This window comes from Odocoileus virginianus, chromosome 27, assembly GCF_023699985.2.
Source record: "Odocoileus virginianus isolate 20LAN1187 ecotype Illinois chromosome 27, Ovbor_1.2, whole genome shotgun sequence".
Lineage (NCBI taxonomy): Eukaryota > Metazoa > Chordata > Mammalia > Artiodactyla > Cervidae > Odocoileus > Odocoileus virginianus.
Genome location: NC_069700.1, coordinates 5,229,700 through 5,518,057, shown reverse-complemented (window position 1 = coordinate 5,518,057; position 288,358 = coordinate 5,229,700). Strand labels below are relative to the sequence as shown.

The following is a 288,358-nucleotide window of genomic DNA, read 5'->3' as shown; positions in this document are numbered from 1 at the left end:
AACTGAGCTGAATGTAAAGGTCATGACTTTAGTAGAAATGTTAACTTTTTTGTTGTTTGTATTTACCAAGTATATCTTGCATGCGTGCTGAGTCATGTCTAAGTTACTTTGTGATCCCGTGGGCTATATAGCCCACCAGGCTCCTCTATCCATGGGATTTTCCAGGCAAGAATGCTAGAGTGGGTTGCCATTTCCTCCTCCAGGGAATCAAACCCCCGTCTCCTGTTTCTCCTGCCTTGGCAAGTGGATTCTTTACCACTGGGCCACCTGGGAAGCCCCTTTAAGTATATCTTGGTTCTTTCTTTTCAACCTTTATGAATCATTTTGTTTTAGGGATTCTCTTGCTAAATTTAACTTTGTGATCCAATTTGAGATCCTTATTTTAATAGGAGAATTTAGACAATTTCTGTTGATTTAATAGGTATGTGGTAGCAGTTGTATCAAAGTTGTATTATTATTTATATTTTTGTTGCTTCTTTTAAAATAGTCATTGGCATGGTTTGTTTCCTTTGCTTTTTTTATGCGTCCCATATAATTTGAAACAGTTGGTTCTGTTTTCATTTTTCATGGTAATCTCTATCACCAACATTGCTAGACACTTCATTTGTTTACAATGTATCTGTTGATCCACTCTAAGCAGCCCTAATATTATATACCTTTACTTTCTCCCATCTTCTCTTTTTCATCAACTTCTTCCTCCTCTTCTCCATCCGGTTATAGTATATGATACGTTTTCTACTGTTTACCGTCTAAACCCCAATGGGATGGTATCTGGAGACTGGGCCTTTGGGAGGTCCTTAGGTTGTGAGGGTGGAGACCTCATGAATGGAGTTAGTGCCCTTATAAGAGGAGGCACAAGACAAAGGATCTCCTTAAGCCGTGTGAGGGTGCGACTGGAAGGTGGCCGTCTACAGACCATGAGGAAGCCCATCAGCAGACGTGGAGTCCTGCTGCCACCTTGAACTTGGACTTCACAGTCTCCAAAACACTAGGAAGTACTGTTGTTTAAGATACCCAATCTGTGACGCTTGTCATAGCAGCCCTCACTGACTAAAATTGACCACCATCCAGATGCCAGAATGACACCTGGGTGGTGTGTGTGCTGGAAAACTCCAAGAACCACTGTGAAGGACTTGAACTCCAGCCCTCAGAAGAATGATCTGAACTTTGTGCCCTGAACTAGACCACAGGGATTGCTTACTTTAAAGTTAAAAAGTCATTACTGCCCATAAAATTTTAAACAAAATGCAGTTTTACAATATTTAAAATGCCCAGGAAATAATCCAATATTACTGGACATATGAAAAGCCAGGAAAATTTCAGTTTTCATGGGAAAAAAGATAATCAGCAGCTGTGAACTCCAAGATGACACATATGTTGTAATTATCTGACAAAGGTTTTAAAGCACCTCTTATAAAAATGCTTAAGTAAGGAATCAAAGACAATCTCAACAAAGAAATGGAAACTATAAAAAAGAGTTAAGTGGAAAATTTCTAAACTGAAAAATACAATAACATTCATTGGTTGCAACAAAGATTCCACTCTGGCATGAGATGTTGATAGTGGGGAAGTCCATGGTGTTGGGGAGAAGAAACATGTAGGCACTCCATACTCAGTGCTTAATTTTGCCATGAACTTAAAACTGCTCTAAAAAGATAAAATCTATTGAAAATACAATCCTCAGAGAAAAACATGATCTGAAACGATACATATACCCCAGTGTTCATGGCAGCACTGCTTACAGTAGCCAAAGCACAGAAACAACCTAAATGTACATCTACAGAGGAAAGGATAAAGATGTGGTACCTAATACACAATGCAATATTACTCAGCCATTACAAAGAAGGAAATAATTCCATTTGCAGCAATGTGGATGGATCTGTTGTCATACTGAGTGAAGTCAGAAGGAGAAATATTGTATGACATCCCTTATATGTGGAATGAAAAAGAAATGATACAAATGAACTTACTCACAAAACAGAAAGATACTCACAGACTTAGAGAACTGAACTTATTGTTGCCAGGGGAAGGATGGGGAAAAAAGACAGGGTGTTTGGGATGGACATGCACACACTGCTATATTTAAAATGGATAACCAACAGAGACCTATGGTATAGCACATAGAATTCTGTTCAATGTTATGCGGCAGACCAGAAGGGAGGGGTATTTGGGGGAGAATGAATACATGTATATGTGTAGGTGAGTCCCTTTGCTGTTCACTGGAAACTATCACAGCATTATTTATTAATAGGCTATATTCCAATAAGAAAATAAAAAATTCAGAAAATACATATCCAAAAAATATAATAACCAAAATTAAGAACTTATTGGATGGGTTCAATAGCAGAAAGTTTATAGCATATCTATCCATAAGCACACAAGATTGCCAAGAGAAATATCAACAGCCTCATACAAATGTCCTTCAGTGGGTGAATGGATGAATGAGTTGTACTACAAAGTATGTGCAAACTATATAATCAAATACTATTCAGTAATACAAAGTAATAACAAAACTACTGGTACACTCAAACAACTTGAATGAAGCTTAAAGGCATTATGTGAGTGCGGGGGTGGGGAAAAGCCAGTCTCAAAAGGCTGCGTATTGTATGGTTCCAGAACTCCATGTTTTGGTCAGAATCCCAAAAAGGGGAGCCCCAGGAAACTGAAGACAAAATTATAGTGACTGAAAACTGATTTGTTCTCAGCAATTGGGGTGAAGGGTACCTTTGACTAATAGGGGATAGATAATGCAGGGAATTTGGGGAGGTGATAGAATTATTCTGTATTTTCATTGTGGTGGTGCTCCCATAATTAAAATGCATAAAAATGTGCATCAAAAAGTTCAATTTGAGTGCATCTTAAAATACAATTTTTGACAAAATCAGTGAGCCACATTTTCTTTACTGAGAAGTTTCAGTTTTTTCTCTATTGTCCTGGAATGGGCTGTGGCTAAGAGAAGCTAACTTTCTTGTTTTCATAGGTACCTGATATTTTTGCTTGGGTGCGCACAGAATTATTTTCTTATCTGTGAAGTCCAGTAATTTTACCAGGAAGCATCTCAGACATCTAAGACAAGAAGCAACAGTTAGAACCAGGCTTGGAACAACAGACTGGCTCAGAATTGGGAAAGGAGTACGTCAGTTGTCAAAGGAGTACATATATTGTCACCCTGCTTATTTAATTTCTATGCAGAGTGCATCATGCAAAATGCTGGGCTGGATAACTCACAAGCTGGAATCAAGATTGCCAGGAGAAGTTTCAACAACCTCAGAGACACAGATGATACCACTTTAATGGCAGAAAGTGAAGAGCAACTAAACAGTCTCTTGATGAGGGTGAAAGAGGAGCATGAAAAGGCTGGCTTAAAACTCAGCATTCAAAATACTAAGATCATGGCATCCGGCCACATTACTTCATGGCAAATAGATGGGGAAAAAGTGGAAACAGTGACAGATTTTATTTTCTTGGGCTCCAAAATCACTTTGAACAGTGACTTCAGCCATGAAATTAAAAGACGCTCCTTGGAAGAAAAGCTATGACAAAATTAGCATATTCAAAAGCAGAAACATCAGTTTGCCAACAAAGGTCTGTACAGTCAAAGCTATGGTTTTCCAGTAGTCATGTACAGGTGTGAGAGTTGGACCATAAAGAATGCTGAGCACTGAAGAACTGATGCTTTTGAATTGTGGTGCTAGAGAAGACTCTTGAGAGTCCCTTGGACAGTGAGGAGATCAAACCAGTCAATCCTAAAGGAAATCAACCCTACATATTCATTGGAAGGACTGATGCTGAAACTGAAGTTCGAATACTTTGGCCACCTGACACAGAGCCAACTCATTGGAAAAGACCCTGATGCTGGGAAAAATTGAGGGCAGGAGGAGAAGGGGGTGACAGAGGATGAGATGGTTGGATGGCATCACTGACTCAATGGACATGTGTTTGAGGAAACTCCGGAAGATGGTGATGGTGAGGGAAGCCTGGCATGCTGCAGTTTATGGGGTCATAGAGTCGGACACCACTTAGCGACTGAACAACAACAATCTGAGTTAATCATTTTGAATCAGTGCTTTCCTAAGACATATTATAGGTTTAAGTCTTTGCTTATTCCTCTGAAGTGCAGTTTCAAATTATCTTTTTTGAATATTTCTCCTCTTCCATTTGTTTTGGTCTCTTCTTGGAAGATAGTAAGTAATATATTGGATCTTATTTGTCTGCCTTCCTTAGCTGTCATTTCTTTTTTGGTCCTTTTGGACTGTTCATTTCACTTTCATTGTGCTCACTAATGAATTAAAGGACATCATTCTGTCCTTTACTGTGTCTGCAGAAGGGTTCATTATGTTTCATGCCACTTCCGTTGTGCCTTCACTCTGGATTTCTCTTCTTCTTTCCAAGGTCTGCCAGTTCTTATGTCCTCTCCTTCTGTTGTCTTGACAGATATTCTCCAAGCTCTTATTTCTCAACTTCAAGCTCTCTGTTTCATCAGCTTTTTAGAGTCCAGTTCAGTATTATTAAGGCCTGGAAGACCATATGTCAGCAGGTCACCCTTTTTCTCTCTCTCTGAACTCTCTGCCTTCCGCTCTTTGTCTGCTGCATTTCAGCAACCCTGACCTTCCTGCTCTTCCTTCCACTCTCCAACACTCTCCATCTCAAGGTCCTTGTAGTCACTGACCTCTCTGCCAGCAACACCCCACCCCAGAGGTCTGCACAGCTTGCTCCTCACTAAACTGCCCTTAAAGAAATCTACCTAACGCCAACCCACAATATAGATCTTCCATTATATCTCAATATTATTCCTACCATTGGAGACGTCAGCATTGACTTAAGAGAATAAAACATACATTAGAAAAAGTAAGAATACAATTAACAATCTGTGACTGAGTATACACTAGCATTTTATGATTACATATACATATATATGAGAAATCTGTATGCAGGTCAAGAAGCAACAGTTAGAACTGGACACGGAACAACAGACTGGTTTCAGATCAGGAAAGGAGTACATCAAGGCTGTATATTGTCACCCTGCTTATTTAACTTATATGAAGAATACATCTTGCGAAATACCAGGCTGGATGAAACACAAGCTGGGATCAAGATTGCCGGGAGAAATATCAATAACCTCAGATATGCAGATAACACCACCCTTATGGCAGAAAGTGAAGAAGAACTAAAGAGCCTCTTGATAAAAGTAAAAGAGGAGAGTGAAAAAGTTTGCTTAAAAGCCAAATTTCAGAAAACTAAGATCATGGCATCTCGTTCCATCACTTCATGTCAAATAGATGGGGAGACAGTGGAAACAGTGGCTGACTTTATTTTGGGGGGGCTCCAAAATCACTGCAGATGGTGACTGCAGCCACAGTTAAAAGATGCTTGCTCCTTGGAAGAAAAGCTATGACCAATCTAGACAGCATATTAAAAAGCAGAGACATTACTTTGCCAACAAAGGTCCATCTAGTCAAAGCTATGGTTTTTCCAGTCGTCATGTATGGATGTGAGAGTTGGACTATAAAGAAAGCTGAGCACCGAAGAATTGATGCTTCTGAACTGTGGTGTTGAAGAAGATTCTTGAGAGTCCCTTGGACTGCAAGGAGATCCAACCAGTCCATCCTAAAGAAAATCAGTCCTGAATATTCATTGGAAGGACTGATGCTGAAGCTGAAACTCCAGTACTTGGCCACCTGATGTGAAGAGCTGACTGATTTGAAAAGACCCTGATGCTGGGAAAGATTGAGGGCAGGAGGAGAAGGGGATGACAGAGGATGAGATGGTTGGATGGCATCACCGACTTGATGGGCGTGAGTTTGAGCAAGCTCTGGGAGTTGGTGATGGACAGGGAAGCCTGGTGTGCTTCAGTCCATGGGGTCAGAAAGAGTTGGACACGACTGAATGAGTGAACTGAACTGATGTATGTGTGTGTATTATGTACACATATATAATATATGTACATAATATAATATATAATATCTGTTATACATGTATATAATGTACAATAGTATTTTAATATATTCTATTTAACATGTATATAATATATATGTATTATGTATTATAAGAATAGTATATTGTATATATTTTATATGTTGCATAAAATTTGAGTGTTCAGTTCAGTTCAGTCGCTCAGTTGTGTCCAACTCTTTGCTGATCCCATGAATCGCAGCATGCCAGGCCTCCCTGCCCATCACCAACTCCTGAAGCTTACTCAAACTCATGTCCATCAAGTGGGTGATACCATCCAGCCATCTCATCCGCTGTCGTCCTCTTCTCCTCCTGCCCCCAATCCCTCCCAGCATCAGGGTCTTTTCCAATGAGTCAACTCTTCGCATGAGGTGGCCAAAGTGTTGGAGTTTCCGCTTCAGCATCAGTCCTTCCAGTGAACACCTAGGACTGATCTCCTTTAGGATGGACTGGTTGGATCTCCTTGCAGTCCAAGGGACTCTCAAGAGTCTTCTCCAACACCACATTTCAAAAGCATCAATTTTTTGGTGCTCAGCTTTCTTCACAGTCCAACTCTCACATCCATACATGACCACTGGAAAAACCACAGCCTTGACCAGATGGACCTTTGTTGGCAAAGTAATGTCTCTGCTTTTTAATATGCTGTCTAGGTTGGTCATAACTTTCCTTCCAAGGAGTAAGCGTCTTTTAATTTCATGGCTGCAATCACCATCTGCAGTGATTTTGGAGCCCAGAAAAATCAAGTGTACTTAGGAAATATATTACATATATGTGTGCCCTTTTATATATGCATACAGTGCAAGTGTGTAGTTAGTTACAGACACACACACATATATATACACACACCAAACATATATATATTCCATAAATGCTGATGGTTTTTTAAGAATAGGACAGGATGAATCAGAACCTTCTTCAGAACCAAAGCCGTATGACGCGGTTGCAAGTCTTAGAGGAGGCCGTGTTATACAGGGCACTCCAGTTCCTCTCTCAGTCCCTCCGTCTCTCCTGATGATCAGAGGAAGTGAAGACTGTGTCTTCAGATCAAGCTAACAGATGCTGATTGAGAAAGGGGTGAGTTGGGCAATAGTTGAACAGATGTTATCTCTCAGAATCAGGCCCAGAGTTCTGTGTAACCAATGAGTTGCACAACCAAATGCAACTTCCTGTCTGCAACCAGGCAGGGCACATTTTTTGCTTCTCAGAGTCTGAGCTCCAGGGGACCTCCTCTTTTATTGCAAATTCCGTATATTTGTCCTGGATTTCCAAGCGCAAATAAAGTGCAGGCTGGTGTTTCACTGTGAAATGTGGTGCACAAAATGCAATAGAAAGATGAATAAAGAATTTAATTTACTCCACAGTGAAGACTAAACAGCAAAATAATTCATCGTTCTTGTGTACTAACAGGCCTATTTTAAAAGATCTAATTTTAAGCAAAGTGACTTTTTTGTTAATGATCTTTTGTTTGTTTGGATGGACACTCCAGGAAAGTTAAAATGGGGACAAATTAAAGATGACCCTTTCCCCCTTTGCCTGTCCTTCTTCCTCTCTGAAAATCTGAACATGATGTGAATAGTTTATTAAGCATTTTAAAATCATTGTTTATTCCTTTCTGTTTTTTATAAGCCTTTGGAAAACAAGGCCATTTCCTTCTCATGTATACTGAGATATGAGATATAAGAAGGAAGAAAATAAAGCCATGTATTTAAATGGCTTACTTAGAAATAGCTGAGTGGACCACAGTTGGAAATTCACCAGTAAAAATTCCATCATTGCTTTGATGAATAGCCAGTTAGGCCTTAAGTGTTAACATATCTGGGGAAAAAATTGATACATAATATGTATTTTAAAAAACTTGTCAAAACACGTGTCTAGTTTGAAGTCATCAAGGCTTTATGCCAGCAAGATTGATATTATATTTAAAATCAGAATGTTTCTTTCACATTTCGGTATTTAAGACTGCTTTGGCAAATACATGGTACACTTTTTAAAAATGCCCTCTATGGTGCTAATGTTTATAATTTCAGGGTGGACTTGGCATTTTGAAACAGTCAGAAGTTGCTTGGTGTCATGTCAGTTGAGTGAACAGCCTGGGAAGATATGTATTTTGATAAAGAATGAGGTGTGTCATAATTGGTGAAAACTTTGTCTGTGTAGTTTGAAACTACGTGGTTTGGAAGAAAATTAAAAGGTATTTGTGGTAATGGCAATGCCATCAGAATAGCAGTCTACCCTCCAGAGCATCTTCTCTGAAGGATAATATCATCCTGGGACTGTAAGTGGTAGTAAGTCATTAAAGTATGTTGTCTATTACTTTATAGTCCCATTTCTTGAAATCTCTCATTTGCACTGGATTTGGTCTTTAATGAAGATTATATTATCACCAAATTCTTTAGTCTATCCCCCTCTCTGGAGACTTTATTTATTTTCTGTGTTTCAATATGCACACATAAGTGCTATTTAAAAAGAAACAATAACAACATGTACTTTACCACATGTGTGATTTATCTAGGACCACTTTTTCATTTCTTCCACACCAAATTGCTCAAAGAAAAATATATGACAACACATAACTGAGCTCTTCCAAGGGGCAGACCCTGAGCTAAGCATTTTTAGTATTATATTTCCAACCTTCCCTATAGGAGAGTGTTAGTATCCTCACTTTAAGGATAAGGTTACCAAGAATATTGGTTTACTGGAGCTGCCATTACAAAGTACCACAAAATGGGTGGCTTAAAGCAACAGAATGTGTTTTCTCACAGTTCTGGAGGCTAGAAGTCCAAAATCAAGGAGTCGGCAGGGCTGTGTCCTCTCAGGTTCCTGGGAGAGAATCTGTCCTGGGCCCTTCTCCTAACTGCCAGGGTTGCCAGCCGTCCTCAGCTCGCAGCTTTAGGTTAACTCTAGTCTCTGCCTTCATCCTCACGTGGTTGCCTTCCCTGCGTGTGTCTCTGTGTCCTTTCCTCTTCTTATGAGGCCAGCAGTCATATTGGATTAAGGGCCCACCTGCTGTAGAATAACCTCATCTTTACTAGTTATATCTGCAAGAACCCTGTCTCTAAATAAGGTCACATTCTGAGGTTCTGGGGGGGGATGTGAATTTGGCAGGACGCCATTCAGCCCCATGCATGGAGACTTAGGGCAGCATCTGTGTGTTAAGTTGCCCGGCCTGGGTGGAGCCAGGATTCAGGTGGAGTTGTCCCCAGAGCCTGTCCTCCCAGCTGCTTTATAATTCCACCCATGTCCCCTGGCTCACTGTCTCAGCTCCTTCCCTCCCTCATCTGTGTGATCTGGTTTCCAGTTCCAGGTGGTTATTGGTTATTAACTTTTCTCCTAAGGTCCTCATCTCCTCGCTCCTTCACCCCCTGCCAGCACTGGGGACAGTGTCCTCCTTAAGCACCCTGCTGCCTCAATTCTCTGATACCACTGTCTTTTAGTCTCACCTCCATCTCAGATCCTCTTTCATTGCCTCATTTTACTTGTCCTGTGCCCTCCGTGTGGGTGCCTGCCAACTTTCATTACTCTGCTCTCTCCTTCACATTCCTTCTTTGATGATGCCTCCTTCATTCTCTTGGCTTCAGCTGTAGCCTCTATGTCACTGACTACTAAATCTGTGTCAGTCTACTTCCCTAAGCTGCAGCCTCATATCTCCCAACTCCTTTCAACAAGAATTTCTGCTATCATCTCTGACTCAGGTTGCTCAAGATCAGGTAGTTTTCTTTCTTGGAAAGTGCTTATTGGTCCTCCTTAACACTGCCATCATCGCCTCTTGGAAGGATCACTAAGGCAACGCCCTAGTTACTGTGACAGATTCCAGTCTTCACCCTTCCCAAGCACCCTTCATGGCCTTGCTCAGCTGCTGCTGCTAAGTTGCTTCAGTCGTGTCCAACTCTGTGCGACCCCATAGATGGCAGCCCACCAGGCTCCCCCATCCCTGGGATTCTCCAGGCAGGAACACTGGAGTGGGTTTCCATTTCCTTCTCCAATGCATGAAAGTGAAAAGTGAAAGGGAAGATGCTCAGTTGTGTCCGACTCTTAGTGACCCCATGGACCGCAGCCTACCAGGCTCCTCCGTCCGTGGGATTGTCTAGGCAAGAGTACTGGAGTGGGTTGCCATTGCCTTCTCTGTGCTCAGCTAACCCCCCTAAACCAATTTTTATCCTGTTACCCCTCTTCTCAGCATTTCCCTATGTTCTTCATGTTTAAAATTCTTCTCTTTTTTTCTACCATGCTCTCCAGTTCTCTTTCCTATGACTTACAGTGATAGTAAGGTTAACTGCTCCTCTTCAAAACTAAATGTGTTCTCATCTCCATACTCTGGCTTATGTTGTCTACTTGGCCATTTATCCTTTCAAATCCTGTCTCTTCCTTCAGGTCCCAAATCTAATCCAATTCTCTAGGAAGTTCTCTCTGACTATTTCAGCTTCAGTTCATTTCAGTGGAGCCCCAAGAATGGAATGACAGAAAAGTTGTCAGAAATGCAAGATGCACGCTCTTTGTATCCTCTGTTCTTAGCTTCTTTGTTTACTTTTTCCCCACTTCTCACCCCTGCATCTCAGGACTTCTAAAAATCAGCATGAACATCCCTGCACAGTGTCTTGGTTTATTACTGTTGTTCTGTCTCTTCCTAACTACTTTACCAGGTAAAGGAGGGCAAAGGCCATGTCTCACCTTTTGTTTCTATAACACGTATATCACCTAGCCGATGTTGACTACTTATTGAATAGGTTTTGTTTGATTCACCTAATTTAATAAGGTTTCACAATAGTTTGAGAATGTGAAGAAGCCAAGTTTCTAAAACCTAATATGTTCTACACATTGGTTTTCTAAAAACTAAAAATATTTCACCTGTGGTAGAACAGAGTCTGCAACATGAATAGTAAAGATAGTTTTTAAGTCATGTGATGAAAACTTAATATTAGGACATTTTAGGGTTGTGTTACTTCTCTGTCTTTGGTTTTCTAGACATATCCTTCGAACTACACTAACCAATACAAATTACATTGGTAATACTGGAATTTTTTAATTTAGCAATGTGAGTTTTGCCTTTAGTCACTAAAAATATGTCATGTAAATTTATGACTCACCCAAATTTTTGAAAACAGAACGTATCGACATTCAGAGGCCAAAATAACCCAAGTGCCTTACTCTCACAGTGTTAAAATTAGTGACTACCTTGGGGATAATAGTAAGACAAATAAAACTTGATTTCCTTTCTAAGAACAACATAAAGGGATTACAGTTAAAAACTCATATGAAGGAGTCACTGAATATCAAATTCTATGCATTTTCTGACAGCATGCTCTCTCAGATCAGCAAAGTATACATAAAAGTTTGACATTGATATTTCCAAAGAGCAGAGATGATCTAGGTAACAATACAGTCAGCACCCTAATGAGTGAGTGGGGACATTACAAGTTTACAGCTAGCATGGACCCTCAGAGGGAGGGAGTAGATGAGAGAAGGACTCCCATCCATGGGCAGAGCCAAAGGATGCACAGAACAGGAATAGGGTTTATGAACAGGATTGGGTGTTTATGGGATAAAACTTCCCATAGTCCATATTCGTTTCTGTGTTATTTGAGCTTCTTTTAACAAAAACTTGATTTGACAAGAAAAGAGTGAGAAGTTGGATATGCCAATGATTGAGGGGTTTCACAGAACCCAGAGGCAGGAATGCACCTGGAGTTGTGAAAGGAAGTAAAATCAGCAGTTAGCAGCTGGCAGAATCCAGGAAAAGCTCTTGGTTCATATCTGCTTCTCCTTTTTCTGCATTTCCTTCCATCTTCTTCCTCTTTGAAGACTCCATTTCTCCAGTCTTCAGTCCACAATGTGGGCTCTAGTGGTAGGCAAACTTTCCTCCGGACTTAATTTTGGAATTCCTGAGTGAGAGTGTTATCGGCCCACTTTGTTCAGGTTGCCAGAACTTGAACAATCACTCGTGGCCTTGGAATAGATTTTCTACTGTAAATTTGGCTGCCCAGAGATGGCTTCTGTGGTTTTCCTTGTAACAGGATATTTAAAAATAATTTTGAAATGCTCAGTTTTGTGACCTGCCCTGAATTTCATCAGGGGCAAGAGAAAACTAAACACACAAAATAAGTTTAAAGTATGTGTTTAAAATAAAATGTTCCATGATTGCTTCTCTGAGTCATCCTTGTTCAGTAGTACAGTTAGATTTTGGACAGGGAGGTTGGCAGATACTCTAGAAATAGATGTCTGCTGGAAGTGCAGTCTGAATGTAGCTTACAATTAAAATTTATGTCTTTAGGAAATGCAATTACAAGTGTCATAAAAATATGTTGAAAGCTAATATTGTCATATTATAGGCAAACAATAATAATAATAAAATCTCAGAGTCTTGAAAAAAAAAATTACATGCAAAATATTATTAGGTTAAAAATACATCATACAATTTTTATGACACTAGATACAAAAGATTAGAAAGGCCAACCCCAGAGGTCAATTTGGATGATTTCTGGGTTGTGTGATTATGAGTAATTTTTGTTGACTTTATGCTTTAACATATGAGGTCAGTTTGGATGGTTGTGTGATTATGAGTAATTTTTGTTGACTTTATGCTTTATGCTTTAACATATGAGTTGTCATAAATGCTTTTGTAACTTTAAAAAGTTATTTTCTAAAAGAAAAAATTTGCAGTGGGAATATTATTTTAATAGTGGAAACGCTGCTTTGATTCTCTAGCAGCTGAGCCACAAGGGAAGCCAGATACTACATTACTGAAGTGAAGTCGCTCAGTCCTGTCCAACTCTTTGCGACCCCATGGACTGCAGCCTCCCAGGCTCCTCCTGAGAGGAGGAATTTTCCAGGCAAGAATACTGGAGTGGGTTGCCATTTCCTACTACATTACTAACGTGTAAATAGAAAAGAAAAACATCAGATTAGTGCATTGAACAAGGGCAAAGCTGAAGAACATCCAGGTTCCTTTTGAATAAGCACTTCCCAGTTGAATATCTGTTTATTCCAGTACCTTTCACTCTAGTATTCCTGCCGGGATAATCCCATGGACAGAGGAGCCTGGTGGGCTCATGGGTTTGCAAAGAGTTGGACAAGACTGAGCATTCATTGAAGAGATTTTGCTTGCCCCAGTATCGTTCTTTGGTACCTTTGTTGAAAACTAATTGATGTTATCAGTGTGAGTCCATTTCTGGGCTCACTGTCCTTGTTGCATTGATACTTCTCAGTGCTTGTGCCAGTATCACACTGTCTTGATTTTATGTAGCCTTGTGTGTGTTAGTCACTCAGTCAAGTTCAACTCTCAGCTACCTCTTGTACTATATAGCCCACCAGGCTTCTCTGTTCATGGGATTCTCTAGGCAAGAATACTGGAGTAGGTTGCCATTCCCTTCTCCAGGAGATCTTATTGAAATAGTGTAAATCCTCCAACTTGTTCTTCTTTTTCAGATTCACTTAAGTCTTCTAATCCATGAACATGGTATTGATACACATAGCCATTTTTTTGGGTTTTCCTTAATTTCCCTCAGCAATGTTTTGCATATTTTAGCAGAGAGAGCTTGCATGTTTTATTTCTAAATATTTTATGTTTTAGTTGCTTTTGTAAATGAAAGTTTTTATTTTTGTTACCATAAACCAGTAAAATATAAAAGAACAATTGATTTTAGGATATTGACAGTGTATCCTGCGACATTTAAAAATTTGCTAATTAGTTCTAGTAGTCCCTTATAGTTCAGTTCAGTTCAGTCGCTCAGTCGTGTCTGACTCTTTTCGACTCCATGGACTGCAGCACACCAGGCCTCCCTGTCCATCACCAACTCCAAGAGCTTACTCAAACTCATGTCCATCGAGTCAGTGATGCCATCCAACCATCTCATCCTCTGTCATCCCCTTCTCCTCTCACCTTCAATCTTTCCCAGCATCAGGGTCTTTTCAAATGAGTCAGCTCTTCGCATCAGGTGGCCAAAGTACTGGAGTTTCAGCTTCAGCATTAGTCCTTCCAATGAATATTCAGGACTGATTTCCTTTAGGATGGACTGGTTGGATCTCCTTGCAGCCCAAGGGACTCTCAAAAGTCTTCACCAATACCACAGTTCAAAAGCATCAATTCTTCGGCACTCAGCTTTCTTTATAGTCCAACTCTCACATCCATATATGACCACTGAAAAAACCATAGCCTTGACTAGACAGACCTTTGTTGGCAAAGTAATGTCTCTGCTTTTTAATATGCTGTCTAGGTTGGTCATAGCTTTTCTTCCAAGGTGCAGGCGTCTTTTAATTTCATGGCTGCAGTCACCATCTGCAATGATTTTGGAGCCCCAAAAGATAAAGTCTGTCACTGTTTCAATTGTTTTCCCATCTATTTGCCATGAAGTGATGGGACCAGATGCCATGATGTTAGTTTTCTGAATGCTGAGTTTTAAGCCAAGTTAAGTTGCTTTTAAGTTCCCTAGAATTCTCATGCTAACACATTATGCTCTTTATTTCATGTTCTTGCCCTAGTCCACTGGCTGGGGCCTCCATTACAATATTAAAAGGAGACATCTTTGCCCTATGTCCAGTCTGAGAGGAAAAACACTTATTCTCTCACCAGTGAGCATTATATTAACTGTAATATTTTCATAAATATCCTTCATCAGGTGGAGGAAGTTCCCTTCTATTTCTGGTTTACTTAGAATTTGTTTTAATACTATGAGAGTTTGTTTAATCTGTCAAGTACTTTTTACACATCTATTGAGAAGATCCTATGGTTTTGTTCCTTTAGTCTATCACTATGATGAGCAATACTGGTTGACTTTTGAATATGAAACCAACCTTGCATTCCTGGAATAAACTCTACTTTGTCACGGTATATCATTCTTTTAATATATTGCTGGATTCTACTTGTGAGTATCTTATTAAGGAGTTTGCATCTATGGTTATAGAGGGGTTTTTTTGTAATTTGCTTTAAGAAAATAAAATTTACATTTTAAAACACATTGTACAAAATTTTTCTCATCAAAATAGCAGCAACAATTTCTGTATTATTCCTCTAAAAGAAAAAAAAAAACCTCTATTTTTTCCCAGGTAACTTTTATAAATCAAGACAATGCAGTAGATATGGTCATGGAAAAAAAAAAAACTAATAGATGGTCAGTAACTTTGGCTACTGATTCTATCTTGACCATGAAATGAAAATGTTCAATGTACACTTGCTAGAAAGACTATAACTCAGTTAAAGAATAAATTCAATGAATGATTGTATTAATAAATAACATCCAGAAGTAGAACCACGGTAGATTGTTTTCTCTTTGAACTTCAGTTTTTTTTTCTTTACACTCACTTAATGGAGACAAAATCTACACTACAGCCTGTCCTTGTCTGGTGAGCTCAAAGTTTCTTCTTGTTGGTAATTTTCTTAACTGCCCATTACAGATTTTTAACCACATACTGAAACACCTACTAGTCAGTGGTCAGCCCTGAGCTTTCTTGCGGTATTTTATGAACTATATTCCTTCTCCCCATGCCTCTCCGACATTTACTTCCTCAAAGAATTGGAAACTAATACCTCATCATTTGATTTGTGGCAGTAGTAATGTTCTATCTTAAATGACTCAACTAAAATGTCCCCAGAGTATCACCAAGAGAAATCACAGAGGAATGAAATGGTCTTTCAGTGCTGTCTTCGGAAATGAGAGGTCTTTAGAGAATAAAAGTGCAAAAAGTGGCCACTTATCAGGTAGTTTGTCAACATCTAATGCATTCAGTAGAAGGTTCAGAAGCAAATATTCAGTGATTAAATGGCCTATATGCACCTTAGAGCTTTGCTTCCAAATATTAACTGGAAGGATAAAACCAATTTTTAAAACTTGTAGATACTTTCAGTGGTTTTTGAAAACTGCTTGGAGGAAACTCTGGATTAACTGTATTGCTTTGATATGTGTTTCTACCTTTAAATTAAGATCATGTTTTATATCAAGGATTATGTTAAAGTTATTTGACCTCTGGTCTGTTGAAATGTTTCTTAATTATGTTTAAGATGCTGTCATCTAATCTCACTGCTCTCATTCTCAGACTTCATCAGGGAAGAATATATGGGATCTTCAGCCGCGCACGTGTGTGTGTGTGTGTGTGTTAGTTGTTCATTGTGTCCGACTCTTTGTGACCCCATGAACTGTAGGCCACCAGGCTTCTCTGTCCATGGGATTCTCCAGGCAAGAATACTGGAGTGGGCTGCCATTCCTTTCTCCAGAGGATCTTCCTGACCCAGGAATTGAACTCTGGTCTCCTGCACCACAGGCAGATTCTTTATGATTTGGGAAGTCCTTCATTCATGCATAAATAATAAGAAAAAATTGAAGTGAGACAGGGGGCTTTGTACATGGTTAATGGATGCTCTATGTTTTTCCCTCCGTGTTTGGTTTGATCCTGCTTCCCAGGTGGCACTAGTGGTAAAGAACCCGACTGCCATTGCAGGAGACCTAAGAGGCCTGGGTTCAATCCCCGGGTCGGGAAGAGACCCTGGAGGAGATCGTGGCAGCCCACTCCAGTATTCTTGCCTGGAGAATCCCATGGACAGAGGAGCCTGGTGGGCCACAGTCCATAGGGTTGCAAAGAGTCAGACATAACTGAAGTGACTTAGCACAAAGCACCAACAGCAAATGTTGGCAGAGAGTGTGTTGGGAGTGGATCAGTCACTTTGGTACATGTTGGCATGATGTTGAGTGTGAACTCTTCTATGACTGAGGCTATAAGAGATAAGCATTTAAGAGCAGTGAGGTGCTGTTCTAAGAAAATATCTTTAAGGTCCTGAGTAATGTGCCTCATTGTTGGGACAAGTATTTGTTTACAGTAATTCTCAGTGGTTAGTTGAGGTTATCTTGCTGAACCCCAAGAAGTTCTAGGAAATTCCACTTAAAATCATGTCCGGTGCTGCATCATGGCTTTCTCAAATCAAAATTTACAATAAACAAAAGATATTTTCCATCTCTGCAGTCAAGGTGCTGGCAGCAAAGAAATATCGGAAGTGTGGCCCTGGAAATTTTCCCAAAGGCTATTTTAAAAAATAGGACATTTTGATGAACAACAATGATAATTAAAATGAAAAATCTGTCAGTGTACTACAGAGAACAAAAGCTCAACCAGCTATAAGGTTATTCGAGCTAACATTTGTATCATTATTTATACCATCTAAATAAAAAGCAAGTATTTGCAGGAGTTCTACAAAAATTCCAAAAGCATTATACCCGCTATTCATGGAGAATGGCAAATTTGCTTTGGTTCACTTGCCTTTTATCCCTCACTGTTCTAAAAGAGAACAGATATTACATTGTTGAACTCTAAAGCAGTTGTGATCAACAGGAAAAAGAACAAACATCTTTAATTGTTCACAAAGCAACAGATAACTCCCACAGCAGACACTGCTTCTGACAACTACATATGTAAGGTAGAGGAAAAACAGATGGTGTGCATACCATGGGGTTATTCCCTAAAAGTCTAGTCACCATGACTTGCATTTGGGAGAAAGTCCACTAGACGTAATCTAAGCCAGACCGCATCAGTGCTCCATGTTTGTCCCCCACTCTTCCATTATCACAGTGTGAAATTTCACAGCTAAAATGTCTGCATCAGCTTCTGAAGCAAGCGAGCCCATGTTCCTCACTGTGACCTTGATTCTCTGATGAACCTCACCAATACTGGTGATTGCTCTTCCCCTGCTATGCCCATCTTATTATCAGTGATAATGGAAGAGGTGAGTCTCTCACTTTCCTATTTCTCTCCAGTGGCACTCTCACTATCTCCAGCACCTATTTTTGCTGTGTTTTCAAAAAGATGGATGTGTCAGCTTTCATTGTCTCAAAGCACTTTCTCAGAACTGCCTCACCGGAAAATCCTCTGCACGCCAGCAGGAGAAGAGAGAACTTTGGAGATTTTGTCAGCTTCATCTTAATCCAGACATGTGCTTTATAATAGTTGAACTTCCAATAAAGATTTTAGGTACTCTTTGACCTCATTCTCTGCATAATTTAAAGATAAAAAAATCTTATTCTTTACCTTCTTCTTCTGCATCAGCGTTCCGAGAATTGCTTATGGGTTTCCTTCCTTTGGTGTTTGTTCCAGTTCAGAATTTTACTGTTTCTTTTTTCTATTTGTATTTCTGATTTCATGATCACTCCATTATTTTATTCATCTTCAGTGTCTCCATATGGGTTGTTCATATGACTAGTGACATCAATGACTGCTGGCAGAGCATAATCTCAAAGAACTCTCTTATATTAATAAGTACTCGTTCTACAAGCCAGCAGTTACTTAAGGCATTTGGCAATAATGTTTGCTTAGCAGATCAAGTGGTTTATCTTCTAAGTCGTGTATCTTACATTTCTTCACCGACTTCTGGCTTCTGTCTCGATCTTGCAGGAACCTGAAGAAAGTCACATGGGGCTGCATCAGCTTCCTTGTTCAGTTGGGGACTGTGCCCAGTCTGATGATGTCGCCCACCAGCCAGCCTGTTCTTCCCTTCCCTCCCCCCAGTGCGGGGAGTGTGTCTGCCTGTTGGGGGAGGGGAAAGGAAAGCAGACTAGGTGGCCAGTTGGACACAACTGGTGTTTTAATTTTCTTTTTTTTTTTTTAAATGACTTTGTCAGATTTAGTACCAGGGTCTAGCTGACCTCATAGAATACATTGCAAAGTGTTTCCTCATCTTCTGTTTTGGAAAACATTTATGTAAGTTTGATACCTTTTCTTACCTGAATGTTTAATAGAGTTCACCAGTGACACCATCTGACCCTGATGTATTTGAGGAAAGATTTCAATCACAAATTCAGTTTACTTAATAAATATATTTTCAGCAATATTTCCTATTTCTTCTTGTGTCTGTTTTGGTAAGTTGCCTTGTTTAGGAATTTCATCCAGCTGTTGAATTTATTAACATCAAATTGTTCATAATATATGTAGCATCTGTAGTATATTCACACATTTATTCCTGGTATTGGTGATTTTTCTTATTTTTTTCTTGATTAGCCTATGTAGGGCTTAAGTGTTAGTTGTTCAGTCGTGTCCAACTCTCTGTGACCCCATGAACTGTGGCCTCCAGGCTCCTCTGTCCCTGGGATTTCCCAGGCAAGAATACTGGAGCTGGTTGCCATTTCCTTCTCCAGGGGATCTTCCTGACTCAGGGATCAAACCTGGGATCAAACCTGCACTGCAGGCAGATTCCTTACCCCCCGAGCCATCAGGGAAACCCATGTAGGGGTTATCAAATTTGTTATTCTTTGAAAAAGAAAAAAAAAACCTTGCATATGTTAATTTTCTCTGTCATTTATGTTTTCTGTTTCATTGGTTTCTTTTCTTCACTATTTCCTTCGTTCTGTGTACTTTGGATTTACATACGTTTCTCCACTTAAAATGAGGTTATGTCCCGATAAACCCATCATGGGTTGACTATATCATAGAACTGTGGTAATTCTGTGGTAATTTCTCACAGGAATTAAAAACATTTACTTAGTTATATTCAAAAGAGTATATATTTTCTTTTGATTTTTTTTAATTAAGAAAATGAAGAGCAACTCCCGACATGACTCAGAAGCAACTGTGTAATCAGATTTCAATTCATATAACTTATCCCTTGGTTACAATAGTTAGTGATACCAAAGAAATATCTGTCTGTCAACACATTTGATTACCCACTGCTTTTAGACAGTTGAAAATAGGAAATCTCAGGTGTCAGAATATCAAACAGGAACTACAAAAATGTTCTCCATTAGGTTTTTGGACAGGTAACATTCATTTGCTTTTAAATGTGTTATAAAAGCTGAAGGTTTTACTGTATAAATATTGTGGTAGCAATTGGTACCACCCACCAGTTTTAGAGGCTCCATGAATGATTAAAAAGAGTTTCATGTCTTTGTAAGGAGTTTTAGGAACCTGATGATTTAGTAGTGTTCCAATTGCTGTCTTTTCTCCCTTTCATGTCTTGACAATTCTTATCATACATTCCTTACTGGTGATTTAGTAGACACAGTGAGCAGATCTTAACTTTAAAATTATACAACTCCCTTATTGAAAGCTGCAGGCTGTTTATTCCAATGTCATTTTGCTTCTTTAGCAAACTTTTATTGATACCTTGTTATATGCCAGATACTGTTTGGGACTGAGGGCCCCAAAATGAAGAAGCATTGTCCCTTTTTTTCCCATGAGTTTATAGTCTAGTGGACATCAGAGAAATAATTGCAATGAGTTTTGTAATAGAGAAATGTTCAAGCTGCATGTGGAGGGAACCCAGGCAGTCTTCAAAGGAAGAGGTGACATTTCAGTGTGATATTAAGAGGAAGTAAAACTTTATAGCTCAGTAAATTGAACCCTTATGATTTTTGCATTTAAATGTATGTAAATTTTATCTGAAAAAACTAATGAGTTATTGAGCTCTAGTTAATAGGAGTGCTTTTTGCAGGAGGTTTGGGTTGGCAATTCTGAAAAGTCCTTCTGTGTGTTATAGGCTTTATTCATATATATGAATATATATAGAAATATGTGCTTACTCTTAAGCATATTGATTGTGATAAATATACTATCATTTATAAGAAAAGTTTCTCACAAAAATAATCCATTAAAGTATTTAGGATAAAAACTATAATAACTCTAACCAATTCTCAAATAATTCATAAAATATGAATATACAGATATAGATAGAGAAATGTCTATAAAGAGAAAGGCAGAGAGAATGATAAAGCAAGTGAGGCACATATAAATAATTGATGAACCTGAATAAAGGTTATTTAGGAATTTCTCTTACTATTCTTACAACATTTATTTAAATGTTAAGTTGTAGAAGAATTAAAAATTATGGTTTATCTTCAGGACATAGAAAACTATATTTTAAAAAGAAAACATCACTTCTACCATGAAAACAAGAAAATGCAAGATAAATTGTAAAAGTATAGCTCTCTTTGAACCCATCAGAGAACTAAGTTTGCAAGATAGCCAAGATGTCTGAAATTTAAAGAAGACAGGCCCTTCTGAGGATGTAGGCACCGTCACACATGGGTCAGAGCACAGGAGTAAGAGAAGTTAGATGCCACATAGTGAAATAAAAGCGAAAGAATGGGACCGATGATATCTGAAGAGCTAACAAAACTAACATAAGGAAAGACTTCAAAATGCATACCCAGGAAGAACAGGAAACCCCGGCAGCATGAATGTGAGGAAAAAGACATCCGCCTAGACAAATACCAGTTCAACTGCTGAAAACCAAAAACAAAGAGAAAATCTCGAAAACAGTCCAAATAAAGTGACAGAAGATTTCTCATTAGAGTATATGCAACCCAGAAGATAATGGAGTGACATCTTTAAAATACCGAGAGAAAAAAGAAAATCCTACCAGCTCAGGATTACACACTTTTCAGAAATTAAGTCAAATATTGATTTGCACAAACAAAAACTGAGAGAAGTCATTACCCAACAGCTAAAAAGAAAATTTAAAGTACTTTAGTGGAAGGACTACAATACTAGAAACTTACCTGTACACAAGAAATGAAGCTCATAGAAATGCTAAAAAGGTGTGATGGTAATTGTCTGTGTTAACCAGGCTGACCAAATGGTGTTAGATTGTTTCTGGGTATGCCTGTGAGCGTGCTTCTGGCGGACATCAGCATCTGAGTGGGTGGACTCAGTGATACCTGACATTGTCCTTCTCCGTGTGTCTGATCATCATGAAATCACTGAGGGCCTGAAATAAAAATCTGAGGAAGACGGAGTCTGCCCCTTCTGCTTTCTGCCTGCGTGCTTGAGCTGGCGCGTCAGTCTTCTGCCCTGGAACTGAGATTCATACCACTGACTCCCCCAGTTCTCTGGCCTTCAGTCTCAAACTGGACTTACACTAGTGCCTTTCCTGGGTATCCAGCTTGCAGATAGCAGATTGTGGAAGCTTTCCACCTCTGTAGTCAAGTGACACAGTTCCTCAGAATCTCGCTCTCTACGTATAGAGACATCGGTCAGTTCAATCGCTCAGTCATGTCCTACTCTTTTTTTTTTTTCATGTCGTACTCTTGTGGACTCTTTATATAATATATAATATTATATTAAAATGTTATATAAAATATTAAATTATATAATATAAATAATGTAATATATAATATACATTCTATGTAATATAAAATTTATATTACATAGAATATATATCACATATATTATTTGTTATATATTGTATTAGTATAATTATTAATGTTTCATGTTAATATATTAATATTAATATATATTGTATATTATATATTATAGTTGTATATAATATAGTTAACATATAATATATAATATATAGTATAGTTAATATATAATATATAATATATTAGTTATATATATTATAGTTATATATATATATATATAATATATAATATATAATATATTAGTTATATATATTATAGTTATATATGATATATTGATATAATTATTATACTAATATATATGATTAATATATATTATGTACATATAAATATATTATGTATATTATATAATATAATTATATCATATATATTATATTTCATATTATATTATATATTTTATATAATATATATAAAACATATATTAACAATATATAAAAATATTATGTAATTATATAAAATATAGATGCATATTATATATAATACAGTATTTATAATATTTAATATTTATGTATTATATAATATAATTGTATATTATAATATGATATAATTATACTATATAATTTTATTATCATATATCATATATAATTATATATTATGATTATATATTATATATTATGATATATACTATATCATAATATATAATATTTATAATATATAACTATATACATGATATATAATTATATATACAATATGTGGTATAATTGATATAATATATAATATACAATTTTTATATAAATATAATATATTATATATTATATAAACAAGAAAATATTATAGAGGAGATATAAAAAATAAACAGGATTTAAAGTGAAATCACAAAATGACAACAATGCTCTATTAACACAAAAACAAAGAAAAAGGGAAAGAGAAGGAAGACAGGTCAAACAGAACAGATACAAAACAGTAGCAGGACTGTAGCTTTAAATCCAAGCACATGACTAATTCATCACCTCCACTGGCTCTTCCCTGGCTGCAGACCGCCTAGAAGAAGCGTGGCCCCAGCTCGGTCAGGGCGGTGGATCCCAGCAGAGGCACTGCAGTCGAGGCTGTCAGCCAGCGCTCCTCTCGCTGCTCATCTGCTTGTTCTGTGTTGAAGGGAGCCCCGAGTAGCACCTTCCCGTGATGGCCGTACCTGCCCTTTGGAAGGAACTCTGTCTCTGCTTTCTACCGAGATGCTGGTGTGTGCGTCTGTGTGTGTGCCCACGCGACTGGCAAAGATCTATTTAACACATTAAAGTAGGAACTGGCATGATGACAATGATAGTATAAAGGAGAACATCTATTACATCTAGTCAGCAGGTGAAAAGAATGCTGAACTGAGATGACACATTAGATTGAAACTGATCTGTAAAAGTCTGTAGGATTTCTTTTTTTCCACTGGGCAGGAATAAACTGCAATATGTAGATCTTCTATGAGTGGATGTTAACTTTCCAGAGCCCTGTCTCCCTGTCAGCAGACCCTCTGCTGACTCCCTGGAATAGCCAGAACTCTTTCAGGTTGGGTCCCCGCAAAGAGAGCAAGGAGGAAGCTGTATTGCTGTTTGTGATCTCATGGAGAGCCGGGGAGCAATGCTGCATGTTCTAGCTCCAGCTTTTCCAGTCTTACAGCTCAGCCACCTGACAGTGAGCAAGCAAATCTGAGAGGCGCCCCAGTCACCATCTGACTGCAGTCTCACGAGGGACCTTCAGCCGGAAGCGGCCCGCCGAGCTGCTCGGGAATTCCCGGCTCACAGAGGCCGCGCGGGATAATGCACGACCATTGCTTTAAGTTACTGCATTAGGAGATGATTTGTCCCCCTGCACTGCCCACCAGGGTGGTGCAGTGGTCAAGAATGCTTCTGACGATGCAGGAGATGCAAGAGATTCGGGTTCGATCCCTGAGTCGGGAGGATCCCCTTCAGTAGGGAATGGAATCCCGCTCCAGTATTCTTGCCTGGAGAATGCCATGGACAGAGGAACCTGATGGGCTCCAGTCCAGGGGTCTCTCAAAGAGTCAGGCAGGGCTGAGCGACCAAGCACACAGAATGCACAGCCAAGCCACCAATACTCACCTGGACCTTAGCACAGCGCTTGCCTCGTAGTTAGGGCATCATTGGTCACTTTTTTCCTGCAATGTTAATATTTTGTAGTTTTAGTATTTTTCATGAGTATTTAGTTAGTAATTAGCATAAAGAAGACTGAGCACCAAAGAATTTATGCTTTCAAACTATGGTTGCAGAGAAGATTCTTGAGAGTACCTTGGACTGCAAGAAGATCAAACTGGTCAAATCCTAAAGGAAATCAGCTCTGAATATTCATTGGAAGGACTGATGCTGAAACTGAAGCTGCAATACTTTGGCCACCTGACGCCAAGAGCCAACTTATTGAAAACAACCCTGGTCCTGGGAAAGACTGAGGGCAAGAGGAGAGAGGACACCAGAGGATGAGATGGTTAGATGGCATCACTGACTCTAATGGACATGTTTGTTGTTCAGTCACTCAGCATGTCCGACTCTTTGTGACCCAATGGACTCCAGCATGCCAGGCTTCCCTGTCTCTCACCATCTCCTGGAGTTTGTTCAAACTCATGTCCATTGAGTCAGTGATGCCAGCCAACCATCTCATCCTCTGTCGTCCCCTTCTCTTCCTGCCTTCAATCTTTCCCAGCCTCAGGGTCTTTTCCAGCGAGTGGGCTGGAAATGAGTTTGAGCAAACTCCAGAAGATAGTGAAGGCCAGGCCGGGGAACCCTGGCGTGCTGCAGGCCGTGGGGTCACAACAGGCGATCAGGACCTCGCGAGTGAACAATTGGCATTTAATGTGTAGCTTGACTCTTTCTGGGCACTAGAGGGCACTCTTATCCCTTGATGCGAAGGTCTCAGACATGCAGGTGCAGTTCTCCAGCCGAGGCACCAGGGGGAGCCCGCCTCTAATTCTTCACTATCCCTTTCAAAAGGTGAACTTGACAGACGGAACAAGAATTCAAAACCAGTGAATTAGCGTACATAAGGAAGACGTTTTAGAAAACTAAAGTAAGCACGTTCTCAAAAGAACAAGAAAACTTGAATAACGCTACCTCCGTACTGGATGTGCAGACAAAGAACAAGAAAGTACCCCACCCACACTTTTTTTTTTTCCATTTTAAATGTTGTAGAGCAGGTTGTATTTTCTTTAATCCCTGAAAAGGAGAAGAGCTCTCAAGTCTGTTATTTCTAAACAACAGTGTACCTAGTCTTTACCATATCTAGAAACAGCAAAACCAGTCTCTGTGTTGCAGCTTCTGATGGTGAGAGGGTAATTCTGAATACTGTTTCCCAGTGTCCTGAGTAATATTTGTACCACCACTTTTACAGATTTTAAAGGTCTTTTTTTTTTTCCCTAGTTCTTTATCTTATTTACACAGGATTGATAGTCTAGTAGCTGTGAAAATGGGCCATGATTATATTTGCAGGAAATTTGAGAAACAAGAGCCTTGAAATGAATTGCCTGAACCAAGCACATTGTAATTCTCCCCTCTTTCCAACTAATTCAAGGCAGACTTTACCCATAATCATTCATAGAAACCTGAGGAGGTTGGCAACCTGAGCGATGATGACAGTCTGCCTGTCTCAAAGTAAGTCTTGAAAGCTGGCCCTACCCCAGGGTGGCTCAAGTACTACTGGGGCTTGAGTGGAGCAGGGTCTGAAGAATCAAAAAGGGTGGGTTGTGGTGGGTTTATCTGATGAGAGCCTTGTGCTATGAGGTCAGGACTCTGCAACCCAGTAGGGTGTAAGTCACAGGGGGCTGGGGTGGGAGAGAACTGTACTCTGAAGAGCTGATTCCTTGAGGGCATTCAGAACTGACAGCCCAAATTGTGGTGACCAGATCCTGTTGTTTTGTTTTAATCCCCACCATAGGGGGCTTGAAAAGCAGAGACATTAATTTGCCAACAAAAGTCCGTCTAGTCAAAGCTATGGTGTTTCCAGTAGTCATGTATGGATGTGAGAGTTCGACTATAAAGAAAGTTGAGCACCAAAGATTGATGCTTTTGAACTGTGGTGTTGGAGCAGACTCTTGAGAGTCCCTTGGACTGCAAGGAGATCCAACCAATCCATCCTAAAGGAAATCAGTCCTAAATATTCAAGGGAAGGACTGATGCTGAAGCTGAAACTCCAATACTTTGGCCACCTGATGCGAACAACTGACTCACTGGAAAAGACCCTAATGCTGGGAAAGATCGAAGGTGGGAGGAGAAGGGGACGACAGAGGATGGGATTGTTGGATGGCATCACCGACTCAATGGACATGAGTTTGAGCAAACTCCGGGAGTTGGTGACGGACAGGGAAGCCTAGCGTGCTACAGTCCATGGGATCGCAAAGAGTCAGACACGACTGAGAGACTGAACTGAACTGATAGGGATTAAAACAAAGCCAGTACAAACACAAATATGTAGTGAAAGCAGTAGAATGATGTTTCTACTTAACATGTGCCTGTAAATAGTGATATTGCTTTTTGGGTACTACTTACGGCGAAGTCTTATCATTTGGTGTTCAGTGCTTTAATACATGTAACGTACTTTCCTGTAACACTCCAGTAATAGCAAATGCCTCTTTGACTTAGCCACAAATTATGGACTATGGGAACCTCAGAGTATCTCCAGTCCCTCCCAGCTAGTAATGGAAATTTCCAGAGTTTCAAACACATGCTGCTAAGAAGCCCTAAGTGAAAGTGAAGTCACTCAATCGTGTCTGACTCTTTGCAACCTCATGGACTGTAGCCTACCAGGTTCCTCCATCCATGGGGTTTTCCAGGCAAGAGTACTGGAGTGGGTTGCCATTTCCTTCTCCAGGAGATCTTCCTGACCCAGGGATTGAACCCAGGTCTCCCGCATTGTAGGCAGATGCTTTACGGTCTGAACCACCGGGGAGGTCCAAGAAGCCCTAAGGCTCCTCAGACCACTTTGTAGACTTGAAGTAGCAGGTGTGACACGCCCACTGCACTCTTCAGACGCTACCCGGCTGGGTCCCCAGGTCACTGATTCTGACTGTGAAAAAATGGTGTTAGATGACATTAGGGCGCTTCATGTGAAATCCTATGACAATTCACAAGACGAGGAAATGACCTTGAGTTATGAACTCTAAAGGGCTTCGTGGAGGACAGCCCCCCAGTGGGGAGTAGAGCTGGGCATCCAGGGATGGGGTGAAGGCTGCTCTGGGCAGGGCGGGGTACGCTGAGGCATGGAGGCAGAACGTGAATGCGTCTATTTGGAAACAGTTCAGTCCGGTTGGATCCTTACATGAAGGCAATCAGCAACAGAGGGGCCTAGAAAGGGTTGGTTCAAGTCCTAAATCAAAGTCAGAAATTTTTATCTAGTGAGCTAGGCCAGTTCTAGCCAACACAAATGTGTTCAATGACGAAAATGTTCCAAATATGAGTTGTGCAATATGGTGGCCAATAGATACATGTCACTATCAAGCACTTGAAATATGCTAAGGCCACTAATGAAGTGAATTTTTAATTTGGTTTCACCTATTACTTAATGTTTTTTACATTAGGGTTTGTTCTCTTTGAAAACATTTTTTTATTGAAATGTGGTTGGTTTACAATGCTGTGTTAGTTTCTGTTGTACAGCAAAATGAATCAGTTATACATATACATATGCCCACTCATTTCTGGATTCATATATACTTCTTAGGTGGCGCTTGTGGTAAGAAACCTGCCTGTCAGTGCAGGAGACATGAGTCACAGGTTCTATTCCTGGGGTGGGAAGATCCCCTGGAGGAGGTTATGGCAATCCACTCCAGTATTCTTGCCTGGAGAATCCCACGGACAGAGGAGCCTGGCGGGCTACAGTCCATAGGGTCGCACAGAGTTGGACACGACTGAAGCAACTTAGCATGCATGCATGCATATAGCTAATGGTTACCATACCTAGTAGTGCATTTCCAGACAATGGAAAAATGACATGATCAAAAGGGTGCTTCATTTTGAATAATCCGAAAGCCGACTATAAGGTTGATTTTAGGGTTGGTACTCTGAAGATAGGGTCTCATGGTGTGACAGAATCAATATGTGGGCTTCTCTTTTTTTAAGTAAAATACAAAATGTTTTCTCCAAAAACGAAACACTCAACTGATTCTGTTTCAATGAGAACACAGAAATGGACTCTGTGAGGGGCACACCACTTTCTTGCCTTATCACCTACAGAACGTCCTTGAGGAATCTCCCTGTGATTTCCAGAAACTGCTCATAACTCAGTTTGTTAAATGCTAAGCCAGGTCAAAGGTAGTGGAGAATGCTACCAGTGAAAGTGATGTCTGACTCTTTGCGACCCCATGGACTATACAGTTCATGGAATTCTCCAGGCCAGAACACTGGAGTGGGTAGCCATTCCCTTCTTCAGGGGATCTTCCTAACCCAGGGATCAAGCCCAGGTCTCCCACATTAGAGGCAGATTCTTTACCAGCTGAGCCAGCAGGGAAGCCCAGTGCAACCAGGATGATGGTGATAAAGATGAAGAATAAATGAGGGCAATAACCCCTGGTGGCTCAGATCTTAAAGAGTCCACCTGCAATGCAGGAGAGATAGGTTCAGTCCCTGGTTTGGGAAGATCCCCTGGAGGAGGAAATGCCGACCTACTCCAGTATTCTTGCCTGGGAAATCTCTGTAGTCTGTGGAGTGGCAAAGAGTCGGATACAACCGAGCGACTAACACACAACACTGTGGAGGTGGAATCAATAGATCTCAGTGTCCATTTGGGTACAAGAAATAAGGTTTAAGTGTCTGCACATCTGTTACTTCATTTATCTAAGTCTAGGCTCTGGTTTTATCGATCTGGAATTTCTCCCCATTACTCAGTCATCACAAATATAATAGGTACTCAAAAAGAAGTGTATTAAATGGGATAGAATTAACACACACAAGCTGCATGGATGTTGAGTAGTGGGAAGAACCTGGATTCATGTCTGGGGGCGTTGACTCCGAGGCTGGCCCTGCAGCTTGTGGTCCACCTTCCACCCCATGAACAATGCAGTCACAGAAGCCAAGGCAACAGGCTTTGCAAGTAGGGGCGGTCAACCAACGGTTTTAAGAGCAGCAGCAAGTTTGAGGAGGAGATGTCAAGTGGATATTAAAATTGAAAGGCAATTTCTTCTAGAGTTAAGGAAAGTGGGCTCAGAATTCGGTGTGCAAGAAGATCAAGGATTAGGGTAGTAGAGGGTGAAGGTGAGGGAGTAAAGACAGTGGATATAAACTACTCCTTCGCTTCTCGGTAAATGGAAGGAACGAGGTGAGGTATACTGGAAATAGCGAGTTGACTGCGGGCTCTCTTCTCTACTTTTCTGAAATCTTGGAGCACCCGGAACACCTGATGTCTTCTCAGAGGGAATCCCCGGCCATTGGTCACCTTAGAGCCACGTGGCCTCATGATGAGGTTGGTCGGACCAGGCGCAGACAGCTGAGAGGAGCCAGCATTCCCTAAGCTAAGCAATGGCGAATGGGGTGGTTTGGTAGAAGAGCCCCGTCCAGCAGAGACCACGCGTACTGACTAACTGGTCAACCCACTCGTCCTCTGTGTCAAGAAGGTGCAACTCAGGGAGACTCGGGGAGCAGGAAAGGAGGAGGCAGAAGGAGCACGTCGTTACCAGTATCACTTGAGGAAAGAACCATGGGCATCTTCCCTGAAGAAGCAAGGCGTCTAGAACCTCAGAACTTCATATATTTTGAACAATGTCTCATTCTCTGCAGAGCCTCCTGAGAGTCTGTCTACCTTACTTGTCATTGTATCCTAATGGGAAAATAAATGATTTCAAAGAACCCAAGCACAATTCTGTCTCTTACCATCTGAAAGAATGTAACCAGCACCTGCTAAGTCTGAAAGGCGGAGTAAGGTGGAAGTGTTGGCATCCTTGCAAAAAGAAATTCTAGAAAATTCTCACAATACCAGATCCTTTAACAAAGAGTCTCCAGTGGGCATAGGCTCAATGGTCCCATCTTGAGAAAAAAGTGCAGAAAATTCGCACTGGGTCACCTGCTCTCTGGAATGGTATCCTTACCCTATGGAGTAGCTTAAGACTACAGGCAGCCTAAAAGTGCAACCTCAGTTCCTTGCAGTCTATAAAGATAAAAGGATGGATCTCTCCACCTTACAAAAGGGAAGATAAGTTAATGAAAATATTTGAGGGAGAAAAGAAATCAGAGAACTCTGGAATCGAAAGTTACCTTGGAGTTCGGAGCTCAATTGCCTTCCCCGAAAATTCAGATGTTCTAACTACTGGTACCTCAGAACGGGACTTTTAAAGAGGTGATTATGAAGTCATATGGGTGGGCCCTAGTCCAGTGTGGCTGGTGTCCTCACGAGAAGAGATTGGGACACAGACGTGCACACACAGGGAGGACCATGTGAGGATCCGGAGAGAAGACAAGCTAAGGAGAGAGGCTTCAGAAGAAACCAAACCAGCCCATGCCTAGATCTCGAGCTTCCAGCCTCTAGAACGAGGAGAGCATACGTTCTGTTGTTTAAGCCACCCCCTGGCAAGCCACCTGATCCAACTCACTCTTTCCTCCTGAAGAATCTGAGGTCCGGTGTCACACAGCTTGGGTCGGGGGCAGGTCCAGGCCCCAGGGGTTCTCCTTCTTGTCCCAGAGGACTTACACCAACCACACCCCTGAATCGGACTTGGATGCATTTCCAGAAAGGAGACAGGAAGATGATGAAAAGGGCAATGAGCAGAGTGGAAATCTACTCCGTCATCTGAAAGGAATGGGCGGGGAGATGATTTGATGGTTTGATAGCTTAAAATCCAGTGACTCTTGAGCTATCTTTTGCTGATGACTTGTTGTTCCGTATTCTTACTCCCATTCTTTGTTGCTAACTGGGAAAAACGATTGGTTGTAGGCATTCCAAAATGACTTCAGCATGATTTTTAAATACCTGGAATCATGTTGGACTAATGGATTCAAACGTAACCAAGGAGATCTTACTCTTTCATTTAATGTTTGCATCTCTGATTTGTTGACTGTCTTCCAAAACATTCTTTATTAAAAAAAAAAAAAACCTGGGACTGCTGGGGGATTCATGGTGGGAGAGTTTGATTTGTAATTCAATTTTATTTTAGTTTTAGTATCTGCTATTTTTTTTTTTTTTGTAAGCACGGGTACATTTTTAGTTTTATTTTTTTAATGTGAGGGCCTCAGAATGCTGACTGATTGTCTCCCTCCACCCAGTGTTGGTTTCAGATGACAGGCTTTTCAAAGCACAGCTCTGCGAGTTTTAGGGAAGCTCAAGATGCATTGTCTTGTCGCCTTCCTGTCCCCAGCAGCTCTTGTTGTTTCCACATCCCAGGCTGTTCTAAATCTCTAATTTCCCTCTTTTTTTTTTTAATTTAAATTTTTTTTTTACTTTGATTTCCTTCTTTGAGTGGCTGTCTCCCGTGTATTTTTATTTACAGACAAGGCAAAGAAAGCTTTTGAATCTGCATTGAAGCATGGCTACCTGAGCTTAAATTGTTGGAATCCCGGGATAATCCCAATGTTAAATGAGGGGGGAAATGCTTACAGGCTGCTCCTCAGAAAGCCCATCATTTTCCCCACACTTCTGTAGGTGAAATTCAAGTTTCGCACCTGTTTCCACTGATTGGTGTGACCGACACAGTGCCAGGCATGGTGCCGTGAGCCTGGTGGCTGGTGGCCTGGCCTGCCTGTCGCTGACACCGACATGTGAAGCTGAGACTGCTGATCAAGTCTGCCCCGACCGTCCGCGATTCTTCTGCTGGTGAAAATGCCCGGATCAGAACCTGGGGCGGGGACATGGAAACTGTGCTTTACATTCATTTTCATCACACAGAGAAGAAACAAAAACAGGCCCAATGCATATGGACCACTACAGGATGCAAAAGGTAGTGCTTCCTTAAAAACAGGATCCAAAACAAACATTCTGATCAAGGATTTGACGTTGCCATAAGGCAGTTCAACTGCCGAAAAAGGTGTATTAGGAAACAGAGTTCTGTTTTTAATCGGTGTTTTGTTTGTTCATTTGTTTTTAATAGACCTTAACAGTACCTTTTAAGGTCTTGCCCCTGAAAATTTTTTCTTAGTTGTGTGCCGTGTTCTGTGCTGTACTAAGTCACTTCAGTCGTGTCCAACTCTTTGAGACCCCATGGACTGTAGCCCACCAGGCTTCTCTGTCCATGGGATTCTCCAGGCAAGAATACTGGAGCAGGTTGCCATTTCCTTCTCTAGGGGGTCTTCCCAACCCAGGGATCGAACTCCTGTCTCTTAGGTATCCCACACTGGCAGGCAGATTCTTTGCGACTAGTGCTACCTGTGTGGTTACCAGCAAATGATATGTGAATTAATTAATATCAAGCCTTTCAAATTAGCTTTTTAAAGTGATAAACAAAATGCATTTTGTTCTAACTGAAAATAAAAACCCTTCATACTGAAATTTCTTTTAGAGTAACTAGATCAGATGCAAAACCTCTCTCTTCCACTTAATTCCTCCTTCATCTACTGCTTTCCCCAAAAGAAAGTGAAGTTATAAAGAAAGAAACAGTCTTCCTTGGATTTTGTTCACCACAGGCCTTTCAGGGAAGATGAGAAAAGGCTTGGTTGCTTCTATCTGCAATCCCTTAAACCTCCTTGGAGCTGTTTCATCATTGTGTGGCTCAACTATTTGGAACTCTGGAGAATTTTCAGGGAAAGAGAGCATAAGTGATAAATAGTTTGGAAATGAAGATCAAAAAGAAAGCATTGGGGGAACTGGGGATGTTTAGTCTAGAGAAGAGAAGGAGGAGAAGTCGTGCTTTTCCTGACTGGTGAAAAGGACGGGGACCGTTCTTTTACCCCAGAGCTGGGAAGAGCAAATGGATATAGGCAGATGCAAAGGATTTAACTTAACGTAATTTCTTTTGTTTTTGTTTTTTGAATAATAATGGAATGCTTAGGGACTCCTGAAATTATCATATAATGGTTTCAAAATGCTATTCCACACAGCAATCTGGAGATTAAGAATGTCACAGTATCCACCAAGGGGAGTAGAGAATTAATCTTATTCACATAACAGAGTCAGAAATACTTTCCATTGATAAGTGAAATAACAATGATGTTTACTTCCAACAGGAATTTAACATTCATAACACATTTGAATGGATTTTCCCTGGTGGCTCAGACAGTAAAGAATCTGTCTACAATGTGGGAGACCTGGGTTTGATCCCTGGGTGGGGAAGATCCCCTGGAGAAGGGGATGGCAACCCCCTCCAGTATTCTTGCCTGGAGAAACCAGTGGACAGAGGAGCCTGACGGGCTACAGTTCATATGGTTGCAAAGAGTCGGACATAACTAAAGCAACTTAGCACACACACGCACACATTTGAAGCTGTCTTTAAAATTTGTATCTGTCTAGCCCACCACCCTAAAGACCTAAGCACTGGTCTTTAGGAATTGGTAGGAACATATATGTTAGATTACACTTAAAGTGCCGAGTTTTCCATCCACTCTATCCATGCTGCACCAGTAGTGTACACCTGTTGTTGTTTAGTCGCTAAGTCACGTCCTACTCTTTGTGACCCCATGAACTGCAACACGCCAGGCTCCTCTGTCCTCCGCTATTTCACAGAGTTTGCTCAAGCTCATGTTCATTGAGTCAGTACTATCTAACCATCTCATCCTCTGCTGGCCCCTTCTTCTTTTGCCTTCAGTCTTTCCCAGCATCAGGGTCTTTTCCAATGAGTCGGCTCTTCGCATCACGTGGCCAAAGGATTGGAGCTTCAGCTTCAGCATCAGTCCTTCCAAAGAATATTCAGTTGCTTTCCTTTAGGATTGACTGGATTCAACTCCTTGCAGTCCAAGAGACTCTTGGGGATCTTTTCCAATACCACTATTCGAAAGCATCAGCCTTCTTTGTGGTCTAGCTATCACATCCATATATGACTACATGAAAAACCATAACTTTGACTATACTGACTTTGTCAGCAAAGTGATGTCTCTGCTTTTTAATATGCTAAGTTTGTCCTACCCACCAGTCCCCATATAACACACTTCCTTTTGTATTTTGGCCTGATTGTATATTGGGCTGATGATTCAATGGGATTTTTCCAGATTCACATCCTGCTCTTACTTGTGCGGTGGAAATCACGATTTGAGGGTACACTTTCTCTCTCACTTCCTCTCTGCCAGCCTTGCTGGCTGTCTTCTTGTGCCTCCCGTATGCCAGGGTGCTTTCCCTTCACCCCTGTGCTCAGCGGGCACCTTCATATTTGTCAGGCCTCCGTTTGTACATCACTGTTAGCCCCTGAGATCAGACCTTCCTGACGACTCTGCTCAAAGGACGTGCTCTCTCTCATCATCACCCCCGTCCATTCCCACTAAGGCCCTGTCTGCAGGCTGTAATTACAGGCTTGTCTGTCTCTCATTTGCTGTCACTCGTCTCCCACAAGAATGTGAGCCCTCCAAGAGTAGGGACTTGATCTGTCTTACTCATTCCTGCACCGCTGCTGTCCAGAAAAATGTCTAACCACGGTAGATGTTCAATAAGTATTTGTTGAGTGAATGAATCCGTTTTTAAGATTATTCAAGCCACTTGTTTCCCCTTGGTTGTCTTCCAGTGTACTCCTTGGTAAGGTATCTGACCATTAGAGGAAGAAACGTGTGTCATTTCCAGCTTCTGTTCAAAGAAGATGTGGAACTTTAATAATTAGAGGGAGGGCCTGGCTTTTAAGTCTTAGCTTTGCAGCTGTGTATCCCTTAATCAAAGATTCAGTTAGGAGAGCTGTCAGAGTTTCATGAGCAAATTTTAATTTTTCTATTTTCTGTCTGCTTTGTGAGTTTTATTTTATCTGAATTTGGAATGCGAAGTGCTATAGAAGAATTAGGGCTGCCCATATGTGATTTTCAATTATCAAAATTCTAAAAATGCTACAAAATTAACATTTTTGTTTATTTCAAGTACAGTGGTCTCAGGATTACATAACACTCACTCTTCTTAAGAATTGCAAAGTAAAGATGCTGATGTAAAACTCATTGCAACCTTGGGGTATGAACTTGTGTCTATAAAACACTGATGTAATGCTATGAGCTCATAATATAAATGGATGCTGAACCATCTGTGTTTTGTGATACACTGGATCATAAAAAAAATTTGTGTATAACTCTAAAGTGAAAAAGAAAACAAATTTTCAACTAACAGGTGTGTTGCTTCAAACATACAACTCAGCAATTCTAAATCCTGACTTGAAACAATGCCTGTGAAAGCAAAGAGTCAGGGGAAGATGTTACATTTGACACTCCTGAAAAACGTCAAAGAAGTGCCTCCAAAATGTATTAGAGAAATGGTAAATATAAGACGTTGCAAAGCAGGATAAAAGAGCCAATATAAAGTACTTCTTTACTGGAAGAAAAAGAAAGAAGAAGGAAGGACAAGGAGAGGAAGGCTGAGTGTGCTGAGGAGGGTCCATTCCTGAGCTGGTTGAAGCACTTGAGCTCAAACTCTTGGGCTGTGTAGTCAAGAGAACAATGGTCAGAATTCACCTATAGCACATCTTTATCCACATGTCTGTCGATGGACATGTAGGTTGTTGCCATGACCTTGCTACTATAAATAGTGCTGCTATGAACACAGGGGTGCTTGTATCTTTTTCAAATTAAAGTTCTGTCTGAATATATGCCCGGGAGTGGGATTGCCAGATGGTACGGCTATTTTAATAGAGATACAGGAATAATTCCAAGAGGCAGTTTGAAGGGAACAGAAACAGACATTTATCAAGGTGTTCCATACTTAATGCTTCCCTGCTGGCTCAGAGGGTAAAGCGTCTGCCTGGAATGCAGGAGACCCAGGTTTGATCCCTGGTTTGGGAAGATCCCCTGGAGTAGGAAATGGCAACCCACTCCAGTACCCTTGCCTGGAAAATCCCATGGACAGAGGAGCCTGGTAGGCTACAGTTCATGGGGTTGCAAAGAGTCAGACACGACTGAACGACTTCACTTTCACTTTTCACTTTCCATACTTTATATACATTACTTAATTCTCATGACCCTTCCAAAGAGGTGTTACTAATCCAATTTAGAGATAATTGATCAAGAGGGAGGGGTCATATGTATACCTATGGCTGATTCATGTTGATACTTGGCAGAAACCAACAAAATTCTATAAAGCAATTATCCTTCAATTAAAAAACAGGATAATTGAGTCTCAGTGACTTATTAAATATCTTACTCAAGGTCAGACAATAGAACTAGATCTGAGAACCAGCAGATTGGTTAGGTGGTGGACTAGGATGAGTCAAAGCATTTTCATTTGGCTTGTTTTATAAAAGTGTATTTGTACTTTTATTAATTTTTTTCCTCCTAAATCTGGGAACCTAACATTCATTTGTGTTTGATTGCATATCAAAGACATGGGCTGAATAGGTTAATGCCCAAAGCAAAGAGTGATGGCCAGATTTGTTTTAGTTTTGTTTCTTCATCCTTAAGACTAGCATTTGGTTTTAGTTGAGGGAAAGATGAGTTCCTGACAATAAACAGCAGTTTAATCAAGACTTATAATGAGGGCTCACCAGCTGGTTAAGGCAAGCAGCCTTCACTAGATTTGCCTGCTCTCAGCAAGTCACTCTGGGGAGCTGTGACTCTGGGCTGGAGGGGAGTCACAGAGCTGAGGTCCCTGCAAAGGGAAGCCACCTGCATGCATCCCCAGGAGTGTCCTGGTGCTGACTGCAGCCGCAGTCACCCACTTGGAGCATTTTGAAGCAGCCTCAAATAAGCTTGCAACATCAAAGTTAAAGAAGAAGGTGGGCTGAGAGTCAAGGCCACAGCACAAGTTTTAGATTTAGGTTTTAAAACCTGCAAAACTCTTATTTTTCTTCTTTATAAAGAAAAACAGAAGTTTGCAGTCTCCTTTCATTACCCACCGGTGCTTCTAAGCCATGAACTTTCCCCCACTTCGGAAACTTCTCTGGAAAATGCATTTCATGCTTGTCTACTTCAGTAAAAACCCTTGACTGAATTGTTACAAAACAGGAGACTTGGCCCAGGGAGTGTGAGAAATCTCCCGACGTGGCAAAGCCAGTTGGCATCCTTGAAGCTGTGTGTGCTCCGACCTCTGGTTTACCTGTCTTCTTGGACTGTGACCTTCTCCCAGCAGAAGGGGGGAGGGGGTTCTGACTGTTCCCGTGCCAGGGGGCCGCGAGGAGGCGGTCACAGCCCGTACGTCACCTTCTCAGACACACCGAAGGCTGTGTCTTAGGATGAGGGGGGCTGACCTGACTTTGGAGCTCAGAGCTCACCCATGCGTGAGACACAGTCTTCAGAGAATTCGGACAGCAAATCTCTCTGAAAGCCTCAACTTGGATTTTTGCTCTTATAAGGTTGTGCCTGCGTTGTTGGCAACCCACTCCAGCGTTCCTGCCTGGAGAATCCCATGGGCAGAGGAGCCTGGTGGGCTCCCGTCCAGGGAGTCAGGAGTCGCAGTCAGACACGACCGAAGCGACTTAGCCCAGAAAGCGCACACAGGGTGGCGACTGCGTCATCGTTACCTCTCGCTGCTCACGTGCTCTCACACAGACGTGACGAGCCTCCTCTGTCCCCGCTGGTACAGGCTTTTACCCGACAATCTTTAAGTAGATCTTTCGCCGCCAGTTTCCTGTTCTACAGCACTGGGGTTTCTGAACTTAACCTCTCTTCTCAAGTTCTCACCTGCTCTTTACCCCTTCACTCTCAGAAGATGATCCAAATTCTTCTTGCCTTAAGAAAAGGGAGTATTTTCAGTAAGTATTCATTGGGCATCTGCTATAAAGCAGGAATTATGCTGTTTGGGGAACATAAAGACTAGTAAGTCATGACCTCTACCCTGGAGGGGCTGATAGCTGGATGAGTGAAAGTCACTCAGTCATGTCCGACTCTGCGACCGTGGGGTCACAAAGAGTCGGACTTGACTGAGCAACTGAACTGAACTGATGTGGCACGTGGGATATTAGTTTCCTGACCAGGGATCAAACCCATGCCTCTTGCACTGGAAACTTGGAATCTTAGCCACTGAATCGCCAGGGAAGTGTCTCGCTGCCACTTTTTAAAATCAGACCCTGACTATTTCTTTTCTAGCCTGTTGGATAACCCTACTAATGAAGACTCTGCTTTCCACCTGTTTTTATTTCACTTTTTCTTCCATGTTCTTCCATGGCATTTCACAAATTACATTTCTAGAATACAGATTCTTTTTGGAAAAAAAATAATCATTCCTTAAAATAAAAATTGTTGATGATTTTCCACTGCCTGCACTAAAATTCCATTTTCTTACGTAGCTCTCAGGAACGGTGTGTCCTTGGCCCCCAGTTTTCTTTTCGAAACTCCCCTTCTTTCCTCCTCATTCCCCATAGATCATCTGATGTGGCTTCATGTGATCACAGCGTGCTGCCCTGCCTCCCCAAACTTGCCTTGAATTCTTACACCTCCCAGGACCTCCTGTGGTTTCTTCTCTACCTAGAAATGGCTTGTGAACTTGTTGGAATCATATTCATGCTTCTGAGCCCAGCTTAAGTGCCACCTTCTCTGCGAAGTCTTCCCAGACCTGTTCTCTCCTGGAAGGTCAATGGGTCTCCCTCTGTGTTCTCACGCCAGAGAAGTGAAAGTGAAGTCGCTCAGTCGTGCCCGACTCTTTGCGACCCCACAGACTGTAGCCTACCAGGCTCCTCTGTCCATGGGATTCTCTAGGCAAGAGTACTGGAGTGGGTTGCCATTTCCTTTTCCAGGGGATCTTCCCAACCCAGGTATTGAACCTGGGTCTCCCACATTGCAGGCAGATGCTTTGCATATGAGCCAGTGGGGAAGCCTATCTCTCTCTCTCTCTCTCCTCATACCAGGGTGGTTCCCAAACCTGGTTGTGCACTAGAATCAATTGAGAAGCTTTAAAAAGATCCTGAAGCCTCAGCCTTACCTCATACCTTACACCAGAATATATGAGGGAAAGTTCTGTGCATTCATAGTTTTTGAAATCTGATCTCAGGTGCTCAGAATTTGGTAAGTTCAGGTATTTATTCAAGATTCAATAATGCACACATTACTAACGGTCATCAGGAAGAACAAGATTCACTTTATTCTGGGTTAGCCTGGTTCTCGAACAAGGAATTACTTCCCTCATCAGTTAGATTGTCTCCAGGGTCTCTTTCCTTATCTCAGAAACTGAGGTTCTTTGAAAGACCAAAGAAGACAATGGATGAAGTGGCCTGCTGTGATATTCTCATCTTGGGAAAATTACAGAGGTACTTTAGAATAAAGTTGGGACGTCCCATTCCCTGTTCTGTGGTTGTAACATTTTAAATCTCCTCTCTCCCAGGCACATGTGTATGTCAGAATCTCTCCAGTTCTACCAAGTCCAACTGCCATCCTACCCATAGACAAGATTAAATAAATTGAAATGAAGTGTGCCTTGCACCACTAAACTGGGGTCTGAAGGTAAGTCTGCTGAATAAATTGTTAAAGATAGTATAATGTTTGTAAGTGAAATATGGTCAGTACTCACAGTGGATTTTTTTTATAGTTCAGATGGGAAGTATCGTGACAACTTAGTGTGTCTCAGAAAATCAAAAAGGTTCTCATTTGAGAACCAGAGCAATAAGTTTGCTATTACAGGATGGACTGGAAAGCAGCAAAGTAATAGAATTGCTTTCTTGGAGGTTTAAGTTCACTGAATAACATTTAACTGTGATCTGTAGGAGTTTTAAATTCTAGACCTCTTCCCTGTATCACCAAGCCCAGCTATTGTTCTGATCCTCAGGGATGTGAAGTGCTAACACATCTGTATGTTCCATGATTGGGTAGACCAGAGCTCTGCACTCCTCCCCACACACTCCTGCCCTTTGCAAGGATGCTCACACACCACACATGCATGTACATATACGTACGTCCACACCACCATGGCTGGTCTGGCCACAGCCCGGGTCTAGAAGAGACTCTGACATTTAAGGTTGCTGTTTTCTTTGGCTTTTAAATCATGATCTTACTGTGGAATCCAAAACTCAGACAAACATGATGTCAGTGAAAGTCACAGCAGGATCATTTGTGGAGGTTTGATATCTTTAAATTAAAGAAAACAAAAAACAGTGAGAGTGGGTCCTTAAGAATCAACATTTTATAACCCGAGTCATGCTCATGTTTTTGCTCCTTTGCTTAGAAAAAAAACAGTATCTCAGAGCTGACCCAAAACCTGGCTGGTGGTGCATGGCACGGTAGGAGGGGGCCCTGAGCACCAAGGAATAAGGAGGAGGATCCTCCTGCCCTTGGGGTCCAGGCGGAGGCTGAAGACCTGAGGTTCTGGAGGACGATCCTTCTCCTCACTCACACAGAAAACATGTCCATAAGAACAGTGTATCTAAAATATTTTTATTTAAAATTTTATTTTAAGGTTCACTGTTCTGAACCCTAAAAATGAGCAAAAGTGACTTCCCCTGCCACCAATCCCCCACTGGCAAAGCTGCCTCTTACCTGTCGAGGTTCAGTTGAATTCAGTGGTTCTCAACACGTGGTCCCCAGGCCAGCAGCAGCATTGATCCAGAACTTGTTAGAAAAACAAATTCTCTGGCCCCTCCCCAGACTTGGCGGCTCAGATGGTAAAGAATCCACCTGCAATGCAGCAGACCTGGGTTTGAGTTGGGAAGATTCCCTGGAGAGGGAATGGCAGCTCACTCCAGTATTCTTGCCTGAAGAATCCCATGGACAGAGGAACCTGGCAGGCTACAGTGCCTGGGGTCGCAAAGTCAGACATGACTGAGGGAGTAACGCTTTGACTTTCACCCCAGGTTGGCCGAATCAGAAACTCTGGGGGTAAGACCCAGAAATGGGTGCTTTGACTGGGTTTCTAGGTGATGCTGAGGCAGGCTCAAGTTGAGGACCACTGGTGTCAAACGATTCTCTCTATGAAGAACCAATGGGTTGAATCTAAGCCACCCATTCGGCACTGCTTACTGATAACACAGAAAAACCAATAGGGTCTCTAGAGTATTTGAGCCTTGTTTCTGACAGTTTTGTCATGTCAAAGAAAAGGGAGTAAGGCAGGGATGGAGAAAAACATGTTTTTCAGCCAAGTCCCATTGATGTAAAAAGTGAAAAGTTGAGTGTCACATAAAGGCACAAAAAATAAACCCACTTAGATTTTCCTTTTGTTACTTCCACTAAGAGATAGAACATGTTCAATTTGCTTTTTTTCCCAGCTAACTATGAAGAACAAAAGGCAAAGCCAGGGAAAATAGCTGTTTTCTGTTGTGGTTAATTAAAGGAGAGATACCAGACTCTACAGAAGAACTCATTTTATTGAAGGGCAGAGGCTTTCTCTGTACTTCTTTATGTACCTAGCGCACTAGAGGACGAGACGGTTGGATGGCATTACCGACTCTATGGACAGGAGTCTGAGCAAACTCCAGGAGGTAGGGAAGGACAGGGAAGCCTGGCGTGCTGCAGTCCATGGGGTCACAAAGAGTTGGACACGATTCAGTGACTGAACAAAACATATTCCTTAGTCTGAAATAGGTATCTAATAAATATTCATTAAAATTGAGGGGAAAGGCAAGTAGGAGCAAAGAAAAAGAAGTAAAAAGATAAAACTGGAAAAGCATCACAGGGAGAAATATAAACTTGAGAGACAAAGAAACATCGATAGGAGCAGGAAGATGCCAGGGAGAAGCCAAAGAAAGTGACAGAGGGAAAAAACAAAGTGGTGGTACCCTGAGAAACAGAGAACCAGCCTGACTTATCAGTCACACAAATCAGGCTCATGAACTTCAGAGGCAACGATCTAGCTGCTCAGGCATGCAGCTTTTTCCCCCTTTAAAAATTGCCTCTAAAACTCTTTGTCCCAGAAGGCTGGCCAAGTTTCAAGGACTAAGGAGCAGACTCTTAGGGACACAGCGTGCGTGCTAAGTCACTTCAGTCGTGTCTGACTCTGTGCAACCCCATGGACTGTAGCCCGCCAGGCTCCTCTGTCCATGGGATTCTCAGGCAAGAATACTGGAGTGAGTTGCCATGCCCTCCTCCAGGACCCTCCGACCCAGGGATCGAAAATGCAACTCCTGAGGCTTGTGCATTGGCAGGCGGGTTCTTTAGGTGGAATCCAGCACCACCTGGGATTTTTACCTAAAGAAGGAACACCTGCCATCAAGAAGAGATACTTGGATGTGAGCTGAGTGGATTATGAGATAGTGATCTCCCTGTCACAAGATATTCACGCCAAGGAGTCCAGGTAGCTGCAAGGAATACGACAGATGCTGTATCAGAAGGAGGGGGACTTCCCTGTTGGTCCAGTAGCTAAGACTCTGAGCTCCCCATGCAGGGGGCCCAGGTTTGATCCGTGATCAGGGATCTCACATGCCGCAACAAAGTTTCACAGACTGCATCGAAGATCAGAGATCCCATGTGCTACAACTAAGGCCCTGTGCAGCCGAATGAAAAAAATTTTTTTTCTTTAAAGAAGAAGGGGAAGGGAGAGGTTGATTCTTTCAAAATCTTCAGCTTTACTGAGCATATTTCTCAGAGTTCGACCTCACAGCTGTTGTTTCACAGATAGTAAGCGTGGGAAATATGGCTCAATGGACCAAAGCCTGTGAATTCTCAACTTGAACCAAAATTCACCTTCACCTCTTCACCAATCTACCCAATTTCACACTTGGTTTCATCTCCACAATGAGAATATGCCCTCACAGCAGATAGTGCAGATAACTGAGAAAAGCAGTTCTGAGAACTTTAAAAAAATGCAAATGCTCAGTAATTACCCTTTAAAATGTGAGAACAGCGCTTTAGAGCAGTAACTGAATAGTTCACTCATAAGCAGAGTTGGCCTCCGGGGGAAAACATGATCCGACTTAAGAGTTGGCAGGAGACCTGTACCCACTCCCAAGGAGGGACCTACTTATTTGAGAAAAGACGTCAGAAATCCTGAGCTACCACATGAAAACAGAGCTGGTGGCCACTTCTTAAAAGTCAGAGACGATGATCCAGCCCTGGACAACGGTAGTTTCCGAGGTTAGTTTTCCCCTTTGGGAAAGCACCAGTCCGTCCATACGACTTATCTGGATACTGGCCTTTCAGCTTCCCATCACAGGCAATAAACAAGAGAGAGCCATGAGGAAAGGCAATCTGCACTTCCGCTGTCATTAGATATTCCAGGTTCATGCCACTGTGGTGGTGGTGATTTAGCCACTCAGTTGTGTCCCACTCCTTGAGACCCTATGGACTGTGGCCCAGCAGGCTCCTCTGTCCAGGAGACTTCCAGGCCAGAGTACTGGAGTGGGTTGCCATTTCCCTCTCCAGGGGATCCTCCCTATCCAGGGATCGACCCAGCCACTCCTGCACTGGCAGACGGACTCTTTACCAACTAAGTCATTTTACAGTTGTTCAGACCCATAGAATGTACAGCAGCAAAGGTGAGCCCTAACGCGAACCTTGGCCTTGGGTGATGACGATGTGTCCGTGTAGGTTCATCAACCGCAACAGATGTAGCGCTCAGGCGGGGAGGTTGACTGGGTGAGTCTGTGCACGTGTAGCTTATGTGAGATGCTTCTGTATCTTCCCCTCAGTTTTGCTCTGAACCTTAAACTGCTCTAAAGTAATATAGTGAGAAACCACGTGAGGCATGTATTTGTTTCATATATGTGAGTAACGATGAAGTATGTCCACAAGGAGACCTGCACTATCTTTCCGTCTCTATGGAGAAGTTCCTTCTCTGCTGTCTGGAGTCTTCTCTTGAGGCTGGCAGGCCTGGATACATGTGCCTTTCACTGGCTCTCTTGGTGCCTCCCTGAGTATCTTCAAAGCAGAGAGTCTGGGGGCAATTTGAAGAAATCTTTCTGGGTGCAGGACTAGCCTACCAAGTATGACCATTCTTGAATCATCTGAGCTCACTGAAGAAGCAGTATCTTAGCTCCCACGCAAGTCTTGTTTAATCAGTAAAGCAGTGGATTTATAAACATTTTCAACCCATCAAATTGTTGCCCCATTAAAAATTCAAATCAAGGGAACAGACAAGACTCCGACGATAAGGCTGTCAAGACAGGATTACACAACGATGGCCTGGGGTGGGAGGCAGCACTTCCTGTGTCGACCCTGCAGGTTGACTTAGGATGAGTGCGCAAAGTCACAGTGTTCTGGAGCAAAGGGGATGGGGGTGCAGGTGCAGCCCATTAACATGCCCCTGCCTGGCATTTGGAGCCCATTTCCCACTTGAAGAAATATGGGGTTTATAGACATTATTTCCTTAAAGACTGACAACTAAGACAAGTAGGTATTATATTGCTCCCATTTCTAGGTGGGAAAACTGAAATCAAGAAGATAAAGCACTTGGTCAGTGTTACCAGGGGATTTCCAGGTGGCTCAATGGTAAAGAATCTGCCTGCCAATGCAGGAGATGAGGGTTCGATCCCTGGGTCAGGAAGATCCCCTGGAGAGGGAAATGGCAACCCACTCCAGTATTCTTGCCTGGGAAATCCCATGGACAGAGGAGCCTGGTGGGCTACAGTCCATGAGGTTGCAGAGTCAGACATGACTCAGTGACTAAACCATAACATCAACATTACCAGACAGTTGATGGGAGAGCTAGGATTCAAAGCTGTGTTCAATTATAAAACCAGAGTATTTTCTATCTCAAGTTGTTGCATCATTTTTTAGATACCAGTTTGGAGTTCTAACATGCCTTAATTCATTATGTGTATGTTGCATGCTAAGTTGCTTCAGTTCATTCAGTCACTCGGTCATGCCCGACTCTTTGTGACCCCATGGACTGCAGCACGCCAGGTCTCCCTGTCCATCACCAACTCCCAGAGCTTGCTCAAACTCATGTCCATCAAGTCGGTGATGCCATCCAACCATCTCATCCTCTGTCATCCCCTTCTTCTCCCGCCTTCAATCTTTCCCAGCATCAGGGTCTTTTCCAGTGACTCAGTTCTTCACATCAGGTGGCCAAAGGATTAAAGTTTCAGCTTCAGCAATCAGTCCTTCCAATGAATATTTAGGACTGATTTCCTTTAGGATGGACTGGTTGGATCTCCTTGCAGTCCAAGGGACTCTCAAGAGTCTTCTCCAACACCACAGTTCAAAAGCATCAGTTCTTCAGCACTCAACTTTCTTTATAGTCCAACTCTCACATCCATACATGACTACTGGAAAAACCATAGCTTTGACTAGATGGACCTTTGTTGGCAAAGTAATGTCTCTGCTTTTTAATATGCTGTCTAGGTTGGTCATAGCTTTTATTCCAAGGAGCAAGCATCTTTTAATTTCATGGCTGCTGTCACTAGCTGCAGTGATTTTGGAGCCCCCCAAATAAAGTCTGTCACTGTTTCCATTGTTTCCCCATCTATTTGCCATGAAGTGATGGGACGGTATGCCATGATCTTAGTTTTATGAATGTTGAGTTTTAAGCCACCTTTTTCACTCTCCTCTTTCACTTTCATCAAGAGGCTCTTTAGTTCTTCTTCACTTTCTGCCACAAGGGTGTTGTCATCTGCAGATCTGAGGTTACGGATGTTTCAACCAGCAATCTTGATTCCAGCTTGTGCTTCATCCAGCCCAGCATTTTGCATGATGTACTCTGCATGTAAGTTAAATAAGCAGGGTTATTTAATTTGCTTCAGTCTTGTCCAGTTCTTTGTGACCCAATGGACTATAGCCCACCCACCAGACTCCTCTGTCCATGGGCTTCTCCAAGCAAGAATACCAGAGGGGGTTGCCATGCCTTCCCAACCCAGGGATCAAACCCATGTCTCTTATTTCTCCTGCATTGGCATGGTGGTTCTTTACCACTAGTGCCACCTAGGAAGCCCTCCTTCTTTCATTGCTGGTTGTCAAAAAATATTTATTATAGGCATACACCTACACACACCTATTCATATATTGGAAAGAATGAGATACATGTCATGTGATGGTAAAATGCATGAATTCTAGAGTAAAACTGCTGGTGTTCAAATACCTTGACTAGCTGTGTACTTTGGGCCAGGTGCTTTGCCACTTTCTGACTCATTTCCTGCTTGTACAATAGGTATACTCATAATGTAATAGTTGAGAATGTTGTTTGGAACATTTTAGGCACTTTGCAAGAATTAGCCAATACTGTTGCACCAATAAAGGTAGAACTCTTGAGTAATATTTCTCACTCAGTGCCTGTTGGCTGGAACAATGAACGTTTAGTGCTAAGCAGACAGAGATTAAAACTGAGATAGACTTATAGACCAATTAACTTCTTTTCTGCTCCATGCTCGTAGATTTCCCAAGCCCCCCTCAGCTATATCAGTGAGGATAGTGGGCCAAAAGGGCTTCCTGAAATGAACCAATTTTACACTCTCCACAAAGCACCACTTCCTGAGGATCAGACATAACCCTCCATTCATAAGCTCATCACGAAAGGGAATCTGAGCCTTTCCTGTTGTAATTAGAAATGCCGATTCCATACACCTATGTTTATAGCAGCATTATTCACAACAGCCAAAAGAAGCAATCCAAGTGTTCAGGCAGATCAGTGGATGATCAAAATGTGGTATATGCATAAATGGAATACTATTCAGTCTTTAAAAGGAAAGAAATTCTAAGACATGCTATATAACATAGACAGACCTTGAGGACGTGATGCTAAGTGAAATAAGCCATTCACAAAAGGACAAAGGCTGTATGATTCCACTTATGTAAGATACCTAGAGGAGTCACCTTCAGAGACAGAACATAGAATGGTGGTTTCCACTGCTGGGGGAGACAGGAAATGGGAGTTATTGTTTAATGAGTACAGAGTTTCAGTTTTGCAAAATAAAGAGAGTTCTGGGGACTGCTTGCATAGCATTGTGAGTGTACTTAAAACGACTGAACTTAAAAGTGATATAAAAGTGTACTTAAAAGTGATTAAGATGGTGAATCTTATGTTACCCATATTTTGCCACATTTAAAACATTTTTTTAAAATACTGATTCCAATCAAAACCCTACAGCTACCGTGGTGGCCACCAGTTGGGGAAGGGTGCTCCGTTGTTACTGATCTGTAAGACCCGATGAAATTGTTAATGCTTTTTCCTGTCAGCAGCCAATCTCACTGATAGGCTGCAGCTGCTGTCTGTGCATTCCAGTCCAAACAAGAGTCTGGGCCACCCCCTCCTGGCCTTTGATTCTTTCCTAGGGGAGCTACAAATATGACTCTTAAGTTAAAAGGTATGTGTGGGGAACATGCATGCCTGTATCCCTAGGTGGTCACCCTGTTGAACCCCTACACATATGGGAGAGTAGGCCGGTACTAAAAGAGTCCATCCAGGCCAGCCGTGTTGGACCACACAGTTGTCAGATGTAATGTCTGTGTTTCTGATGCCATCGTTGGAGCTCTAGGTAACACCCCAGGGTCTCTGGGGTTGCCCTCTGGGCTTCCCTGGTGGCCAGTTAGTAAAGAATCTGCCTGCAGTGCCAGAGACCTGGGTTCGACCCCCTGGGACAGGAAGATCCCCTGGAGAAGGGAATGGCAACCCGCTCCAGTATTCTTGCCTGGAGAACCCCATGGACAGAGGCGCCTGGTGGGTAGTCCACGGCTATAGTCCTGGTGGGCTGTAGTCCGCAAAGAGTCGGACACGGCTGAGAGACTCACACTTCTCACACTCTGAATGAATGTCAGGTCTGCACAGGGGCCTGTTTCCCCACAAGCAGGGAATCCTTGAGTCTCTTCGTAATTGGGACCACTTAGATTTCTGTGACCAGTGGTTTCCATTTGAGTCTTTTAGATTAGACTTGCTGCTTATAGATTCTTTTAAAATGTGTTAGAATTTCACAAGTATGTGTGAATCACATATCTTTTATTTTTCCTGGTTGGAAAGGAGGAGGGCAAAGGACAAACATTTCGTTACAAACAAGAACTACTTTCAGGACCAGCATCCTGATTAACTAACAGATGATTATCCTTCATAACAGCAGCATGGTATAAAGAAGATTTCATTTATTTTATTCATAATTATAATAAATTCTCTGTGCTTCCTTTTCTGATTGCTTACACACTTCCTCAGGTATGTTAGCGTGTATGAGACAAAGTGTGTGTGTGGTATATCATGTGGCATCCTAAAATTTGAAACAAGGGTGGCTCACATTTCTGAAAGACCAGAGACTTTGCTTCTGAGACCTCTGACACCTACTCCTGCAAGCTTATGTCAAAAAGTCAGCTGTCAAATAGCTTATAGAAAATAGGCTTTATAGAACATAAAAAGCAACCTGACAGTGTTTTACCGTGAATGTCTCTTGATTCAAGCTCTCTTGAGAAATAGAGGCCAAGGGCCACCTGTTACTGGAAAGAGACCGGTTGACCTCTGACCAGGCTGCTGCTGGGGAGGTCTGGCCACATCTGTGAGTTCCATCAATGTCTGCCTTCCTTGGCCCATTAAGAGACTGGGGCAGAACTCAGTTAAGGAGGAGAGGCTGCTTTCACAAGTCTGAGATGAAAGAGCCGCTGGGATCCAATGGTGATAACAAGGACTGATTCTCTTCTGCGCAGTCCTAAGAGCTGACATGACCTTGGCCTTCCGAAATGTTGCTCCCAGAATACCAACCTGTCAGGACCCTGGAGAGAAACCGCCACAAATGGTGAGACCACTGGCTGTGATCCGTGGGTCTTGGTGATAAAAGCAAAGTGATTCTTCTTCTCTCAGCCCCCAGACTCTTAGGTACAGTAGGACGCTGTCAAGACTGAAACTGTGTCCTAAGAGAACTTGGCTGGCCTGACTCGGAAGCCCAAGCTGACCTCGACAGGAACTGTCTTTGCAGGGATCATAGACTCCTGAAGGAAGGGGGAACAAGAGCTTTAAACCAAGTTTGCCTTTTGCATTCCATCAGAAACAGGTGTTTGCTTTGCTGGAAGAGAGAGTTCACAGAGGGATTTCATGCATAGCTAAGAGCAATGGTGGGATTTTTTGGCTGTCGTAGCTGGGATCGACTTACATCATCAGGGCATTGTCACTCCAATGACTTTCTACAAATATTAAACGTGGGTGTGTGTGTGTGTGTGTGTGTGTGTGTGTGTATGTGTGTGTGCACCTGTGTGTACACCATACCTGAATCTGGTCAAACCAGCAGCCACCATTTCTCCAGCATTCTTGGGTATATTTCCAATATAAGGGCAGTTCTCTTATCCTCTGGTGATAGTAACCCAAGTTACTTTATTCACAACATCTCCTTTGATTTTCATCACAATGCTGTGAGGTAGGCATTATGTCTCCATTGTATAGATGGGAAAACTGATGCTTAGGGAGGTTGCGGAACATGCTAAGGGGACATAACCAGAAAGTGGCAAAGATGGGATTTGATTTTGATTTTGCCCTCGATCCTGCTCCCAGAGACCCCACAGGATACGTAGCACGTGTTGCACGTTGTATTAACTGCACAGAGTCGGGACAGGTTCCCGGTTGACCATCTGCAAAGCCCGTTCACGCATCTTCCTCTCCTCGGCCGAGCTGACCCACAAGTACCAAGTGTGGCAGGGCTCCCCTGCCACCTCGCCGAGGGTCCCTCTGCTTCTGCTGCTTTCAGCCTTCTCCAAGACTAACATCTGACCTATCTTTTCTCCATGACCTGGATGGTCAACTCTCCCAACAGCGTGTCCTGAGTGATAGAATCGGGTGACATGTCCTCGCCCATCTTTCCTAGTAGAATGACTATCCGTCTATGGACTTCTGAAGAGGCACCATTTATGCAGCCATAACTAACTGCGCAGTCTTCTGTTTAACCAGGGTTCCAAGACATCAGATCCTCTTGACAGCTGCATAGAAGTAGGAAAAAGTCAGTTTAGCTGTTGATCATCAACTTACTCTTTCTATTCTCTCCCAGATTTCTTTATCCTTTCTCTTCTGGCTCTTCAGCTGTCTGCATTCTTTAAGAAACTGCACTGTGTTGCTCTGTTCAAGATGATAGATAGGTAGGTAGACAGACAGATGGGTGAGTGGATGGGAAGATAGGTAGATATATGATTGATAGATAGACAGACAGATAGAACATAGAGAGGATCTAGACAGGTAGACCAGAGTATGGGTATGTACTGTATGTGTATGTATATTATTGATTTGGTTCCCCAGAAGCAGACCCTGAGATAAGTGTCCACGTGCATCTAGGAAACGCTAGTGTGAGAATGAAGACATGTGAAACAGAAAGAGAAGAACACTAAAGGACAATAATCAGGCAACTTCCTATTGAAGGCAAGTGGCACTTGATTTCTCTGGGAACTTTGGGAGACTCTAAGACTTCCAACTCAAAGTGAGTTGTCCCCAGTCTCTCAAACTCCACCCCAAATCTACAGAATCAGAACATGAACTTTTAACAATATCCCCTAGTGGTAGAGTTTCTAGAGCACTGGAGCAGAATATGCCTCAAATTTAAACTAACAAAGGGGCAGGGGAGTTGTGAGATGTATCCCTCCACTCTTCCATTTGACGTGGGTTGTGGGCAATTTCTGAGGATTTTCCTTCTCTGTCATTTCTGGCTTAGCCTTTGTATTGTTGGAATGATCAGACTCCAGTGGCCAGAAAGAAAGTCCTCAGACAGAGAATTAAATGTATTAGCAGTAAGCAGTCCTTGGCACATATAGTTATTACTAGTTCAGCTATGATTCAGATGTATATAAATGTGATATTAAAGTTGAGATTGAATTACAATAATAACAACTTCCACGACTGTAATACCGATTCGATGTTAATGATGCATTAGGTAGATCGAAGTCAGCAAGATTACATCTGGGCTTTTATTTTAAATAAAGCAGTTAATTTACCCAGCAGAGAAATAACATTATCACAATTAACTTTAGAAGCACTAAAATAAATCCGTATTATTTTTTTTCTCAGTTATTTCAGGCTTTCTCAAGTAGGCCATGAGTGAGGTCAAGAAATGGGCTCCATATTTCATTTACTTTCCTAATATTAACCCCCAGGAGGGGCTGGGAGGCAGGCAACTAGTGTTCTTCATTATAGTATCAAACAGTGCACCACACATATTCTGGAATATGTTCAAGACATGAAATTATGGTGGAAAAAAAAAAGACTTGACTTCTATTATAACGTTAAACACGGTAAAGACATTTGGATGACATCCAGAAAAATCCATCACTGCTCCCAGACACAATAAAGTAACTATAATAAAGTGATTTCAAGGAAAATGTTAGTTATCTTACCCATCACTTGCATTTTAAGGGGGTATTAGGGTATTTCATATCACACAAGGAAAAACTAAAAAAAAAAAAAATCAAGATGCATTGAAAGTTTCTAAATCAGCTTGGAAAAAATTAGGATAATAACCTCTTATTAATTCAAGCTGTGGTGTTGGAGAAGACTCATGAGAGTCTCTTGGACTGCAAGGAGATCCAGCCAATCTATCCTAAAGGAAATCAATCCTGAATATTCATTGGAAGGACTGACACTCAAGCTGAAACTCCAATACTTTGGCCACCTGATACGAAGAACTGACTCATTGAAAAAGACCCTAATGCTGGGAAAGATTGAAGGCAGGGGGAGAAGGGGACCACAGAGGATGAGATGGTTGGATGGCATCACCGAGTCAGTGGACATGAGTTTGAGCAAACTCCAGGAGATGGTGATGGACAGGGAGGCCTAGTGTGCTTTTGTCCATGGGGTCACAAAGAGTCAGACACAACTGAGCAACTGAACAACAACAATTAATACAAACAACGGACTTAAACAAAAGTCCTAAGCAAGGTTTCTGTGTTTAAATAATAGTTACAAAAAGGTATGAATCCAAAATTCTGTATCTCATAGGATGTATTCATTATGAGCTCCAATTACAAGCTTAACATGAACTTAAACTTTACAACAAAAATGAATGCGCAGCATGTCCTGTTCTACATTTTTTGCTCAGTATGACTCCAAATGAATTTTAATATACTATAAAATTAAACTCATTATTTATTAACCGAGTACCGAAATAGAAAAAAACCTTTCATTTAGAAAATGAAAAGTTGATGTACAGAGTATATTCTTAAGTAATGAAACCCTACAGAATATATTCTTATACCTCCTTCTCTCCTCTGTCTCCTTTCTTTCTGCCCTTTATCTAGCAGCAACACCAATTTTTTATCTAATAAGTCTCTCTTGAATCCACCGAGCGTGTAATTTTCTGTGTACTTCCTCGCAATACAAAAAAAAACTGCCTTTTTTAGAATAAAGTCTAGTGAAATTCTGCTTTTGCTGAATTCTTTCTCTTTATGAGCAGTTCCTGCTCTGTCCGGCCAAGACACTGAGGAAGACATCAGTGGCTTTAAATCATGTATTTATTTATAGTGTGGTTGACAGACTCACTGGTGTTAGAAAGAAATGTTCTGCCAAATTTGACAATTCACTCCTTACTCTAATCCAAATTTCAGTTTAAAAAAAAAATCCACAGTGTGGAATGTCCATTTGGATTGAGGAGGAGGGTATTTTCTTCAAAGAAATAAAATGATTTCCCTTTCCCCAAAGTCTGTGTAGGAAACAGCTTATAGAGGGGTTGAGATGAGTCTGCTGGGGGTAGACTGGGCTTGCTCACCAGCGAAGGACTCACTTCTGAGACCAGAGTTAGGAAGAGTGCCCACTGGAATGGGTCTTTGGGGTGCGAACAGATGTTCGAACGCCAAAGGTCCAAAGCTAAATGGGTATGTATCAAACACTAACTGGGTTCTGAACCAGTCCTGTCTAATAGAGATGTAATGAGAGCTACAAAAGTGGTTGTAAGTGGTCTGTAGCCTCATTAAAATAGTAGAAAAAGGAGCTTCCCTCCTGGCGCAGTGGTTAAGACTCCATGCTCCCAATGCAGGGAGCCCGGGTTTGATCCCTGGTTGAGCTTCTCTGATGGTTTAGATGGTAAAGGATCTGCCTGCAGTGTGAGGGACCTGGGTTCAGTGCCTGGGCTGGGAAGACCCCCTGGAGGAGGGCCTGGCAACCCACTCCAGTATTCTTGCCTGGAGAATCCCCATGGACAGAGGAGCCTGGCGGGCTACAGTCCACAGGGTCGCAAAGAGTCAGACAAGACTGAGTGACTAAACACACTGGGAACTAGGTCCCACATGCCAAAACTAAGAGTTGGCTAAAGATAATACAGATTACAGACTAAGACCTAACACATATTAAAAAAAAAAAAAGAAACCAATTTCATTTAAATAGTATATTTTAAACCCAATATGTTCAAAATGCTATCATTCTTAACATGGATGAGATGTGTTTTTTTCATACTAAGTCTTCAAAGTCAAGTGCGAGTGTTGTCCTCACAGCACATTTCAAGGGCCCCGAAGCCACTTGTCACTAGTTGCCACTGTGCTGGCCAGCCCAAGTCCAAACAATTCTAAAATACTTACAGAATCTCTGAGAGCCAGACCAGAAGGACTAGCTGAAATCATAAAGCCATACTGCGTTCTTATTATGCGCTCTGACCTCTTTCATTTATGCTTAGAACTCTGGCAACCTGAGAGACTTTTCCTGCACTGCAGGCAGATCCTTTCCCATCTGAGCCACCAGAGATGCCCATTATTTTGTCATCCAACTCGATTTCACATAAACACATGTTATGAGCGGCATACCCTCCCCTCCACATATAACCCGGCAGTATCTTATCCTGTAACCCCTGGGAATCTCTTTAAATTAGGAAAGTACTTTAATTCTGACTGGCTTTTTAGTACAAAAAGCAGTGTTGGTACATTTTGTTTAAAAGTGTGATCTGCCTAAGGTACAGAAAAAATGTGATCTGCACTTATTTCAAAGCTTCATCTAGGTTTTGTGTGGCCAGAGCAAGGACTTCAAAAAGCAAATAGTTCTGTTACTTGAAAAAGCGATAAATGTTAGGGCTCATTTTTAATGTGTCGGGGGCCTCTGGTCAAGTTGTAGAATAAAGGAGACAAAGGCCAGCCTGCCACTTCAGTGCATCATAATGTATGTCACCATGGCCTTGGGGAGCAGTCTGAGCACACTTTGCTGTAATTAGAAAAATGTTTCTCATCCTTAACATGGATCTTGATTGTGGTATTTCTGACACTTAATGTGTCTCCTGAGACAAGAGTTACTTCTGAGATGACTCAGAAATTATAAGGCATGTTTGCATATTATACTACCGGGGAAATCTCAAAGAGCACTGAACTTGGAGAGCCAAAATTTATCCTGGACTGTCTTCAGGAAACCCCCTACCTCCCAACGGGAGTCTGGCCTAACTTGAGAAATGTCTTGCTGCAAGACTTGTCCTAGGAATCGCACTGCTTGAGTGTAGACATGAGTAGGGAGGGAATTCTAGGACATAACTGCCTCCAGTGAGGAGGGACAGGTTTCTCCAAGGGTCAGTGAAGAGTCACACCCTACTGCTTTGAAGAAGGAAGCCCATCTCACAGAGAGGTAAAACCCAAGGATCAGGAGCCAACGCCGAGCACACCGTGTGTCTGGGAAAGGTCTAACTTTCTGAGTGATTTGCTCATGAACTATTGCGAGAGTCTTTTGAAGGTCACACTGTTAATTTCCCCTCCTCTATTCCTTTGTAGCTTTCCTTTGTCTTGAATTTTAATTTTTTAAATTGATTTATTTTTTCTATTTTTGGCTGCATTGGGTCTTCTTTGCTCTGCACGCGCTTTCCTCTAGTTGCAGCAAGCAGGGGCTACTCTCCAGTGATGGTGTGTGGGCTTTTCGTTGCAGTGACTTCTCTTGTTGTGGAGCATGGGCTCTAGAGCACTTGGGCTTTAGTAGTTGAGGCACACAGGCTCGGCAGTTGTGGGTCAAAGGCTCTGGAGCATGGACTCAGCAGTTCTGACACGCAGGCTTAATTGCTCTGTGGCGCGTGGAATCTTCCTGGACCAGGCATCGAACCCTGCACTGGCAGATGGATTCTTATCCACTGAGCCACCAGGGAAGTCCCTCTTTTACAGCTTTGCAGTAAAAGTTTTGTGTGATGGAATCAAAGCAGAACTAGCTATATAATTGCAGGGCAAGTGCAAAATGAAAAGGCAGGAACCCTTGTTCAAAAATTAACAAGAACTCCAACAGACTGTGGTATACACTTATAATGGAATATCATTCAGTCTCAAAAATGAAGGAAATTCTGACACACGGTCAGTAGCAAGCAGCAGAATACTAAAGACAAAAGAAAATTTTTAAAGCAATCAGAATTGAAAATTAAATTACTTACAAAGGACCAATAATTAGACTAGCAAGACTCTTATTAGCCATTAGTAAAACCTCCAAAACAAGAGCAAAATGACTTTATGTATTGGGAGAATATAGTTGTCAACCTGGAAGGTTCTCTCTAGCTAAATTATTATCAAGATTAAAGGTGAAGTAAAGGCAAGTTCAAACAAATTGAGGCTGAGAAAGTTTATAACTCAGGGTCTTTCCGTCACTGAAAAAAACTACTAAAGGATGTGCGTCAGTAGGAAGAAAAGCAAAGGCAGGAGGAAGGACTGACCCACAAGTTTGTAGTTTCTCATTCTGTCCCTGTAACTTTTCATATTTTCTATTTCTCTTTTTCTCTGTGCTGCATACTGAATAACTTCTTCAAACTTTTCTAGTTTTTAAGACACTGATCCTGATGAGAAACAAATAAGTCCTCTAATTACTCAAGCTTGCTGCTTTTCATTTGCAATCTATGACTAGGAGACGAAACACACATGGAGCCTACTGGTCTCCTTGAGTTGAGAAGAGGGAGCGGAGAATCTCAGAAGAGCGGGACAAGTGGAGTTCACAGGACAGAATCCTGAAGAGAGCAGAGCTGTACAGAAAGAAGACCCCAGAGACTGGCAGAAGGGTCTCCGTCAGGAATCAGCTGAGTCATCATCAGTGTGTGTGTGTGAGGAAACTACCCGAAACGAGAGAAAGAACCACCCAAAGTGATTAGAGGGAACAGTACCCGAGCTTACACAGGAATAGCACGCATTCATTTGTTGTTGGACACTTAGGTGTTTTCCATATCTTATCTATTATAAACATTGCTACAGTGAACATTCAGAAAACTAAGATCATGGCATCCGGCCCCATCACTTCATGGTAAATAAATGGGAAAACAATGGAAACAGTGCCAGACTTTATTTTGGGGGGCTCCAAAATCACTGCAGCTAGTGACTGCAGCCATGAAATTAAAAGACGCTTGCTCCTTGGAATAAAAGCTATGACCAACCTAGACAGCATATTAAAAAGCAGAAACATTCCTTTGCCAACAAACATCCTTCCAGTCAAAGCTATGGTTTTTCCAGTAGTCATGTATGGATGTGAGAGTTGGACTATAAAGAAGTCTGAGTGCCAAAGAATTGATGCTTTTTAACTGTGGTGTTGGAGAAGACTCTTGAGAGTTCCTTAGACTGCAAGGAGCTCCAACCAGTCCATCCTAAAGTAGATCAGTCCTGAATATTCATTGGAAGGACTCATGATAAAGCTGAAACTCCAATCCTTTGGCCACCTGATAGGAAGAACTGACTCACTGGAAAAGATCCTGATGCTCAGAAAGATTGAAGGCAGGAGGAGAAGGAGACAACAGAGGATGAGATGGTTGAATGGCATCACTGAGTCGCTGGACATGAGTTTGAGTAAGTTCCAGGAGTTGGTGAGGGACAGGGAGGCCTGGCGTGCTGCAGTCCATGGAGTCACAAATAGTTGGACACAATTGAATGGCTGAACTGAACTGAACAATGGAAACAGGGGTATGTATGGGCTTCCCTGGTGGCTCAGCTGGTAAAGAATCTGCCTGCAGTGTGCGAGACCTGGCTTTGATCCCTGGTTGGGAAGATCCTCTGAAGGAGGACATGGGAACCCACTCTAGTTTTCTTGCCTGGAGAATCCCATGGACAGAGGATCCTGGAGGGTTGCAAAGAGTCAGGTACCGCTGACCGACTAAACACAGCACACACATACCTTCTCAAACCAGTATTTTCATTTTCTGTGAATGAAGACCCGGAAGTGGAATTGCTGGATCACAGGTTCGTTCCATTCTTAGTTTTCTGAGGGACCCTCACACTGTTGTCTTTAGTGGCTGCGCCGAGTTATGTCCCACCAACAGTGCACAGGGGTTCCTTTCCCCTGCAGCCTCACCAACCCCTGTTATTTCTTGTCTTTTGATAATAGCCCTTCTGTTAAGTATGAGATAATATCTCACTGTGGTTCTGATTTGCCTTTACATAATGATTAGTGATGTTGATCACCTTTTCATGTACCTGTTGGCCATCTGTATGCCTTCGGTGGGAAAATGTCTGTTCAGATCCTCTGCCCATTTCAGAAGATGAATTTCTTTCTTTATTTGGCTGCGCCGGGTCTTAGTTGTGGTATGTGGGTTCAGAGCTCGCAGGCGCAGCAGTTGCCGTGCGTGGGCTCAGTTGCCCCACAGCGCGTGGGGTCTTACCCCCCAACCAGGGGCTGAAACTGCATCCCCTGCTTTGGAAGGTGGATTCTTAACCACTGGACCACCAGGAAGTCCCTGCCCAGTTTTTAATTGGTTTTCTTGTTTGTTTGGGGTTTCTTTGCTACTGAATTGTGCATTTCGGATATTAGCTCCTTAGCAGATACATGATTTGCAAATATTTTCTCACATTTAGCAGGTTGTCTTTTCACTTTGTTGTTGGTTTCCTTTTCTGTGCAGAAGCTTTTTAGTTTGATGTAGTCTCATTTGCTTATTTCTACTTTTATTTCCTTTGCTTTTCGTGCCAAACCCAAAAAGCCATCACCAGGACTAATGCCGAAGAGCTTATCACCTGTTTTCTTCTAGGAATTTTTGTTTCAGGTCTTACATTCATGTCTTTAATCCATTTTGAGTTAACTTCTGAGCATGGTGTAAGATAGGGGCCCACTTTCATTCTTTAGCTGTCCAGTTTTCCCAGCACCATTTATTGAATATCCAACTGCTTCTTCAAAAGACTTGAAGCAGCTAGGAGTAACCTAGAAATATAGCCAAAGATTTATTACCTGACATATGTATTTTATACCCTTGTGTACGTTCCTAATTTTCCTTCAATCAGAGGGAGATTATTGAGTGACTTACACGCTACAGTACTAAATAATGAGGAAAGAAACCGTAGATCTTGTATATGGTTTCCACTGTCTAGACTTGCTTATTTTAGATCCATCTAACGCATGAAGGATAATGGGACCTTTTCCAAGACTGGGAAGAGCAACACGTAAGTGGAGCTGACGTCATAGTCCTTCTCATGTTAGGAAATTTCCCATCATTGTTCCAAGAAAGCAAACACTTGGGAACCACACTACAGGAAATGAATGGTTTCACATAAACGGTCATTTGCGCTGCCGTCTGCGGTGTCATAAAATGTTTTATAATGATGGCCTCTCCTGCTCAGACTCATCCCTTCTTGAGGAAAGTTTGATTCTTTCTAGAGAATGAATTGGTGACTGGGGATTTACATTTTCTTTTGGAGAGAAATTTCTCTCCATGTTTGTGAAAAGTTATACTAACAATAACTGATGCTGAACGTTAGGCATTAGGTTGATGTTTCCAGTGCATTACTGCTTTTGGTAGGAATCAAGAAGGTCTTGTATGTTCTTTCCATCCAATGAGGCTATAGGTGCTTCTGTTATCACCCAAAAGTATCCAAATAACCTACCAGGAGCAGTGACATGTGGATCACTGACTCTGCATTCAACTGGATGCCCCCGTTACATGTTTGAATTCCACAGCCTCTCAGGTGACCACCTGGATGGCTAAAAACAGCCAGGAATTCCTAACTGACCCGGAGTTTAGTGTCCTGGCCATGCCTGAGGGTCAAGAATTCAGGACATGGGGTTCCAACACAGTGCGTTGCACCACAGAGAACACAGCTGAGCAACCCCATGGATGGCCTGAAGCCATCCGTTGATTTATGGCCGAGAATGCGTTTCTGTTTCTCGTGACAGAAAAGCAACTCTGAGACCCATTCTGGTTGAGCACGGTAGCTGTTCTGATCAGAGCAGCCACCGGAAATTGAGTTGGTTTGGTTAATTCCCTGCTATACCATACCTGTGGGGCTTCCCTGGTGGTGCAGTACTGAAGAATCTGCCTGCAGTGCAGGAGGCGCGTGTTCAATCCTGGGTCAGTCAGATCCCCTGCAGAAGGAAATGGCAACCCACTCCAGTACTCTTGCCTGGAAAACTCCATGGACAGGGAGCCTGGCGAGCAACAGTCTGTGGGCTCGCAAAGAGTCAGATACGACTGGGCACGCACGCATGCAGTATACTACATAAACAGGCTCTGTCTACTAAGGCAACGCAGAATCAGTCATTTCTTCAACGTTTACAGTGAGTTATAAGAAAATGAAAGACTCGAATCAAGTGCTTAGGCTGTCTATCAAGTTACTCAGATTACAAGGAATTCCTCCGAATTCAAGGGAAGCAGCCGAATAAAGTCTATTCCTATAAGCAGCTACAGATTTGATTTTGATCAAGAGTTTACTCCTTTAGTTTGATTCAGTTTGACCGTTGAAGCCTTATTGTGAGCTAGACGTTAAGCTACAGAGCAGAAATAAATGGTTCCACACCCTGAGTTTCACTAGCGCACTATACCTAGTGATTATAGAAAAGAAGTTAGCATATTTCAACAGATTGCTTTGTTACTTGCTACCCTTTGGTGGGTCAGAATAGAATTGCTCACAGCATATGCATGCTGGTTTTTTGTTCTCAAAGTCAGAATATATGGTAATTATAACAGATGATAACTTGTGTATAAGTTATGGTGCCAATAAGTGGTATCTAGATCCTTCAGTTTTAATATACTTCACATGACCACTTTCTCCTACACTGGGGGAAAAACAGCAGAGCTTTTCTCTACCAATCCTACTTTTTAGAATATGATTAAGAAGTTGAATTTTACCCTCAAACCTGCTTGACTGAGTGATATTTATCCTCAGGATGGAAAACTCCAGACTTCCCAGTGGTGATGATTACATTAACTCCAGAAGGAAAAAGGAGGAAAGTTAGAGCAAGTGAGAAAGAAAGAAACCAAAGAAAACAAACTTTAGCTCCAAAAGAAAAGACAAAGGAAGTTTTGGAAATTTAGAAAGAGGAAAGAAGGCAAAAGAAATGATAGACCAAACATTGTTAGGAAAAATATTTTTTTAGTCTCAATAGCAGGCTGGTTTACTATAATCCTTCATTTCTCTGCTTATATACCCAAAATAGGATTCAACTTAGCTTCAAGTAAATGACATCAAACACCAAAAGCACCAAATGACTCATAAGTTAGAAAATCAGTTGAATGAGCTATAAAAAATAGGTCCAAGTTTATTTTTAGAATTTAATAGAGCAGTTTCATTTTCCTCTAATAACACGTCAGAATATACAATGGCATTCTCTAAGGTCTAAAAATATATGCTTAAATATATTTTATATGTAAAAATATGTTTCAGCATGGTGCTGTCCTGTTTTGATTTTTTTTTTTTTAGTTAAGTGCATAGAACATTACAAAACCACTCACAAAGCCATCTAACCATGATACTTGAGAAAGACGAATAAGAAATGGTTGTGTATCATGTTAGGATGAATTACAGAACTGGAGTAGGAAAAATGGTATTAGAGACGGTGTTTCTCACCTTAGTATTTTCCCAGTCTTCAAAAGTTCATTGTCAACATCCCCAGTTGTGGTCCATTGTAATGGTGGTCACATTTTTTTAATAGGCCCTATTTTATTGAGTCTGTGTTTTCTTTCTCCACCAGTGCCTTTCTCACTTGACTTTTAGCTTGTAGTCATTCACCACATAAAAATGCCAGAGCTAATAAGATGATTGGATGAAAATGCAGAATAATAACCATGTAATATGAAATATGCCATAAATGTGGTGTACACATATTATATATTATGGCAAAACCTTGGTAATTGCCTGTCTGGATTAATTTTCAGCTGAGTAAAGGGAAAAAATTCTGAGGTTGTGCTATCTTTTGCTCTATTATTATTATTACAAATATCTGAATTGGTCAAGGAACCACATAAATCCATCACTCCAGTTTTATAGCTTTCAAAGTGTTTTGGAATTGGAGGCTAAATTAAGGTAAAACATTTACTCAAGCACAGCTCTCCAGAGTTCTGTGACTTTTCTCATCAGAAATGAATTTCAAGTTAACCTTTAAATAATAAGAAACAAGAGTTTCCTATGCAATTGTGGGGTAGCTAAACCCTAGGGTAGGAATGGGGGCAGGACCCAGGCGAGGACATCGTGTTCCCACTCACCCTTGTTTGTGATGGTTGTAAACACAAATGGACTTCTTGGATCTTGGAATCTTGCTGGGGGTCTCTGTACAGAGAAAGAAGTGTCATGATTTGGGAGTGGAGGGTGGGCGGTGACGGCAAAATTCCGATGTCTACCAATTCCAGCCTCTCGGTTCTCTACCCTTTGTAGCCTCTGTCTTCCAGCTTAAAGCCTGAGCGAAGCTTGCCTTAGAGGGCACTTCAAGCCTCTGTCCTAGGGAATTGATCCTCAGATTTCTGCAAACATCCAGTGAGGTTGCCAGGTGCTAGGGATCCCAGGATTAATAACTCCAAGTCCCTGTCTGCAGGTAATTCAAAGTCTGACGGAGAAGTTTGTACTAGCTTCCCAAGGCTGTGGTTAACCAAGTACCACGAACAGGGTGGCTTCGACAACAGAAATTTCCTTCCTCCCAGTTCTGCAGGCTGGAACACTGAGATCGAGGTGCCCACGGGGCTGGTTCCCCCTGAGGGCTGGGAGCGCTTCCCAGGTGGCACTAGTGATAAGGAACCCCCCCCACCCTCGCCCCATGCAGGAGACCTAAGAGACTCAGGTTCAGTTCCTGGGTCGGGAAGATCCCCTGGAGGACGGCGCAGCAAGTCACTCCAGTATTCTTGTTTGGAGAATCCCATGGACAGAGGAGCCTAGCGGGCTTCAGTCCATGGATTCTCAACAAGTCAGACACGACTGAGTAACTAACACATACACACACGGACAGGGAGGGAGAATCTGTTCCATTATTTTCTCCTGCTTGCAGCAGCCTCGGGCATTCCTTGTCTTGTTGGCAGTGTTCTCCCGTGTCTTCACATTGCCTCCCTTCATGTGTGTCTATCTCTGTGGCTAAGTTTTCCCTTTTTATAAGGACACCAGTCATATTGGATTAGAACCCAACCTAATGACCTCATCTTTTTTTTTCTTTTTTCTTCCATCTTTTGGCCGCACTGCAGGGCACATGGGATCTTAGTTCCCCAACCAGGGATCGAACCCGCACCCACTACATTGGCAGCATGGAGTCTTTCGTCTCAATGATTCCAGCCACATTTGAGGTCCCAGTCTAATTTGGAGGTTCATGCTAAACACCAGGTGGCTCCCTAGTCTTTGCCCAGCAAACTACCCACCCCCAACCCTGCCCCCACCCCATGTCCTTCCCTCCTTCCCTGCACACCGACCCTACTTTGTGTCAACAACTTAACTCCCTGTTCCAAGGATTTTGCTGAAAAATATCTTTCACTTAACAAGCATTTTCTATGCCTGTTGCTCTAGGCGCTACTCCTGGAGCTCAGCATATACACTTGCCCTCAGTGAGAAGCTCAGCCTAGTGAAGGACAGTGAAGAGTAAAACCCAGAGGAATAGAGCTTTTGGTAGAAGCCACCATGGGGTGATATTGTTGGGGGCGGTGTGCGGGGTAGAATCAGCCCTGAATCCAGCTTCAGGTGAAGAAGACAGCAGGAAAGGCTTCATGTAGGAGGGGACACCTGAGCTGAGTCTTGACATACACACAGTAGGATTTATCCGGGTGATTATGTAGAAGCAGGAAAGACACGCAGTGAGGTGGAAAAGGATATTGGGACAAATAAAAAGACAAAAGGAGAGTACATAAAAAGATGCTCAGTAAATGCCACAATTATTAGGTGAATAAAGAGAAAAGAGGGACTTCCCTATAGGTCAAATGGTAAAGAATCTGCATGCAATGCAGGACACCAGGGTTCGATCCCTGGATCAGGAAGATCCTCTGGAGGAGAGAATGGTAATCCACCCCAGCCTGGAGAATTCCATGGAGAGAGAAGCCTGGCGGGCTACAGTTCATGGAGTTGCAAAGAGTCGGATACGACTAAGCGACTAACACACAAAGAGAAAAGAGAGCAGTGTGCTTGAAAGAGGTGGGTTTGAGCCATTTTCTTCTCAAGCACAGACAGCTTGTCTTGGTCAGCTTGGGCTACTATAAGAAAATGCCATCACTTGGGCACCTTAAACAGCAGACGTTTATTTCTCATAGCTCTGCAGACTGGGAAGGTCAAGATCGAGTTGCTGGAGTGTTTGGTGTCTAGTAGGGCTCTCTTCCTGGCTTGCTGAGGGCTCTCATAAGGGCGCTAATCCCACCATAGGGGGTTCCACCCTCAGGACGTCATCTAAACCAAACCACCTCTTTAGATCGCACCTCCAAATACTGGGTAGGCCAACCCAATGCCATCACCTTGGGGACTAGGGAGTCAACATACCAATTCATAGACATGCAAACATCTAGTCCTTAGCCCAGCTCTTGCTGATATTGGGAGGAGAAAGGAATGTGTGGTGCAGAAGGAACTGACTGACAAGTTCTTTCAGCCAAGCCCCAATGCCCATGGACGTGAACACAGAAAACCATCAGATTCCTATGGTTTGACTCAGTCAAACCTATGATCAGTTAGCAGGGCCCTCATGGTGGCTCATCATTCCGTATAAGTGTAGACCTGTCTAAGACAGTCTTTTATTATTAATATTCAGCCCTACAAGCTGAGGTTTCTCAGCTGCCCACAGATTTGCCCAGCCCAGGACTACAGAAAGGGGATGCAGTTCTTCCCAGCCGGAGCGTTGACAGTCTCAGCTAGATGGGAGCATCGTTCGGTTTCCTCCCCTGCCATCGTGGATTTGTGACCACTATTGCTCCACTGTGGTCAGCTGGCGTCAAGGGGTCCCCCGGAAGCCTGTGTCTAATGCTAATTGAAGACAGGAAGCCTATTCCATGTAACTTCCTTCACCTCGGCACAGAACTCCTTATGCCCTGACGCCTTAAAACGCACACCCAACCCTCGGGTAAGTGCGCAGTTTCTCCAGGTTGCCGAATAAATCACAAAGCTTAAGGAAGCTTACACCAAGGCTGAAATTTTTTGAGTCTGTAATGAAGTATGGTGAGAATATAGGTCTCATAGGTTACCTACTCATCTAATCATCTGTGTATTTTTATAAACAAAACTTCGGTGTTCCTTTAAAGTTGTGTGGCTGTCAGGAAGGAAGCAGCTGATGTTATTTGTTTTTCTAAAAGGCATCAAGAGTGTTGACAAGGTCTTAAGCTATAGGAAAACACTGGTATTCATGCCATTTGCCATCCTCTAGCATGAGCTGTGCTGGTCGGAAGGAGGAATTGGTTAGAAAAAGACGCAGTGTACTCTTGAGAATATATGTATCAAAGAAAAAGGTCAGTAATGAAGCAATGTGTCTAACCATAATCAGGCTTCTAGGATCCAGACTGTGGGTCCCTGAGCAATTGTGTTCCCTCTCCTCTGAGTCCCATCTGTCTTTTTCCAACCTCCCTGCTCCTGGTTTGTGGGCTGAGCTAAGTCCCTGTCCTGCCCCAATCATCACCCCGAGAGTCTAAACACAAATACCCCCAGGGCTCGGTTTCCATCCCGGGGTGGGAGAAGAGAATTGGCATTTCACAGGTCAGGCTCTGAGATTCCACAGGCCCTGAGCAGGATGGGGAGATGTTTACAACTGCTGTCTGGCTTGAGGGCCAGGGTGTTTCTCTGAGATGTGTTTGATAAAACCAGGATTCTGCATTTGAGACAGAAAACAATCACATGTTGTTCTTCATAAGAATGAAATGTATTTCTCTTTTTTCCACATTCAGCTTCGGTTATTGAGAAGGGTCATTTATAGTGTTGACTCAAATTCTGTATGGCATTGCATGGAAGAAATAATGACTTCATTGGTTAATCAGTTCAGTAGATTGGACTGAATTCTTAGTACCTTGTTGGGGGTGTAAAGAACTGTTAGACCCAGTCTTCCCGTACAAAAAACCTCTGAGGGCAGAAAGCTCTGTGTTCCATCCATCACTGTATCTCCCACACGGAGCGTAGTGTTTATTCAGTGCATACTAGCTGTTCAACAAATATTTGTCAAATGAACGAATGAGGTCAGCCCCAGTTGAGGACACGGAGTCCTCCCCAAGCTGAGAGGTGAGCCGTTCAGGCTCAGGTGACTAGGGCAGGCTCCGTGAAGAGCGTGGAATTCCAGCAATGCTTTCAGGAAGGGGTTGGACTCCAGGCAGCAGGTGGAGGGCTGACCCTTAGGGGGTTACTCTTTCAGGTCAGGGGGCAAAGGTGAGTCAAGCCAGGAGGACGTTTTCAGGAGGTTAAAGGACAGAGTGCAAGAGGCCAGGCAGGGGTAGAACAGCCTAAGAAAGGTGGGCTCAGAGTGCAGGTGAGGAAGCTGCCTCCAAGCCGAGGAAGGGGAGCCACGGAGAGACTGGGAAAGGTACTCGGGCAACCCAGCCCCGTCCAGGGGACTGGTGGTCGGCTCCTTCCTGCCGTAATTTTAACCTTTCAGGAAAAGTAAATTTAAAAAAAAATCCTGACTTCCTATGTACTTTCCAAGTGAATCTTAAGGATCATTAAGTTCCTAGTCAACTTTGAAGTAAAGGTATGAAGAGGAATAAGCAGATCCCAGAAACCCCCAGGGGCTGCTCTCAACCATAAACCGTCCCAGGGGAGAAGCAGCTGCCCCGTGTCCCCTCTCCCGATCTCGGGCTGGAGGACCTCAGGCACCCCGTGAGCCTGGTCACTGACCTTTAGTGGTGTGGGGTGTGGGGTGCACGTGTGTGCGGGGTGAGGTGTGTGTGTGGGCATGTGATGTGGTATTATGGGTGTGGCTGTGTGTATGGCATGGGGCGTGTGTGTGTGTGTGTGTGTGTGTGTGTGTGTGTGGTGTAGTATTGGGGGAGTTTATGTGGTGTGGTATGTGTATATGGTATGTGTAGAGATGTGTATCAGTCTATGGTGTGTGTATGTGTGTGTGTGTGTGGTGTGGTATTTGGGAGTGTGCGGGGCATGGTGTGTGTGTATGGAATGTGTCGGATGTGTGTGTGAGTGGTGGGATATGTGTAGGATTGTGTGTGTGTGGTGTGGTATTTGGGGATGTGTGCGTGTGGTGTGTGTGGTATGGAGCGTGTCGGGATGTGTGTGTGTGGTGGGATGTGTGCAGGGCTGTGTGTGTGTGGTGTGGTATTTGGGGGTGTGTGCGGTGTGGTGTGTGTGGTATGGAGCGTGTCGGGATGTGTGTGTGTGTGGTGGGATGTGTGCAGGGCTGTGTATGTGTGGTGTGGTATTTGGGGGTGTGTGTGTGTGGTGTGTGTGGTATGGAGTGTGTTGGGATGTGTGTGTGTGGTGGGATGTGTGCAGGGCTGTGTGTGTGTGGTGTGGTATTTGGGGATGTGTGCGTGTGGTGTGTGTGGTATGGAGCGTGTCAGGATGTGTGTGTGTGGTGGGATGTGTGCAGGGCTGTGTGTGTGTGGTGTGGTATTTGGGGGTGTGTGTGTGTGGTGTGTGTGGTATGGAGTGTGTTGGGATGTGTGTGCGTGGTGGGATGTGTGCAGGGCTGTGTGTGTGTGGTGTGGTATTTGGGTGTGTGGGGTGTGGTGTGTGTGAGTGTGTCGGGATGTGTGTGTGTGGTGGGATGTGTGTAGGGCTGTGTGTGTGTGGTGTGGTATTTGGGTGTGTGGGGTGTGGTGTGTGTGAGTGTGTCGGGATGTGTGTGTGTGTGGTGGGATGTGTGTAGGGCTGTGTGTGCGTGGTGTGGTATTTGGGGGTGTGTGTGTGTGGTGTGTGTGGTATGGAGTGTGTCGGGATGTGTGTGCGTGGTGGGATGTGTGCAGGGCTGTGTGTGTGTGGTGTGGTGTGGCATTTGAAGTGTGTGGTATAGTGTGTGTGGGGGGGTGTGGTGGCACCGATAGGGTTTAGGGAAGGGTAGACGTGACCTGGGGCTCAGGTCAGGCTCTGCCCAGTTTCCCCTGAGCGGGCCCTGTGTATACGGCCTCAGTGACAGTTACACACACACACACACACACGCCAAACCCAGAAAAACAAATTAGTCAGGAAAAGGACAAAAAGAAAACCACTCATGAGATTAGATTTCTCAATAAAATAGTTACAGGAAATTGTTTATACTCCAGGAGAGAGGAGTTGTTTTCTAGAATTAGCTTTTACATCAGTGTTGCAATCACGTTATCCATCTAGGCTGGAGCCATCAGCCGCCCCCGCCGCGCCCCTCACTGGGCACCTCGGCCTTTGTCTGCCCTGCCTTCCTGGCAGGCTGTGACCTCCAGCAGCTGGGAACTGATTCATTTACAAGGAGCGTGACATGTGCTAGGTGCTCAATGAATTTTTTGACTGCCTGGGATCTGGGAGAGGCTTTGAAGTACAGTCTCCTTGGGGGTCTCGAACGTGGGCCGGAGAAGGGGGGCTTGCTGGTTGCACACACACGCACCAGGAACACTCACCACTTCCGAAAGTGACCGTTGCTTTTTAAACTCACGTGATCTCCTACAACATCCGGGAACAAACGTGTTATCTGAGGACAGCATGACCATTCAACACGAATACAGGGAAGTTCTCTCCTGTGGAATTCGTGCATCAGTGCTGTGAGCGGTGTCAAATGCCTTCACCCATCCTCCCCACCCCCAACCCCACGCACCCTCAGGCTGCCTGGGACCCCTGGTCCAGAAACCCTGCATCTATCAGGACCGGCGGCAGGAAGCCCTGCAGAAGCTCTGAAATGCTGCTTTTCTGTCCCTGGGGTCCTGTCCCTGTCCTCAGGAGGCCTCTCAGAGAACTTCCGTCAGAGGAAGAGGGAGCGTGAGGATTTACGACCCTCTGGGCCAGGACCACACCACACAGGTTGGTGAGCAGGGCGGGGAGCAGAGTGAAGGGACTGGTTTATCCCGCTCTTCTAGTTACAGAAACAAATTTCCAGTGATAGAAACTGGCTCGCACAAACTGTCACAGACATTGAGAGGCAGTAGAATGCGGATCACCGAGAAGTGCCTAGGGAAGAATTCTCCAGGCACTGGGATTGGAGCCCGTGATGTGGGTAGATGAGAGGGCATTCCTAGCATTCCTGTGCAGGGGTCAGCTGAGGGGAGCTGGGAGTGGGTAGAGTCTGTAGGGTCAGGGTTCCCTAAGGCCACTCTCTGTGCAGGATGATCTCTCAGAGAGGATGAGAACCTTGCAAAGGCAGGGTATGTACATGTGTGTGCGTGCACATGCATGCGTGTATGGGTACACGCACACCCGTGCAGGCACATACGTGTTTTAATAGGAATCTTTATTTGCACACCCTGCCTCTGAAATCCTTTGACCTCCCTTTTCTTAATCTGAAAAACAAAGCCTGAGCATCAGTCATGATAACAATAGCTCGCATGCAGAACTACAAACAGTTCCGAAGTGGGCTTGTCACATCTTAATCTCGTTTATTACATTATATTGTTAGCTGGTTTTGAAGTGATCCCACATCTGCCCACTCCTGGAGCTTTCTGGAATGCTTATCAGCTTAATATTGCATTCTTGCAATGCTGCTTATTTTAAATGAGCCTTCGAGTCTTCTCTCTGTGCTTGGAGAAGCAGGTAAGAGTATGCACTCAACACTCACTTGCTTTTCAGAGGTATGCCTCCTCCAGGAGGGTCCAGGAGTAGCAGCAGGAGTGCCCAGTGTCCCTCTTTCTGACGATGAGGGGCTGGGCTGTGAGTCTCTGTTGCCACTCTGACTCTGCTATTTCAGCACTAGCTACCAGCTGCGAAGTCTAGAAAGGACCCCGCCCCAGACTTTCTCTCTGCTGCCCACCCACCCACTTCTTACCCTGTTTAAATAAGGGCAAAGTGCCTTTTAGCAAAATCAGCTTGATAAGCCCCAGCCAGGGGGAGCTGAATCAAATTTTTACCCTTCTGTCTATCGAAAGCCATGTGCTCTTGGTTATCACGCGCTCCCGCCCCTTCTCAGCAGCTGTCCCCACTGGGCAAGGTACGACCCGGCCTATGGCCCCTGTATGTGGAACAAGGTTATTCTTGAAGACTGTCGATACGGGAAAATCCTTAAGCGTGTTCTGCTGCCCTAGAGACCGTGGGACCCATGGCAGGCCCAGGCCTTTGCCCCGATCCGTGAAGGAGTGTGACTTAGCCCTGAGGCTTAAACTCTGTGGTTGAAGAGTGGGTTCTGAGTTCTAACAACTTTCCAGGTCAGGACCCACAGGAATAGTAATGTGTTTTTTTTTCCGAATAGCCACGCTTTGTTGGGTGCTTACTGGAGGGCAGGCTCTGGGCTTGGCTGAGCGTTTGACAGCATCAAATCCTCAGTCAACCTTTAAGGTAGACGCTGTTGCTCCGCTTCATGCACAAGACGCCTGGAAGCCAGGGAGCTTGCTCAGGATGTCACAGCTCACAGACCGTGGCGCTGTCACCTCAATCTAGCCGCCCCTAACCCCGCGTCACTATTTGAAAGAAGGCAGCATGTTCCAGCATGTCAGTGCGTCCTTTCATCCAATAAAGGTTTACTGAGCGCCTACTAAGTGCCCGGGCAGGAAACACACCTGTGAACAAAACAGACAAAGCTCAGGCTCTCATAGAGGTTACGTGCTCGTGCAAAGAGGCAGAAAACGAACAAATGTAACATGCTTCAGTCAGTTCAGTCGCTCAGTCACATCCGACTCTTTGCGACCCCTATGGACTGCAGCACTCCAGGTTTCCCTGTCCATCACCAATTCCCAGAGCTTACTCAGACTCATGTCCATAGAGTCGGTGATGCCATCCAACCATCTCATCCTCTGCCATCCCCTTCTCCTCCTGCCTTCAATCTTTCCCAGCATCAGGGTCTCTTCCAATGAGTCAGTTCTACGCATCAGGTGGCCAAAGTTTCAGCTTCACATCAGTCCTTCCTGTGAATATTCAGGACTGATGTCCTTTAGGATGGACTGCCATATGGCATTTACTATCCCAAAAGAATAGTAAATGCCACAGGGAGCCGTAGATCCTGGTAACTGGGAAAGACCTGGGGGTGGGGCAATTCTGCTTCCTCCTAATGTAGGACGTGACACATTCCTGATGCTTGGACATAAAGATGCTTCCCATCATGTTGAGAGCAGATTCTGGATTCCTGGAACCTGTCATGTCCAGCTGTGATGACAGCACAGTGGCTCCCCAGCCAGCAGAAGAGGAATCTTTGCCAAATAGGTGCGTTTCAGCTCGGTGGAACCTTCGGTCAGGACAGAAATGTTACAGCACAGATGGACTGAGTGACTGGGGTAAGGATTCAGTCCTGTCCTCACTCCCCACTACCTCGATTGGGAACTAATTCCTTCCCCTTCTTTCTCCACAAGAAGCTTTTGAAAACCAACCCCTCCCCACCCCCACCAATCTGGAAACTATTTAGAGATTCCAGAGAGAAAAGAGCTGTGTACCAATGTAATTACTGGTATTGTGCTCATTAAATATGACATGCTTGGGAATTCCTGGGGAAAACCACTCCCCATGAAGGAAGGAGTTTCAAAAGATGTGACAAATGAGTGTGTCTGAAAATCGGCTATAGAATCAGGAAGTTAATGAACTATCGATGTTTCTAAGCTGTAAAAATAAACAATTCTATAAAGTGTGATTTCGAGATCTTGAGAGAAGGTCGTCCCATGGTTTGGAAACCAAGTGATCTAACCATGTAACCAAGTACTTTGAAAGGAGTTCTTTCCCCGAGAAATAGCAAAGTTTGTTAATGCCCACACTGGGGCAAGGAGGTCAGACCTACCTCACTGCCTGAAATACCTGGGACGTCAGACTGTAAACAGCCTCTCAAAACCATTGTTAGGATACCCGGGTGTGTGTGCTCAGTCACTCAGGCATGTCCAACTGTTTGCGACCCCATGGACTGTAGCCCGCCAGGCTCCTCTGTCCATGGGATTTTTGAGGCAAGAATACTGGAGTGGGTTGCCATGCCCTCCTCCAGGGGATCTTCCCAACCCAGGGATAGAACCGAGGTCTCTGATGTCTCCTGAACTGGCAGGTGGGATCTTTACCACTAGAGACACCTCTCAGAAAAGCCAAATATCCTTTGCCTGGGGGGAATTGAAAATTAATCTTAACCAAAAAACTCCATATAAACTCATAAAACTCCATCATACTTTCTCTTCTAACTCTTACTAGCACCTTCAAGTGCTTTTGGGGAGTAAATGGAGTTTAACTTCTTAATTCATTAGGTAAGTAATGTAACGACCATTTCAAAGCCCTATATATTCTCATTTCCTGTCCCTCAGAAAAAAACAAACCTTTGATTTTTCATAAGCCAGTTTTTCAAGGTGGAAAGATGGTCTCATTTCTGTCATTAAATTTGTCCACACAAGACTTTTCATTGTCTTCCCTCGATTCATAAAAAGCAAATAACAACAGTTCTCCAAATACACCAGCACGGTGATGACAAGTGTACTATAGAGGACCAGACAGCTTTTGAGGGCATCTAAATCTTGCTGCGTTGTTAATTACTCGATGAAATTCTTGGAACAAAAAAAAGTTTAAAAAAGTCCAAAGTGGTAGTGGTGGTGATTAGATTTATTGTTATCTTATAAATACCATAAATTTGCACCATCCACGGTGGCAGCCACTAGCCATATGTGGCTGTTGAGCATTTGAAACGTGGCTAATGCGAACTCAGAGGAGCTGTTAAGTATAAAATACACGCTAGATTTCAAAGAATTGGTGTGAAAAGAATAACGATCCTGTGTTAATAATTTTATGTTGATTTTGTTTTAAAATGATAATATTGGGTTAAGTAAAATATGAGATTTCATTTTACCTGTTTTTTTAAAACATATTTTTAGTGTAGCTGCTAGAAAATGTAAAAGCATATATGTGGCTTGCATTTTATTGCTGTTGGACAAAACTGCTCCAGAGTTTAAGAAACCATTAAGAAAGTGTTTGTGGACTTCCCTGGTGGTGCAATGGATAAGAATCTGCCTGCCAATGCAGGGGATACAGGTTCAATCCCTGGTCCAGGAAGGTTCTACATGCCATGGAGCAACCCAGCCCTGTGCTGCGACTACTGAGCCTTTGCTTTAGAGCCTGTGAGATGCAGCTACTGAAGCCCACTCGCCCTGGAACTACACATCACCACTAATAGTATAATAGTAAGTACATGCTTTGTAGACTCAATCCCTTCCCCTTCAAATAAGTACAATGATAGGCAAAGTATAAATAAAAAAGTAGAACGATGTGAGCAGGTCCAAAACACAACAGACACCTACATGGACCAGGTATGCAGGCCAGAAAAGCAAGGTCAGCGGTAGCAAGTGGCACAAAGATCTGGACCTGCTTCTGGGGCAGAAAACAAGCAAACGTATCTGGGAGTTTTGCTCATCTGCAATTATGGTAATTAAAATTACTCTATACAAAGTGGCAACAGGACTGAAGCTGGAGACGAGGGGGAGCTTCCCTTTATATAGAAAATTAATAATAATAATAAAGGCTGAGAAAAGCTCTGCTAATTGTTGCCTGGGAATATTGCCTCTTTGAATTGGTAAAGCATTAAAACATTCTCATCTCCAGGAACTGGCTATAAACCTTAATACTTGAAGCCATAATCCTTGAGGTTTGTGAGCCCCGAACCTGTATCATAAGACTTCTTTGGTCAGCAAGCCCCAAGAAGCCAAATGGAGGCAATTATAAAAACTGGAGAGAGAGAGATAAGCAGAGAAGGGGAAAAAAAAAGAAAAAATTCCCTCTCAAAATGAGCCCAGAAACCATGATTCCAAAACCAAAGAACAAAATGCTAAGACAGCAAATATAAATCAATATAAAGGATATACATTTAGCCAAACAAAATTAAAGTACAAGAGTAGCCTGACAGAGACTTTCAGGATGACAAAGGAGACAAGTGAAAGAATAACATCCACTAAAAACAAAACATAGAATTGGCAAGCAAAATCAGGAAGAAATGAAACAAAATTAATAGATCTAAAAGAGACAGTGTTAAAAATGTAGATGTGAAGATGTTTTGTTTAACAACTAGACTGTACAGAACCAGGGAACTGGAAGATCGCCCTGAGGATTTTACTAGACTGCATCAGAAAAAGGCAAAGAGAAATATGACAAAACAGTTAAATATCTTAGAGGGTAAGTGGAAATGTCTAATTTATTTAGTAGAATTTCCCAGAAAGGTAGAAAAGCAATATTTGAAGAGAGATTTGCTAATGTTTTTCCAAAACTGAAGAAAGACAGGAGTCCTCAGAGTAAAAATTAAGTCTAAGGACCCAGAGGGATGAATAAATATTAATTACTACAAAGTAACAAATGGAGTGAGAATACCAATCACTGAGGACAAAGGGAGGGGAACATCTTACCACGACTAGTGTGGAAAGGTGGGCCACTCACAAAGGACTGACAAATTGACAGCAACTGTAGATACCAGGAGATACAAGAATATCCTTAAAATGCTAGGTGACATTATCTCAGCCTAAACTTTCATACCCAGACAAGCTACCGTTAAAAAAAAAAGAAGAGAAATTAAGGTGGCTTTAGATTCATAAAGAAAGAACAAGAGAGTTTACCATCAACTGATGCTTATGAATACAAATATTAAAGAATGTATTTAAGTTTTAGAAAATGGACCCAGAGGGAGGGCATGGGGTTCAGGAAATGGTGGTAGACAACATATTCACAAAATGGGTTGATTAATTTAATGTAATATCAACTATCTTAAAAGCTATTTTAGCAATTTGGGGGCAAACTTTAAAATCTCCAGGAAGTGGTTGTTTAATGAGTAGTTAAATATGCCCAGGAAGTTTGTAAGATTCCAAAATTTCTTGACTAAATTTAGACTTTGGTAAAAATATTATAGTCAAAGATTGGAGATGGTAGTTAAAATAATAGAAGTAATAAAGTTAAAATAATATAACCGACATACTAGAGAAAAAAAGATGCATGGATAGTATTTAAGAGAACAATGGCAACAATAACAATAACAAAAACACAACTTTGTCCAAAAAGAACATGGAAGAATGAAGATATATATATATATATGTATATTTAAATCTAGTAAAAATAGTAAAAAAAAAAAAAAGTGGTAGAAATAAGTTCAAATATATCAGTGATTATAGCAATGAAAATGAATAAATTTGCCTAATAAATGACAGAGATTAACAGACTGATTTTTTTAACCCAGCTACTTGCTGTTTGAAGAAACCCTAAGCAAAATCGAAAACACAATCACACAGAAGATCAAAAATTACAAGAAAAGTGGTATCAGTCAATTGATAACCAAAGAAATTTTGAATAACAATATCAATATAAGGCAAAACTTTCAGGCACAACACTAATAAAAATAAATTTGGTTGCCATTTCCTTCTCCAGGGGATCTTCCCGACCCAGGGGCCGAACCTGCGTCTCCCGCATTGTAGACGTACACTTTACCATCTGAGCCCCCAGGGAAGTCCTATTGAGTACTACATAATAGTAAAAATAAAAATCCATCAAAAGATAATAAAAACAAACACATACTTTCAAAGCTTTTACATGTGCTCCTAAATAATTCATGGGGAAAACCAGAAATCACAATAGACTTTGCAAAATATTCATGTATTTTATGTATTTGGAAGTTGTCATTTCAGAGGCATAGAAATATATGACAATTATAAAATATTTGCGACAGAATAGAAGTATTACTTTAAAAAATTGTTAAATGTAGCTAGAATGTTGTCAAAGGTTAATATATAACTTTAAGTAAACCAATTAAAAATGAGTGAATTAAATTTACATCTTACGCTAGAAAAGAAGGACAAACCTAATGAAATTTAAAAGAAAGAAAAAAGCAGAAATAAATAATATACTGAAAACAGAAGCAGTAAAAATGATGAACAGAATCAATACTTGTTTTTTAAACAGCTTTTTTGCTAAAATATAATTCACATACCATAGAGATCACTGACTCGAAGTGAACAGTTCAGTGTTTTAGTGTATTCAAACTGTTGTGCAACCGTTACCACAAGCTGATTTTAGCATAGTTTTGTCCCCCTTAGCCCCTTAGCATTTACTAGGCAATCAGTCACAAGCTGATGGTCATCAGACAACCACTAATCTACTTCCTTTTTCTCTACAATGTAGTTATCAGAAAACATTCCAGAAGGAAAAGCCCAGGTCCAGTGTTGTCACCGGTACATTCTAGCAAATGTTTAAAAAAGAAGACCTATCCTTCATAAATTTTCCCGAAAAAGAAAACGTAAGGGGACACTTTCCAACTTACTGTACTAAAGCCAGCATTACCCTGATAGCAAAACCAGACAAAGACATAACAAGAAAAGAAAACTCTACATGCAAACTCTATGACTTAACAGGAAGTTTTTGCATCACACCTCCTCAAGAGTTAATGTAACCAGAAGCAAGAAAGTTAGCCATGAAGAATAAGTGATGGATGCAAAGACCTAAGATTTCTGAAAAGAGGTCGTTTTGATTTGCCCACAGTGACATAAACTGGTGATGCCCACAGATGGGGCTTCCAGAAATGGGCGCTGGCCTTAGATTCTCTTCCTAGCTACAGCACAGTTTGGAAGCTCCTCCCTTCGAAGGAACTGCACTAGATTCATGAAGGAGAGCAAGGCTATCCCACGCTCAACTGTCGAATTAAGCAAAGTCAGGGTTGATTCAATGGACATGAGTTTGGGCAAACTCCGGCAGATGGTGAAAGACAGAGAAGCCTGGCGTGCTGCAGTCCATGGGGTTGTGAAGAGTTTGAAAACTTAGCGACTGAACAACGACAACAGGATTGATTCATTTCCACCCTCAGCGAATCTTTCCTCATGATTACCCCATAGCAACCCAGTAACCCCAGTTCACCTCTTTTTTCTAGGTCACAGTCTCTCAAAATCTTTATTTGCATTAAAGTTGAAATGAATGATCGAAATATAAAGAATGTTTCAGTCAGACAATGTGCATTTTATCAGAGATTTGAGTTTACACCTCAAGACTGGAAACTGATTCTTCCTGTCATCAGACAATTAATTGTATAGGGAACAATTCAAAAGGCAGGATCATGTCAGTACAGAGGGCCTCTGGATTTTAATGCAATCCATATACTGAGAATCTACTTTAACTCTGAGGTCAAATTCTAGGTTTCCAGAAACATAAAGAAGGAAGCACTCTAACTCTATGCCTATGTGCATAGAGTTCCTGAAATTTGTCTAGGATGGACACAGCAGAAGGGCTCCCCTGGTGGCTTAGTGGTAAAGAACTTGCTTGCCAATGCAGGAGACACAGGTCCGATTCCTGGGTTAGGAAGATGCTCTTGAGAAGGAAATGGCAACCCACTCCAGTATCCTCGCCTGGGAAATCCCATGGACAGTGGAGCCTGGAGGGCTACAGTCTGTGGGGTCACAAAAAAGTCTGGCGTGACTTAGCAACTAAACTGACCAAGATTATTGAAAATCTCTGTAGATACAACCTCAGAAATACAGTAAATAACTTTTAAACTCATTAGTTTCAATCCATGGGACCATCAAGCGGACGTTAAATCTTTAAATGACTTAGAAGATGTTTCTAGTATCTGATAACCAGTCACTTTGAATCGTGAGTATTTGGTACTATAATCACCACAGAATGTGTGGCCAGGCCTCCGAAAGCCCTATGTCCCTCATTTACCTCTGAGATTAAGAGCATCCATAAGACAGGCATTGTGTTTGCTCCAGGACCATGCAGCTCTTAATTCCCGTTGGCACCATCTGGACTAATTCCACTTTAAGACCAAGTAGGTGAAGTCTTCTAATCACTGGCCAGCCTCTTATCAAAAAGTCAGATCTCTGTAACTACCAGTGACTTTAATCCCACCCTTGCAATGCCATGTAAAGTGTTGGTCCTCAATTTTTTCATTAGAAAAAGAGCAGAGGGCTGAAATGTAGGAAATCTGCTGAGTCATAAGATTGAGCTCATGGGTTAAAAACGGGGACAACTAAAATACTACATGAATGGTGGTGCAAACAATTTAAATTGCTATTAATGTCTTTAGGTTACAAAAGTAGGGCATACCCCAGAAGAAAAACAAGAAGGAAGGGAGCTCATATGAAGGTGAACATAAAGATGGAAGCAGAAAAAAGGCATTTCAGCTGAGGATTGTTTCCAAGAGACAGCACTGGGAGACAGCTTTTTTATTTTATTATGTAATAAAAGGAAAAATGGAGTTTTTTTTTTAAATAAGGATCAGGCCAAAGGAGTTTTTAGGATGTGTTATGAACTCATTCACAGAGACATCAACATATTTTAGGACAAAACTGTCTAAAAATAACTTGCTCCATCGGCCTAGGACATTTTTCAGTCTTTTGCCAAGAATCCATTTAATGCATTTTTTTTTCAGGCAATTTTCTGTGGCTTTTATATCTCATACTCTTCTATAAAGAAAACTCATATGCCCAAGTGGATGTGAGCCCTGTCATATTGTGAGTAGCTAAGATGCTAAGACTCATGATGGGATTACTTGTTTCCCTCTGGCCCAGGACATTTATAAAGATCAATTAACTCAGTTAAGCTACTCTTAAAGCTCCCTTCCTTTCTGTCCCCAAGTTCCACCATATTTCACTTATGCAGCGAGCTAGTGCTCAGACTCTCTGCCTCTGTGAAGCACATAGTGAGTGGACAAGTTGAGGAAAGACTAGGAAATAGTAGGCAAGTAGAGAGTTCCAGCCAGGGACTCTTAGCCTTGCTTGGAGGTTATGCAAGTAAGTATGTGGAAATATTTAAATCTAAAGGGTGAAGCTGGCCTGTCTTCATTAGGCATTAGTCAATAATAACACACATTAATGGTAGTCATGTCAGGGACTTCTCCGGTGGTCCAGTGGCTGAGACGCCACGTTCCCAAAGCAGGGGCCCCAGGTTCGATCCCTGGTCAGGGGACTAGATCCCACCTGCTGCCACTAAGAGTTCGCATGCCCCAACTAAAGATCCCGCATGCTGCAAGTAAGACCCAACACAGCCAAATAAATAAAGTAAATAAGTAAATAAAAAATAAACAACAAAACAGTACTCATCATATTGTGACCTTGCACTTCTTCACATTATCACAACTCTAATACTTATTGGTGCAAATTTTTAACTGTAAGACTCAAAAGGTCAAGGACTACATCTGTCTTCTTTGTCATATTTGGAGATATTCAGCACTTAGGAGATAGTCAATCAACATTTATTGAATAAATGATCACCCACTGTATTACTGCCCTTTATATATCTGTCTTTTCAGCCAAAATATGAATTCATTGTTTTAGTCACAAGCATTTGTTGAGTTCCTGCCCTGTGCCAAGGAGTTAAATACTAGGGACGGAGTCATGAAGAAGATAGATGTGGTCCTTGCCTTTGGACATTTATAGATATATTTTTAACTCTGCAGAAACTGTGTTTTTGTTTTTATATCTCAATTCCTGGCAGATACCAACTATGCAATGCTTGCTGAATGAATAAGTGAATTAATGGATACTCTGAACCTGATTATCAGCTGGTCTCTGTTCTTGACACTTTTCCTAATCCTGTGTGTTTGGAATGACCAAAAGGCTAATGGCAGAGGAAAAATGGGCCACAAGCCATGGAATTTCTGGCTGGCAGCGAGCTGGACCAAACAATAATCACCCACTAAGCAAAAGTGAGGCAGGAAAGTCCACGATGGGATATTGGCAAAAGGCTGGAAGGATGATTCTAGATACATGGCATCTGGCAGGCTTGGAGCAAAAAGATGGGAGAAAAATTACAATGTCAGTAGAGTAAGGAAGGAAGGAAGGAAAAGGACCAATGTGAGATGAGATCTACCCACTTTTCACTGAAGTTTTTTTTATTTAATGTCTGTCTCCCACTTTGCATTGTGATCAGAGCACCCCTGGTGCCAATTGCGGCAGCCATGCTTTCTTGGTGAATGAATGAAAGCTCAGGCAGAGTAGGCTCAGAGTCTCAGAATCACAGCTCCTGGAGTGAATGAGGCCAGGGCACCTGTTCTGTAACACACCTCCTGTGATTGGCTCTGGAGCACACCTTCTCCAGATAAGCAGGAAACCTTGAGAGAAGGTTCTTAACCTAGATATTCCAACCAGTCACCAGCCCAAGACATCCCAAAACTGTAAAAAACAAAAAGGCATACCACAGGGAGCTCAGCTTGGTGCTCTGTGATAACCTAGAGGCGTGGGATGGAGGCTCAAGAGGAAGGGACTATATGTAGTGGAGGAAGGTATGGGGTATAGGAGGGCTGCGTGCGTGCAGGCTCACGCAGTCACTCACGCATGCCCATCTCTTTTGTGACCCTGTGGACTGCAGCCCACAAGGCTCCCCTGTCCATGGGATTCTCCAGGCAAGAATACGGGAGTGGGTTGCCATGCCCTCCTCCAGGGGATCTTCCCAACCCAGGGATCAAACCCAGGACTCTCACATCTCCCGCATTGGCATTCTTTACCACTAGTGCTGCCTGGGAAGCCCAAAAGAAGGGCTATAGGTACCTTAAGTGAAGAGGTAATGCCTTTAGGGAGAAAAAGGAAGCAAAAATTAAGGGCCTTGAAGACATCAAAGATAAATATAGGGGCAAGTTCTACTGAGAGCAGGTGTAATGTTATACCTTTCATGTCTCAGTGAAAGGTGATATCCCATAACAACTATTAATAAACGCATGATCTCAGGAACCTGAGTTTGAATCACAGCACCGTTGATTTTGGACAAGTCAGCATCTTGAGGGTTCAGTTATTTTGTCTGGACACAAGCATATGGATGAGGACCCTCTCCTAAGGTGTTGAGAGTACTAAATGCAGGAATCCCTGTGAAGCACCTGGCGTGCATTATGTGCTCGGTAAATATTAGTTGTTACTAATACTCATGTCAGTGACTTGGCAGGAGGTGTGTTCACCATTGGGCTAATCTTTGATACCAGAGATTTGGAGGAGAACCAGAGGAGATGCGGAGCCCCCGAGAGGACCTCCCTGAGACGTGTCCACGCAGACCTGGGCACCCGGGTGGCACTCAGTAAGTGATGACTTTTCTTCCTTCCACTTGGTCATCTCCCTGTTTCTGTTGAGAGTCAAGTGCGCAATCCTCCCTGCTTATAGCTTCCCTGTGCCCATGAAACCTTTTCTGGTTTGGAGGTGGCTGAACCCAGCCCAGCAACGACACACCAAAGGAAAGTGGTCAAAATGCAAATGGGAGTTTTCTTTTTAAAGAAATGCATATTTTAAGGTAACCATCCACATCAGAATGTGGTTCACATGAGAATCTAATCAAGCACAGATAATGCAAAGTTGTAAAACCAGATTTTTTTCTTCTTCTTCGTTGAAAATTTTGAGAGCCCTGGGGCTCAGAAAGGCGAGGGGCAAATTGCCTCCCGGCCTTGCACGCAGATCCAGGAAGGAAGTGAAGTCGAGCGCCCTTGGGCCACCTCCTTCCCCTTTCCCTTCCCCATTCTACTCCCCAGGCCTCTGCCCCCAGCTCTCCGGGCACAGAACTGTCCACAGTTTCCCAGCCACAATCTTCTCTCAAGAAGGACCTGAAACTCATTTACATTAAAACACAAATAAGGACCACAACTGAGTGGCCCAGTGTATATCAGCTGAACTACTCACCACTCCCAGATTGCTCACAGATAATGTTCAGACTGAACTGATAATGGTCCTTCCAAAAGGTGATTCCCTTCCACTGCTCTCAGCCTCAGGAAATAAGAGAGATTGTCCTATGCTGGTTCAAGAACTACTCAAAGATTTTTATTATTCTGCTTTGGAAACTGGGGCTGTGCAGTGAAGTCCCTGAACTGGGGAGGATAGGAGGACTGGCTGGAAGTGGGCAGAGAGAGAATGGCTTTAATTTTCCCATGAGAAAGCCAGGGAATAGTGATCAGTAGGTAGCTGGATTTATGATTTTGGAGTTCATGACAGATGCATGCTAAGTCACTTCAGTTGTGTCCAGCGCTTTGCGACCCAGTGGACTAGAGCCTGCCAAGCTCCTCTGTCCATGGGGATTCTCCAGGCAAAAATACTAGAGTGGGTTGGCATTTCCTTCTCCATTCAGGAGAGATCCCAGGGCTCAAAAATAGATATAGCAGTCAACATGTGGTAACCAGTGTGGATTCAGTTTCCCTAATCCATTCCTTTTCTAGATGACTATCTCACATCCTGTCCTGTCTCCTTAAACCTCCATCACCTCCTCCCCAGACTTCAGTCTTGGCTGATGACCTTCTTTTCTATTTCACAGAAAAAATACAAGGGTCAGCAGAGGTCATGCACCCACTCACACCCTCATGCCTGTCACCTGCCCTTCCTTCATCATGAGAAGCTATTACCGACTTTGTTAACATTTGTTAAGGGAAGCGCAGAGCGCAGGATGGTGATGGAGGTTCAACAAAAGACCACAGGAAACAGTGAAGCTGCTTCATTACCGTGGATCCTGGAGGAAGCACAGGGCATGGTGCTAGGGGCCACAAGGGGAGGTCAGGGTGGGGTGTGGCAGAGAGGATGATGGGACCTGGGGCACGTGCCTCTATGAGGGTCACGGTGGGAGGGCCTTGGGGTTCCCAGGCAAAGGCCAGATTGGTCAACTCAAACCAAAATGAGTGTGGTTTTGGTGAGCACCACGGGGTCTTATCAATGGGGCATGCGAGAGGAAGGCCCTGGGAGACAGGGGAGCCTGCTGATCACAGGCTTGCTGGGGAAGTCAGATCAGGAACTCACATTTGCCTGTGACTCTGCAGGCCGCTCTCTAGGGCATGGGTTTGTATGTGTCCGTTTAAGGCGCCCACGGGCCACTTGGCCAAACAACATGAAGGCTGAGGCAGCGATGCCGCAGACGTTTAACACACTCTTGACATAAGCCAGCCCCCACCCCCCATTACTTCTTCGATCCCGTCCCTTCGCCTTCTTCAAGACCTCCCTCCGATAAGTCACTCGTCTCTCCTCGTGTCATAAAATCTCCCTGTTAGATCATCAACTATTGAAGCACATTAGATTTCCTGTCTTAACAACAACCAAAAAAAGCCTGCCTCAACCTTTTACCTTCTTTTCACTTTCACCCCGTTCTTCTGATTTACAGCCAAGCTCTTGAAGAAGTCGTCTGCCCTGCAGCCTCCAACTTCTCTCCCCCTTCCTTCCCACCTATGGCTGAAACTGCTTGGTCAAGGCCACCGTGGGCCCCCGCATCCCTGACTCCAGCGGGCAATTCCTGGTCCCTGTCGGACTTCCCTTTCAGCAGATGACACCCCCACACCCCCCACCCCGTCCCCGGGCGCTCCTCGCTGGTCTTTCAGGACACCCCGTGCTAACTTTCAGCTCAGTCGTCCTCAGCCTCCCCTGCTGGGAACCCGCCTCTCCCAGCCTCTCCACTTCACATGCCCAACACTCACGTGTCAGTTCGCTTCCCTTTTTGAGCACACGCCCTTGGTGATCTCACCAGTGTTACTGCTTCAAATGTCACCTTCAAATGTCACCCTGAAGCCCGTGACACCCAAAGGTCTATCTCCAGACCTCTCCCCAGCGTCCGCCTTTGTATATCCTACTTGCTTCTCAGTAGCTACACTCAGGGTCTAAGAACCTTCTAGAATTTAACCTGGGCTTCTCTGGTGGCTCAGTCCACCAGGAATGCAAGACATGTGTTCAATCCCTGGGTCGGGAAGATCTCCTGGAGAAGGAAATGGCCACCCACTCCAGTGTTCTTGCCTGGGAAATCCCATGGACAGAAGAGCCTGATGGGCTACCCCCTCCCACCATGGGATCACAAAAGAGTCAGACACAATTTAGCAACTAAATCACCACCACCACCACCACCAAAACTTAACCTGCCCTAAATCTAACTCTCTGTCCCACCCCACCATGTCCCTGATAGCCTTCCTCATCTTTTAAAATGACCACTCTTTCTTCCACTTGCCAGAGTCCAAACCTTTGGCCTTAACCCTGGTTCCTTTCATTCACTCCCCACATCCAACAGATGGATGATAGTAGCAATTCTATAGAAAGATAGAGTAATAGGGAGAAAAGCTGGAAAGGACCCACTGGCTGTATCAAAGCATTTTGGGAAAGCTGAGCACCAAAGAATTGATGCTTTTGAACTATAGTGTTAGAGAAGACTTGAGAGTCCCTTGGACTGCAAGGAGATCCAACCAGTCCATCCTAAAGGAGATCAGTCCTGAACATTCATTGGCAGGACTGATGCTGAAGCTGAAACTCCAATACTTTGGCCACCTGATATGAAGAACTGACTCATTGGAAGAGACCCTGATCCTGGGAAAGACTGAAGGCAGGAGGAGAAGGGGAAGACAGAGGATGAGATGGTTGGATGGCATCACCGACTCAATGGACGTGAGTTTGAGTAAACTCTGGGAGTTGGTGATGGACAGGGAGGCCTGGCGTGCTGCAGTCCATGGAGTCGCAAAGAGTCAGACATGACTGAGCGACTGAACTGAATGATTACTAGTAACTGTGATAGTGACACCTCCACCTGGAAGCCTCTGTAAGTCTTCATATCCCAGTGCTTATCAATTAGAATCCAAGCTGACTGACTGGTCAGTTATCCAGCCATTTAGATTTGAGCAGCGGAAAGCAGCCTGACTTTGGGGAAGGAAATGACATTCATTGGACAATCCCTATGGGCCTGGCAGAGTGCTCGGTATTTTGCAAATGCTAATGTATTTGATCCTCAGAGCAACCCAATGAGATAGGTACGATTTCCCATTTTACATCTGCAGAAACTGAGGTTCCAAGAGATTAACCCAAGATCTTGTAACTGCTCAGTAGCAAGGTGGATACTGGAACCTCTGTCTTTTGGACTCCCTACAAAAAATGTGTATGTTGAGGAATGTTTCTCCTGTCCCTCATGTGTCATCTAGAAACTCCACACTAATGCTGACTTTTTGGTTTCTTGTCCAATAGTTAATACTTTCTTGCTGCTAACAGAACCGAATTTTCTTTGTGTATGGGGCAGCCCTGTGCTTCAGCAAAGACAGCCTTCTCCTAATCCCCAGAGGCAATATTTGACTAGCCTAAGCAAATGATGCCCATCTCATTTGTCATGCTGCTTGATCAACTGAGGAACAGGCTTGAGATGCAATTCTGCTTCCCAAGACTTGAGGGCACATCTGCTGGGGAGTGGGACCCAAAAGGGGGGCTATTTTCATTTGGCTTTATTTATTTATATACTTATTTGCATTTGGATGTGGTTGAGAAGGTACTACCTAGAGCTATTGCAGCCACTTTGCAGTTATGAGGGAACCAACCACCTGAGAATAAAACTGACATGAAGGTATTTCTTGATCTACCCCCAGATTTCTTGCTTAGGGAGGTAACAAGCATTTATTGTTTCAAGCCAATTTAAGTTCTATCTTTACATTATTTGTAGACAAAGCAAATAATATACACAATATATTCAGTATCTATTTACTCACGGGTTTATCCCCGGATCCTAACACAGTGGTAATTGCTAAAAAAAAAAAAAAAAAGTTTTGTTTGCCTGCGTGAAGAATGTTTTGTGCTTCAGAGTAAAGATGAATGAATTCAATGAATTATCATGGGGTACAGAAAATCAAGGTGACAACATGCCACTGGCATTCTCCCTAAAAGCACAAGAGGAGAGGAAAAAGAGCAAACCACGTAGAAAAAGCCCTGCTCGTGTGTAACATGGTGACATCCCAAGGCCTGTCACCAGGGGAAAGTATTTATGCTAAGACCTCTGTCAGATGGCCATTTCCTCACATGTAATTCATTGAAATTTGAAATCAGTTTCTGTCCCTGGTTATCGAGGTTCACACTAAAGGGCAGCCTAGGCTGTATTCTCCGTCAGGAGGTGGCCGTGTTTGAGATTTGTGTTGGCATCTCTGAGCTGTGACCACAGCACACATTTTTGTGGAAACTCTCCCTTGAAACTTCCGCGGCAGCATTCTTCCATGAGGAAGGGGGGTGGTGGTGGCAGGCTTCGGCACGCCCAAGAGAAGTTTTCTCCTTCTGAAACTTGTTTCGACTCATTCTTTCCAAATTAATGAGATCACTTTCCCCTTTCAGAGCAAATGCAGATGGAGAAACAAAAGGGTGAAAATTTAGAAACTTCAGGGTCCCCTTTCCAAAGCCTTATTTCGCAAGGCCCTATGTGGTTTGTGGGAGCAACTTGAGGTCCTGGTGACTGATAAATATGATACAATTTTAGAACTTTCATAAGCCTGTGTGGCCTCTTTGTCGAAGATCAGCAATTAGGACCTTAAAGAACTGAAATCAATTACCCAAATCGTTTTTGAAATGTCCATATTCAGTATTAGTTCTGGGCCCTGTTCTCTTCCCCTTGTTCAGCCCCTGCTTACATGCTTTCATTCATCAAGATTCATTCCATGTACCCAGCATTCATTCACTGTCCCCAGGGGTCCACAGGGAAGATATTCCAGCCTTGGCTTTGGAGAAAAGTCTCTCTGTGACCACTTGCTCATGGCCCTATTCTGAAAGAGGGGACCCAAGGTGATTCCTTACATACATACAAATCATCACATTTGACCCTGTCATCCTGGCTGATGGAAATAGGAGGGGGCAGTTTTGAAGATGGCCATCCATAAGCTGACCAGCAGCCAAAGGGAGCCCTTTATGGGACAGGGATGTCCAGGGTCCTGTCGTGACCAACGGACTCCATCAGATCCTTTCTCTTAGGAAGCAGGAAGGTGACACCCAGAGAGAAATACAAGGGACAGAAGGGTTCAAAACCAAGAGACTCATGGAGAGGAGGCAGTGGGCTAAAGCCATGAGTCCGTAGAGTTTAAGATTAAGAAGCTGAGCGGGGCACTGGGGGAGGCTCAACAGGGTGTGAGAAGTGTCAAGGCCCAGAAACAGGCAGTGGCTTCCTGCGGTGCTGTGGGCAGCTGTGGCCGGGTATCGGTGAGATCCTGGTGTCTGTAGACGAGGACAAAGTGTCAGTTCCTGGGAGGCTCGTCCCACGTTTACGCAGGCTCTTTGCTATTCTTCCTTACGTGCCTTTATCATACATCTTCATTCACTGAAAATCTGATTGTGTCAGACTCTTGCCATCTGAAAAAACTTAACTGCTATTTAATATTTACAAACTTTGTGATCTTGGGTAACCTCCTTGAACACTAGATGTTCATTCTCTATGTGTGAATGGCCCCCAACATGTCCCTGTCCTAATTCTAGGAACCTAAGAATATGTTCCTTTGTTGTCATTGTTGTTTAGTCGCTAAGTCATGTCCAATTCTTTGCAACCCTATGGACTGTAGCCCACCAGGCTCCTCTGTGCATGGCATTGCCCAGACAAGAATATTGGAGTCGGTTGCCATTTCCTCCTCCAAGGGATCTTCCTGACCCAGGGGTCAAACTCATGTCCTGCTTTGGCAGGCAGATTCTTTACCACTGAGCCATCCAAGAAGCCCTATATTACTTTACATGGCCAAAGGGATTTTGTGAGTCTGACCTTGAATCGGACTCCTGTATTATCCATGAGAGTCCAAGCTAGTCACATGAGTCCTTAAAATGAAATAGGAGAACTTTTCCCAGCTGAGGTCAGGGAAGAGGTAACTATAGAACAGTTACAGAGATTCAACGTCACTGGCTTTGAAAATGGAAGAAGGGGCCAGGAGCCAAGGAATATGGGCAACTTCTAGAAGCAGAAAAAGGCAAGGAAACAGACTCTCCCCTAAACCTTCCAAAAGAATACAGCCCTGCCAACATGATAACTAGCTCAGGAGACCTGTGTTGAACTTCTAACCTCCAGAACTACAAGATAATAAATGTGTTTTTGTCTTAAGCAATTAATTTTGTGGTAATTTGTTACAGCAACAGTAATAAACTAATTCACTATAATATTGCTCTACATATATATGGAAAACATTTAAAAGAATTACACATTCCAGTGTAACACTGGTTATGTTGCCTTTTTGAATTATTTACTTCTTCTGTGTTCAAAAATGAGTATATGTTCCTTGTGTTATAAAGAAATTATTTTGTATACTTTTAGTAAGATTATTTGGTAAATAGTAAGTTCAGCAAACATTTGTTGAGGGTATTTTGTGTACTCCTCATTTAGATCATGCATATACTTTGGTCTTTGTTAGGCCTGATGTAGTGCATTGTGGCAGAGCGCAAGGTCATGTTGATAGGGCTCAAAATCTACTGAAGAAATTTAAAAGGAGACTCTGTTATTTCACAATCCATCAGCCTCACCTGAAGTCTAAAAACTGTTAGGCTCATTCACAACCTACCCAGTGTCTACAAGGGAGGACTATTAACTGGTATTAGAGTTACCAGTGCAGCAAATGAGACAGTGAGACTCCTTGGAAGGTACTTGTGACCCACTTAAGCAAAGGAACTTGGCTTTGGTGAGTTAAAAATGCAGAGCACCCCCGCAATACCAGTTCTCACTTGAGCAAGAATTTCTCAATCCTTATCACGCCTAACCATCTTCAGGGCTTTGAATGGCCCTAAACCTAATTTGGCATTTGGACAGGACAATAGGTGCTTTGCATGACTTGATTAGAAAATAATGCAAAGCTGTTCCCATTAGGTCACTTTGATCCCCAGCTGAGCCAAATTCCCTGGACAGGCCTCCAGCCAAAATACACCCCAGAGGAATGAAGGAAATAGAACAGATTTCAGGAGTAGACATCTTAGCTCTTTTCATCAAGTCTTTATTCATCAGATATTTGTTGGATATTGTAACCTTATCCCCAAATGCCCATGTGCATAAGAATTAACTGGTAGGGTTCCACTCTCCAGAGAAACTGATTCAGCAATTCAAGGACAGCCCGGGTATCAATATTTAACCACCTGGTGGGTGATTTTGATGCAAGACTTCTACAGACCACTTTGCAAAATGTTTGGTTTGGTCTCCAAAATGAATAAGGCACAGTTCCTCACCATCGGGAGCCTGGAAGTCCAAGGAGGCAGGCGCACCATGGTGATCCTATGCGATGAGCATAGAAAGAAAGAAAGTGAAGTCGCTCAGTCGTGTCCAACTCTTTGTGACCCCGAGGACTATAGCCTACCAGGCTCCTCCGTCCATGGGATTCTCCAGGCAAGAATACTGGAGTGGGTTACCATTTCCTTCTCCAGGGGATCTTCCCGACCCAGGGATCGAGCCCGGGTCTCCCGCACTGGAGGCAGACGCTTTACCCTCTGAGCCACCAGGGAAGCCCATGATGAGCATAGTAACAGTAGTTTTAGGGTCAGTGAATGGGGGAAAGATTCTCTGTCCGGGGAGGAGAAGTCGTGAAGGATGTTGATGAAAAGAGAAGGAGGAACAGCATTCTGGGCGGGGGGCAGGCTTTACAAGCCCCAAGTCATGAGGAGACGTGAACTAGAGGGAAGGGTGAGCAGTGAGCGTGACTCTGGGTGCGGATAACAGGAGAGAATCTGAGAAGAGCGCATGGGTCTCGACTCACCAACCAAGTCATTTCATTTTATTTTGTAAGCAACAGGGAGTTGGTGGAGGTATTTTTTCTCGGTTTTTTGCTTGTTGTGTTTTGGGGTTTTTGGCTGCACAGGGTTTTCATTGCAGCACGTGGGCTTAGTTGCCCCACCACATTCATGGAGAGTCAGGGGCAGAAGGCTTGCCCCAGGTCTACGTGGGAGCAGAGGAACCCATCCAGAGAGAAGTAGAGTGAAAACAACGTGTGAGGTCCAGTGGTGAGACCTCGGCAGCAATAAGCAGAGGAGGTGTGCTGAACCGTGAAGGAGGTGAACCGAGATGACCAGGGTCCCCCTGCTAGAGGGTCTGAGGGGAGAGAGGTGATGGGCCGTTGTGAATGCAGCAGAGACAAGTCATCGTGATGGCTTTGGGTTTCACCCTCTAGGATGCCATGGATGATGGTCGCAGGGACTTACTGCATGCAGAGGGCAGATGGCAGGAAGGCAGTGGGGAAGAAGGGCTTGGACCACGTGGGGGTGAAGGCATGCAGGGTAGACGACTCTTTCAGGAAAGCTGAGCGTCAAAGGAAGGACACCCCATAAGAAGGGTAGTATTAGGAAGGCAGTATGTATTAGGGTTCCTACAAGACTGTGGGCACAAGGCTTTTGCTGATGAGATAGGAAAAGTGGTGGTAAAGATAGAGGAGGGACGAGTTGGATTTCTTCTTAGAATTTCTATTGTCTTAGAGTAAAATAATTATGTAAAAACGAAAGGGGAAAACAAACAGACATGCTAGTGTCTTAAGCACCAGGAATAAGTAAAAAATATTTCTAAGTCTTCAGAGTAGGATTGTCTCAGTATGGGACAGTGGCATAGAGGCTGCTCTAGAGTTAGAAGAAGGAAATGTTCAAGGAAAAGGAAAGAAAAAGAACCAGCCATTGTAGAGAAAAAAGAGTCCGTAAATGATCTTAACACACGGCAGTCCCTCCCTGGGACTGGGTCGAGATCAGGGCAGCAGACCTGCCTCAGGAGTTGCATGATTGGACTTGATTTTTTGGTTAAGTGATTGTGTAAGCAGAAAGGAAACTCCAGAAAAATCACTTTATCAAATGACTGACCAACCTTTGGTATCTGATCTGGGAATCTCTACTGAGGGGCAAACCAGTTGGACATAAACCCACCTTTCTGTGTACTTAGAAAACAAATGATCTAAAGTCAGATAGACAGAGCAGTCTAATCTCTTCAGGCACTGAAGACAGCAGTGTAATTTTATTCCTTATATTCTCACGTATAAGATGTTGTTTTCAAAGTCCTATTTCATGTGAAACCAGAAGAGCAGTCTGTAGAGTTCCTTCAGAAACTGAGCTTAATGTGACAGTTTCAGTCTTGTGTTCTGTTTGTGTAGAAGAGCACGCTCAAGGGTGAGGCTGCATGCGTGCACACTGCAATCTGAGAGTGGTTACGTGTATTCACACAAACGCCTGGCACACAAATGTCTTAGAAGAACACACACTGAACAGATAGCAAGGGTTCCCTGTGGGCAAAGCCGAAGAGGGAACTGAAATGAGGGCTGATGGTCGGAAAGCATTTTCGTTTTACCTGCAAGGTTAGTTTTTTACAATCTCAACGTATTAGTTGCATATTTTACATTGATTTGTAAAAAAAAAAAAAACACCCTAACATTGCAGGTAAAACTAAAATGCTTTCCAACCATCAGCCCTAATTTCAGTGATTTTTTATTTTTATTGTTTGTTTTTTTTTTTAATTTTCAGCGGCACGGTGTTTTCTTGGCTGTGTGGGCTTCCTCCGGTTGCAGAGAACAGGGGCTGCTCTTCGCTGCGGTCATGGGCTTGCTTCTCTCTGCGGTGTGCTGCGTCCTCTGTGATGGCTTCTCTTGTTGCGGAGCACAGGCTCTAGGCGCGTGGGCTTCAGTAGTTGAGCACACGGGCTCAGCAGTTGTGATGCATTGGGCTTAGTTGCTCCTCGGCATGCGGAATCCTCCCAGACCAGCAACTAAGCCTTGCCTGCATTGGCAGGTGGATTCCTTCCACCAGGCTCCTCTGTCCATGGGATTCTCCAGGCAAGAATACTAGAGTGCGTTGCCATGCACTCCTCCAGGGGATCTTCCCAACCCAGGTAGAGAACCCAGGTCTCATGCACTGCAGGTAGATTCCCTACCATCTGAGCCACCAGGGAAGCCGCCTATCCACTGCACCACCAGGGAAGTCCTAATGGTATGTTTTTAAAATTAATTTAAAAATTATGGCAAAATCAGCACTAACACGATTTTCCTCATTATTTTTTGGAAAGTCCAAGGTGGTTATCATCTAGTAGAGGAGTAGGGGACTAAATTGTCAGTCTTGGAGAAAGGTTGGTGTTTGCCAGATGCTTAAACACAATGAATGCCTCCAATAAATCAGAATCTTTTATGTTTGTCATCAGTTCTCTCTTAAAAAGAATTCAGCCTTCCTTCCTTTTGCTCTTCATGGGACCTATGTTTCTTCAAACAACTGTTCTGTGAGCCGAGAGAATGGTTTCATCTCTGAAAATGTCATTTTCTATCCTAATGATAAACATTTTTATTAATCCAGTGGGAATGCTTGAAAGCAGAATTCAAAGGATGGAAGAATGAGCTGAGGATGAGAAGCTGGATGGGTGAAGGACTGAGGTTCTGCAGAGATCATGAGGGATAATGAGAGAGCTCGCAGCGGCATCTCACCCGCGCAAGGCATGAGCTGAGGGTGGGGCTCAGAGCTCTGGAGAGTGAGGAAAGCTTGGGAAGAAGACATGACAGATAGGAGGAGATGGGTAGGAAGGTTCATGAGCTGTAGAAGGGCCTCCGTTGAGGTTATTGGGAGAGAATTTGCCAGGAACAATGTGGTCTTTGTTAAATTGCCCCAGCGAGTCTGGGTAGCTCTGAAGTATAAGAGAAATTAAGTAGATTGAACTTCCACCTGGGGCTGGAAGTGGGTGAACACCCAGAAGAACAAAAACAAGGAAATCAACACTAACGGATTGCCAAAATAGCTCTCTGTGGGGTTCTGGTCACATAACAGTCCCACACACCAGGGCTTGGCTGATGGACCAGCAGAATAGAAGACATGGAAGACAAAAATGTCCTGTTACAGGAGAGAGAAAAGGAGGATTGTAAGCACCAAGAGAACAAAAGAGGAAGGTGAGTAAGGTTCATTTTGTCATACCTAAAAGTGAAGGAAGGTGTCTCACTCTTTGTGACTGTACAGACTGTAGCCCACCAGGCTCCTCTGTCCATGGAATCCTCCAAGCAAGAATACTGGAGTGAGTACATCATACCTACTTAACTGAAATTTCTCTTAGGGAAGGAGCAGATTTTCATTCATTTTTTATTTATCATAGCACTTGTTCCATAAATGCTTTTAATATTGTGAGTGAACCAATTAATGGGAATAGTGATCTCACTAATATCCCCACTCCGCTACGAGTTTTCTGAGGACAGGCCCTATGTCTTGGGAACCGACGCATCAGTCAGGTGCAGGGGCACTCGGGGGAGTTTGCAGTTACTGAATAGTTACTGAATGGACCACCATAGTTACTGAATGGACAAGTGAGCTGGATCCTTCTGAGGTCTGATTTCTTCATCTGAAAATGAAAACCACAAGACCAACCCCCAGTCCCAAGAAGGGAGGAGGCATACATTCTAATACTAGACAACTCTGCTCATAAAACCTGCCAAACCAACTCCTGAGCATATTCATTTAAATTCCTCAGTGGGCAGCTGACTCCCCATGGCTAATACTGTGTTATTTCGAGGAGGGAAATGAGTCAAGCCAATGGAATCATAAATACACACACAGACAGACACATACACGCACACTGAGGCACATCTTGACCATAGATTTTTTTAAACTTTTCATCCTCCTTGGACCAGACATCCATGACAGATTCAAAACAGTTGCCAGGAGGTTGGCTACTGCCTAACAGGTAGTTAAAACCATTCTATGGCGCTGAGATTCCAGCCGAGATGGCACGAAGAAGCTAATTAAAGCAGCCAAGAAGACTGTTTACATTAAGAGGAAAATGTAAACACAGTCTTCACTGGATACAGTGATTAGAAATAACACTTGTTTGTTTTTTTTCACAGCCATCTGTGGTTTGTCAAAATTTTGACATGTGGCATAACCTGCCACTAATCAAAACAGAGGAAAACAAATGAAAAAAAAGAAGACAGTCTAAGTAGGAAAACAGACATAGAAAACTTCTACCTTTCCAAGTAGAAAAAGTATTTAGCATGTTTTTCTAAACAAAGCTGATCTGTCTTTGGACAAAGTTGGAGCTCCTTGGTTTGCCTTGACAGTTGTGACTTCTCTGTGTCCTGCGGAGCTCAGCAGTGGGGGGTCAGGCAGCTCAGAGTGGGAAAAGAAACCCTGCGGATGCAGATGAAATAACAGAATTAAGGATAGTCAAGTCGCCAAACTCAAGGACGTTATTTAAAAGAAGCCGAAGCTTAGTTTTGTCTTAGTATATCTAAGGTGTCATTGACTTACAGAAACAACTCAGTGGCATTAATCTTCGGGTTATATATTATATAACTGGAAAGCATTTTCCTAAGATTTAGCATTTGAATTTACATGGCAGGGACATCTACTACAGAAAATACTATTTATTGATAAGGTACTTTAATGATATGGGAAATGCATGGAGAAACATTTTGAAAGAATTATTTGCTGTCTCTGCTTCTCCTCTTCCTCTACTAATTTGTTATGAAAACTCTACACTTACAGTAAAAAGTGTAGAATAATTCTATCTCAGATCTGGAGCAGGTCCCGATATATAGCACATACTCAAGAATATTTTTTTTAAGGAAAGAGAGAGGGGAAAAAAATGGAGTAACTTAATGATATTTGTACCATGAAGACTACTAAAATATATAAAAATTAATGCTGATATGTACACTTATAAAGATTAATAGAGACCTTCTTGTTGTTGCGGTATTTCTAAGTCCCAGTTGGATAAGGCATTGAGCTGAGTTGTTCTCTGTTTAAACGTAGCATCCGCTTATGAGCAGAGGATTCCTTATCCTGATTCAGGCCAGCTCAACATTTACAAATAAATGACATGGATCTGAGTTTCACAGAGGTAGTACAAGAAATTGAAACAAAACAAGAACAAAACAGAAGTCACAAGAGTACACTAGACAACATGAGCCCTGAGCAGAGTGTGAAAATGAGGGGAAGGTCAAGGACAGCCCTGTCCTTGCCCGGGAGATGGAGCAGGCAGGAGCAGAAGCAACAGACACCATGATCATTTCAGAGTTTCGATTATTCAAACCACCTCCCTCTCCCCTCTCAATCCTCTATGCCACCAAGTCATCTGCTAGGCACCAGCAAGGGGTGGGAAGTGGGGAAAAAAAGGAAAAAATAAAGGACTGCACTTACATATAATTTGCCACTAATTAATAATGGTAAGCACACATAACGCTGCTTACTTATTTATTATGCCAGGTGCTCCTTGAATACTCTACGTATAATAACTCCTTCAATTCTCACAGCAGTCCTTTGATTATTTCCATTTTACAGATGAGGGAGTCAAGGCACAAAAAGATCAAAAGTGTTTGAAGAGTAAAGTCAAGATTCAAACCCAGGTGGTCAGTCTCAGAGCACGTCCCCTTGTCTATCACTCTGATGCCCAGCTGGGAAAAGACCCAGACTGGGGATGAAATACTTTCAAATTCCCTTTCACATGATCAGATCTAGCTTTCTGTGTGTTCAGTCACTTCGTTGTGTCAGACTCTTGCCACTCCATGAACTGTAGCCCGCCAGGCTCCACCATCCCTGGGATTCTCCAGGCAAGAATACGCTAGGCTCCTCTGCTCATGGGATTTTCCAGGCAAGAATACTGGACTGGGTTGCCATTTCCTTCTCCAGGGGAATCTTTCCAGCCCAGGGATTAAACCCGAATCTCCTGCATTGACAGGCAGATTCTTTACCGTCGAGCCATCTGGGGGTTTCTGTATCACATGGTAAATAGTCTGTTTGGTACCTCGGCCCCAGCACCAAGTACAGGTTCAGTAGAATACTTGTCCAGTGAAAGGATGTTTTAGGTCAATTTATAGTAGAACTCTTTAGAACATATTGATGAATTGATGCTTTCAAACTGTGATGCTGGAGAAGACTCTTGAGAGTCTCTTGGACAGCAAGGAAATTAAACCAGTCAATCCTAAAGGTAATCAACCCTGAATAGTCATTGGAAGGACTGATGCTCAAGCGAAGCTCCAACACTTTGGCCACCTGATGCAGAGAGTCAACCATTGGAAAAGACCCAGATGTTGGGAAAGACTGAAGGCAGAAGGAGAAGGGGGCGACAGAGGATAAAATGGTTGGATAGCATCACCAACTCGATGGACATGAGTTTGAGCAAACTCCAGAAGACAGTGAAGGACAGGGAAGCCTGGTGTGCTGCAGTCCACGGGGTCACAAATAGTTGGACATGACATAGCAACTGAACAACAGAACATATTGAGCTGATAAAACTGCAAAATCCTAAATTAATAGGTCTTAAATAGCCTAATTTTTGCCTCAGTGCAGCCTAAGAAGGTGCTTGTGCCACTTAGAAAGGATATTCCACAGAATTTCATGGCACCAATAACCTAAAGATCACCTCTCTTTCTCAAAACAGCGAACAGTGTAGATCAGAACGAGATGGCTCACCTGTCACTATACAACCAACTCAGTGTATCAGGAGGTCTGCCAGAGAGAGAGAAAAAAAAAAAGGCGCAGAGAAAGGAAATGAACTGAGACAACATCACTTCTCAGCAACCGGAAGGAAAAAGACACAGAGGCTCGCCACTGGCTGTCTACCCGCGGGGTCGCTCGGTGGGGCCGCGCTCACAGCGGCCTTCAGAAGCGGGTCTGGTGGCCGCAGCTCGAAAGAAGCGCAGCCATGAAGCAGGCCTGAGCCGCCACCTCCAGCCTGCCGCCAGCCCGGAGGGAGGGCGAGGACGCCAGGGCGCCCCGAGGGCCCCACCAGCGCGGTTCCGCCCCGGGTGAGTTCCCCCGGCTCTCGCTGTGGCCTGAGGGGTGGGGCGGGCGGCAGGCTCGCTCAGACTGACTTCCTGAGCGGGCGTCAGACAGCTGTGCTGCTCCCCGCCGTGGGCACCCTCGTCTGCAGCTGCTGGGAGGGCCGCCACATGCCGCCGAGAGGCAATGCGCGGCTCCGGGTCTCCTGCAGGTTGACCCGGAGACGCTGGCTTACGGGCAGCTTCAAATCGATGTGGTTCTGCATTTCAGATCTTCCTGGGTGGGTGCTTCCTGGGTGTAAGGGACGTGGCTCCTCCCCCTTCCTGCTGTCAGAGAGTTTCCCCTGCGCTGACCCTGAGCTTATACTTTTTCTAAGTTATTTCAGACCCTCTAAGTGTGGGCTGTCACTTACAGCTAATGGTGCATCTGAGTCACTTATAACGTGGTGTTCAGCCTCTGTGGGAATGACTGAGGGACAGGAAGTGGTGACTGAGACTCACTCAGTGAGTGTCTAGACTCTGCCGCCAACCAGCCGTTAGCATCCCCTCTAAGGGGTTTGGAGACAAAGGACGCTGTTCTTCATGTCCACATCCTTGCTTATCTCTGTTTACATTAATTCTTTGAACGTGTTCGTTCCTTCAATTGCCTTTCTTCCTCAAAGAACTGGAGGCCACCTTTTTATCTTGCTGAATTTATTAATACTTCAAAATGAGAACACACACAACTTGAAAGGGGGAAAGCCCTTCTAAAGGGGTCAGGCGCTGTCTAAAGCTGCCAGGAGGTTGGTGAGCAGGCTGATCCCCATGCTAGTGACCAGAAGTGAGGGTGGGGGGCTCTGGTCCTTTCAACCCCTGCTTGGAGAGCCCCTCCCTTCCCCCAGAAACTGGTTTCTCGTCCAGAAGTGAGTGTGAGGTAGGACCATCCACAGCAGAGCCCTGGGAACCAGCCAGGCGGTCTTCCTCCTAGTTTGTGTTTGCTCCCAGGTTTGCTTATTTTTTGGATATTCCTCTTCTAAGAATGGGGCAGAGGGGAGCAATGGACAGGGCAGGGTGAGAGTCCTTCCATGTGAGAGCTCCACTGTTTCTCATGAACTAGCTCACTAAATTATTGAACAAGTGTCTAGTGAGTATTCACCGTGTGGAAGCCACATTTAAGTCAAAACTTCAGTAAGACGGAACAAAACCGACATTGCCCTGCCCTCCCTCCCGCCCCCTCACAAAAGCTTGCCATCCAGGGGAGAGGCAGACGTTGACTAATCATTACACAAATGTGATAAGGACCAGAGCACGTAGCAGGGGAGCCTGATCTGTCTGGGAGTCAGTCAGGCTTCCATACACGGGGACCAGGAGAACTGGAAAACACGCGCACGAGGCAAAGCGTTGGCTGGTGTCAGGCGGGAGACCCGATTTGTCTGGCTAAATTAAGGTGTGGCCAGAGGAAAGAGTAGAGTGGCTCAACAGGAGTCCGGACAAAGAGGCAGCGCTGAAGATGCTGGTCCTTCTAAAATTGGTGGAGACACTTGGAGCGTTGTCGTCTGATGTGCATTTTTAAGGAATCCCTTTTGCTGCTGTGTCGGAGGATGGATGGAAGGGGTCACACCCACAGACAGGGAGACCGGTTAGAAAGCTGATGAAGTCAGCCAAGCAAGGACATCAGTGGGAATCCAGACAGGACGAGGGCGTCTAGTGAGTATTCACGGTGGAGACAAAACAGAGAGATGATAGACAAAATAGACAGATAGAGAGGCATTGAGAAGGCACAGTCAGCAGGTCTTGGGGGCAGACAGGAAAGGAGATCCCGGGGGCAGGGATGAAGGTGATGCCCGGGGTCTTGGTTGGGGCTTCCGAATGGATGTTGATGCTGCTCACTGATTCTAGAAGGTTAATGAACATCCAGGCCTGGGATGAGTTCTCTTGGATTTTGGAGGGCTTTGAACACATCCAGGGGCAGATGTCAGCCAGGCCGTTGACATGCTGGCCTAGAGCCCAGAGCAGAGGCCTGGGGATCCTTAGTATATACATGTTAATTGGTGCCATCGGTTTGGATGAAATATTTTTGAGAGAGACCATCAAATGAGAAAAGAGGGGGTGGCTTAGGATGGAATCTTAAGAAATCCTAACATTTAAACCGCAAGAGGAGCGTGAGCTCTCTAAGAAGACTAAGTACTTTCTTGAAAATTTAGACACAGAATGACCACATATCCTAGCAATTCCACACCTACCTACATTCTACTCCAAAGAACTAAAAACAGGGGCTCAAATCAGTACATGCATATGTGTTCATAACAGCAATATTCACAATTGACAAAAAGTAGAAATAGCTTAAATTAAAAATCCATCAACAGATGAATGGATAAATAAATTCTTCTGTAACCATAAGATGGAATATTATTCAGTCACATGACAGAATATTGTGTGAGCCTGCATGCTCAGTCATATCCAACTCTGTAACCCTATGGACTAGAGCTCACGAGGCTCCTCTGTCCATAGGATTTTTCAGGCAGGAATACTGGAGTGGGTTGCCATTTCCTTCCCCAGGGGATCTTCCTGACCCAGGAATTGAACCTGTGACTCCTGTGTCTCCTGCATTGCAGGCGGTTTATTTACCGCTGAGCCATCGGGGAAGTCTTGATAGAATATTATTCAGCCACAAACAGGAATGAAGGTCTGATACATGCTACAACATATGTGAACCTCAAAAACATTGTTCTAAGTAGAAGAACACAGCAAGGAGATCAAACCAGTCAATCCTAAAGGAAATCAGTCCTGAATATTCACTGGAAAGCACTGATGCTGAAGCTGAAACTCAAACTCCAATACTTTGGCCACCTGATGTGAAGAACAGACTCATTGGAAAAGAACCTGATGCTGGGAAAGATTGAAGGCTGGAGAAGAAGGGGAAGACAGAGGATGACATGGTTGGATGGCAACACCAAGTCGCTGGACATGAGTTTGAGCAAGCTCCAGGAGTTGGTGATGAACAGGGAAGCATGGCATGCTACAATCCATGGGGTTGCAAAGAGTCAGACAGGATTGAGCAACTGAACTGAAGTAAAAGAAAGCTAGGTCCCAAAATGCATGATTCCGTTTAAATGAAATCCTGAGAATGGGGACATCACTAGAAACAGAATGGAGACTGGGGGCTGGGAGCAGGGGAGTATGGCAAACCACTGCTTCATTGGTACAAGGTCTCCTTTCGGGGTAATCCAGTTGATTTGGAACTAGATAGAGGTGGTGGTTGCCCCACATTGTGGATATATTGAATGTCACTGACTTGTTCTCTTTAAATTGGCTAATTTATGTTGTGTGAGTTTTAGTTCAATATTTTTAAAATGTGGCGGGGGGAGGAAAAAGACTAGAAAAGTGTAAGCAGAATTGCAGGAGGACAGACTGTTTGACTTTGGTCAAATTATGTAACTTCTGGTGCCTCTTCCTCTATATGTAAATAAGGGGAAATCAGTCACTATCGTGAAGGGCTGTGGTAAGGATTAAACGTGACTTTTTTTTTTTTTTTTTAACTATCTAGCAGAGAAAGGGTATAGCAGAAGCAGAGTTCTGCCTACAGTCTTCAGGGCTCAGCACAACTAAGCTGACTTCTAACAGCCTGAATCTTTATCTCATGACCTAAGGGCTCCCTCCAGGCCAAGTAGAGCCACTTCCATTGCCCAAAGGCAAATGAAAAGCCCCAGGAATTAACTCTCTTATGGACTATAGATATCCTAGCTCCATTACAGTGGAATACTCTTAAGACCATCTTTAGTTCAGTCACTCAGTTGTGTCCGACTCTTTGCGACCCCATGGACTGCAGCACACTAGGCTTCCCTGTCCATCACCAACTCCTGGAGCTTACTCAAACTCATGTCCATTGAGTTGGTGATGCCATCCAACCATCTCATCCTCTGTCTTCCCCTTCTCCTCCCACCTTCAATCTTTCCCAGCGTCAGGGTCTTTTCGGATGAGTCAGCTCTTCACACAAGGTGGCCAAAGTTTCAGCTTCAGCATCAGTCCTTCCAATGAATATTCAGGACTAATTTCCTCTAGGATGGACTGGTTGGATCTCCTTGCAGTTCAAGGGACTCTCAAGAGTCTTCTCCAACACCACAGTTAAAAAGCATCAACTCTTGGCATTCAGCTTTCTTTATAGTCCAACTCTCACACCCATACATGACTACTGGAAAAACCATAGCCTTGACTAGATGGACCTTTGTTGGCAAAGTAATGTCTCTGCTTTTTAATATGCTGTCTAAGTTGGTCAGAACTTTCCTTCCAAGGGGTAATCATCTTTTAATTTCATGGGTACAGTCACTATCTGCAGTGATTTTGGAGCCTGAAAAAATAAAGTCTGCTACTGTTTCCATTGTTTCCCCATCTATTTGCCATGAAGTGATGGGACTGGATGCCATGATCTTAGTTTTCTGAATGTTGAGCTTTAAGCCAACTTTTTCACTCTCATCAAGAGGCTCTTTAGTTTCCCTTGGTATCTCTAATTGTCTTGAAGAGATCCCTATCTTTCCTATTCCATTGTTTTCCTCTATTTCTTTGCATTGATCACTGAGCAAGACCATCTTACCTTTTCTCAAATTTTCCTCCTAGACTTATGCCCCCATTCCCACAATGGTAGCTGACTTGGTCTTGTGCCCTTTCTCATTTTCTTCTCTTCTCTTTTCACTCTTCCCTCCCCCAGCATTCTTCCTACCCATTCAGGGGCCCTGGAGGGGAGGGCCCTTCTCATTCCCTTGTGAGATTCCACTTGGAGAAAGGACCCAGGCCCCAGAACCGGGGAGGGTCCTTTAAACCCAGCACGTCCTGTACAAAACTGCACCACAAAACTGCACCACGTGGAGATACCTCCCACATCGAATCGCCTCTATTCCCCCTCTACCTTCTGGCCTCCCCATAACTCACTTGATTAAAATTTCCAAAGTGTGGGACCCAGTAAGTGGGTATGGCAGCCAACACCCAAATGTGGCATTTAATCACACTGAGTCACTCAACTTCGTCACTGTGTCATGGAGAAAGATCTTTTCCATTTCACTCTTTTTATCCTTTGATGTAGGCCTGATCTGAAGACCCATCTAACTGTGGCCATTTACCTTTTCCACAAAGAGAAAGTAGACCTCAGGCTACGAGCCATCAGCAGGCAGTGGTAGCTAGCTAAAATTTAATAGCACAGTTTTGTCTTCTAGTAACCACAGTGGTACTGGCTTTTTATTTGCAGAAGTGACATGAAAGGTTTTTGTCTTTTTTAATTTACACATCTTTAAGTTTAAAAGAAGGCATCTTTTTATTTCTTTTCCTTTTTTTGTTTTTATATTCTTATAATTTTACTGAGATATAGTTGACATACAGCACCAAATAAGTTTAAGGCATACAACATAATGATTTGACTTATGTACATCATGAAATGATTGTCACAGCAGAATATCCATCATCCCTTCTAGATACAACATTAAAGAAATTGAAAAAAATATTTTTTCCTTGTGATGAGAATTCTTGGGATTTATGCCCTTAAAAACTTGCATAGATAATGTAGAGCAGTGTTAATTATATTTATCATCTTGTATATTATCTGGTGGTTCAGCGGTAAAGAATCTGCCTGCCAATGCAGGAAACGCAGGAGACGAGGGTTCAATCCCTAGGTCAGGAAGATCCCCTGGAGAAGGAACTGACAACCCGCTCCAGTATTCTTGCCTGGAGAATCCCATGGACAGAGGAGCCTGGCAGACAGCAGTCCATGGGATTACAGAGTCAGACACTACTGAGCGACTATACCACATTACATCCCTAGTACTTATTTACAACTGGAAGTTTGTACTTTTTGACCACCTTCATCCAATTGATCATCCTCCACCACCCTGAAAGTGAGTCAGTTTAAAGTAAAGGACCATGTCCCTCCTGGTACGGGCAGCACACTTGATGAGGAAACCCCGACATGTGGGGTCTGACAGAGGGAAAACTGGACAGAGCTCCACGAGAGCAGGTTCTCCCCAACAGCATGGCTGCGTCCCGTCCACCCAGCTGCTGGGCCAGCTCCTGGGCAGGGCCTGGCTGAGCCAGCCTCATGTGTGCCCCCAGGCTTTTTTAGTCATTAAAATAAGCAACTTCACTGTGCCCGCCGTGGCTCGCACATGTCCAGGCCGTGAGGGGAAAGACTGCTTGAGATGGACACAGCCCCAGGCTCCTGGTCGGGGAGTCCTGCCCCGAGGACAGAGGCTGGCCGTTCAGGAGTAACTCAGCAGAGGTGCCAATGCACCCACTGTCCTTTGCACGTTCACGTTAGATTACAAGCTGTGGTGGAAGGAGGTCTAGAATAACTCAGCTGTGCTTAATTTTTTTAAGTCTTTTTTTTAATTTGTTTTTTTGGCTGTGCTGAGTCTTCATGGCTGTGCAGGCTTTTCTGTAGTCATGGAGAGCAGGGGCTCCTCTCTAGTTGTGGTGCACGGGTTTCTCACTGCAGTGCCTTCTCATGTTGCGGCGTACGGGCTTTTAGGGCACGTAGGTTCAGTAGTTGTGGTTCCCGGGCTCTAGAGCACAGGCTCAGTAGTTGTGACGCATGGGCTTAGCTACTCCGAGGCACGTGGGATCCTCCCTGACCAGGGATCGAACCCATGTCTCCTGCATGGGCAGACAGATTCTTTACCACTGAGCCGCCGGGGAAGCCCTTCTACTTAATTTCTACTGGTGGCTGTTCTTCTCCAAGTCCCTCTCTCCACTTTCCAAGAAAGATGGTGAATGAGGGCCACTAATCCAGATCCATTTCACTTGGGAAAAACTTTAAAATACATGAAACAGTTCCTGCTACAAAGCACTATATATGATGTGCACATACATTCTAAGTAATAGTGGAAATAAGAAAACAAATCCATGTGTACCCACTGCCCACCTTCCCAACACTTGAAGGGAACTGCTGTCTTAAATTTTATATTAATTACACTCCATTATATTTCTTTTTAGACTGGTCTCATGTGCCTATATGTATACATGTATAGGCAATTTGTATGTAATTAATTTATATGTGGTTTATGTGTATATGCAGCTTATTTTTGCCTGTTGAGTAACTTACACACATGTAATCATACCATATGCATTCCTCCATAACTGACTCTATGGCTCGGTGTCCTTTTGGAGGGTTATCCATATGGATGCAAATAGATGCTGATGACTCATTTTCATGGCTGTACAGCATTCTGTTGTGTAAACAGGTGACAGTCTACTTATCAACTCTATCAGTTGACAGTCCTAGGTTATTGCCAAAGATGAAGGCTCGAGAATGATTGTAGGAAGGCATGATGCCTCCCAAATTTCTCCTTCTCTCATGCACAAAACCCTACTAGCAGAGGTGTGAAGCAGCTTTGCCTTATGTTAGAAACTGGTTTTAACTGGTGGTAACAGGTGAATACCTGAATGGTCTAGTGGTTTTCCCTACTTTCTTCAATTTAGATGTGAATTTTGCAATGAGGAGTTTATGATCTGAGCCACAGTCAGCTTCCGGTCTTGTTTTTGCTGACTGTATAGAGCTTCTCCATCTCTGACTGCAAAGAATATAATCAATCTGATTTCAGTGTTGACCATTCTGGTGATGTCCATATGTAGAGTCTTCTCTTGTGTTGTTGGAAGAGGGTGTTTGCTATGACCAGTGTGTTCTCTTGGCAAAACTCTATTAGCCTTTGCCCCACTTCATTCCGTACTCCAAGGCCAAATTTGCCTGTTACTCCAGGTCTTTCTGGCCTTCCTACTTTTGCATTCCTGTCCCCTATAATGAAAAGGACATATTTTTGGGGTGTTACTTCTAAAAGGTCTTGTAGGTCTTCATAGAACCGTTCAACTTCAGCTTCTTCACCATTACTGGTTGGGGCATGGGCTTGGATTACCATGATATTGAATGGTTTGCTTGGAAGTGAACAGAGATCATTCTGTCATTTTGAGATTGCATCCAAGTACTGCATTTTGGACTCTTTTGTTGACCATGATGGCTACTCCATTTCTTCTAAGGGATTCCTGCCCACAGTAGTAGATATAATGGTCATCTGAGTTAAATTCACCCATTCCTGTCCATTTTAGTTTGCTGATTCCTAGAATGTCATCATTCACTCTTGCCGTCTCCTGTTTGACCACTTTCAATTTACCTTGATTCATGGACCTAACGTTCCAGGTTCCTATGCAATATTGCTCTTTACAGCATCGGACCTTGCTTCTATCACCAGTCACATCCACAACTGGGTATTGTTTTTGCTTTGACGTCATCTTCATTCTTTCTGGAGTTATTTCTCCACTGATCTCCAGTAGCATATTGGGCACCTACCAACCTGGAGAGTTCCTCTTTCAGTATCCTATCATTTTGCCTTTTCATGTTGTTCCTGGGATTCTCAAGGCAAGAATACTGAAGTGGTTTGCCGTTCCCTTCTCCAGTTGGACCACATTCTGTCAGACCTCTCCACCATGACCCATCTGTCTTGGGTGGCCCCACATGGCATGGCTTAGTTTCATTGAGTTAGACAAGACTGTATCCATGTGATCAGATTGGCTAGTTTTCTGTGATTATGGTTTTAGTGTGTCTGCCCTCTGATGCCCTCTCACGACACCTACCATCTTACTTGGGTTTCTCTTACCTTGGACGTTGGGTATCTCTTTACGGCTGCGCCAGCAAAACATAGCCACTGCTTCTTACCTTGGACAAGGGGTATCTCCTCACGACTGCCCCTCCTGACCTTGAACGTGGAGTAGCTCATTTCGGCTGCCGCCCCTGACCACCGCCCACTAGACCATTCAGGAATGACCTAAATCAAATCCCTTATGACTATACAGTGGAAGTGAGAAGTAGATTTAAGGGACTAGATCTGATAGACAGAGTGCCTGATAAACTATGGACGGAGGTTTGTGACATTGTAGAGGAGACAGGGATCAAGACCATCCCCATGGAAAAGAAATGCAAAAAGGCAAAGTGGTTGTCTGAGGAGACCTTACAAATAGCTGTGAAAAGAAGAGAAGCGAAAAGCAAAAGAGAAAAGGAAAGATATTCTCATTTGAATGCAGAGTTCCAAAGAATAGTAAGGAGAGATAAGAAAGACTTCCTCAGCAATCAATGCAAAGAAATAGAGGAAAACAACAGAATGGGAAAGACTAGAGATTTCTTCAAGAAAATTAGAGATACCAAGGGAACATTTCAGGCAAAGATGGGTTCAATAAAGGACAGAAATGGTATGGACCTAACAGGAGCAGAAGCTATTAAGAAGAGGTGGCAAGAATACACAGAAAACTGTACAAAAAGATCTTCACAACCCAGATAATCATGATGGTGTGGTCACTCACCTAGAGCCAGACATCTTGGAATGTGAAGTCAAGTGGGTCATAGAAAGCATCACTATGAACAAAGCTAGTACAGGTGATGGAATTCCAGTTGAGCTATTTCAAATCCTGAAAGATGACGCTGTGAAAGTGCTGCACTCAATATGCCAGCAAATTTGGAAAACTTAGCAGTGGCCACAGGACTGGAAAAGGTCAGTTTTCATTCCAATCCCAAAGAAAGACAATCCCAAAGAATATTCAAATTATTGCACAGTTGTACTCATCTCACAAGCAAGCAGAGTAATGCTCAAAATTCCCCAAGCCAGGCTTCACCAATACGTGAACCATGAACTTCCACATGTACAAGCTAGTTTTAGAAAAGGCAGAAGAACCAGAGATCAAATTGCCAACATCTGCTGGATCATCAAAAAAGCAAGAGAATTCCAGAAAAAACATCTATTTCTGCTTTATTGACTATGCCAAAACCTTCAACTGTGTGGATCACAATAAACTGTGGAAAATTCTGAAAGAGATGGGAATACCAGACCACCTGACCTGCCTCTTGAGAAACCAGTATACAGGTCAGGAAGCAACAGTTAGAACTGGACATGCAACAACAGACTGGTTCCAAATAGGAAAAGGAGTACGTCAAGGCTGTATATTGTCACCCTGCTTATTTAACTTAGATGCAGAGTACATCATGAGAAATGCTGGGCTGAAAGAAGAACAAGCTGGAATCAAGATTGCTGGGAGAAATATCAATAACCTCAGATATGCAGATGACACCACCATTATGGCAGAAATTGAAGAGGAACTAAAAAGCCTCTTGATGAAAGTGAAAGAGGAGAGTGGAAAAAGTTGACTTAAAGCTCAACATTCAGAAAACTAAGATCATGGCATCTGGTCCCATCACTTCATGGAAAATAGATGGGGAGACAGTGGAAATAGTGTCAGACTTTATTTTTTTGGGCTCCAAAATCACTGCAGATGGTGATTGCAGCCATGAAATTAAAAGACGTTTATTCCTTGGAAGGAAAGTTATGACCAACCTAGATAGCATATTAAAAAGCAGAGACATTACTTTGCCAACAAAGGTCCATCTGGTCAAGGCTATGGTTTTTTCAGGGGTCATGTGTAGATGTGAGAGTTGGACTGTGAAGAAAACTGAGCACCGAAAAATGGATGCTTTTGAACTGTGGTGTTGGAGAAGACTCTGGAGAGTCCCTTGGACTGCAAAGAGATCCAACCAGTCCATCCTCAAGGAGATCAGTCCTGGGTGTTCATTGGAAGGACTGATGCTGAAGCTGAAACTCCAATACTTTGGCCACCTCATGCGAAGAGCTGACTCATCTGAAAAGACCCTGATGCTGGGAGGGGCTGGGGGCAGGAGGAGTAGGAGACAACAGAGGATGAGATGGCTGGATGGCATCACCGACTCAATGGACTTGGGTTTGAGTAAACTCCGGGAGTTGGTGATGGACAGGGAGGCCTGGCGTGCTGCGATTCATGGAGTAGCAAAGAGTTGGACACGACTGAGGGACTGAACTGAACTGAACTGAACAGGTGAATGAACTAAGCACCTAAAAGCCAGAAGGAAGAAAACATCAAAGGAGGAAAGGGTCCTTAAATGAAAGGAAAGGAGAAATAAAAATGACTGGCCATGGCGATACAAGGAGTCGGATATGACAGAACAGCTGAGCGCACATGCACGGAGGGAAAGAAGAAATAGAACTGACCCCTGGAAGGAGAACTGTCCTGGTTGTGGGGCACGTTCAGGGAAGCTTTCACTCTCACTGTCCACTTCCCCTACCGCATAAACCCTTAGTGTAAGGATCTGTGTGGTACTTAGTTTTCAAAAGCACCCTTTGCCAGAATCAGCAAACGGCCACGATGAGTCCTAACTACTGTGCTAGATCCTGAAGAGTCCATTTTTCATACAAAACTCCCCTGGAGCCTTCCCACTAGTGTATTTTTAGATTCATCTTTTCCTTAGAGTATATGGGACTGTTTAGCACATAGTCATCAAATGGTACCATGTCCGTGAACCTCTCATAACCTTTCGGCTATTTCCATGACTCTGAAATTCCCCACCCACAGCTTCACCCGTAAGGAGTGGAAACATTTAGAGGAAGTGATACTATCAGTGGCTGAGCATCACCATGGGAAGTATTTTCCCCTAAAAGCACGGCAGTGAGCCTGTACCTTCACAACATGGCTTTAGCAAGTGCAGTGTTCTGTCAGCACCTGTGTCTAGAAGGGAAAATGTGCAGGAGTTTTACATCACAGGAGAAACAGAATGCTCGGAGGTAGTGCTCTCTGTCCATCCAGAGTGGAGACGTTGAGGTCAGTAGCTAGTGTCAGGGTTAGTGTTACTGGTCTGGCTGAAGTAACTGGTAGAGGCTTAAGAGGGCAGCTCTGGAGCCAACCACCTGGGCTAGAAGCCGTCCTCTACCAGCTGGCTGCTGTGTGCTCCTGAGCCAGTTACCTCACCTTTCTCAGTTTCTTATCTGCAGAGAGGAGGTGATAACAGTCTTACCTCACTGGGTGGTTTTGAAAGTTATGAGTCAATACCTGGTTTTGAGTGTTCCGTAAATCAACATACACCAAATCCCCAAAGCAGTTATTTGACACATTTAATGCTTGATATTTATTAGCTGATAGGAGGGAGAGGAGGAGACAGAATAAGCTTTTTAAAAGAAAGGAATCTAAAGAATGAGTGGGATTTGACAAGAAAAGAGCTTTCCATAAGAGGAGAGTATGGAGATATATGTTTAGAGAGAGAAGTCTTCTAGGACGAATGAGTCAATCCAATTAAATTCAGCTCGACCTCCGTAAGGAAAGTCAAAATAGTATGTATCTCATTACCTAGGTGATAAACAGGATCACAGAGGTACAAGTATTAAAAGGAAATTTAGGAAGGATTTTTTAAAGTTAGCTTTCCTTTGTTACCATGTTGACCAACCTGCGTATCCGCAAATATCAATGGAGTCCCTACAAAGGTCCCCGCCAGCACAGATCTTTTTTTCAAGTGAGTTTAAAGTCAGAAAATTATTGGGATCTTTTGTTTCACTTGTGTTGGTTTGTAAGCTACCCAAGTATTAGAATAGTTTCCTCATCATTAATAAACAGAAAAAAATAATAATTGTATTTCCTTCTTTTGTTTTTTTGGCCATACGTTAGAGCTTACAGGATCTTAGCTCCCTGACCAGGGATTGAACCTGTGTCCTCAGCAGTGAAAGCTCAGAGTCTTAACCACTGGTCCACCTGGCAAGTCCCTGTATTACCTTTAAAGCATAGACAACTCTTGATTTTCTGTATTAATGAGGACTCACAGGAATAAATATAGTTGATGGATTACATTAGGTTTATCTGTAAGTTAAATCATCGTTGTTTGCTTAAGTTCAACGCCTTCCCCCATCTGTCTGGATTTCTGGTTATCCTTCTCTCCTTCTCTCTCATTCTCAATTTGCAAATGGCCACCTGGGCCCAGGGGAGACTGGAGAAGCAGCTGTCTTATTCTCCCCAGTAAGTTCTCAGCAGCCTCTTGGTCACTGAACAAAGTGACCTTGGCCCACTCCTTGTCACCGTCTCCCAAGAAAGAAATGCGATGGGTCTCTGAAACACTGGGCCTTCCCTGGTGGCTTAGTGGTAAAGAATCTGCCTGCCATGCAGGAAACCCGGGTTTGATCCCTGGGTTGAGAAAATCCCCTGGAGGAGGGCATGGCAACCCACTCCAGTATTCTTGCCTGGAGAATCCCATGGACAGAGGAGCCTGGTGGGCTACAGGCCATGGGGTCGCAAAGAGTCAGACACGAATGACACAATTAAGCAGCAGCAGCCCCAAAACACTGGGGCTTGTGCTTATTACCCCTGACCACACAGCCTGTGAGAGCCGAGATCCTGCCATGTGTGTCTGATTGTTCAGACGGGGAAGCCAGACATGTCATAGTTCGGCAGGATTAATTTACAAGGGATGCTGTTTGGAAGGTGCCAAAACAGTTCGTAGCTAAATTGAAGAAACTATGGTAATTAGTTGGTCCCAAAGGGTATTATTCACCCTTAGAATTGCATTGCCAAGGACAGAGCTGAGGAGCTTGGCTTTCAGGGAAGAGTTAAAAAAAAAGAAAATCAGACAGGAACATTACAAAATTTTCCACTGAAAAATAAGTTCCTTAGAAGGAAAGCTGAGAGATTTGCTAATTTGTAGCTTTCTCTGAGCCTGACGTTTGGTCCTCAGCATTTGGGAAGAAAACACAGGGTGTTTGAATGATGCTGATGGGAGGGGGTCTCCAGGCAGATAGATGGGAATACAGAAGGGCAGGATGAGTCCTTTAGCATAAGGATCCATTTTAGAGCGAACTGCACTGGGGGACGAGTCCAATCTGCTTTCTCCAAGATTCTGACCAACAGGAGAGATTGATAAAACATATTTGCACTGCTGTGTTTTTCAAAAGTTCAACCATCTAATAACTTTAGCAGGCACATCATACTAAGCTGCCTGAATTTCAAACATTTCCTTGCTATAGAATGATCACAGTAGAGAAGAATGTTATTCTAATCCAGCCATTGGTAAAACTTTGTCTTCCTTAATCCCAGAACCTAAATCACTGGCTACTTCAGAGGCCCTGACCTAAATCTTAATTGATGCCATGGCCTGTTTAGACCACTATGTGTGTGATTTCAGCCAGACAAACCCAGGAGGAAGGATTAAGGTGGCTGCAGTGGAGAACGGCTGACATTCTGACCAGTCATGCCGTGAGTTTATTGCAACACCTCTGCCCTTTAGCTCTGTAAGTTTCTCCTCCTGAGGTAACCCTCCTGTCTTGACATCCAACACAATGAAAACTGGATGTGTGCCATCTAAATGTCTGACTCGGCGACCCCATGGACTGTAGCCCACCAAGCTCTGCTGTCCATGGGATTCTCCAGGCAAGAATACGGAAGCACGTTGCCTTTTCCTTCTCCAAGGGATCTCCCCGACCCAGGAATTAAGCCTGTGCCTCCTGCATTGGCAGGCGGATTCTTTACTGAGCCACGGGGGATGCCACCATTAAGGCGCTTACTTACAATCCCATCAGAACATTGACCCACATCAACTTATTTAATGTTCACAGCAGTCCTGGGGAGTGTTATTATATCCACCACTCTACAGAAAATGAAACTGAAGATATCAAGGTGATATGAGGTGACTTAAGTGAAGTCAGGCAAGTGATCACATGACACTGCTAAAACTGAAACCCCAGTCTTTCAAATAAGGCATTTGCATAAAGATGTTCATCTAATGACTAAGCAACTCCTTGCAGTGGATCCTTACAGCATAGATGCCTTTGGTGTGAAGACACTGACTTTTCTTAGAGGAAAATGCATTTATTTAAAGATGGGAGGCTTTTCATTTTATTCCCATCTTTCCCTTGTTGCTTATAAAGTGCTAGCCTTTGAAGAGCCAAGCTTTCCTATAGAAAAATCTACCGTATTTATGAAGTGATCCTTGAGTACCACCAGTTTTTCTTCTTAAATTCCATTTCCTTTTTCTGGCGCTTGTTATGACCAAGTCCTCTTTCCATATGCCTAGTATCCATGGGCTCCTTCCAATTTGACTTTTATCAAAATGTGCTTGTTGGGAAAGATTTGATCTCATTGATTTTAATTGGTGGGATGTTAAGCCGTTACTCTCCTGCTAGTTCCATTTTAAGTTAGATTCCTTGCTATGAAATGAGAAACTTGCTTTTCTAGTAAGGGGCATTTGGGGGCGTAGATGCAGATGAGGTTTTAAAATAAGGACAGCTTCCTTTACCTTCTAAATTCTACTATATATATGTACTCTGTTTACCCAACTCCATCTCTAACTAGAGCATCTTGATCCATCAACTGAAGCATCATAGCAACTGGCCACACATTTGTTCTGACACATAGAAAACAGGCATTTAGAAGAAAGTTGTTTTTCTTTGGACTTCCCTGGTCGTCCCATGGTTAAGATTTCATGCTTCCAATGCAAGGGGCACAGGTTTGATCCCTGGGAGAGGAAGTTCTGTGTGGCATGGCCAGAAAAACATGAAGGTTGTTTTTCTTTGAAAGCAGTGCAAGAATATGTCTGTGGAATGCTGGGGTCATTTAGTTTCCTCCGTGGAAAGAAACAGGATGTTTCTGCATTAATTAGAAGGTTTCAAAAGTAGGAAGGAGTAAGGGTGATTGGGAAATACTTTCAGCAAACAGAATGTTAAGTATTCTGTTGTCAGACAATGTGTTCCATTTAGAGAACAAGTAATAGAAACTATGGTCACCATAATGAAAGGGGGTAAAATCACCCCTTCCTGTCCAGCTTCTGCCCCAGTTCTTCTGAACACTCAGCCTGCTGTACTGAGTCCATCACCCATCCCAGTGTCCAGTCTCCAGTGGCTCTGAGGAGACCATGGAAGAGGTGAAGAAAGAGGAAAGAGTCGAGGCTCCAGTTACTGTCAGGAAAAAAATGTTATAATAAATATTGTTAAAAATAGAGGGATGAGTTCCGTATCATTCCCCTCCCTTCTCCCTCCTAGATGTTTCAGCTTCTTGAAGACATTCTACTTGTCACTGAGCTGCAGGAAGTGTATGGTAGATTTCCTGATGAGCACGTGGAAAGGATGGGTGGCTGATGCATAATAAAACAACAGTAGTTTTATTGAGCATATAGTATATTCTGAGCAAACACTCCCCCCTTTAACTCACAATCTCCCAACGAAGGAGGTATTATTACTGTAATTCTGGAGCCTCCACAGGGGTTAGAAGCAAGAGCTCTGGAACTAGCCTGCCTGGGTCCAAATCCCAGTTGTGTCATGTGCCCGCTATGTGACCTTAGGGTAATTACTTAACCTCTCCATGAATCATCTTCCTCACCTTCAAAATTAAAGTGGTGATAATGTCACACACCTGCGTCGGGGTCCCCAAGCCCACCCGTGGGTTTGATGTCTCACTAGGAGGACACATAGGACTCAGCACATCACCACACTAAGATCTGTTTCACCTGCCCACGGGATTCTCCAGGCAAGAATCCTGGAAGGGTTGCGTGCCCTCATCCAGGGGATCGCCCCGACCCGGAGATCCAACCTGAGTCTCCTGCATTGGCAGGCAGGTTCTTTACCACTAACACCACCTGGGAAGCCCAACTATGACATCAAATGCATACAAGTCAAACTCAGCAAAAGAAAAACAAATAGGGCAAAGCCCAGAGGAAACAGGGCAAAAGCTACCGAGATCCATCTCCCAGTGGAGTCACATAGGACATGCTTAAACCTTCCTGCAACGAGTTACGGGAGGTGTGAAGTGGTGTCTGCCAGGAAGGTCATTGGAGACTCGGGGCTGGAGCGTTGACTGGTTGCTTGGACACCCTCTGTGTGACATATCAAAAGTCAAAATTTCCAGGAGGGAGCAGCATAAACCCCATGTTTGTATAGTTAGGTGCCGTGAATAATTCTCCTCGGAATGATAGGAACCCTCTTGAAATCCAAGTTCCAAGATTCTGCTGATGGTCAGCCTTGAAAGCAAGTCTTTTTAAGGATAGCAACCTCAGGCCTGCTGTGTTAACTTTTTTGTACATCACCTCATTGGATTATTGTGAAATTAGATGAAGTAACATTTATCCACTCCAGTATTCTTGCCTGGAGAATCCCATGGACAGAGGAGCCTGGAGGGCTACCATTCATAGGGTTGCAAAGACTTGGACACCACTGAGTTAGCATAACATATATCTACTGCTTACAACAGTGCTTTATACTTAGGAAGCCCTGAAAAAGTTTTTAGCCATAATTATTAAATGGGAAAAAAAGTCCTAGGTGTAGAATGCTAGTGGGACTACCCTGGTGGTCCAGTGGTTAAAACTCTGCACTTCCACTGCAGGGGACACGGGTTCTATCCCTGGTCAGGGAGCTTTGGTAAAGAATCTGCCTGCCAATGCAGGACACACAGATTCAATCCTGGGATTGGGATGATCCCCTGGAAAAGGAAATGGCAACCCACTCCAGTATTCTTGCCATGGACAGAGGAGCATGGTGGGCTACAGTCCTTGGGGTTGAAAAAGAGTCAGACATGACTTAACAACTAAACAACTCCAACTCCAGCTTAACTTTCTCCAGGTTTTCATGTCTTTGGCTATGTCCATGGAATGGGTAGTAGATGCATTCGTCAGCCAGATGTGAAGGTGCTGTAGACAACAGTGGCCTAGTCTTATTAAGCTGAACCGAAGAAATCCTTGTATTGAATTGTAATCATTGACTGCAATTGAGAGGGAACCCCATTGAGTGGGATCTTTTAGTTAAAAAAAAAGATTTAGAAATGGGACAGGGCTAACAGAATACTTTGAATATTGCCTCAATAGTTCAATTCTAAAAGAGAAACTTTACAAGGAAAGAAATTTAAGTTAAAAGTATGCATCATCCATGGAGATTGCAGTATGGCCATACAGTATGATGAAATGAAGAGTCTAGGAGCAATAATTTATTTCGACATTTAGTATAGTTCATTGTTACACATGTGCCTCTTCCAATAAATGAAACTTTTTGTAAACTTCCTAGCCATTTTGTCCCCCAAAGAGCCGCATGTAAAATTTACTCATGGTAAATGGTCAATAAAGGTCTATTCCTTTAACATTCAATTCCTAATATCAGTTCAGTTCAGTCGCTCAGTCGTGTCAGACTCTTTGCGACCCCATGGACTGCAGCACACCAGGTTTTCCTGTCCGTCACCAATTCCCAGAGCTTGCTCAAACTCATGTTTTTTGAATGTTGACTTTTAAGCCAGCTTTTTCACTCTCCTCTTTCACTTTCATCAAGAGGCTCTTTAGTTCTTCTTTACTTTCTGACATAAGGGTGGTGTAATCTGCATATCCGAGGTTATTGATATTTCTCCAGGCAATCCTGATTCCAGCCCGGCATTTCACATGATGTACTCTGCATATAAGTTAAATAAGCAGGGAGACAATATACAGCCTTGACGTACTCCTTTCCCAATTTGGAACCAGTCTATACTTGCTTCTTGACCTGCTTCTAAGTGTTGCTTCTTGACCTACATACAGATTTCTCAAGAGGCAGGTAAGGTGGTCTGGTATTCCCATCTCTTGAAGAATTTTCCAGAGTTTGTTGTGATCTACACAGTCAAAGTCTTTGGTGTAATCAATAAAGCAGAAATAGATGTTTTTCTGGAATTCTCTTGCTTTTTCAATGATCCATTGGATGTTGGCAATTTGATTTCTGGTTCCTGTGCCTTTTCTAAATCCAGCTTGAACATCTGGAAGTTCACATTTCATGTACTGTTGAAATCTGGCTTGGAGAATTTTGAGCATTACTTTGCTAGTGTGTGAGATGAGTGCAATTGTGCAATAGTTTGAATATTCTTTGGCATTGCTTTTCTTTGGGATTGGAATGAAAATTGACCTTTTCCAGTCCTGAGGCCACTGCTAAGTTTTCCAAATTTGCTGGCATATTGAGTGCAGCACTTTCACAGCATCATCTTTCAGGATTTCAACTAGAATTTCATCACCTCTACTAGCTTTGTTCGTAGTGATGCTTCCCAAGGCCCACCTGACTTCACATTCCAGGATGTCTGGCTCTAGGTGAGTGATCACACCGTCGTGGTTATCTGGGTTGTGAAGATCTTTTTGTACAATTCTTCTGTGTATTCTTACCATCTCTTCTTGATAGCTTCTGCTCCTGATAGGTCTATACCATTTCTGTCCTTTATTGAACCCATCTTTGCATGAAATATTCCCTTGGTGTCTCTCATTTTCTTGAAGAGATCTCTAGTCTTTCCCATTCTGTTGTTTTCCTCTATTTCTTTGCATTGATTGCTGAGGAAGCCTTTCTTATCTCTCCTTGCTATTCTTTGGAACTCTGCATTCAAATGGGAATATCTTTCCTTTTCTCCTTTGCCTTCCTTGTCTCTTCTTTTCACAGCTATTTGTAAGGCCTCCTCAGACAACTGTTTTGCCTTTTTGCATTTCTTTTTCATTCTTTAACATTCAGTTCCTAATACATTGCCACCTGATAAGAGATTCACCTCTGGGGTTGGTGGCATATGACTTATCCCACGTGTGTAGGTGGTTATTTCCTGGATGACTATAGTCAACCCAGGGCCAGATTTTTACACCTACACAAATCCCATCCTCCAGTGAGAAAAGCAAGCTGAGAAGGGAACTAAAGTGAAAGAACAATGTGATGGGGATTGCTTAATATTATAGTTTGAGGAATAAATAATGGAACTTCGAAAAAAGTAAGTGAAACTCATAGAATATGGAGATCAAAGTATTGATCGCTCTGGTTGCTTTTAGCTGGGCCCAAGCATGCTAGTGAAACGCGTGACTTGCAGAGGAGAAGCGCGAGGCAGAACACACGAAGGCGGGAGAGAGAAAAAGGGAAAGACGAAAAGGGAAGGCCGCATAGCACCATTCATCCGGACTTTATTTTTTCCCTACGCAGTCTCCTTCAAATATTCCTGTAATAGGTCCTCTGTTGTTGTGCAGACTAACTTCTTCCTGCCATGTACCAAGGTCACATTTAGATTTTACACACACACACACACACACATCTACAAGAGAAATACCCGTTTTCCTCCTAAAGTAACTTGATTCTCCAAATGGAGAGTCTTTCTCTTCTCTAACTTTGTTTGGGGGTGTGTTTGGGTCGAGGTCGGGTTGCAGCCATACATAGATCCCTGTAGTCCACGAAACAGTTCTTGCACTAATGAAGGTGTGTGGGAAGACAGTGCCAAGGTGCTCACCGGTTTGCTGGCACCAACAGAAAACCAACAGGCCGGCGGATGCGGGATGACTGGGGGCCCCGCATGGCCTCATCAGGGACTGCAGTCGTTCATTCTGAGGCTTCCAGCGGGGTAATGACAATTTTACCCACAGGAATGAAAAGTTATAGAATTCACTTGCCAGTGCAGGAGACATGGATTCGATCCCTAGGTCGGGAAGCTCCCTGGAGAGGGAAATAGCAACCCACACCAGCATTCTTGCCTGGGAAATCTCATGGGCAGAGGAGCCTGGTGGGCTACAGTCCCTGGGATCACAAAGAGTCTGATACGACAGAGCGACTAAACAACGTCTCAGCAAGTCAATTTAAAAACTTAAATATGAGGAGAAGGAGTTAATGGGTGAAAAATAAATCAACCAGTATTATAGAGTAGATTCTTTGAGAGTCCGGTGAGCGTGACTGGAGGCCCTGGGAGAGGCAGCACGCTTTATTGTATTCAGCACAAAGCCCCTGAAGCCGAGAGCAGGAAATCCTGTTGTTCCCGCCCCGTCCTCAGCTGAGGTCCCCAGATATCATCAGTATTCCTGAGCTAGCCAGCCGAGACCTCTCTGACTTGCGAAGGGGTGCGGCACACAATATTCTTTAGAAAGTTAGTAGAAAGATCACTGTTGTTGAGGCCAATAAAACATTGATCCAAGGGTGCTGTCCTAGGGGGAGATGAGAGAGTTATAATGATTACAAAGATTAAGGAGATCGGACTAGACCCTCAACTGAGCTTACAGACTGCAAAGATGCTACGGAAGGTAGCTGATGGCAAATGCAGATTCCCTGTAGGCCCAGCCCTGCAGAAGCAGAAACCCTGAGGGTGAGAGCCAGCAAGCTGTGTTTTCACAAGCCCTCCTGATGCCTGGAAAGTTTGTACACCTTAGCCCTTGGTGAGGTGTGCGGAAAGTGATTTATTATTAATGACATTTAACACACCGACATTTGTGAATAATTTACGTCAGTTGCAAAGATTTTTTTAAACTACAGACCTCTGATCCACCCGACTCCATCTGAGTTGGAAACTCTGGGTGTGGCTTTGGGTGTCGTAGCCAAGAATATCGATTGCAGGTTCCCCCAGGTGACTCTTATGATCAGCCAGTTGTGGGAACCACTGATCTATAAGAGCCAATTTATCCTATAACAAAAAATAAATAAAATCATGGAATTCTTGAGGGAGGTCCCTCGGAGAGCAGGTTTCCCTACCCCCCATGAACCTCCAACTTTTAAAACTTAAAGAAGAGGAACTCTGATGCCTGAAGCAGAAGAGATGACTTGGCACCCGCCCACCCCCGCAGGAACTGCTATGACTATAAAAACCTAGTCCTCCCCAAAACATGGCGTGACTGACCGTCCAAGGGCTAAGGAAGTCCTGAGAATGTAGGACTTCCGATTTTAAAACAGGGACAGTCCCACTGGCCAGACCTGAACAAGTAGCCTAGATCAGAGCCTAGACAGAACCCGTACTTCTTGCCTTTGGGATGGGATGATCGTGGTGGTGTTGGTGATGACGCCATCTTACTGCCAGGATCCAGATTACCGTGTTTGTTTGTTTTTTAACTTTGTCTTTATTCCCTAATTCTGGACAGATGTAAAGAAATACTACCCTCCTTTGTGTTTCAAGATACTCTAAAATACTCTTGTAACCATTCCTTTGTTTACATCTGCCCTGTTTTACAAGCCCTCAGGTGCAATCTGCCACATGCTGACAGACAGAATCTTTGGTCTGGCTTCTGTGTAGTTTTGTGGTATTTTCTGTGGACCAATGGTGTCTTGCTGAGGTCTGTGTATTAGCCAGAACTCTTTAGGTTGCCGGTAAAGGAAACCTAACCGCTCATGGCTGAGGAAAATAAAAGGATGGAAGGCATTGGCTCTTGTCGCAGAAAAGAGCTTTGGTGGCAGCTGGATACAAGGAGCTCAGTCTCCTCAGGACTGAGTCGCTCTCTCTCTCCCTGAACTCACTCAAGCTGGCTCTTCCAACGTGGTAACAGGATGCGCCTAGCCGTTCCAGGCACACACTGTCTTCTCTCAACAACCCAGCTGACTGCATCTCATTGCCGATAGCTTGTGTAAAAGTCCCGGGATTGACTCTCGGGCTGACATGTGTCTTGTGCCCATTCCTAAGCCAGGACTGTAGCCAGGATAATGGGAGTTCTGATTGGCCAGTGGTAGGCAGGCATATGCCCGCCCCCATCACATCTGATCACGCCTTCAACAGTGTGCACCCCGTTTTCCTCCTCCGCCCCCACGAAGCTGAGCTCTAAGTACTATTTTGCCCTGAAACACCAGGCTGTGTGAGCCCAAGACCATGACCATCGGTTCTAATGTTTAAGACCTACACATATTTGGCTGAAGCATGAAGCAACCTGAGAACCAAGGACGGAGGCCTCGGGGTGGGAGGGGGGTGGTGCGGTCCACTGGAATCATGAAGAGCTTTTGCTGGGGTCAGAGGTCTGCAATGCAGAGCTCCTGAAAGTCGGGAGTGGTGACTCACACCCCTCCGGCCCCATCTGGCCCCACGTTTTCCAGCTGGGTCTGTGACATGCGACTCGATCTTTTCTTCAGTGTGACCCATAGAAAAGGCATAAAAAGCCTTAGAGCTCATTTTCTTCCTTCCTTTCTTCCTGTAATTCATACTCAGGCCAACTCGGTTTTGTTCAAACCACAGCCTCTCAGTCTGGCCTGCAAGTTCAGACACAGCTGCTCGTTTTATTCTTTTAGTCTTCTCATAAGCCAGGAGTAAAGTTGTACCTTGTGGCTAATTTTTAATCTGTAAACCTGATCCCTTCGTAAGCTGAACTCTTAAATCAAATCAGCACAAAAATGCCAGCTCCCCAGAGACATCTGAATCGTGACCTCCTAGACCTCTTCCCACCCGGACACGCACCTAAGACCTTTCCCATTCTTATAGAAAGTTGCTTTCTTCTATCCATCAGTAAGGTCGTGTTTTGGACATGAATCTGAGCAAATTCCAGGGGATAGTGAAGGACAGGGAAGCCTGGCGTGCTCCAGTCCATGGTGTCACAAAGAGTCTGACATGACTTGGTGACTGAACAACAAGGTAGTTTTGGGTCTTCTTAAGCAGTTTTTTCTTTCCTCTTCTTGATCAGCCTAATCTTACTCCATTTGATCCATTTTATGTTATACATAATTGCATAATATATTCTTCATTTGGATAAAAAACTAATTTAAGGACTGATGTTGAAGTTGAAACTCCAATACTTTGGCCACCTGATGCGAAGACCTGACTCATTGGAAAAGACCCTGATGCTAGGAAGGATTGAAGGCAGGAGGAGACGGGGACGACAGAGGATGAGATGGTTGGATGGCATCACCGACTCAATGGACATGGGTTTGGGTAAACTCTGGGAGTTGGTGATGGACAGGGAGGCCTGGCATGCTGCGGTTCATGGAGTCGCAAAGAGTCGGACACAACTGAGCGACTGAACTGAACTGAGCTGAACTGAAGGCTGACCGAGTGTTTGTTTCACAAAGAAATGACTCTCTCAGTCATGTGGACCCAAACTAGTAATGGGGCCAGTGTGTTAGTTTTCTAGAGCTGCATGACAAAGTACCAAACTGGTTGGCTTGAAATGGCAAAATGTGTTTTCTCATGGTCCTGGAGTGAATGAGTGAGTGAAAGTCACTCAGTCGTGTCAGACTCTTTGCGACCCCGTGGTCTGTAGCCCACCAGTCTCCTCTGCCTGTGGACTTCTTCAGATGAGAGTTCTGGAGTGGATTGCCATTTCCTTCTCCAGGGGATCCTCCCAACCCAGGGGTCGAACCCAGGACTCCTGCATGGCAGGCAGATTCTTTACCATCCAAGTCACCAGGTCCCACGGTCCTGGAGACTGGGGGTCTCAAGTCAAGTGGTGAGGTCTGCGGTCTCCACAGCCTCGGGGGAGGAGCCTTGCTGCCTCTCCCAGTTTCTGGCAGCCCCACATGTTCCTTGGCTCTGGTGACAAGACTCCCATCTCCCTCCATCTTCACACTGTTGCCTCCTCCCCACGGGTCTCTGGTTCCACGCGGCTTCTCTTCTCTTCTCTTCTAATCCAGCCCGCAGCCACATTGGACTAGAGCTCACCCTGACGACCTCATCGTAACTCAAGTCTGCAAAGAACCTATTTCCAAATAAAGTCACATTCACAGGTGCTGGGCATTAGGACTGCAAGGTATCTTTTTTTGAGCAGAGAATAGGGGACACAAGTCAACCAAAAATAGGCAAGATTTTAAGTAACTACTCTCATCCTCATTTAACAGATGGGAAAATAGAGTAATTCTAAGTCAGGAGAGCCAGGGCTGTGGGTAGAAGAATGGGGTTGTCATCATTAATACTACTGCTGTTTTCATGATTAACAGCTCTCAGTTCTCACGTGCCTACCGGGGGATCTTCCTTACCCAGGGATTGAACCCAGGTCTCCTGCATGGCAGGTGGATTCTTTACCAACTGAGCTACCAGGGAAGCCCACCAAGGACATTACCTGTTAACAAATTAGCTAAACTCCCCACAGTTCTGAAGAATAGACGGTGTCAGCCTTATACAGATGGGAAACTGAAGCTCAGACAGGTTAAGTCACTTAATTGAAGACAGAGTTATAATGAACTGAGCGACCATTCAAACTCCAACCATTGCGCCATGTTGCCTGGGAGGAGGGGTGGCATTAAGACACCCAAATTAACACTGACCTAGCTTCAGAGAAGGAAGCTGCCAGAAGAAGCTGAGCAGAATGAAACAAGGCAACACAAAAAAGAGCGTGTTCCTGGGAGCAGGCGAGGGTGAAGGGGAGAGCTCGGTGGCAGCGCTAGTTAATCCATGAGACAGAGGCCAGACTCTGATTGTTCCAAGGCAGCAGGCTGGGCTTAGTGTAAACGTCTATGCTGCCTTCCCGGAGAGGCTTTCTCTGCTCCATCTGCGCTTGGATGGCTGCGGTGTAGATGACTCACTTCTCTGGAGGAGAGATAAGAGCGGGGAAGGCTGGGGTCCCTAAGCCCCAGACTTCTGGGCATAAGCTAGTGAGAGGGAGCAGAAGGACCTGGGCATGTTAACACTGCAGGAGAGGAAACCCGGGACATGGCGGGATAAGGGGAAGGCTTGCCCTGTCGTGAGCACTGCAGGTGGAGCGCGAGCCGCGGAGGGCGGGCCGGGCCATGTGCTTGCAGACGGCAGCTTTGGACGTGGTGCCAACAAGCTGACCTGCCTATGCTGTCTGCCAGGGGTCCACCGAAGAAATCTAACAGTTTATCTACCGTTCCCTAACTACCACGGTGTTTAAAACCTTCGGAGACCCCCTTGTTGTCTGCAGGGTGAAGCCCTGACTCCTCTCAAGGTGGAGGCCCCTCCCGACCCGGCTCAGGCTTACGGCTCGCGCCTCGTCTCCCGTCACCCTGACCTTGAGCTCAGCCACGTGCCCGACCCTGGGCCTCCCTCAGCCCTTCACTTCGCCCCCTCGGTCTCCCCGGCTCCCTTCCCACCTCTTTTCCTTCCTGGCCTCTGTGCCCTGCACGTGCTGTCAGCTCCCCCCGGAACGTCTTTTCACCCAGCTCTGTGATCATCTGCCAGCTCCCTCTCATCTTCTTTCAGAACTCCTCCTCTCCCCCAAAACCTTTCCTGATTCTCCCAAGCCAGGCCGACATCCCATCCTCTCCAGGAGCCCCCGAACGTGTTGACCTGAGCATCCCAACGCCTGTCTCCTTGCCCACCTCCCTCCCTCAGGGCGATCGAGAGGTCTTGCTCAGCATCTTGGTCATATGCCCCCCAGCCCCCATTCCAGCCTCTTGCACAGAGTGGGTGCTCGGTAAGCCTGTTCGCTGGCTGGTGGCATTGAGGACGGGCGGGCCTGCCGCCTTCTGACTTCCCATCTCCTCTGAGAGTCTGTGAGTCTCTATTTCTGCTCCCACAGTGAGGCACAGAGGACAGGAAGTTGCCAAAGCCGGATGATAAGACTTCTTCTGTTTGGGGCTGCCCACATCGGCCTGGTCTTGGCAGCTTGTAATCTGGGTATTTAAAAGAGAAACTGAACCAAGAGGAAAAAACATAGTCTTGATGAGGCAAGAGTTACAGAAGAGCTGGTAGTATAACAGTGACAGTGGCGTCTCAACCAGCTGTGGCCTGTCCAGATTATATGAGCCTTTGGTGGCTGTGGGGTTGGGGGGTGGGGGGGGTCGGCTTTGTGTAGCAGTCAAAAGGACAACTGTCAAAACTGATCTGAGTGTTTCAAAGCCTCTTCTCCCTCAAGGCATTGCCTCTAGAGGTCAGCCTGACACCTGAAATCCTCACCTTAAATGCTTTCTTCTTGAGGCTGGATGTAGCGGAAGAGACCAGACAGAAATGAAATATGTTACCCAGATGGTGTCACCCTTGAAGTCACGTTTGGCCGCTAAGTGTGTGTGTTAGTCGCTCAGTCATGTCCGACTCCTTGTGATCCCATGGATTGTAGCCCGCCAGGCCCCTCTGTCCATGGGATTCTCCAGGCAAGAATACTGGAGTGGGTTGCCATTCTCTTCTCCAGGGAATCTTCCTGATCCAGGGATCAAACCCAGGTCTCTTGCTTTGCAGGCAGATTCTTTACTGTCTGAGCTGCTGGGGATGCCCTTAATTGGCCATTAAGAGCCAATTGTAAATTAGTTTTTCATTGCCCAGACTAGCTCCTGAAGAACTGTGAACAGTAAACATCTCAGTTTAGAAGGTTGGGTAAGACTCTGTACACCGCCCATAAGCTCTTTTGAACGTAGAGATACTCTGAGCTGGAGAGACTGAGGATTTTTAGCACAGATTTCCAAGGAAGGAATTTGAGCTGGGAGAGAAGTGACTTGCCCGAAGTTGCATCTCAGAAAGAGGGAAAGACATGGCTGGGCCTCCAGTCTTCGCCCCCGCCCCCCACAGCACCCCCCGCCCCCCCAGCACCCCCCACCCCCGACTGCGCCTCTTCACCCCGCTTCACCTCCTGGTTCTGTTCTATTGGTGGAGAGATGGCTTGGGGGCTGGGCAGCGCAGGCTGGCTCCCCTTTTCCTAAATGGGGAGCCATGCAGGGTGGAGGGGAAGGGGCTGGGGCGTGGAAAGGCCGATGTGAGTGGAGGCAACAGGGAAGTCTGGCTGACTCTGCATAACTCAGCCTCCTGGCAGCCCTGAGTCAGTAGCCCTGGACTGAAGCTAGCTGTCCGGGCTCCACAGAGAGAAGAGATTTTCACAGCCTCTCTGCATGAGGCTCTGAGCACAGACTCAGGCCTCTGTCCGCAGCAGTTACTGGTTGAGTGATCAAAGGCAGTCAGCGAGTCTTGAAAAGCTGAGTGGGGCTGGGTGGGGTGGTGGGGCAGGGGTGGCGGGCGGCGGGACTGCTCAGTCAACAGCCCCCCGGGATCCTCTCCCCAGCGCTAACCTCCCCTCCCCAGCCCTAACCTCCCGTCCTCCCCAGTAAGAGTCCACGCTGGTCTTGGACAGAAAGTCTAGAGATAAATCCAAGGCAGAGCCAAGCCCTCCCTGCCTGTGAATTCTAGTGTGTGCCTCATAATAAGAATTATTCCACTCAGCAGAGGGGGCCTTTGAACTCACCTGGGGGCCTCTGAGCCTTCGCCTGACCACACAGCTAAAGTGAACCATAGATATCTGCTTCCTCTTTAAAGAGCATTGCTCTTTGGGGTGGGTCTCTAACACCTAGCACTGGTCTCTGATCTGGTAAGGACCATCCTCATGATTGTATTTGGCTTCCCCTGGTGGCTCAGATGGGAAAGAATCTGCCTGCAAGGCAGGAGACACTGGTTCGATCCCTGGGATAGGCAAGATCCTCCAGAGAAGGAAATGGCAACCCACTCCAGTTTTCTTGCCTGGAGAATTTCATGGACAGAGGAGCCTGGCAGGCTACAGTCCATGGGGTCCCAAAGAGTTGGACACAATTGAGTGACTAACACTTTCACTTTCTTTTCATCGTTGTATAAAATGGTAGGGCTGGGAGAGACTGCTGAATCAGTACCTAGTGCAGAAAATTGCCTTCTATGTAACATAAAAGATATAAACCCTACATCCATGGGCATGTTTATTCATTCGATGAATGCTTACTGAGCACTTCTATGAGCCAGACTATCCTCGGTGCGTGAGAGGATGGACCAGCTCTCTGTTCTCGTGGAGCTTATATTCCAGTGGTGGGGACACAGAGAAGCCAAGTAAGGAACTAGAGACACTAGGCTGTAACTAGAGAGTGCTAGGTGCCATCAAGAAGCGAAAGTGGGTGGTGTGGCACAAGAGACCCTTCAGATAGAGAGGTCTCAGGAGCTGGGCCCCTGGGGGTTAGGGATCAGAGCCTTGGGGCAAAGAGAAGGAGGGGCAGGGTGGTGTTTAAGGAACAGTGGAAGGCCGGTGGGCTGCAGGGCGTGAGCAGGAGGCAGGCTTGAGGGTTGTTAACACCCTCGTCTGTTACACCGACCTGGCCTTTTGATCTCGGCCTGAGATACCTTTCACCAACACTGCTTTGCTGACTTCTAGATATTGGTATTTACAACCAGCTCGTGATGTTGTGTACTTTGGACACTCTACAAGTGTTCATGGGGTTGAAAAGAAGATCCTCTCTCCTCCAGAACGGCTGTTGGGAGACTTGGGGCAGGGCACGGGGACTCAGGGCGCTCTTAGTGTGGCTGGCAGTCAGGTTCCCTGGAAATGGAGCCTTGATGGCAAGGGAGGAGGCAGCTCTGGTTCCTTGCGCAGAGCTAAAGTTGCTTCAGGTGCAGTGGACACACACGCACGCACACACACACACACACACACACACACTCACACACACACACACACTCACACCTGCTACTTTGGGAGTCACTTTTCCATCTCCTCCACCTCTGCCCTATACAGGAGGTAACCAAGGTAACACCACAAGTGTAACCTGAAACCCTAAAATTGCCCGCACTGTCCCAGACTATAGACTGTTGAAATAAGTCATAAATGTCATGGTGTCTTGTTACCCCAGACAACTTTTCTCCACTTGGTTCAAAGCACCGCTCAGCACATCTTCCTCATCTCCCATCCCCCACTCCCAGCAACTCCTGGTAAATCTTAGATAGTCCCTGGGCGGGGGGAGGGGATTTCTGGTCCCTCTTTCTTCTCTGAGAATCTTCAAGGTTATTTCACCCCCACCCCCATCCCCTCTCCACCCTGCCTCACCCTGGTCCCTCTTTCCAGGCTCCCTTCCAACCACCCTGTCCCAGACAAGATCTTTCACACCACGTCTTTCTTTTTTGATGTCTTCTCTACTTTTACTCAACGGATGTGAGTTTGAGCAAACTCCAGGAGATGGTGAAGGACAGGGGAGCCTGGCGTGCTGCAGTCCATGGGGCCGCAAAGAATCAGACATGACCGAGCAACTGAACAACAAGTACTTTTACAAGAACCTCCCAGATTCCTTTTGTTTCTGTTGGAATAGCTGACCCCTGGCATTTGTAACTCTGACAGTCAGAAGGTCATGGAATGAGAAGTATGAGTTCTCCCCTCCTCTCCCCCATCCCTGAGTCTTAATCTCCAGTTTCCTTAAATATTCTCTAATGGGGGTAGGGGACTGAAGTCAGGGAAGAAAGATGGATAAAAAGAAGAGGAGACTGTTGTTGTTGTTTAACAACAAGAATACCGAAGGTACCTGCTTTCTGAACTTTGGAGCTGGAGAAGCTATAGCCACGATGGCGGGTGGGAGGGGACCTCAGGGGACAGTACCCCTTAGAATGTGGTCCCTGTGGGAGAAATCACCGCGAGGCAGCCGTTTGCCTTGGAGGAGGTACCGATGAGGGTGCATACTTCAGAACCATCCAGATGGTTCTGGGTGTTGGAATCTCATTTTATCAGCTGTGAGCTAGAATAAACATGCCCCTACCTGAAGCTTGGAATCCTGTTCGCTCTTTGCGTTGAACAGGTGTGACCCTTAGGACAGGAGTGTGAACGATGCTGTTGGATATTTTGCCCCACGCCCCTTCCAAATATTCTTCTACCTGAATGAGTCCCCTGTCTTCAGTAGGGCGGACCTTCCCGTATGGTGGACCTGGTGGATTCTCCTCAATGGTGTGGAGTTTGATGCTAAATGAGGCGCCTACCTCTTGGGAACTGAGGCCACTCTCATATTCTAATAGTATGCCCCCCACAAGTGCTTAGCAGTACTTTTTATAACCAGAGATGTGCCAGGCCCAGGTGGCACAATGTCTACACTTATAAGAGAGTTTATTCTTACTCATTTTCTGAAAAAACAAAAAGGGGCTTCAGGTAGTAGGTCTCAGGAAGCTCAATAGCAGCCCACTCACCTGTATCTATCCCTTGCCAACTACAGCTCCACTTCCCCTGTTATTATCCTAACTCCCAAGTTACACCTCTATTTTCTAGTGGATAAAGTGCAAAAAAGAAAAAGCTAAGGAAATATTTACTGTAAGCATCCATAGTTCACCTGAAAGCCTGAGCGAAGTGTCTCACTGCTGTGCCAGTTATTTACATGTTCATTCCATGTTACTTTTTTACTCAGGTGTCTTGCCTTTTAACTTGGAGTTAGACTAAAATGTAGTGTCCTGAGTTTCATAATATTTCAGTGTATCTTTATTTTAGCCTACCTACTCAATTTTACATTTGATAACAGTAAAGGAAGTCTATTCATTCATTTATTTATCCATCCATCCATCCATCCATCCATTCATTCAACATTTATTATGTTGTGTATAATGTGAGATGGCTGGATGGCATCACCAATGCAGTGGACATGAACTTGGGCAACCTTTGGGAGATGGTGAGAGAAGAGAGGGCTGGCTCTGCAGTCCAAAGAGTCAGACACACACACACAAAAACAAACAAACAGAAAACAACAACAACAAACAAAGAGTCAGACAAGACAGGGTGACTGAACAACAACAGATGCGCCAAGTGGTGTTCTTAGCACTGTTGACAGAAAAGAAATAAATGGGCAGAAGTCTTTGCCCACATGGAAGTTACCTTCTAGAAGGGAGGATCAAACAACATAAGTAAAACATACAGTGTGTTAGACCGTGACATAAGCATGGGACCATGATATATATATATATATATATATATATATATATATATATTATATATATAGGAGAAAACTGAAAATAAGTAGTAGTGAGCTGCAGCTTTAAACAGAGGGGAAAGCCTCCCTGAGAAGGTAGCTTAAAACTTTAACCCACCTTGTTCATTTATCTGCTGTAAAATGCACATATTTCAGTGAATAGATTGATGACTTTGACCAATGTACACACCCACTACCCTAATCAAGCCATGGAAAATCCCCATCTCCCCTGAAAGTGTTGCCTCACTGTTTTACATCATCCTCCTACGCCCCACCCCCAAGATACCATAGATTTTTACTTGTATCTCTATAGATTAGTTTTTCCTGTTAGAATGTCATGTAGATGGAATCATATAGCACCAAGTCTTTTGTCCGTGGCTTCTTTTTGTCAACTTAATCTGCGTTATTGTATTTATCAATAGTTCTGGTCTTTATTACTAAGTATTAATCCATTGTATGAATATGCCATAATTTAAGTATTCAACTATTTATCATTTCTCTTCCTTTTCATTCTTTCTGTGGTTTCCATCTGGTATTATTTCCCTTTGGACTGAAGGACATCCTTTACCATGGTCTTCTGGTGATGAATTTTCTCAGATTTTGTTTATCTAAGAATGTCTGTATATTTTGAAGAATATTTTTGTTTCATATAGGATTCTGGGTGGGTAGGATTTTTCATCCGATCCCTGAAAAATGTGGCTTTATGGTGTTCTAGCTTCTGTTGTTTCTAATGAAAAATTAGCAGTAATTTTTAACTTAGTTCCCTGTATATAATTTGTCTTTTTTTTTCTACCTGCTTTCAAAATTTTGTCTTTCTGTTCAGTGTTGAGTAGTTCGACTTTGATGTTCCAGTGTAGGATTTTCTTTATCTTTATTCTCGAGTTTCTTGCATTTGTAAGCCATTTTTTTAAAAATCTGGAAGGCTTGGCCACTGTTGCTCCAGGTATTGTTTTCCATCCTCACTCTCTACTCTTGCTGGGACACGAATCACACGTGTGTCACACTGGTTGTTTGATACTCTGCTATAGGACCCTGACCCTCTGTTCATTTTTCCTTGGTCTTTTCCCTCTCTTTGATGATTTCTACTGACCTGTTCCCAGCTTCACTGAGTCTTCTTCCATCTTCACTTTAAGCCCCTCCAGTGAGTGACTCATTTCAGGTACAGCACAGTTTTAGAATTTCCACATGACTCTTTTTCTGATATCTGTTTATTTCTCTACTAAGATCCTTACATAGTCATTCATTAGGATGTTTTTAAAATATTAATCAGTATATTTTTACTTTTAATTCTTTAATTCTTTTAATTTATTTTAATTCTTTTAATTTTTACTTTTAATTTTAATTTTAAATTTAATTTACATACTTTATATACTGTAAAATACATATGTTTTGGAGTTTTTAACTTCTAAGTTCAACACTTGGTCTACCTTAAAATCAGGTGGGTTTTTTTTTTCTTACTTCTTTTATTGTCTACTGTGGATTACACAATCCTAGTTTGTTTATTTGTGTTTTTGCACATCTACTGATCTATGATTGACTACTGGACATTGTGAATTTTGCATCATAGAGACTTGAGATCAGCAATAAAACGTCCTGCATCGAGGAAAATACTCTATGTCTGCACCACACAATATAGTAGCAGCTGTGAAACACTTGACCATGACTGAGGAACTGAATTTTAAATTTCATTTAATTTTTGTTAATTTCAGTTTAAATATTCACATATTTACCTCCCAGAACTGCTCAACCTTTTTTATATTTCTTTCAGTTTCACCCCCATGGCAGCAGATGTTTGGTAAGGCTTGGATGGTTCTGAAGTTCCCCTCTCTCAGGCATTAAATTCTTGTGCTGGTTATTTTCCGTTGCCTGAAAAACCGTTGCCTGAAAAATCTCTTCTGTTGTTTAGTTGCTAAGTTGTATCCGACTCTTTGTGACCCCACGGACTGTAGCCTTCCCGGGGCTATGAGGTCCTGGTCCTAGTCCTGGTCCCGGGGTTTTCCAGGCAAGAATATTAGAGGGGGTTGTCATTTCCTACTCTAGGGGATCTTCCCCACCTAGGGATCGAACCCGTTTCTCCTGCATTAGTAGGCAGATTCTTTACCACTGAGCCACCAGGAAGGCCCCCAAAATATCTTAACATACTTATCTTATCCAGTTTCCTAATTATGTAACATATGAAGTAGCATGTAGTTATAGTACAGCTGAATGGCTTTATTAACTTACTTTGGGAAATTAGATGATGAATGCAAACAGAATCTTGCTGAGCCAGAAGCATTTGCCCATTGTCTCTGTGAAAATATAGGAAAGAGTCAAGAAACGCAGGCAGAGAGAAGCCAGGTGAGTCCTGAAATCCCAGGGCAGTAGCATTTGGGAAGTGAAGGATGGCCCCGGAGCCCCAGGAAGGTAATGGATACATTACTCAAAGGTTTTGACTAATGCATGTGGTCTCACATTTCATCTGGCCCAACATGTAACTAATTGGTCATTTCTATCAGAGCCCACTGGAGAAGAAAAGCTTGTCGAAACAAGATCTAGTGAGCCAAGACAGGTCAGTCCTACCCCAAATATAAGCTGCTGTGCTTCGGAGATACCTGTGTAAAACATGAGGAGAGCCAGCTTTAAACCATAGGGTTTAAAGCACGTCTAACAACCCCTGGTGACAAAGAAAGGATCCATCTCTTTAATGGGATAAGAGCTGTGGGCAGGCTCAACCCGGTCCAGGCTGTAAAGAGAACTTTGGAAATGTTTTCTGCTTGTTTTGATTAAGAAAAGCTGGCTGAGAAGTTATTAAGAACAGGCAGAAACTACCCATCCAGGAAACGAAATGCAGTTTACAAAACGAATGAGGGATGTCTGTATATTCTAATAAAGAATCCTCTCCAACCATGAAAACTCAGCCATCAAATCAAGGTACAGCCAGAATGATGTTTATAGTATAAGATCATTAGTGTAAAAAATGAAATATAAGTATGTATAGACGTAAAAGAGGCAGGCTCTGGGGAGGGGAGTTGAGTACTGACAGTAAGCAGGGAACTTATTTTTCAGTCTATCCTTCCAACTCTTGAATTTATTTCTATGTGTACTTAAATTCAGATAGGTTGTTTTTCTCAGTTGAAAATATTGGAAAGTTTAGAAAAGAAGAAAATAACATCCATAATGAAATTTTCAAAAGAGCTGGAACAGGTCCTTCCCTTTTCCATTTGCAAAACAAGCCATAATCATGCCGGATGCTGGGGCCTCAATAAGCATTCAATAGAGGAGGTTTAGGATACAGTGCTTCTTTCTGACATTTCACTCAAAGGTCCCTGAGTGTACTCATTTGCTGGGATTGCTGTAAAAAAGTACCGCAAACTAAGTTGCTTAAACAACAGCAATTTATGATCTCACAATTCTGGAGACGTAAAGTCTGATATCAAGGTGTCAACGGGTTAGTTCTTTCGGAGAGCTCTGAAGAAAATCTGTGAGAGTGAGTAAAAGTTGCTCAGTCGTGTCTGACTCTTTGCAGACTATAGCCCACCAGGCTTCTCTGTCCATGGGATTCTCCAGGCAAGAATACTGGAATGGGTAGCCATTTCCTTCTCCAGGCGATCTTCCCAACCCAGGGATTGAACCTGGGTCTCCTGCATTTCATGCAGATTCTTTACCATCTGAGCCACAAAATCAGTGCCTCCCCTCTAACTTCTAGTGGTTGTCTGGTGATTCTTAGCATTTCTTGGTTTGTAGAAACATCACTCTCATGTCTGCCTTCATCTTCACATGGTGTTCTCCCTCTGAGTGTGTGTGTCCAAATTCCCCCTTCTATAAGGACATCAGTCATATTGGATTGGGATCCCACCCTCATGACTTCATTTTAACTTAACTAATTACATCAGCAACAATCTTATTTCCAAATAAGGTCACACTCTGAGACACTGGGAACTAGGACTTCAACATATAAATTCAAAGGGGACACAATTCAACCCATAGCACCAGGTAACCTTCACGTATCCAGACTTACCTTGCTGCAGAGGGGAAGTGTATTGAAATGTGTCTATAAAACACACCTCCTCACACCCCAAGTGTATAAATGCTGGCACGGTTGATTACTTTAACATTTTCGAGGACATTACTATCCTCCGAGGAAAGAGAAAAGCTAAACTTGGTTAATGAAGAATTAATAGTTTCTACAGTCACAGCAGTAAATCAGTAGAACTGATTTCCTCACGTGCTCACATCCCGTCCACACCAGCCAAGGATATAGTCTATCTTTAACATCTATTAAGCACCTACTAGTGCCTGACACTGCTCTGAGAGCTGAGCAGAGTAGGACAGAGGATCCTCCTTCCCTTTAGATGCAGCAAAGAGACACCCAAAGTAATAATTATGAGATGTTGTAAGTGCTTGTATAGAGACATGAACAAGAAAAGAAGACCCTTAACTCCAGATGAGAAAGGCTTCCTGTGAGAGGTGATGCTGGGGTTGACTGTTGAGGGTTGGCTCAGAGATAAAGGAGGTGGGTGGGGCAGGGAGAGGTGAGAAGGAGAAAGGGACGTTGTGTTCAAAGCAGGAGAGACTCAGCCTGCCTTCCGGTGACCGCTGACCAGGGACAGAAACCCAGGAGTTGGCATTTAACCTCAGATGCTGCTGAGCTTCTTAAGCATTTCAACCATCAGCCTGAGGGTTTTGAACTTCCTTATTCTATAGGAGGGCTTCCCGGATAGCTCAGTTGGTAAAGAATCCACCTGCAATGCAGGAGACCCCAGTTCAATTCCTGGGTTGGGAAGATCCCCTAGAGAAGGGACAGGCTACCCACTCCAGTATTCTTGGGCTTCCCTTGTGGCTCAGCTGGTAAAGAATCTGCCTGCAGTGTGGGAGACCAGGGTTCAATCCCTGGGTTGGGAAGATCCCCTGCAGAAGGCAAAGACTACCCACTCCAGTATTCTGGCCTGGAGAATTCCATGGGCAGTATAGGACGTGGGGTTGTAAAGAGTCGGACAGGACTGAGCCACTTTCACTCACTCACTCGTCCTGCAGGAAACCCTGGAGCATTTAGAGGAGTTACTTGGTCAGATTTCTTTTACAGCAAGACCTGTCTGAAAGAAAGTGAATAAAGGTAGAAGATTAAAGAGAGGATAACATGCAAAGAAATTTTTGTTGATGAGGGAAACAATGAACCATGGTCGTGATGACAGGAAAAGAGGGGAGAAGGAAGACTTCTTTCCCCCGTTAGCATGCATACATTTCATTTCCTTAAATTTTGTATCATTTTCCAGATTATGCAAGTTAATGCAAGCTCATTGGAAAAAACTTTAAATGTGTATGAAATAAAACAAACTTCCAGAATTCCAAAACTCCCCAATTCCAGTCCAGGAATAAGCATTATTGTTTTTGTGTGTATACTATTAGATTTTTTTTTCAAGATCATATATGTGAACATATGTAATCATTTACTGAAACTATTTTTTGTAACCTGATTTTTCCACTCTATGTATCTTATTTCCCTATTCCACTAAGTGAATTTGTATAACCTGATTTTTAACTGATGTGACATATTTATTTAGCCAACCTAGAGGACAGATTTGCAAACTGTTTAAGGACTACAAATAGTATGCTGAGGTGACTGATGAGCTGTTAAGGCGTGAAACAAAAAAGGGATAAAACCAGGAAACCCCAACTTCCGGGCAGAAACTTTCCTCCCTGCAGTTGTCTTCCTGTTCAGGTCTGAATTGGAGGGATGGTTAGAGAAAAATAGACATTCAAAAGGAGTTCGTGAATATGTGTCCTAGTCAATCTCAACAGTGGTGAAAATAAACACTCCTCGGGGCATGCAGACAAAGCCCCGTATTCAGAAACCGCCAGAGCATTCATTAAGAGAGATAAAAATGGCCTGCCCTGAAATCCTCAAAGGATGTGGGTAGATAAGACAAATGCACCCCTAAACACAGCTGCTGGCAGTCCCAAATCCAGCTGCACCTGATGAGCTGTCTCAGAGAGAAGCAAGCAGAGACAGCCTTCTCCAGCACGCGGGCGGGCCTCCCGGGGCGGCGCGGCCCTGCCAGCCTCTGCACCGGTCACTCCCCTGGCGTCGTCCCGCGTCCTGGGAGGGCGGCTTGTCCTGGCTCCTTCTTCTCTGTGGGGTTTGTCTTTGCACAGTGAGACAGGGAGGACAGGGAGTGGCCCTTTCCAAGGGGGGCCTCAGTCCCCATGAGGCACAATAAGTCCAGTGGAGGCGAATAATACAGCTTATTCATTTCCAAAAAATGAAAAGCGGAGGTATTGGGCAACAGACTAATTAATCAGGCCCTTCACGATAGGTGCAGCTTGGTTTCCATTGTCTAATGCAGATCCTACCTACGCTTCTGGGCTTCTTTAGAAAAGTTTTATGGTTGAAATGTAACTTGTGTCTATTGACCAATGAGGAGCTGAAAGACCTTCCCCTTTTAATCTTATAAATGGGAAGTAATACCTTTCAATCACTTTCTTCTTTATGTTCATGGGTCCAGTCTCAGCAGAATATAAATAATTTCTTCTCTTGCACCTGAGGTGGACTTTCAGAAACCAAGGATCTTCCTACCTTCTTTCCTTCCCTTCTTCCTTATTCTTTTCTCAAAGTGTATGAACAATTTCTCTTCTTACTTTCTTTTCATCTTAAGGGAAACCATGGGGTTTAGGACTATCCCGTATGTGGAGCTGATAGCAAGACAGTCTCGTAGTATTCTGCCAAAGAGAAAATCTGGGATGCACCTTTATCAAAAAGCTCTCCGTCATGCATAGTTAATTGAAATCACTCATTCCCTCATTGAGTATTTATGGACCTGCTATTCCTTTTATGCCTGGCATTGGATTAGGCATTGGGAAGGTATAGGGACCTCTGCAACCTAGCCCCCAGCCCTGGCTTCACAGTTGAGTTGGGAGGTAATTTGAATAGGACTCAATGGATGCTGTAATGAAATGTAGCACAGAGTGCAAACGAGAAACTAATTCAAGGGCTGTCTAGGTTGGTTTCGCAGGGAAGGTGCATATGACTGTGAGCTAACAGTGCATGCTAAGGGGTGGGATTACAAGAGAGTGTGAAGCCTTTGAAGAACTGGAAGAACCTCAGGGAAGTGGAACCAAAGGCGACAGTTGTAGGTACTAGCCAGGAGACCCCCGCCGCCATCCTGTAGGTAGTGGAGAGCCTCTGTGAGTCTTAAGGGTCTAAGAAGAAGGATGATATGGTCAGCCGTGCTTTCAGTAAAATGTTCCCTGAACCTTTGTTCCCTGCACCATCATATATGAGTGTCATCGTTTTATTAAGCTAAAAGCTGAAAATTGCATTGGAAACCCTACCCTACAGTTCCTGTAGTAGAAGCATGAAGGTAATTCAGGGTTTACAACCTTGGGCTGAGAAAAAGATCAAGGACATTTCATAGACCTTCTTGCTTTACTTTTTCTCTTAGGGCAAAATACATGTGAACCAAGACCCTCAAATGGTGCTCACTGTGACCAAGATTTTCTGTTTTAATCTTAGATCTTTCATCCTAAATGCTCGTGAAAGACATGTTGCTTCTGGTTCAAACTTGGGCCAGTGACAAAGCTTTTCATGTTTGTTGACCCAATAATCAGCCATTGCACTCAAAGACTTAGAGTGGATCAGTGTAAAAACAGCTCTTAGGGCATTTGAACTCCAGTCCCTCCCGCACACCCCCAGGCCTGGGCTTGCTGCTGACACGGGGCCGCTACCACTTCTTCCCAGGGAGGTCTGTGTTTCTCAGCCTGTTTTAACACTAATGTGGAAAAGCTGCTTGTGTCAAACGTGGGTAAACAGCAAACTCACTTAGGAGATTAGCTCACCTCTGTTCCACAGCAAGAGTGGCTGAATGAGATAAACCCAAAGATTTGTGGCAAGACTGGTCTAGTGTCCCTTTTCGGAGAACAGCACAGGGTTCCTTATGGGAAGGAGGTGGAACCCCTCTCTTTCTGCTTATCTCAAGAGATCAGCTTTAAACACCCTCGTTTCCTCCAGTCAAGCATTCATTATGGAACTGTCATTTTCCATTTAAACATCCTTGAGCTCTTTACTTCTGCAGCCTTCAGCATGGAGATAAAAGGCTCTTAAATCATCCGGCCTCACTGCTACACTGTATTAAATAATCGCCATAGAATGAATGCTTTGTGACTCTGCCATTCATATGTTGAAACCTAACCCTCAGTGTGATGGTTTTAGGAAGTGGGACCTTTGAGAGGTGATTGGGTCGTGAAGGTGGGACCCTCAGGAATGGGGTTCAGTTCAGTTCAGTCTCTCAGTTGTGTCCGACTCTTTGCGACCCCATGAATCGCAGCACGCCAGGCCTCCCTGTCCATCACAGACTCCCGGAGTTTACTCAAACTCATGTCCATCAAGTCGGTGATGCCATCCAGCCATCTCATCCTCTGCCATCCCCTTCTCCTCCTGCCCTCAATCTTTCCCAGCATCAGGGTCTTTTCAGATGAGTCAACTCTTCGAATGAGGTGGCCAAAGTATTGGAGTTTCAGCTTCAGCATCAGTCCTTCCAATGAACACCCAGGACTGATCTCCTTTAGGATGGACTGGTTGGATCTCCTTGCAGTCCAAGGGACTCAAGAGTCTTTTCCAACCCCACAGTACAAAAGCATCCATTTTTCAGCACTCAGCTTTCTTCACAGTCCAACTCTCACATCCATACATGACCGCTAGAAAAACCATAGCCTTGACCAGATGGACCTTTGTTGACAAAGTAACGTCTCTGCTTTTAATATAGTATCTAGGTTGGTCATAACTTTCCTTCCAAGGATTAAGTGTCTTTTAATTTCATGGCTGCAGTCACCATCTGCAGTGATTTTGGAGCCCCCAAAATAAAGTCTGACACTGTTTCCACTGTCTCCCCATCTATTTCCCATGAGGTGATGGGACCGGATGCCGTAATCTTAGTTTTCTGAATGTTGAGCTTTAAGCCAACTTTTTCACTCTCCTCTTTCACTTTCATCAAGAGGCTTTTTAGTTCCTCTTCACTTTCTGCCATAAGGGTGATATCATCCGCATATCTGAGGTTATTGATATTTCTCCCGGCAATCTTAATTCCAGCTTGTGCTTCTTCCAGCCCAGCGTTTCTCATGATATACTCTGCCTATAAGTTAAATAAGCAGGGTGACAATATACAGCCTTGACATACTCCTTTTCCTATTTGGAACCAGTCTGTTGTTCCGTGTCCAGTTCTTTTTTTTTTTTTTTTTTTGTGGTACACAATCACTTTAGAGATTACTCACTTCACACAAGTGGCTGAATGAATAAACCAATTGTGCAAAACTGGTAAGTGTCTTTCGAAACATCACAGGTCCTTATGGAGAGTGACCTCTCTTTCTGACTTATCACAAGAGATCAACTTATAACACCCTGTTTCTTCATCAACATCATTTGGAACTGTCATTCATAAAACACCTTGAGCTCTTACTCATGCAGCCTATCAGCATGAAGAAAAAGGTCCATAAATCATTCCGGCCTCATGCATACAACTTATTATGCAATATCGCCTAAAGGCCAAGCTTGTGATCTGCAGTAGTTGAATATTACCCCAGTGTGAGTTGGAAGTGGGACTTTGTGTAGAGGTATTAGGTCGTGTAAGGTGGGACCACCTCAGATGGGTTACAGTCAGTTCTCGCTCAGTCGTGCCGCTCTTTCGACACAGAATCCGGCAGAGACGCAAGCCTCTCCTTGTCCATCACAGACTCCGAGTTTACTAAACTCATGTCCATTGAGTCGTGATGCCATTACCAGCCATTCTTCTTGCATCCCTTCTCCTGCCTCAATCTTCCAGAGCACAGTCTTTCAATGAGTCACTCTTCGAAAGAGTGACCAAAGTATTGGGAGTTTCAGCTTCACATCAGTCTTCCATGAACACCGATGATCTCCTTTAGGAGACTGTTGGATCTCCTCAGGCCAAGGACCAAAGTCTTTGTCCAACCACTCATGATCGAAAGCATCCATTTTTCAGCATCGCTTTCTTCACATCCAACTTGCACACCATAACATTCACGTCTAGAATAACCATAGCCTTGACCAGATGGACACCTATGTTGACAAAAGTAATCGTCCTGCTTTAATAGACTGGTTGTCATAACTTTCCTCCAAGAGTAAGTGTCTTTTACTTCACTGCAGTCACCATCTCAGTGATTTTGGATGCCCCAAATTAAGAGTCTGACCGTTTCCATGTCACCATCTATTCCATGAGGTGATGCTAACTGTTGCTTCCTGACCTGCATATAGGTAGCCTGGCATGTCCTCTGTCTGTGGAATTCTCCAGGCAAGAGTACTGGAATGGGCTGCCGTTCTCTTCTCCAGGGGATCGTCCTGACCCAGGGATCGAACCCAGGTCTCCTGCATTGCAGGCAGATTCTTTACCAACTGAGCTACTAGGGAAGCGGAATGGGGTTAGTGCTCCTTTAAGGAGAACATAAGGTTGTGCCTTATGCCACATGAGGACACAGCAGGAGGATGCCATCTATGAACCAGGAAGAGGGTTCCCACTAGACAACAAATCTGCTGATGCCCTGACCTTGGAATTACCAGCCTCCAGGGCTGTATGAAGTTCTTCCCTGATGGCACTAGAGGTAAAGAACCTGCCTGCAAATGCAGGAGATGTGAAGCATGGGTTTGATCCCTGGGTCAGGGAGATCCTTTGCAAAAGGGCAGAGGATCCTGGCCAGCTACAGTCCATGGGATTGCAAGGAATCAGACACAACTGAAGTGACTTAGCATGCATGTGGAGCCATATGAAATAGATGTCTGCTTATAAGCCACCCAGCCTGTGGTATTTTTGTTGTAGCAACCCAAACAGACTAAGACAGAAACTGCTACTGAGAAGTGGGATGCTGCTGTAGCAAATATTTTAAAATGTGGTGTGTGTATGTGTGAAATTTGCTCAGTCATGTCTGACCCTTTGCGACCCCATGGACCATAGCCTGCCAACCTCCTCTGTCTGTGGAATTCTCCAGGCCAGAATGCTGGAGTGGGTAGCTATTCCCTTTTCCAAGGGATCTTCCTAACCCAGGGATCGAACCCAGGTCTCCCATGTTGCAGGTGGATCACCATCTGAGCCACCAGGGAAGCCCAGGAATACTAGAGTGTAAGATGTGGAGGCCTTGGGTAATGAAGATAATGGACAGGGGCTGGAAGAATTTTGAGGTGCATGCTAGAAAAATCCTACATGGCACTAAATGGAGCAGGTCCATGGGGTCCCAAAGAGCTGGACATGACTTAGCACCTAAAACAATAACAAGGGTGATTGTGGTGAGAGTTCTAAAGAAAAGAGAACTGTAGAGACAGCCCCAGTCTTCTTAAATAATACCTAACTAATCCTGAGCAGACTGTTGGTAAAAAATATGGACAGAAAAGGTCATTCTGAGAGGTCTCAGATGAAAATGAGGAACGTGTTACTGAAAACTGGAGGAAAGGCCATCCTTGTTGTAAAGTGGCAAAGAACTTGGCTGAACTGTGTTTGTGTTTCAGTGTTTTGCAGAAAGTGGAACTAGTGAGTGATGAAATCAGATGCAGAGCTGAAGCTATTCTAAGCCAAGTGTAGAAGGTACAGCTTGTCCACTGCCTACTGCATATAGTAAAATTCGAGAGGAGAGAAAAAAATTAAAGATGGAATTGTTAATCAAAAGGAAAGCAGAATTTCAAGATTTGGAAGATTCTCAGCCTGTCCATATGGCAAAAAATGAAGACAATGGCCAGGTGACTGTTTACTAGGAAATGAGTATGGATCAGCCATCTGAGGCCAATTGCTCTTCCTCAAGACTATGGAAGAATGACTCTGAAGGCAATTCAGAGGTCATCAGACACACCACTCCTACCAAAGGCCCAGAGTGCAAGGGCCTAGGGAGGAGAGTGATTTCATAGCGGCCGGGGGGTGGGGGTGGGGGGCGGCTGCAGGGGAGGGCACCTTTCTGGGTCAGGTGAGACAAAATGCCTGGGCAGTGCCTCCAGGTGTGGCGTCCCTGCAGAGAGATTCCCCCAGCTTGGGTTGCGTCCAGTGGAACCGTGGCATGGACAGGGCCTGCAGGGAGAGACAGAGGTCCCCGCACAGAGCCGTCATGGGGCAGAGCCTGGCAGAGAACTGTAGCCCGACAGAGATGGAGCCCTAGCAGAGAGCCACCAGGGGGCTGTCCCACGGACACACGGCAGGGGGCAACTGCCACCCTAGCGGGCCTGGAAGGGAGAGCGTTGAACCAGAGAGTGTGCTCGGGCCTGAAGTTTCAACACTGTTTACCTTGTTAGGTTTTAGACAGAGTTGGGACCTGACATCCCTTTCTCCTTTCCTGTTTCTCCCTCAGAATGGGAAGTCTAGCCTGTGCCTGTCCTACCTTTGTGTCTGAGAACAACACAGCTTGTCTGGTTTCCAAAATTCACAACTGGAGAGAAATCTGCCACAGGATGACTCAGACCTTGAGTCTCGCCCATATGTGATTTAGATGAGACCTTGGACTGTGGACTTCTGAACTGTTGCTGAAATAAGACTTTGAGAGGTATCTGGGATGGAATGAAGGAATTTTGTATGCAGGAAGGATACGGATTTCACAGGCTCAGGGGCAGAACGCTGTGGACTGAAGGTCCATGTCCCCCCAAAGTTCATATTTGAAAACCTAATCCCCAGTGTGATGATGTTTGGAGGTGAGGCCTTTTGAAGGCTGTTATGTCATGAGGGTGGAGTCTTCAAGGATGGGATTAATGCCCTTAGAAAAGAGACCCCAAAGCTCTCTCATCCCTTCCTCTACATGAGGACACAGGGATAGGATGTCTATAAACCAGAAAGCAAATGCTCATCAGACACCAAATCTGCTGGTGCCTAGATATTAGACTTCCCAGCCTCCAGAACTGTGGAAAAATAAATTTCTACTGTGTAGCCCCCAGTCCATAGTATTTGGGTTATAGTAACCTCGATGGACTGAGACAGAAATAGTTCTTTTCACCGTCCTAAATTTACCTACCTTCCCGTCTGCACTCCCTCACCCGTGCCATGTTCAGACAAACTAGTGATTTGTGAAAAGTTCAAAACTCTGTCTTCTCTCATGCATGTCTCTCATGTTGCATCTTTCTAGGCAGAAGAATTCTCATCATTTTAGCTCTCCTTATATCGCAGTTCCCAGTCCCTGTGATAATGTTGGTGGGCTTGCTATTTCTGTTCAGTCACCATTGTGCCCCTTGACAACGACCAAAATCTGTGCTACCTGGTGTTCCAAATTGAGCCTGTAGAACGTTTAGGAAGAGAGGATTTGTGTTCGGTTTGATTTAGTTTTTAGTCTTTCCCCATCTCAAGAAACATGGGTAGATGTAGTTTACCAAGTGAGGTTGGTAACTTTCATCTCTAGAGGTCTTGAAAGTTGAGTACACAATATTTCACCAAGGAAAACTTGTACAATAAGCTGGCTTTTCAATGGATTACATAGACTACAGGCCCTACAGCTCAGACCCTAAAGCAGAGCTATGTTAAGAAGGAGGCACTCACTTGCTTGGGGCACCAGCAGAAATCACAACAGTACAGTTTGATGAGCAGCAGTGGCCACAAGACTGGGAAAGGTCAGTTTTCATTCAATCCCAAAGAAAGTCAACGCCAAAGAATGTTCAAACTACCGCATGATTGTACTCATCTCACACGCTAGCAAAGTAATGCTCAAAATTCTCCAAGCCAGGCTTCAGCAGTACGTGAACCATGAACTTCCAGATGTTCAAGCTGGGTTTAAAAAGGCAGAGGAACCAGAGATCAAATTTCCAACATCTGTTGGATCATTGAAAAGGCAAGAAAGTTCCAGAAAAACATCTATTTCTGCTTTATTGACTAGGCCAAAGCCTTTGATTGTGTGGATCACAACAAACTGTGGAAAGTTCTGAGACAGATGGGCATACCAGACCACCTGACCTGCCTCCTGAGAAATCTGTATGCAGGTCAAGAAGCAGCAGTTAGAACTGGTCATGGAACAATGGACTGGTTCCAGATTGGGAAAGGAGTACGTCAAGGTTGTATATTGTCACCCTGCTTATTTAACTTATATGCAGAGTATATCATGCAAAATGCTGGGCTGGATGAAGCACAAGCTGGAATCAAGATTGCTGGGGGAAATATCAATAACCTTAGATATGCAAATGACACCACCCTTATGGCAGAAAACGAAGAACTAAAGAGCCTCTTGATGAAAGTGAAAGAAGAGAATGAAAAAGGTGGCTTAAAACTCAACATTCAGAAAACTAAGATCATGGCATCTGGTCCCATCACTTCATGGCAAATAGATTTGGAAACAATGAAAACAGTGACAGACTTTATTTTGGGGGGGCTCCAAAATCACAGCAGATGGTGACTGCAGCTTTGAAATTAAAAGATACTTGTTCCTTGGAAGAGAAGCTATGACTAACCTAGACAGCATATTAAAAAGCAAAGACATTATTTTGCCACCAAAGGTCCATATAGTCAAACCTATGGTTTTTCCAATAGTCATGTATGGATGTGAGAGTTGGACGATAAAGAAAGCTGAGCACTAAAGAATTGATGCTTTTGAACTGTGGTGTTGGAGAAGACTCTTGACAGTCCCTTGGACAGCAAAGAGATCCAAACAGTCCATCCTAAAGGAAATCAATCCTGAATATTCATTGGAAGTACTGATGTTAAAGTTGAAACTCCAATCCTTTGGCCACCTGATGCAAAGAGCTGACTCATTTGAAAAGACCCTGATGCTGGGAAAGATTGATGGTGGGAGGAGAAGGGGACGACAGAGGATGAGATGGTTGGACAGCATCACTGACTCAGTGGACATGTGTTTGAGTAGGCTCTGGGAGTTGGTGATGGACAAGGAGGCCTGGTGTGCTGCAGTCCATGGGGTCACAACGAGTCAGACCCAACTGAGTGACTGAACTGAACTCCAAATTTCATAATCAGATCAAAGGGAAAAACCATTTAATGTTCTGCAGTTTATTACTGCTTCTATTTGGGCTACATGGGGCTTCCCTGGTGGCTCAGTGGTAAAGAATCCACCTACCAATGCAGGAGATGCGGGTTCCATCCCTGGGTCAGGAAGATCCCCCAGAGAAGAAAATGGCAATCCACTCCAGTGTTCTTGCCTGGGGAATCCTATGGACAGAGGAGCCTGGCGGGCTACCCACCATGGGGTCACAAAGAGCGACCACTCAGTGGACCAAATCACCACCACCATTTGGGCTGCATCAGAGAGAGGGCAGCCTAGCATCTCAGTGGTTTGGAGACTTGGCCTAAGAGCCAAAGGCAGGCAGAGAAGGAACAGGAAACGGGCTCGGCTCTGTGACAGACTTGGTCCTTTCTACTTGCCTTTGGCTCTCGTTTTCCCAGAGGGTAAATATATCTGAGTGGAAATTGTGAGTACAATGGTTCCACCTCTGGTTTTTGCTTCCATGGGATCTGCTTCTGTGGGTTCCGCCCCCTCCGTAACCCACTTGCAGTTTCCCTGGCATCCTCCTCCGCGTTTCTACAGACCAGCTGTAGTACATCATTTCATGTAAGGGCCTTGAGCATCTGTGAATTTCGGTACTTGTGGAGGATCCTATAACTGAGATCCCCCGTGGATGGTAAGCGATGACTGTGTTTGACTTCTGTTCTCAGCAGAGTTCATGTGAGTAAAGCAGGCCCAGGTGGCCTCTGCTACCTCTAGCCTGTCACCACCCCCTCCTGTTTCCTCTAGAAAGTCCCCCATCTCATGGTGTCCTCTCCTTCATTTCAGGGCCCCACCCCCAGACGTCTTTCAGATCCATTAGTCATATTAGCATCAGTGGTTAATAAGCTAAAGGTCATCTCCCTCCCAGGATAATATCATATCAATATGGGTCAAAGTCTTAGCGAAAGAAGGAGTGTCTAACTGTGGAATTTTAATTATAAGCCAGTGGGGTAGAGAACCAGCCAGGGCAGGCTATCCCAGGGCTTCTAAACTCCCTTGATGTAGACCTGCACTGTCCAAAATAGAAGTCATAGCTGCATGGAATGACTAATATTTAATTAATTAAAAGTAAATATAAATAAAATTTTTAAAAATTTCTAAAGGGCTTCCCTGGTAGTTCAGTGGTGGAGAGTCCACCTGCTGATGCAGGAGATACAAGTCCAATCCCTGATCCAGGAAGATCCCACATCCCTCGAAGCAACTAAGCTGTTGAGCCTGTGCTCTTGAGCCCACGAGCTGCAACTACTGAGCTCGTGTGTCCCAAGTACTGAAGCCCGCCTACTCTAGAGCTTATGCTCTGCATCAGGAGAAGCCACTGCAGTGAGAGGCCTGAGATCACGACTAGAGAGTGGCCCCCGCTGGTCACAACCAGAGAAAAGTCTGTGCGGCAGCAAAGACCCAGCACAGCCCAAACTTTATTAATTAAAAAAAATTGTAAGTAAAAATTCGGTTCCTTAGTCACACTGACCACATTTCAAGTGCTAAATAGCCTCATGTGTCTCCGACTAATATATTGGACAGCACAAGTACTAAACATTCCCATTATCACAGAAAGTTCCATCAGACAGTGCAAGTTTGGAGAATAACTTTATTGACCTGTGCAGACGTGATCTACCCTTACCCCAGCACTCATTTTCTCAGCCTTGGCACCACTGACATTTTGGAATGGATCTTTCTTTGTTGTCAGGTTGGGGGCGGGGGCGGGGGGCTTGTCCTATGCATTGTAGGGTGTTTAGAAGCATCTCTGATATCTATCCCGTGTCATTGTTGTTCAGTTGCTCAGTTGTGTCCAACTCTTTGCAACCCCATGGACTGCACACTAGGCCCTTCTGTCCTCCACTCTCTCCCTGAGCCTACTCAAACCCATGTCCATTGAGTCCATAATGCCATCCAACCATCTCATCCTCTGTTGTCCCCTTCTCCTCCTGCTGCTTAGTCTTTTCCAGTGAGCTGGCTCTTTGCATCAGGCGGCCAAAATATTGGAGCTTCAGCTTCTGCATTGGTCCTTCAAATGAATATTCAGGGTTGATTTCCTTTAGGATTGACTGGTTTGATCGCCTTACTGTTCAAGGGACTCTCAAGAGTCTTCTCCAGCATCACTATTTAAACGTATCAATTCTTGGGCACTCTGTCTTCTTTATCGACCAACTCTCACATCTATACGTGACTACTGGAAAGACCATAGCTTTGACTATACAGAGCTTTGTCAGCAAAGTGATGTCTCTGCTTTTTAATATGCTGTCTAGGTTTGTCATAGCTTTCCTTCCAAGGAGCAAGCATCTTTTAATTTCATGGCTGCATGCTAGTAACCCTTCCCATCCAGTTGTCATCATCAAAAATATCTTCAGGGACTTGCCCAGTGGTCATATGGTTACAACTCCGAGCTTCCATTGCAGGAGGCGTAGGTTTGATCTCAGGTCCGGAAACTAAAATCCTACATGCTGCTCAGTGTAGCCAAGAGAAAACAAAAAAGGAAAAGTCTCTAGACCTTACCAAGCATCCCCCATGGGACAAAACTGCTCCCAGCTGAGAAGCAATGCAGGAAAGCTGGCTGACATTTGGGGATCAGCGAGGCCATCTATCAGCACACTTGTGCACAAGATGGGTTAAGAGAGTTGTGAGTGCTTGGAGGATGGGGACTGTGCAGGGGGCAAGTCATGCGTGTTCCAAGCACTCTTGAAACGTTACAGAGAAGAAGAATTTCAGAGTGACGTTTATAGCCAAGAAAGAGATTCTTCCCCTGGTCTTAGGAATTCCATTGATGCTGAATTGTCATGTGCGTCAGAGCTCTACAGAACTGCAGGGAGGGCTGTAAATCAAAGGAAGGCAAAGAGAAGGCCCAGGGGGCGGGTCGTGGGGTGAGTATGCTTATCCCAGGGAGTGGGGGTTGCCCCCACTTCACTCTGAGATTTTCAGCCTGGCGTGCTAAGCCCCCTGTCCCCGGAGTGGTCATTCATGCACTAAATGGCCATAACTGCCTCATCAGCAGCTTGTCAGCTGTAAATTCTAATCCCGGGCCAGGTCTCTCTTCCCAGGACCAAAGTCATAAAGATGTTTGCCCTTGCACAGGTCTTTGACATGTGCTAGGCCGCATCTGTTTATTTGTCTTAGGGCCCTCTCAAGAGCTTAGCACTTCTCTCTGACCCAGGCGAGGCTTTCTGGGCTCTGCATTCCTCCTGACCATGACATCATGCTTGTACCTCGCCATTGGAGATTGAATCCAAAGACCAGAGAGGACTTAAGAGTCTTAAACAAGCAAATGTTTTCCATTATTGAAGATGTTAAGGAAACCAAATTCTGAAATATTTACGGCCACAGCCTCCTCTGTGGGCCGTCAGTGACCTCTTCCCTTTCAGGAGGCATCTTACAGAGGGGGAGCCCTGGCCAGCTCCCCCTGAGGCACTGAGACTGCAGAGCTGAGTCAACCATTCCATGGGAGGACTGGTGAAAAGTGTTTTTGCCGCACAGGCCTAGCTGAGATGACCGAAACCAACCCGGGAGAAGTCCAAGTTTACCATAGAAGGCAAAGCAGAGACCCAGGACTGCCCTGTGGGCTGCATACCTGCATTCTAGAGTTAGCCCAAATTGTTCTTCTGTTTTGAGGGACAATGTCAATCATCCGATAAGTAAATGAACACCATCATTCAACAATTCTGTAAACATTGAGAGAAAAAATACTTGGTGTACTTTAGACAGGGTGGGGACGGGTTCCTCGGTGACCTCTGGCGTCACCTCTGCTCCCCCCTTTTTTCAGGGTCTATCAGAGCTCAGTGGCTCCATGCAGAAGTTCTGCCCGATGCCCTGGCACCGTGGGAAGCGGTGCAGCGTGGTCTGAGTCCTCTTGTGTATGCCCAGTCATTCCGTCGTGTCCAACTCTTCGTGGCCCCATGGACTGTAGCCTGCCAGGTGCCTCTGTCCATGGAACTTCCCAGGCAAGACTACTGGGGTGGGTTGCCGTTTCCTCCTCTAGGGGATCTTCCTGACCCAGGGATAATGCCCCTGTCTCTTACGTCTCCTGCATTGGCGGCTGGGTTCTTTACCACTAGAGCCACCTGGAAGACCTCGAACCCTCTTAATAGGATCTCAATAATTCTTTACAGGTAATAACTGAAAGCCCATTCTGCTATGCAGTGTTTCTCTGTGGGGGTGCTTCTAACTTGTGGGATAGGATGACTCTTCATTACGCAAATGTCTCTGGCTCATAGCAGGGCATTTAGTACCCCCAACTTCTTGGCACAAGATGCTAGTGGTGTCTACCTCCCGCTGAAGTTTAGATAGCTAGGTAATGTCCTGGGACTGTGGTGACCACACTGCACTGGGACATGCCTGTTGTCCCAGTACAGTTTTCAGCAGTAATATCTTTGCATCCCCAGGGCATTTAGCCCACCATTCTCCTCTGTCCATGGAATTCTCCAGGCAAGAATACTGAAGTGGGTAGATTCCTTTCTCCAGGGGATCTACCCAACCCAGGGATCAAACCCAGGTCTCCTGCATTGCAGGCAGATGCTTTACCGTCTGAGCCACCAAGGAAGGCCTCACCCCCAAAGGAGTCCCAATTTGGATAATAAATGACGTGATCACCTTTCCTCATACCCAAGTCCCTCTAACCATCAATCTATCACGTTTACCGCTCCACAACCCTTCCCCTTTCTCTTTTTAATGATTCCCCAAATTTTCCCTCCTCTCTGAGTCCATTTCTCATGTTTTCATAACTTGGTCATCCTCGAAGTTTGGGTGGCTATAAATGACAACTCCAGGTCCAGACTGCCTGAACTATGGGGCCTTTGGCTCCTGAGTGGGCAAGGAAGCCAGACACCCCAGGAGAAGGACCAGTGGGGTCCAGGCAAGTCCTCAGCCTTGACTAAAGGCTTGGAAAGCCCCCCATGCGCTCTGACACCCACAGTGAGCAAGGCTGGAGGTGGATGGGTGGCAGGAAGTCTGGTGAACGTCTGTGATATTTTTTTTTTTAATGAATCCAAGATGAACTGAAAAGAAATACAGTGTGAAACACCACCCATTAGGTTGTGAAAGTCCAGTATGTCCAGATGACTCAAGTGTGGTGCTCATACTCCGTGGTAATGCTTTGAAATCCTTTGTGAACAATAAAAGTTAAGTATAAGCAAGAAAGTGTTTCTCATAACAAAATAAAATCCCCTTTCCTTGTCTGCCCCACGGGGCCAGAAATACCAGTGCCTGTAATTGGTATATCAGTACCACCCTCAAGAATTTCTTAAATGTCGTAAACACACAGTGCAGTTTTGGTGGAGGCCCCCAGCAGGCTGTAATCCTGAGCTGTGAGGAGCCTGGTTCTGCAGCTGTGCTTGCTTTCCGTATCGCTGTTAAATCTGCAACAGAACCAAATAGCTGTGCAACGAGACCTTCCCACACCAGAGCTCAACAGACTTGGGAAACACTGGTTAAAATGAAAGCTGGCTCCACGGAGAGCTGGGAGATGAAAATGGCTTCTTTTTTAATGTCAGGAATTTTGCTCTTCTATTTAATTAAGAGGCCATTGCACAGACAAGTCTGCCTTCTAACACGCTCTCTTCTTGACAACCTGGGAAAATACCTACTCACCAACTTCGTTTACTCCATGGGAAACAACACGGGCTCTGTTCTGCAGCTCGGGGAGCTGTGTGATCTTAGGCGAGATCTTACCTAGACTTCCTTGGCCTCAGTTTCCCCAGCTGTGAAACAAGGATACTAGTGCCCGCCTTATAGATACCAATGTGCCATCGTGAAGAGAGACAGCCATTCTGCACGTAGAGTGCTCAGCGTCCTGCTGAGTCAGTCACTCACACAGTCGTGTCCGACTCTTTGCGACCCATGGACTGTAGCCCGCCAGGCTCCTCTGTCCATGGGATTTTCCAAGTAAGAATACTGGAGTGGGTTGCCATGCCCTCCTCCAGAGGTTCTTCCCCTATCCAGGGATCCAACTCACGTTTCCTGCTGTGTTTTGAAGCCTTCTCCAGGCAGAGAAGGTGGAAAGACGTCCCAAGATTGCTCAGGATAGGTAACCACATACCTGGATGAACGGAAAAAGGTGACAAAATTTTTGCTTTGGCACTAGCCTGATTTTTACAGAATAGATTATGACTAATTTTTTTTAATATTCATTTATGTATAATTTTTGGCTGTGCTGGGTCTCCGTCGCTGGGCAGGCTTTTCTCTGGTTGTGGCGAGCGGGGGCTGCCCTCGTCGTGGCTGCAGGCTGCTCACTGCCACGGCTCCTCCTGCTGCGGATCACAGGCTCTGGAGCACGAGCGCTTCCGCAGTCACGGCTGCCGGCTCCAGAATGCGAGCTCAGCGGTCGCGGTCCATGGGTCTAGCTGCCCTGAGGACTAGCACATTGGTATCTATAAGGCGGGCACTAGTATCCTTTCACAACTGGGAAAACCAGCTGCTTCCCAGACCAGGGATGGAACCTGAGTCTCCTGGAATGGCAAGTGGGTTCTTTACCTCTGCGCCACCAGGGAAGCCTCAATTATGACTGATTTTAAAAGATAAAGCCTGCTGTTTGTAAGTTTATTTCCTCCTTGCCCTCAGCCAAGCATGCAGAACTGGGGACACTGCGACATCAAGTCTCATTGGGTAAATAGAGCACATTTCCCTGAGATTCAGGTCATTGGGTCTTCTCTGCCTGGGGTCTTGGCCCAGATCTGTCGAGAACAGCACTGCTTACAATAGAGCGACTCCCGATGGAGCCCACTCTCCAAAGGCCTCTCCAGGTTCCCTCTGACCTGAACGGGAAGATAGCCGCTTAAAAGGTCTCAGTGTAAACCTTAAGACTCAGTGTTTCCGGAAGAGTGCTCTGGGAAGGTCCGCAGCGTTGGGATCGCAAAGAGGTAGACAAAACTTCACGACTGAACAACAACAATGTTGGGCTTCCTACCCCACATCTTAATTGCCGAAAATGCTGGGCTTGTCAGAGACATATCACAGAACTGAGAAGGACAGATGAGTTCACCCACAGACCTTCAGAAGCTTCAGCTGGCTGGGGCCCGGATTTTCAGAGATATGGACGTGATGTTTCCAGTTGAATGAAAGTGATCATTGCAGAAATCTCCCCAGGAAAACTAGAAGGAGTGAGGAAGCGGGGCCTTGAAGGTGAAGTGCAAGGAAGGGTACACTGCCAGGAGTGAAGCCGAGAGAGGGTGACGGGGATCAAACCCATGGGGGGCTGCTCCTGCTGCAGCCAGGGCTGGAGGGGAACACCGGAGCTGCAGCGATTCTGCCTCCTCCTCCGTCGTCCCTGGTTCAGCGCCACTCCCGGGGGCCTTCAGATCCTGGGCACTGCCTTTGCGCACAGACAGATGGATTCCTACAGCCAGAAGGCCGTCCACTGTCTCTGTAGGAAGAAAAGTGTACAGGCGGGCCTAGGGCAAAATGAAAATGTGGGGGCCTTTTTTTTAAAAAGCAGGGGAAGAGGTGTCATTAGAGGTACTAAAATAAAAGCTTCTCCTTTCTTCCACAGTCTCTCTCTTCACTTGTCATGTTTTTATTTTTAAAATGCCGCTATTGAATGCCACTCTGAGTAAAGGAAAATTTAAATTTTAAATTGTTAGCATAAATTCTACCCCTTTCATTTCAATATTGTGCAGTGCCTGTTTTAAATGCAAATAGAAGAGCATTTAACACGTATGCTAATCAACAAAATTACACAATTTGCATATTCCATTCTTACCATAGCAGTGGTAAGACTGCACAAAATTAAGTCACCTGCTTTTATTTCACGTCTTGACACGCGTTCATGGTACCAGCAGCGTCTCTACCTTCTGCTTACTGATGAGTAAGAAGGGATCGAAAGGGAAGAGATGCTGGGTGGCCATCTTGCTACCTTAGGCCGTGATTTCTGGTGCGCTGATGGGGAGGGGTGAAGAGGAAAGAGGAAGAGAGGAAAAGGGTTGAGAGAGATTTAAAGCCTCTGGGGTCCCTCTCACATCCCTGGAGGCTCGGCCAGATGTCTGTTGTTGTTCGTTAGTTGTTAACCCACGTCCGATTCTTTTGCAAAGAATCGGCCCACCAGGCTCCTCTGTCCATGCGATTTCCCAGGCAAGAATACTGGAGTGGCTTGCCAGCTCCTCCTCCAGAACCCCCCCAGGGATCGAACCTATGTCTCCTGCATTGGCAGGCAGATTCTTTACTATTGAGTCACCCAGGAAGCCCCTACCTGGCAATACTGTGTCCAAAGATCTAGTCCCCACTGGATGCCCGTTGACTTTACCTGCTCCTCTGCAGTGAGAGAGCGTCTGAAGGGCTGGCGGGTTCCCCCCACTCAGGCCTTAGGTGCCAGGACCCAGGCCACGGTCAGCCTACCTGCCAGTCATCCACAAAGTGCTTCCATCACTTTAGCTGAGTTATGGGGATTAGCCCAGTAATATTGCATCTGTTTGTCCACAGATAGTTTCAGAAATCTTTGGCCTCCCCAGGAGACTTTTCTTGGAATCTTTGCCTGCCTTGGCTTGATCATGAAAAACCTGGATCAGCCCGGAAGTTGGATGTCTGCTCACTTGAGTTTTCGTTTGAAGTCTGGCAAAGGGAAGGGGTCCAAGCCACCTTGGTATGATGTGTTTCCAGCAAAAAAATATTAGCACAACAGAATAAGAATAATATCTGGAGGGTTTGGTTCCAGTTAGAATTCGGCAAATAAAGCCAGAAGAGCCCCTAGGTTCAAGTCTAGTTTAAGGGAGCATCTTAGCTGAGGCAGGTTTCGATTTCAGACCTGAATTTCTCCCAGCTCCCTCGAGACACCAGAGAGAAAACCTGCGGAGAAACACCAAAAGCTGCTCACTGTACCTGCTACTTGTTTGCAAGCAATTGTGTGTCTGCCCTAAAAACCCCATGGGTTCACCATGCTCTGAGCTCAGCCTCTGTGACGTAACACACCCGGTTGTTTGCCCACACTGCCTGCAGGGTTCGGCGTCTCGTGAGCGCAGTGGTTACCCTTCTCTGATCAAACTTGGCTGCTGGTGGCTTGGGCTTTTATTCAGTGAGCTGCAGCTTTAAGAAAGAGCCAATCCTCTCATGCGGCCCTGATCTAGCATAGCTGTTGTCTCTGATTGTTCTGTGCACCCACCTTTTTCAGAAAGACAAACCCTAATTGTGGTGGTGCCGCCAATCCCATGGATCGTTTGGAAGACAGGCTGTTGATTTCCTCCTTCCCTCCTTCCCTCCCTTCCTTTCTTCCCTTTCTCACTTTTTTTTTAAAATAGTTGACGACACACTATATATATATATAGTCGCATGTCACTCAATTGTGTCTGACTCTTTGTGACCCCAAGGACTGTAGCCTGCCAGGTTCCTCTGTCCATGAGGATTTTCCAGGCAAGAATACTGGAATGGGTTTCCTTGCCTTTCTCCAGGGGCTCTTCCCAACCCAGGGATCAAATCCAAGTCTCCTACATTGGAGGCAGATTCCTTACCACCTGAGCCACCACGGAAGCCCAGTATAACATTGTTTAAAATCTTGTAAGAGGTACACAGGCAGTCTCCTTCCTACTCCGATCTAGGCTCCACACCCACAACTCCCTGCCATGTACACATTCATAGACTCAAGTAAACTACTGGTGTTAATTTATCTGTTTCACTTGCCGGAATTTCTTTCAATGCACATATAAGCAAATGTGAATAACTGTCCTTACCCCGCAGTGATGGCCTACAAAACCCACATCCTGCGCTGTGCTCTCCTTACTTGGCAGTCTTTCCATACAGAAGGACCTTATTCATTCCTTTTTATAGCACCGTAGTACTCCAGTTGGGTGCATATGTATAATTTATTTAACCAATTCTATATTAATAGAAATGTAGATTGTTTCTGATATTTTGCTCTTACCAACAGTGCCTTACCAAGTGACTTCTTACGATGTCTTTTTTGAACCTGTGCAATTATATCTTTTTGCCTTTTCATTCTGTTCATGGAGTTCTCAAGGCAAGAATGCGTGGGATCACAGAGTCAGACACAGTTTAGCGACTTAACAATTTTATCCGCATACCGTTTTTCCCTGCACCTATACAAGATTATCTGTAACACAAATCCCTGCAGATGCTCTTTCTGGGTCAACAGGGATGTGCATATGTAGTCCTGTCATACACACTGCGCTGACCATACCTCCTCCAAGGGTGCGGCACTGCTGGCTGTGGCTCATCCCTGAGGCTCTCTTGGGATGAGAAAGGGGTTAGAGAGTACGGGTGGTTATTTAACTGGAGAACTGGGCCCCCCTGTTGCACCGTTCCCAGCTGTAACTGTTGAAATTCTTATTTCAACTCAAGTAGGGAATATTTTTATGTTTTAAATTACAACTAAATAAAGACTCGTTTGGCTACAAGTGATAAAATACAGTTCAACTCAGCCCCGTGGGGGATGGGGCAGTGAGATAGGAAAGGAGGTGATGATCGTACGGATGAGGATAGAGCTCATGGCCCCAAAGCAGACAGGCAGCCATGCTCCCAAGCTCACACTTGGAGAGGCAGTGCATGAGTGACTCAGTGGGTGCATGAAGGACTTTGAACTTGGGTCAGCCACCCACCCCAGGTCCAGGCAGCTGTGAACAATAAAGCAGATTGTTGTCCAAACTGAAATCTGGAACCTGCCACTCTGAGTGAGCAGAGCGACTGAGCAGATACTCCAAATGGCCTCGGCTACAGCCACAAATGACATGATTTATCTTAGTCACTTGAATCGTATGACAAAAGAATTTACAAAAGTAGAGCAGACATGAAACGAGTTCTGAATGCCCAATAAATCTCTCATTTAAATCACCCTGGCGGTTTCTGAGGTTATCCTATCACTGTGGCAAAAATGAGTCAGGTATAGAGGGGCAGATCCTCACCTCTGCTACTGTTTCTGTTCAACAGGTCGTTTCCTAATAACTGGGTTATCCGAGATTTTTAGAATAAAAATTTTTTTAACATTTTTAAAAACAAAAGTTTCTCTTTCATGAGTTTTAAAAAAGAAAAAAAGACCGTAGATTTCACGTTGGTCTATAGAGCATATTTATTTCAAAGTGACGTATGATGTCACTTTAAGAAAGTGAGCTGTTTCTTTTTTTCAACCTAAAGACCAAATGGCCAGGGAGAAAGCAGCCAAGACTCTGAGTAATCTTATTGAGGGTTCAGTTTTCTAAGTATGACCTTATGCTAGCAACAGCTCCTAAGGAACAAGAAAACAAGCCTAGCGAGGAAGTCTCACTTCTATGAGCAGGAGCCTCCAAGACAGCAACGTCTGAAGGCGAATTCTGATTACATAACGGGAGTGAGTCATCACTGTCATCAGAGATTACAGGCGGCTCAGCGGTCACCCACCCTCTCCCTGCAGTTTTGAAGCACGTAGGCTCTCACGGACCTCATCCACTCCACACCTGACCTTCACTGTCCCTGCTGCCCTTGTTTTCTTTTCTTCCCCCTTTTATTTTCCATTTTATGTTGTGTTAGTCAGGGTTCTCCATAGAAACAGACACAATAACATGAAGACGTGTATATATATATATATATATATATATATATATATATATGTTTTATTATAAGGAAGTGGCTCATGTAATTACAGAGATGGGCAGGCCCTAAGAATCTGCAGGGTGGGTAGGCAAGTTGGAGCCTCAGGAGAGCCAGCAGTCGACTTCCAGTCCAAGTCTGACGGCCTGAGAATGAGAAAGTCCGGGGGTGGAGTCCAGAGCTTTTCCAAAAGCTGAGTGGCCCAGGAAGAGCCAGTGTCTCCAGTCAAAAAGCAGGAAAACACCAAGATCCCAGTTCAAAGACATTGAGGCAGGAGGGATTCTCTCATTCTCAAGGAGAGTCAGTCTTTTTTCTCTACTCAGACCTGCATCTGATTGGATAGGGCCCACCCACATTAGGGAGAGCAATCTGTCTACTTACTTAAATCTTTTAAATTACTTTAAATACATTCCCCAATGTATGTTACTTGTGTTACAAATTATGCTGACACTGAAACTCCAGTACTTTGGCCACTGTAGAACTGATTCATTGGAAAAGACCCTGATGCTGGGAAAGATTGAAGGCAGAAGGAGAAGGGGACGACAGAGGATGAGATGGTTGGATGGCATCACTGGCTCAATGGACACGAGTTTGAGCAAGCTCCAGGAGTTGGTGATGGACAGGGAAGCCTGGCGTGCTGCAGTCCATGGGGTCACAAAGAGTCGGACACGACTGAACTGAACTGATATTATATATCCATTAGTGTAGGTTTATAATTACTTTTTCAGTTATTGTCTTTTAAACTCTGTAAAAGAATCAAGAGTGGAGTTATGAGCCAAAATCATAGTGATATTGGTTTTTAGATTTTTTTTTTTGTATTGATCTTAGCTAGAGAAATTTATGCTTCATATGGCTTTGAGCTAGTGTCCTGCCTCTTTGTTTCAACCTGAAATATTCCCTTTATCAAAATAAATTACTTAAATGTTAATCTCATCCAAAAATATTCTTGCAGGAACACCTAGAATAGTGTTTAACTGAATATCTGGACGCTCTGTGGCCTAGTCAAGGTGACAAATAAAATTCAGCATCGCAGGTGCCTTTCTATTCTCTTGTGCACAGGCCACTGCAACATGCTCCCCAAACAGTGATCTTGCATGTTGTCAGGTTCTGTGTCCCATTTCTCCTCTTGCTTTTATGGTAAAGTTTCTAGAAAGGGAAATTAGATTCACTGTCTGAGATGTCTCAGCTCTCACTCACTGTTCAACCCAGATGTCATTTGTCTTCTGTCCCTGTGACTCTGTTTTGTTAAGAACATCCATGGGCCTTTAGAGTTGGTGAAGAATCCACCTGCAATGAAGGAGACCCTGATTCACTCCCTGGGTCAAGAAGATCCCCTGGAGAAGGAAATAGCAACCCACTCCAGTATTCTAGCCTGGGAAATCCCATGGACAGAGGAGCCTGGCAGGCTACAGTCCATGGGGGTCACAAGAGTCAGGCATGAACTTAGTGACTAAACCACCACCATCAAGAAAGCCAATAATCTAATGTAAAATTCTTTGCTCTCTCGCCTTCTGAGTTTCCTCCTACCTTCCCCTTCCCCTCAGTGGTGTTCCCCAGGGGCCCACCGTCTTCCTTTCTTACTTTATAATCTCTGTCCATTAGTGTAACACATTCTGTGACTTTACCAGTTCTAAGCTCAGACTCGAAGCCTGTCTTCATCATCAACCTCTCTCTGAATCCCAGACTTGAGTGTTACTGCTCATGGGTTCTTTCTCCACATGACATTCCCCACGTGAAACTGGAACGTAACACATCACCTTAAGTTCATCATTTTCTCACAGACTTGATCACTTCTTTCTCATAATAACACTGCCATCCACCCAGTCTCCTAAGCTTCTAGCAATACCGTGGGAGACATTCATAACAAACACTCACTCTCCTTCACCTTCCAATTCCAATCCGTTACCATGCTCTACCCATTTTACATGCTACATACCCGCCTCCTTGCCTGTCCTTGGGCTTAATCCGGGCCCTCCTAATCGCTCGTCTAGACCCCAGCAGAGTTCTGCAATGGATTTCCGTGTCACCGTCCCAGCTACCTCTGCAGTTCATCCATTAGATTCAGTGTGATTTTCCATGACAACACAATGTGATCAAGTTACTTTCCAGTTAAAACTTTTCAAAGTCTTCCGCATTGTTTTGAGGTTGAAATGTGAAGACTGTTCAACAGTCCAGGAGAGACGCAATGAGCTAAGACAGTGGCAGCCGAGAAGGAGAGTTGGAAGAAAGGAAGCCAGGGGCCCTCGGGAGAGAGGAGGATCCCGTTACTGATTAGATGTGGGGAGTGGGAATCAAGGAAGTGCTAAGGAAAGCTTTCTACTTCTGACTTAGATAACTGAGCGATCATGGCCTGGTTCTCTGGGACTGGGAACCCAGCCCTTCCTTTCCTCGTGGACAGCAGCCAGTTGAGTTACCTGGGTGGAGCCCTACGTCTGGTGAAGCAAGGCCTCCAGGAAACCTGTCGGTCTGGGCGGAGATGAGTCAGAACCTAGAAAAGAAGAAGAAATAAAAATTAATACCAGATGGGAGAAGGAGGCAGTTGAAAGTCCCTATAAATAGTCAGCAACTGAGAACTCTACGGGAGTGGAAGGTGCAGCAAACTGTGTCTTCTCTTCTGCCAGGAGGTTCCTAAAAGTTTGCTGGCACAGGCCAGGAAAAGAACCAGGGCCATGCGCTCAGCAAGACATTACCTAAGTGCAAAAAGGCTTAAAAGACTTAGAACTCTGACTTCCATCCTCATTTATTTCATGAGCATTGTCATTCCCTTTTTTCTTGGTTGGGGTTTTGGCTATAGTTTGGAGTATCTTGCTGTTTGCAGAAAATTTTTAAACATGAATTATTTAGTTGCTATGCCTCCAGGGTACACATTTAGGTGTGCACACAGATGAACTAACAGCTCGTCTCATCTCACTCTCTTCACTGAGTCTTACCAAGTGAAAACAAAGGGAAGGCTTGTTTCGTAGGCCTTTGAAACATACCTGAGCATTTCCAATTCACGTAATAGTCAGTCCCTCCAGGGATGACTCTGAAAGAACCAAAGTCATTTGCAAATCTATATACTAACAATATTTAAACTGGCTAAATTGAGTCAAATCACCAATTTGACTGTTTTGTCGAATTCAGGTATGTCCAATGCATTGGGGTGTTAAACCCTCAACAAATTCTTCTTTGGCATAGGCAGAGAGAGATCAGTGGTACTTATTTATTGTTTTTACACAAATGGAAATATATATATATATATATTTCTGTGTGTATACCATATATATATATATATAGGGGTGTGTGTGTATATATATATATATATATATATATATACACACCATACTTAAGAATAAATTGTCATAGATAACCTAGTTAGAATCCCAAATGGGACTCAAGAGAAGACTTATCTTTCTGGCAAAGAGCAGCAAAACATCTGACTTTTTGCTCCATGAGCAGGTGGCTGATGGACTGTTTCATGGAGGGTATAATTAATTCTGTCTTTCCGTCTTAGTTCCCAAAATAAACTGTGCAAATCCGAACATGATAGAAGGACTCTATCATCAGCTGACAAGGCTCCGCAGCCTAGGGACATGAAATTACTAAGGAAGACAAGTCAGGAAGTGTGTAATTTCAAGAGGCCTCTGTTTCAGATACTGTCAGTGGCCGGACAGTGAAGAGCCAGCATGCTCAGCTGGCTGATCAGTCAGGGCCCAGAGCTGTCCTCAAGCCATAAGGGGGACCCAACTGGTTTCAGCCCTTGGGTTCTACTCCTACCCCTCTTGGGGTCCTGCTCTAGGGAGCATGACCTGGCCCCCTGAGGAGGGTCTTTCTGACACCTTTGCCCATACATCTGACTCAGGTCAAGCCTCGTGCCCTCAGGACACTGCCCAGATGATGAAAGGGAGACCAGATAAACGCACTCAACTTACGATGTCACTACTGATAACTGCTTGGGGCTTCCCGGGTGGCTCAGATGGTAAAGAATCCACCTGCCCACACAGGAGACACCAGTTCAATCCCTGGGTCAGGAAGGTCCCCTGGAGGAGGAAATGGCAACCCACTCCCGTATTCTCGCCTGGAGAATTCCATGGACAGAGGAGCCTGGCGGGCTACAGTCCTTGGCGTTGCAAAAGAGTTGGACGTGACTTAGCAACTAAACGATAACAACAACTGGTAAATGTTCGGCTTCTGTGCCTTTTAATTAAATAGCACTGCATTTTCACCATCCCCTTCAAGGTCTTACATCAAAGGCACAAGCATAGTGGAAACACTGCACAGTGTGACAGGGTCAGAGACAGACAGAGAGAAACAGAAAGAGAAAGAAAGATACTGTCTTTGGTTAATAACACCTTTTCTGGTATCTCACCTGTTATATCCAAGTGACATGTATCCAGTTGTATGTCTAACAAGACATAGAATTGAGGACACGGTTTTGTCTGAGCCCTTCAACCTCACACATAAGGAAACTAGGGCCTAGAAATGACTGAGCTGCCCACAGTCACACACCTGGGACCAGAGGCCAGGTCTCCTGATTTTAGGCCACTGGTCTTCCTACCGCATTGGCAGTCATGGATGGCCAAATGGAAGAGGAGGAAAGCTGGAGAACCTGGCTTATCTTAGTAGCTACCCAGGCCCCTTCCCATCAAGGATCTTAAATATAAGGATCAGATACCCGACTACAGACACACCCAAGAAGAAACGGGGAAGATATAGGCTCCATGGTCCACTGGCCTCAGTGCGGGGGAAATAAGTTGCCAGGAAACCAGGAACTTAGACTGTCCTAGGGAGCTATGGAGGCTGCCTTCCTCAACTGCAGAACAGAAATAGCCATCCTGCATGCAGGAGTCCTGCATATTCACCCAGCTTGGACTGAGAACACTGCCCCTTCTCTGGCTTCTAGTTCACCCACAGTTTCCTTTAGAAAGTTCTTTCCTATCACCAAGAATTCTCACCAAGCTCTAGGAAAAGAGTCTACGTTATCATATGTTCTCATTCAACAAACATTTATTAAGCATCTCCTGGGTACCAGATGGGGCTTCCCAGGTGGTGCTGTGGTAAAGAACCCGACTGCCAATGCGGGAGATGCAAGAGACACGGGTTCAATCCCTGGGTCAGGAAGATCCCCTGGATTAGGAAATGGCAACCCTTTCCAGTATTCTTGCCTGGAAATTTCCATGGATAGAGCAGTCTGGTAGGCTACAGTCCACAGGGTCTCAAAGAGTTGGGCATGACTGAGCATGCATGCATGTAGCATGCAGTGTACTAGATACTAAGCTAGGCCCTGGGGAAATAAAGATGGAACAGACACAGTTGTTCTTCTCAAGAGCTCATCATCTGAAGGTCCTATTCATGTACAAGTGCTTGCTCATGGGTCTAATAGCCTCATGTGGACAGTGGGCATATTTCTAAACCCCAACTCCCAACATATGGTCCAAAAAAAATTGCTTTTCTAGGTTGCGACTGTTCTATATGAACATCTTTAAAAGGCTTGAAAGTTAAATTGCTTTCATAAGTCTAACAAATTTCCTTTACTGAAAAGAAATAAAATATATTAAATCAGGTTTTTTTAAGAAAAATCTGCATTATATGTTCATCAAACCCGTGTTAACTTGTAAAACCTTGTAATCGTAGACTATTACAGTTGGAAAGGATCTGAAATAACACCTAAGCCAGTAGCTTTAAATTTTTTTATTTTAATTTTTAAACAATGAAACATGTTTCAAGCCAAATATCACCCAATGTTCCCAAATACAAAACAGTTAAAACTGCACCTACTTTGGTCAGAGGAGAAATGGAGAGCTCAGGAGAGTCTTCTCTTCTAAACTCCCTCACCCCTCCCACCACCTCTGTTCCCACAGATTTTGGAACTGCACCCCACAAAAAGGACTGTCCAACCACCCATTATGTCCCCAAATGGGGACACTGAGATCCAAGGGAAATATGGCCTCATTCTGATTATCCTTATGAAAGCGTCTTATCTAATGAGAGTCCTGTTTCCCAATAAGGTCACGTTCTGAGATACTAGGAGCTAGGACTTCAACATATGAACTGCGGAGTCAGGGCAGAGGGAACACAACTCAACCCACAGCGCCGCTTCCTGCCTTCTCCGGGTGAAGTCCCCCATACCAGATCCTTAAGGGAGGGTCAGGAGCCCGTTTGACCACTGCTGGGAAGAAGTCAGGGGAGAGTCGGTGCACAGACAGATGTCCTCGGGGACGCTGGAGAGGGTGGCCCCAGGCTGGGGAGAGGGATTAGCCTTAGCGGGAGGGGAGACACTTCCTGTATTGTCAGAAGGAGGTAGAGGGGAGAAAGGGATGGCTGTGCATGCAAAATGATATACAAATATGGAGGAGGGAAGTCAAGGGAGTAGCTTCAGATGGCCCAGCTTTCTTCATGAAGCAGGCGGGGAGACTGCCTGGGGAGGCTAGGGTTGGGGCTCAGTAGACGGACAGGAAGTGGAACCAGAGACTTGAGGAAGGTAGAGACAGTTTGAAAGAGCCTTGTGCATAACGAACAGTAGTCAGCTCTGTCTTGAGTAGGCGCCCAGCACATCATTACAGAAGGTCTGGTATCATTGCATTAGGAAAATGGTAGACAGGGTGGCAAGCTGAGCAGGAGAAGAGAGAAGGGCTGCCTGACAGTAACCAGGGTCCAGATGGCATCGGTGACCAAAGTTTATAGAGGCACCATCTGCAGGGTGTGAGGTTTTTCCAGCCATGCTTCAACAGCTGGAAGATTGATGCAGAGAAAGTAAACAACTGCGTTGATCCAGATCTAGGCTTTGCCCAGGAGGCTGCGTTAGCAGGACAAAGGGGCAAGGAGACTGAGGAGGTCTGCAAGAGGAGGGTGAAGTGGGGAGGAAGCTCAGAGGCCAGGTCGGTAGAGAAGCCAGTGGGCAGTGAGTGGGCTGTGCTAATTCTGTGGAGGAGCCTTGCATGTGCCCCTTGCTCTCTGCTGACCGGAGCACATGGTCATTCCTGCCTGCTGGAGGAGCAAACGCTGCCAGATGTGACCACGAAGGAGCTGTAAGCTGACAGGCTCCTCAGCTGACCTTCCTGCTCTAAGGTGGTCCTGACTGGCCCCAGCTGGGTAATTCAGCGACTTGCAGCCAGCCGCAAGGGGTAGGGTGTGCCCTCGGGACACACATACCCCTATGGAAGGATGAGAGGTCAGCACCAGCTGGTGTATTGATTCAACCCCTACGTCAGTTTTCTAATCTCGATGTTATTTTTAAATGCTGTATGGGTCAATTCTATTTATTGGGATTTTTATTACTGTGACTCTTCCAAGGCCACAGATCTTCTCTTAATGTACATCTACTGATATTTTTAGCAGTCAACTCAGAACTCCAAGTTACTAGAATCAATGAATTTCACATCCGTAATGCCGAGTGGAAAAAACAACATAAATACATACTGTGTGATATGTCCTGCCTTTAAAGAAAAAGAAAGTTGTGTTAGGAAAGGCACTGATGGCTTCTGGGGTCCTGGCAGTGTTCTATATCTTGACCCGGGTGCAGTTACATTTATGATAATTTATTAAGCTCTACATTGTTTTATACAGTTTTCCGCACGTGTGTCATATTTCACAATAAAGAATTAATGGAATCTCTCTGTATACATTCTATCCATGGTGCTGCAGTTTATGGGATCCCCACAGACCGATCAGCTCTGAGTGGCTGCCTTTAAGCTCAAATACCTCGGGCAGTTGAAATGCCTCCAGGGCCAAAGACCTCAGTGAGAAGTGGACCCTCTCACGGCTGGTTCTCTCCACTGTCCAGACTGAGATCCTTGAGCAGCAAGGATGAGTGCAGGCAGAGCCCGTGAGTTAGGGGCCTGGGTCCTCCTGCCCGGCCACTGCGAGTGCCCCAGAGGGAAGTCTTCTTGCTCTTAACCGAGATTACAAATATCATGTTTATCAAACAAACTACAGGATGACGTTCCCATCCTAAGAGAAGGGAGAGGCGGCCAGCTCCCTATCACCCTCCAGTTGGAAAGCACTTCTAGGAAGACTTCTCTGCCTCAAGGCAGCTGATAGGTTGGTTACACAGTTCACCAAGCTTCTACAATGTCTTAGACACAATCCTTATTTTTCTGCTCCACAGTTTAAAACATCCATTTAGTTCTGATTTTTCCTTCTTGATGTGAAAAACACTTTCCTTTTACAAAGATTCAGATTCCTGATTCTCAAAAAGACTTCCAAATGCCCCACATGGTTTAAGTATCAAGAGTTTTTCTAAAAATATATATTTCAACTACAATCCATAAAGATACACACATACCTCATCCCCAAACTGAACCTTATGGCTAAGAGATGATGAACGGGAAGTAAAAAACTGGCCAGTACTAACCAACCAAAAGCCCAGGCAATTTTTTTTTTTTTTTTTTTTTTGCAAAAAATCAAATCCCGGGCTTTGTATCTGAACTGTTTAAAAGGTCCATCGTCAAAGGACCAGTTTTCCTCATTTTGGAGAAACAAGAAAAGCATATGGCTCCAGGGACCGTCACAAGTTGATGCCAAAAAGTGGAGCCAGGCACATTTAGTGGCTTCAAGATCATCAAAGGAACAGCATGTTGGATTAGTTTAAAGGGGAATGGGGGCGTCTCAGGTGGCTCAGTGGTGAAGAATCCGCCTGCCAAGCAGAAGACACAGGTTCAAAGCCTGGGTCAGGAAGATCCCCTGAAGGAAATGGCAGCCCTGCCCGGTACCCTTGCCTGGAGAATCCCGTGGACAGAGGAGTCTGGCGGGCCACAGTCCACGGGGTCGCGAAGGGTGGACACGACCGAGTGGCTGAGCAGCAGCCAGTGAGGCGGTGAGGTTGGGGGAGAAAGACAAGGGCGATCAGTGGCAGGTAAAGGTGCAGATTACAGACAATGAAGGGTCCCTCATTGCTGCCATTTCACCCCAGCAAGAAACGCCTGGCTAACATCTACCCATTGCAAGACTCCAGCCAAAGTTTACCTTTTCCCTCCTTGGTCCACTCACCAGACCCACGTTGTATTCTGCCAGAATTTCTGGAACATTTTGTTTGCCCAGATTGTTTCGTTTGCCCTCCTAGACTGTGAGCTCTTTGAGAACAGGACCGTATTTTATGCATCTTTAAGGTTTCAGCAAATGCATAATAAAAACTCCATAAATATTACCCTTGACTACATGAATGAGTGATGTATTTCATTAATGAGACTACTCCATTAGCGAAACTATGGATTCTATTAACAAGATTTCCAGCTCCTGAGATGCCACCCTTAAATGACGAAAAGCACCTTGGCCTCTGCCAGAGTTTACCCACTCTTTTTAACTTCTCTTTTCAGGCCCAGGAAGCTGTGAGCTCCCTAATGTCATACACTGGCATGAGAACACCGTGTGTTCTTTAAGTAGAGCTATGAAAACGAAGAACCCAATCAGCCAACTAAAACACTGGGATCGTCCTTTTCAAGACCCAGAGCTCCAGCATTCTTTGGCTTAAGAGACAGAGAGGCACCTGGGAAAATGTGGGCAAGGGTGAGTACTGTTGAAAAAACCACGCATTATGTGTGGTTCAACTCAGATGAATGTGTTTGAAACAGTAATAGAAATGGTAGTCCATTCCCACCCAGGATTGCAACTAACACTTGAAATTGAAAGGTTGATGTTAGGCCCCCAGATTTTGCTCCTTTGGGTGAATCTTTTTACATGGATGTGCTGATGCCAACAGAAAATTCCCTTCCATTCAGAAATCTCAGGGGAAGAATCTTTTGGGGCAGAGGTAGAATATTCCACCTCGTGTAGTAATACCCAAGCAAGTCTGGAGGTTGCACTTCTGAACTGATCAGAAGCTGATCACCTAGGTCATTGGTCCCCAACCGTTTTGGGCACCAGGCACCGGTTTCGTGGAAAACAATTTTTCCACTGACCAGGGGTGGGGGATGGGGATGCTGTCAGGATGATTCAAGCACATTACATTTATTGTGCACTTTATTTCTATTATCATTAAATCAGCTCCACCTCAGATCATCAGGCATTAGATCCTGAAGGTTGGGGACCCCTGACCTAGGTTACCAATTAGCCAGTCCTCTGGTGTCTCCTCTCTCTGTCTGCCAGTCATCTCTAAACCAATCCTTTTCCACTCAGCCGTTCCATAAGAAAACATGTTGGCCTAGGGTGGAGGTTAGGGTTAAAAGAATCCATCCTCCTATTGAACCAAGGCTTGCTAAGGTTTTATGGAAACTAAGGAGAAGAAGTGACATGTAATTGCACATATTAATTGACTTCTAGTGGAAGCAGGCAGCATGCTCTTGCGTGATACCCTTGCAGGCAGACCTGGATTTAAGCCTCACTCCACTAACCTGAGACTTTTGAATCTGTTTTCAAGTTTATAAAATGGTGATAGGAGGACTGTCTTGAGAGGATAAAATGAGAACGTGTACATAGAGTAACTTGTGCTCAATGGAAAAAAAGTTAATTCCTTTATGGGTTGGGATCAGTAATCTGTTGTCTCTGTCACATGAGAACTAATCATCACCACAAATAAGAAATCTCCAGGCAGTGGTGGGAGTCCATATACAGGTAAAGGGCTGTCGGTGAAGCAAAATGACAAATACATTCTTAAAATATTTTAAGTAATAAAAGGATTTCTTTTATTCAGCCAGCTAGGTTGTCATATCACTGCACTGTTTGAAAGCTAAAAGCCTATTAAACGTCTCCCCTAGTCCAAAGGTTCTATGACAAAACTCTGTGACAGAACTGGACACTTGGAGGCCTCCACCCAAGTATGAATTTAAACTGGAGCAAATTATGTTTGTGATTCCTCAAGTCATTCAGTGTGAATTAATTTCTTAATGAAGAGTGAAATAAAAAATCACCTCCTCTCATTTTTTTCTACCTACTCAGCCAGTTTTCCTAAAGTGAGACAAAAGCAGAGGAAGGAAAGAGAGAGAAAGAGAGAAAAAAAGAAAGAAAAGGAGAAAGAAAAGGAGGAGGGAAGAAGGGGAGACCGTCCTCTCTAAAACAAGGTGTATTTCATTTCATTTCAGTCCCTGCAGTGAGTATTAGCTCTGGGGTATTTCCAAAACAGGTTGCTTCTCAATTCTTGGTACCCTCAACTTAAAAACCAGACACTCCGACCACCTGGAATCCTCAATTTGCTTTAGAACTATCTCCATCCAGAGTCCACGGGTCCTTTGAGATCATTAATTTCATCACTTGGGAGTGATTTTTTTTCTCATCTTTGAAGTTTATTTAAAATATTCCATACAGACACACACACTTACATGACAGTAGACTACATAGGGCGTAAATATTTGGCAATTCTCAGTGTCACCTATTAAAAAGGAGCGTTTATTCCTGGTTGTCAGGGCTTCCTAAGGATATATTCCTGCTGCTCTTCGGGGAGAAGGGGAGACAGTGTGCTGGCTACACAAACAGCCGTGAAGTCAGACTGCCCGATTTGAATCCCAGCCCTGCCACTGATGAGTAGTAGGACTGTGAACAAGTTATTTAACCTCTCTTTGCCTCAGTTTATTCATCTATAAAATGGGAGTGAGAATAGTATCAACCTCAAGGGGTTCTCTTGACGACTACGTATGTAAAGTGCTTACAATTGCGTTTGGCAAAACCTCCAGTCAGACCTGGCAAGAGTGTGGGGGCCGCTTCCCAGGTGGCGCTAGTGGTAAAGAACCCACCTGCCAACGCAGGAAACACAAGAGACATGGCTTCGATCCCTGAGCTGGGAGATCGCCTGGAGTAGGAAATGGCAACCCACTCCAGTCTTCTTGCCTGGAGAATCCCCGTGGACAGAGGAGCCTGGCTGGCTCCGGTCCGCAGGGTGGCAGAGGGTCGGACAGGACTGAGCTCCTGAGCACACCCACCAACCAGTGAGACCTGGGGTCCTGCAGCACAGACGGAAGAAAGTCTGTGCAGCTAAACTAAACCACCGGAGGGGGAAAGACGGGAAGAGCAGAGCCTAAGGAAAGCTGGAGAGACGACAGACGTTTGGGAGTCAGGCTTACGCTGCCGTAGCTGATCTCCTGAGACCCCTCAGGCTGCGGTCTTTCTGGCCCCAAGAGCGACAGTGAAGACCCCATGAGCCTGTGGCCCAAAACAGGTTGTTTGGGGAGACCTGTGCGAAATCCATAAACACTCCTAAAAGGAAGCACTTCCCAAAGAGCTCAGCAAACACCGGCAGGCCCTGAAGCAGCCCTGCGAATATCAGCGTGAGGACAAAGCGGAGGGGCTTCCCTGGGGGGCCGGTGGCTAAGAGTCTGCTCCCAGTGCAGGGGGCCCGGGTTCTACCCCCGGTCCGGGAGCCAGATCCTGCCTGCCGCAACGAAGACCCGGCGTTTTCAAATAAATCAATATATATTTACTAAAAAAAAAAGAAAGTGGAGAACGCAGCTCCCGCCTGGAGGGCCAGCTGAAGGCCACAGAGGCCAGCGGGCAGCCTTCTTCTGCATCCAGCTGGAGTCAGTGTGTGTGGGGGGGGGCAGCTGGTCAAGCCCCCAGACCCACTTGACACCCTTCCCTAGTCTCTTGATCTCAGCCACGGTGGGGTATTTATGGCACAGAAATCGGCAGAAACTGCTTCGGGTTGTTTTGTGTTTAATAAGCTGGGAGTTAAACATTCCCCAACACACTGCTGGGGGAGAGTCAAAGGCTAGCTCGGAAAAAAACTGAAAGAAAAAAACCCTTTAAACTGAAAAGCTTTTTCTCTGGCGTCCCTGACTCTTCCCCTTTGTGTGAAGGCAGGAAGCTGGCAGTTGGACATGGTTTGTTAGGGTTTCTCTAAAGAAGAAAGCCAGACTGAATCTTTGCTTCACAGAGGCCAGAAAAGCGTTGACTGACAGAACTTGAAAATGGTGTCCTTTTTTCCCATTAAATATAAGTTCACTCTGGGTCCAAACTAGTTGTCAGACGGTGGATTTATAGGCTTGTGATAAATGTCCTAAAAAGGAAAATACATTGAAGTGGGGGTAGTTCACATACTCTTTTTTCACCTCTTTAAAAATATGATTATTTTGACATATTTTAGAGAATATGAAAGCTGTCTACTGGGGATTATTACCTTACCTCCTCCCATCTAAAAAGACAATTTAAGTTGTTCAGATTTCTGAGTTGTTCTTGAGAGTAAAGATGAAAGAAGGGGGAAAGAAATGAAGTACTTCGAAATCTGCCTTTATTAGTCCACAGGGGCAGCCCGGGTGACTTCTCAGAAACGTATGTTCTCGTGGTTCTGGAGGCAGGAAGTCCAGGTTCAAGCCGTCAGCAGGTTTGGTTTCTCCTGAGGCCTCTCTCCTTGGCTTGTAGGTGGCCATCTTTTCCCTGAGTCCTACGTGGTCTCCTCTCTCTGCGTGCCTGTGGTATCTCTTCTTACAAGGACACCAGTCCGACTGGAGTAGCATCCGCTCTGATGACCTCACTGACCCTTCATCACCTCTTCAAAGACCTTATCTCCAGGCCAAGGCGCTTTCTGAGACGTGGGGAGCTGGGACCTCAACATATGAATTTGGAAAGGCGCACGAGCCCATAACCCTGACTAAACACAAACATCATGTATCCGCAGGGAAAATTTGGTTTAACAGCCTCATGGGTCGAGTTCCCAGGGGAGCAAACTCTGGAAAGGTGGAGAATGGCGTGCAGGGGTGATGGGGAGCCGTCTCGGGAATATGTACGAGCAGTGAAGGCAGCAGGATTTAGGCGGAGAGAGGGCAGGACCGCAGTGCAGTCACAGTAAAGGCCCCGACGAAGCGCACAGACCCTCTGGGCTGGCCCTTCGGAGTGTCCAGGACTGAAGCCAATGGGTAGACCAGCCTCAGGGGGCGGACTGCCCCAGGGAGGAGGCATGACCTCCCTGAGACCCGCCTGAGATGTTGTCTTCAATGGAGGACGATCTCAGGGGGACTCGATCAGGAGCTGCCAGCGGCCGAGTCTCCAGGCGCTGACAGGGTGATTGCTCGGTCTCAAGCGGGGCCCCGGTCAGCGCTCTGCAGTGTTCTCAGCGACACACATGAATGGACGCTCCCTACGTGGATGGAAGCATTCACCATCATCTTCTTAAGAAGTTTCTCATCACGGCTTTCAGGAGGCTAAAAGGTGACTAATTCTGAACCCTGAAACATGGAACCCAATTCTGCACACATAGAGAAAGCTCAGCAGGATGGTGATGGAGTAGTTCAGTGGGGAAATAGATGGTATTTCCATCTATTTCATCTATTACTCATCTAATAGATGAGTAGCTCAGAGATGCTCTCTCTAGAGCCAAAAAGATAGGATTCAAATCTCTACCCTACTCCTTACTAACATTTCTTACCCCCTCTCCACCTCCGATTTCTCCTCTGCAAAGTGAGGAGAATAATGCCAACTCACGTTAGACTGTTGAAAGATTTAAATTAAAAACATGTACTTACAGCATCTAGCGCTATGTTTCATGCAAAGAAGCCCTCCGAAAAGAATTAGCTGCCTTCCCCTTCTTTCAGCAAATGGAAAAGAGACAATTGATCTGCTAGCTTGAAGGAGGACGTGTCTCAGATTCTGGGGTGATCTAAAGATGTCTGGGGACATTTCTTTCCGCTGTCCTTCACTGTCACCAGCTCTGTCACTGTGGAAATACACCTCTCATCACAAAGACCTCACCCCTTGCATAAATACCAAGTCTATTCCAAAACTAAAACATGCATAAATTATGTCAATGTACAATCAAACCAACTCTCCATTTCAATATGTAGTTTTATTGAGGTATAAATCACTACAACGGGGCAATTTAGTGCAGACAGAGATTGTATTGGGGGACGCAGATCCCCCTGAGCTTGTCTGGAAAATGGGAAGCGTGTTCCAGGATGAAGTGTCCCGCATGGGTAAGAGTTGCTGCACCTGCAAAGAAACATATCTGGACAGAGGTTGAACTTTCTCATCTAAATCAAGTCAGGTTGAGCTCCCCTGGGTGGGAACAATGAGAGCTGACTGTGTTCGATTGTGGATCACAAAGCCCCGAAGAAGTGACACTGTCAAAGAGACATCTGACCTAGGTCCAGAAAGTGACCCCTGAGCTTGGACCAGCTTTCTCTTCCCTCTCTGTCGTTCCCCTTGATTTGACATGGGGCCATGTGCTTTCCCAGCGTCTTCTGGCTTTCTTTTCCCGCGGAGAGGCCTCATTTATTCTAAAGTATGAAGCTTTGGGGGTTTGTTGAAAATGGTACTTTCACTCAGTAAAATTAAGTCAGGATGAAAACACTTTCCTGTGGGAATCTGTTCTGGAAAAGGATTAAACTAAAAACATGGAAAGAGCAGCTCTTCCCCCCGAAATGATCAGTAGCCACCTAGACCTAATCACTTTCCATATGACCAAAAAAAAAAAAAAAATTCTAGAAGCAGCACAACAAAACCATCACAACCACTGAGAAGTCAGAGGTGACTCTATACTCACCATCTCCCCACAAACATCACGAGTACAGCAACCAGCAAGCTTTTCGTCCTTAGGCCTATTCTGAGCTCTCTTGTTGATGGAGGTTTCTGTTATAATTTTCCCACAATTGTCCTATATTCTCTTTTTTAAAGTATTTCTCTAGGTTTGACCAGGGCCCTGTAACACTCACAGAGTCACAATTACACCATAAAGAATCACATATATGCAGCCCTGTAAGTATTACCCACAGACCCCTCTGACTTTTCACCATCTCTTTGAGAGAAGCATCTTTGAGAAAGACATCCAAGTAAACAGCAGACTTACATCCAGCTTCCTTCCTCTGTTCAAATCTCTGTCTATCTCTGGTCTGTACTTGTCATTTATTCAGTTCAGTTCTGTTGCTCTGTTGTGTCTGACTCTTTGCGAACCCATGGACTGCAACACGCCAGGCTTCCTTGTCCATCACCAACTCCCAGAGCCTGCTGAAATTCATGTCCATCGAGTTGGTAATGCCATCTAACCATCTCATCCTCTGTCATCCTCTTCTCCTCCTGCCTCCCAGCATCAGGGTCTTTTCCAATGAGTCAGTTGTTCACATCAGGTGGCCAAAGTATTTGAGCTTCAGCTTCAGCATCAGCATCAGTCTTCCCAGTGAATATTCAGGTCTGATTTCCTTTAGGATGGACTGGTTTGATCTCCTTGCAGTCCAAGGAACTCTCAAGAGTCTTCTCCAACACCACAGTTCAAAAGCATCAATTCTTCAGTGCTCAGGCTTCTTTATGGTCCAACTCTCACATCCATGCATGACTGCCGTTTATTAGGTGCAGCATTTTTAGAGCTGGAAGAACATGCTAGTCAGCATAGTCCAGCCATGAGCTGCAATAACAAGTAGATCCTGTAATCTTGGAGGTTAGCATAGTACAGTTCAGTCCTCACTCCTGTGAAAGTCCACGGCTCTCTTGGGCAGCTGTCCTCAGGAATCTGGGCTTTCCATCATGTGGCCCCACCACCCCAGGGTCCTTCCCCTCCAGCAGTATGGCTAAGAAGAGAGAGAGGGTGGGGGACCTTCTAGGGAGCAGGCCAGGAACGTGGAGTAAATCACTTGCACCAGCAGGCTACTGGCTGAGAACTAAGAAACGTGAAGATGATAGCAGTGTTTGCCTCAGAGAGTCCTCAAATGGCCCTTGCTTTCCACCCCTTCAAATTTTTTGTTACTTGTTTTTTTTTCAGTTAAGGCAACAGAGACCCAAAGAGCATAAGTTACACACAGTTCATCACACAGCTAATCAGCAGCAGTTCAGTTCAGTCTGGCCAAGAGGCTCCTGCCCATTCCTGTTGCTTCCAATTAGTGTATGAAAGGGCTCATAAAAGTCTCAAGATACAGTTGGAGTATTGTTTCTAGAACTTTCTATCCAGGACTCCAGGGCAAGAAGGACTATGACCACCCCTGCTCTGAACCCACAATTCCGGCATCGTTCTCAGCCTGGGAGCTGGACAGATGAGTGTTTCAGGGAGCAAGTGCCAGTAGCAAACCCTAATTACAGGAAATGCCTCTTGGCTCCCAAGGGATATGAAATTACTTTGCGGAAAGTCAAGAAAAATAGAAACAGAATACCCTGTAATGCTTTATTCAGAGGCCAAAGTCACCTATTAGGGCTTGTGTTTTGTGCTCGATTCTACGAAGAGAACTTAAAGGGTGGAGACAGAGTTTATACAGAGAGTCAGCCCCATTCGCAACCATCACACTGTCCTGCGAAAAAGACGTCTGGACGTCCTCCTCACAGTTGAAATCAAATGTGAGAAAAAAAACAGAGGTTTCTCAAAAATACCTGATAAAGACTGAGGAAGTGGGCCAGGGAAGGCTGGTCTCCTTGTCAGGTTCTGAAAGTTGCCTGGAGAAACCTTGGCCACATCTCTGACTATCTCCATCAATGCCTACTGAACATTCAGTTATGTATCTATTTTTTTAAACTCTGACTTGGTCATCGTGAAGGTTCTATATCTGGATTTTTTTGCCTGAATTTTAAGTTTCTCATCTGGAGATATGATGTTGAATAAAGGCTGCACATTAGTTCTATTAGGTTTAAGAATCTTTGTCAAGCTGGTTAATATTCTGAAGTCTCCCCTCTAGCACCACAACAACAAGGAAAAAGAAATAAAAATAATAGCTGCCGCTTGGCTGGAAATTAAGGTGCTGATCTAATCTAAACATTATCACATAAAATCAAGCAACATAATAATAGAATTAGGTATATAGCAGTGCCAAATTATATTTTTAGCCAAAGGACAATCACATTTTCATGTTTACAGGTCAGATATTGAAAATAGTACAGAATTTAATTACATGTGCCTTTATTCTGCAGTCTTGCTACCTCATTCTCTTCTTTCCATGCTCACTGCGCCCCTTCTTTCTTCTTTTATTTTTTTAGCTGCACCACACAGGCATAGGAGATCTTAGTTCCCTGACCAGGGATCAAACCCTCGCCCCCTGCAGTGGGAACAGAGAGCTCAGAGTCTTAACCACCAGGAAAATCCCTCCCCTTCTTCAAAAAAATTTTTTTCTTGCAAGTTGGGGAAATATAGTGACATCTTATTAAGACAGCAAGATGAATGGATTCCTTGAACTCAAGTTAATCTATGGCAAAGCTTGAACTCAAAACAAGGATCAGTATGGGAAGTAGGAGAGATGGAGGCCGGCTGGTTAAGAGTCTTTAGAGAAGTTGCGAATAAGGTTGCTTTCAGAGTGAAACTAGTAAAATGCATAGATCAAATGCGTACAAAATGGCAAAAGCAGAATGAATATAAGTAGCCCACTGTGGAAGTAAGCCAAATAGAAGTATATGGGAGCATCACAGACTTCAGCTCCACAGATCTAGGGATACAGTAACAAGGAGGGTATATACTTGATTTTAAGTTGATGGGTAGAAAACTGAGTGGTCGTTTGGATGAAGGCTGTGTAAACAGGAGCTGGGTAGCCAAGGAAACAGTTAAGAGTCAGAGGGTCACAGAAGCCCTCTGGATGGCAGAGCACATTACCATGAAACCATCTAGGGAAGACACACTCGGGGCAGTGTTGGACATGGCACTATGGCCCTCTTGATGAGGCCGTCCCTACTGTGGGCAAAAGTGCCTCAAACCATTGTCAGTAACATTTATGACTCTTTGAACACCGTGCAACCTTGTCATAATTTGGCTCCTCATGTAGCAAGCCTCCTGGCAGAGCTGTCTCACACCTTTCTGGTCTACTTGCCAGTTGTATTTACTTTAAACTACTCTAACTATATCTGACGCTGTGAGCCGGTTCCACCTTGAGCATGCCAACAAAGTCAGTTTTATGAAGCTAACAGACCTTAGACCGTGGTATATACTTCGAGGTAAACATCGCTTTATGGGGTGCACCTGGGCAGGAAGCAATATTACTCAGCGACAGCTCAGGCTCGTTCTATACTCTTCTCAAACTGCTGCTGACCAGCCTTATACAGTTTTGACTGAATCATATATATAAAGTCAAGATCAAGATGTTTTAATAATATGACTGCCTTTTGTGATCTGACAAAACAATTGCCATATTATAAGCCAGAAGCAGTACATAAAATGAAGGGACATAAAGAACCGAAAGCATTTTAACAGGCCATGGGCTGATTTTCAATTACATCTGGGACCCTACTATAGACAGCGTCATCAAAGATACCACGGTCATTGACAAGTAATGCTTTCCAGGTTTTCTTCACACCTTATTCAATTGTAGTAATTGTTAGGTGATAAATACAGTGACAGCTCATTATAAAATTCAGCTTCCAGAAGCTGAAAGGTTAAGTGGCACCTTTCACCTGCCAGGTGATGGGTTAGCATCTTAGCCCTGTCCCTTCTCCCTTCTGCTATACAGGTAGGTCCTTCTCCATTCTCCATCCCACAACAATCCTTTTTAAGTGAAAATAAACTCAGAAGGCTCTGCTACAGACCTCAGGAGTTTATAGGACAGTACATAAAGGACAGTCAACTCTGAATGCTCATTGGAAGGACTAATGCTGAAGCTGGAGCTCCAAGACTTTGGCCACCTGATACGAAGAGCCGACTCGTTGGAAAAGACCCTCATGCTGGGAAAAACGTTGAAAGCAGAAGGGGTCGACAGAGGATGAGGTGGTCGGATGGCCTCACAGATTCAATGGACATGAGTTTGAACAAACTCTGGGGGATAGTGAAGGACAGGGAAGCCTGGTGAGCTACAATCCATGGGGTCACAAAGAGTCAGACACAACTGAGTGACTGAACACCAATAAAGGGCAGAGACAGAGGGGATAAAGAATCCAGCCTGAAAGCTCGAGGGTGTTGTTTCTAGTCTCTAGGTGCTCTTTTTAATATGTCTGCATGTTTGTGTCTATCTGCCTGCCTCCTTGTGTGTCTAAGGAGAGGGTTTGTATACTCTGTGACTTCCTACCAGCTTGTCACACACATATAAACCTATGTCCACAGACTTAACTACTTGGGTTTTTTTAAGCAGCTTTATTGAAGTGGAATACAATAAACTGAACATATTTAAACTGTAAATTTTGATAGTGTTGACATACATGTACACCTGTAAAACCATTACCACAACCAAGATAATGAACATATCCATCACCTGCCCCCCAATTTTCTCTTGTTCCTTTATAATCCCATCTTCTGCGCCTTTCTACGCCTGTCCCGGGAAACCATTGATCTCCTTTCTGCCATTGTATTTGCAATTCCTAGAAATTAATATATTAATGAAGCCTATACTACATACCCTCTTTCTGACTCCTTCTACTGAGAAAAATTAAAAGTCTTTGCATGGATAGATGTTCTCTTTTCTTTTGGTTAAATAAATACCTAGGAATGAATGAATAGGTCATATGGTAGGTTTAAAGCCTAGCTTTCTAAGAAACTGACAAACTGGGTTCCAAAGTGGTTGTACCATTTTACATTCCCATCAACAGTATATGAGAGTTCCATTTCCTCCATATGCTTGCTGACACTTGGTATGGTCAGATTTTTCTTTTAATTTTCAGTTCAGTTCAGTCTCTCAGCCATGTCCGATTATTTGCAACCCCATGGACTGCAGCACGCCAGGCCTCCCTGTCCATCACCAACTCCTGGAGTCCACCCAAACTCATGTCCATTGAGTCAGTGATGCCATCCAACCATCTCATCCTCTGTCATCCCCTTCTCCTCCCACCTTCAATCTTTCCCAGCATCAGGGTCTTTTCAAATGAGTCAGCTCTTCGCATCAGGTGGCCAAAGTATTCGAGTTTCAGCTTCAACATTAGTCCTTCCAATGAATACGAAGGACTGATCTCCTTTAGGATGGACTGGTTGGATCTCCTTGCAGTCCAAGGGACTCTCAAAAGACTTCTTCAACACCACAGTTCAAAAGCATCAATTCTTTGGTGCTCAGCTTTCTTTATATTCCAACTCTCACATCCATACATGACTACTGGAAAAACCATAGCCTTGACAGTTTTTCAAAAACCAGTGAACCTTTGTTGGCAAAGTAATGTCTCTGCTTTTTAATATGCTGTCTATTTTGGTCATAACTTTTCTTCCAAGGAATAAGCGTCTTTTAATTTCGTGGCTACAGTCACCATCTGCAGTGGTTTTGGAGCCCCAGGAAATAAAGTCTGCCACTGTTTCCACTGTTTCCCCATCTATTTGCCATGAAGTGATGGGACCAAATGCCATTATCTTAGTTTTCTTAATGTTGAGCGTTGAGCCAACTTTTTCACTCTCCTCTTTCACTTTCATCAAGAGGCTCTTTAGTTCTCCTTTACTTTCTGCCATAAGGGTGGTGTCATTTCCATATCTGGGGTTATTGATATTTCTCCCGGCAATCTTGATTCCAGCTTGCAATTCATCCAACCCAGTGTTTCTTATGATGGACTCTGCTTTTAATTTTAGCCATTCAGATAGTTGTAGTGGTATCTTACCATGGTTTTACTTAGCATTTCCCTAATAACTAATAATGCTGAACATCTGTTCATGTGTTTACTTGTCATCTATAAGTCTTCAATAAAATGTCCATTCATATAGTTTGTCAATTTTTAAGGTTTTGTTATTATCGAGTTTTGAGAGTTTCTTATCAATTCTGGATATGATTATTTTCTGGAATGAACATTTTCTTCCAGGCTTTGACTTGTCTTTTCATTCTGTTAACATTGTCTTTGGAAGAGCAGACATTTTAAATTTTGATGAAATCATATTTATTAATTTGTTCTCTTATGAATTATGCTTTTGGTGTGATATCTAAGAAATCTTTACCTAGCCCAAGATTACAAACAGTTTATCTTATACTACCTTCCAGAAGTTTATGTTTTACATAAACTTGGTTTTTTACATCTTTCTCTGATCCATTTTGAGTTAATATTTATATGATAGAAGTTACGGATTGAAGTTCATTATTTTATATGGCTATCCAGTTGTACCAGTACCATTTATTGGAAAGACTGTGTTTTCCCATTCAATTTTTTTTTGCACTTTTATAAAAAATCAGTTGTCTATATATGAATTCGTTCCATTAATCTATTTGTCTACCTGTAAGCCAAACCCCCCTGTCTTGATTAGTGTAGCTTATAAGTTTTGTAGTGAAGTAGTGTTAGTTCTTCAACTTTGTTCCTCTTTTATCATTTTTTCATTTTTAAACTACTGTTTGTTTTATTTTGTTTTTGCTGTTCTAGGTCCTTTATACTTCTGTATGAAGTTTATAATCAGTTTTTCAATTTCTAAAAAAAAACACTGCTCTTTTGATTGATATGATGCTGAATGTATAAATCAATTTAAGGAGAATTGACATCATTGAATGTTTTGATCCATGAACCCATTACATGTCTCCTCTTCTTTAGGTTCTCTTTAATTTTCTCAGCAATGTTTTATAGTTTTCAGTGTTTAGAGAACTGTATTGTGATTTCTCAATCACAAACAGTAAGGGAGTTAGTCTTGACCAATTTCTTTAAGACTAATCCCTTAAAGGCACTCACTAGAGGCTTAAGCCCCTGTATCATTTTACAGTAATTCAAGACAGGAACTATAAAGAGGAGGTGATAGTATCTATTTTCTCGAGTTGTGATCATTAAATGAGAGAGCACAACTATGCCGTTTAATATAGCACAGCCTGGAGGTCGAACTGCCTGTGTTCAAATCCCAGTTTGACCACTTACAGCTGAGTGGTCCTCTAGAATTCAGTTTTCTAATTAGCAAAATGCAGGAAATACTAGCACCTTCCTTATAAGTGTTCTCACGAGGATCAAGTGAACTTGTTAAACACTTAAAACTATGTAATCTCGTCACGTAATAAGCCACAAATAAATGTTGACAATGGATGTTGATTTTATCATAAATAAACAGCATCTGGAACATAGTAAGCACTCAATAAAGGATGGATTTTATTATCAACTGATCCAACTTAAACTAGGCTACATGGTTAACACCTTCGGGTATATTTCTCATATGATTTGAATGTCTCAGACTGAACTGAATTTTCTGGAAGGAGGTTTGGTCTTTAAAGACCCGTCCCTAATCCTGAACGCAGACTCCCCATCCTGCAATGTGGATGTTGCATTTCAGTTTCTCTCATCGCCTTTAAAGTCCTTAGAAAGCTGACTCCTTCATTAAAAGGCATCTACTTACTACAGGGTAAACAACAGTCCAGGCTACGTGCTATATTGGTTTTGTGGTGTGATATGATATCTAAGTCCAGGAAGACTCTTTGCACCCCCTGTCACCCAGCACGCACGCACACACACACACACACACACACACACAGTCTCCCTCCTGGCTTGTTGACGCAAACTGCCCAATTGGAAACCCATTTCTGTGCTAGGTGACTTTGCTCCCTATAAAATCACAAATTACCTTTGAAGGAAAATAATCATTAACTTATGCAGGTAGGTGACAGTATAAAGAAATAGAAAGAGCCCTGGACCAAAAGAGTACAGGTTTGGGTCCGAATCCCAGCTGCCCTTTTTCCCTGTCTGTAACCTGAGATCCCATGTAATCTCCCCGCTATACAACAAAGGAATACTGGATCTGAGTCATTCATTCATTCAGCAAATCATACGTGGCCAGGGATTGTTTGAAGTGCAGACAACACAGCAGCAAACGAAACAAAATCCCTGGTCCCCCAGAGCCTATATTCAAGTCAGAGAGACAGATAATAAGCAAATAAACACATATGTAATCGATTATCAAGGAGTGGGGCTTTATAAGGATAAAAAATAAAGCAGGGTAAAGAGACGGAGAATGAAAAGAAATGCTAGTCTGGTAGAAGATTAAAGGAAGTTCTTTCTGAGATGGCTGGCAGTTCAGTGGAGACCTGAAGAAAGTGAAAAGTATTTGTTTTAGAGCATACACTGGTGGTTACAAATGGCAGAGGGGAGTGGAGAGAGGCGAGATAGGAGCAGGGGACTCAGAGACACAAACTTCTAAAAAGTAAATAAATATAAAGAAGCTAAAGGATAAAATAAATCAGCTAAAAGGATATCTTGGACAGCACAGGGAAGACAGCCCATATTTTGTATATGAGTATAATCTATAAAAATTGTTGAATCACTATGTTGTACACCTGAAACCAATATAATATTGTAAATCAACTCTACTTCAATTAAAAAAAATAGTGATATGACATGAGGTTTGTTGGTAGAACATTCCAGACATGGGGAGTGGTCAGTGCAAAGGTCATAAGGTAGACTTGTGCTTAAGAAAAAGAAAACATATTCAAGGAAAATACATGAGGCCCATATGGTTGCAGTAAAGAGATCGCTGGAGAGGCTTCTACAGACCAAACCCAGCGGGGCCCTATAGGCCAGCATAGTGACTTTTGAGTGTACTCTAAGTGAGATGGGAAACCATGGGGGGTTTGAGCAGGGAAATAACAAGATCTCACTTATTCTAGAAAAAATCCCTGAGGCGCATGTGCTGAGGGCTGGTGGTAGGGTGGCCAGAGAAGCAGGAAGAACCAGGAGCTGTTGCTGTGGTGCGGGACAGAGAGGTTCGTGGCTCAGACTAGCAGCGGGAAAAGAGACAAGAAGTAAATGGAATATCTGTCAAGCAAGTGGATGTAGGGTGTGGGTTCCGTGGGCTTCCCAGGTGGCTCAATGGTGAAGAATCGGCCTGCCAATGCGGGAGATGCGGGTTTGATCCCTAGGTCGGGAGCATCCCCTGCAGGAGGAAATGGCAACCCACTCCAGTATTCATGCCTGGGACATCCCATGGACGGAGGAGTCTGGCGGGCTACAGTCCCTGGGGTCGCAAAGGGACACAGCTGAGCTACTGAGCACGCGTGGGTTCCATGTTGTGGGATAAGAAGGGAGGAAAGGAAGACTGATATTTTGGCCTGTGCGAAAAGAGGATGCCATTGACTGAGATACAGAAGCCTTGAGAAGTTTGCAGGGGGTGGGGAGCACCCCAAGGATTCGTTTGGGATGTGTGAAGTTGGGGTGGTCTATCAGCTAGCCAAGGGGCAGGTCGAGCAGGCAGTTGCATACGCAGGAATGACCGACAGGGGGGCAGTCGGGGCTGGAGATTCACTTGTGGAGCCTTCAGAGCCTCCATGGTGATGAGATTCAGGGCCCTGACTGAGGGCACCCAGGTGGTGACTACCGCCAGAAAATAAGAGTCCCCACACGAAGAGGAGAATCCCAGAAAGAGGGAAATGGGGCAGCCAGTGGGGCCAAGGAAACACCTGGAGAGCACATGAACGTGGAAGCCAGATCTTAAGATTTTCAAGGAGGGAGTGAACAAATGCTGCTTCGAGGCTAGCATGGCATTTTTGATCCCTACAGTTCATTACTGGGTTAAATGAGGTGCACACCAGACAGCAGCATATGAGGGTACTTTGGGATCCTGGCCAAGCACCAGAAATGACACAGAGAAGTAGCTTAAACAAGAACATTTACCATGTCACACATGGTATAACTCTGGAAGAAGAGTAGCTCTAAGTTTGGTCAACTCATTGACTCAAAGATGGCATCAAGGACCAAGATCCCTTCATCTTTGAGCTCCACTTTCCTCCTGGTGGCAAGAAGACTGCTGCAGCTCTGGACATCACGGCCCTCACCGTGTCCAGAGGTGGGATAAAGGGAAGAGACTTTACTTGTGTGTGTTTTTAAGAGTGAGGAAACTTTCCTAGTAGCCCCTCTGAAGAACTCCCTTTCCAACTAATCCCAAATGCATCACACACCCACACCTAAGCTCACTTTAGCAGGAAGAGTGAAGTAAATCAGTACTCACAACTCAGGGCTGAGGAACAGCCCAGGGTCTCTTGAAGGCCATGGCCACTCCAAGGAGGGTGATAACAGCCAGGATTCTGTGAGAGAAAGAAGGGCTTGTTGGAGCGGTTCTTGATCCAACAACGACCGATATCATCTGCAACACTAGTGCTTGGCATTCTTGAATATGCCCATTTTTCCTCCACAGCAATGACACAAATATAGACACTTACGAATAGATATGCATTATCTCTCAGCCAAGATAAAAGAGTTTTTCTCCTCAAAGTAGTGTTCAAGCGACTATGGAAACACTCACCTGTGCCTACCATAGCCTCCTAGATCTGGGGGTTAGCAGAGGCCTCGAAGATCCATGTACCCTCAATATAAAGCCCCTGTTGGTGTATGGCAGAAACCATCACAATATTATAAAGTAATTATCCTGATGGCTCAGAAGGTAAAGCGTTGGCCTGCAATGTGGGAGACCCAGGTTCAATCCCTGGATCGGGAAGATCCCCTGGAGAAGGAAATGGCAACCCACTCCAGTACACTTGCCTGAAAAATCCCATGGATGGAGGAGCCTGGTAGGCTACAGTCCATGGGGTCACAGAGAGTTGGACACAACTGAGCGACCTCACTTTAAATATATTTGCATATATAAAGTCCCCACAACTTTGTGTCCTACACAAGGTCCCAGCAAGAAATATATGATATACCTGGATTATCCTACTTTAACAGGAACTCAGGGGATTTGATGCTCCGATCGGGGGCTGGGCAGAGCAAAACCACAGGTTGGTACAGCCGCCGGGGCTGGTGCAGAGAGGCCCCCCCACCATCCGTGGGCCCCAGGAGGCTGAGCATGCTGAAGAGAGCGCAGCCAGCCCTCAGTGACCCTGCAGGATGAGGGAAGACGAGGAATCAACAGCCAGGCCTCACCTGCTCCTTCCCTCCAGCTGAAAGCCAGAGGGCAAGGAAGCCCATCCCTGGAGTCCCTGCAGGTGAGAGTCGGCCACAGAGAAAGGGGGAGAAGAGTAGAGATGTTTCTGGAAGAGCAAAGAGAAGATACCAGCCTACTCTGGAAGGGAAGACCAGGGCCTTCCTGGAAGCCAGCCAGAAGCCACTCATTTCACCTTGGGACACCTCTGACTGCTGGAAAGTTCCCCATCAGCCGGGGAGGCCCATCAGCAGCAAGGGTCACTGCTCGTCCCCATGACGAGGCTTTCGATAGAGGACAGCAGCCTGCACCTCTCACAGCCAAGTCCTGGTGCAAAACTTGTCCAGACTGCAGTCCTTGACCCCCACGTCCAGTGGTAATTGAAATTTGGGGTCTACATATGTGGTTCTCAACCAAGGATGTTTGTCCCCATCCCCCACCAAGCAATATCTGGAGACATTTTTCACTGTCACAGCCTGGAGGAAGAGATACCACTGGTATCTAGTGGGTAGAGGCCAGGGATGTTGGGAAACATCCTACAATGCACAGGACCACCCCCCAGGACTATGTGGCCCCAAATGTCACCAGCACCCAGGATGAGACCTTCAGCAGGACGTGTCTATGCAAGGCTGTCCTGTAAGACAGTCTCCAGGAGCCACATCCCGAAGTGCCCCCAGGGTACTGGGCTGGATCTGTATTTTCATGGTGGGCCGATAAAAAAAAAAAGCACCAGGGACCTTTGAGAGCAAGGGGGTGCCGGGGAGGCGATAGTGGGAGTAGAGGCACAGGGCTGAGGCATGTGAAAGGAGGAGAGGGTCCTCTTTGCCTGTGGAATGGCCATTGTCGAATCTCCCCTTGGTCAGTGGCCCTGCTTAGGAGCTCGGGGCGGACGGCGTGGGGAACGGGGGAGAAGCGAGCCCTCAGGCCGCAGCAAGTGGACCAGAGCCAGCCGCTCGGCAGCGTGCAAACCATCACCACATCCCACATCAGTTTTGTGCAGGCAAGCATGTAAACAAGAAGACCAGCCACGAGAAACATAAGAAAGGAATAAACGTTGTTTGGTCTGCCGTCAGGAACAGACTGTTGGAATATTCCAACCCCAGTCCAAAAGGAACAACCAACAATAACAACTGGGAGACCGCATCCGACATTTAGACACACGAAGCCTGCATTTTCCTTGTGCCGACCATCTCCAGGAGGATCGGCCGCTGGCAGCATCCTCTGTTTTCACCAAGGCCAAACACCACGTTAGGACCAAAAAATGTAAAAATGTCAACCGTGACCATGAATCAAGAGCAGGTGAGCTAAGCTTCTGCTGAAGGTCAGCAAGTGTATTTTGATAAACGTTTGCTGTCAAATAGCAGTTCCTCCTTTATTTGGCATCTACAGATCAATCCGAAATGTATTTTAAGCATATCTTCCAGATACTTTGTTTAGGAATAACTTCACTGATGTAATCTTTGGGGTTAAAAGTTTTCTGAAAGGTATAACTGTCCCTTTGCTTCATTGAAAAAAGTATATGGACAATAATAACTCTACCTTTTAAAGTGACTCCGGACCATTATTAGAATGTAATAGCAAGAAAACAGTGTCTTCAGACCTAGGAGCAGTTTGCACGAAATGAACCCAGATCTTGCTTTATTTTTTATTTGTCATTGGTTCTTGCGCAAACTCTCTGTGGCTCCTCGCCATCCCCCACTTGGACCACTGCCAGTTGCTACCCCTTGTTTATATCACCAGGCCTGCCCACTCATAACCTCCCTGCCTTCCAGTAAGTGCTGCTGTGGGTTAAGACAGTGGCTCTCAGATTTTGGTGGCATGCTGAAATCTCCTGGGAGCTTAAGAAATTATCCATGCCTGGAATCCATCTGCGGCGTTGTAGAAGCATTCTGCCTAGGGCACAGCCTGGGCATAGGGATGGATTAAAACTCCCTAGATGATTCTCTCGTATGGCCAAGGCTGAGAACCACTGTGACGGGAAATTTGATAGCCTGTCATAATTAGGCATAAAACAAGAGTGAATTGAGATCTGAGAGATTTTCCTATGAGTAAGCTTTAGTATATGAATCTCTGGGGCATGTATTTTTAGAGGTCTTTGAGTCTCATGCTCTCATTTTTTTAGCTGTGCTCCAAGGAAGTACTCAAGCTAGGGAAAGAGGTAGGATGAATCGGTGGTTAAGTACTCGGGAGCCTGAAGTTCAGATACCTGGGCCCGGACTTGACTCTGCCACTTACTGGGCAGCCTTGGGCAAACGTCTTAGCCTTACCGGGTCTTGGCCTCGTGAATAAAGTTGGGAAGGCTGCAGTGGGTCAGCGCACACAGAGGACTGAGAATACAGCCTGGCACATAACACCACCCAGCAGAGTTAGTGTTCGCAGTTCGGGGTTTGGTCAAGGTGTTGAGCCAGAGGTGTGGGCAGGGCTAAGCGTGCAAAGCAGGGGTGTCGTGGCTCCCAGAGACTGGCAGCGGTGGGAAGGTGTTCCCAGTCTAGTCTGGAAGGTCAAGGGCAGCAGAGGAGACCAGGATCCAGTGAAAGCTCAGGCTGGAGCGAGACATGGGGCGGCTGCCAGAGATGCAGAGCGGGGAGGGGCAGGGCAGAAACACCACGGTCTCTCTCTCCCCTTCCAACCTCTGAACCCGCTGAGAAGCCAGCCGGCGGAGGGGAGGCAGCCCTCGCGCTCAGCCTCCCAGGGCTTGGAGCTGGGCAGAAAAGAGGGGAGAGGGAACCTGAGTGGGTGGGGAGGCCAAGGGAGAAGAACCAGCACATGTAGCTGTTCATGATTACATAAACTGCAGGTCGTGGAGAAAGTCCCTGTGGCCCCGGCGTGGACTTAGCGTCAGCTGTAGAATCAGAAAGAGAATTGCCCCTCAAACCACTCTCATTCTGGGAGAAAGGTGCTAATCCCCACAGATCTTTCGCAGCAAACTAAGATGATTACGCATGGCTGTGAGCAAAAGAGAGAAAGTGAAGGCACTCAGTCGTGTCCGACTCTGGGCGGCCCCATGGACTGGAGCCTGCCAGACTCCTCCATCCATGGGATTTTCCAGGCCAGAGTACTGGAGTGTGTTGCCATTTCCTTCTCCAGAGGATCTTCCTGACCCAGGGATCGAACCCAGGTCTCCCACCATCTAGGCAGCCGCTCTACCATCTGAGCCTCCAGGGAAGCCCTAAGCAAAAGTGAGCAAAAGTCCAGTTTTTTGTTGTTTTTTGTTTTGAATGTCCTAAACTCCTTGGGTCTTTCAGGGCTCAGCAAAAACTCCTTATCCCCGTGGACTAGCTCATGCTCCTGGCCAACTCCGTCTCTTACTTGCCTACCTGGGTCTCTTTCCCAGCCCTTGCCCCTGGACTTCAGAAAGCAAGAGTTCCTGGCTTCCTGCCTTTGCTGATTGAAACCCGTTCCTGAGCCTGACCAGGCAGCATACTTTGGAATGTCTTCTTCCATCACTTCCCCGCCCCCAGACACCACCTCTTTCTTCTTACCCGTGAATGCTGACCTTTCATCCAATAAAGACTTCAGTCTTCCCCATCGCCCACTTTCTACTTAAGCAGCCGTTCTGGGGTGTGTTTACATTTGACCTACAAGACCCTCCTTGGAGTCCCACCCGCTGTGAGTTCTGAGCTGCTTAAGCAGAAGCCCGCGTGTTTAAGGGGTGAGAGTGGGTGCTTGGGTGACAGTGGCTTTCCCTGTAGACATCCACGCTGTGTGACATTTCCTCCCCACGTTTTGCCAGCGCCCCACATTGCAAATGAACATGATTAACTTGTAGCTTCACGCCGGGCCGTGTCTGGCCGTTCTCATAGGGTGCTGATACACAGGCTCGGTTGCACTGGAGACCCTGCCATGACCCTGTCCTCATTTCCCATCATCATCGAGGGTTTTTTTGTTGTTTTCTTCCTCCAGATCCTATAACTAGATATTCCTCAACTAGACTTAATGGAACTATTCATCCTCATTACTCCATTATGTTCATTTCAAATTCCTTTGGATTCATGCTTTCCATCACATACACGCTGCATGCACACACTGTGCTATCATACTGCGTAGACCACTGTTTGGCTGCGCTCCCCCTCGGGAGCCTGGCAGATGTTACTGCCCGGTTCTTCTGAGTAAAGAGAGAGAGAAGACAAAACCCTTCCTGTTTCTCTCCAGAACGTACATGCCCTAAAGCAAAAGTATCACAGCGGTGGTGCCAATGCCTCTAAAAGGAGCTTGAAGTTAAAAGATGCCTGGTGAGGTGTGAGTTGGCAGGCTTTTGACCACTGATTGGGGCGAGTGGGCCAGAAGTATTAGTAGCAGAAACAGCAGCGCTCATGGACACAGAGGTCCCGGGGGGTGAATAAATTCTTACCCTTAAGGAGCTTCCAGGGCTTCCCTGCTGGCTCAGCTGTAAAGAGTCTGCCTGCAATGGAGGAGACACGGGTTCGATCCCTGAGTCAGGAAGATCCCCTGGGGAAAGGAATGGCAAACCCACTCCAGTGGTTTTTTTGCCTGAAAAATCCATGCACAGAGAAGCCTGGCAGGCCACAGTCCAAGGAGCTGCAGAGTCGGACATGATTTAGTGACTAAACAACAAGGAGCTTGCATTTTAGATAAGGAGGGAGGACACAGCACCCACACGCGCGCGCACACACACACACACACACACACACACACACTCCTAATAACGCAGGCCAGCATAGAATGAGTGTCAATTAGTATATAAATAATAATAACTGAATTGCATTTTAAAAGTCTATAATTTAGACATTTCCCTTAGTCAAGACTGGTTTTCTCTCCAGATAATTTCCATTTCATTGGTATTGGGTGTTGTTTGTTTTTTTTTTATTATACTTCTTAATCCATCTCTGTGTTTATACACATAACTCTGATGGCAGAAAGATGTCTCCTATTTCCAAATCTAGTTCATTGATTAAAATTTTGAATTCATGTCACACCCACAAATATATTCAAGATGTATCCATCAGTATCTGAAGACTTGTCTTGAGGGAATGTCAAGATAAGAATGTGCTGTGCTAAGTCGTTTCAGTCGTGTCTGACTCTTTGCGACCCCATGGACTATAGCCCGCCAGGCTCCTCTGTCCCTGGGATTCTCCACGCAGGAATACTGGAGTGGGTTGCCATTTCCTTCTCTAGGGGATCTTCCCGAGATGATGTCAAGATAATAAGGACACTTTAAAGTGAAAGTTATGATTACGAAGGGAGGAAGCACATTCGGGTATGGAAGTGTCATTGGCCATTAGTGCAGGCAAGTCCTCTCTTGGCCCCACTTGAGAAAATGCTAGTAAAGAAGTCCGACTAGGACAAGGGGTCAGAGCCATTGGATGCAGATTTCTAATCGGACATGGGAGTCACATCCGTGGGGGGTCAGGTTGTCCAAGAGGGATGGTCGTTTTCCAAGGAACAACTCCATATTGAAATACGTGCTGAGACCTGCTGACAGGCACTCTACCGGTCATGGACGTTGATCCTGCCTGAGTTGTAGCAACAAGCCCTGGAACCCTTCCCGCCTTGATAACGTTGATGTGAATGACGTCATACTGAGTCACTGGCAGAATGGAATCTGCCAGCAGGAAAGGAGCCTCGGGTTGGCACCCAGCAGGGACCATGTCAAGGGCAGTCCAAGTGAGCAGACAGAGATGAGTATGCACGCCTCAGCCTGGGGGCCTCTGTGTGACGCGTGGCACAGTGCCGCCTGCCCTTGCTTTAATTATTCAACCTTCGGTATGCTGGGCTTCCCTCGTAGCTCAGTTGGTAAAGAATCTGCCTGCAATGCAGGAGACCCAGGTTAGCTCCCTGGGTCAGGAAGATCCCTGGAGAAGGAAATGGCAACCCACTCCAGTACTCTCGCCTGGAGAATCCCACGGACAGAGGAGCCTGGCGGGCTACAGTCCATGGGGTCACAAAGAGTCTGATACAGCTGTGTGATTAACTTTCACTTTTGGTGTACTTATTTTTATAGAAAGTAAATGAAAGGAGAATTATTCACTTATGACTTTTTCATTTCACCAGAGTCTTAAATAACACCTCTGCACTAGTAGTTACCATAATTTTTTTAAAATTTCAACTTCATATGTACACTTTTGACATACACTACTGACATATGTACACTATTGATGGTACGTATAAAATAGATAACTCACGAGGACCTACTGTATAGCTCAGGGAATCCTACTCACTTGTTTGTGGTGAACTAAATGGGAAGGAAATCCAAAAAAGAGGGGATATATGTAACCAGAGAGCTGGTGCACTTTGCTGTGTAATGCATATATCACCGAAGAAACGAACATAACATTACAAAGCAACTAAATTCTGATAAAAAATTTTTAAATAAATAAAAATAAAGAAAATTTTAACATCAATACTTGTTTTCAAGAGTATAGCTATTATAAAATACACTCATGTAAGGAAAGGTAAATAGGTACTCATATGGCTGTTTGATTTAAAACAACATCGTCTCAGACACTCCTTTCAACCAAACTTCACCTTGTCAAGAAACCACATCCTTGACTGAGTTAAATTAGGCAACAATTAAGCAACAGGACTATCTTTCCATACCCCAGCACAAGGCCAATCGTCCTTTTGATGATCTGTTAATAACGAAGACTGGAAAACAAAGAGCCCTGTGTGGCTGATCCATTCATTCCCCAGGCCCCACGGCTGTGGGAGTCAGCCTGCTGGCTTGGACAGACCAACAACTTCAGGATCAAGAGAGATGCGATTAAGCAAACTGGGAGGGGAGAGAAATGAAAATCAAGCAGACAGTTATGAAGACCAGACAAGATGCATAACAATCCAATATCTGTGTGGATCAACAGTGCTCTCCTTTGCATGCTGCAGAATGTGAACTGAAGCGGGAACAGGGTGAGGCTAGAAAGAAAGAAATAGTGCTTCCAACTGCAGCTCCCAAGCACAGCTTTTCTCTCCTTCACTTGGAGAAACCCTCCCCAAAGCCTCTTGCCCGGGGAGCTTACACCTAGATCACACATCTCGAGGGTCTGTGGGAGCCAAGGCCAGTGCAAGGAGGAGGCAAAGATCCAGCCTGGGGTTGGGAGGAAGGAAGGAAACATACCTTCAGCCATTGGTGAAAAACGGAATTTCCCCAGTTCATGACCTCGAAGTAAATTCATCAGACGGTGGTGCTCTCGTTTTTCACCTTGTGCTCACACATCCTTGTTGTTGATGTTCGGTCTTCTAGTCTTATCCGACTCTTTGCGACCCCATGAACTGCAACACGCCAGGCCTCCCTGTCCCTCACCATCCTCCAAAGTTTGCCCAAGTTCACGTCCATTGCATCAGTGATGCCATCAGCCATCTCATACTTCGACACCCTCTTTTCCTTCTGCCCTCAATCTTCCCCAGCATCAGGGACTTTTCCAGTGAGTCGGCCGTTCGGATCAGGTGGCCAAAATACTGGAGCCTCCGCTTTGTCACACATCCTACCTTAATTTAAATCATAGCAGGGTCTTTCCTGGTGGTCCCCTGGTTAAGACTTCGTGCTTCCAATGCAGGGGGCTCGGGTTTGATTCCTGGAGGGGCAACTAAGATCCCACATGGTGTACAGTGCATCCAATAAAAATAAACATAAAACATCACAAACTACGGAGACACATCTAGGTCAACCTGAATTCAACTGTAGCAAGAAATCTGAAAAGTAGGAGGTGGTCATTTTGTTTCATTTATTGAAAAAACAATCACGGCTCTGGGAAGTGCTGAATGTTAAAAGGTCATGTCGTGTCATTACCCCTGTCCCCAATTCCTTCCGTGGGACTTCCCCCATGGCTCAGGGGTAAAGAATCTGCCTGCGGTGCCGGAGATGTGGGTAGATGCATCCTGATCCCGGGGTCAGGAAGATTCCCTGGAGGAGGAAATGGCAAACCACCCTAGTCTTCTTGCCTGGAGAATCCCGTGGACAGAGGAGCCTGGAGGGCTACAGTCCATGGGGTCGCAGAGTCAGACACGACTGAACGACTAAGCACATGTTGAGAAAACAATCATAGCTATGGGAAGTGCTGAGTGTTAAAAGGTCGTGTCACATCAGCCGCCCCTGCGATCCTGCAACCCCACCACTTCCCCCTGCCCACACCCCCCCACTGTCCCCCCCTCCCCATTTCCTTACAAGGGGCTTGGGCAGGTGGGAGGAGTCACAGATGGTGACCAGTGTGGACGGAGGTGAGGATGGAGGGCGTGCCCAGATCTGGCTTGTTGCATTCACACAAATGGTGAACTGTGAGATGTGGGGAGGCTGTGTCTTCAGCTTAGAGAGAGGGAGGTGAGCTGAGCACCCATCTCAGGGCCAGTGGAGGAAGCAGGTGGGGAGCAGGTCCTGACCCAGCTCTCCAGGTCTTCCCTGGGCCGCCCTTTGCTAGGACAGCTGCCTTCTGCGGTGGGGCCACCTAAGAGGAGCGTGGCGAGATGTCTCAATACGAGAACCAGACGGAAACAGGCTTTAAGGGCAGGGATGCTCCTGCAGTTTTACGATGCACGAGCCGGGTTTGCACGGCGGCAGCGGCCCAGACGCAGCTCTGTATGGAACTGTCATACTTGAGCTATGCGCGTGTTTATTATTTCCTTCCAAGGACAGCTGGAGAGACTGGCTCAGTGAGGCTGGGGAGGAGGGAGAATTCAAGCGTTGGAACAGATGACCTACAACTTCCCTGATGAACGAAGCTCCAGATCCAGTCATAATGTGACCGGTGTCAAAGTGTCCTGACTCTGCCTTTTTCCTTCCAAACACAGAAGTAAGAGTGGACATAAAACAGGGCTGGAAATAAGTCAGACGACTTTCTACCGTGACTTCCTACCGTTCTAGGGTGTGTTGACCCTCCCTCTGCACTGGGCCCCTTTTTCTGCAGGTGCCTATGGGCCCTTCTCTTGGGGGGCTAGTTTTCGCCCCATAAGCCCGAGAGCTTGGATTTCATCTGCTAACTGTTAGGATTCAGATCCAGCTCTGCCACCAAATCACACCGCAACCCCAGCCAGGCCCACGTGGCCCACACAGGCTTTCCTGCCCTGGCGGGGACTCCACAGTGCAGAAAAGGCATCGGTCGAGGACTCTGCCATCTTAGGAATATGTCAACCACGAGCACTGCTCAGGTGCTGTTTGCTCAACAGCTTGTCTTGGCTTCTGCCCATCACCTGGGCTCAGAAGGCTCTCTCCCACCCCCCCAACCCCCACCCCCAATTCCATTCTGTCATCTAATTCATATTTTCTCTTTTCACCAATACTCAGCTAAGGCTTCCTCCTAGAAGCCTTCCCTGAAGTCCTCAAATGATTCTCTTAAATCGATTACCTTTTTTGGATTCCTAAGTGTCCCTTTGGGCTTGTCTGTCCAACTAGATGGAAAACCTCTTGGAGGCAAGAGCAGTGTTCTTTTCATCTTCGTGTTTCCAAAACCAATCACCGTAGTATGTGTGTGTTAGTCGCTCAGTCGTGTCTGACTCTTTGTGATCCCATGGACTGTAGCCCGCCAGGCTCCTCTGTCCTTGGGGATTCTCCAGGCAAGAATACTGGAGTGGGTTGCCATTCCCTTCTCCAAGAGATCTTCCCTACCCAGGGATTGAACCTAGGTCTCGTGCATTGCAGGTGGATTCTTTACTGTCTTAGCCCCCAGGAAAGCCCAACCACCATGGCAGGCACTCAGCTTATGAGTAAATGAGTAGCACTAATATGTAGCTGCAGCCACTTGGCCTCCAGGAGTTTCAGCTTGTGAAACATGGGCTTGACACTGCAAGGGCTGCGGCAGCCCAGGATGAAGCGAAGCGCCCAGGACTTTCCTGGAGGCTGATAAACTGGCCAAGACCGTTCAAGGCCTCCAACTGTCCTGAAAGTGTCTGCTTGCTTATTTTAGGGAGAAAATTTGTCGCTATTATTCCTGGGAGGGTAGGAAATGCCAGGGGATGGAGAGATCACTGGAGACTTTTTAAATTAGAACAGCATGAAGATATGTTGGCCTGCCTGGCACTTTCGAAGGAGGAGGGGGAGAGAGCCTGTACTTTGCATTTGGTGATGCTGTAATTATGGCTTCCCCTGAAAAGCAGCTAAACAACTATCTACTAGGTTGTAACCTCAGGGTAATGAGCACTGGAGCTTTGCTTGTTAATTGAAGTTGACAGAAGGCTAGGAGGAGCCCCATGGCACACCTCTTACCTCTTACCTCATTTTCTCCTTGTTTATCAATAGGGTGTGTTTGTTTATTTTTTACGGCTTACTCCAGGCTTGCAGCTGAGGAAGTAAAGAGATTATTCTCAGGAACATCCTTAGGGGGGAAAGTCTAGTTAATTTGTCCTGAGTATCACCTCCATATTTGGCCTGGCACACACCAGTAATAAGTGATCCATTTTGTCATCATAATATGACTGTATCCCTGGGAATAAAAATAAACCAAAACAAGCAGGACAGTCTCTTAATCTTCTTCCCAAAGCTCTCACCAGCTCTCTAACTAGCCTAAGGCTTCAGAGAAGTCAGAAATCAGTTGTTCAAGTTGTTCCCAGCAACGAGAATGTCCCATGGCCTAACAAGAGCACAAAACAGAACTCTGGGGGCAGGGCTTCCAGAAAGCATATCTTGCAATGCTATCACCAAACTTCTCCCCCAGCCCAAAAGCCTCATCAGATACCAGTTTGTGAATCTGCCCAGCCTGGGTTAGATTCACTGAATGCAGTTAAATTTAGACTCCTGGGTTTGCATTAAATAGTTTAAAACTAAAAGAGAACAGCACTTTTGCACGATAAGGAATCTTAAGAATTTGGGCCCTTTCTCTAAGTTTGCAAATTCTAATTTCAATGTTCAACCTTATTGAACTTTCTTATAAATAAGTAAAATTCCTCCTCCTAACTTCAGTCAGATTTAAATATCTCTTAGGTAAGGAACTAAGATGAAATAAAAATAAATGTAATTTCCAAACACTGGAAAATTATTTATTGTCATTAGAAGTCAACAACGCTGACTCAGTCTTATTTTATATAGCTGCTCTTTTATTCCTCTGGTGTTAACAAATGAAGGCCTTTTATAAGCATACTGACTTTATTGTTTACCTTGATTGATAGACATCCAATATTAAAATCACTACCGTATAGTTTCTAAATCAGAAATTAATTTGATATAAATTAACTGAAGATCAATTTTCATTTTCTACCTTGTTACAGCAAACAGAATAGCAACTAATTCTACTGTTATGAATTTTCCAGAAAATATTAATACCTTCTTTTGTATTTTTTCATTAGAAGTCTCATGTTTCAGCCAGAGGTCAAGGAAATAGAACTGCTAATAAGGGGGAAACAGTCAGGCAGCCACTTACCTCATGTCACCACATTCCAAGATTTGCTCCTAGAAGTCAAAGTAAATAAATAAATTTTCTCTTTGTCCCAGAAGTAATCAGACTTTCAGGAACTGACTCAGCTCAATCAGATAGAAGAGGCTGATGTACAACCTGTAGCGATCAGATGAAGACTAGCTGGGAAAGTCAGTGGACCCAGGGCTAGGCGGCATCCCACAGGTTGGTCCTTAATGGAGCTTCATGCTCTGCTTTAGGATCCCAGAAACTTACTCTTATCTGTGTCCAGGGGTGACATCAACCAAAATGCTGATGTGCTTAAGGTATCCCCTGGAATACCTAATCTATTCAAAATGCAATGGACCAGACTAGGCAATCATGTGTGTGTGATACCCACCTAGTTCTCAGGCCTTGTGGGAAACTCTGTCCTAGGCTGGAGCCACTCTGTTGGTTCATCTTGAGGAACTATTCTCATAAGAAGCAGGATGCTGGCACTTCATGCCATCCCTACCAGAAAACTTGTGGAGAAAGCCAAATAAGAACCAGAAGGGGACACTGGAAGGGTGTATTGTCAACTCAGGATTTTGCATCAAATTTTTCAAAGGCTAGGGACAAATATCTCTTCAAACATGAATTCAAGTTCATTTTCTCTAATACCACACTTACTCCTGATAAACACATGTCCTGCTCTGAAAAAGAGGTGTCCCAGACAGCAGACAAGTCACAGAGAAGAATGCATCGTAAATTGACATTAGTAAACTGACATATCAGCTCATGTCTTGAGTATGCAGGAGCTCCTGAAACTGCCCTAGAATAATTGGGAAATTGGAAAAATAAACTTTTCAGTTGAGAGTTAAATTGTAAGATCAATATATAGAATATTTCAGAGTATGCTTACTTCTGTGTCCTCTAGAGACTCACAAGAATGGTTCAAAGATGTCGTGTAAGACTGCCTTTCTCCCCAGTGGCCAGGGAAAGGGACTGGAATAGGGGTGAGGATGTGACTGCCTGATCCCAGGGCAGGTGTGTGAGCTGGGTACACACACCAGGGCTGATGGAGACAATGAGTGTTATTCTACCTCCTCCCCTGAGTCCTTGTACCCAATAGAAAATCGAATGGCAAAATAGCCTGCCTGTGAAAATAATTCATACCCAGTGCAGTGCTAGTCAAATGTTTTGGGTTGGCCAAAAGTGTCATTTGGGTTTTTCCATAATGAATATTTATAACCAACCCAGTAATACGATAGCTGAAATCTCTATTATTGATAATATAAAATACCTAAGGTTCCAAACATTACAAATGCTTTATACCTCTTGTTGTTGTTCAGTCGCTCAATCATGTCCAACTCTTTGCAACCCCACGGATTGCAGCATACCAGGCTTCCCAGTCCATCACCAACTCCCGGAGCCTGCTCAAACTCACTGAGTCGGTGATGCCATCCAACCATCTTGTCCTCTGTCATCTCCTTCTCCTCCTTCCTTCGATCTTTCCCAGCACCAGGGTCTTTTCCAGTAAGTTGGCTCTTCACATCAGATGGCCAAAGGATTGGAGCTTCAGCTTCAACATTAGCCCTTTTAATGATTTTTCAGGACTGATTTCCTTTAGGATTGACTAGTTTGACCTTTAGAGTTAAATTAACATTTCTTGGAGAGTCAGGTCATAGAAGATGATGATAAATGAATCCAAATTAAGGATAAAATCAGGAACATTGATCCCTTAGAAAATCTAGTGAAAACCAACACAAAATGCACAGATTTATCCACAGCCAGAAATAACAATCTTTGAAGTGCTTTTGAAATGTGTGCTGAGAGACAGGAAATATGTAAGCCCCTGTCAAGAAAGTATCATTTTGCAATAATTTGCAATTACATTGCAGCTTGCATGGGGAAAATCTGGTCTGCAAAACACTGGGAGACCGCGTGGGGTCTGTCCAGATAAAGGTGCTAAAGAATGTGTCCACGCATGGGCAAGGGACATACATTGAGCCCTGATGATTCTTCTTAAGCTTCTTCTCTGAAATATGACTAGAGAACACTATCCTAGTGGTTTTCAAACTTTCTAAGTATGGGAGGAACCATCACGGGAGGAAGGGCTTTATTTGGGAACTAAGTAAGCGCTAAGATTCTCCCACATGTAATATAACTTGTTCTTAAAAACTGTATGCAAAATTTCCAACCTCAGACCTGCTGAGACCCGCCTGCTGCGGTAAAAGGCATTGTTGGGAGAAGGCTCAGGGGTCAATTGGTTCCCTATTTACACCTCTCTACTTAAATCCAATCTATTGTTACAGTATGTGCTTAGAAATAAACCTTATTATAAGCCTTAGATATAGTATTCAAATATAATTAGTTTATGGAATATCGAAGAAAGGTAATTATTCTCCCCCAGATAAGATCCATATCTCAATAGACACTATAATAGCTTAATTTTTTTCACACTAGCTCATTAGTGTTATATCTACACACCCCCATACTCTCCCCACCCCAAGATCTTTGTTGTAAATTAATAATATATGCAGCAATCAGCATACTTTACTGAAAGCCAGTACCTCTAACAGCCCTCAATGCCCAACTTGCTCTCCAGTACCAAAAGATTCTCTGCTACCATAAAGCCATAAAGGATTTTCCCTGGGGGCTCAGATGCTAAAGAATCTGCCCGCAATACAGGAGAACCAGATTGGATCCCTGAGTCAGGAAGATCCCCTGGAGAAGGGAATAGCAACCCACTCCAGTATTCTTGCCTGGAGAATCCCATGGACAGACCATGGGGTCACAAAGAGTCAGACACGACTGAGCGACTAACTCTTTCTTTCACCATAAAGCTAGGGCTTCCCCAAGTGGCTCAGCAGTAAAGAATCTACCTGCAATGCAGGAGATGCTGGTTTGATCCCTGGGTCAGGAAGATTCCCCTGGAGGAGGGCGTGGCAACCCATTTCAGTATTCTTGCCTGGAGAATCCCATTGGACAGAGGAGCCTGGCGGGATACAATGCATAGGGTCGCAAAGAGTAGAACATGACTGAAGTGACTGAGCACGCTTCACGTTAAGCCAGTTCTACATTTTTAAAATATATACATTAGAGTCAAGTCAAAGGACAAGGATCAAAGCATTATTATTAATAAAAGGTATTGGGAAACTACACCCCTGCCACTAACGAAGTGGTAGCTTCTTATTTCTGCAGAGGCATCAGACCTCATCAAAGCTTCGGCCCAAGAATTCAGCTCATCGGCTCAGCTGGCAACTGATAAACCCGAGAGTCATTTGTTCTTGGCCTGATAAAGTCAGATGGCATGTCACAAGCCATTTCCAGCTTTAGTTTTCTTGAAAAGACATGTTTTCAGGAAGAACTGCCAGAGAAATGACTGTGCCTGAAATAAAATAATCGACATCAAGGGATACTGACTTCAGAAAGAGCCACTGCAGGCAGCAGCTGCAGATGCTGAGATTTTCATAGGACGGCTGTTTGTAATTATAAGGCAGACAGGTAATGCCAGCACGTGCAGATTTTCTCTGGTGTGAGTGCTGTAGAAACTACTGGGCTGAGAGCAAAATTGCTCCTCCATGGAAGCCATCTCCGCTCCCATCTGGGGATGCTCTTGATCCACAGTGATGGACAGTCCTTACGGTGAGTGAGGGGAAGGTGGTTCATTCCATACCTGCTTATATACCAAGATGGTCCCATCTTCCTGCACTAACTTCCTGCTTAATGCAACTGATCTGGGCCATCACCTGGCTTCTCAGAGACTGCAGATGGTCTGGTTGAGCTTGTAGGAATGAGATCAGAGGCCAACTCAGTCAAGGTTGTTCAGTCACTAAGTTGTGTTTGACTCTTTGTGACCCTATGGACTGCAGCACGCCAGGCTCCTCTGTCCCCTACTATCTCCCGGAATTTGTTTACATTTGTATCCATTAAGTCAGTGATGCTTGCTAACCATCTCATTCTCCATTGCTGCCTTATTTTTGCCTTCAGTCTTTCCCAGCATCAGGGTCTGTTTCCAATGAGTCAGTTCTTCACATCTTGTGGCCAAAATATTGGAGCTTCAGTTTCAGCATCAGTCCTTCCAATGAATATTCAAGGTTGATTTCCTTCAGGATTGACTGGTTTGATCTCCCTGCAGTCCAAGGAGCTCTCAAGAGTCTTCTCCAGCACCACAGTTAGAAAGCATCAATTCTTCGGCGCTCAGCCTTCTTTATGGTCCAACTCTCACATCTGTACATGACTACTGGAAGAACCATAGCTTTGACTATATGGACCTTTGTTGGCAAAATGATGCCTCTGCTTTTTAATATGCTTGTCACAGCTTTCCTTCCAAGGAGCAAGTGTCTTTTAATTTCATGGCTGCAGTCACTGTCTGCAGTCATTTTGGAGCCCAAGAAAATAAAATCTGTCACCACTTTCACTTTTTCCCTTCTGTTTACTGTGAAGACTGGATGACATGATCTTGGGTTTTTAATGTTGAGTTTCAGGCTCTCCTGTTTCACCCTCATCAAGAGTACCACTGTATTCAGTCAAGGTACTGCTGGAAACTACATCTGCCCTTGGTTAGACCACTGATTTCACTGGCAGTTTTTCATTCCTCAGTGACAAATGAATCAATCCCATCGCTGAAGACTAACTAGAGACCAATAAAAAGCAGAAACTTTGTTTTTAAAAACGTATTTGGCTAAAAGCCCTAGTGGCCAGAGAGAATAAACTCAACTTATTTTATCTCCAAAATAGCATCGTCTGCCTCCAGACTCACTCTTGTGAATGAATTAGTTGCCTCTATAGTAGTTACTTTTCTAACACTTCAGGGCAAGGTTTCTCAACACTGGCACTATTAACATTTGGAGTCAGGTAGTTCTTTATTGTCCAGAGAAGGCAATGGCAACCCACTCCAGTACTCTTGCCTGGAAAATCCCATGGACGGAGGAGCCTGGTAGGCTGCAGTCCATGGGGTCGCAAAGAGTCGGACACAACTGAGCAACTTCACTTTCACTTTTCACTTTCATGCATTGGCGAAGGAAATGGCAGCCCACTCTAGTATTCTTGCCTGGAGAATCCCAGGGATGGCGGAGCCTGATGGGCTGCCATCTAAGTGGTCGCACAGGTTGGACACGACTGAAGCGACTTAGCAGTCTGTACCAGCAGTTCTTTATTGTCGGTGCTGTCTGTGCGTTTAATATGTTAAGCAACATCCTTGGACACCACCCATTAGATGCCAGTAGCACTTTCCCCTAGTTGTGACAAAAATGTCCCTGGAAGACATGATCTAATTTCCCCTGAGGCGGGGGTGGGGGGTGGGGGGGTGCACCATCACCCCCAGTTGGAAACTGCTGGTTTAGGCCAGTCTTTAATAAACACATTTCATCTGTACCCATGACACCTCTCCCCCAACTGCTCACTCCCAAGCCCTACAAAAGAATTGCCTCTTGTTCTGTAAAAAATGACCAACTTTTGTTTCTAGGACTTTCCCACCGGGGTTACTGGTTAAGAATAACACCTGCAGCTATTCAATTGTTATCCCAGGATAGAGTTCTTAGAGAAAAGTGTTTCCATTCACACATCCTGGAAAACTAAACTTGAAAACTCTAAATATAGACTTCTTGAAAGAATAGGTTAAAGTCCAGTGTGTACTCTCCAAAAATTCAAGTGACAGAGAATTTTTTTTTAATAATTATTAAATGTATTGCTGGCTGCGCTGGGTCTCACTGCTGCATGCGCTTTTCTCTCGGTGCGGCGAGCAGGGGCTGCTCTCTAGATGTGGTGTGTGGGCTTTTCATTGCAGAGGGTTCTTTTGTGTGGAGCAGGGGCGCTAGGCACGCGAGCTTCAGCAGTTGTGGCTGGCACATGGGCTCAGTAGTTGCGGTGGGCACGGGCTTACTTGTTTCATGGCATGTGGGATCTCCCTGGACCGGGAAGCAAACCTGCGTCTCCTGCATTGGCAGGTATCGTCTTTAGCTCTGAGCCACCAGGGAAGCCCTTAACCTAACATTTAAAAATCACCCCACACCTCACCATGCAGCAGTAACTATCACTGATGTTTGGTGAGTGTTCTTCCACACACTCTTTGTGAACACAGGCCAGGTATAAAGCCTGACTCTGTACTGAAGTTCTTCTACAAAATAGCCCAAGATGAATGAATCCTATGATTCCCTGCTGAAATTTACCACACACACACACAAAAAGATTATGCCCATGCAATTTTAAATGACAGGAATTATATTTAACGTTCCCATGAGAAAGACACTGAAAACTGAAGAAACCGATGCATTTCAAATAAATGTTTCTTCGCCGCTAGAGAGATTGGTTCTTAAAAGATCTCCCTAAATTAAGAAAATCTTTAGGCAAAATTTTAAGAGCTGGAATTATTTTTATTTTTAAACTGTCTCTTTCAACATTAAATGGTGTGCACTAGCTCCCTAACAGGAAAGATGAGGAAGTTGGTTAACTTATAGTTTTCTCCTACCCCTGCTCTTACCATCCCCAATTTGATTAACTATAATATTTACATAAGACCTTTAAGTTCTCTTCCTCAGCCATACTTCCTATAGTTACTTGCTCTCAGTTCCATTTTAAATGAATCCACAGCCTCTCGGTTCCTGAATTCTTTAACTCATTTTTCTTAATTTGACTTTTTCGATCAAAGTGTAGCTGATTTACAACATTGTGTTCATTTCTGCTGTACAGCTGAGTTTTTCAGTTATTCATAAATGTTAATTTTCATGTCCTTTTCCATTATAGTTTATCACAAAATATTGAATACGGTTCCCTGTGCTATGCAGTAGGACCTTGTTGTTTATCCATCCTATATATACTAGTTTGCATCTGCCAATTCCCCCAGCCACCACCATACCTGCCTTTGCAGCCACAAGTTTGTTCTTGATGTCTATGAGTCTGTTTTGTTTGATAGATACGTTCATTTGTGTCGTATTTTAGACTCCACATATAAGCAGCATCATATGGCATTTTCTTCCCTGATAGCTCAGTTGGTAAAGAATCCACCTGCATTGCAGGAGACCCCAGTTCAATTCCTGGGTTGCAAAGATCCCCTGGAGAAAGGAAAGGCTACCCACTCCAGTATTCTGGCCTAGAGAATTTCGTGGACTAATGGGGTCGCAAAGAGTCAGACACGAGCAACTTTCACTTTTATATGGCATTTGTCTTTCTTTTTCTGACTTTCTTCGCTTAGTATGGTCTCTAGATCTATCCATGTAACTGCAAATGGCATTATTTCATTCTTTTTATGGCTGAGTAATATTCCACTGTGTGTCTGTGTGTGTATATACACATATGAGATGTATGTATCTCACTTATTCTGTGTGGCTGGATTGTTTTTCAAGACAGTTTTTACTTGCCAAAAGGACCCACTGAGGCTGTATTTCTGAATCCTTGATGATAGCTGTCTGTTGTTTTCATACTCCGAGGACATCTTGGCTGGAGATTCAATTTTCAGGCAACCGTTTCTTCCTCTTGAGCTCATAGACTCCACTCCAGGATTATTGCTAGAGTTGACAGCTGGCTCCCACAGCAGAGACCTCTGTGTCCACCGGACCCTGGGCACTGCAGCTCCATGGAGCTTCCTGGTTTCTCATCTCTGGGGCATCCCTTAGTGAGGCCGCACCTTCCTGCGCCAATCACCTGAAGGCCTTTGCTGCCCATCAGAAGGTGGAGGTGGTGGACTGCCAGCTCAAGCAAGTCTCTTCCCACTTCTGTAGCCTGTGCTGGGCTCAGAGTCACCTCCCCCATCCAAGTCCACATTACACAAGGCCTGGAGCAGACCCTCCTTCATCTCCACTGCCCACCGTCCACATGCAGGGAACTCTGCTGGCTCCTCTTTCCCATTTCCCAGTTCTCTTCCCGTTGGATCCAGAATTCATAGAGCCATCACTCCCTGCCCTCTCCCTGGATAAACTACCATTCCTCTCTCCTCCTCTCCTCTTTCTGCTTAATCTTCCCACTTAAGATCTGCCGCTGAGCCCCGCCCTCTGGGCGCACCTTGTCCTCTAGTTCCTCTAGCACACTGTTTTTATTGCTCTTCGGTTGCTAAGTCATGTCCAACTCTGTGACCCCATGGACTGCAGCACGCCAGCCTTCCCTGTCCTTCACTATCTCCCAGAGGATGCTTGAACTCATATCCATTGAGTCAGTGATGCCATCCAGCCATCTCCTCCTCTGTCGCCCCCTTCTCCTCCTGCCCTTAATCTTTCCCAGCATCAGGGTCTTTTCCAATGCGGTGGCCAAAGTATTAGAGCTTCAGCTTCAGCATGTTTCTAGTGGGTACCAAAGAAGTCTTCTTATATACTCTTAATATCTCTACTCAATCCAAAAGCATACATATGAAATAACCAAAGATCAACTCTCCTTGATTCCATGATGGCATTCTGGGGTTAAGTACGTCCCCTATCTTTCAGCTTCTTCAAGTGTCACTCAGTTTACTCTTACCCACTGTCTCCCCGCTGAATTTTGACTGCATTTTTCATCTTAGCACATGAAAATTCCGGACTGTATGAATAGTTATCCTTTTAGATTCTGTCAAAAAACCTCTCAAAGCAGATACCCTACTCATAGAGGTATTCAGTGAACAATCGTTGATAAAGGGGATGTCTTGAGAATTCTATTAGCATGCTCCAGGGCTCAGGGGAGAAAAGGATGCCTAAGGGAGTAGCAGAAACAGTGAAACATCAGGATATGGAATTTAATCATAATAATAATTAAAGTACTGCTTCCTGTGTACTTAGCAGTGGTTTAAGTTGTCTTGTTCCATCTTTATAACAGCCCTAGGAGAAAGGTACTGTTAGTGTCCCTGTTTTTCCCCCGTTAATTGGTTTATTTATTGACTTGTTCACTCATACACTTATTCACTCACTTCACAAATATTAACTGAGCCTTCTGTTGCTGAGTAAGTGTTGCAAAGAGTCCAGCACAACTGAAGTGACTTAGCACGCACACATTTCTAGGCAATGCATTAAATACTGTGACTACCAAAAAAAAAAAAAGTAAAAAATTGGGGGGAAAAAAGCCTCCCAGTGTCCCAGTTTAAAAATAGCTGAGACCTAGAAGAGGTGAGGAGTTTGCTCAGGTCACACAGCTAGTAAGTGGGTAAGTCTGAACCTGAGCCCAGAAAGGCAGGAATTACTGTGAGGAAAACAAAACCGTCCGCCATCTTGATTTAGGATTGCAAAGGTTCAGGCTTAATGAACCATGAATGAAAATGTTGGTTAGGACTCATGAACTTTCTGTATAAACGATGGGACTCCATCCCTCAGGATGTTACACACTCCCTGAGTCAGTGTCCCAGACAAAAATGACACCTATCCACGTGTGACCTTAACACATGCTCTTCCATTCCAACCAAACGATGACCTCATGCCATCCAAGGCCAGGAATGTGCGCTGAGGAGGAGAAAATAACAACTTGCTTTCACTTTCCGAGCACAAGTAATGCCAGCCCAAGACGGCGCTCCTTCTCCTTGTCCTGCATTCTCTGCGACTCAAGAGGGCCCTCGGCGTGCCAGACAGATTAAACACGTGGTGAATTTGATACAGTCATTCCTGGGAGGGGGTTTTTCCACTGCTCTCTAAAGCAGTAAAGTCTGGGCTGGCAGAGACAGTTGAACTGAAAGAGTGACTACATAAGCAGAGTCCTTGGAGGTTAGAATACAGTCTGTCTAAGAGGGGAAGGCATTTTGCCTTTAGTCTGTCTGGATTTCTAATATCTACTGCAGACTATTCATCGTGCAGGCCAGACTCTTGAACTTCTTTGAACTGTTTTACGTTTAATCAGAATCACCCCCATCCACCCCAGCTCACCCCCAGAAAGCTACAAAATTCCACCTGGTTATTTGATCTAGATGATTTTAAACTTTTAAATGATAGTTTACCCAGAATACATACACCCAACATGGAAAATATGCGTAATAGAAGTTTGAAATGGACTCAAACAAAACCAAAAATGCAATTACTATGCATATCACGAAATCGTGAGAATTAAAAAGCAGCCACGGACTTAGTGTTCATTTCCTTTAGATTTTCTGCTAACACATTGGCTATCCTAGATTTCATAGAAATACTATGGGAAAAAAATAAAATAACTTATTTTCTATAGGACCATTTCGATCTAATTTTACGAGGCCCACAGTTTACACATTAATGTGTAAATTAATTATGTCTAATAAATAGATTATGTGTAACATAATTCTGTATGTTAAAATGTCACCTGATTTTATCTGCGACCTTCACATAAAGCAGATGTCATGACCTAAGAAGCCACGCCTGTCTGAAGAGTCCAGGACCATCTCTCTACCCTGCTCCTCCACAAACATATTTTCTGGGCTTTCACTTATTTTAGCCTTTCAGCAAATCTATATTATGTTTTTAACTCAGAGTTTTCTATTTCAGTTTTTTGGGCTCTCTGGATGGAAATGCTTTTCTCTAACAGCCCTATCCTGGGATAACAATCGAAGCCAAATTGGAAATGTGAGGTGGTATGCAGGTTCCAGAATCGTCAAAACTCCCCGTTCCAACCACACATAAATTCCTAAACTTGTTTCAAGCAGAGAATCCGGGAAGAAAACAGAGTCCCTGTGTTCCTTCTTCTACAGTCAGAGGGCAGGTGGCATATTTCCACCTTGGGGCAGGGAGGGAATTGAGACCCATAATTGCACAATCTGGAAGGGGAAAAAAAAGAGCAAACATTTACCTAGGCTCAGAGAATGTTGCCACAAACCTGTCACCAAGAGAGCCGCCAGAATTTTTCAAAGTGCCAAAGAAAGTAAATCTTGAAAGCAAAGCCTTTTTGGCGCTTTCGGTTTGAAAGTTACTTATTAATTTCCTCTTGCCCTTTTCGGGCCGTCTGAAAGTAGGAGCTTCTTTACTAGTCACTCACAGCAAATAGAACCCAGGCCAGGGGACTGCAAGACAAAAGGCCTCGGCAAACCACAGCCCTGTGTAAATCTAGTCTGGACACATGTCCAGCACCAAACTTCCACATTGGGGAATATTCCAGAATACTTGAGGCTTTTGTTTTGTCTGTTTCTTTAAAAAGATGATGCTTCAAAGTCAGATGAAGTTGAGAAATTTGGGAGGTGGTGAAAGTGGCGATTTCTTCCAAGGAGATCAGTTCCAAATTAGACATCCTCGGGATAAGACAAGAGTCTAACATCCCAGCAACGATTGTGTGGTGGTCTGCAAGCTTCGCCAGTGGGCCAGCGTGATCTTCCACTGCCCAGGCTTCACCCGTTTGGGGCTTTAGTGGAGCAAGAATAAGGGGAAGCAGAGAAAATGAGGTAAAAACAAGGTGTAGGTTATCAACAACCAGCATACATCCTGGACTTCCTATCACCTGTGTTCCTGTCGTCTCCCCAGTTGTTCCCACAAAGACAGTCATACCTGACAGGTAGTGTGTCTCCATTTTTAAGTAGGAAAATTAAAATTATAAACTGGGTACAGTTTTTAAAAGACAGGACGCAGTTTAACTACTCCTTGGGGGCAGTGACAGATGTGGATTCATCTTTGGATTTCTAATCTGACACATGGCAAATAAAAAGGACTCTGCATAAGTTGAATGAATGAATAAACTGAAAAACAATTTATCTTGATGAAAATCAAGATAAATGTGGTGTGTGTGTGTGTGTGTGTGTTTGCTATAAAGCGGCAGTCACTGAACTGCTAACACCATACTGTCCAGTCCACGACCTGCTCTGATCTCTCATAGTTCCAATCTTATTGATGTGACTCTCAATGCCTTTATCCTTGATGTAAAAATGACTGGTTGCTGACATTAATATCGTGCATGCTCAGTTGCTCAGTCATATCCAGCTCTCTGAGACCCCACAGACTGTAGCCCTCCAGGCTCCTCTGTCCATGGGATTTCCCAGGCAAGGATACTGGAGTGGGTTGCTGTTTCCTCCTACAGAGGATCTTTCTGATCCAGGGGTCGAACCTGTGTCTCCTGCGTCTCCTGCATTGGCAGGCAGATTCTTTACCCCTGAGACACCTGGGAATCCCCAGGAGTTGTTCAGTCTATCTTGAAACAATATGCTAGAGATCTGACTTGTTTTTCCAACTCCAGTGGCTAGGAGAGAGTATGTTTCAGACTGAGCATGGTTGTGCATTATTTTTGCAAGGTGTCAGTTTTTTGCTTTGAATAAGAGCACACAAACAGAACTGCACTGTATAAGCCATCAATTTTGCTAATAATACCGCATGCCTAGAGCTCTAAGATTGGATGATTATACATGCTCTTAAAATCATTCGCGGAGACACCCCTTTGGTGGCTGACTTTGGGGAAGAGGACAAATACTTTCAAAATCTACCTTTTACATCAAGTTTCTTAGGGTCCTGCTCCTTTCAAGGATATGATCACATACTGAATAGAAATCTAAACAATGACTTGCCTTTTAAAAAAACTTGGAATTAGCCATTTTTGTCCTTCTTTCAAGGTGGCCTTTGAAGGCAGAAGGCCTTTAAGCTTAGATTAACTGGAAAACGCTTCTGAATACCCAGGTTCTAGGCAGGGAGTGCTGCCCGGGAACACCTTCGCTGACAGACACAGCTCTCTCTGCAAGGCTGTCAGAGCCAGGCGAGGGGAGATGCCCTCATCCTGCCAGAGGGCCTGATTTGATAAGACTTCTCAGCTGACCTGGGGTCACTGGGTGAAGAGAGGCAGGGACACCCACTTGGAGGAGCACAAAGGCCACGCATGTGTCCCTCTTAACCTAGAAGCCATGTCCGGGCCCATCGCGTGAATCTAGAAGCCATGTCCGGGCCCATCGCGTGAATCTAGAAGCCATGTCCGGGCCCATCGCGTGAACTGCCCAGAGCTGGGTCATGTTCCCAGGCCCCCTGCAGCCCTGCACAGAGAGACTCTGGGGACGCCCAAGAACAGCAGCAGCAGCGCTGGGTGCCAGCAGGGAGACATGATGGGCACGTTTGCTGGTTTCACCCTGCAGCTCCTCTTACAACAGGGGAACATCTGCAATTCCAGAAGCCTATGAAGTAATAAATAACCTTTTCCCCAGACACTCAGCTGCCTCACTGTGCTTTGAGACACAATCAGCCCTGATCAATTGATGACATCCACCCAGATCGACATCAGCCTTCGGAGGGTGTCATGACCTCACTCAGCTTCGCACACTCTCTGGAGGGGAGGTGTGGGCATCGTCACCCAGGGGTTGTCATCACTTGCGTGGCTTTGGATGGTTCAGAACCTGTGGCCTTTGGTCCAGGTGCCAGGGAAAGGGTGTAGATAGCAAGCTGGCTTTCATAGCTGGTCAAATAGCAAAAAACCCCAAAAAAACGGGGCTTTAGATCAATAAACGAGTGACCCAAAAGTTAAATGTAAAAAATGTATTCAAACCCACAAAACCACTTCCCTTCAAATTCTTGATAGCAATCGTGTTAAATCATTAAGCAAGCAAAGTTCAGAGAAGAGCATTCACACCTTCTACAGCAAAACCCATCGGGGTGCTGGAGCTCCGCTCTCTTCTTGTTCTCCTATGAGAAAATGCTGATGTGCAGGTTGTGGGGGGCTGGACGAAGGCCCTGAGCCTCGCTGGAAGGCACGTGCTGGCCTCTGAGCATTTCACAGCTGAATGGTCCCAGTCTTGTAAACATGCAGTTACGCCAGGAAATTGCTGTGTGTGCTACAAGATGCTGGGGTGAAGTCTGAGTTCATCTGCCCTCGCTGTGGACTTTGGTTTTCAATGATTCATGTAGAAAAAGGCCCATTCTTAGGTGCTACAGAAGTGCCACCAGTTACACGGCGGCCACAGAGCCTCTTCCAGCAGGCCTTTGTCTCTCTCAGGATATGCCAGCTCTGCGGAAACTTCTCATTTGTGGTTATTATCAGTTAATCATATCTCAGTGTGAATAAAGGCTGTAAGATTCCGTTTTTAAAGCAACAGATGGACGTGGGGCACTTGTCTGTGTTGTTGTTGCTCCGTGGCTCAGTTGTGTCCAACTCTTTGCAACCCCATGGACTGCAGCACACCAGGCTTCCCTGTCCTTCACCATCTCCCAGAGCTTGCTCAAACTCATGCCCATTGAGTTGGTGATGCCATCCAACCATCTCATCCTCTGTCGTCCCCTTCTCCTCCTGCCTTCAGAGATTAATCACTAGAACACTAGACAAGGGATTGAAAAGATAACCTTTATGCTCCTCAGTGAAAACACGGACCCACCAAGCATCTGCCTTGTGCCTGGCGCTCTGTGTGCTGGGGGAAGGCAGAAATGAAAAGCCTCAGTTCTCATCCTGTTGAGAGTTGTGCCTGGCACCAGCTCTTCTCTTGGCTTGAAACTTGACCTTGCAAATCTCTTAGTGCTTTCCGGCAGACCTCAAGAGCAAGAAGACCCCCTTAAAAGGAGAAATTAGAACAGAAGGGAAGAGTAAAGAGCAGCATCTAGAGGAGGGGGAGTGACAGAAAAAAAGCACAGTTGAGAAAATTGCTCTGCTTTGGAGACAGAGCCAGATGGGGAGTCCAGAGACCCTAGAGCTGTTCCCTGTCATCCCCTCAAATCGTGGGCCTTCAGGAGGCATTCTTCCCTCCCCAGGTCCTGCTTTTCCCATTAGATAAAGGAGGAGCATGGAATCCACCAGAGGTTCTCTACCAGGGTCAGTCTGCCCCCTCAGTGGGTATCTGTCAATGTCTAGAGACATTTTTGGTTGTGAGAACTGGAGAGAGGAGTGTTTCTGACATCCATTGTGTAGAGGCCAGAGATGCCACTCAACATCCTGTAATACACAGGACAGGCCATCACAGATGGCCATCCCACCCAGAATGTCCACAGTGGTAGTGGGAAAAACTCTGGACTGCCTTGTTTGCAGGTCTACTAAGATCCATGTGGTTTATGGCCCTTGAAAGGGATTGGTCTGAAGCCAGGAGTCCAATGGCCATCCTGTGCATTTTTCCTGGAGTCTAAGAGGCAACATGACCCATTATACTTCGAAATTCTGCCTTGTTTCCTGGCATCCATGAGCTCCTGGCCCACATACGCAGAGGCTGACCACTGCTACTCAAAGGGGGGTTCAGTCTGCCGCAAAGTTGGAAGGTGCGTAAAAGTGGACCAGTCAGCAAATATGCCATCCCCGTTCAGCAAATGTGCCACCCACACGGGGGCCATTCCAATTCTGCACAACAGGTGATTCACCTAAATCAACTCATAATCATTGATCCTCCAAGGCTCCTGCAAAGGCCCTTTTGAATCCACAGTTTGTAACAATTGTATATTGTCCTGTTGCTCAGTCGTGTCCAACTCTTTGTGACCCTACGGAACAATTATATACATCATGTAAAAATTAAGTCTCAAAGAACACCCTGAAAGAGATGCCAGCTACTCTTCTTGGCAATTGTTTGGTGAGTGCAGCCAACAGGAGCAGAGGTGCTCCTGTGGTTTTAGAGGGGGTTGCAGAGGTTTCAAGAGTTTGCCAAGAGTTATAGAACCATTCTGCCCTCTGCCACCAAGTACACCTGGCAGGGAATGGACCGACGGGAGAGGGAAACTGTTGGCTCCCTGAAGGGCGCCACAGGAAGACTCCTGCTGGAGCAGCGGGAGCGCTGTTTTGCCAGGTGCTTGGTGTAAGAAGGGAGGTTCCAAACTGCCAAGGCCAGTAAGCGCATCTGTCCACTGCAGCCCACCACTCCTAAGGCCCAGGACAGGCCCCGGCACTCTGTTGAACAGGTCTGAGACCACACTTCGGCAAGAACCGCACACAGTGACTTATGAAATTCCTCTCACTTGGCTGGTCGTCAAGACCCCAGTGCTCTGTGGTGTGATCAGAGGCCCAGTGATGCTCTTCCCAGAACCCTCTGAAAATATAGTGAAAAAAAATCATCAGGAAAGATGGAGAATACAGATGTCCCTCGATTCTTGCCCAGATTACTGAAGTTACCTTCTTACTGGTCTCCTCACAGCTGTCTGGTTCCCCTCCAATCTTCTCACCAGCACAGTCAGGGTGATTCTTTCAAACTCAAAGCTAATTATGCTACATTCCTACATAAACACCTAGAATGGCTCCTTTTTGCTCTGCAGATCAAGATGGAATTAGTTAACAGATCCCCAAAGGCCTTGCATGGATCCAGCTGTATCCTGCCTCTCAACTGTATTTTCTGGGCTCCAGTTCAGTCCTTTGAAGGCTTCCTGCTTACCTCTGCCTCAGGACCTTTGCACATACCATTTCAGTTGCCTTAATGTCCTCCTCCTCCCAGCCCCTGGTTCAGTCTGTTCTCCCTTCAGAGCTCAGCTCAGTCATTGCCTCCCTCATAAAATCCTGTCCCACCTCCCTCACTGCATTATGGTACCACTTGCCTCTTCTTCATAGCCCTTTACACAATTGCAGTTCTGCATTGACATGTTCATGGGTGATCAATAAACACCTACTGAATGAACAAGCAGATAAATCATTCCCTCCTGGTAGAATACTCTCCTTGACCACACATTCTTATTTCTTTCTCTTTAGTGGTTCCTCTTAGAATTTTCTGTCCAGCTGTGGGCTGGCTATGCAGCATGTGAGATCTTAGCTCCTTAACCAGGAATCAAGCCCATGCCCCATGCATTGGGAGCATGGAGTTTTAACCACTGGACCACCAGGGAAGTCACACCCACTCTCCTGTGTGAACTCTTCTCTCATTTTCCCATGCTTACAAAACTTATCTGTCTCTCTATGTGATCCTGGAGCTCTTTATTTGTGCCTTTCAATGTAATTATTAAATTAAGTTTAAATTAAATAAATTATTAAATTAAATATGTAAAACATCTATTGAATTATCAAATATACAGTTTAATTGGCATCCATCCTAGGCATGTTAGTCTCCCCCTTTGAATCCTAAACGCTAGAGAAAAGAGACTCAGCCTAGCATACTCTTCTGCAAAGCTGTATGTGCTTAATAAATATTTGTTAAACTGAAATGCCACTTGTTCAAGCTCCAGTGTTAGGGGAAAAATCTCAACTAGTCAGTCTTAGATAACACATACCAATGACATTCTACCCAGTTGAGCTCCTAAGATAGGATCCAGAATGCAGAAGGGAAGCGGTGCTTTCCTCACAAAGGGAGAGAAATTAGGTATATTGTGAGCATCTTCTAATTAAAAATAAACTATGATCATCTTTGGGATTTCTCCTTTTGTTCCAGATGGCTGTCAGGGCAGTAACACTATTTCTCTGCAGGTAAGGTTGTCAGCTTTAGGAAGTAAAAATAGGGGACTCCCAGCTAAATTTGAATTTCAGAGCAACAAGTATTTTCTTGTGGAAATACGTCCCAAATATCTCATGGGATATACTTATACTTAAAAAAAAATTATTCTTATTTATCTGAACTTCAAATGGAGCATATTCTGTATTTCATCTAACAACCTTAACCACATGCTTTTGCCATCTAGTTGACGATGCTGTGATATTAATCAGTAGTTCCAAATAACAACACAGACACACATACAAATGAATGCCAACAGAATGATCACATGAATGTAATTCCTTCTCCGTGTTTACTGCCTTGTCTGTGTGGCTGTTGCGTCACCACCTGAATCATCACCATCTTAGAGGGCAGGTGTGGGTTTATCTAGTTGACTGTTTGTGCAAAGCCTTTTGGATGGTGCTGCCGTCACACATGCCCTAGATGCCTAGCTGTCTTGCTGCCTATTGTGTTCGGAAAAAAGGAACGAACTTTGTTCATAGTCTTTATATCTTCTTACAGATTTAGAGATAATGGTTTCCCACACATACAATTAAACATGAAAGAATGGAAAAGCAGAAATTCATTTTGAACACTTGAAATATGTGAAACCGAAAGTTCAGGATTTAACTCAACAATCAAATGGGGTTGTGCAGGGGAAAGAAAAGGCATAAATTCTCCTGCAACATTCCTGGAGACATACGGCTTTTCAAAGAGGAGGAAATAAAAGTGAAGAATGAGACAGAAGTTCTGATCACATTTTCCCTTCAGAAACGCTGACTGCTACAGGACGCTTATCCCAGTAACCTTGACTGAGGAGGCCAGATGCTCACAACTGGGGAGGCTTTGTTTAATTTCCTTATGTCTTTCCCTTCCCCTACAATCCTTCAAGGTGTAACTTGATTATTATTATTAACAAGAATTCAAACTCCGTTTGATTTGACAAGTGTTTTTTAGTTAAGGGTCCATGTGCATGTGTGAACACAGCAAAACCAACATAGGATGTTGCCTTGAGAACCTATTAGTACTGAAGTCTCTGCATTTTCTTTGGACCATAATCTGATCCTTGTCCTAGAGGTTCTTGCGAGATATGTCCTGGCCTCCTTGGGACTCAGCTGTTTGCAAGAATCTGAGATTGTTAAGACAAACTTAGACATTCTTCTGTCCCTACAGTTGCCTCAGACAATAATGTTTTGTTCCTAGGCGACCATCAGGAAGCATCAAAAACATCTTGCTCAAGCTCAATTTTCCAAAAGAATGATTTGTGTTGAAATAGAGCGGGGTTGGGGGTACATTCCTATCGTCGCTCTCTGTTTAATTTTTATTTCTTCTTTTTTTTTTTTTAACGGATATGGTGGACCCCAGGATATAAAACCAATTTACACACAAGACAAGCCATGCGTTTGAGAGGCAGAGCTTTTTCAGGGCAAATAGAACTATGCCAGGCCAGGAATGAGTTTCTCTCTGACTTCTCTCCATTTCTGACTTTGCACATTAAGATAGCAATGCTTTGCCTATGCGGAAGGCTCTGTAGAATCAGATAGTATAAGGGACATGGAACAAAGGTGTCGACTTCCTAGCAGCTCCTTTCTGATCTCCGGGGTGTTTCTTTGACCATGGAAGGGGGTGCTTCCAGGAGGCCTGGGAAAGGTCAAGCATAACTTCCAGGGTCTTTAACGCCAATCTGCACTGAATCGTGTTTTCGTGTGTATCTGTGTGTGTGTGTGGTGTGTGTGTGTGTGTGTGTGTGTACACGGTGTGGGGGGCGCCTGTGTGCATGTGTTAATTTGTTCTGCTCCCTTTAAAGGGAAGGAAGGGCCCCCTCGTGTCCACAGAGAGCTATGTTAGCACTCAGTTTACAAAGCGAACAGAGATAAATGAGTTACCGCGAGGTGGGGATGCCAGAGCCGGTTTCCGTATTTCAGTGGGAACCTGTTGCTCTCTCACTTGATTGGCACGTCCTTAGACCCTCCAGAGCCCTTTTTCGATTTTTGTATTCGTCTATATTCTCAGCGGCCCGTGGGCCAGCAAGTTCATAACACACTCGGGCTGGCAGAAAGGGAGAGCATCATTGTTTCTGGAGAGGCTTCCGCTGCCGCAGCCAAGAGTCCAGGGACAGATCTGAGGATCTAGCCGGGAAGGAGCTGCCACACCCAGGCCTGAGGATCAGGCTCGACTCACAGGGCTCAGCCGGTGACTCACAGGGCAGGTAACACAGCCTCACCCCGGGACAGAGCAGAGCACGCGGTTCGCGGGAGGAAAGGGGAGACTCCTGCCCTTCACCCTCCACCCCGCGCGCACGCATATGCACAGACGCACGCACACAGACTCAGGCTGAGGTGTGTAGCAATACAGAGCCCGCAGCAAACACGCCCTGGGACAGACCCACAGAAAAATGAGTCAAAGACTCTGAGGCAGCTAGGGTATGAGAGTTACTTCTTTGTAGAAATACCGGGAAAGAACCACATTCTTCAGCAGAACCATGCCGAGTCCCCGCTTTGCTTTGTTTCCCCCTCTTCGCTCTGTTCCTAACTCCCCAGCATGTCTCTGAGACTTTCGTGGGTCACTGGAAAAAACCAGTGGGGGACCTGGATCCAGTGGGGGAAGCCTGTGTAGATCACTCCCACAGCAGATGAGCAGGCTCAGCATTTTCCCACCAAAGTGTTGAGTGTTAGTCAGTCATCTGCCCGGCTCTGTGCGACCCCATGGACTGACTGTAGCCCGCCAGGCTCCTCTGTCCATGGAGTTCTCCAGGCAAGAATACTGGAGTGGGTTGCCATTCCTTCTCCAGGGGATCTTCCCAACCCAGGGATCGAACCCGGGGTCTCCTGCACTGCAGGCAGATTCTTTACCGTCTGAGCCACCAGGATCCTAATATGCACCCTGCCCACGTTAAAGGGGAGAGAGAACCATGAAAGCTGGTGCTTCCAGATACAACTTCTCCACTGGAAGGCTGGCGTTTTCCTCTACCCTGTGGATTTGATCTCCTTACTTAACTGCCCAGACTCCAAGATTATCACCTTCTCCATTTAATACCAACCCCCTGAGATATCCCCATTGTAGGTGTCCCATGACTAGAAGACAAGAGACCCAGAAGGTGATTTAAGCAAAACAACCACCACCACATAACATCCTTATTGTTCCCCCAGACCTTTATCTTCCCTGAAACATAAGCCGTATTAGTTATGCTTGAACTGACATTTCCATGTTGAGAGACTTAAGAGCCAGAGAATGAAATAATAGGCTACCAGTTTTTATAGGGCTTTAACTTTTTATATAGGATTGCATTTATTCTTTCCATCGAATGTTATATTTCTTTAAAATTCAAACAGCGCCTTATCCCATACTCCATTGTCTCCTTAAGGCCCCCTTATAGGAGCAAAATTCTGTCTCCACAGGTGGAAAATCTAGGCACGATACCTAGAGAAATTAAAATATGGTGCGCTGACCGGCAGTTAAAGATTACAGTTAAAGGTAGTAAGGAATTTGCAGGTGTGTGGTTTTATTCCCCAATCTGGTCAGAAGAACCACTTTAATACTATTAGTCAGGGAGTTCCACCTGGGGCCTTATTAAATTGATTTGCAAATGAGAACTTTGAAACTGGGGCAGAGGGTGAAATTTAAAGGAGCCTCAATGCTTGGAAGAATGGGTGGAGGTTGCTGTGCCCACTTCAGGAATCTCAGTGCGTTTTCCCATCACCTTGTATCCCAAGGGAACAATTGTAGTCAGGCTCAAAAACTGTCACTGGACTCAGCTAATGGGTCTTTCTGGGATCTGGGAGGAAGGACTGGGTGAAGCATGTAGGGGAGGGTGGCAGGACCATCAGCTAAAGCCTCCTCATAGATTTGGAACGGATTCTGGGTACCACATCATCTCTGTCCTCTTTGATGGTTAAGGATGCCCAGGGATGCTTCCCCGTCTGTGACGCAGAGGAAAAGCAGGGATGCTGGAAGCCCCCCGAGGAGGAAACTAATAGAAGGTGACAAGTGGGGATTCCATCACGGCTAGCGTACGATTGTCTCATCTTCATGGCGTGTCAGGTTAATGTAGGCTTCGGCGACTGTGCTCGTCATGGGGTGCTAGCTCATCCAGAGCCAACGTCCCGCCAGTGCCGTGATGTGGTGCCGTCTTTGACTCTAAGGACAGTGGCTCGTTGGCAGAAGGCGCGGCAGGGACCCTTTCCCCTCCTGGTCACAGCTTCTGTCTCCATCACGCGCCGGGCGGGTGTCTGACTCTGCCCTGGCCACACCCATCCATGTGCACCCCTCTTCCCGCAGAGTCACAGGAAGAGGGCAGGCTCACGGTCCAGACACCTCTGTGAGCTGGAGAAGCCTGGGAAAGGCCAGGTCCTGGCAGGAGCCCCTCCACTTGTGTCAGCATGCACCAAGAGGGCAGACCAGCAGCGGAGGCGGGGAGGAAGCCCACGCCAGCAGACAGAGCACGACCTCCGGGCGGCAGGAGGGTCATGAGGTATACAGCCTCCTGGCCCCTATGAGTACCTGCCACGAGCAGAGGGCCAGCCCAGCAGGCGGACAAAGCCTGATGTGTGTACATTCAGCAGTTGTCACACAGGTACTAGGCACAGTTACACTGTTTACCTAGTAGGTACTAGTGGCTGACACTGTCATCCTCTGATGCCCATTCTCCTCTTCCCCAGAATAAAGACTACATTTCCCAGCTTCCCTTGCAGCTAACTGTGGCCATGTGACCAATTCTTTGGCTGATAGAATATCCGCAAATGATCCTTGGGCATCTATCAGGGAAGAGGTATCTTTTTTTCACCCCTCTCTTCCTGCTGGCTGGAAGGAGGCTGTAATGGCTTGAATCTGAGCTGCCTTGGACATCGTATTGAGGATAGCAAAGCACACGATAAGAGGAACTTAAATCTCTGCAGACTTTGTGAAGCCCTCAAATAGTCCTGGATTGCTTTCCTCCAGACTTCTAATAAACAAGAAGAGAATTAACTTCTACCTTGTTTAAGCCCACCTCTCTAGGGTTTTTCTATATTTGCAGTCAAACTTAACCCTCAGTAGGATTCAATACATGTTTGTTGAGTGACTGATCGACTTATTGGGTGATTAAATTAAAAAAACTAAATGAATGTCATTTTAGGTACCCAGCACTTTGTCCTCAGCCCTATCCATGAGATTTTAAACCTGATGAGTCTTGATGAAACCCTTGCTATGTGACCCTGGGCAAGGAATTTACCTCTCTGAGCATCAGGCTCCTCATCTCTGGTATGGGATTCCTAACCCTCATCTGATTGGTTGTTACAGAGATTAGATGATGCACTTAGATGACAATCCACTCCAGTATTCTTGCCAAAAAATCCCATGGCCAGAGGAGCCCGGTGGGCTACAAGTCCATGAGGTCACAAAGAGCTGGACACTGAGCGACTGGGAACACACGTCCACATTAGCTGTATCTGGCATGTGATAAGAACTCTTTATGGTAAATACAAACAACAGTCTCCCTGTCTCTGGGAGAACTTACTTCTCCTCTCTCTCTAAAGACTTCACTTCCCAATACTCCCCAACTTTTGCTTTTCCTTTATAAATTGAATTACCACTTATTGGTTGTTATCATTCTATACTCTCTCACAAGTACTCAGTTCATACAACTGACACCATCTTTTTTGATGCATACAAAAAACTGCATAGCTCGTCTCTTTTTGTGTTAGCCTTTGGAATTGCACCTAGAAAGAAAGGCATGAAGTCAGTCATAAATTGTTACTGCTAGAAAGAAGCTGGAACAGTGGTTGTGGTTGTCAGGGATTTGAGGGGAGGGGGAGGGAGGAGAGATGGAGAATGACCGCTAATGGACATGGGGCTTCTTTTCAGGGTGGTGGGAATCTTCTGGAGTGGGATAGTGATGATGATATTACAAGTCTGCGAATATACTAAAAACCACTGAATAGTCCACTCTAAAATGGTGAACTGCGTGTATGTGAATTGTGTCTCAGTAAATTGCCTGGGTCAGATAAGGTACTGCCTGCTTCCAAGATTGGCCGTTGTGCAAACGAGGGTCACTCACCATACACAAGGCACAGTTAGAGGGTCGCAAGTCATACACAATGGCGCCAGGACGCCAGTGTTACAGGAGGTGGCCCGGAGGTGAGCCTGGCACGAATTCACGTAAAGGACTCATCCATAGAGACTGGAGGATGTTTCAGGGAGAAGGTGAAACTTCAGCTAGGGATGAGGGAGGAGTTGGATGAACTTGAAGAGGTGAAAAAAGAGACATTCCAAAGAAGAACCTAGGAGTAAGAGATCATGGTATTGTCTTTATTATGTTGAGGTTGCCTTTTAAATTTCATTTCTTATTACAGTGTTTTCAAGGGGTGGTGGGAAGACTGGTCTCCAGGGCAGAGAAGTTGGGAAAGCAAATCCAGGCAGAACAGGGCAGAGCGGACAAATCCGCTCTGATGATACCCTGGCCTCGTCTTGATGCGAGGGATGCAGGGCGTAGTCACCTGAGGCCCTGGAACCTGGCGGTCACACAACACTCTTTCCCACGCCTTTCTGAATACCTGTATCCCGGTTCCTCTGACCGGCCGAGAAGATGGTCTGTTGGAATAAAAAACATGTCGACTGGCCCGGTCTTTGCAATTGTTCGTTGTGAAGAGCTGTCTAAACTCCAAAGAAGATGAGGTTTCTTTGTTTGAAAGAAGCACAGCGCTGTAAGGCGCAGCGGAAATTCCTAGGCCGACATCTTATTTTATGTGGGTGTGAAGTGAAAAACTTCTCGTTTTGTAAGCTGAGCAAAACCGAGGTACAGCAGAAGCGAAATGAGTATGCACGGGGCCTAAATATCACTTTGAAAGTTCAGGGCGGACTTTGTTGGCTAAACCACAGCACATCTGGGAGGTTTCAATGAAGAGGCTGGCACGAGGCCTTGGTTTTTCTGTAAAATGCCATAGGGTAGTCGCCAAACTACAGTGCCAGGTAAGTCGGTTGAGCCCAGGGCTTGGAAAGCCACGCAGAGGTACAGATGTCCATATTCTTATATTCCACTTCACTGGGATATTTTGCAGGTTTCCCCTCTGGGGTAATGGAAGTCTGTGTCTCTGGCATCTTTTTATCCTTTGGTATTAACGTTGTTATTATTTTGCTAGCAGCATAGCGTAATATGACTGCTATTTAAATTTCTCTCCCCCATCCCAAAGTACTTGTCTGCCATGAAAAGAAGTGGTTTGGCATAAAGTGAAAGTTTTTAAGCATCCATTTTCCAGATGGACCCCTCTGTTAAATTTATATACATATATACCAAAAAAAAAAAAGCTAAACCATGAGGAATGCTCCTAAGTGAGTATTATTGTTTACTAGACTTCTTACTCTGTCTTATGGCATTTTATAATAAAATATCAGCAAGCTCGTAAAGAGGGCTTTTTCTAAGGTCCATAATCTTTCTAACCATAACAAAAGGGCGGTAAGTATATTGTACAAGAGTGCGATGGAAAAATGTGCTGAAGTATTCCCATAAATCAAATGTAGCACTTTGGCATGGACTCTAAAGCATTAAATTTAGTAAATTAGAACCAGATGATTTTAAAATAGAAACTTACATAACTTTACGGTGTGATTTTTTTTTTTTCTACACAAGTTTATCTTCATGAAGTCCCCTTGGCAGCTACCGTAATAGGAATTTAAGAAGTGAGAGCAGCGTGTGAGTGTTTATACATCTTTGTAATTTCCACCGAGCCTGGCATTCTGCTGGGCAATTAGTTAAGTCCTGGTGGATGGATGAATGAGATCTCAGTTGTGATTAACAAGTACAAGTTAATTGGCAAAGGGAATGTAATATAAACATTTATATGGATCTCCAGGTAGACAAGATACGGCTACCCCGCACTTAATAACAAAACTCTGCCTTGCTTTTCCTTTCCCTGTTGAATCAGTGTATCTAAATCAATGAATCTGAAAGAAAAGGGTAGATCTGCTTCTCATTTGGGTCACCAAATTCCCAGCAGAATTTTCCTAATACTCAAGTCTCCTTCTTATTTCTGCCTTCTTAGGAACCAAGGGAAAATGCTCCTTTCTGTCATTTCTGTCTCTCTCCTCTCATTCAGACGCAGTATCACGAGGTAGCTGATAGCTTAAGGGCAAGCTGGGGATTCAGTGCAACACAGAGACGGAGAAGATCCTAAATGCAATGCCACATGGGGGCCAGATGAGTAAGGTATCATCTGTGCCCTTCAGGAGAATACTCTCTGGCAGAGGGTTAGTCAGGACACTGTAGTTCTAAGTGCAAAAAAGCTCAGCCCCAACTAGGTTAAGCAGAAAAGTGTATTTATTGCTTTAGCATTCAGGTTAAGATCGGAGTTCAGGCGTGGCTGCATGCAGAGACCCAAGCAACAGGCTGAGTTCCCATCATCCCTCCACTTCAAATATCTTTGCTTCTTGGGTGTGTAGCCATGGTTCTCCAAAGAAACAGAACCAGTAGACCAATGGGTGTGTGTGTGTGTGCGCATGTGCACAGAGAAAGACTAATTAAGGAATTTCTCATATGTCTGTAGAGGTTGACCAGTCCAAAATCTGCAGGGCAGGCTGGCAGGCTGGAGCCCCAGAGAAGAGCTGACAGTGCAGCTCAGTCCAAAGGCCGTCTGGAAGAACATTCCTTCTTCCCCAGGGCCTGGACACCGCCTTAAGGCCTTCAACTGATTAGGCGGGTCCACCTACATGATGGAGGCTTATCTGCTGTACTCAAAGTCTACTGATTCAAATGTCATTCTCATCTAAAACGTATCTTCACAACACGTCTAGGTTAGAATTTGACCAAGTAACTGGATACTGTGGTCTAGACAGGTTGACACAGAAAATGAACCGTCACACGCAGGGAGCTGAAACCTGGTTCTCTCTGACAACCTAGAGGGCTGGGGTGGAGTGGAAGAGGGGAGGGGGCTTCAGGAGGGAGGGGACATATGTATACCTTTGGCTGCTTCATGTTAATCAATGGCAGAAACCAGCACAATATTGTCAAGCAACTATCCTCCAACTTACAAAAAAATTAAAAAACAAAATGAACCATCACAATATGTGAATATGAGGAATTGATAAGAAGCCTCTGGAATACTTGGGTGCAGGAGGAAATGAGAGTTTGAAACTCAGAACACGGGCCAGGGGGTGTGATTGTCACCAATGCAGAAATGAGAGTAAAAGTCATTGGAGGAGATAAGATAGATAAAGGAGAAAATACAGAAGAAAAAGACCTAAAGGATGCACCCTTGGGGAAAGCCTGCCTGAAAAAGAAAACGGAAATGCAGGTTCCCTTGGTATCCCCAACTGGATAGGTGCCAGGATCTCCCGTGGATATCAGAATCCGAGGATGCTCTATCCACGGGCTCCACATCCACAGATTCAACCCGCACTGAATAGAAAAATCTACACCATCTGCGATTGGTTGAATCCGTGGATCAGAACCCTGGATACCAAAGACCAAGGTGCCAACCGTACCCGTCAGTGAGAAAAGCGTAGGAAGAGCCCGCTGCCACGGAAGCTGAAGGAGGAGGCCATTCAAGACAGCTGGGGAGGAGAAGGTCAGGAGCAGAAGGGTGCAGATGACCGAGGAAAGCCCCCAACTTGGGCAAAGGAGGGTGAGGGCCTCACGCCATGCCATCTGCAGACCCAGTCCACACAGCACCCAGGCCCACAGCAAGAGTGAAGCTGAGAGTGAGCCCTTCACCGTCTGACAGCCATTAGGAGTCATTCATAATAATAAGAGAGTTGGACCGTAAAAAAGGCTGAGCGCCAAAGAATTGATGCTTTCCGACTGTGGTGCTGGAGAAGACTCTTGAGAGTCTCTTGGACAGCAAGGAGATCCAACCAGTCCATCCTAAAGGAAATCAGTCCTGAATACTCGTTGGACGGACTGATGCTGAAACTCCAATACTTTGGCCACCTGATGCAAACAGACGACTCATTGGAGAAGCCCCTGATCCTGGGAAAGACTGAAGGCAAAAGAAGAGGGTGGCAGGGGATGAGATGATTGGGTGGCATCACCGACTCAATGCACATGAACTGAGAGATAGTGATGGACAGGGAAGCCTGGTGTGCTGCAGTCCATGGAGTTGCAATGAGTCAGACAAGACTTATCGACTGAACAACAACAACATAATAATAACAAGCAAGGCTTGTATTCCCTAAGTCTTTTTCTAGTTTCTAGTATTTTTAAGCATCGCCTGGTGGCTTGAGAATGGAAAAGGCCGAGATTTTACAGCAGGGAGCATGTGCATGGGGTCCACCGGCCTGGATGGAGGTGGGTGGAGAGGGTGATGGAGGTGGGTGGAGAGGGTGCTGGAGGTGGGTGGAGAGGGTGCTGGAGGTGGGTGGAGAGGGTGATGGAGGTGGGTGGAGAGGGTGATGGAGGTGGGTGGAGAGGGTGATGGAGGCAGAGGCTGGGTTGGGGAGGGGGGGCCGGGACCGGACTGTTCAGTGTCTGGCAGCAGCAAAGTGACAGAGAGAGCAGAGCGCTGCGTGAGGAGTTGGGGGCAGGAGAGGTGGCCAAGGAGAGCCCAAGAAGCTGGGGAGTGTGTCGGTGGTCCAGGTTCGTTCATCCACGATTACAGGTATAAAAATTTAGCGTTCTTTCATGACTCGTTTGGCAGCAAAACCTGCCTGGATTGGCTCAAAGTGATGCATATTTCTCGTTCACCCACCTTGGTACGAGCATTCACACATCTGCCAAAATATGAATGAATCTGCGTGCAGCGAGCTGGCTGGGTCCCACTGGGAGTTTTACTGCATGCTGAATAGACATGAAATCGGTCCTGAAAAGCTGAAATACTCCGAATTCCACAGCTCGTCTGGCCTCCAGGTTTTTGAACAAGGAATCATGGATCTGTGTTGAGGATGAGGAAGGCGCGAACATCCTTATAGAGAAGGGGATTCGAAAGACCAGGGGTGGGAATGGGAGCACGGAGAGGTGGAGACCTGACTCCTGGGACTGAGTCCTCCCCTCCTTGATGGGGAGGATGGAAAGCACAGAGCTCTCAGGTACTGTGAAGTCGCTCAGTTGTGTCCAACTCTTTGCGACCCCATGGACCGTAGCCCACCAGGCTCCTCCATCCATGGGATTCTCCAGGCAAGGGTACTGGAGAGGGTTGCCATTCCCTTCTCCAGGGGATCTTCCCAACTCAGGGACCAAACCCAGCTCTCCTGCATTGCAGGCAGACGCTTTACCATCTGAGCCACTAGGGAAGCCGTCAAGTCAGGTAAAGTGGGAGGATTTCATTTCCTGGTGACCTGACTGCATGGAGTTTGGCTTTTGAAGACAGAAAGCAACCTTGAGATGGGAAAATCTAAAGGTGGGGAGCGCATGGCCTCCACCTTCTATGGACAGGAGGGCCATGGCCTGGCTGCTTCTCCCGACCCTCTACCTTCCGAAGACCAGAAGCTCCCCAGGGTGGTTAGAGCCTGAGTCGTGAGAATCACAGGCCATCAAATTTGGAAAACCCTCGCAAACCTCCCCTCCCCTGTCTACATCCTCTGGTCTAAATCTCAGGGTGCCAGGACTTAAGCTAAGGGAACAGCTACTTAACATCTGTAAACTCAGGGCTGTGAGTGAAACTTTAGGTCCTGCACATGCTAGTTCACTGGGCTCCTCCTGGCTTTCCTGACAGAAAAGAGAGCTGCTTGCTGTTTCTTTCCAGCCTCGGTGGCCAGGAAAGAGTGTGCCGTCCACACTCGCCCAGCCCGTCGAGGGTGGACACTGGTGTCTCCACTGCCGCCGTCTCCGGCCCACGCTGGAGAGGCATTCCTCCAGCAGACAAAATAAAAGATCGCTGATAGCTGGAGCGCTTTGTTTGCCCCCTAAAATGAATCAAACTCTTCAAAAGCTTGGATTCAACAACGCATTCCTCCCATCCCCTCCCCCCAGCGCTCCCCCCCCCCCCCCCCCCCACCGACCCCAGGCCCTGCATTGCTCAGATTCCTTCAGCCCGCTCCTCAGCGCCAGCTGGCGGCCGCCAGGGTCTGCTCAGATGGGCCAGATGCCTGGGGACGGGGCCTGCTGGACCTTCTCCGGCCTCTGCTGAAATGATCTATCCGGGGCCTCCAGTTAAGTGACTGTTCGGTGCTTGAAACACTGCGCCAACCCCCTCATTTCCCTGTTCCCTCCATTCTTTTCCACCCACCTCCACCCTGAACCTCGCTGGATGCCAGATGGGGAGGGTGACTTTTAGCCACCCGTGCATACGTCCAGAGAATGGTAAAGCTCAGGAGTTGACCGGAAACAGAGCATCCAGCCCCACCTGAGAATGTAGGGCAGGCTGCCACCAGCCTCTGCCCATCACACCTGGACAGCAGCAACGTGGGGAGAGTAAGAAGGGGCGGCCGGAGCTCCAGCGCAACACGCCAGGTTCTCATGTCCAGGCACAGAGACAGCGATGCTACGGATGCAAGGAGGAGTCAGGAAGTCTTTTCAAATTTAAGAATACACAACGGAAGAACCAAAGTTACCAAGAAGGAGCCACAGGGCCTTTGGCCTTTCTTGGGCTTCCCCGGTGGCTGAGTGGTAAAGAATCTGTCAACGTAGGAGACTCAGGCTCGATCCTGGGGTCAGGAAGATCCCCTGGAGAAGGAATGGCCTGGAAAGTCCCACGGACAGAGGAGCCTGGTGGGCTACAGTCCGTGGGTCCGCAAAGAGTCGGACACGACTGAGTGACTAAACAACAGCTGAATACATACCATGCAGCAGCATCACTGTGCTGGATCCTGCCTTCAGAAAGAGCAGAGGCCATCCTCCGTCCAGTCACAGCACGTCTGTTTATTTGGTCTTGGCAGATCACCTTGACCTGTGTAAAAGCCCACAGTCCAGATTTCTACCAGCAGAAGAGATTTCCATGACAGTTTCATATAACAAATCGTTTATTTGGACAAACTAAAGCGTGCACGAACAGAACACCTCAAGGCTGGGGAAAACAGGAGGGAGCCCTTGGCAGGAGTCTGCACAGTTTTACTGTGAAAAAATCCTTCTGTCCCACTGAACTTCATTCCTCTGCCCAGCTGGACACATACGAACAGTAGAAATCTAAGCCTTTACACATTTACGACGATAAATAAACCTAAATCTTTATTATGTGTTTCTAACTTTGCTTATCATTTCACTCCTAAGTTAACTCCCCCAAATCCTTTCGTATAAAGAACATACTAAATGTTAAGATGGAGCCTCACGAATTCTTGTCATATTTCACTAGAGTTAAGTGGATTTACTTAACATATAATTTATTCTGTTACTTTTTTTTTTTTTTTAGTTCTTTGCCAGGGGAAAGATAGTAATTAACTATTCCCAAGTTATAATAGCAGTCTTCTGTATGTATAGAAATTTTGCAGTTGCACACGTTTTTCAAAAATCAAGTCAAGGTATTAACCATCACCCATCTACAAGAGTCTCTGTAGCATGTTAGTGACACTGTGTTACATGTATTCTTGGAAGATTTATCCAGGACTCAGAGGGGCCTAGGGCTTCCAAGATGGCTCGGTGGTAAAGAATCCGCCTGCCAATGCAGGAGACACAAGTTCGATCCCTGGGTTGGAATAATCCAGATCCTTGACCACTGAGCCACCTGGGAAACCCTAACCAGGGAAGGGCAGTGATTGCTTAGAGTGGGAGGTGTTCTTGCCCCTGCCTGCTCAACAGTATTTTCCAAATTGACAACAGTGAAGGCTTGGTGCGCGGACAAGACATAGGGCTTTGAGAAGACATAGAATGCGATGCAATAACCTACACAGCTGCAGAAAGGGATCCTTTTCTACAAGTTATTTAAAAATCTTACTGTGGGCAAGGCATTCTCAAGGGTGAAACAGGACCAGGCAGTAACTGAGCACTGTGTGCCCCACACACAATGCTGTGTGTAGAATCCTCTGAGGATCTCTGTTCACATGTAGGTGCCAAGGTCTCGAATCCAATTAGAGGGGAGAAGCCAAAGCATCCACAAGTGTTGTTGGTTTTTTCCCCCCCAAGGATGAAATTTCCACATTTATTTTTCTTTCATGTGTATAGAAAGCTACAGTGAAGTGTCCTGTAAAAGGGGCTGGGCATGGTGCTGCTGCAGCAGACTGGACTTTGAGCTTCGAGGGTACACTGGTCATTTTTAAAACAAAGGATGCTGTGATTTGTTTTTAACTACTAACGATTCCTTGGGTTTCCCATTTGGGTTTTAAGCTGCCAGTTTCTCCAAGTTTCTTTCCAGATGATACACTGTGTTACACATGATGGCACTTTAACCAATGTGGCATTTTATGTTTTATTGCAATTACTAAACGTCAAGAGGGTATGCTAGTATGCCTTGCAAATTTCTTTTGTTGACATAAATATGGAAATGTCACAATTGGCTTTTAAGGGAGGTCAGACTTGAGAAGCACTGACCTAGACCATAGGTGATGAGAGACACTGGGAATTGGGGGGATCAGCTAAAGGAAAGACTTTCTAGGAAAGGTTCCATGAGGAAGATGGGGTGGAAACTGGAGGGAAGGCAGGATTTAGGTAAGCAAAGGATGAAAGGAAGGCAGTCTGGGCAAGAGGGACCACACACACACACACACAGACTTGAAAGTACGAGTTAGTAAGGTGTGTGCTTGCGTGCACACTAGTAGCCTTATTCACAGTTTGAGACCTATACTTGTTCTTCAGGCAGGCTTAGTCCCACCAGGAGGGAGGTGCTAAGTTACTGAACTCACAAATGGGACTCAAATAACCAAAGCGTGCGGAGAACTCCTGGTAGCATGTAGCACACAAACCCAGGAGCCAGAAAGCCTGGGTTCACGTGCCAGACCTGCCCCTACTTGACTGGACCGTTGTGTAAGTTGAACAAGCTCTCCAAGCCTCAGTGTTGTTGCATGGAAACCTAGAATATTATGACCTACCTCATTAGGGCTCGTTGCTGCTGCTGCTGTAGCTTCAGTCGTGTCTGACTCTGTGCAACCCCATAGACGGCAGCCCACCAGGCTCCCCTGTCCCTGGGATTCTTCAGGCAAGAACACTGGAGTGGGTTGCCATTTCCTTCTCCAATGCATGAAAGTGAAAAGTGAAAGTGAAGTCGCTCAGTCGCGTCCAACTCTTCGAGACCTCATGGACTGCAGCCCACCAGGCTCCTCCGTCCATGGGATTTTCCAGGCAAGAGTACTGCAGTGGGTTGCATTGCCTTCTCCGATTAGGACTCGTTAGGTGAATATTAAGTGAAATAATGTTTGTGACTTGCCCAGGACAGGGACTAGAACCTGGGACAGTTTCCAGGTACCAACCCCTGAATGAGCCGGGGTCAGTGGGCTGTGGCAGAAAATTCCCAATGACCTATCTTTGTTTGGAGAAGTTTCTGGAGACTTATGGAACTGAAAAGTTGCTGCCGCCGATTTTATTTTTTTGAAATAACTCTGGCATAATGTAGACTCTTAAAAAAAAGAAAACTGGTATCAAACTAGAAATGGTAAAACATGGCTCTAGAGTGAGTATTTCTAGACTGTGTCTCAGGAGATGTAGAAGAATCTATACATTAGTCTGAACTCTGGGATGCATGTATTTTGCACTGTTCTAGAGCATGGGTCATCAAACTTTTTCCCTGGAGGGCCAGATAATACATTTTTCCAGCTTAGCCCTTTTCACCACCTCTGCTCACACTTGCTCGTCTGCTATTGCGGCTGAAAGTCAACGTATAAACAAACGGGTGTGTCTGTTCCAATAAAACTTTATTTATAGACACTGCAATTTGAATTGCATGTAATTTTTTCATGTCTTATGAAATGCCATCCTTATTTAGATTTTATTCCAATCATTTAAAAGTATAAAAGCTATTCTTAGCTCATAGGTCATATAAAAAGCTATAGTTATCCAACTGCCCTGCGTCCAAGAGCCAGAACAGGCAACAGGCCTTGAGCTGGTCTGAAACTCCACATGTAATAAATGGAAAGAGCAGTCCCGCCCTCAAACAAAAGTTTCCTTCCCTCTCCTCCTAAACAATAGGCAGAACCTCAAGTCAACAACATTCTTCCAAGAAGCCTTGGTCCTCTTATTCATTCAGAAGGCATTTCAGCTCCTGTAAAGGATGGGCCTGCAGGGAACACAGGTCACCTGGGAGCTGGGAGCACAGACATCAACCAGTCATCAGGACACAGCGTGGAGAAGCCTTCTGCTAGGGCCATGGTCCAAGCACAATAGGGGCACAGTAAAAGGAGGGAGGAATTCGTTCTGAAAAGGCGAGGTGGGCAGGGTGGGGGTGTAGAGGAGGAAGGACAAAAGAGTTAGTGTTGGGACTGGGTTGGAGAGCAGAAGAGGGAAGGGAGGACGTTCTGGGCGGAGGGAATCGCCTGTGTAAAGTCAGGACAGTATGAGCGGCTCAGATGCAGTGAATTTGCCCCTCCCCCACTCTGTCCCAACATGTGCAGGATGTCGATGGGAGATGAGGCCAGAAAGGGAGGCTGGGCTCGGATCATAGTCCATGCCGATGCATGTGGATTCTCTTTTTAAGGCACTGGAGTATTTTTAAAGGTTTTTCAATATAGCAGTAACGTGATCGACTCTGTTTTCTAGAATTTAAGCAAACGGTGATGTGGAATGTAGACCGGAGAGGGGAGAGATTTCAGGCAGGGAAACTGAAAGTCGTGGCTGGAATAAATCAGACAGGAGATACAGAAGACTGACCTAAAGCACTGTCTGTGGTTAGGATCCCCCTCGAGCAGGGCGCCCCGGAGCAGTAGCTTCATCTTCTTTTCCCCAGGCTAAACAGGGTGACTCAGTAGGTTGCTTCCTGCCCTCACAGGCTCTGACTTTGCCCTTCACTCCTAGAGAGCAACCACATGAGCTCCTCGCAAGTGTGAACGGAAGAACCTCTTCCCTCCAGCATCCTCTCTGACTTTCGGTTGCTTCCACGCCAGTGCCCCGTGGCAGCTGGAAAATGGTTTGGACGGCCCCTGTACCATTTCCCTCGTTCCGACTGGCACCAGCTTCTGGTGGGTGGGGGCTGGGGGGGGGGGGGCAGAGCCCTTGGCAGAGGTGGCAGGCACGGGGCAAGACCAACAGGCTGAGAGACAGGTTAGGGGCCTGGACCACTTTGGGAAGCCATCCAAGGGAGCGTGAGGGTGGCTGCATAAACCAACTGCCAGTGTTTATATAGCACAGTTTAAACAGTTATTTCTGCCTTCAAAAGCTCACTTAGTAGATGGGGAGGGGGCTGTTTCTGCTTTCATTGAGAGAATTTGTGTTTCTCCAAAGGGTTTTGAAGGAAACAAAGCAATGATACTAACAAAGTAACAGTTTCAGCATGGTGTAAGTTGCATGAAGAAAAGGCTCACTATTTCAGTAGTCTGCTGGCCCTGAGTATTTACACAACCAAGGCTGAGAACAGAGAGGACTAGATCCTACGATTCCCTGCTCAGGACACTCCGGTGACTTCCTGTCACACTCAGGAGAAAACCCAAACCCTGCCACCACTCTCTCCATCCCTCCCGTTGGTCCTCCTCTCTGAGCAGACTGATTCTGCTTGCTCTTGAACGCGCCGAGCTCACTGCTATCTCAGGCCTTTTCCGTGGGTCACTGCTTCTGTCCAGAACGTTCTTTCCCCAGATCTCGGAGTGGATCCCGCATAGTATTCAGGTTCCTACTTCCATGTCAACTCCCTAGAGGGGCTTGCATGACCATTATCTCTAACATGAAACACCCCTCACCCACCCTGGTCTATGAGGGTGGAACCTGCTAAAACCCACCTTCTAGCGGTTTTTCCCTGCTTGATTTTTTCATCCACCACTTCAAAATTGTATAATATATTCTTTGAGCTATTGTCCTCCACTCCTACTAGCCTGTGAGCTCTGTGAGAATAAGATCTTTATCTGGCTGCTGTATCCTCCCTTCCCAGAACAGCCCCTGGCTAGTGGTAGGTGCTAAACTGATGTTGGTTAAATTAGAAAGCTGCCCAGGGATGGGGTGCCACAGAGATGAGAACATTCCTCCAGCTTCTTCTGAGTGCCCACCACACTTAACAATATCGATAATAGTCTAATAGTGATAATAGTTATAATTAATCATTTTAAATTAACATATCATATAACACAAATACTGATATTATGATATATCATGTTACAATGTTATATGATATAGTCATAAAATAATACAAAATAAATTTAATATTAAAATAATAATAATGGAAATAATACTAATAAGCAACCATTTCCTAAGGTTTTGTTGTCATTGTTCAGTCGCTAAGTCATGTCTGACTCTTTGCAACCCAGTGGACTGCAGCATGCCAGGCTTCCTTCCCTCTCTTTCACTGTCTCCCGGAGTTTGCTCAAATTCATGTCCATTGAGTCGGTGATGCCATCCAACCATCTCATCCTCTCTCTCCCCCTTCTCCTCCTGCCTTCAATCTTTCCCAGCGTCAGGGTCTTTTCCAGTGAGCTGGCTCTTCACATCAGGTGGCCAAAGGATTGGAGTTTCAGCTTCAGCATCAGTCCTTCCAATGAATATTCAGGATTGATTTCCTTTAGGATGGACTGGTTGGATCTCCTTGTAGTCCAAGGGATCTCAAGAGTCTTCTCCAACACAGTTCGAAAGCATCAGTTCTTGGGCACTCAGCCTTCTTTATGGTCCAACTCTTACATCCGTACATGACTACTGGAAAAACCACAGCTTTGATTAGATGGAACTTGGTCGGCAAAGTGATGTCTCTGTTTTTTAATACACTGTCTAGGTTTGTCATAGCTTTTCTTCCAAGGAGCAAGCATCTTTTAATTTCAGAGTAAAACTAAGGTTTTACTATTCACTTTTATTCACATGATGTCATTTAATCCTCAGTATAGCCCTAGCAGGTTGGTATTATTCTCTATTTTACATTTCAGAACACCAAAATTAGCAAGTTAGAAATTTGTTGAGATTCTAACACACATTTCCCTGACTGTAACACCTTTGTGCTTTTATATATATATGTAACTAACAAGGCAATGACCCAGATCACCTTGAAATGAACTTCAGGTAGGTTTTCAGGTATATTCTGTATAGGACAGAAATAGGAAAGCAGGAGAGCCACTTGGGGTGAATTAAGCTTTTTACCTAGAGAATGAAAAACCCCTAGCTATGCTTTGGGACACTGTTTGAAATCGTTAAAATGAGGTGAGATCATGTTCACTATTCAGTGATGCCCATCAAACGAAACAGAAGGTGATTCAGCTTTACTGCTGAGGAAGCCAAAAGAATGTTATCTAGATCTCCTGGAGGCCAAAGACTCATCATCTTACAGATGAGAAGGCCTGGGACATATCCAGGCAGACACCAAAAGAAAAATTTCCCTCAAGCTGGCGACTGTCCCCTGAGTCTGTAGGACTGTTAGGAAGTCCCTGCAGTGTGTTGATAGCACGTTGTTGTTTAGTCTCTCAGTTGTGTCCAACTCCTTACGAGACCCCGTGGACTGTATAGCCCACCAGGCTCCTCTGTCCATGGCAGCGTCGTCTGTCGCATGCTTAATGTGTGTTCAGAAGGACCTTGCAAAATCGCTCAGGCTCATTTTCCCTCTAAAGCTAAATGAGGGAAAGAGGCCTAGTGGAGGTCCAAAACCCTGAGTCAACCTTGTCATGACCACCTGGGGAGATGGGGGAGGGGAGGTCCTGTCCAGGGAATAGGTGCCTTATTTAAACTGTGGTCTGAACAGTGAGCCCTGTGTCCGGAAACCCCTTTTGTAGAACAGCTACTCTCCTGTACTTTTTTGCTTAGCTCATAAAAGTAGAATTTTAATCCACTGGAAATTGGGAAGGAGAAAAATCAAACTGATTCTGATCCAAGCCAGTCAGGAGAAAAAAAACAACTACGGGCTGAGTTTTTCCATCGGAGTCATGTAGTCTGGTTGGAGTCCATCCCTTTTGGGGACAGCCATTGTCTGTATTCACCAAGTCTCAATCCTGAGGTCCCATGAAAAGGAATTTTCCCCTCACCGCTCCACGACTCAGAAGAGTTGCTGAAGGTGGCCATTTCTGTCCTCTCCTGGGTGATCTTTCTCTCTATAGAAAGTATGAAGCTGAACCAAATGTTCCGCCCGTCACTGGGAGAAGACTGGTCTTTTTAACTAGCCTCCTCAAATAGCAGGCGTTTTTTTGGTCGTTGTTCCCCAGATAATAAGTGTTGGTGGGTTAATGGGTCATCTTCAGGAGAGAGGTCAGAAGGAAAAACTGCAGTGTTCAAAGCTGGAGCTAGAAATGCCAGCCATCAAAGAACGCAGTACCGGGTGAACGGTGATGATGTATGGGGCGGGCACACTGGCCAGCCCCGTCGGAGAGGTCACAGCTAAGCTTTATCCTCTGCAAAGCCAGAGGAGGTCTCTGAATGCGGCTGACCCCTCAGCTCCCGGAGGCCGCGGGGAGAAGCCAAGCAAGGAATCCCTGGTGCCCAGCTCCAGAGTCCCCTTTCACTGCGGGAGAATTGTATTCTGTCGCCTTGCAGACTGACACTGCCAGTACTTTGAACACTGAAAAGAACACACACACAAAAAAGCAAACAGCCAGGAGAAAAGGGAGGGGAGGGAGGAGAGAAAGGGGGAGAGAGAGAGAGATATCAGCAGGGGAAGTTAGTAAAAAGGGGCCCCCGGAGACAGAAAACCTTTTGTTCCCTGAGTTCGTTTCATGTAGAGCTTGTGAGGTGAATGGCTTTGGAATGAAATGGATTTATGAAGGAGTTGCTAGGTCACAGGACGCACGGCTGTCAGACTGCTTTGTGAATTCCATTTCTTTAAAATTTGGATTAATCTTTAAAAATAAAAAAAAAAAAATATTTTAAAAGAGTTCATCTCCCCTTCCCAGGGTTTTGGTAGAGGTTCGGGGTAGATGAAGTATAAGGTTTGGTAGGGTTCGGGGAAGGTTCCCGAGTTTCTTTTCCACTCTCTCCGAAAATGTAAAAATAAATGATCGCATTACAAGTTCTTTGTCAGTTTCCAGTAGTTCGGGGTGGGCGGGGCGTCCGCGTTACCTTGGCCCGCGAGCCAATGGCGAGGCGGTATGCAAACGAGCTCCGTGCTCAGCCGGCCAGGAGGAAAACAGTGAGCTCAGAGGCTGGGCAGGCTGAGCGGCGCCGGAGGTCGGCGCTGCGCGGACTAGCGGCCCGAAGCTCGGCGGTCCTCGCTTGCATTTAAGCCCAGCGCTCGATGGAGGGGCGGGCTCGCCGGTGCTTAATGCAGTCTCATTAGTGCGGGAAAAAGACTCCGTTCACTGCTGCCGAGATGAAGTATAAGGTAAGAGAGTGACTTCTGCAGAAGCTTTCTCTGTGTGTGTGTCTGTGTGTCCCCCACTGTGACAACTCCTCTGCTGTGCCCCCAGAGGGGTTGTGAGATGGGTCCCGGTCGCCGGCTTGCCAGACAAGCAGGCAGGCAGAGATCCAGCCATTGATACCTACGCCGGGAGCTCGCAGCGCGCGGGATCCACCCCCGCTGCAAGTTCCCCGGCGTCGGTCTTGGTCTTGGCGCCGGCGTATGGCAGTCACTGCAGATCGGAGGGCGTCTGACTCCAAGAGGAGCGCGCCTGGGCTCAGGACTGCCGGCTCCGCGGGCCTGGCCTCCACTGCCCCCACCCCCGGAGCCGGAGTAAGACAGGAATCAGAAGTGCTGAGTCTCTCAGCCTGGCAATTTTCAAGCAGTTTTCATCCTTTGCATTAAAGCGTTCGCTTTGGGAAGCAGTTTGCCATATATACTTTTAGTGGAAAAAGTTAAAGTCTCCAGGTACTATTATACAGCTGATGATGGAAGATTTTGATACTCATAAAGGATGTTGGATTCAGAACCGAGTATATGCCATTTCTTGGAAACACTTTCATTGGCGTTTGAATGGACGGAGGGTCTGAAGGTTCCAGCCAGTTTATTGTCTCCGAAACTCAAAAGAGTGTCAGAACGCTCAGCAGCTTGTTTTCCCATGCATTTGTGTGTTTATTCCTGTCAAAAGGATTATAACTTATTTGGAATATACTATTTTGTCTAAGTTGCCTTCATCTAACCAGGCTAGCAGCTTCCAGAGACCCCTATTCAGAGCTGACTGCACGGAATTGAAGGTGAATTTTCCTTGGAGGATGAACACTTACTTTTGTTCTGGAATAGACACAGTCCTAGAGACGCAGGGTCGATCCCTGGGTTGGGAAGATCCCATGGCAGAGGAGCCTGGAGGGCTGCAGTCCAAGGGTCGCAAAGAGTCCCACAGGACTGAGAAAGAGACCGAGCATTATTGTTAAATTAGCACGTTCACACAAACATGCTGCTGTTGAAATGCGTTTTGGCAAGGTGTTTATGCTTGGGGATTGGCAATTTGAATTACCTGTCTGACCTGCAGGATTGTACCAGCTGAGAGCTACTTTGCCTTCTTTCTGAATCATCTAGCTTCTGGCTCATCCTTTTTTAAATGTGAGGTTGTAAATCCTCAGTCCTGGCTGATAGCCACTGGCTAACCTCTGTGATAAGCCTTTTATTCAAAAGCTATAAATCATGTTCAATAGCTCTAAATCTAACTGTTGAAAGTATCTATTGTGATGCATGAGTTATAGTTCTCCTTGAAAAGGTTAGAACACTCTGAAGGCAGGGGTATCAGTTATCACAACTATCAGCTTTCCATTTTCTGCCTCAATAGGAAAAATCAGAGGGATGGATAATCCTGAAGATTGTTAGTATTTTTGACGTTAGGATATAACCAGAGGCAGATCCTTCTACCTGGCAGGAAAGCTCTCATTCTTGAAATGGTTCACTGGTCTTTATGCAGTTTCTTTATTTAGAACAGTGGTAGGATATCACTGATGTTAAGTCCCCAGATATTATTTAGCCCTCAGTGAATCTTTGCCCTCCTCTTCCTACTGTAAATGCCTTTAGATTTGTAAAAAACCTTGGGGCAGGTTGGTAGGGGGGAAGAAAATGTGTTCTTGCATTTATTATTGGAAAGTATAAATGGCTGTTTTTAACATAGAGTACTGCGATCTGGAAAGTGACAAAAAGTCTAAAGTCACTTTTATTCAGTGACCTCATCATGTTTAGTTTTATTTTGTGGAAAGAAAACATCATGGCAGCTGATGATGTGAACTGTGGTTGGCATTCATGAGGAAACCCTGCCTCTCTGCTGGGTCTTCCCAGCGTCAAACACCCTGCCAAATGCTGTAAAGATGTGATTTTTTAGTAGCTTGTGGGTATCTTCACCAGCAAAACTTCTGACTTCCCCAACTAACCAAATGACAGATTGACACCTTGTGGTGACTGTAAAAGGAACCAATAGCTGAAGCAATCTACTTTCCCTTTCTTATAAAGCCTATTTTCTCTCTAGTTAATAATGGACTATTTCAGGAGAGGATTTTGTTATTTTAAGTAGAGGCCATGACACAAAGGTAGAAGAATGATAAATAACAGCTCTTAAGGCTCACCATGACAATACTGGATGGTCATATTTAGCTTTCCCAATTAACTCCATTAGGTAGTGTTAATGCTTTATATTCATTTTCAAATGTGGAAACTGGCTCAGAGAGGCTAGTTAATGTATCCCAAACCACACAGCTGGAAAGTAGCAGAGCTGGAATTTGAACCAAGGTGATCTGGATCCAGAACTTGTGACTTTAAATAACTATTAAAGAAAGAACTGTCTGTGACCTCCTAAAATGTCCTGTGTGACTGTTTTTTCTTCTGCGAAGCTCAAGACTCTATGCCATTCAAAGTATCCCTGCAGAATAGGTTCTTTTTTTTTTTTCAGACAGTGCCTCTACAAAGCAAAGTGAAATGAATGTCTGGCAGTTATTTCATTGAAGCCACTTAGGTAGTAAAACCAGATAATTATTAGATTGTAAAACCCTGGAGTTGGGAATTACCTTTCAGATACTCTGTTGCTCTAAAAAGTATAAATTTAGCTCAGTCAGACTTAAAAATGCTCACAGAGACTTATAATCCAGTCACTATAAGATTTTTTTTTTAACCAGATTATCTGGTTTGGCTACTTCAGGGATCATAACTAGAGAAGAACCAAGCCTCCACTCATTTTGAACTTACACATAGTTCGAAGTCAGCCAGCTATGTGTTTACAGTCATCTTGAGCACTGTGGAATGCAAGCTATTACAAGCTATTACTTTGGTGAATTTTTTGGGGGGTTAGCCTATATCGAGTCTATTTTGCTTGCATTGTATGTGTTTTTATTTGTTCATAAGAAGGGTGCAGTTAATCTCATATGCACTTAATGTTCTATTGTTCTTTAAAGGATGCCGTCTGGAGTTCTCTCATCAGTAATTTATTGGGGGCTTCACTTGTTAAGAATTTTCCCAAGCTCTTCTGAATATACACAGCATGTTCTGAAATACTGGAGGTGGGTGAGGGGGCTCTGCCTCCGTGGCCATGGCTTGCTCCCCCTCCCTCCTAGGGTCTGGGGGCGGGTTGTTGCCACTTTCTGCCAGGAGGGTAATTGAGAGGTGGATGCACAGCTGTGTTTGAGCAGAGGCCCCGCCCACTTTGTGCAGGCCCAGGCCTGGTAGGTGCCCCACAGGCCTGGCCTGTTTGATCTCTAATAGCTGAGCAGCTTCTGTGGCTTGGCCAAATTTCTGTATCCTGTGTGCCTACATTGAAACTCTAAATTATTTATCTAGTCTGCCATTCAGCAAAATCATTCTTGGATGTTTTGATTGAAGAAAATTACAGATGAAACTTAGAATACAAATAAGAAAACTACATTCTGAAGTCCAGATTCTTGGGTTCTGACTGCACGTGGGTAAGGTAGGTTAGGGAAAGCAGAAAGTGTGTAGTAAAGAAACGCTTTCAAGGGGACTTTGGAAATGTTTTTATTTTCTCAGAGTGGCTGGAGAAGATGTGATCAAGCGTCTTCCATTTAGTCAGCACGTTTACTTACAGTCGATATGTAATTCCTGATTCTTTCCTGGCTTTGTCATTTTGGTTTTAAATGTTTTATTCACTTCTAAATGGTGTGTTGCACATCCTGATCCCTGCCTCCTTTTTAAATCCCATGTGAGATTTCAAAGCAACGAAAGATGCTTTAAAAAAAATAACCGTTTTCTTATGTATTTCATTGATTGAGCAAGCCCATTTTCAGAGCTAAATGACTTAGCTACTTGGAGATCAAAGTCTTTATGGAAGTGAAGGTGTTCTCAGAGCACCAAGTCTGCAAGATGCACGTAACAAAGATTCCTTAAGCATCCCTTCTTTGCTGGAATATACATCAGTCCTCTTCTAAGAATTCATCAGTGGCTTCCTGTCTGCACCACCACACAGCCCCCCCTCGCCCCACTTCTAAAGAAACTTCCTCTCTACTTTTCAAGCCTCTTTGCCAATTCCCTCCCCTTTTGCGCCCTTATGACCTCATCGTCTCTCATTTTTTTCATTCAAGCATTCATTATACTTCTCCAGCACCAGACTTCTATCAGGCTGGCCTCCCCCCACCCACACAGACGTGTCACACTTAAACTGCTCCCTGTACCCCTGTCTTCCTCCTCTCTCCTGAGTCGCCTATGGAAAATCTTGGTCCCTTGCTGCTTCCATTCATTGGCTCCTGTCTCTTTGTGCCTGTGTGACTTGGTTCGTCTGTACTTGCTACAAGTCAGGTCTCCTCGTCCCTCCACTCTATACAACAATCAGAAGCCCACACCTTTGCCTCCTGTCATCACTACAATAGGCTTTCTATTTTTCACCTCTGCCCGACTGTGTTAGCACTGCCTTACTCATTAACCCTTTTCAATCAAATCACTATCTAAATGATACCTGGACCTCACCAAGGTTGCCCATGGGGGCTGTCCAGCTTTAAGTAAGTCCCACTCAATATGAGAGACTCACCCTTTATCTGTATGTAGAGGCAGATTGACAGGCAAGTCCTTGAATAAACCAGGATCTGCTGTGTGTTGTGACCTGGGCAGGGACTTGGTCTTTTGTGTTCTTGCAGTGGAGGCAAGGTAGAGCGTGAGATTTGGGGAAAGGCATTTTTGTTTCCTGTGACTCGATGCTCTGTAACCTTGGGCAAGTTAAGCGCTGTGAGCCTCAGCTTTCTTATCTGTAGGGTGGCTCAGCGGTAAAGAATCCGCCTCAAATGCAGGAGACTCAGGTTCAATCCCTGGGTCGGGAAGATCCCCTGGAGGAGGAAATGGCAACCCACTCCAGTCCTCTTGCCTGGGAAATCCCATGGACAGAGGAGCCTGGCGGGCCACAGTCCACAGGGTTGCAAAGAGTCAGACACGACTGAAGGAGTGAGCGCCCCCACCACCAGAGCAGGGTAAGTACGGCCTCGTGGATCGTTCCAAAGCCTGAGCGAGGTATTTCCCATGGTGAGCTATTTACCATGGCTCCACTGGAAATAGACAGTTCTAGCAGGCCCCAGCTCTCCTTACATAAGTAGATGCCCATTAGACGTTGAAAGGATAGTGTGGACTCAAAACTTGGATTATGTCAAAACCCTATTTACTATGTTAAGATAATCGAGTACTATTAAATATTCCATGGGCCTGGTTGTGTCTTGTAGAAATGCAAACGTCAGACATAGGGGTGTACCAACACACCTGTGTCCCCACTTGCTAATATATTAGTGCTTTGGTATCTTCATTGCTACTAATAAGATTTGATATTCCTGAAGTTATAGGCCCTTGCTTGTAGTAGGTACTCAACAAACATTGAATTGAATATTGGATTATCTGCAATACACAAATAGCTATTAAAAGAGTTTCTCCCATACGACCTATTGGAAAAAACATAGATTTTGTTTTAAATCCCACTTTTGTTGCTTTTTAACAGTATAATTTTAGGCAAGCCTCCATTTCCTCATTTATAAAATGGGAGTAATAATACCTGTCTCATTTGATAGTTGTAAGGATATAATATATGAAAATCATCCGTTTCTAGCACATAGTAGCCATTTAAAAACGGCAGCCATGGTATGACGCATTGATAAGATATATACAATATTCAGAATATGCTCATATATAGGTATATTGATAGACGCACTATGTAGGTTAAAATGTAAGAGAAAACCTTCCCTAGAAATGTTTTTCCATAATGAAAATATTACTGAAAAAAGGAGAAAACTCCTGACTAAAGAATCAAAGGTGGATTTGATACAGAAGGTGAGCAGGGCTCGGGGTAAACCACATCCCTTATCCCACTGCAGTCAAAGTGACAGAGGTGTAAAGTTAGAGGTGCTGATGATCTGTTTTTAGATCACTTTAGGCTTAGAAAGGAACCTAAACAAATTGGCTTGAAATCCCAGCCCCTGGTATGCCAGCCCTCCAGTAACATATAGACTTAATTACCAAGCCTTCTTGCCAAGATAAACAAAATGGGGCCACTGGAAAGAAAAACTCTCTTTTCAATTTAAAATGCAGAAAATAGCTACCAGTTACCTAGGCAATGGATGATTGCAAAGAACGTGGGCATGGAAAAGGGGTCCCCCTAAAAAAAAAAACAAACCCGTTTATACTTTGCCAACAACCCCACCTCCATCTTATTTACTTTGAACATTCCAGTTATCTCCTTGCAGGATTTCTTACTAATAAAGGAGGACTCCACACGCCTGGGGAACATTACAGTTCAATTCAGTCACTGAACCCAGTCGTGTTCGACTGTTTGTGACCCCATGGACTGCAGCATGCCAGACCTCCCTGTCACCAACTCCCACGGCTTGCTCAAACTCATGTCCATCGAGTTGGTGATGCCATTCAACCATCTCATCCTCTGTTGCCCCCTTCTCCTCCTGCCTTCAATCTTTCCCAGCATCAGGGTCTTTTGCAATGAATCAGTTCTTCACATCAGGTGGCCAAAGTATTGGAGTTTCAGCTTCAGCATCAGTCCTTCCAATGAATATTCAGGACTGATTTCCTTTAGGATGGACTGGCTGAATCTACTTGCAGTCCAAGGGACTCTCAAGAGTCTTCTCCAACACCACAGTTCAAAAGCATCAATTCTTTGGCTCTCAGCTTCCTCTGTAGTCCAACTCTCACATCTATACATGACTACTGGAAAAATAATAGCTTTGACTAGACGGACCTTTGTCGGCGAAGTAGCGTCTCTGCATTTTAATATGCTGCCTAGGTTGGTCACAGCTTTTCTTCCAAGGAGCAAGTGTCTTTTAATTTCATGGCTGCAGTCACCATCTGCAGTGATTTTGGAGCCCAAGAAAATGAAGTGTCATTCTTTCCGTTGTTTCCCCATCTATTTTCCATGAAATGATGGTACTGGATGCCATGATCTTAGGTTTTTGAATGTTGAGTTTTAAGCCAGCTTCTTCACTCTCATTCATTACAGCTTAGCTGAAAAAGACTGTCTTCCTGAGGAATCTTCATTTTAAGATAAATGGTTCGTTGGTAACCTTTTCCGCTCTACACTGGAAAGAGCAGTTCTTTCAAAAGGCAGATAGTGTGATCTAGGTGAATTGAGGCATGCACTTTGAGGAAGATGGAACAGACTACCCAGAAAATATAAGCAGTGATAGCATGTGACAGATTTTTCATGGTTGAGGTAGGGGGTGGGGGAGGGGCAGCTAATCATAGAGATAATATTAGGTTGGCCAAAAGTTCATTTGGGTTTTTCCATATATCTTCCAATATAATGAACTTTTGGGCCAACCCAGTAAAGCTCCCAGTGGGGTGTTTTTAAATACATATTCTTAGTCTCATCATGGAGTGGGATTCCCAGGTAGCTCAGTGGTAAAGAATTTGCCTGCCAATGCAGGAGACACAAGGGACCAGGGTTCGATCCCTGGGTCAGGAAGATCTCCAGGGGTAGGAAATGGCAATCTACTCCAGTATTCTTGCCTGGGAAATCCCATGCACAGAGGAGCCTGGTGGACTGTAGTCTATGGGGCCACAAAGAATCGGGAACGACTGAGCAACTGAGAACACACACACACATCATGCACCACTAAATTCCAGTTTATTCTTTTTTAAAACAAACAAAAAGACTAGTCCCCTCTCTCAGCCTCTTCCCCAGTTAATTTAGTACATGAATTGTGCTCAATGGTGTTTAGGTAGGTGGTTCATGATCCTTATTGAAAGGCTGGGTTTACTGATTTGAAGACATCTTATTTCTTTGTAGATCTTGGTATGTATGTTGCAGATGAGAATTCCTCCTGATGTTTCTAATATGTCAAGGTAATAGTTATAAGATGTTACCAAAATTGTTCCTTATGTGGAATGTTGATGTCTATACTTAGCAGAAGTAAAGATTGAGCAACCCTGAATACCTAAAAGTGCAAGCATAGCACAAAAATGCTTAATAGCATCTTTTGAATTTGAGTTTCATTCCTTTCTTTACTCTTAGTTGTGTGTGTTGGGGAGGGGGGATTATTTGTGAAACTCTTAAGTTGTGATCACCAAACGGCATATACGGTTAAGATTTGAACCAGATCTTTCTATTTAAGTAAAGCAATGTGTATTTAGACCGTATTTTTCCTTACTTGTTCTAGTTATGTGGAAACCCAGTGCTGTCTCTTGTATGAATTAGCTGTAGTCTCACTGAGTTGTGGTAGCCGGCGTGTTACCCGGAACTCAGAACCTCACGCCCACAGAAGATGGGGCTGACTCAGGCCTCAGGCTTCTCTGCTCCCAGGCTCTGCACTCTACTGAAAGAATGAGCTGGCCTTCCCTCTCTCAGCCCCTGAATAACCTTAACCAGCAGTCTGCGGAGGCAGGAAAGTGGGCTCCTAGGCTCTGCGGCCTCCTCCCAGGACGTGCCAGGGATCTGTCAGCGAGTCTGTTGTCACCGGCTTTTTGTTTGTTTGCTTGCTGTTGCTCGTCATTCGTGGTGTGACTTAGAGTCAGCAGGAAACGACTCAGAGGCCCAGTTCTGCTTCAGGGCCGTGGAAACAACACTGGCAGAGAACCATCTCCACGTCCCTTCTAGCGCTCCTCTGGGATAGAACTTCCGTGTTCTTCTCTGATTCTCCATCCTTTCCCGCTCAGAGCTGCCACGTGCAGTGAGCGCCGGGAAAGGGATGCTAAGGACACGGTTAGCCCAGGGGCGTCCATGGTGACCTTGGACGGCTCGACAGTCCCACAGAGGCCCAGATGCCCTTGGAATAGATCTCGATTCCTTGCCAATGAGAGAACATGTCCATTGACTAAACCCAAGATTCTTATCAGTACCTGTCTTTCTTTCTCCTGTATCCTAAATTCAACCAAGGCAGATCCATTAACAAGATAGATACATGGAGGGCTATCTTTTATTTTTAGTTTAAAATATATTTCCCTTCTGTGGGTACATATCCATGTTTCACAGACCCCAACATGGGACAGATGGTCTAACCCCGGGAAGGATATTTGAAACGGGGACCATCTTGGGGAGTTTATACATGGTCGTTCCGGACACTAAACACAAGCTGCTCCCAAGATCAATCGGCTGTCCAGGGCATTATCCCTTTTGCCTTAGGTCAGCTTTCTCTCTGACTTTTTCCAGCTTTTTATCAGAAAATTGCCTAGGGGCTTTTTTTTTTTCCTAAAATGGATTCTGGCACACTTTTCATAATTCACTTCTAAATAATATCTACAACATCACATTTTACTCTGGGAGGTGGTGAGGGACAGGGAAGCCTGGAGTGCTGCAGTCCATGGGGCCTTGAAGAGTCAACACGAGTTGGCAACTGAGCACACACACACTCACTTGTAAATAATAAGATGGTCCTTTTCTTTCTCCTTGCGGAAGTGAAGAAATGAAGGCAAGCCCTTTGAAATACGGACCATGCAGAGAACACCTGAGACCTCACGAAGCAGTGAGCGGGGCTGTGTTTCGATTGTTCTTGTTGAAACCTGGCGGGAAGGCTCTGCACTTCAGAGCCTGCGGCGTCTGCATCCAGCCTCCCGTCCCCCTCTTATTAAGATCTTAATTACAGACGCAGCTAACTTTGTTGCTGGAGGGAAAGAATTTAGCTTCTCTGAACAGTGTCTGTTTTTTGGTGTGGCAGGTGTAATCATGATGAGATCATTCTGGTTTGTTTTCTTTCCCTGGAGGAATTTTTTTTTTTTTTTTGAGGGGGAGGAGTACAGTTCTTAAGACGCAATTTCATGAGCTCATAATAGTGCAGTAATCATAACTGTGCTTTGATTTTATAGAGACCCTTTCTTCTGAAGAAGTCAGAGTGTTTTGCATATATAATTTCATGACTCCTTGTGATGTTATTATAAAGAACGTGTTCATTATCTCCGTTTTGCAAGTGGGGAAACAGAGGCACAAAAGGCAGTGATTCATTGTCATTAGTCTGACAAGATGAGGACCGAGATTAGACTCTATCGATTTAGTGATGTCGCGTGCATCCTTCTTTGCGGGTTTCCCCACGGCAGCCCCACTGACATTTAGGGCTGGATGATTCTTTCTTGTGGGGACCATCCTGTGCATTGCAGCGCCCTTGGCCTCTGCCCACTAGCTACCAGTGACATCCACACATGTGCACACACAGTGCGATGACAAAAAATGTCTGACCATGGCCAAGTATCACCTGGGGAACAAAATTCCCCGCTAGTGAAAAATCACTGCTATAATCTCCCCTACTTCCTTCTGCTTAAAAATAATTGCCTCCATGGTTTTAGGTGATAGAAACACAACAATACAACCATAAAACGGTTTGCCATCATTTTATCATGACTGAAGCTGGGCTTCATGTAACAGTTTGTAACTAAAAGGAAGCTTCGTTTTACATGCTTAGCCCCAGTTTGTTCAAGAGGATTCCACAAGGTACTAAGGAGCATGGGGCCCCATTAGGTCACGTGTAAAACCATCAGACCATCTCTAAGGCCAGTCAAGCTCTCTGAAGTCTTCTGTTGGCTTCATTTTCCTAACAATCTTCCTATTATAGATACAATATGTAACATAAAAATGCATACAATAGCTTTCTTCCAGGCCCAGTTCTAAATGCATGCTTCATGAATAATGGACTTTGCAGAAAACTATTTTATTCTCATAAACCAGTGCATCCTTTATACACGTAGGTGCTTGTCTGTGTCCCCAGCCACTGAACAGCTTTGTCAGTTTCATTTGGAGGTCTTCTTTGCCTTCATTTGCTCCTGCCATCTCTCTTTTCTCTTCTAACTGAGAAGCTAAGATTAGCTTCTCAGCATCTAAAGACTCTTTCTTGAGGCAATTCTGCAAATGCAGTGCTGACAGTATGTGATTGTATATACCCGCTCAGCCAAGTATACAAATCCATTTTTTTTTAAACTCTTTGAGGACTTCAGAAATTAAGTAGGATAATAACAATCAGGCACCAAACCTAAGTCAGGAGTCATCTAAGAGTTCCAGTGAGGGGTGCCACCCAAGGTACATCAGCTGTGTTCTGGCTGGGAGGCAAAGATGCTAGCATGTGTACATATAGGCATTCATGGGTTTAGATATAACTTCATACCTTGAGGATTGCATACCTTGATGCAGGAAGATAAGATAGATGGGCAGGTGAAAATAGGAAGATCTTTCCCTTCTTTCAAATATGTTTTATTAGATGTTACAACTTGTGTGTTTTGACTGTTGGGAAATAATATTGTTGGGGGGAATTATATTGTAATATTTGTGGACTAGAGTCTCCTACTCCTTTATGACTTAATTCGCATTTCACTTCCCCAAGTACCTGAGTGTTAGAGGGATTTGTCTAGACAGGCAAATAGAAGTCATTCGGTGCCAACACTGTAATGTTGGCTGAAATCCAGTTGGTTGTTTTGCTGTTAATAAAACCTATCTTTTGGGTGAGTGGGTGTCAGGCCGTCATCATTATATGGCGCCTGTCAGATTTATCTAGGGACAGACCCTGAAAAGCATTTGTTCCTTCCCCGTGGTTTTGATCCTTTGCTAATACACTATGCTTAAATCTATGAAAACCAGGCAACCTGGGACAAATGCTTACAGATTCTGAGGCTTAATAGCAACGGTACTCAATTCTTAGATGGAGAAGGTTCTCAGGAAGCACACCCTAGTCCAGCAGGAAAAACATCCGAGATTAAGAGGGGAACCAGATCTGCTAGATCTGCTCTGCTGCTTATCTGATGGGAGACCCTCTGGGCTGTAAAACAAGAAGCTTGGGCTAGAATGATCTCTGGGATCCCTTCTTAGTCTAAAATTCTAGCCTAGTGGGTCTGGTCAAGCCATGGGTGACTGCTGGTTCTGAATACCTACAGAAACCAAGGTGTTCTCCCACCTTCTTTCAGACTCTCAGGAGCTGCCCAAGAAAAACCCCCAAACCACAAAAGAGCAGAGAATTGAGCTCTTAAAGGCACATGCATGTCATCAGACTTGTGAGCAGCAGCTGATTTATTTTTCTCAATTAATGTCAGCAATCAAATCTATCTTCCACAGCCAGCCAAGACGTAATAGAAGTTGGCTGTGAAGTCACACACTTACTTGCACACACACACCCACACCACCTGACAACCGTTTGTCATTTTTCTTATTTGAAGCAGAGGGTTTGCTCCCAGCCACCATTGGTTTCTTGGTAAACAGGTCCCAGCATGTGGATATTTCTGTCCTGCATCGACCTCAAAAATCAGGGGTAAATATATAGCATTCGTTCTAGGGCAGGACGAAAGCCAGCACTTGAAGAAACACTGCTTTAATCTCAACTATGCTCTCCATATCATGTTACAAAATCTAGTTAACAGAGAAAATTTTTCTGACATCCAGATACCCAAATTTGTTGGGATTTCCCTGGTGGCACAGTGGATAAGAATCCGCCCACCAATGCAGAGAACACAGATTCGATCCCTGGTCTGGGAAGATTCCACAGGCCTCAGAACAACTAAGCCTGAGAGCTGCAACTCCTGAGCCCGCATGCTGCAGCTACTGAAGTCCATGCGCCTAGAACCCGTGCCCCGAAACTAAAGAAGCCCCCGCAATGAGAAGTCCCAGTGCGGCAACCAAGGGTAGCCCCTGCTCTCTGCAACCAGAGAAAGCCTGTGTGCAGCACCAAAGACCCAGGGCAGCCAAAAATTAATAAATTAATTAAAAATACCCAGGTTTGCAGTGAGCGTCAGATCTGTCTTCTCACTGGCTCCCAAGAACTAATGCCCCTCTGGTCTGTGAACCACAAAGTCATGCTGGGTTCGGAACCATCCCTCACCAAACTGGAGCAGGCCAACGTGGAAGGGACCAAACCTGGGCACCTCCTGGGCCACCATGCCCGGGGCGCAGCCGCACTGTGCGTGTCAGGGTCACTGCAGGTCAAAGAGCACTTTTGGGAGACGAGTGCCCAAGGCCACGATTTTTTAAAGCATCTTCCGTTCAGGAATGAACATCTTAGAGGATGTGAGAACTTGGGGCCAAGTAGATGACATGAATATTCAGAGAGAGTCCAAGACACTGGTGTGGGCTTTGTGACCATCATAGGGGTTCAGAAGCACTTTCCAGGATATGTAAATTATTGACTGAAATTCAGTCCCGGTGCAGAGGGACCTTTGGTGGACCCTCTCCCCAGAGGTCAGGAAACACGACTAGGAACTAGTATTCCTAGACACCTCGTGGGATGTCACGCTGCCCTTCTGCGGCTGGTTCAGGGCACCTAATGAAAAGTCCGTCAGGTCGCAATGGAAAAATATTGCTGAGAAGAAAACCTTAGATGCGCTCTGCATCATATCTTCTGACTCCTAAACCTGAAAGCCTTATATCTACTACTTAATCTCCAGAGGATCCAGCTCTTTAAAAAATTCAACATTCCAGATGTCATCTGATGAAAGAATCCAGGTCTAAAACCAGGTATTCCAAGAATCAAAACTCCAGACACTCGCAAGATATCCAGGGTTTTGGACCGTGACTGTGTCCTTCTTTGGGGAAATCTCACATCCCACTATATCCTAAAGATGAGAGCAGGAGGAAGCCAAAGTGGTTTGATGGCCCTCAGACTGGAGCTGATTTTTTTTTTAACTGAAGTAGAGTTGATTTACAATACTATGTTAGGTTTCAGCTCTAGAGCAAAGTGATTTGGGGATATATATATATATATATATATATATATATATATATGCTTACGTGCGTGCTAATTTGCTTCAGTTGTGTCCGACTCTTTGCAACCCTATGGACTGTAGCCTGCCAGGCTCCTCAGTCCATGGAACTCTCCAGGCATGGATACTGGAGTGGGTTGCCATTCCCTCCTCCAGGGGATCTTCCCAACCCAGGGGTCTAGCCAGCATCTCTTGAGTCTCCTGCTGGCAGAAGAGTTCTTTACCACTAGCACCACCTGGGAAGCTGTATATGTACATGCGATCATACAGGGCTTCCCTGGGGGCTCAGATGGTAAAGAATCTGCCTGCAATGCAGGAGACCTAGGTTGGATCCCTGGGTCAGGAAGATCCCCTGGAGAATGGAATGGCTACCCACTCCAGTATTCTTGCCTGGAGAATCCCCATGGACACACACACACATAGGTGTGTGTATCTGTATTCTTTTTAAAATTCTTTTCCATTATAGGTTATTACAAGACACCATATTCAGAATCTCGTAATAAACTCTAGTGGAAAAGACCTAAGCTGATTTTTGTCGGCAGACATAAAGACACCGGATCCTCTCGCTTTTCTCCCGTGTGTCCCGGGACTGACCTCGCTCACGCTCACCCGCCAGCTACTTCCTTGGGGACTGATTTCCTTGACCATGGCCGTTTCCTCCTTTGCTCTGTGTGCGTCCCTGCCGGAGTCCAGGGCTAAAGTTTTGGGGGGGTGGGGTGGGCACAGGAAAGTCACGTTGTTGAGAATGTGGCGGCCCTGAGGCCTTGGCAGGAGATCCTGCATGGTAAATATAGAACAAAGTCAATAATAAGAGGAAGCTGGGCCATTGATGATGCTATCCGTCCAGGCGGGGTCAGGGGAGGAAAGGCAGGATGACACACCAGCCATTGTGTCTCACTTCTCAGAGAACGGCATAGATGGTCATGGAAAATACAAGTCACACGTCTCCGTATTTGGAAGCGCAGATCATTTCCCTGGCAGTAGGAGTAATACGCTCTCTTGACGTTTTGGTAGCAGGGCAGGCAAGAGAGGGTATGGAAACGACCGTGTGGTCCGGAGCTCCGGGTGCTTGCTGTAACGCTGCAGGGCATTTTCCTCCCAGTCCTCAGGCGCAGCCTGGGAACCCAGGGATCGCAGAAGCCAAGCGTTCTGGCAAAGCATGAATGGTGCTCAGTCACCTACCGCCAGACGCAGGTTGCTGCGCTGAAGGGAGAGAAAGGCTCTCACAGAGACCATTGTATTTAACCAGATGGGGATGGCCGGCTCCTCTTGGCCTTCCTGTTTGCTCAGAGGCTGTGCAGTAGACGCAGGCTCCCCATCCTGTTTTAAGAGGGCGGGGCGGGTGCTTTCCTGCTGGCTGCCTCCCACGTTCTCTGGCCTTGAGGCTTAGTGACTTGGACGCACCATTTATCTTTCTGGTCCTGTTAGTTCATCTCCTCACGTCCATTTGAAAATCTCAACCGCATACCTCGCAGGCATCTCTAGAAAATCATTTCACCCTCTCTGTAGAGAACCAGAATCAGAGTCCAGAATCCATTTCAAGTTAACAAACACAATAAGTGTGTATTCTGCTTCAGACATTGGTTCTGAAAGTGCCCAAGGAAGAACAGCCTCCCTGAACTTAAGGAGTTCTCGGTCTTGAATGAGATAGTCCAAGTCCGTTGTTCAGTCACTAACTCGTGTCTGACTCTTTGTGACCCCGTGGACTGCAGCAGGCCAGGCTGCCCTGTCCTCCGTTATCTCCTGGAGTTTGCTCAAGCTCACGTCCATTGAGTCGGTGATGCCATCCAACCATCTCATCCTCTGTCGTCCCCTTCTCCTCCTGCCCTCAATCTTTCCCACCGTCAGGGTCTTTTCCAATGACTTGGCTCTTTGAATCAGGTGGCCAAAGTATTGGAGCTTCAGCTGCAGCATCAGTCCTTCCAGTGAGTATTCAGGGTTGGTTTCCTTTAGGATTGACTGGTTTGATCTCAAGACATGCTATCACCAAGAATTAGAAAGGGAAACAGTGAGATAGACTTTGGGAAGAGAACTCTTCTGGTGCTGCGGAAGATGGGTTTGGAGCTGGGAAGAAGCTGAATGCAGGAAAACCAGTTGGGAAGCAGTTGCCTTACCTGCCCTCTCCTCCCCTCCCACCAAAAGAAAAGTCGCTGGGGGCCTGAGTGGGGAGCGGCAGTGAGGAGGATGAGCAGGTCCCAGCTGATTGGGGTTCAGGTTGTGGAGTGACTCAGCAAACCTATGAGGCTCCAGTCTAGGGCAACTGTGTGCCTGCTGTTCACTGAGAGACACCAGGAGAAGGGCGGTTTGCACTTGGGTCAAAGGTGGGGATACTCACTAGACGATGGGAAGTGTGGGACTGGAGAGCAGAGGGAATATCGAGGCTGGAGCTGCAGGTCTGAGTGTCACCTGTGTGTTTAGATGCCATCAGCATGAATGAGATGTCCTGTAGAGAGCAAGCTCAGAAAGGAGAGAGATCCTTTTGGAACATGACCACTGAAAGGATGGGGTGGGGGTGGGGGGGTGCGGAAATAGGGACTTGCCTGGTGGTCGAGGGGTAAGGCTCTGCACTTCCTCTGCCCAGGGTGCAGGTTCGATCCCTGGTCAGGGAACTAAGATCCTGCATGCCATGCTGCTAAATAAATTTATGTGGCTAAATAAATTATAATAAACCTTAAAAAAATTTTTCTTAAATGGCCTGTGGAGGAGGAGGAAAATGACTGGTTTTGAGCTCAAGGAAAGAAGGAGAACCAGGATGGGGAGCATAGACGCCCAGGACAGTTTCAAGGAAGACCAGGGTGGGGTCAACGCCGCAGGCAGAGACGATTAGAGTCCCTCAAGTAGGATTTATGATTCTAAATGCAGATTTCCCATCCTAATTAGAACCACAGCTTTTGTAGCGCATGCCTCTGACTTTATTAAATACCATCCTACTTCTCATGCTGGAGACAAGAGGCCCGAGTTCTTAGCTCAGCTCTATGACCGTCTTGCCAGGTGACTTGGCAAATCATTAACTTCTGGGGCCTCATTTTTCTCATTTGTAAAGTGAACGAGTTGGACTGTAACTGTTTGATGTTCTTCTGGCTTTTGAGTCCTGTGCCCTGACTGTGTTGGTGCTTTGCCAAGCTCTAGCCACGTTTCTGACTGCCAGGCTCTGAAGGCTAACCATCCAGCTGGATATAGAATTACATAGCTCTCTTATCTTTCCTTGATGTGTTTCTGTGTTGACCTTTCCTGCCCTGGAGATAACTATCCCAGGGAGAGTGGGCGAAGCAGTAGGTCTTGACCAGGCAAAGTGCCTTGCCTGGGTTTTTGTGAGATACGCTGATAATCACCTTCTAACTTTGTGGCCTTAAGGAACCACCAAGAGGTCCCTCCACCTTGTCCTCGCCAGGGAAATTAACTCTTCACCTGCCTGTTTGTGAGTTGCCTGTGCACTTTTGAATGGGATGGTTCCTGTTCTGGTTGAAGTTAATTTTGCTATTATCTTCTTATCAAATTCTTGCCTCAGTATATCAAGTGTTTTCAAAAGTCAAGCTTCCTCTTTGCCCATGTTTTTCCACATTTGCTGATGGGTGGTACTCTTTTGGAACCTCATAAAATTTTTCCAGAAATACCATTGTTTAGTCACTAAGTCGTGTCTGACTCTTTGAGACCCCATGGACTGTAACCCACCAGACTCTTCTGTCCGTGAGGTTTTTCCAGGCAAGAATGCTGGAGTGGGTTACCATTTCCTTCTCCAAGGGATCTTCCTGACCCAGGGATTGAACCCATGTCTCCTGCATTGGCAGGCAGATTCTTTACCACTGGGTCACCTGGGAAACTTTTATTATTATTATTTTACTTTGTCTCAGAAGGTCTGTTGAATCAACCAGTGATTTCACTTTTGTTGTTCGTAGGCAAACACTCAACAAGAGGTTGCAGTGACCGGAACTCATGCTTAATTCAGAGAAATACTGCTTCAAGATACAATTCTCTTGAAGTGTAATTGTCAGCAAGAGAAACATCAGATGTACAAAGAAGTATATATAATACCATCATTAGCCTGAGACCAACCCTTGATTGTGAACTGAGCTGGTGACCTGCTAGAGAGCTTACCATCCAAGCACCATCAGCACCTTAAACAGTCACCATCGCTTCCCAAGTCTCCCACGGTGTTCAAGTACTTGACTTGAGTGAACTCACTTAATCCTCACTGCAAATCCATGACATGGGGATGTTATCCTCATTCTCATTTTACAGATGAGGAAGTTCAGGTGCAAAGGTCGGGGGAGTAATCTGCCCAAGTCACACAGCCAGGACCCCAAGCCCCAAGAATTGACTTATTCCCTAGACATGACAAAAAGAATCACTGTCTTCAGAGCTTTACTGCAAAATGGAATGGAGCCCAGTTTGGAGGACAATATGAAGTAGAGCTAAGGTGGCCTAGAGTCCTGGAAGGAGAACTGGGCCAAGAGACCACAGTTCTGTTCCCATCTCTGACCACCGATGTGTGGCCTTGCGCAGATGATAAACTGTCCCCTTCCCCCAGAAGTGTTTCCTCATCTGTGGAACAGGGAGGCCGGGCCCAGGTGTCCTCTGAAAGAGCTGTAACCCCCTGTGTGGGAGACTGCTAGCTCCCTATAGCTTGTGCAGATATTAAATAATTTATTCCCATTTGGCCAAGGCTGAGAATAACTCTCAGCATGTGAGGCAGCAGGCTGGCAGTGGGTGCCTCTCTAGCAGCCTCACTGAACTCCCTGAATCCCAGTCTCTGTGGGCACGGGGCAGGAGCTAGTCAGAAGACAGCCACGGTGCATCCACAAGTGGCTGCCTGGGTTTTCCACAAGAAGCGGCTCTGGCGGCCTGTCTAGAAACCTTAGCATGCTGCTTAGCTGGTGGTGGTGGAGGGTCACAGGGACAGGAGACAAAGGGCATCTAGAATAGCTTTCATGCAGGGATTTCTATCCGCCTCAGGCTGGTTGTGGTCAATGGCCCCACTTCAGTGCCTCTCAGAGCTCCGCAGCCATGACCCAGCTCCAGATGCCTGGACCTCATGTATGCTGATGAGGCTTGCAGACTTTCACCCTTCTGGTGTTCTCTATTTTTGTTTTTAATTTTTGGCCACAAGCAACATAGGGGACCTTAGTTGCCCAGTCAGAGGTCAAAACCAGGTCCCCTGCATTGAAAGGCAGAGTCTTATCCACTGGACCACTGGGGAAGTCCCTGTCTCTTTCTTTTCTTTCCCTTCTGGGTCACCAGTATCAAGCTCTGGACCCTCAACTCCCGTAGATCTGGTACCAACCCTGTCACTCCTGATGTCAGGAGGCCTTAGGGCCTCCTTGCCAGCCATTCCCAGTCCTTGAATGGGCCCCGGAGAAGGGGACAGAGTCCAGAGTGGTCAGCTGTCTTCCTGTTCTGTCACCACAGGACAGTTTTGGTGGAGTCATGTATGGATGTGAGAGTTGGACTATAAAGAAAGCAGAGCGCCAAAGAATTGATGCTTTTGAACTGTGGTGTTAGAGAAGACTCTTGAGAGTCCCTTGGACTGCAAGGAGATCCAACCAGTCCATCCTAAAGGAAATCAGTCCTGAATATTCATTGGAAGAACTGATGTTGAAGCTTTGGCTACCTGATGCAAAGAGATGACTCACTGGAAAAGACCCTGATGCTGGGAAAGATTGAAGTCCAGAGGAGAAGGGGATGACAGAGGATGAGATGGTTGGATGCCATCACCAACTCAATAGACATGAGTTTGGGTAAACTCCAGGAGTTGGTGATGGACAGGGAGGCCTGGCGTGCTGTGGTCCATGGGGTCACAAAGAGTCAGACACGACTAAGCGACTGTACTGAACTGAACTGACTGAATTTCCTTCCCATCATTTAGGTACAGAGAAAAAGAGTCTTGTCTTCTTCAACTCAATGAATTTTCCTTCAAGGACAGATCACCCACAAGATGGGAGAAGAGAAACATAAGAGATTTTAGGATTAGGACTCATCCTTAAATGGTTATGGTGCTGCGTGTTTTTATTTTTATGTATGTGGACTTTTGTTAGAAGAAACCCAAGTCTTCCTAGAATATAAATACCAAGTACAACTTTCACCTGGAACACAAACCCCTCAGCATCCTTTAACTTCCCTTTTCTGCTCGCCTGTCTATATCATAGACTTCCTGGATCCGAAAACTGTCAAGAACAAGGACCTCAGTCTTACTCTTAAAAAGAGCATCACCAGGCTTCCTGGGTGCTGAGTTCCAGGGCTTCATCTCCTTTCCTCAGGTTAAGCGTTGCACTGTGCTCATAGGAGCTTGCTTAACAGAGTAAAAGTAGGAACGTCCCCAACCACTGAGCAGGGGACAGACCCCTCACATCGCACAGCCCACGGCACGGGACCTGTGGTTATGGGGCATAGTACAAGGGGAGATGGTGAGTGCGTGTCAGTGATGAAGGGCTGAAAAGCAGGAGGCTGAAAGATCAAATCCACATTTTTAGAGAAGAAAACAGGGGGGCAGAAGTCCAAACAGCAACAGCCCCAAATTCCACGGGTGTGTTGTCAGAGCACACTCCATCCAATCGGCAGTCTGATCGTCATCAGCTGATCCACAGCTGATCATCATCACCCCAACATCGAGGGCATCCTGACTATCTAGTGAAGCCCTGAAGAGACCACTTTGAGTTTTACGATGGCTGGAGATGAATTTGCAACGTTCCCGGGCTCTGTGTGTGCTGGGAAGGAGCTGGCATCGGGGTGGGGAAGGCTACCCTCGTGCCTCGAGACGTGACTGATGCCAAGAAATGAAATCGCTGAGCCTTTGAAAGGCTTCCAAGAACGTCGGCATGTACTGCCTACCCGCTCCCCGCCGAATGCCTACTTTGGCTGTCTGCTGAGTACTGAAAGTGCCAGACGGGCCTTCATACAAAGAGAGAAAGTGTCTGGGGCCCATGAAAGGGGAAGGCAGAGCCTTTCCGATGTGAATGGTGAGATTCAAGAAGGAGGAAATAAAGTGGCGGGGTGAGGAGGGGCCCTCAGGAAAGGTGGGAATAAAACACCAGAGGGGACGGGGTGGCCGCTACCTGCCCACATGGGGTAACCTCTTTGGAGCTCCACACGCTCAGGTCTGGAGGTGTGGGCCACTGTCACGCTGCACTCTGCACGGGATTATCATGGAAACATCCCCCGCTTGTAGATTCTCCTTGTATCCAAGGGCCTCTTGATCAACTGAGAGTAAGAATTGTTAAGGCCTGCCAAGGCAGAGATCAGTGTACTTCTGTTTCCATTTTAACACTGGATATAAACACCATTTGTGCTGTTTGTCTGGGGGGACTTTCTCTGACTCTCTTTACCTCTGATATACTTTAAAAAAAAAAATCTGTTGTCGTCCATTTGAATATCTTGGAATATATTTTTCTTCCTTCGGCTGGGTTGAAGCACGGAGGAAAAATGCTTTGGGGAGAGAACCGCTCTCCTGCTTCTTCACCGAGCTCCTCGTAACTCCCCTGGCACAGCCTCTGCTGCTGGGACGCAGCGCCCAGTGGTGTTCCGAGCTTTTCCGAGGAGGCGGTCTGATGTCATTGGTGGCAGACACAGTACGTATATGGATCTGTCTTTTGTCTGCACCATCTGTTTTTCTCCTTACAGCCTATTGTTCGGATCCTCCTCTTTCCAGGAAGTGTGCCTCTCCATAAGAGCATGGGCTTAGTTGTTTCAGGGACTCAGCTCATCTGCTAACCTGCGTTCCCCCTCTCTTCTTTCCTGCCTAGAATCTTATGGCCCGAGCCTTGTACGACAATGTCCCGGAGTGTGCCGAGGAGCTGGCTTTCCGCAAGGGAGACATCCTGACTGTCATCGAGCAGAACACGGGGGGACTGGAGGGATGGTGGCTGTGCTCCTTACACGGCAGGCAGGGCATTGTCCCCGGCAACCGTGTGAAGCTTCTGATTGGCCCCGTGCAGGAGACCTCCTCCAATCAGGACCTGCCCACGTCGGGACTGGGGCCGCCACCCTTTGGCCAACAGAAGCTCTATCAAATACCAAACCCACAGGGCGCCCCTCGAGACAGCATCTACCAAGTGCCACCATCCTACCAAAATCAGGGAATTTACCAAGTCCCCACTGGCCATGGGACCCAGGAACAAGATGTGTATCAGGTGCCACCTTCAGGGCAGAGAGGCGCTGGGGGCGCTAACGGTCCCCACCTAAGTAAAAAGGTGAGTGAACAACAGCTGGATTTCTGTTCTTATTTAATTTTTTGCATTGCAGTCAAAGTGTGTGTGTGTGTGTGTGCTCCTAAAATAAGAACTTGGAGCTTCCAAGAAGCCCGTTGAAGAAGTAAATCTTCCAAGAAGTAAGAATATCTGAATACTCTAGCTTGCACATTTTTTTGAGGTGGGGGGGCATCATTTTTCCATTCATTGGTCAGTAAAACCTTCTTGAACACCCACCCCATGCCAAGTACTGTTGATCCACAGCCCTTACGAGTTCCTGAGTTGTGCCAGGTTATACCACATCGTCAAGTGTTTCCATCTTTCTGATAGACCTGCTTTTACACGTGGGCTCTGCACTCCACAGTTTCCAGTCTTTTCTCTTTCTCCCTTGAGTGGTACAAGGCACCATACTTTGCATGAGCACAGTGAGGCAGCAAGGACTCTCCTTTCACTAAGAGCTGAATCATGACCCCACCGGCCATGACGCCACACGCCTGGCTGCGCAAAGAGCCCATGATAAGTGGAGGCCGCAAGGAAGGGGGAGGGGGTGATGCCAACCACCGCGTTCTGGAGAGCTGTCAGCCTCAAGGTCGACTCACTTAACACATAGACTGGTGAATTCAGAGAAGAGCCAGCCTCTTGTCCTTCGAGTAATTCCTGTAATGATGCCTGAGGCTGTGGGTGAAAATAGTGGAGCTAGGGTGTTTAGGAAGGTATCATACTAAAAAAAAAAAAAAAAAAGTGAGGGGACTTCCCTGGTGGTCCAATGGTTAAGGCTTCGCCTTCCAATGCAAGGGGTGCATGCAGGTTCTGTCCCTGGTCAGGGAACTAAGATTCCACATGCCTCTCAGACAAGAAAAAACAAACAAACAAACAAACATAAAACAGAAGCAAGATTCAAAGAAGACTTTAAAAATGGTCTACATCAAAAAATCTTTAAAAAAAAAAATGAAGGATCTCTTCAGCACTCTGTAATTCCAAATGCTGTAAGAATTTGAGATAAGCAGACAATCTAATGAATTTTAAGCATCTAGCATATTTTCGATGCTTGTGAAACAGTGAGGAATCCAAGAGTGAATGAGGCCTCCACAATACTTACACTGTAGCGAGAGACATCAGCAAACACCAAATATCAGGTGGGGAAACAGCTGTGAAGAAAGTGATGGCCTTGAACGTGTGTGTGTGTGTGTGTGTGTGTGTGTGTGTGTGTGTGTGTGGAGGTGGGTGGGGGTAGGAGCCAGCTGGAAGATGAACCAACCGTCTGTGCACATTACAAGGGAGGGCGTTTCTGTTTGGTTTACTGGCAAATTCCGAGGATCTGCAGTGGGTCCTGTGAGGTCTGGTTTTAAGAAGGGGCTCATCTAACAGAATGAGAAAAGATCACTGAGTCATGAATGAAAGGATCCAGCCAGACACCAGAAAGAGCTTGTTGACGCGGAGAATGTGATAAATACACATGCCCTGCCTTGCAAAACCCAATACAAGAGTCTGAGTTTATAATCCCAGGTAGATAATGGAATATCTATTTGCATGATAATGGAATCCTCTGTTGGAAAAAAAAAAAAAGTAGGGGATTTACCGTTGGAATCTTTTAAATTACAAAGCCACGAATGTATTTTCAAGTCACCTTTTATACGAAATGTGTGTTTTACAAAATGCTGCTCAAGAGCACAGATGTTGCACAAGCTGGTGTGGGAGCCTCAAGAAGTGAACAGTTTTCCAACTTGTGTTGTCCAGGATGACGATCCCAGTCAAGGGGTCTTGGATGGCGCCTGTGATATTTCATAGTCCTTCTTATCCCAGGGATTTTAGATTCAAAGGGAGAGTCAAGCCAGGCCTGTATCGCCTGGAGATAGGGGAGAAAAAGAATGCTTGAGAGGTGTTAACTATAAATAAATAACTTCTCTCATTCTTGGTCCTGGCTGTTGGCATCTTAAAAATAGCCCTCCCTCATCGGAGCTGGTGTGAGGCAGGTGGGGGTGATGTGGCAGGACAGGAAATGCTTGGCTGAAAGGTGGTGGGGTCTGAGCTTCCATCATAGTTTATTTTGGCAGGAAGGTGACATGTTTTCATTTTCAGACTTAAACCTTTTTCGTCCTAAGCCTGAAAAGTCTGAAACTTCAGACTTCTTCCCATTTTGTTAGCCGTAACTATTCCGCAGTTTGACTCCCGAGCCCTCCATCCACTTAAAGGGGAGAGACTTTGACACACCTTCCCTTGGGTGGAGGTCGGAGTGCTGAGGTTACCCTCAGGCACTTGTTTTTGTTTTTTAACTAAAATCAGTGAAAGGTTTTATGCTCAAGCAAGAGGCAGGACTTCCTCCATAGGAGGAAGTCGAATTCTGGAAGGGCACTCACTCTGCCAGCCCTTCATGGAGGATGCTGCAGGCCTTGGGAAGGGTTTACGGAGCGCAGGGGCAGACAGACCCCCTAGGGTGGAGCTTGGAGCAGTCCAGGTCTGAGGCTGTTCACGTGGGGAGGCAGGAGGCATAGCCCGGGCTCTCCTCTGCCAAACACCCGGTGAGACCCCTGGCCTCACCTTGAGCCGTCTCAGTGCCCCTGGCTCTGGGCTGCCACCTCCATGCTGTCAGCCGGACCACTCGCTCATGCCCCACGGGAGTGGGCTCGTCCTCTTTCCCTTCCTCTCCCTCCCTCCACGCCTCCTGCTCTTTCTCTCTCGCGCCCCTTTTTTCTTCCCTCCTTTCTTCCTTCGTTGTAGTGGAGAGGGCTTGATTGCTAACAGGTCATTTTAATCTTCTGAGTACCAACAGCTGCTTTAAAAACTCCCATCGGGACTTCCCTGATGGTCCAGTGGTTAAGACTCTGCTTCCAGTGCAGGGAGCACGGGTTCAATCCCTGGTCAGGGAACTAAGGTCCCATATGCTGTGTAGATAGCCAGATGATAAAAATAAATCAAAGAATAATAAAGTAATTTTTTAAAAACTTCCATCAGCATTTCCCTCAGTTACAGAATCCTTGTCTGTGAGGGTCTGTTACTGTGTCGAGTTGAAAAGTAACTTTGTGATTGATTATTTAAGAGAATGAAACATGAAATACAGTTTTGCTTACACTCAGCTTTCTCACATTAAAGTCAGAAGATAATCTTTTGTGGAAAAATTTAAAAACACTGAATTAATTACTGACACATGAAGTAAAGAGGTATGATTTTTTTTTTCCGTAGCACACACACATTAACTCTTTCTTTAACTTATTTTGTTAAAAACATATATGCCCATCTGGTCTGAGCTTTGGCCACAGATTTTTCTTCAATTTTTAAAGCTAATAGAATAAAAGAAAAAAAAAAAAAAACTCATTCTCCCTTCAAATTTTCAGTGTGAGAAAGATACTGGCATACTTATATGCTACCCAGAAACTGATTAATAGTATCTTTGTCACTTTGGGATTTAGAAGAATAAAGCAAAAGTTATTTGTGTGCGTAAAAAAAAAGAAAAATCTCTGACTCAGGAGCTTCCCACTGGGTGAGAATCATACTGATGACTTCAGCCAAGGCCCCAAGAGTGTCTCTCGGTACACGGAAGTGTGTACCGAGACAAACCCCCTGCAAGAATTTTGTTCGTTTGTTTTGAGTTCTCATTGGGTGGTTCTGACTCAACTAAATAGCCCCAGACCCAGTTTTCTTTTTTAATTTCCCATCTGCAAAATGGTGGTAAACCCAGAACTGGCCATTCCTGGTGGCTTACGCACTAGTCCTTAAAATCTCTTAAAGGAGAGGAAAGAAAGGCAGTGGAATGTGGCTCTGAACCACTGAAGTGTAGTTCTAAAATCTGAAACCACTGAAGTATTTTTTAAAATTTACCTCTCAGCAAGGAAGAGAGGGAAGGTGAGTTGAAATGCAGGTTCCCAGGCCCTGGGGAAGCTGGGGATTTTAGGAAGCTCCTGGTATAGCTGGGGAAGGTGGTCCAGGATGGCACGTGGAGATGAGCTGTGACAGGGCTATGAAGGAGGCTGGAGGTGTTCCAACCTGTGATTCGGGACTTTCCACAGTTAAAAGATTCCCTTGACGCTGCTACAGCCTGTGGGCTTCGGAAGTTTTATCCACATATTTTCTACTAATGAATCACTCAGGAAAAAAAAAAAAAAAGAGTGAATTCTGCCTCATATCAATTCAACCTTACTCTCCGGGAAACTCCAGCCCCCACCCCGCTTCCTGCATCCCATCCACAGAAAATGACATTCGTCACTTATTAAATCAGTGGTTAGAGAAACAGAAAATCATATCATCCCCACCCTTTCCTGAAAGAAGACAGCATGAGCATTGTGAGAAGAGCCTGGGCTCTGGGCGGAGGTCAACTCCTGGTTCTCTTTCTTTGTAGCTGTAAATCTCTTGACAAGTGATCGAACTTCTTTAGACTTTAGTTTTCTCATCTGTCAAATGGGAAGAATCATAAGGACCTCCTAGGGTTGCTGTGAGAATTAAATGATACACAGTATGAAAAGGACCAGGACCACAGTGATTTGCAGAGGAGGGCCTTAAAAAATTAGTGCCTCCCCATTGTGTTTTTCTGTCCTTTCTCAGAGTTTATTTTGAGCTGATCATCTCTGTTTTATACTCTGCACTGAATATGCAAATGCTTTATTGCTAGTGTATATGCTGTTCCCGTGACTGTGTGGCTCTTTCTTTGGTTCTCCAGAAATTTTGCACAGAGTGGAAAGAACTCCCCAAATTATCTGGAAACCATCCACACTGACACCTTGACTTAATTTCATTGGTCTCTTTCACTCTGAGTTTTGTGTGCAGGGCCGCTATATCCATTAGGCACTGTGGGCAGAATGCCCAGTGTCTACGAGAACCTTGGAGCACTGAATAAAAAACGTTGGCTCCAAAATACAAAAACTGCAAAACAGAAATTTATAGAAATTAGTAAACATTTAGACAAATGTCCCGGAAGCAACACAATGTCAACCTCATTGTTACATTTAGATGTCATAACTATTTCACTATATGTGAAAGCAATCTGTAGGTTAGATTCTTCTCACTTTGCAAAGACTTCTAAATATGCTCTGTGATTGCCAAGAACTCACAGGCATTTCTAAATTAAATGAGTTACTCATAGTCCAAGCTTTCGAAAAGCTGAATTATATTTTTAAAAAGTGTCCTCAATTTTTTCAAGGAAAAATTGTCCTTAACATATGGGGCTCATGCGAAGAGTTTGACTCATTGGAAAAGACCCTGATGCTGGGAGGGATTGAGGACAGGAGGAGAAAGGGACGACAGAGGATGAGATGGCTGGATGGCATCACCAACTTGATGGACATGAGTTTGAGTAAACTCCAGGAGTTGGTGATGGACAGGGAGGCCTGGCGGGCTGCGATTCATGGGATCGCAAAGAGTTGGACACAACTGAGCGACTGAACTGAACTGAACTTAATGGTTTAGAGGGGACAATTTAGACTCACACTTCAAAAGCACAAGGTCTACAAAGGTCTATAAGAGGTAAATTTCTCTGCCTCAAAGCTCAAAACATGCCATCTGAGTTCACCCATTTCATGCCTGATCTTCACAGGGAATTATGTGTGTTTCTCCGATTCTTTGAACATATCACTTTTATTCTAACTAGTGGATTTAGATTTCCTTTGCATCTTCCTGAAATCAGTTTTGGGCTAAATTATAAATTCCATTAAGGCAGGCAGAGGCCATGGCTGGCTCTCTTTTATTTTTTTTAACTTTTTATTTTGTATTGAGGTATAACTGATTAACAATGCTGTGATAGTTCCAGGTGAACAACGAAGGGACTCAGCCACACGTATGCATGTATCCATTCTCCCCCAGACTGCCATCCAGGCTGACGTGGCTGCCTCTTTACAGCGGTAGGCCAAGCTCCTCGCAAACCATCAGCACATAGATAAAGCCAACGAGTGCATGCACAGGCAGAAGCAAGGAAGGAGGCATTTAATTTGAGTTGACCTTTAAATAGCTGAGAAGTTTCTGATCTTATCACCCCTTCGCCAGCTCACACAAGTCAGATCCTGCGTCCAGCGCGTTAGTCTGTTACGACACGTGTCAGATAATGCACAGTCCTTTTCCCCCAGGAGGGTCTTAGAGAATGTCACCATCTGTCTCCTGTAATCATACCATCTGTTCACCACCGGTGAGCATCCGAAACATGGCTGAGGTCACACTCAGCTTTTCTGAAGGCATAACTTGTATACATTTTGCCAAATTTAGACAACAGGATAAGTTAACACCCGTATAGTCTCGAAAGAGGAGAACCAAACTTTTCCTGCTGAGGAACAGAGCCTCCTTTGCACATGCGACTCTTTACCGCCTTCCCTTCTCTGTGCTATCCGTGAACTCCTATTCATACTTTAAAACCCATTGCAATGCTCATCTCCTCTGGGAAGCTTTCTCTGCACCCCAGCAATTTCTCCCTCCTGGAGGGTCCCAAAATATGTTGTGGATTTCACCTAATCTTAAGGGAGCTCAGGCATGTGTGCTGAGTCGCTTCAGTCATGTCCGACTCTTTGAGACCAACCCCATCGACTGTAGCCCGGCCAGGCTCCTCTGTCCATGGGATTCTCCAGGCAAGAATACTGGAGTGGGTTGCCATGCCCTCCTCCAGGGGATCTTCCTGACCCAGGGATCAAACCCAAGTCTCTTACATCTCCTGTATTGGCAAGCGAGTTCTTGACCACTACCACCACAGCTCACAGGCCCATTGAAAGAGCCCACCTTTATACTGTGTGTGATAGACTAGGCCCGGCACATTCTGCTTCCAGGTAGACAACTCAAGTAACCTTTAAGATTTATCTAAACCCCATGACATCATCCTTATAAAGACTACTTCCTACCTTCCAAAATGAGACATAGCCCGATATTGGCAGGAAATGATTCAAAGACTTTAGCCAGGTCTTCCAGGCCCATTCCTTGAAAGGTAATATAAGAACCATAAATAGTTGAAGCTGCAACGTTTGTGCCTTCTTAGACGCTGAGTCATCATAAATTACACACACCCCCGAAGCCTTTGGTTAGGGGGCAGAGGACTTCCCTTATTGGGATGTGAAGCATTGGGAAATCTGGTTGTCCGGGACAGCTCTCAGTTACCAACCAGCTAGCTGCTATTAAGAGTATGACTCGCCTACCGACAAGTTAAAATAGATTAAAAGGAAATAGAGAAGATAAACTCTGACTCCACCTCACTTTCCTTTGTTCACTTCCTAGACAGACACATGGACACACACACACAAAACGATACATACACACCCTGAATAATATTGGGGAGAATCAGAGTTTGACAAGGTAGAGGGTACCTTCACTTATAAACTCAATAAACTATGATCCTGTTCCAGAATTGTTCATTTCTAGATAAAGATAGTTTAATTTAATGAATTTTTCCCTCAATACGTGGCTCTCTGGGGTATGCAGAAAAGTGGACTTTCACCTAATATCTCTACCTTCAAAATCAAGATAAAATTTAAATCTTTAGGGACTTCCCAGGTTGTCCAGTGATTAAGGCTCTGCATTCCCAATGCAGGGGGCTCAGGTTAGATCCCTAGTCAGGGAACTACATCCCATATGCCCCAAGATCTGATGCAACCAAATAATTTTTTTTTTAATTTAAATCTTACACAAAATTGGAGGTCCTTGAGCATTTCAAGGACTCTGTGACATCACTTTAAAAATGAAAAGTATTTCTTCACCATCAAGTCACCCACACCAGTGGGGTGAGCAAATTGTAACACCTTCAAACAAAGGTCTTTTTTGTTTGGTCAGTGCCAAAGCTTTCAAACTTCATTGCAACTGGTTACAAAGCTCAGAGATAATGCATATTTCTAGGAATGATTTAGTAACTTCTTACAGACTCACACCAAAGCAAACAGAGGTAGTGTCCCGTCCTTCTAGAATGACTTCATGCTTCGTGACTGTGCTTATCGGAGAGAACGGGTCAGCATCATAGGCAGTGTATTGTCCGGCCTAGTAGACAATGCTCTATTTGTGAGGGAGAAGAAACAATACATAAATTTTGGTGATTTGATGGTAAAACGGAGACACTACTGGTTGAACATATCTTTAAAAGCAGACTAGTTTGAGTACATTGTGCTTATATAAGTAGGTGTAATCAGACACGCATCTGGGCGACTTTCCTGGCAGTCCAGTGGTTAAGACTCTGTTCCTCCATTGCAGGGGGCACGGGCTTGATCCCTGGTGGGGGAGCTAAAATTCTGCATGCCGCACAGGGGTGGCCAAAGAAATAGGAGAAAAAGAAAGAAATGCACTTGGTTCTGAATAGCTGTGCCATAAACCTCGTGGTCCAGGCCCCCATCCAGAGAGGCAGGCTGCTCCTATCTGAGTGTGACTCACTGCACAGGTGTGACTCAGGAAGGTATGTCTTCCTTCCAAGTTGTGACTCCAGCAACGTCTGAAGAGCACAAGGGGTCCCCTCCCCCCTTAAAGGGATCCACAGTAGATCAACTTTTGGAACAAAGAACCCCTTAGTAAGGCCATACTCACGTCTGGTTTGTCTGAATCATTTTTATAGCACTTGGTTTCCTTAGAGCATGGCATACTTAAACCAGCTATTAGAACAGTTTTTTGTTTTCACATTTACCCCCAATTAACCTTGAGTGTTTTATTAAGTTACTCATTGTTTTAAAGATCATTTTAGATCTAAAGTGGGGGTGACCCGGGGATCCCTCGGAGCTTGCATGTTAGGGATGTTACATACCTAATCTCATGTAGTCCCCCCACCAGCCTCCTAAGGCGTTCCTCACCACCTCCACTTTCCAGGGGCGGGCTCTGAGGCCTGAGACATGACCTCGCTGACGGACATAGTTCTAGGAAGAGGTCGGATTCACATTTGAGCCCACGTCTGTCTGACTCTGAAGCTAATGACTTTCACATCCCAGCTAACGGCTGATGCTGCCAAGGCCTAAAGTGAGAGGCATATTTAAACACTCCTGAGCAATTCCAGCTCACCAGAGCCCTGGGTGCTAAAAAGCATCCTGTTGGCCAGAAAGCATGAAAGTCACTTCCAAAGGCTCCCACCTCGGATCCAGGCATGGCCTGGAGGCTGAGGGAGTCGGAGTCAAGATCCCAGGAGATGCCCGCCGCCTGGCCACATCTCCCGCTCCAGGGCAGGCTGACCCTCAGAAGCTCTGAGCAGGTCATCTGGATGCTGTAAAGACCCTGGTACCGCCGAGAACACTGCCATGATGCCTTTCTCTGCCATTGGCAACACTGGCTTTTCTCATGACTTTAAATCGCTCCAAGTAGATAAATTTATTTAAGCAGATGCAGTCAAATCTCCCAGAACTGGCTTGCCAGTGAAAGGGGCACCCCCAAAACATAAGTTCCCCAGATCTCAAGTTTTGCTTCTCGAATGAGGAAGTAACTTTCTTTTAGGAGTATTTATTTGTGAAGTTAGGTGGTGGTGGTGTTATTTAGTAGCTAAGCCATGTCCGACTCTTTTGCGACCCCATGGACTGTAGCCCGCCAGGCTCCTCTGTCCATGGAGATTTCCCAGGCAAGAATACTGGAGAGGGTTGCCATTTCCTCCTCCAAGGGATCTTCCAGACCTAGGGATCGAACCCACGTCTCCTGCACTGGCAGGCGGATTCTTGACTGCTGAGTCGCCTGAGAAGCCAGAAGTTAGAGAGGTAATGTCTAATTTGTTCACTGTGAAGCCTGTCAACACTGTGCAGTCTCCATGGCCCCCGGGTGGGGCACGCCCCCGTCATCACCCAGCTAAATAACCTCTGAACTTGAGTCCCCTCAGCTGTGAAATGGGGAGTAGGGTTGAGTTATCGCTTAATGGTCTTAGCTAAAATTTTATGACCCAGATATCCTGATCTGATTCTTTTCCCAGAGTTTCTTGAAAAGTTTAATTACACGACCTGGCCTTAAGATTCTTAAGAAAGAAGAAAAGACAGCTGGGCATGGATGTCAGTTTCGGTTGACGCCTCCGTTTGAGCCTGTTCTTCTCACACCCTTCCTTTAGGATCCCACCTGCCTTCTTATCTGGAAACCGCAGTCTCCCTTAGAAGGCAGAACCGTGTCTTGAAGAGCCAGGAGTAGGATCCATGGCTGATTCATGTCAATGTATGGCAAAAATCACTACAATATTGTAAAGTAATTAGCCTCCAACTAATAAAAATAAATGAAAAAAAATTAGATTAAAAAAAAAAGAGCAAGGAGGAGACAGGAGCCCAGTGGCGGGGGCAGCAGAGTGAATCCCAATACAGAGAACACTTCGCAGCGGCGTCTTGTTAGGAGCGCTCATGCCTGCCTCGTCCCCAAGAGCTCAGAGAGTGTCGTCCTGGGATTCGTGTTCTGCCCATTTTCCTCTGTTTCATCCTCCGGGCTCGGCAGGAATCCTTGATGGGTCTGGTGCCTCTCGAAGCGACCGCCCTGCCGCAACCCTGGGTCAGCGCCTTTCAGATCCGCCACCAGGTTCTGCCACATGAGCCGCCTCCACCTGCCATCACCCTTTTCTTCCAGTTAAGTCACAGCGTCTTCCCTCATCCTATTTAGGAGGAAATGGTACCCAGAGGCATCTGGGTGCGGAAATTCTCACCCTTCCCTCTTCCCATCATCACATCCCTTTCAGGCAGTCTGTGAGCACCTCTCTGAAATCCGAGTCAAAAATCTAGATTTTGTGCTTCGTGTTTTGTTGAATTTATTTGGACAAGAAAAGAACCAAAATGCTTGCGCCTTTTATAGTTTTCACTCAAAGAACATTTCGGGCCTCGGGACATATTTAAAAAAAAAAAAATGGCTGCGCTGTGCCCAACTCTGTCATGGGCTGTATTCAGCTCCGTCCAGAGAAAGACCTCAAACACTGGCAAAAGCCGGACGTCATTTCCCAACATGTTCTTTCACGTTTAAATGCTCCTAGCTGCTCTCTGGCACTTGGTCACTCCATAACTAAATATTGCTTTAGCACTTGCTACACAAAGCGCTTCCTGAAAGCAGCGGGGAGACGTGCTGGGGGTCTAACAATCGGCCACTGTTTGCACAGAGTGGTTTGCCGTCCAAACGCCATGTCAGAGGAGCGGGACCCAAGAGCACTGTTCCACCTCTGAGCTTCAGGGATTTTTTTCTCATTTGGAAAAAGGACCCGGCCGTGATTTTCGCATGGCTAGCAAAAGGCTTCTAGCCTAAAACCAGCCATCCAAATGTCCTTGAAGGAAAGCCGATCACCTCCCCAAATACAGGGGGAGAGCTCTCGACGTATACAAGAGAAGCATTAGGAAGGGTTAATGGTGGACACGGCCCAGGAGGGTGTGTTTCTAAGGCCAGACTCAGTTTTCATTATATTGTTGCTATGCGAGTAAATAAATGAGCTCACTGCTACACCCAAGCGGAGCAGAGAGAATTTATAGAGAATTCATAAATCTAGCGTAGGCAACTTGTGGCATTTCCTCCGGTCGCAGAAAAGCAAGGAGTCATCTTGTATTTTAAACAGACAAACCCCTGTATCTTTGCAGTTTCTGAAAATGGGATCCAAGCTCTCATGAGCGGGGCACTGATAATACTGATGTTTCTTTTCCTGGGGTTTTCTTTAAAGGGAATGGGTCACACCGTCCATGGGCTTTAAGACAAAGAGGTTATTATAAGATGGAGTAAATACTGGGTGGCTCTGTTAATGCTTTTTAAGCCCATTTAGGTGAAATAAGTCCTTTCCAACAGGCAGTTTTAGAAATTGAAATACCCTTGTTAATGCACAAGTTCCAGAGACAGTATAAATAAAACACTGTGTTGAGGGATTAAAGATAGACAGGAAGCCATCTAATTTTACTTTCCACATATATCTAGGAAAAGGCAAAAAGATGACTGCTAATCGGTGAGGCCTGCTCTTGAATTCAGACAGTCTTTGGCGCTGTTAGTGTTGAGGTGATGAATATGTGCTGAAACCACTATGGCACAGTGGCGCTTTTTCACTTCTCATCAGTTACCATTACATTTCCTGAGCACCACCTGGGTTGCCCAGTTCTTGACGAGGCCGTAGGGCAGAGCACCAGGAGCTGGTCACACACATTCCTACTCTGCTGGTTTCGAGGGTCAGCTCCACTGGTCCATTACTGAGGCGTTGTGCGTGTTAAGTCAGTTCATTCGTGTCCAATTCTTTGCAAACCTATGGACCGAAGACCCCCAGGCTCTTCCGTCCAAGGGATTCTCCAGGAAAAAATACTGAGAGTGGGTTGCCATGCCCTCCTCCAGTGGATCTTCCCGACCCAGGGATCAAAACCACATCTCTTACGTCTCCTGCATTGGCAGGCGGGTTCTTTACTGCTAATGCCACCGGGGAAGTGTTATCTGGGTATCAGAAGCAAAGGATTGTGGAATTCAGACCATTCCTAATGTTGCTTTGGGTTGTAGAGGGGGACATGAAATTAAATCATGGAACACAGAGATTAAAGCAGTTACAGAAGACTCCTTCCTACCCCCCCAAGTGGAATTTATTATTTTTTAAAATTTTGTTAAAACTTTTAAAAAATCCTATTTTGTAATTTTTGATACATACATACATCAACTGTAGAACTATGAATAATGATATCAATGATAATAAGAAGAAAACATTAGGGGGACTTCCCTGGAGCTGATCCAGTGGTTTTAAGACTTCACCTTTCAGTGCTGGGGCGGGGGTGGATTCGATCCCTGGTGGAGAAGTTAAGATCCCACATGCCTCCTGGCTGAAAAAAACAAAACATAAAACAGAAGCAATACTGTAACAAATCCAATAAAGACTTTTTATAAATGGTCCACATCAGGGCTTTCCTGGTGGCTCAATGGTGAAGGATCCGCCTGCCAATGCAAGAGACCCGGGTTCGATCCCCGGGAAGATCCCACTGCCGCAGAGCAACTAAGTCCCGGTGCCAGCACTCGTGAGCCCACATGCTACACTTTCCAAAGCCTGCACTGCGAGCCCTTACCGCACAAGACAAGCCACTGAAATGAGAAAGAAGCCTTCACACCACAACTAGACAGCCGCCCCTGCCCTCCCCAACTAGAGAAACGCCTACACGCAGCAGCAGACACCCAGCACAGCCAAACATAAACAAATACAATTTTTAATTAGTTTTAAAATGGTCCACGCCAAAAAAAAAAACCCACGTTAATAAAAGCTCCAAGAACAGGACCAATGGTGCTGAAATTCCTTGTGCTCCTCTGCATCCCGGCCCGGCTCTCATGCACTCCACCCAATGCTTTCTCCCAAACAGGAGGACTTTTCTGCATCCTTTTTTCTGTTTTTGTTCTTCCTTCCGGTTGCCGGGAGCACGGAAGGAAGGCAAGAGTCAAAACAGGAGCGTGAGTAGGCGGAGGGAGATGAGAATTTGTGATAAGTAGATGAGCTGCAGGGCTGGGGTTAAGGGAGCCCAGAAGCTGAGGGGGCCTGAGACCCTAGTAATGGGCTTTCACCGGGTTGAGGGTGGGCAGGATCTGTCTTCATTCGGGGCACAGCCGGCTCCCTCCCCACTTTGCTCGGTACCCCCTGAATGAGCAATGTCTTGCGGAAGCTCTCCTAACCACAGGGCCTCTGCTTCGCTGCGCCCCCTCCCCAGCGCCCACCAGCTCTGCTTTAAGAAGGTTCAGTGGATGTCCACGGGAAGCAGTGCCTCCAAGGAGACTCTCTGAGACCTTGGTACAAGTGATGCCGTGTGAGCAGAAGTTGTCTGGAAAGAGTTTTGCTTCTAAACAGTCTTCATGCATATGTGCCCCACTTCTCCGTGAGAGCCTCTTGACAAACCCAGCCCACTGAAAAGGAAATCCACCAAGGAGAAACTCAGTAGTCTCTTGGATTAGGTTCTTTGCTGTCTTTCTCTTGGGGTAAATCTCTGTATCTCTCAGATTACAAAGCACGCTTTCTCCTGGGGTTTTCTACTGGTATGGCTCTTGCTGTTATGATGATAGCTGTGACAATGGCAACACTGATATGACCAAAGTAAAACAGTAATCCAAGTAAATCCACTCATGATCACCAGGGCCAAAGTCTTTTGTCATGTCCTGCTTTAGTATGAAATTTCCATTGCCTCATAGATGACTTCCGGAACACTTTATACATTTGCGAAGGTCGGTGTCTTTCTACATGACTTAGATCTAAGGATGATTAAATTTGGTTTTCTCCTGCTGTTTAATCATGTAACATTTTGAAAGCAAGTGGCCTTGAGATTTGTGATCAGACATCCTCATCCTAGGAAGGAAGCAGGAATTGGCTGTTTTGTTCTTGTTTCTCTTGCCTTATCTCCTGCATTCCTGGTTATCTTTGACTGTGTGTTGGACATTGTGTGTTTTTTTTTTTTTTAATATTGGTAGAGATCATCGAAGGCCTATCAAGACGTTCTGTACTTTCAGAGAGGATTTCACTTCTCTCTGCCAGCCTCACAAGTGCACATAAGTCTAATTTCAGGCTTTGAGATGTTCTTGCCCGCCGTGATGACTTAAAACCTAGCTCCGGCCTGTACGAGGGTAGGTTCTCTTCCGGTTAATCCTTACTTTCCCATGCAGCCATTATGGTCCCAACCCAAACTGGAGGATGGTTTTCATGGTTCCCACCTTGACGAGCCCTCAAGTCCCCTCACCCATAGAAGCTGAGGAAACACAATGTAGCCTCTCATACCTATTTTAGGTCAGCAAATGCCCTGAAGAAAAGCAACCTCAGAATTCAGGGCTTCTCTCTGTGAATTTCTTCTCCATTTTCCTTTTCTTCATCTTCTTTTTAAAACTTACTTGGCTGCGTCAGATCCTAGTTGTGGCACACGAGAGCTTCATCACGTCATGTGGGACCTTTTCACTGTGGCAGGCAGGCTCAGTGGCTCCACAGCATGTGGGATCTTACTTCCCTAACCAGGGCTCGAACCTGCACCCCTGGCATTGCAAGGCAGATTCTCAACCACTAGGCCACCAGGGAAGTTCCCCCTTCTCCACTTTTCTATTTTGACCTGGTAATTCTTTACTATCTTTTAACTTTTTGATAACCCTCAAGAGGATTTTTCATATTATCTCCTCACTTTTTTAAAGCTGTCTTCATTAGGATGGTTGATCTGAATTACCTTCTGCCCAGTTTAAGTCCAAAAGTAAAATCTGCATAACCTAGGTAACGATTATGATAAAAATAGCTGAGGCTTACAACTTTACGCTATGCCAGGTCCCCTGTGTACTTGATCTCATTTAATACTCCTAATAGCCTATAAGTATTATCATGTATGTGCTCCTAATGAGGAAGCCAGCTTCCCTGGTAGCTCAGGTGGTAAAGAATCTGCCTGCAAGGCAGGAGATGTGGGTTCGATCCCTGAGTCAGGAAGATCCCCTGGAGCAGGCAATGGCAACCCCCTCCAGTATTCTTGCCTGGGAAATCCCATGGACAGAGGAGCCCAGCGGGCTACAGTCCATGAGGTCACAAATGAGTCAGACACGACTTAGCGACTAAACAACAGTAAGGGAATAGCCTTAGAATGGACAAACACCATGGCCGTGTCCTCCTGGCTACTAGAAGCGGTAGAACCAGGGTCCACACCCAGCTCTGTGTCCAGCCTACATTCTCCGTCACTCCCCTCATCAGACCTAATCCTTTCAATGAGCCAGAGACCCAGTGTGACCTTGGCCTTCGGTCCGAGGTTTCATGTGACACGGGCCTGTCCCCTATGTTCAGAACTAGAGAAAGCATGACCCCTGGTCCTTTCTACTGTATCTTCTTTCTGATGTGAAGGCAAAAAGCAGAGTTTGTTTTCATTTCTTTTTGCAAAACTCCCCCATATGTTTCTGGCCTGCAGCTGAGAAGAATGCAGGTGTTTGGGTCACATGCAGGCTCTAGGCTGGGGAAAAGGAAAGCAGCTAGTGGCCCTTCTTGGCTCCCATCCAGTTGTGGTTTGCACCAAAGAGTGCTGCAGGTGATAAAATCCTTCCACGGTTTCTGATTTCTCAGCTCTACCCAAGGCGCCGCCTGCTCTGCTGGTCACCCCACTTGCACAGCGCCGCCCTGGGTGGCTGATAAGCCACGCCCCTCCTCCCACGGGTGCCACTCATCCTAGAGCTGACCTAACTGGAAACCAGCCTCATCATCTGTAATTCCCCTCGGCAGAGCCACGCCCCTTTGCTTAAGAAAAGGCCCAGGTTTTCCTTTACTGCCTTCCTTTTACCATATTCAGTCTATACCTTTATCCGAGATCTCCTACATTCAAGGCACTGCACTCAGCCCTGTCTCCATGCTCACAGTGAGAAGAAAAGAGGTGAGATAGTCTGAAACAGTCAGTCCTCAGGGGATAAGCACTGTAGATGTGGGTACACACACAGTCCGTTCCAAGGATGGAGATGTATCTGTCTGGGAAGGGCTTTGTGGGAGAGGGGCACTCAGGTTGGCCCAAAGATTGAATAAAGTTTGCACAGGAGGAAAGAAAGTCGAGCATCTTGTACAAAGACACAGCATGAGGGGGAGCACAGAGGTGAGACACGCAGGGTGCCTGCGAAAAATGGAGTGCTTCTGTCTTGCCAAAACACGGGACTGGTGAAGAGCTTCGGGGTTCTGCCCTCAGACTGAGGGGGCTGGGGGAGGAAGAAATACACAGATGAGAGTCAGGACCGGCACCTGGGGGCCAGAGACATGTGTCGTGTCGTTGGCCACGATGCTGTTTGAAATAGTGGAGCCAATTTTGAAAACCAGATACCACATGAAAACCCAGATTTCTGGCTTCTCGTGAAAATTGGAAAGATCCGGCAACACCGGGAGTATTTTTTTCAAGATGGCAGCTGGCTGGAGCTGAGGACTGGCTGCCACCTCTCAGAAGGGGAGGAATTCTGTGCTCCCAGCACAGGATCTCAGCGTGTCCTCCCTTCCCCCGACCTGCTCAGCACACTGGCAGCTCCGCATCAGGCCTGGGCCCTGCTACAGGTGCAAACTCAGGCCAACGGAATGTAGAGACACGGGTGACAGACCCAGGGCTCCGTCCCGGCTCAGTGACACTCACACCTGGTGGTTTTCAGTGTCCCCTAGCCCTCACTGCCACCCTAGACACAGACACCCCATCTTCCAAATCTCAGCATGCACGGGTCTCAAAATTAGGAGACATGGAAGTCTTAATAGCATCTCTAAAGAATGCATGCTGCCCAGAATCTGAGGCACAAAATGATGCAAACTAAAGTATGGGACGGGGTAAGCCCTGTGCATTTTTTTGCTTTTTCTACAAGCAGAATTAGTAGATTTCATTATATGTACATTAATATACAATATTTTTCTCTTTCTGCCTTACTTCACTCTGTATAACAGACTCTAGATTCATGTACCTCACCAGACTGACTCAAATGTGCTCCTTTTTATGGCTGAGTAATAGCCCATTGTATATATGTACCATAACTGCTTTATCCATTCATCTTGATGGACATCTAGGTTGGTTCCATGTCCTGGCTATTATCAGTGGTGCTGCAATGAACATTGGGGTACATGTGTCTTTTTCAATTCTGGTCTTCTCAGAGTACATCCCCAGTAGTGAGATCGCTGGGTCATATGGTAAACAACACAACATTGAAAAGCGATTGTCTTCCAATAAATTTTTTAAAATCTGAAAAAATAAATTAGTAGAGAGTTAAGATAACCCCGGTTCCCAAACTTTGATCCTCCCCTGCTGGGATCCAGCCTCAAAGGTTTATTCAGTGGACTGTCCCTTTTCCACATGTCTGCAGTCTGCCCTTTGCTCCATAGCTCTTCTCAGAGATCCACCTTCAGACTCTTCCATTAGTTGACAGGAATGATAAGTATACAAACATCCCAGGAAGGGTAGATTCCTCACCTGGACAGAAAACCCTCTGCAGGAGAACCAGGAAAACAGTTTCAGGCACGGCTGGTCACAGAGCCCGGGAAGGCCACAATTTGCCCCCTCTTTGTGGCATCACTAAGGCATTAAGAGGTCACTTTGGTAATTCCTAAGGCTAAGCCCTTGTAACTATAAATAAGTACGCAGAACGAAAGGAATGCAGGAAAGAAAAACAAACGGAGGGAGAAAGGAAATGAAAAGCCTGACCTGATTTCATTGAGAAAATTAGTTTTTAAGACACCCTTTGTGTGGAGCATCCGTGCCTTGCCTGCTGTGCAAACGCCCAGGAGATTTCGCCCCAAGTGTACGTTCCCCTGAGCCAGACCTTGGTGTTCCTCGTAGGCTGAGGTTCAGTGATCCTGGGAGAGGAGAAAGGTTTTTGTGGACTTTGTCAAACAGTAAGAAACTGGCCTTTTAAACCACAAAACTGGATACTTTGTAAGGTACAGAACAGTCAGCACTTTGCTCTGAGGAGAGAACAGGCAATTGGCATGAAAGTGACCTGAGCAGTGGGGTGAGGAGGAGACGTCCAGAAAGGCAAGGCGTCCAGGGGACCTGGACCTTCGTCCTCCCAAGCGGCACAGGGGACCTCACGCGGTGCCCCTCCCGCGTCTGACCAGATGCACGGCCCGGGTCCCCTTTCCTTGCCATTTGTGGACCCGTGTGAGTTGGATGGTCACGTCCAGGGAGGCTGTATTTTGTCGGCTTTTCCCCTCTGTGGTTTTCACCATCTGTTTCTTTTAATGCATAAACTAGGAAAATGACTGGTTTGGAATGCAAAGTTTAAAAAAAAAAAAAGATAACCACAGGCATCCTCTAAATGAGAAAGAGGGAGCACGCAGGAGTTCGGTGACATTTGTCAGGAAGTGAGGTGTTAAATACTGGGGAGCTTGGATGCCCTCTGCCAGGGACCATCGGCACAGGCAAGGCAGAGCCTCACCGGGACCCGCCTTCCTGAGACCGCGCCTCCTGTTTACATGTACCAAGGGCTATTTTCAGATACCAGCACCACCCCATCTATCTCCCAGCCCCCCTCCCTTTTTCAAACTAAAGATGAAGCCCTGCGGCTGGCCTTCAGCATAACCAGCCTTGATTTTCCATTAGCGTTATTACTAACTTGGCAGCCTTGGATAGAATCCACTCTTAGAAGCTTGTAGACGAACAAAAGCAGGGTTGTGAGTAGGTTCTATTAAAGAGCCAAAACAGAGAGCTATAAATAGAGGAGCTGATGAGATAGAGGAAGAGAAGGTACTTCATGTCTCTCCTGGACAATAGTGAGTGAAGAAAAAAATAAATCATCTAAGGGCATGGGGAACACAGTGTATCTTTTTTGAGGGACTAGCATCCTGCTTTAAAAAGCAAGACTTGCTCTGCACCATACAGTAGCCACTTTGTGAAATGGTTCTGTTTGCTCTGTGCCAACAAACCTTAAAGCAAGAGACTCCTTTTTTAAACCGGAGGCAGTGGAGAGGTGGGCTGGGCTGGTGGCTGCATACTAATCTCTTTTACCTTCCTTGCGAGACATAATCAGCTACAAGCACCAGGGATTTAAAAAGCAAATTGAACCCAGGCATTTTGAGCCCCCAGGGAGAAGGGCACTGGTGCTTTTGGCTGAGTTCCACCCATTTCGGGGTAAGACGGATGTGAGCATTTTTTGCATACTTTCGTAGGCAGCCTGACGCCAGAGTTTTCACATTAGAGAAAGGATAAAAGATGATGGTTTCTCAGGGAACACCAACCAGCTCTTCCTAATCTGCGATGTCTGTTCTCACGAATGTCGAGGACAAATACTGAGCTGGGTGCTGTTAGCATGTCCCCCCACAGGGGTGAGGCAGACACAAGACCCTGGTCATTTAGAAGCCCTGGGGGGGATTAAATATGTTTTCAAAGGAGATTAAGTTCCAGTCATTTCTCTACCCGTGCTTAGGACACAGTGGGGCGTGTAGATATGAAAATACAAGCCTGGCGGGTGAGGTTTGTTTCATTGACATTAGTTCCAGATGCTGGGCTGCGATGCGTGTGTCTGACATCTGACATCACTTGGTCGTGGGCACCGTCCGGATGTTTGCTTCGCTGGTGGAAATGGGAAAATGACTAGACCTGAGCTCTCTTCCTGGTCGGCTCCAGGACTCAGTATTTCATGCATTTCATTCGTTAGCATGAAAACCCCTGGAGGCATCTCAGGCAGCTGAGCTGTGCGAGCTTTAGCTTCATAAACCTATGGAATTCATGGCCTATGGAATTTTAGTTATAATCATAATCACATCAGATGAAGAGGCTTCCTGGGGAAGGTATGAGAGGAATTTTAAGTGGTTCAACTCTATTTACATTATTCACTTTACAAATGGTTTCAGAGCCCTTTTATTTTTTCATTATGCTGTGCTCCAATCTGGGACTTTCATGATTTAAACACAATTCTCCCTTCAAGTGGGACTTTCTGATGGCTCAGTGGGCAAAGAATCCGCCTGCAATGCAGGAGATGAAGGTTCGATTCCTGGGTCAGGAAAACCCCCTGGAGGAGGAAATGGAAACCGACTCCAGCATTCTTGCCTGGAGAATCCCCTGGACAGAGGACTCTGGTGGGCTACAGTCCATGGGGTCGCAAAGAGTCGGCCACAACTGAAGCGAATGAACACGCTCCCTCCAAGTACCTTTTGGGAATCGGGACTTGGCCTGACCAGCTTTGAGGTGATTTTGTTACCCTGGGGAAGGCAGAGAGATTTCAGGGACTGGTTCTTCACTGGGATTCAAGAGGGATTTGAAAGTTGACTGGCTTGGTGTCTCCTTGCCTCCTTCCTTTGGTCTCTTCCGTCTTTCTTTTGTTCTCCTAGTGGGGGAGCGATGGGGGCGGAGTGTTTGATTACGAGCTTCCAGGTGCCCTCAGGACTCGGCTTGGAGGTTTACTCGTGTCTTCCCACCCACAGGTGATCACGCCGGTGAGGACAAGCCACGGCTATGTGTACGAGTACCCGACCAGATACCAAAAGGACGTCTACGATGTCCCTCCTTTCCAGACGGCTCACGGGGTGCGTACCAAGAACGTGGTCGTCACCGGGGAGAGGGGCACCTCGGGCAGCTCTGCTTCTGGGCTCCAGAGGAAAGGGAAGTTCACAAAAATCTGCACATTTCATGTGAAGCTTTATTTAAGTTGTCTATCCAGGGGCCAGTATTACTTGTTTTCTGGATTTGCTTTTTTAAGGAATCCGAGGCTTGGATCACACAAAGCTTTTGTTGCTTATCCTTTTCTCAGGGAGCGTAAAGTTTAAACTACACTTTAAAGTACAGACAGTGTTGGGAATTCCCTGGAGATCCAAAGGTTAGGGGGCGCAGGTTGGATCCCTGCTCAGGGAACCAAGATCCCCTCATGCTGTGCGGGGCAGCCACAAACCATTAAATTAATTTTTAAAAATAATAAAGTACACACAGTGCAGGTTTTTTTTCACCTAAGATTATTTTTATATTCAGTCTAAGTCAAAGAACCCAAAATTCAAAAATTCCATCAATTTTTATTACATAGAATTCAGCCAAAGCAAGAGACTACATAATCTGGTAAACAAATCCATCATTAAAAGTTTAGTACATAGCAAAACAACAAGTAGGACTTTCTCGGTGGCTCAGTGGTAAAGAAACCGCCTGCCAGTGCAGGAGACATGGGTTCGATCCCTAGTCCCAGAAGATCCCACATGCCACGCAGCAGCTCAGCCCGTGAGCCACAATGACTGAGCCTGTGCTCTAGAGCCGGGGATCTGCAACCGGAAAAGCCCCCAAAACGAGAAGCCCCCGCACCGCAGCTAGAGAGCAGCCTCCTCGAGCCATCACTAGAGAAAAGCCCGAACAGCAAGAAAGACTCTGCATGGCCAAAAATAGATGTGCAAATTTAAAATAAATAAATAAAATGACAAGTGTTTCCATGCTGGGTAACTCAGGTGTTTCTCCCCAGGTGTACGACATCCCACCGTCCTCTGTGAAGGGCCCCGTGTTTTCTGTCCCAGTGGGAGAAATAAAGCCTCAAGGAGTCTATGACATCCCTCCTAGCAAAGGGGTAAGTGAGGTACTGCAGAAGCTGCCAAAAGCGCGCGCGCGCGCGCGCGTGTGTGTGTGTGTGTGTGTGTGTGCACACGTGCATATGTGTGAGATAATCCAAAGAGGAAAGCTTGTCTTTGTGAGCAAGGACAGGGAAGGAAGGGGAGCCAGGGGGGGAAGAAGAGACAACAAAGACGATTGTAGGGATTTCATATTCAACCCCCCTCCCCGTAAGGAAATGGGGCCGTCAATAAGGTGAGCCAGTAAGAAGGAAAAACAGCCAATTCTGTTTGGCCAGCAACTCATACATGTCCTATGGTGGTGGTGCAGTCGCCCAGTCGTGTCTGACTCTTTGTGACCCCTGGACTGTGGCCCGCCAGGCTCCTCTGTCCATGGGATTCTCCAGGCAGGAATACTAGAGTGGGTTGCCATGCCTTCCTCCAGGGGACCTTCCCGACCCAGGGACTGAACCCAGGTCTGCAGCACCACAGGCCGATTCTTTACTGATTGAGCGAGGAGGGAAGCCCGTATGTCACATGGCTCATGTTTATGCAACATGTCACAGCTCAATCAGGCTGGGTATACCACAGGGGTTTGGAGTCACTCTGGGCTACACCGGCACAGGAAGTGCCCTCATCCTCATTCCACTAAGAGGGAATTGCGTCTCAGAACCTTTCAGCAGCTGATTGAGCATCACCCCACTAGCAGGTCCCCGGGGAGACCTCCGGTCTCCTGACACATAGGCCAGGAACCCTGAAAGCAGCTCAAGCAGGAAGGTCCACACACAGGGCAGGGGGCGTCCAGGGGCGGGCGCCCTTGACAGAGGGTGGAGGCGAGAGCCCGGCGCAGCCTCCGGAGACACCTGATGCGTGGAGCAGAGAGGAGGGGGCGGCACCCAGGAGGACCGCTGGCCCTCGTGGGGACGCACCGCGCGGTTTCTGCACCCCCGCTTAAACCCGCTCGGCAGATAACAGTGTCCTTGTCCACTTGCTTCCCAGGGATATTCCACTCCACCCTCCGGCTACAGAGACGAGGCCGGGCTCCGGGAGAAAGAGTACGACTTCCCGCCTCCGCTGAGACAAGCGGGCAGGCCCGAGGGCGTCTATGACATCCCCCCGACGGGCGCCAAGCCCCTGGGGAAGGACCTGCACCCTAAGTACAACGGCGACGCCCCCGGGGCTGCCGAGCTGGCCCCGCGGAGACACGGGGGCGCGTCCCTGACCCAGCCGGCCCCCCAGCCGGCCCCACCCGTGGGCTCCCAGAACAACGATGCCTACGACATCCCCCGGGGCGTCCAGTTTGTGGACGCGCCAGCAGAGACCAGCGAGAAGGCCAGCCCGGAAGACAGGGACGGGGTGTATGACGTGCCGCCGCACCAGCCGCCGGAAGCCAAGGGCCCCGCGGACGTGGTGGACGGCATCAACCGGCTGTCCTTCTCCAGCACGGGCAGCACGCGGAGCACCATGTCCACGTCCTCCACCACCTCCAAGGAGTCCTCGCTGTCCACCTCCCCGGCGCAGGACAGGAGGCTCCTCCTGGACCCGGACGCGGCCCTCGAGCGCCTGCTCCGGCTGCAGCAAGCCCTGGACGGGGCCGTCTCCAGCCTGATGGCGCTGGTCACCACGGACTGGCGGAGCTACGGCTACATGGAGCGGCACGTCAACGGGGTCCGCGCCGCCGCGGACAGGGTGGAGCTGGTCCTCCGGGACTACCTGCACTTCGCGCAGGGCGCCGCGGCCAACGCCGCCTGCCTGCCCGAGCTCGTCCTCCACCACAAGGTGAAGCGCGAGCTCCAGCGGCTGGAGGACTCCCACCAGATCCTGGGCCAGACCAGCCACGAGCTGAGCGAGTGCGGCTGGTCCCTGAACGTGCTGGCCGTCCACAAGCCCCACAACAAGTGGGACAGCCTGGACCGCTTCGTGATGGTGGCCAAGACCGTGCCGGACGACGCCAAGCAGCTCACCACGACCATCAGCAACAACGCCGAGGCCCTCTTCAGAGCCGGCCCCGGGAAGGGCGGGCCGGAGAGCATCACGAACTCCACCGAGTACCCGCCCGCCGGCTCCCCGGGGCAGCTGCTGCCCCCCGGGGACCACAAGGCCCCCGCCCTCAACAAGCCACTGCCCCCCAGCCTGGGCAAGGAGCAGCCTCCCGACTGTAGCAGCAGCGATGGTTCGGAAAGGAGCTGGATGGATGACTATGACTACGTCCACCTGCAGGTAAAGACGCCAGACTCCTAAGGCTCCGGCATTCACATGCGGGGGCCTGGGGCTCACACCTGTAAGATGCAGACTAGACCGCGGCAGTGGAGACCACGGTTAAAGGTTCAGGAACACGGTTACTGGTTCACAAGCTGGAGGCAGTGTTGTCCAGTAGAAAGAACGCAGGTCAGAGAGTCCAGAGTCCTCTAGACTTTTCCAGGACCCTGACTGTGTCACCAACTTATGTAACCTCACCTGACTTCCTCATTTGCAAAATGAATGAAGCACAGCCTTGAATTAGATCTGATTGATATGCCTCAGGCAAGCAGGAAGAGACTGCCCCCCCCACCCCCCACCCCCCCCACCCCCCCCCCCCCCCCCCCCGCATAGGATAGTGCTAAGTTGCTTCAGTTGTGTCCAACTCTCTGCTACCCCATGGACTATCACCCACTAGCCTCTCCAGGCAAGAAAGCTGGAGTGGGTTGCCATACGCTTCTCCAGGGGATCTTCCCAAACCAGAGATCGAACCCAAGTCTTCTGTGGCTCCTGCGTGGAAGGCAGATTCTTTACCACTGAGCCACCAGGGAAGCCCCAAGTAGGACAGTGGGCCCCCAAATAGGCCGGCTGCACGTGTATTCACATTTCATGATACGGTTCTGTAGGATATTTAATTTGAAGAAAAAAATATAAGTAGGAGGAGGAGTGTGCTTCACTGTTTAAAAAAAAAAAAAAGATTTGAAAACCTCTGCACTAGAGAATCTTCTGTTTCCTTCAGCTCTGTACTCTCTGTGTGTGTGTACGTGTGTAATTACTCACAGAGAAAGTTAACCCCACCATAGTCTTACTTTGAAGACCACTGGGCATTTACCAATTGATATACAAGTTAACCTACATATGGGAAATGAGGCCATGATAGTCTGCCTCCTACAAGTGACAGTTCTACCAGATTGACCCGGGATCATGACAGCTTGCCGTTTCCCTTTGGGGGATTAAAACGTTCTACAAGATCCGTTATTTAGAATTTGGCTTACTATCTCATTCTACCATTCTTTTCATTTGACTGACAGCCTTGGATTGCCCCGAGGATTACTGAAAACCGCTCTGTTGTGGTGCACTTAGAAAATTCTCTACTGCAACTGGGGGAGGAGAGAGCAAGCCACGCCTTGTGCGGAAGAGCAGCGTGGGGAGGGAATAGATGGAGGCGTTAAGCATCTCCCCGGGGACGTCCCTGGCAGTCCCAGGGGTTAAGTCCTCTGCACTTCCAATGCAGAGGGCACGGCTCCAGTCTCTGGTCAGGGAATTAAGATCCCACATGCCACGTGGCTGAGCCAAACGACAACAAACAAACAAAAGCCATTTACCCGGCTGGTTGACCAACTCTGCGTTTTGGAAAATAGTGATTTGCTATAGAATTGCAGATAACTTGAAGAGACTAGAAATGTAATGTGGCCCACATTTAGACCTGCAGGGGCTTCCCTGGTGGCTGAGAAGGTAAAGAATCTGCCTGCAATGCGAGAGACCTGGGTTCTACCCCTGGGTGGGGAAGATGATCTGGAGAATCGAATGGCTACCCACTCCAGTATTCTTGCCTGGAGAATCCCATGGACAGAGGAGCCTGGTGGGCTACAGTCCATGGGGTCACAGAAAGTCGGACACGACTGAAGCAGCTGAGCAGGAGGTTTATGGGTTTGCAGATAATCTATTAGAAAAGAACCCTGAGAAAAAGTACTGCTTAAGGAGGTTTGGGGGAGTGGAGGTCATGGATAGTCCTACAAAAATGGTAAAGTGGAGTGGAGAGCATGGCACCCCATACTGAAATAGATCTTAGTTTTCACTTGCGATTTACACAGTGACTCTGGAAGTTCAGCTGAGAACTGGGATTCACAGGACTTAACTGGGCATGCAGGAAGTTTCCAAGGCAGTGGAAGAGTATTTACATGTTTGTCAATGAAGCTGTTAGCATAAGTGAATCATAGTGGTGATGTAATGTTTTCTTTATGTTGAAAAATAAAAGGGGAAGGAGGAGTTCGAGAGGCAACAGAAAGAGCTCTTGGAAAAAGAAAATATCATCAAACAGAATAAGATGCAGCTGGAACATCATCAGGTACGTTCAATCGGAACAAAAACTATTTAGTGTTGAAAACACTTCCCATTTAATAAGAAAGGTATGACTTCAAAAGATCATGATTTTGACCCTTCCAGTACACTTTGGCATCAGTAGGGTAAAAGAAAAAAGAAAAGGTTTATGGCCTTGGTAATCCAGCTGGGTGTACCTGGACTCTGTTCAAATAGCAGCTTTCCAGACTAAGCCTGTAGATCTAACACACTAGGACTGTTTGGGTTAAGGCAGTTGGTCTTAAGGAGCAAGACCCACTCAAACTGGCCCAAACAAACAGGTTTTATAGTAAAGCCATAATGGGAGAATTCAAGAACAGAAAATGAAGATACAGCCACATCTGAAAGAACTAGGACTATCCATTCCCTCTCCTTTCTCTATTTCCTTTGCTTCTCTCTAAATTGACTTCCTTTGCCTCTGTTTTCTGGCAGTTTCCTCTGCTTCTTTACTCATTTGACTTCCCTGGGACTTTTACAGAACCCATAAATGGCCACTCAAAGTCTTTTCTGTAGATAGGTTTTCATCTTGGCAACCTAAGCTAACAGCTCCTTCTCAGGTTTATAAAATTCCCCAAAAAAAAGAGAGTCTGAGCCACATCTATCTCTATCTGTCTCCTTTTCTCCCCTCTCTCCCTGTCTCTCCAACACAAGCCTATGGCTTGGCTATTCTTGGTCCAGTTTAAGGGTTGGAGGGTGGGATTCAAAATATATCCAAGTCCATTTACTAAGGGCTTCGGGCAAGGCAGTTTCATTCAAAAGCTGGGCATGAGTGGGGCAGATAATAATGGGTATTGCTAATGTAAGGGCATAAAAATAGCGAGAAGTGGATCAAGGATTTCTAGGCCTTTTAAGATGAACTGAAATGGTGTGCAGTGACATGAATAGCACACAGAACTCAGGAAACCAGAGTTCCAATCTGTGCTTTCTCACCAACCAACTACGTGACCTTAAACAAGTCACTTAACCTCCCCAAACATCAATTATTTCTCTAGAAAATGAGAAAACCCCTCTCCCCTCCATCTAATGAGATAATATATTTATGAACATACTTGGAAAAGCATAAGCTAACTATGCTAAAGCATCACCCTGTTTATATTTGCTTTGGCGTTTGGCCAAGTTTAGACTGCAGGGCTTTAGGGGACTTGTTGGAATCATAGTAATTCCTAAGAAGAAAACAGAGTCTAAGGCAACTAAGAGTCTAAGTGCATTTCTCAAGGGAGAAGCTGAGTGAGGTTAACCCTGCTCAGACTCAACCCTATCTGAGGGCAAAAGATTGACTGACTCCTAAACTCCAGTGATGGATAATCCTTGCCTGCCAAAGAGAGTCTCTCCTGACATTTGGTGCAATAGCTGGGAATTACTGCAATTTAGATAACACACCATCTAGGGGCCATGAGAGAAGGGAGAAAGCTAACACTGAGTCTGACCCGGGGTAAGGTCTCTTCCTTGAGACAGCGTTGAGGGTCCAGGTGATATGATGAGCCCAATCAGTGTTCAGATCCCTTTAGAGAAGATCTCTTCCACAGTGCATGTGTATTTACATGCATTTGTTGTTTTCTTGTTTAGTCGCTAAGTCATGTGCTCCTCTTTGTGATGCCATGGACTGCAGCCCACCAGTCTCCTTTGTCCATGGGATTCTCCAGGCAAGAATACTGGAGTGGGTTGCCATTTCCTTCTCCAGCAGATCTTCCTGACCCAGGGATCGAACTCAAGTCTCCTGCATTGGCAGGCATATTCTTTACCACTGAGTCACCTGGGACGCCCCGTTTATATACATTAGTCATCCCTATGTTGCTGGATAATGACATTTATAAATCTGGTCAGAAAGAGTAGGAGAAATAGAAAAGGGTTATAGACTATCTTTTATGTAAGTGTCTTAAAGGGACAAAGTCAAGGCTTTCCTCTACAAGGAGCAAACATCAGTGGTTGGCTTGACCAAGAGATCTCTACATTTGCTTTTCCCTGGCCACCACTCAACGTTTAATAAACATTTACCTAGAGCCTACATAATACCAAACACTATTCTAAACACTTTGCAAATATCAACTCATTTAACCTTTGTGAAGACGTAGGTAACTGTTGTTATTCAACTGCTCAGTCACGTCTGACTCTTTGCAACTCCATGGACTGCAGCACGCCAGGCTTCCTTGTCCTTCACTATCTCCCGGAGTTTGCTCTAACTTATGTCCATTGAGTCAGTGAGGCCATCCCACCATCTTATCAGGGTGTATGTCTCAGTGGTAGAGCATTTGACTGCAACCATCTCATCGTCTGTTGCCCCCTTCTCCTTCTGTGCTCAATCTTTCCCAGCATCAGGGTCTTTTCAAGTGAGTTGGCTCTTGGCATCAGGTAGACAAAGTATTGGAACTTATGCTTCAGCATCAGTCTTTCCAATGAATATTCAGGGTTGATTTCCTTCAGGATTGACTGGTTTGATCTCTTTGCTGTCCAAGGGAGCTGGGTTGAAACCCTACCCTGCTTTCCAGCCTGAGGACAGAAGAGACCAATCATGTCCAGTCGCAGAAGTCAGAGCTGGAGGATTCCTTAGGCATCCTCTTTCTGAACCTCTGCATTTTACAACTCAGGAAAGCCAGGCCACCCGACAAGGCCTGGCATCTAAAAAGCACCTGTCATGAGCATCCCTGCCTTATAGCTGCAAGCCCCTGGTTAGTTTCCACTTCGGCAGACACCGCCTCGTCCTTAACCAGCTCGGGCTTTGTTTCTCCCCTGCAGCTGAGTCAGTTCCAGCTGCTGGAACAGGAAATCACGAAGCCCGTGGAGAACGACATCTCCAAGTGGAAGCCGTCGCAGAGCCTCCCGACCGCCAGCAGCGGCGTGAGCGCGCAGGACCGGCAGCTCCTCTGCTTCTATTATGACCAGTGCGAGACCCATTACATCTCCCTGCTCAGCGCCATCGACGCGCTCTTCAGCTGCCTCAGCGCGGCGCAGCCTCCGAGGATCTTCGTGGCCCACAGCAAATTTGTCATCCTCAGCGCCCACAAACTGGTGTTCATCGGAGACACGCTGACCCGGCAGGTGGCCGCCCAGGACGTTCGCAACAAAGTGATGAACGCCAGCAACCAGCTGTGCGAGCAGCTCAAGACTATAGTTTTGGCCACCAAGACGGCGGCGCTCCACTACCCCAGCACCCCCGCCCTGCAGGAGGTGGTCCACCAGGTGACCGACCTGTCCAGGAACGCGCAGCTCTTCAAGCGCTCTCTGCTGGAGATGGCCACGTTCTGAGCGCAGAGAGGGGGGAGAGAGCACTGCCGTGGGGTACTGAGGGAAACTGGAAAATCCTCTCTGGTTTTTGTAAATCTTGTCTATTTTTGTAGATATTTTTGTATAAAAGTGAGAGACTTTAACATTTGAGGGGCTAGATGGCATTCAGAAATTCAGGGAACTCCAGGGGGCAGGTGGCTTTTTCTTCCCCCCTGTGTGGTTCTTATGTACACACGTCAGCATCTGAGACACAAACTGTACAGAATCTTGTCCACGTGTGTGTGACTACCTGTTCATGTTCGTTTGTAGATGTTTGTCTGATACATTCCATTAAGAACCATGAGTTAAGAAGCACCTTAGGAAGCACCTCCCAATGCTGCATTTTCTTTTTAGAAAAAACCTACCAGCTGGTTGTACTATTGCTCTACACATGCTCGTGATTGCTTTGAGCCTGTTGCTCCCAAGTCCGAGACACACAGTAATGTATTTGCAAGTGTTCACCTTCTATAAGGAGGCGGGTTAACACCTTGTTTCCTTTTTGAAAGCCCTTCCAAAATTGGCCGTCTCAGGCATGTTATTGCAAGATGCCTCACTTCTGGGTGGAAAAAAAAAAACCCTCTTAGAAAGTTTCAGAAAGTATTGATACATCTTAACCCAAACTCTGACACATTAAGTGCCAGAGGGGAGACATGTGTATTTTGAGGCTGTATCCCGATTAGGGCTGGGTTGTTTCAACATAGGGAGGACGCTGTCCCAATAAAAGGAGACCACGTGTTCCCCAAAGGTTTTCTTTGATGGCCCCACCAGGTGGCACGCGGGATCTTAGACCACGGACCAGGGGTGGAACCCATGCCCCACGGAACGCCCCCATTGGGAGTTCAGAGTCTTTAACCACTGGGCCACCCAGGAAGTCCATCCCCAGGGCTTTTTGATCATCGGCATTTATGAATGATTGGGCCATGAGATTTTCCAAAGGATGTTTTCAGATTGGCAAAAAAAGCATATTGTTTGCAGCAGGAATTCCTAAAGACACATCGGACTGTGGTCATCCACAAAAGAAAGACGGTTCCCCCTGAGTTGTAAGCAGAGGCCTTTCTGACTCATTATACTCTTAGGTGCTGCTATCCCTGGGTCCTGAGGGAAGCTGGCCAGTTCCTCAATCACCTAAACGCTAGAGCCGCCAGGCCACATCTTACTGTTAAGAGAGGTCATGGCTTGATCCCTTACCCTCCCTAAAACGTGCACATGCAGACCCACCGTTGAGAGCAGCTGTCGGGAGCCCATCTAGGTTTTACAGCGCTGCATGGCCAATGACCCCATGTACACAGCCCATTCACTGTCCCCCAGCTCAGCACAGCATCCATTCCGCAGTCTGTCCTCCGGTACATGCTGGGGTTGGCACAGCATGAACACATCACAAGCCATCGGATTCATCATGGGGCAGGTGAAACCCTTCCTACCCAGTGGGTAAATGTACTCACATATCACCAAGTCAAGAAGCAAGTTATATATGGCTTATCAGTCCAGTTTTTATTTAATGATCCCATTCCTGTCAATTGAAAAATGTTTGATTTGCCTTGACTTAATTAAGCTTGCTTGTTTTAGACAACCAAATTATCGGAACAGGAAAGTATTTAGGAGAGAAGGATACATGATCTAAGTGGGCTGAAAGAAAAAAATAAAAATCAGTGAAACTTACCCAGAAGGTGCTTTTCAGAACAACCACTGTTGTAGTTCTCAACCTTCTATTCTGCCAAAAGAAATCGGGATTGCTGTAGGCCAAGCAAGTGTGTGCGGAGGAAGGGGGTTGCTGAAAATCAACAATGAGTTTGAAAAACTGTCCTTGTATGTTTCATTGTATAATGTGTATTTCTTAGGCGATGACTTGTTCTAAGCTAAGAGGTGACATTTCATGTTTTCAAAACCAAAATGTTCAATCTGTATTAATCTCTTTCCCGTACTATATGTAGAGGCTATTTTTACATCATTAAAATTTTAGATGTCTGTTTTCATAGGCGTTGGGTTTTCTCTTTCTGTTTCTTTCTTTGTCACACAGTTAAATGTTAGCTTATTTTGGCACTCCTAACATAGAAAGTTAAATTATCATGAGTTTATTAATACCATAGATCTGGATTTTTGAGTAAAATTGAGACCTGTTTTTTCATTTTGTGTCACTTCGGGGTGTATTGCATTTGAAGAAAATTCTGGAATTTGTGAGCATTACCAAACCCAAATATCTGGAAAAAGACTTCTTTTCACCAGGAAGCCTGAATATTTAAATGGTAGGTGGGATGGTATCTGCTGTCATAATGTGAATGTTACTATTCATGTCATTTTAGAATCAAAGAGAGTTGCTCAATGCATTCTTGAATAGACATCAATAATATTTAAAAGAAAATATATTTGATGAAAATAGATTCATAACCACATAAATTATCTATAATGCTTGGCCCATTTTCATTCTGCTATCCTACTGAGAGTTATAGATAAATTATTTGAATATACCTTGAATGTACTCTTTTCCCACATCTATAAACATTTCCAAGGAAAGTGTCAAGGCACTTACTGGGAAATGGAAAGTCTTCTGGAAAAAAAAAAAAATGGTGCTGGAAAAACGATCTCTCCATGGAAAAAGCGGAATATTTACCTTACACTCTACACAGAAATTAAATGCTCAACTGGATAATAGACCTAAACATGAAGATTTAATACTTCTAGAAGAAAATGACAGGAGAAAAATCTCCTGTATCTTGGGTAGACAAGAGTTCTTTAGATAAAACCAAAAACATAAATCATAAAAAATTGATAAATTGGACTTCATCACAATTTAAAACTTTTCTAAGAAGACCATTAAGAAAGCTAAAAGGTCAAACCACACACTGGAACAAAATATTTGTACCACATACCTCAGCCAAAGATATGTATTAGAATAAGGATACAGATAACTAAGTTTTTTAACTGGGCAAAAATTTTGAATGGAAATCTCACAAAAGAAGGCATGTGAGGGACTTGCCTGGCGGTCCAGTGGTTAGCATGCCAAGCTTCCTCTGTAGGGGGTTTAGGTTCAGTCCCTGATCAGGAAGTAAGATCTCCTAAGCCAAGTAGCTAGCAAAAAAAAAGACATGAATATACAATAAAGTAAGTGAAATACAAACCCACCAAATAGAATCATTAAAGTAAAAGATAAGCCATACCAACTGTTGACAAGGAATTGGAGCAAACGGAGCTCTTATACCCTGCTATAGAGAATGCAAAACACTTGAAAATGATTGGCAGTTTAAAAAAAAACTAAATGTATTAATTAAATTTAGTTTAATTAATATATTAAAACCATGCGTGTGTGCATGCTCATTCACTTCAGTCATGTCTGACTCTTTCCAATCCCGTGGACTGTAGCCCGCCAGGCTCCTCTGTCCAAGGGATTCTCCAGGCAAGAATACTGCAGTGGGTGGCCATTTCCTCCTCCAGAGGAACTTCCCAACCCAGGGATAGAACTGAGCCTCCAGGGAAGCCCCATGACGCTGTGAAAAGAAAAGTGAAGGTGTTAGTCGCTTAGTCGTGTCCGACTCTTTGTGACCCCATGGACTGTGGGCCCGCCAGACTCCTCTGTCCATGGGAGTCTCCAGGCAAGAATACTGGAGTGGGTTGCCATTCCCTTCTCCAGGGGATCTTCCCAACCCAGGGATCGAACCCAGGTCTCCTGCATGGCAGGCAGATCCTTCACCATCTGAGCCACCAGGGAAGCCCTAGGAATCCATTTCCTAGGTATTTGCCCAAGGAAAATAAAAGCATAAGTTCATTCAAAAAGCATGTTTGTAGTAGCTCTATTTGTAATAGTCCAAAGCTATAAACAACCCAAATGTCTATGTGAATGAATAAACATTGTTAAATATCCACACAACAGAATACTACACAGACATACAAAGGAGCAAAAAAAAAAAAAAGTGGAACAAAAAACAACATGAATGAACTTCAGAATCATTTTGACGCATACCAGAAGAAAGAGTACACACACTGCACATTTATACAGAATTCTACAAAATACAAACCACAATGGCAGAAAGCAGATCAACAGTTGTCAGGGAAGAGGGGTGAGTTACCAAGGATCTCAGGGAAACCGGGGAAAGATGAAAATGCCCATCTTCTCAACTGTGGTGATGGCTTCACAGGTGCATGCATGTTGAAACTCATGAAACTGTACACTTGGAAAGCACACAGTTTATTCTTTGTTGGTTATTATCTTTTTTATACAAATGGTCTAAACACTCCAATTACGTCAGAGATTCCCAAACTAGATTCTTTTTTTAAAGAGAAATACTAAATTTATATTTTATTTTATCAAAAGTATTTATTATTTAATTTTATTATTCAATTTAAATAATTAAATATTTTAAATTTTTTTAAATTAAATTTTAAAATTTAAATTCTATTTTTAATAAAAATTTAAATTCTATTTAATTTAAATAAACTAATTTTATTTATTTTATCAATTAATCGTATTTAATTTGATTTGTTTTATTATAAAATTATGTGTTTATTCATATATATATGATTTATTTCATTACTAGAGGATGACTGCTTTCCAATGTTGTGTTAGTTTCTGCTGTACAACGTGAATCAGCTCTATGCATACATATATCTCACCTCCCTCCCACCCCACCCCCTGCAAGACTAAATTATATGCTATTTAAAAGATGCCCAATTTAAGTAAAAATACACATATAAGTTAAAAGCAAAGAGAGAGAAATATACCATGCACATCCTAATTTTTAAAAAGAAAAGCTGGCACAGTTTTCTCAGCAGACAAAGCGGACTTCAGAACTTGGGCTCATCATCATGAGAGGAGGAGCTCCTGAAGACAAAACGCTCCTCAATGCAAATGCACTGATCTCAAAGGTTCAAAATACAGTGAAGCAAAAAGAACTGAAAGGAGAAACCGAAAATAATTACAGTATTCAATTCTAGGTGGGAGATACTCTCTTTTAGCACTTAATAGAACAAGCAAATAAAAAATAGTGAAGGACAGGAAAGCTTGGCGCGCTGCAGTCCATGGGGTCGCTAAGAGTCGGACATGACTAAGCAACTTCACTTTCACACGTTGGAGAAGGAAATGGCAACCCACTCCGGTGTTCTTGCCTGGAGATTCCCAGGGATGGGGGAGCCTTGGTGGGCTGCCGTCTATGGGGTCGCACAGAGTCGGGCACGAATGAAGCGACTTAGCAGCAGCAGCAGCAGCAGCAGAACAAGCAAATAAAAAATAGTGAAGGACAGGAAAGTCTGGCGTGCTGCAATTCATGGGGTCACAAAGAGCCGGACACGACTTAGCAACTGAACAACAACAAACTAAAGAACGGTAATATCTGGAGTTCTCTGGAACTCCCCTACTTCGCTGATAGGAGTGTAAAATAGTACAACCATTTCGGAAGACAGTCTGGCAATCTCTTATAAAGTTAGGTATACATTTGCCGTATAACCCAGCCATTCCAAAGGTGTTTAGGCAAGTGAAATGAAAATCTATGTCCATGAACAAGGACCTACTGTATAGCACAGGTTATTAATATCTTGTAATAACCTGAAAAGAATCTGAAGAAAAGAATCCCTTTGCTGTATGCCTGAAACTAACACAACATTGTAAATCAACTAAACTTCATTTAAAATGTTTTTTGAAAAAGAAAATAAATGTCCACAAAATTAACTGCTTTATTTAGCATAATCCCAAAATGGAAGCAATCCAAACGGCATCAACAGGTGAGTGGATAAATTAACAGTGGTCTCTGCATACAGTGGAATCCTGTTTAGCTGTAAAAAGAAGGGAATGAGGGCTTCCCTGGCGGTGCAGTGGTTAAGGCTTTATTCTTCCACTGCCCTGGCTGTGGGTTGGATCTCTGGTTGGGGAAGTTCTATGAGCTGCAAGGTGCAGCCCCCAAAATTAATTAACTAATTTTAAAAAATAAAAAGGAGGGAACTAATTACAGATCTTACAGCAAGAATGGATCAACCTTATGATCATTATGCTGAGAAAAAGCCAGGTAAATAAAGACTACATATAAATACGGAGCTCTGGAAAACACAGGTCCAATGTGTAGTAGCAGCTCAAACCTGTGACTTCCTGAAATCGGAGTTGGGAGTTAGGAGTTATCTGGAAAAGAGCACAAAGGAACTTTTGGTGTATGGATATGTTTTATCTCAATGCTATATATGTATGTTTTGTATCAGATGTGTGTGCATTTGTACTTTTCACTGTCAAATACAGTGGCCAATAATGTTATATGTTGCCACTGAGATTTTGAAATGGGATGAACTGAGGAACTGTTTTTCACTTTAGTTACTTTTAATTTAAATAGCCACAAGTGGTGAGTGGCTACCATAGTGGACATAGATTTACATCTTGATTCCTAGGGTGATTATGTGAACATAAATATTTGCATATGTTCAGTCTCTCAGTGGTGTCTGACTCTTTCCACACCATGGACTGTAGCCTGCCAAACTCCTCTGTCCTTGGGATTTTACAGATGAGAATACTGCAGTGGGGGTGATATTCCCTTCTCCAGTGGATCTTCCTGACCCAGGGATCGTACCCAAGTCTCTTGCATCTCCTGCATTGGCAGACAGATTCTTTATCCCTAGCATCACCTGGGAAGCCCTAATATTTGCATAATATACACTTGAGTGTGTGCATTTTATTGTATGTGAGTCACGCGGGAATAAAATTGATTCTGAAAAGAGGTAAAAATATCTCCCAACCAACTGTAACGCTTCATTGTTTTCAAATCAATATTAATGCTGACATTAATAGAACTGATATTATTTCAAATCAGTATGATCGCTCACTAACTCATAGAAACCCTGGAGGGCCTGCAGAAGAAGGGCCAGTCGGAAAGCCCAGCTTTGTAAACTGGGGTAGTTTACCTTGTAAACAAAGGTAGTAAAGGTAGTTTACATCAGGGCTAGTTCATGACCCACCTGGAGGCAGACGCGGTTTCCTCCGCCCGGGTCAGTGAAAGGCGGTCTGGGCTTCAGATGATTCCCCATAAACCACATCTACATTCTTCCCAGTGTTTGCAGAGTTATGACGAAAGAAATGCTGCCATTCAGCAGAGGACGGGAGAAAGAAGGATTGGTTTATTCATTGGATGTTTCCTGCCTGGCCGGGCAGAGCAGACAGGCCCACCCCGTCCATCAATCACACGGCAGGTGCCCCGCCCAAGCAGCACCCCCAACCTCACAACCAGCGTCTCTGCTCAGCAGCGCCCTGGGCACCCAGGGAGCAGGAGGGAAGGGGAACCTGCTCTCTGTTCTTCTTTGTTTGGGAACCAAAAGTAAACGTGCCTCTTACACAAGTCGAGGCAGGGCATGAAAGCTGAAAGCTTCAGGCAAAGACTCAGGACTTGGGGAGAGAGACAGCATCAGAGGGATCCAGGATGGGGAGAAAGAACGCTCGGAGGGTGGGGCAAAGGAGACTGAGCGCAAAGCTGGTGGTATAGACGGAGGGCAGGGGGCCGGGGCGCCGAGGCTGGCAGGAGGGTGAGGCAGGGCAGAGGCGTGGGGGGCTCCACCGCGCAGGGACCGGGCTCCAGACTGAGCTCACAGCCTTTCAGACCAGAGAAAGGAGAGCGAGCGGGAGAAGAGGTCCAGAGGAGACCAAAGAGACGAGAAAGACAGTGAAGACCTAAGAGGAGGAGCATGGACAGAGGAGGGGAGATGGAGGCGGAAACTGGGCTGGGGAGAGACCGAGAGCCGAACAAAACTCTCAGCGCTCTGGGGTGGCCTCTACGGGAAAAGAACCCGAAAAAGAGTGGCTATCTCTAGATGCCTAACTGAGTCACTTCGTTGTACACCTGAAACTAACACAACCTTGTAAATCAACTACGCTCCAATACAAACTAAGAATTGATTTTTTTTTTTTTAAAAAGCAAAGGGTCAGCAGAGCAAATACGAACTTCAAGAAATGAATATTCCAAAAATCTGTTTGAGGCCCCTTGATAGTCTAGGTTCTGGAGACAGCTTGAGAAATAAATTGTTAGTAGATGTGCTGTTGCCCTGTCATTTTGGAAACCACCGCTGAGCACATAGTAAAACTCAGGAGCGGAGTGAAGCCTCAGCGGAGTCTTGCAATAGAGAAACCTGTCCTGTCCACTATTGCCTGAAACTTTTTTGACCCTAAGATGAGTTTTTTCTCTCTTAACACTTATGAAAACCTGGTCAAGGATATTCAAATAGTTCATCTTTGTTCTACCCCCGCCCCCCAAAAGGCTGAGAGGCGTGCTAATGAGATATCGTGTTAGTTTT

General features: G+C 45.1%; 1 protein-coding gene and 1 long non-coding RNA gene across 8 annotated transcripts in view; both read left to right on the top strand.

The window, feature by feature from the left end:
* LOC139031605 (uncharacterized) overlaps positions 1–86,663 on the top strand; it is a 94,773-nt gene extending 8,110 nt beyond the window's left edge. The window contains exons 3-11 of one of the 5 annotated variants that reach the window (XR_011484104.1): positions 39,336–39,454; positions 62,104–62,239; positions 62,854–63,037; positions 67,727–67,807; positions 68,400–68,533; positions 70,045–70,203; positions 71,093–71,145; positions 71,912–72,069; positions 75,041–75,845. This is a non-coding gene — a long non-coding RNA (uncharacterized lncRNA). Of the gene's footprint in view, positions 1–39,335; positions 39,455–62,103; positions 62,240–62,853; positions 63,038–67,726; positions 67,808–68,399; positions 68,534–70,044; positions 70,204–71,092; positions 71,146–71,911; positions 72,070–75,040; positions 75,846–79,820 lie in introns of those variants that run through there. The other 4 variants (XR_011484107.1, XR_011484106.1, XR_011484103.1 and 1 more) reach the window with 4 other exon arrangements.
* Positions 86,664–91,069: 4,406 nt separating this feature from the next.
* On the top strand, positions 91,070–282,081 carry NEDD9 (neural precursor cell expressed, developmentally down-regulated 9). Of its 3 annotated transcripts, XM_070457029.1 has the most exons (9): positions 91,070–91,433; positions 94,913–95,279; positions 162,055–162,244; positions 250,303–250,749; positions 271,433–271,534; positions 272,449–272,550; positions 273,530–274,750; positions 276,747–276,836; positions 279,581–282,081. In XM_070457029.1, the coding sequence occupies exons 3-9, from the start codon at positions 162,233–162,235 to the stop codon at positions 280,088–280,090; spliced, it is 2,484 nt and encodes an 827-aa protein (XP_070313130.1). In that variant the 5' UTR covers positions 91,070–91,433; positions 94,913–95,279; positions 162,055–162,232; the 3' UTR covers positions 280,091–282,081. The 3 variants fall into 3 exon arrangements, with proteins under 3 accessions (XP_070313130.1, XP_020745545.2, XP_020745548.2); XM_020889886.2 differs by lacking the exons at positions 91,070–91,433; positions 94,913–95,279; positions 162,055–162,244 and adding an exon at positions 228,711–228,889; XM_020889889.2 differs by lacking the exons at positions 91,070–91,433; positions 94,913–95,279; positions 162,055–162,244 and adding an exon at positions 246,463–249,519.
* Positions 282,082–288,358: the final 6,277 nt, after the last annotated feature.

Excerpts from the sequence above, each read along its gene's own strand:
- NEDD9 (XM_070457029.1), top strand. Across the intron at positions 250,750-271,432 it reads GTCCCCACCTAAGTAAAAAG|GTGATCACGCCGGTGAGGAC; the intron begins GTGAGTGAACAA and ends TCCCACCCACAG. Across the intron at positions 272,551-273,529 it reads ACATCCCTCCTAGCAAAGGG|GGATATTCCACTCCACCCTC; the intron begins GTAAGTGAGGTA and ends CTTGCTTCCCAG.